The sequence below is a fragment of the Mytilus galloprovincialis genome, chromosome 7 (assembly GCF_965363235.1).
Source record: "Mytilus galloprovincialis chromosome 7, xbMytGall1.hap1.1, whole genome shotgun sequence".
NCBI classification, from domain to species: domain Eukaryota; kingdom Metazoa; phylum Mollusca; class Bivalvia; order Mytilida; family Mytilidae; genus Mytilus; species Mytilus galloprovincialis.
Genome location: NC_134844.1, coordinates 21130944 through 21359041, shown reverse-complemented (window position 1 = coordinate 21359041; position 228098 = coordinate 21130944). Strand labels below are relative to the sequence as shown.

The following is a 228098-nucleotide window of genomic DNA, read 5'->3' as shown; positions in this document are numbered from 1 at the left end:
CTATTGTCGTAAAGTTTTTTTTAAACCGACCATCAAAATCAATTTCTAGATGTGAGTAAAACAAAATTAAAACACAAAAATATCAGATCACAAAAATACTGAACTCCGATTAAAATTCAAAACGGAAAGCCTAATCAAATGGCACAATCAAATGATAAAACACATTAAACGAATTGACAACAAATGTTGTAAACCTGACTTGGTACATGCATTTTCAAATGTAGAAAATGGTGAATTGAACCTGGTTTTATAACGCTAAACTTGTACGACAGTCTCATCAAATTCCATTATATTAAGCGGATGCGTTAACAAAGTGTCAGAAATAGGGGAACAACAACAACACAAACCCCACCAAAAGCTAGGTTAGATTTAAATTGTATTTGTTGTATACTTTATCTCCAGTTGATTGGATAGATGCGTTCAACATAGTTTTTATATTAAATCAATCTCATAAGAATAAACAAACAAGTCGACAAGAAGAGGGACACAGCTGGTACCTACTGACATTCCGATTGTTTGTTGAAAAAAAAACTTCCTCCAGACGTAACAAGAATGTTGTCAATCATAAAATCAAGCAACTTGATAATGTCAGTTTCAGACATATTTTTGTTTGAATCAGAGTGATTTTTTTACAAAATAAGATATAAGACAAGACACTTGTATCTACGTTGGTCATTCTTTTTTTCATGAAACAAAGCAATACATAAAAGATAAAGCTGACTTCTTTGAAAATAATTGTCCTATCTGTACCTGTGGTTTGTTTTATGATAGTAAATAGTATATACAGTCGTTAATTAATTGAATGCAGTAAACAGGAAATTGTATGCCAAATATACCAAATGTATATATACAGTAGGCCAATGAAAACCAACATCCTGCCTTCAAGTACTTATATATTTTAACAGAAGCGGCATTCAAAGATAATGTTGGAAAGGACGTTTTCCTAATTCATTTAAAAAGATGAGGATTGTATTTTTGAAATTTATTTTTCTATTAGTAGTTTTTGAAATTCGGCAAGGTGAGTAATAGGATTGCATTATTGAAAAGAGGGTTCATGTTTTTGCGTTCAACTTTGCAGAGATTTTTTGCAAGATGAAATATTATAATTTCGCATTAAACCTTTCGTTATTTCAACACCTTCTTTTAGAATCCTAAAATTACTAAAACTTAAAATTATATGAAAGTTTAAACCATTGAAGACGTCAAAAAGTTATTTATGCCGAACAAAAACCAGGCGTACTTCAACGAAATTGTGTCAGAAAATGGTATAAAGGTGTTATACCACCAATCATACTACGTCACCTCCGGTTTATACGAAATAGGGTCAAAAACAATATTCATAATTATATTACATTTCATTGCAGTAAAAAAATTCTGAGTCATAAATATCTTGTTTTTTTTTTTTGTTTGGTGTTTCTCAACAAATTTGAAAAGACTTTCCTATGCTAGAAATCATTCTTTATTTTGCCTTTACTTTACCTTTGGATTCGAACGTCACTGATGAGTCTTTTGCAGACGAAATCTGCTTTTGGAGTGCAGAACGCTAATTTTTATATCTACGATTTATCAGCGTGTTGAAGGTTTTTTTTGCATTTTTATTAAAAAATTCATGAACACTATTGCACCAAAGAGAAACTTTATTTTGGAAATCGACTCACTTATGATTAATATTTCATATAACCTAAATCAAGTACGCGATAGGAAAACTTAAAATATATATAAAAAGTGCACTGGGGTATTTTTGAGTTCCAGGTAAAATCGTAAACAAACAATCAAATTCACATTATACTTGATTCTTGTGCAGTTAAATTGATACCGTTTATTGGTCCGATCATATCTCCGTAATAAACTCTGACCGAAGTTAACATCTACCGCACGATGTTCTAGTAATTATTTCATTGATCATTATTTTGCTGTAATGAATATTATATATTGTCTACTGGTATACATTTTACCAAAGAAAACAACTTACCCTATTCATCTGCCCTCTGAACCTCACTACAATTGATAATATAAATGGGTGAAATGTGAAGAAGACAATTACCCGACCAAGGAGCAGATAACAGCCGAAGGCCACCAATTGGTCTTCACATTGCGAGAGGTGCTTTGGTCTTAACAATTATATATGGTTGAACTATTGTTGAAATTGTAATACTTTCAAGATTGTTTTCGGAAATCAGCGTATATTGTTGAGATTCGTTTTAAATCGTACAGATGAAGGAAATAGCTGTTATCCAGAATATTTATTGATACTTTGATATACGTTTTCCCTTTTTTATTTACTGTGGGTGGTGTTGTGTACATTTTATGGGTTTATACATTGTATTAATTGTGTACTGTATTGTTTTATATAAAAATCTAAGACCCTTCAAACAAAGATGATTGACTTTTATTTAGACATTAGTTTAGATATGTACATAGATGGAAATAAATGTGACGGACTACTACAAAATGTAGTATGTAATCATAAACACGTAGTCCCGAAAATGACGGAACAATACAAAAATACTTCAGACAGATTCATTCAAAATGTATAAATCTGTTGTCACAAATGTGATAGTATTGAACTTTACATTTGACCCATTCTCTTTTATTAATATTCATATTTTGTTTCAGTTTTTGGTAAAAAATGTGCAAATATTAGAAAATCCAGCACATGGTCAAGTAAGACTGCGAGCAAGAGGAAAAGTTCAGATGCTATCGTAAATACAAGTTATTTGGAGCAAAAATTATCATCTGTTCAGGCGACAAATGTAGTCTTCCACCACCTATATGTAAACGTAAGTATGTCTTGCATATCCAAACATTCATAAAAAGAAGTAACAATAATTGTATCAATCTTTCATCATTTGGTAATTAGTTTCTCATTGGTTACCATTGTTTTATGGTTACTAGTCAAAAGTGCAAAATCTGAATTAACGGCAACTGTCAAAAGCGCTAAATTGATATTAACGGCAACTCTCGATTAACAATTTTGGTTATGTTGACTGAATTTGTACATCCGATTTCGCTGACAATTTAGCAGTTTACAGATTTTTCTTTCTATGCCCACTGTAGCATTTTGTTTTAATCGATCTAATTCGAATCGATCTAAATAAAAACATTAAAAAAAAACATTATCTCTAATCATAACGATCTCTATCGCTCTAATCTGAACCACTGCGTTCACACTACAATTAAATTAACCGTTAAACTGCAAACGGTGTGCATAAATAGATTTATGTGTTGGTACACTCATACACACACTTAAAAATAAATGGATGAAGTTATTGTTTCTCTTGAATCACATGTTCAAATTTAGATACTGATGTTGTTGTAGTTTTCATCAATTTTGATACAAAAAACTGTAGCAAGGAATTTACAACATATAGAAATGTTGCGGTTCCTAAAAAGAAAACAAAAACAAAAGAACATAAGAAAAGAAGGCGCACAAATTTATGGTACGGCGAAGACAACTTTTTTCCGTTTGCTCTTACTTGCATGAACACAAAGGTCTGTTTTTAAACAGAGACATATTGGTTGAACAGCAAACAATAAACCGACGACATCTACAAGGATGTATAGATTATTGGGTTATCTACACAATGATATCGTAAAATATAAGCTGCGAGCCACAATTTGAACTTTTTTTGGCGAATTACCTTACAAGCTTCACATTGTGTCAAGCGACTGATATTTTACGATATCTATAAGAAGAATATCCGAATATCTGTTTATCGTACAAAAATGTAACTTGTCCTTTTCCCCTCCGGAAGAGAGTTTTACGCTTGACGAAAGCAAGCTTGATAACGTCTCCTGTCATATTGTGACGTCGTGTCTGATCTCGTCACAAGGCTGTGATATGAAAACTACGGAGCGACTTAGCAGGGTGATATAGGCGTAGGGAAGGACGGTAAGTTATGTTATTACACTCGAATGTCCCTCTAGTATCTTTCGTCCCTCTTTTGTAGTTTTGTCGCTACACATGCGCATAAATTACTTTCAATTCAACCGTTCTAGTTTGAACAGATCTGTGCGTTTACATTTAAAGTAAGATCGGTTCATTTCAGATAGACAAACTAAATTACTAGTACCTCCTATTGTGTTGTAGTTTAGACAAGTTAAAGATCTATTCAACGCGTTCACATTAACCCTTAACCCCACAAAAAAAGAACCTATCTAGATTAAATCGATCTAAATGTCCTATTGTGAACATGGTTTATGATGATTCCAAAGAAAATAACCTTTGAAGAATAAAAATAAATTCCATTCAATACACTTTCCTTCATTAATAAAGATGGTTTTTCTCTATCAAGTTTACATGCAGTTCTAAAAATGCAAATTCTATCAATTTATTTATTAGTACAAAAAATTTAAATTAATGTTAACTGAAATGTGTGTGTACTAAAATTGAAATGGACATGGCGAATTTGTCAAAGAGACAACAACCCGACCAAAGAGCAGATAACATGCAGCCGAAGACCACCAATGGGTCTTCAACTCAGCGAGAAAATACAGCATCAGGATGTAGGCCTCAACCGGCCCCTAAATGAAAATATGCTCAGTTCTAGTTCAGTAAAAATGGACGTTATAATAAACAAGTATTCTTTCAGATATTTAACAGTACCAAGTGACTGTTATCCACACACTGTTCAGTTCATCATAATTAACACATATGGAGATATAAAATAATTTATGATATATCTTACATTAAAACTGTTTCGTGAAATTCTGTAAAAAAAGTTATGATTTCAAACTAAAACAATTTATTATAAAGACTACCCAACTTTGTGACAAATCCGACAAGTACACAATAAACACTTGCTTTGTCTTGAATTCCGCCATACGCAAGATAAAAAAGCCAAGCCTTAACAATAAATTGTTATATCCAAAACTCTGTGTAAATATAAATACAAAATTGAATGAAAAAAGAAAATCTGTTTTAATAAAAAAAAAAATCATCTATAAAATCAGGCAAAATATCATAAAAATTTACAAGTATAAATTAACACGAGAGAACTACTTAATATTTTCAGGGAAAAGTTGTGATGAAATTCAATCTACAGGAAATCTTACAGTCACTAAAGTTCAGGATGGTGCTGTATTAGAATTCAAATGTAATCCACCACTCAAATTAGCAGGCGAGAAATTGATCACATGCGATGGTAAAAATTGGAGTTCTCCAGTCCTATCATGTGAATATACGTATTTTTTTATGATCATCCTAATTTAAACTTTCCGTAAAATATATTCTTTCAAAATGAAAAGTTTTCTTAATTTCTACGGGTTAGTCTAATCGTTAGCGACAAAGCGTTGTTCATGTGACAAAACTTCCCTTTTTAAAATTACTAATGAAATAAAACAAAAATACTTAAAGGATATCGGTTGTATTACATCTTCCTACATCTTGACAGCAGGTATTCGGTATTCAGTTGTCAAATGCCTCCACCTTACAGCATGTGGTGACGGAGTCGTTATTGTTTGAGATTTCTTAATAAATAGACATAGAAAACTTCTATTTATTCTTTATAGAAAAACATATTCGAAAAATAAGCTCTACTGAGCTTTTTACTGAATATAAAAATGAAACAAAACAAATCAAAAAGACAAATAAAAAAAAAACGATTTCGAGTAGAATGATATTCAAATATAAAACTTAAGAAAGAAATGTTTGACAATAACAATATGTATCTCATGTTACAAGCGGTTCATGTTACAAGCGCCTCTCTGAACATTCGACAGCAGGTTGTCAGCTGTAAATATTAAAAAGTTTTCAATATGCACTTAAATACCGTTCATATAAAAAGAAACCTATTAGTTAAATGATAAATCAAGAAATCAATAAAAGAAAAAGAGCTGATATACTAAGGTTAAAGATTTGTTTGTATGACACATTAGGGGTAAAGCATTCCGATGTTATTTTTAAGATATCTTAAGTAATGTTTTGCTTTATTTTGTATGCAGATGTAGAACCAGAAAGTTATTGTGATGTTGAAGATGAAAATATTTGTGGCTGGCAACATGATAAACTAGCAAAGTTTGAATGGAAATGGAATTCTGGTATCACACCTACTAGACGCACAGGTCCGAAATATGACCATATCTTGGGTAAAGGTGGAAACGGTAGGAAAATTAACATAAACTTATGGGAGTTCCATTTTTTTGTCGGGAAAAACTCGAAAAAGAAACATAAACGTTTGAAAGGGGGGGGGGGGATATGTGTAACTAAAAAATGATTTTATAATTTAACAATGAGTCGATCTAATGTGTCAAAGAACTATTTCGTTATGCACTAGAAGTAATTTTAAGACAGAAAATATACATATTTCAAAATATAAAGTGATATATTATTTGAATTTATAATTGCTTCGTAAGACAGATACTAGTATGTGAATTGAATTTCTTGTTTTTGCAGGGCACTATATGTTTATGGAATCATCATCTCCTATAGAAAATAAACGACCAAGCGAGACTACTTTCTCCCGCTACAACAGGTGGTCTGTGTTTTGAGATATGATATCATATGTAGGGAGTAGTAGGATAACCGTAAGCATTGGTCAACAAACTATAATTACAATTTCATAAAGATTTGCGGTTTCACATTGAACAAGTCATAGCTTGTATAGCTTGTTATACATGTGTTTTATTGATACCACATGTTTTAGCTTTGTCGACCTTTTTCTCTTTGAATGTCCATGTTTTCACATTTGCCCACCCATAAGTCCAGATATTATTATATTGTTATCCAACATAAAAACCGAGAATAGAATCGAGGAATGTGTTGAAGAGAAAACAAACCGACGAAAGAGCAGAAAACAGCCCAAAAATATTTCGCTCTATTTTTTTATTCAAATTTATTAAAATATCAATTGAAATGCATATGATTTTAATTTTAAAACCTCTTGTTAGATCAATGTCATGAACATGTGTAATATTGTAAAAGAACAAAGACGGTTTTAACTGCATTTACATCTTAACATGCATATAGAGATTTTTCTGCATGATAAAATCAAAGACACTTTTCAGCGTTTTTGTGTTAAAGACTGTTATTTTTAGCTCTCTTAACCATTTGTTAACGGAAACCTACTATTTTTTCAAAATAATGTACAAAATCTGGAATACATTTTTAGAAAAAAAATAGAGTTTCTTTTTTATATTAGAACATGTATTTCAATAATATCATATATTTATAAAATACGCTTTTTTTAATTTGATGTTCAGTAGTTGTCGTTTGTTGATGTGGTCCATACGTGTTTCTCGTTTCTCGTTTTTTATATAGATTTGACCGTTGATTTTCGCGTTTGGATAGTTTGCCACATGTCATTTTTAGAGCCCTTTATAGCTTGCTGTTTGGTGTGAGCCAAGGATTCGTGTTGAAGACCGTACTTTGACCTATAATGGTTTACTTTTACAAATTGTGCCTTGGATGAGAGAGTTGACTTATTGGCATTTATACTACATTTAATACTATATGAAAAAAGAATTTTAGTGAAACAATTTATTTGTGCAAATGACCCAAGACCATCTGTGGTTTAGCATTGAAATTACCTTTCTCTCACAATGACATATGGAATAACTGATAATCACAAAAGAAAGCAAGACAATAATAGTTATTCATTTTCTAAACAGAAGTTGGAAGATTAAAAATATATATTAAAGAAATGGAACAATCGGATACGTTATCACAAAATGCAGAGTTCAACGTTTCTGAGACGAATGGATAAAAACACAATTTCCAGTTGGAGAACGGAAGACGGAATTTGGGGTAACTATGCATGTGATAGGCAACTTACTTTGAAATCATACGTTTCATTAAATGAGAATGTCTTGTTTTCCGCCTCAAAACAATGATACCTCTGCTGTACATGCATTACCGGTAGTGCTTATTCAAACTTACTCAAAATGTCACAATGTAAAATATGATACAGCAGGTAAATTCACGATTCTTGTCCATACAAGTGTTAGATTTAACGTGATCGAAAGTTCCCTGAAAATGATTTTACAGACCTCTTCAAAACGACACAGAGTATGTGGACATTAATTTTTAAATGGTACATTAAAGAATAATACATTTGTTATTAGTTATTCTTGTCTACCCGGCTCCATACCAGATCCGTTATTTTTCCTTATTCAAAATCAACACAACACAAAGATAAACATCTGTGTTACGCCCTCGTGGTATAAAATAGTTTCACAAATAACACTCAAACACCTCATCCACAAATCTTGAATTCTCCAAAATAAAAAAGAAAAATTTCCCTGTTGCTTGTTCTAGTGAAAGAAACGATTTTAACAAAAAAGTTTTATTGCATATTTCAATTTTATGAGACATTTGATTGCAATAAAGTTGAAATTGTTAAAATAAACGAAAAAAGTAAAACTACAGAAATTCAGAACTCTGAGGAAAACTCAAAACGGAAAGTCCCTAATTAAATGGCAAATTCAAATGATAAAACAAATCAAACGAAAGGAAAACAACTGTCATATTCCTAACTTGGTACAGTCATTTTCAAATGTAGAAAACGACAGAGTAGCCAATGTTTTGTCTTAGACATTGGTTTCTCATATACGTTTTTATGTAAGTACTTGACTTAAAAAATTTCTACATAATAGAGAAGATAAGGGTACAAGTTGACATTAGATAGTTGTGTTAAATTTGAAGTAGCTTCTGGTTAAATGTATCCCTCGATTCATTATTGTAAATTTTTCTAACCTTATCAAACAGTTCCCTAAACCCTATCAGGTGCATCCGAGTAAACAAACAATTCAGCAAAGAAATCGTTCGCATTGCACTTTGTTTTAATTTAACATTGTGTAAGTACCAAATGAGGTCGATGTAGACATAATTTATTACGTTCCTTTTGATATTTTAAGCCGGAAATGTCGAAAGCATCCTCTGAAATATTGTATTCCCCATATAGATTGTAAGGTTTCTTGAAAATCCTTTTCTTTCAAATCTTTAAAGATAAATGCATTTTCATTTTTTTTATTATCAGTTCATAGTTGAAGGAACGAAGTTAAAAAGCTTCTCGGGTGATATTGCTGTGGATGATCCTAAACTGTACAACTGTTCGGATTGTGAGTTTTACTATTAAAAATCTTTTTTTACAGTCGTTTCACAAAAAATGACAATTGTCTTTATTAGATGTCTTGTGAAACATTTTTGATACTAGTGGACCACTATTAACACCACTTTTCATTTTGTACAGTATCAAACGCACATGTAAAAATGTTCGTTTTTTTTTGTGTTTTTTTTTATCGAATTACGACAAATAAGTGCAGAGTTGTTATGATTTAACGAGTGACGTCTTCGCTTAATGAAATCATCGATTGTGTTTGATTTATTAAATATACCTTCTTTTTTACTTCTTACAACATCAAATTATGGCATTCATGTTAAGTTGAGTAGATATTTTTATCAATTAGAGGCTAGATTCATATGTTATTGGAATTGGTTTTCGTACTGATAAAATATCAAGTACATGAACATCACATATCCTAAAACATATATTTCTGTAGAAAACAAAACCTTAGTCAGCATCTTAGTGAAGGCTATTTTTGGTTAATGAGTTATTTATTTATCATCACATTTATCACATATTTGTTTGATTTATTAAAAAAATATAGGCTACTGTTTTTCTAGTTTCTAGGCAAAAGTTGTGTAAATAAGTGACTTCAGTATTTATTTGGATTTCCTGTGACATGTAACGCCCTTTTTGATTGAATGACGCCTCCTGATAATTCGTTGGACGACAGTCGGAGTCACTTGCAGCAACTTTTTGTTGTACAAAGTAAAATAACAAAAATACCGAACTCAAAACAGAAAGTTTCTAACGAAATGGCAAAATCAAAAGTTCAAACACATTAAACGATAACAAATGGTGACGTTTTGAAGATATTATGAAATTGAGAATGGAAATGTTTTATTGCGAATTATTTCGAGTATTACATTAAAATATGTATCACAATACCATTATATCATCTCAATAATTAGTGCTTGGGAAGCTTTAAATAACACATAAATTAACATGAATCTGGTCAAACGTAGGGTAAAATCCGATAGACACGAAGGGTTAGCAGTTCAGTTGCAACAGCCGTTTTGATCATCACTAGTTAAATTATGTTGATAAATCGCAGTCGAAAAAACTTTTTAAGTACAGAATTTCTTTACTTTAAACAAATCTTATTTGTAGATTATATGGACAGTTCTCTTTGTTATCTAGAAACAACTGCAATAGATACAAACAAGTCAGATTTACATACCACAACTTACCCTACAGGTCTTATTTATACTGGTCACTTTGTAAAAACGACTGAAAGTTTTACTTTAAAAAATACAATCATATATAGCATAAAAAATTACTTCCGGATAAAGGACATCACTAGTCTTTAAACATTTCTCCTTAGATGAATCGAGAAAGAAATAAGAAATTAGATTTTCAATTTTTATCAAGGAATGTTAACCTTAGATGAATTAGGCTATTATTTTAATTTTTCCTTTGGTCATATTGCTCCCAAAGTATTAAATTATACACACATAATTGAATTGTTTGGTGGTCTCAAACATTCATTTCACTGGGTTTTTTTCATTTTCTAGTGAAACTGCCCATTCAAACGTCAAATCTAAAAATTTCTATCGCTATAGTACTGTTATTCCTCAATTCTGCTAAATTCTTAAAAGACTCAAATTTCAAAATTATTTCTTTATACAAGTATCTTTTACTGCATAAGGATTTTTATTTCAATACAAAACGTAAACAACAAGATTTAAACAATTAAAAGAAAGGAGAATGGAAACAGGGAATGGGTCAAAGGAGCAACATCCCGACCAATGGGCACTAATCAGTCCATGACTACTAATGGGTCTACAACAGAGCGAGAAAATCGAACGCCGGATTACATTTTTATCATTTAACCGATGTCAAGACTCATAGGTTACAAAATAGAATTTAATAAATCTCATCGTCACCTCAGTTTCTTCTGGATTCTAAAGCAATGTTTAGAATCTATTTATTGATGCAAATTTGCCACCGATTCAATGAATTGAAATATTATTATTATAAACTATCAAAAGTTAATTTAATGTCTTATCGCATTTGCATTCTGATAGAACGTCATTATATGTAACACTACGACAGTACCAAAATAAAAATACACTATCAAACCGTACAAATAATCTACAGTAATGCATGAATCAATGTAAAAATTTTAAGTGACACAAACATTAACACGAACCTATTTTAAAGTGTTTAAAACCGGTGGACGGAAAGGGTAAACAGTTTGTTTCTCTACTAGTCGCATTCATCATTGTATTCATGACAAGTTAAATTTTGTTGATTTGTGGCATTCAGTTAAAATATGGAAATGTTTTAAAAGAGTCGCTTAAGCTATAATGAATATTTGTCTTTGTAGAAGAAAAAAGGGACGAAAGATACCAAAGGGACAGTCAAACTCATAAATCTAAAACAAACTGACAACACCATGGCTAAAAATGAAAAGGACAAACAAACAACAGCACACACGACACAACATAGAAAACTACAGAATAAACAACAAGAACCCCACCAAAAACTAGGGGTGATCTCAGTTGCTCCGGAAGGGTGAGCAGATCCTGCTCCACATGTTGCACCCGTCGTGTTGTTTATATGATAACAAATCAGGTAAATAGTCTAATTCGGTAGGTCCCATTCATGAAAGGGAAGGGGGTTGTAATTACGACGTTAGGAAAATATCCGATATCATTTGTGAAACGGTTATTCGATAACGGTCAGCCAACTCGTGATGGCGTCCGTACAATTTACGAAGGGATGATTTCAACTTCACTATTTGGAACTCTTGTTTTAATAGCTTCCATGTGAGCAGCAACCCTCTATCAAGAAAATCATGATAGGAAATGCAAGCACGGGAATATCGTATCAATTGGGAGATATATACCCCTTATGCAGGTGCTGCTGGAAGTATATGGACAGTACACGTGGTAATCAAGAAACAACTGCAATCAATACAACTAGCTGTCGTACAAACCCATATACAAACATGTGTATACATTTACCTAATTTAAATTAAATAAGTGACCTTAGCCCAGGGGTTCTAGTACAAGTTTTGAAGAAATATGTTTTTCTTAAATCAGGTTTTCTTTTATATTATTGTTAAGACCTTTTATATGAGGTTTATATCTTGCATGTTACATCTGCAAATGAAGTCCTTTGTCAGTAAGATAACTTTATATTTCAATTCATAATTGTCATAGAGGCCAAAATTGACAATATTCAAATTTAGTTGAATTCCGATATGGATTATATCGAAAATTTAAGAATTTATATTGTGCCAAATGTTGGTTACAAGTTGACAACCCAAGAGTAAATGTTCTATTTCTGGACCTTCCTTGCATAATATACACAAATTACAATTAAGACTAGAGCATTTGTCCCCAATGAATAATTCTGTATTGAAACCAACATAACCTAATGTTTTTGAAACGTTGGTAACACACAAGTTTTTTTTTCCATTTTTCCATAACTTTATTAAGAATACCTTCCCATTTCTTTCTGCTTTAAAATCTACATGCACAGTACCTTGATTTAAAATAGTATATATGTCCTTTGCGCACTTTTCGGACTTGAAAAAATATTAATATTAAAAGATATAAAAGCCTGGTTTTTTTTTCTCTTTTTCAGTGTTGATTCCAATGGCTTATGGCCACTTTTAAAGTGATAATATGAACCCTTAAAACTGTAGAAACATGGGTTTGAAATTATACATTATTTAAAAATTTTCTTATGATAATATATTTCCATGTTTTGTCTAACAGGTCATTTACAGTCATGATGTGCCTAATTTTTATAGTAAACACTGGCGTTAGCAATTTAAATATGTCCGTCATGCCATATACATGTCGAAATGACTTCCTCAAAACGAAATGGATGTTTCAGTTTAGACAAAATTTTCAAAGCATGAAAAACATCGTCCCCAAATTTGTTTTTAAAATTTTTAATAATTCCAAAATAACCAAACGGGATAAGTATCTGTTTTGACCATTTTTGTAATATTTTTTATCTATTTCTTGTATTCGAAATGGCATAATTTAGATTTAACATTCTATCTAAATCAACACAGAAAGTGATACTTAATAATTTAAAGCTACTGAAACCCCATTTCAGTCCCAACTTTTCACTAAGTCCTGACTCTGTGTTTTACTACCTATCCTTATAACTTTTATTTTGTCTAAATTGATTTTCAGTCTTGATATCTCCGCATAGAATTGTAATACACGGAGAAATGCATCAAATGAGGGAGGCGATCCATCTAGAATAAGTGATGTGTCGTCTACATATTGAGACAAGATACTATGCTCTGAATCATCTATCGTAATACCCTTTCTCTCATCACTATTTCTTAATTAAATGCCTAAAATTTCAGCACATAGCAAGAAAATGTAAGGAGACAAAGTATTCACCTGTCTACAGCCTCTCACCACACAGAAAAAGTCTGACAGACACCGTTCTGGTTGACAGTTGGTGCAATATCATTGAAAAGTTATAATATCCGGTTCATAATAGAATCTCCAAAATTAAAATACTTCAGTGTTTCAAAGAGATAGGCCCTTGCTATATAGACAAAGGCCTTCTCAAAATTAATGAGTAATAATATATCAGGGATATCATTTTCTTCTGTGAAGTGTAAAATTTCATATTAAGTTTACAGTTCTCCCCAATAAATCTACCCAGAATACAGCCTGTTTAATCAAATTGCCTCACTTAAGTAATGGGAAATAACTCTATCAAGAGTTAACTGAAAATTTAAATCATGTTGACATGTGTGTAAATCTTATAATGCTGATCCTTTTTTTCTTTTAAAGTTTATATTTACCTTTATTTCCTTTTAAAGTTTCTCTTTATCTATTATAGTTTTATTTTATAGAAAAAGATAAAAAAAAATCCATCAAATAAATTGAAAAAATAACATTAAAAGGGCAATAACTCCATTAACTCATCCAATGAAGATTTTGGCTAATATGGCTTACTTGTAGATCCACTCCTATAATCAGTTTGCTATTTAAATTTAATTAGGGATTTAATAAGTTTTAAGATAAGGCACAACTAAAAAAGTGAGAAAATCGTAATAAGAGGACAATCACTAGAAGTCGACTAACAATTTTGGACAAAATGTACTTATTTGTAGACCTTTTCTTGCTTATCATTATTGCTTTTACTCCTTCAAACAGCGGAATGCTACTGTTGCCTTTATTTGAAAATTTAATTCATCTTATAAATTTCATGATTCTGAGCAAACATGAATTTTCTTTTGGTTAAATACGTCGTTTAAGGACATGACTCCTATAAGTAATCGTCTGACAGCTTTAATGTAAACAGATATTCGGTCGATCTCAACGGTGGTCAAGATGATATACAAAATTTGTAGTTGATTCATATGTTCTATTTTCAGATATGTCGCAATTTTTTGTTGGCAGGCTGCATTCTACCATCTTTTTGTCACCCAATTGATGATTGTTGGCAAGTTTTGTTTAATTTAGGGAAGTTGTATCAGAGGAGACGATCTTGGTAAAAGTTAACGGAAAACAGATGGCAGACGGCACACGCCAAGTGACACTGGCCATTTGATTGAGATGAATTAAAGGGTTTTTAATACGAAACACGACCCTACTAAGTGACTATGACTATCAGAGCACACAGCCCAGGTTCACATAATGTATGATGTCGAATTCAGACCGCATGTTTTTCAAATAAATTTTATCAGAAACGCTTGAGGCAGAATGTTTTCGATTAATACTAGATCATTAACAACAATCTTGGCATGTAAGGAGACACACGTTTAGGCACAGCAGATACGTATTGTAATGAAAGAGAATACTTGTCTTCATTTTGCAGTAGTAATAAGCTTTTATTATTCAAAATGATAGCCTACGTCGCTGTGTTTACCATTATACATTTCGAGCAAGTAAGTTTAAGCTTTCGGTTCCCCTCTGTCCTAAACATTTCTTTTTATAAAGAGCATAAATTGCGCTAGTCATTATCATCAACACAATTACTATTCCTACTCCTATACCTATCATTGGTACTTTTTGAGTATGGGTATTTGAAAGAATTTGTAAACTGTTAAACCATATGCATGCTTATGTATATCTTGTACTGCTATTGCTATTACTATTAATCCTATATTAATAAAAATGTCATTACTATACTTAATCCATAGATTTCATAGTGTTAGTCCATAAAATACTTATTATGCTCAGTAATTGCACTTACTTGATTATTGTGAAACAAGATAAATATAGGATTTTACCTGTAAATTCATCAAGAAAAAAAATATAGAATAAAAGGAAAGAAAAACAATGTGCCAATTTTGAAGATGCAGGTGAGCGACATAGGCTTTTTAGAACCTCTAATGATACCATTTAATTAAAAACAGTTTGATAGTAAGAACGAGTAAGGCTTTTATTTTGACTCAAACTTTGAATCAGATTAAAACATATATATATAGGAAAAGACTTATGATATGATAAAATCTAAAATACATAGTGTTAAAAGGGCAACCGAAAATGAATCCTGTATATTTAAAAACTTCCTTGATTTGTTTGCCACTTCTGACATATACACTGTTTACCAAATGTAACAGAAAATATGAACAATTGAAGGAAACCACATCATATTAAACTCTAAAAAGAGGACCAAATAAAAAAATTTGTTGTTCATGCAGTTTTTACAGACATCGTAACAAGTATGACCCATTGACATATACATTTCTACATATTGATTTGTATTACCTCCGTAAAATAACATCTAAAGTTACTCGTACTTTCCTTGTCTTTGTATATATTAATTACCTGTGTCTGTCCCAAGTCAGGAGCCTATAATTCAGTGATATTCGTGATTTGCTATATATTATATTTGTTTTTCTTTTATTGTTTTGTGCATAAATCAGAACATAAGTTATCACGTTTGAATAATTTAACATTTGTCATTTTGATGCCTTGTATAGCTAACTATGTGGTATGCGTATTTCTCATTTTGTTGTCATTTGGTTTTTGGTATACATATAGATTATTAATTTTTATTAAACATAACTGAAATAATGTATGTGGCTTTCAGCGTATAAGCATGCATCTGAGTTTCATCACAGTTATTTGATCTCTTTAAAGAAAATTCAGTGGTGTCCTAAGAAATATTTCGGCCTCTACTTGTAAAATTTAAATGCATACACACAGCATGTTCTCAGAATAATGGGTACGTTAGGTGGGAAGATATTTATCTCTAAATCACTATGAATAATATATGGTACTGGATTAATTGTTAACTAAATCATCAATGTTAGGTTATTGCATATTATTTAGAGCTGTTTGTTTAAATAATGAAATGAAAAAAGGGGGATGGATATATTGATATTTGGCTTATATTTTCAACATATCTAACGAATGTGTAAGAAAAATTAGATTAAGGATACGAAGCATCCCTCTTATTTTTGCAGGTATTGTAGGAGTATTAAGGTATTCCGGTGTTTGTTTTTAAAGTACCTCCTTTTTTAAATATACACCACACAAACATTTATTTATGATAAAGAACCATTTATCCGGTAAACAGAATAATTACCATCGAGTTCATTTGTGTGATGACCGCTTTAAAGCGACTTTATGGGCGTGTTTTATATAATGTTACAGTGTAACAAACCTAATCAATCACACCCGTAAAAAGAACATTATCTCCCCTGAAAATGCCGAATAGTCCAGTCGATTTGTGCAGATTTTTGACAAAATTGCTAAGATTGTGGTAAAAGCATGAAATTTGGCATAGTAGTAGTATATGTCATAGACAACATTTTAAGCTATGGACCCAATCTGAAAATCGAAATTGGCGGAAGAGGCGGCCATTTTAAAATGGCGGCCGTTTGATCTCAATAGATTAAAAATAGAAAATCATGAAAATGATATTAGAGAAGATATTGACATGAAATCTGGTTGATAGAATAACAGTGCTGAATCCAATTGTCTTGAAGAACAAAAGTTTTGGAAATATTACCCATATTGAATGGCGGCCATCTTGAAAAATCTTCTTTTTTTTTAAGCCAAAATATGTAGTCATTATTCGATATAATAAAACAAATGCATTGTGGAAGATGTATACAAATGTATTTGTTTGAGCTATATAAAGAGGACAAAAAACTAGCCTATCCCCCTCCCCCGAGTTATTCTTCTGTTTTGTAGCAGGTATAAAAGCATTAAAACGCGGACACGAAGAGGATCATAACATGAACTATTACTCTGAAAGCAATATTCGTGCAACCGCTTGTTCAACATAGAATAACAGGAGAGTGTTATTTTATACGTAGAAATAAAGCCAGAAAATATGTGTATACTAGTACCTGTCGTTTGTAATAGTTGGCTGATTATTGGATAATTCGTTTTGTTGATATTGTTCATTTGAAACAGCTTTCAAAAACCTTGATTGCAGACATAATGAATTTTATATCATACAAGTACTGTTATAAGAACATCAACTGCTCAAATGTTCTCAATTGACGTTAACAATATCTAACAATAAATGAAATGTACATGTACATGTTTTGTCAAACCACACTCTGTTTATCATATTCTATCACATTGTTCTCCACATTAACATAGAGAAGTATAACTTTATACTGCCTATACACATTTGCAATTCCTTAGTAACCGTGTTCACTTTGACTGATAGGTTAAGCGCTTGCTGCAGGAAATTATTATATAGTCATATGGTATATTCATCACAATTGACAAGGACTGTCATCTGAGGACTTCATATATATTGATTGTTTGGTAGCCATCTTGAATGATGGCTATTTTGTTAACATGAATTTCCAATATATCATTATTCGCTAATCTTATTAATTACTTTTTTTTACTTGATTTATATTGGATATTCACAAAGAGGTCAGATAAGGCATGCACATGTTTACAAAATTAAGATATCAGTTTCAAAATTTCTGTTACTTACACGTTTGCCTTAGTAACTTTTTAAAACAGAAATTACGTATATATGATATAATTTTTGACCGAAAGTTATTTTTTTTGGGGAAAAGATCAAAATTGTAGATTTCGAAAACACTGGAACTAGATATAAGAAAAACATAACGGGCAATAAGACTGGAAGGAATGTGTGAAACGGCAAGAGAGGATATGTAAGGGTTTGCAATGCCAAGCAGATACAAACAGAACAGTCATAAACATTTGAGCTGGCAATCACTTTTTTGATGCAAGCATGCGAAGATGTTGGGTCTTGAATTGGTTTTCCTTTCGCTCAATTCGAAACAGTTGAATGAGGACTATGGAACTGCAGAAACCCTCCAGAACCACAAGGCAAAATGGCACAAACCATGTCAAACAAATTTTCAGACCTCAAAATATTTCATCAGCATAAGGGAAAACATACTTCTGATGTTGAAGATAAGTTGCCAATTGAAAGGAAACAAAAAGTAACCAGACACTGTAAAGTGGAACTGGATCAAAAATAACAATGACTGCAATGTATTTTTTTCTGTGGTGATGTATCTGAAGATCTCCATGATACATCGACATTTTCAAATCGACAAAAATAGGACATGACTGTGCACTTGTTCTACAAAACATATTCCCTTTGCCAAAATAAGAGCTAGAGATGTCAAATTACTAGTATCATGCTTGATGATTGATGAAACTTGACAACATAGCAAATAGGCAGAATAAAAGACACAGAAAGAAAGCCAGGAATCTTTTATCCTTGGAGTTGTGCTTTCCTAAATAATGTAATACATTGATGGCACACGGTCTGGAAGAAGTATTGTACCAATCTCCAAGCTTGCAGATCACGCTAAATTGTACAGTAAATGCCTGGAAGATCTTGAAGTTATCATGGAAGGAAGAACTGATACAACGCAGTTAGCAAAATTGGTATGTATCTGCTATAGGATATCTATAAGCATAAAAGCAAGATAAATTAGTGCTCTTGATTTTCAACAAATGTAATCGTGAAGCTCTGAAACAGAACTTATAGAAAAGGGGTAAAAATGAAGGCATCACCATAGCAATTGCAGGCAAAATCGATATGCTTGATAATAAGAATAACTTTACAGGGACACTCAATAACAGCTGTTGACACGAATCAGTTCAACAGACATAAGTTTTCTTAGTAAAAATGATACAGGATGGCCAAACATCAAGACACAATCCAGAAATATCGTTGAGTGGCAGACAAGACTTACCATTTCTCAGCTATAATAGTTCAATTGTGCAACTCGTCGATGAAAGGATACAACTGCAACTTATCAGTCCTCAGATAGAGAGTAAGATGTCTCAAAGATTGTGGAACTGATTCATTTGGAAAGCCTACATTGAATGTCCCTGTAAACCTTTTTATAGTAACAAGCTTATTTCTTCAAACTTTTCTAGTTACTTTAACTATGAAGAGGCCTTCATCATCACGACTAAAAGATATGCCCTGTTTTAAATTTCCCTAACATATCTATGGCAGCTTTTATTCAATTTTTCAGAAGTGTTGTGTTAATCATTCCTGTACAATTTACCAATATCATCAATTTCAAATATTAAAACAATATATGTTCCATAGTGTAAGCCGTCTATCAATTTGGCGAGCCTCATTCCATGGATAACAGATTCTTGAATTTTGTGTCTCAAATTCTGTCTAATTGCCCTGTCGTGCAGTTTTAACAAACATTTAGCATGACATCTGCTCCTGAAATATTAATCTACAGCACTGAGTCTTGCTAAAATAACAATGGTTAGTAGTTCAAGTGACAGTCACATACTCTATTGTCGATCATAATTGTCGAGGCTTCATGATGATAGTCAGATACCTCATCACAATGAAAGAAAAAAATCCTGCAATCATATTGTTCTTATTAATTCATCACAACCGTGGCTGGTTATCATTTTACTGTTATTTTCAATCCATGACTCATCTTAGACTTTCCTGACAAAATATATGTTGATCTTAAGATTTGCTTTGACAGGATAAGTACCTTTTGCCTTGTGATTCTCCCATTACATTGCCTTCATCAACTTGGAACAGTTGTATGCTTACAGAAAAGGACTGATTACCACCTCAAATGTCTATGTCTGCTCTTTTTGTATTTGATTGACATTGTGTCCTCTCTTGGCGTTACGGAATTCTTTCCAGTCTATTTATTATTTTTTCAGCTCCATTGACTTAATACCTACGTATTATTCCTTTTCAACATACAGTGGTCATAACTTATATTGTATGTACCCATTTTTGGTGGTAAAAAAGTAACTAAGCCCTACATGCTAAACTGCAATTAAAAGAATTTACGCATATTTTTCAAATACATTTATTAGTTAACATATGCATGCCTTATTTCAGCACTTGGTGAATATATCCAATATGGATAGCAACAGTCATATAAATAAATGATAAGAAAAACTAGTTGTAAATGCATAAAAAACTTAGTATTAATTCCAAAAACAATTTAGGATAGCAAATAATGATATATTTGAAATTTACGTTTCCAAAATGGCCACCATTCAAGATGGCCACATACTACTTCAATAGTCCCCAGTTGATATCCTTTGTCATAAGGTATACGAAAATTTATCAAAATTGGTAAAGTAATATATTTTTTATATTTTTTTTATATAATATTATATATATATATATATATTTTAATAATTTTAATTAATTTTTGGGACATGATTTCAAAATTGCCGCCCAGAGCCGCCATTTTGATTTTCTGAATTGGGTCCATAGCTATAAATGTTAGTTATGACCTCAACTAACACTCTGCTAAATTGTATGCTTTTACCACAATCTGAGCAATTGTTTCACAAATTACTGGACTATAAAAACAAGACATATAAAACTGCTACCTTTTTTGTCCAAAATCACATATTTATGAAAACACATTAGATAGATAGGGGATACTGTAGTTGTGTTCATGTAAATGCTGGCGATCATAGAAATCTAATCCAACTCTCTTTCAGAGAATTGATTTATATTTTTATAAGAAATTTAAAATGTGGATGTTGCACTCATTTTTTGACGAATTGAACATCTGGTGCAGTAACATTGTTACTGTTAATGTTATAACAATGTAATATTCTTCTAGATTTATATGTAACCATCTACTCAATCCTGATATAAAAAAAAATATTATTTATTATTGGGCAAATTTTTATTTAACCTTTTTCAGATAGTTCTGGTGCATAAGTGATATTTCAAAGTTAAATACTAGGTAAATCGTTTACAAAAATCTTAAATAGATTGGGACTGAAATGGTCTTCTTGTCGAACACCAATACTAAATAACGAGAAGAGGAATGTTTGCAAAGGAGACTTCTATCCACCAGTGACTAAAGAACGAACATGTTAACAACTTTATAGGGTCAATGTATGACCTTTAACATTGAGCAAAACTAATACCTTATAAAGCTATTGCCAACTGAATGCACCATAATGAGAACACGAGAAACAATTTAAACAAAAAAACAAACGTAGAGTTTTAAACTAAAAAATAATAAACGAGAAACAGCAACTAACGACATCCACTAAATTTTAGGTTCCTGCATTTAGACAGACATACTAGTGTGACAATGTTTAACATATTTGAGATATCTAGACCCTCTCCTACCATTCGAAGTGATACAGCAAACGAACAGAAAGCATAACCAATAGTATAACAAAGACTAATGCAAAAGACAAAAGATGTCAGTTTTAAAGATGTCAGATTTAGATATATTTGTTAATTTATTTGAACATTAAGTTGCATGTCTGACACTCCATATTAAACACTCGACTTGGATGCAATTGAATTGTTAATGAACGGAAAGTATGCAGGTTTATACATACGACAATTTATGATATATAAACTTTATTTCTAAAAGATTCATTCATTTTGAAAAAAAGATTATTATTAACTTTTTTTACTATTAAGCATGTTGTGGTGTTGAAAGAGGAAACTACTGCTTATAACGGATTGTATACAGATAGTATATACATGTATCATATAACCAATTAGTACTATAATTCAATATATACTAACATCCTGCCTTCAAGTACTTGTGACTTTTGACTGTGGCGGTTTAAAAGGACTTTTGTGGTCATTATTTGAATGGAAACTTCCAAATTTATTTAAGAATATGAGGAATATAGTTTTGCAATTTATGTTATCATTTTTAATGTTGGAAACTTTGCAAGGTAAGACATTCTGAGTGCATCTGTGTATAGACGGTAATCGTTTGGTATGCATGTATAATAAATAGATGTGATATGATTTTAATTGAGACAACTCATCACAAGAAACCAAATGACACAGAAATCAGCAACTATATGTCACCGTACGACCTTCAACAATGAGAACAGCTCATACCGTATTGTCAGCTATAAAAGGCCTGGAAATGTTAAATGTAACACAATTTAAACGAGAAAACTAACGGGATTAATGTACAAAATTGAACGAAAAACATATGCAAGACAGCAACAAACGACAACCACTAAATTAAAGGCTTCTGACATAGGACCGGCACATACATACATGATACATGCAGGATTCCAACCGTCTCCTAACCTAAGACAGTGTTGTAACAGTACTGATAAAGAACGAACTGTAAAAATCAGTTTAAAGATTTTTAACTCATCAGATGGATACAAATAGAAATATATCTAACAAAATACAGAGTGGACGTGGCCGGGTTCTTGTACATCCAAACAACAAATGATACTAAATACAGATTTGACAGTACTCGCAGCTACTGACAGCTAGGTCAAAGTAAAAAAACAACCATTAAAAAAATCTTTCATCTAAGACTAAATGTATTTGTTCTATGCTTTGCAAGAAAAATTATAAAAAAAGAGAGGTAAAGATCATATAAACTGACAATACCAAATGCTCAAAGCAAACCATCATTTTATATATAATATATATATATATATATATACAACTCGTCTAAACATCAACCCAACAATGTTAGATCTGTAAATTTGCTTTCGCATATTTTTGGTTCTTCCCTCGCCGGGATTCGAACCCATGCTACTGTGATATCGTGACACCAAATCGCCTGCACTGCAGCCGTCCCGCTAGACCACACGACCACCTGGGCTCTCAAAAAAAGAGCTTTCGGTGGGCATGTGTTACCTTTCCACGTCAGTTTTAATCTAGCGGCGTACTACAGTACATGATATATAAGGCATGAAGATGTTATTGTTACAGATCAGCTAAATTATCTAGAGTAAAGGATCCTACAAATTAATGTAAGATACAGTCACAGAAAATAATTATATTCATAAGTACGTCTACAGATCAGCTAAATTATCTAGAGTAAAGGATCCTACAAATTAATGTAACGTACTTATGTATATATATATATATATATATATATATATATATATATATATATATATATATATATATATATATATATATATATATAAATATTATATATATTTAAATATTATACCGGTTCAGAAGTCAATAGGTTCATATTTTCAGAGCTGAATTGTGATTAATATAAAAAAAAAAAGAAAAAAGAAGACATTATTTATTGTATATTTGGAATATTTGGAATATTTCATGTATTTAAAATTTCTAATCTAAATAAAATCATACGGTTCTAGTCGGAAGTTAGAAACGCCCATGAGATAATGTAATGGAAAACTATTGAGTTGAATAAAGTCATAAAAGTGTTCATTTAGTTTTTTAATAATTTATCATTTTTAAGAGTGTGCGCATGTATCACATACTACATATATTCCGTTTATAGTATTAAAAATATAGCTTTTGACGTTCATTGGCACTAAACCGGTACACATTTTTGTTTGGGGGCCAGCTGAAGCTAGACCACCGGGTGTGGGATTTTATCGCTGTATTGAAGAGCCATTGGTGAAATTTGGCTGTTATCTGCTCTTTGTTGGGTTGTTGTCTCTTTGATACATTCCCCATTTCCAATCTCAATTTTATTATAGGTATTTTTTCTGCATCAGCGGCGTCTACGTTTTTCGACGTTTACAAGACTTATATTCTGATGTGCACTTGTCTCTTTTAATATCCTGAATGCATTGTTACTGGTTGTGATGTAACATGAAAACTCCGGAAACGGAGAATAAGAGTATAGATATACTGATTATTAGTTGAGCCATACCGCACCTTTCTCCTCATACTTGACATTCTGATTCCATATGTACATGTATTATTATGTTAAAATGAAATTGCAATTAACTATATAAATGAATAATATATAAAAAAGAAGATGTGGTATGATTGCCAATGAGACAACTGTCCACAAGAGACCAAAATGACACAGACATTAACAACTATAGGTCACCGTACGGCCTTCAACAATGAGCAAAGCCAATACCGCATAGTCAGCTATAAAAGGCCCCGATATGACAATGTAAAACAATTCAAACGAGAAAACTAACGGCCTTATTTATATAAAAAGATGAACTAAAAACAAATATGTAACACATAAACAAACGACAACCACTGAATTACAGACTCCTGACTTGGGACAGACACATACATAAATAATGTGGCGGGGTTAAACATGTTAGCGGGATCCCAACCCTCCCCCTAATCTGGGACAGTGGTATAACAGTACAACATAAGAACGAACTATAAAAATATAAAAATAGAATATATAAATACACAATAACAACAACAAAAACAAACACAAAAGACTTCAAATGGACATCAATACATGCAAACAATAAGCAATAATCGGTCTATATGTACAGGATATTCCACTGTATTTCACTTGAAAACTTGACCTTTCACCCTAGTGCGTGATTAACAAAAGACATATTTAAACATGATCAGCTAATTACTATCAGTAACATATTTTATTGAAGTGAAGTCTTTACTTTTCTATGTTGTTTCTTGCGTACTATTATTGGTCTGTTTGTCTTTTTTTCATTTTTAGCCATGGCGTTGTCAGTTTATTTTTGGATTAATGAGTTTGACTGTTCCTCTGGTATATTTCGCCCCTCTTTTTTTGAAATATATCTGCCAAAGTTGTTATCTATCTGTTACAAAAAAAATCGAAATGTTCCCCCTGAATTTGTTTCTACCGGTGCTTTTTTTTATATAAAGTCTTCCAAACTTTGCACGAATTCACAGTATTACAGCACTTACATGTTTTTTGAGGTTCTAACAAAATTACAGCCAATTTGTAAAAAAACTATTTATCTATGAACGCCTAAAGATATATCATAACAGCAATTTGACAGATTTTGGCAACTCTTTAGTATTGATCCATGTCAATTTCGTCATATTTTTTTCTCTCTTTCAATTAAGTGAAGTGTCAAGGACAACTTTAAAATAAAATAGAATTTTATGCGACTGGAAAGAGATTTAGCTTCAAATGTAGCTATAAAACCAGGTTTAATTCACCATTTATTTTTTACATAAATGCCCATACCAGTTGTTAGTTTAAACATATGTATTCGTCATCATTACAAATATATCATCATACAAAATACGTATCAAGAATAGGATTCGGAAACAAGCTGACAGTTGTTATCCATTCGTTTGACGTGTTTGGGCTTTTTAGTGTGCCATTTGTTTAGGAACTTCGGTATTTTTGTTATTTTACTTATAACATAAATAGATATAAATATTTGTATGCTTACATAAGTCAAACAACCTATAAAGATATAAAGACAACACATTTAAGTTATTGCGAATTATATTATATATGTATTTTAAGCATGCGTCGGCGTGTTTGATGTCAGCACTTGAGTCACTTAAATTATCTCAAATGTTAACAAGTTAAAGAAGCTACATATTATATTACATTGTAAGCCTCTTAACTATGTATTATATTAGTGGTACTTAAAATGTACAATAATTTTACAAGAGTGTTTAAATTACTAGTTAAGAAATCTATTATTCCTAACATTAAGTATTTGTCTAGATTTATAGTGAGTGGATTCCTTTGCATCGTGAATTTCCTAGCATCGAGGTCTTATGTTTCGGCTATGCTGCGTTTTGCATATAACCTTTATTTGAAATCAATGAAATACATAGAGTTGCCGATACCTAATAATTTGATTTTTTGAACGCCTAATTCATTATTACGTGCCATTGGATACAAATAATAGTAAAAACGGTATTTTAAAGCAATAACTAGCAGTATGTAACTGGGTTGGGTTTTTTTGTTAGGGGTGTATAAATAACCTGCCACGTCCGGTCTGTGATATTGTGACTTTTTCTTTTGCTTTTTATCGATTTGATGAGATAAGCCTATTCAACAAGTTGTGCTCCTTAATCGTCAAGGACATGAAAATAGCCATATTAAGTATGATTTTGCAAAATGTGCAAAACATCTTTAAAGAATAATGAACGAAACAAAAAGGTCTTTCTGTCAAACCAAATACTGGGAATCTCGAATAAAAAAAAGTAGGGCCGTATTTGTGAAAGCTAGATATATATATATATACTCCTTCCGTAGTAGTATGAGTGACGTTTTGTGTTTTTAATTCATATATATATACGTTGATTCTTATGTAATTTATAGCTTATTTAAATGCGAATAAATTAAATAAGCTGGTATTTCATGTTTTTTCTTTGTCATTACTTATGACAGCATATTTGTCTTCTGGGCTATTTCAATGTTAGTTTGCTCTCACAAAATGTAACAGTATGTTTTTGTTTGTCCTATTGGATCGACAGTTTTTATATTTGACCAATCTCCGTTTACTGATACTCATATTTTTGTTTTAGTTTTTGGCCAAAAATGCACAACCTTAAAAAGTCCGGCACATGGTCGAGTAAGAATGCGAGCTAGAAACAGAATTGCAAAGTTCAGATGCTATCGTAAATACAAGTTATTTGGAGCAAAAATTATCATCTGTTCAAACGACAAGTGGAGTCTCCCACCACCTATATGTATACGTGAGTATGGTAGATATATGTTCCACACTTTCTAAGATCTTCCCGAACCTCCTTTGATAGACGTGAGATAGCAATGAAAGTCTGATGAATCTGCTTGTGCAGAATAAACTGTCTAACACCAGGTAGCTTCTTGTGCCGGTTACTATTAATAAGCATAGATGTTTGAATGACCAATATTCATCAACAAGGCAATCCAGACGAAATACAAAATAATTTGAAAACATCCTACAAAATTTGCGAACGTTATGTATTTCGAAAGGAAGATTCAAAATAGCAAGTTTTAAAAAACTTCTAATACTTGTGCAATGTAAAAATCATCAATAATTTCGTTGTGCAAGAGACGGAATTTACAGCATATCATATATTGATTTATGTGCATCAAGTAACTACAAACATGAACACAATACACTTTCCATCTTTAAAAAAAGGAAGGACTGATTTCAACTTCAATAATTGGAACTCTTGATTTAATAGAATCCTCGTGAGCTTACTTACATGTAGCTCCTGACTTACGGCAGACACATACATACATAATGTGGCAGGGTGAAACATGCTAGCGGGATCCCAACCCTGCCCTAACCCTGGAGTTGGTGTAATAGTACAACATGAGAACAAACTATACAAAAATCAGTTGAAAAAGGCTCAACTTATCAAATGGATACAAATAAAAATACACCTAACAAAAACACAGAGTGGACGTAGCCGGGTAAATTCGGATATTTAATTGTTCCAAGTGACCATAGCAAAAATATGGCGATGGAAAACAAGAGGCTCACGAGAGCCTGATATCGCTCACTTGCAGTTTCAGGCATTTAACGTATTTGTAAAGAAGACATTATTGTTTAATAAACTGAATGTGACTTATTTCCTTTGTAATACTGGTTATTTCAAGCATTCCTGTCAAGTTTTGTCATAATCAGTTCAATAGTTTGAGAAAAATCTAGTATAATGAAAGACGACATCTACAGCGATTCCAGCAAAATGTCTTCGACAAATCCAAACCAAGCCGCATCAAGATAGAATATAGTGATGACCAATAAATGATCAAATATTCAGATCACCTGCCTACAAACAGTTGAATACGTTGAGTCACAAGATGATTTTAGGAAGATAAATCCCACTAATAGACTTCTTTGTCTTCCTGATAAAGTCTCGTTATGTAAATATATACCTCTCATTTCCTAAAAATTTCAACTTTTCAGGCCAATAATTAAAAAAATGGGGTAACTTTCACTCATTTATCATAGAAATGTTATAAAAAAATTAGTAATTGAATTGAACGAATGTTATGTCAATCCATATAAAAGTTTACTGTCTCCAAGGAGGTTTCAATAAGTCCTTACGTAAAAATCAAATTTACGTAGCGTTCCAGCTGAGGCTTAATCTCTTTTAGTGAATAATTTGTTGTTACAGCATTAACTTTCATTTTTAAATTTCATTTACTTATCACTATTTTTTTATTTAATTATTTCTTAGGAAAATGTTCTATCAGAGCAGAATATAAGACATAAGGTAAAAAAGCTCCAAAAAACACTAAGTATGGCTTGTTCTCTCTTCTGTCAACTGAATATTCATGATAGAGCCCTATTTCAAAGACATTTTCTCATGTGTTTTGGAGACTCAATCCACTCAGAATATTTAAGTTTTTGTAATATTTCACTTAAATAGCAAGAAATGTTAACACATGAGAGTACTCACAAGGTCAAAGGTGCATGTACAGCTTCCCATATTAGGTGTAATACAATCATTGATTTCCCCCTATTAGTCTTTGTTAAACTTGCACTTTTCAAAAAATTGTGCAGAATTTATCTTTGTTTCAAATAAAGATATACTTGGCATGAGTGAAGTTTTATCCTGACCAGTACAATAGAAAAAATTACCTAATTACCTACAACTGTCAAATTCAAGGAAATAATTTTTCTCGACCTGTTTTCGTATACAGCCGGATGTGACGTACCATTATTTGGTGGTATTACACCTTGTAGATCTTACTTTGCTGAACGACTTTGTCATTTACACTTCTCTCTTTCTATAATAATATTAAAAGATAATCCGTGACCCAAAACCGTAAATTTTCCTGAAAATTAACTATTTCTGGACTGTTACCCAACAATAAATTGTCCTGTTTGTCTGCAGGTTACCTAGAAGGTAGGTCTAAACCTGTTTAAGACTTTCACATATGTTAGTTTTGCTCTTAATGCTTTGGTTTTTGAATTGAAGGCAAAAAACTTCATTTGATCCATAAATGTTCTTTTTTTTTTCAGAAACTGCCGCCATGTTTGTAAATGGATCAAATTCCCGAATACAATCTATAAACTAGATGCCCTAAGGAATATTCAATTAAAAGTTTAACGTATTTGGCCAAGTAGTTTCAGAGAAGAGGTTTATGAAAAAGTATATCGACTTTCAAAAAAATGTTAAAAAAAGGGGCAATAACACCAAGGGTTAAATTGACTATTTTGATCATATTGACCTAACTGTAGATCTTACTTAGCTGAACATTTCTGTTTCTATACTTTCTCTCTATCTACTAGTATTATAATAGTAATAAAACAAGTGACCAAAACAGTAAAATTAAAATAAAATATATACTATAAATTCCTACAGTAACCCAACAATTGTTTGTCGAACTTGTCTGAAAATTTCATAACATATATAAACATGACACATTTACCACTTTAACTTCTTTCCCATTTGCTCTAACTGTTGTAGTATTTGTGATATAGGCCAAAAACTGCCTTTGTCCCTTCTGTTCTATGTTTAGCCATGGCGGCCATGATGGTTGCTGGATCAAAAGTTCGGATGCAATTCAAAAAACTAAACAACCTTAGGAAGATTCAATTAAAGTTCAAAAGTATTTGGTCCTGTAGTTTCAGAGGAGAAGAACTTTGAAAATAAATAAAGACTTGCACGAAAAATTAAAAACAAATTAAACGTTTCAAGGGAAATAACTCTTTAAGGACTCATTTGTAGATCCAATTCAACACTCGTACTACTGTCACTTGTGTTCTAGGTGCTACAGTTTTTCTGTATTTCTGCATTTGATCCATATGTTTTATTTTTAGCCATAGTGGTCATGTTTTTTAATGAATCAAAACTTCAGATACAATTTATGAATTTACAGTTACTAGTACTGAAAGTTTAGTTTCAAAGGAGAAGAGTTAAAAATTTAACAAACATGATGAACATATTGTGTAAACTTTCTTGAAAGGGCAATAAGTCTTTTAAAAGTGGTCACTTGACAATTTTGGTCAATTTTACTATATTGTATTTCTTACTTTGCTGTTGACAGTTTAGCTTCATCTTCAATAGTATTCAAGATAATAACCAAAAAATGCTAAATTTCATTTAATCACCAATTTAGTGGCAGCAACCAAACAATGTTTTTTTTTTTACCTTGTCTGAAAATTTCAGGGGTGGTAGATCTTGACCTTTTGAACATTTGTATCCGTGTCAGATTTTCTCTAAATGCATTATTTTTGAGATATACATGTAAGGCAACAACTGCATTTGCAAAACACAAAACACAACATAGAAAACTAAAGAGTGAGCAACACAAACCACACCAAAACTAGAGGTAATCTAAGGTAATTCGGAAAGGTTAGCAGAATCAGCTCCACATGTGGCAACCGTAAGTACAAAACCGGTGGTAACTCTGATTTGGTACGTTACATTTGGAGAAGAGAGGACAGGATTGTATTAACGACAATAAGAACCTATCCTTTATCATCTGGGATCCATATGTTCCATAACTTCTATTAACTCTTGATTAAGTCTGTAAAAAGGAAGGGATAGTCTCAACTTCAATAATTGTAACTCTTGGTTTAGTAGAATCCTTTTGAGCAGCAAATTTTATCAAGAAAATCATGATAGGAAATACAAGCCCTGGAATAACGTTTCAACTTGGTGATATATACTTCGTATACAGGCATTGCTGGAATGTTGTTATAAAGAAATTGAAAATTCACACTAGATCAGCTGAACTCATCATTTTTGTGGTAAAGTTTTGTTTTCAATCGACCCTGACTGTCAATTTCTAGATGTAAATCAAGATATATTTTATATATTGTGTCATTTATCTGAAGTGCGATTGAATAGATGCGTTCAACATAGCTGAATTACATTTAACATAAGTAACTTGTATCCTGATATCTGAAATTATGTACAAAGTTGTGTTAACTTATTCTACTAAAACACCTTTATAAACAGATTCAACCAACTGTTTGACAAATTTGATTACTACAGATTATACGCCCTCAATATCCAGCCCAAACGAATTCCGTCATAGGCAAGACAAAAACCAATCAGACCTAGAAACAAACATGCAATACCGAAAACATTGTTTTAGAATAGACAAAGAACGTACTTTGTTTTAAGGAATATGATAATCTGTGAATTCAACCGAAATATCATCAATTTAACAAATATTACCCGAAAACTATTTTTTTCAGGAAAAGGTTGTGATGAAATTCCATCTTCAGGAAATCTTACAGTCACTAAAGATCAAGGTGGTGCTGTATTAGAATTCAAATGTGCTCCACCACTCAAATTAACAGGCGAGAAATTGATCACTTGTGATGGTACAACTTGGAGTGCTCCTGTCCCTTTATGTGAATGTAAGTATGTTTAGTGTAAATCATATTTCAATCTTTCCTGCAGAAGTGTTCATTCAAAACAAAACTAAGCTAAATCATGTTTTTCATCAAAAGGCGTTAAGTTTATCTTGGGACAGACAAAATGGAAGGTGTACTTGCATAAAAAAAAAACACAAACATACTGAACTCCGAGAAAATTTCAAAACGGAAAGTCCCTAATCAAATGGCAAAACATAAGCTCAAACACATTAAATCAATGGATAACAACTTTCATATTACTGACTTGGTACAGGCATTTTCTTATGTAGAAAATGGTGGATTAAACCTGGTTTTATAGCTAGCTAAATCTCTCACTCTCAATCAAAACTTTTCTTCACTTGCTATAGAAATAAACGATATAAAGGACATAGTTTTTATTGTTCTTCCTTTTCTTGAGAGTAGATGAAAAGACTGCAATGTCAGATGGATTTATTTTGTAGACGAAACGCGCGTCTGGCGTATATACAAAATTTAGTCCTGGTATCTATGATGAGTTTATTTTCATTGCCTTTACCCTAAACCAACCGTTCACTGAGACGTTACTTGTTTGGCATTGATCAACATACAAGCATAGACAACTGTATTCTTATTCGGCATAGTATAAAAATTATAAAATAAGTTGTGATAAGCTTTTATCCAAATAAAGAAATAAAAAAAAAACATATACAAAACAAATAAAACAAATAAAACAAGGGAATATGCACAAATACAATAAAACAAATTAATTGAGCCATGCAACAAAACAAATTTTAGATTTCAAGAAAGATTTAATAAGAATTTTAATTTTAAGTTTTACATAGAACTGTTTGACAATGATAATTAGCAGCTCGTTTAGCAAGCGCAACTCTGGGTCGCCCGAAATAATGTCAGTAGAGATTTGTTTTATAAAAGTTATCTATTAAAACATTTCAACCCGCTGCATTGGTTTGCACCTATCCTAAGTCAGGAACTTGATGTTCAGTAGTTTTCGTTTGTTGATGTGGTTCATAAGTGACTCGTTTTTTTTTATATAGATTAGACCGTTGGGTTTCCCGTTTGAATTGTTTTATACCAGTCATTTGGGGCCCTTTATAGCTTGTTGTTAGGTGTGAGCCAAGGCTCCGTGTTGAAGACCGTACTTTGATCTATAACGGTTTACTTTTACAACATGTGACTTAAATGGAGAGTTGTCTCATTGGAACTCATACCACATCTTCTTATATATTGAAAACAAAACTTTACGACAAACGAGATGATTTCAGCTTTCCCAACTGTGAACTTTCCATTTCTATGTAGCAACATTCCAGCAGCGCCTGCATACGGAGTTTTTATTTCCCAATCGATATGATATTTCCCGGGCTTGTATTTCCTATCGTGAGTTCCTTGATAGAGGGTTGCTGCTCACTAGGAAGCTATTAAACCAAGAGTTCCAAATGGTGAAGTTGAAATCATCCCTTCGTAAATTTTACGGAAGCCATCACGAGTTGGTTGACAGTTATGAAATATCCGTTTCACAGATGATATCGGATATGTTTCTTACGTCGTAACTACAATCCCCTTCCCTTTTCATGAATGTGACCTACCGAATTAAAATTTTTATCGGGTTTGTAATAACATGAGCAACATTACGGTATCCACATGTGGAGCAGGATCTGTTATATATTGTTTATATAGAAAATATTGTTTACTATGTTGAAACATTGTCTTCTATGCATATTTGATACATGTATGACGCAATTTTGTATCTTTCTTGATCTGCTTAGTTGTTATTCAAAAAGACATATGCTTTAACATTCTACACAATTGATATAAAGTTTCATATGTTATTGTTTTTTAAGTTAACTTATTAATACATAGTTTTATAACTAATTTTGTTTGCAGATGTAGAACCAGGAAATTATTGTGATTTTGAAGATGAAAATATATGTGGCTGGCAACATGATAAACTAGCAAACTTTGAATGGAAATGGAATTCTGGTACCACACCTACTCGACGCACAGGTCCGAAATATGACCATACCTTGGGTAAAGGTAGAAACGGTAGGAAAATAAACATACAATTATGGGAGTTCTTTTTTTACGGAAAAAAGTCGGAAAAAGAATAATAAACGTTTGAAGGGGGAAACATATGTGTAACTAAACAATGATTTTATAATTAAACAATGATTGGTTCTAATGTGTCAAAGAATTATTTCTTTGTGCACTAGTAGTAAACAGAAAATATACATATTATAAAATATAAAGTTATATGTTATTTGAGTTGATCATTGCCTTGTATGACAGACATGTGAATCGAATTTCTTGTTTATTACAGGGCATTATATGTTTATGGAATCATCATCTCCTATAAAAATAAACGACAAAGCCAGACTACTATCTCCGTACTTTCCCGCTACAACAGGCGGTCTGTGTTTTGAGATCTGGTATCATATGTGGGGAGTTGTAGGAAACAACCGTAAGCATTGGTCGACAAATTATAATTACCATTTAATTCCAATTGATCACAACTTTGTTGTACTTCATGGGTTTTATTGATACCACATGTTCTTATTGGTAGATATAGCTGTTTATGTACAGTAGTCACAGTTTATATACTTCATTATAAAACATTTGTGCCACTGATGAACACGTATATGTTCCAGTTGTCATAAACACAATCACATCCTCTTGTATTCGGTCACCGAATGTATACTGACATAACGAAAAAAGATAAAGACAAACAGACAAACAGACAAAAAGTACTCACAATACAACATAGAAAGACTAAGCAACACGAACTCCATCAAAAACGGGGGAGGGGGGAGGGGGGAGGGTGCTCAGGTGCTCAGGGTAGGCAGATCCTGTTCCACATTTGGCAATGTTTGTAGAAATTTTTTCATGGATTTATAAAAACTGTCCTTTTCTCATTGTGCTATTTCCAATCTTTAGCATGGAAAGGGTTTATATAATTTTTAATAAAGAAAAAAAAAGATTGCAGATTAAAATAAACTGAATTGTTTATGCATGTGTAGTCCACTCTGCGAGAAACAATATTCCTGGTACAACATTGAACTGGGCACTTAATTTATTTTATATCATATAAAAGTATGGACTTTATAAACATCTTGACACATTGTATATACAGCGTAGTCTGTTGTTAAACACCACATGATAATCTCTATTTAATGTTTCAGTCCTTTTGTGTTATTATACCCCCGCTTTAAAAAGGGGGGTATACTGTTTTACCTCTGTCTGTCCTTCCGTCAGTCCGTCAGTGCGTCAGTCCGTCCGTCCGTCCCATGAATATTTTTCGTCGCATTTTTCTCAGGAACTACAATACAAGGATTTCTGAAATTTGGTTTCAGGGTTTATCTAAGTCAGCTATACCGTGTGATGCGTTTTCAGATTGATCACTCGACAACTTCCTGTTTACCGAACACTTGTATGAGTTTACACATGATAGCCAAGTTGAAAATTTTCGTCACATTTTTCTCAGGAACTACAATACAAGGATTTCTGAAATTTGGTTTCAGGATTTATATAAGTCAGCTATACCGTGTGATGCGTTTTCAGATTCATCACTCGACAACTTCCTGTTTATCGAACACTTGCATATTTTTACACTATTAATATTATCCACTTGCGGCGGGGGTATCATCTGTGAGCAGTAGCTCGCAGTTTCACTTGTTAAACGTCTATTGTACATTTCATTGTTTTTTGGCACTTTTCCGGTATTAAATAAAAATTTAAAACAATCAACAATATGCACAATACATTATAAGAAAAACAATGATTATTATTAGTATTTTAATCACATTATGTAGATAAACATACTTTTATATGATATAAAATAAATTAAAAGTGAGGGAAATTTATTGATGCGAATGACCCAACAGACAACCTTCTGTGCAAAAGTTTGAAATATCAGGAAATTTCCTTTAATTTACATATGATATTACTGATATTCGTAAAAGAAAGCAAGAAAATCATATTTTTTCTAAACAGAAGTTGGAAGATTGAAAATATACATTGGAGAAATGGGACAAACGGATACGTTATCACAAAAAGCAAAGTTCGACGTTTCTGGGAATCAAGGTGACGAATGGATAAAAGCACAATTTCCAATCGGAGAACAAAAAAAGTCTTTCAGGGTAATTATGCTTGTGAAAATCAAAACAACGTAAGTCTTTCAGAGTCACGAAATTTACAATTTTATTTCAGAGGCAATATAAATTGAAAATAGACTTATCTTTTTATATTCCCTCATTACTTTTAGGTGATAAGGAGATTTCAACTGAAATAAAATTCTAAAGTTTTGCTATAAGAAGTATGGAATATCTAAATGTGTTCCTGAAGTTATTTTTAGAAATTTCTCCAGTGTATGTGCACATTGACTTTTGAACTATATGTTGAAATTAAGTACATTTTCTGATGCATAATTTTGTATAGAAGACTTCACATGTAGTCCACTGTTTCTTATTATTCAAGATTACAAAATAGATTTAAAAAAAGGGTGTTACGCCCCTCTTGATAAACAATTAGAGTTTTCTTTATTTTTACAACAGAGAAAACACCCATAGATCTCCATTTCTAGTTTATTTGACATTGAAGAAAATAAATCGTTTTCCTGGTACTCAAGATAGCGTTGTTATTTACAAAATTATGAGTCACAGAGCTTGCAGCATAATCCTTGGTTTCTTAAAAAAATTGTTCTATCTATTTTGCAAAACAACAAGAATAACAAAAATACAGAACTCGGAAAGTTCGCAATACTAATAGTTGAAACAAACTTTGTACACCATAGATAGCTCTCAATACATTTATTCACATGCTCGGCGGACCACATCATAAACTGTAGGTTGTGCTTTGATATATTGATACCGGGTTGGTACCAAGCTTCATGTTCCCATGGGCATCATACGCACAGAAAAAATTAAATGTTTTTCTTGATGAATCTTCATTTGAAACAACCAAAATCCAATATTTAAAAGGCGAACCGAACCAGTTGAAGAGCTACATCCGAAAAGGACTATTCATCTTCATCGTAAGTCAAATTTACAAAGATATAGTTAAGTAAGTACCTTTGACTAATTTGTAATTGCAATGGAATGGTCAGTTTGTTTTCAAGTTATGATTTTGATTGTTTCTATGATATCTTTAGACTCTCGGTTTTCAGTTTTTGCATATTTTAATTACTTTTCTGTTTCTTTAAAATTTATGTAAATGTATGTTTTATCAGAAACTACAGAATTTTTGTATTTTCTTTGTATTTTCAGTTTATAATAGAAGGTACGAAGTTGAAAAGTTACTTGAGTGATATTTCTGTAGATGATCCTAAACTGTACAACTGTTCGGACGGTAAGGATTTTTATTGCACGGATCGATCCTCCTACTTCCGATCATTGCACAAGAAATAACAATTTATTAGATATACTGACAATATATCAATTAATTAAAAACACAAAAATGTCAGCGTATATATGTTTTGTAAATCACTATTTCTACATAAGGAAATGTCTATATACAATGTCAGTAATATGACAGTTGTTTCCATTCGTTTGATGATTGAAGTTTTGATTTTGCCATTTGATAAGGGACTTTCTGATTTAAATTTTCCATGGAGTAAATTATTTTTTATTATTTTTACTTTTTCATGATGATGAAGCAAAACGATGAAATACGCTGAAAGGACGAAACATTTTACACAAAGTACACGCACAAATTGATTCGAGCATTCGTGTTCTTAGTACTTTAGCCAGGCTATGACGGGTATAATTATCAAACTTCTAAACTTGCCAAAAACAACAACCTATAAATACAATTCATTAAAACACATTATCTCTATTTTACGAAATTTTCCTATGATCTTACTGACGGATAATTTCCATTCGCAACGGATTCGAGTGATATGAAAAAGTATCACTAGAAAATAAGGGCACACGTGGCAGTTTTCAATGAAATTAACAACGTCGTCATAGGAAAAATAGCGATAAACAGATTATCATTGGTCATTTCAATTCGATTGCTTTTCTGACTTTCGCCGTACCGGCTCAAGTGAGAAAATATATCTCGTTGAGATGGCAAACGGTAATCTATTTATAACTATTTCTAACATATTTCACTTGAATCGCTCATCAATATAATAAACAAAAATTCAGGATTTAAGATTTATACTTCTAAGTGATTTTGCTTAGAGTACAGAAAATAATGACTAAATTTAAACAAAATTTACATTTTAATTACTTCAAACTAAGTGTGTGCCACAAATTAAGATAATTCCAAGATGGCTGCCACATACAGTTATGAAGTATCTTTCACTTTTCAACCTTTTTAATCATATGTATATCAATAAAATAATCTGAACTCACCTAATAATTTGTGATGTTTCCTTTTGCCCTTATCACTTGCTTCAAACAACCTGGAATCGAATCATAAAGTTTTCTTATGAATTCAAAGGGTTATATTTGTCCATATGTTCAAAATTATCTCCGTCGTAATTATGTTATGTGCCTGTTTTTGCAGTTCAAGTTTAATTTTACGCCACATACTCTCAAAAATATTAAGGTCTGAACTTTGTGCTGACCATTCCATACCATGAAGTTGATTTTGTTCAACGTGTTCACAACTTTTGCTCTTTGAATCGGGGCATTGTCATCTTGGTATATGCAATTGTCACCCCATAAATAGTTGGAAGTGGATGCCCTATTTGCCATTGCAATGTCAGGTCCTTTTATATCAGCGTTATACAAAGCAGGCGATTCTAGACTTCCGGTGACGTATTAGGTCAATGACCTACCTCATTACTTTCATTGTGTGCAAAAAAAGAGAGACAACTCCAACTTAATTACAAAGAAAACCCCTTTTGAAATTATCACTTCCAACCCGTAATTGTCATAACGATGTTAAATTGTTTTTTCTTTTGGCATGGTGTTGAAACATAAGATGGTTCCTTTCGCGTCTAAGTACTTACTGTAATACTTAGCATTGTACTGTTATGATTTTTTTATATATTTTTTAATTTTTACATTGATTCATATTAAACATGAGAAATCTTTTAAAAACCATTATCATATTTGTATATGCTTACTGTCAACAGTAAACAAATAAAATATATACGATACATAAATTAAAGGTCACGAACAACATCAAGAACAAATTGATTGCAGAGGCATCAGAAGGGACTATAATTTTTGTTTCACTAGTCGCATCATTCAAAAAAGTAAAATAACATAAATACAGAGCTACAAGAGAAATTCAAAACGGGAAGTCTCTTATCAAATGGCAAAATCAAAAGCTCAAACACATCTCACGAATGAATAAACAACTGCCATTATTGGATTTGGTACATCTATTTTTATGTAGAAAATGGCGGTTTAGGAATGGTCTCTTGTGTAAGAAATTACTTAAATGACATCACTAATGCATTTGAATTCTATCACAAATAAACATAATGTAATGTAAAAAATCTTGAGAATGGATATTTACTTTTACTTCTACTGTGAGAGGCAACACATACATGGACAACTGAAGAAAAAAAATCAACACAGAATACGAACATGAACCTATTCATAAAACACTAGAGGTGAACTCATGTGGACCAGGGGGCTTACAAAAAATTCCTGCTCCTTAAGGAATTTTGTTCGTGAGCCAGTCAATGTAATGTGTGCGGTAAGTCTAAAAAGCAAATTTAAAAAGATATTTTTATTGTAGATTATGAGGATACAACAATAAGTTATCAAGAAAGAACTGCAGCTGAGACCACAGAAGCCGTTCTACAAACCACAGCCCCGTTAATCAGAACGACACCACTTCAAGAAAGCATGACAACTCAACCAGTAACAACAACAGACGAATTTATAGATTTGTCTACAAATGTGTTTTCTAGTAGTTCCGTTGAACAGAATACCGAGAGCTCAACTGAACTCAAAACAAAAGCAATAAAAGTATCACCACTAACTACAACACCCATGCTACCAATTACTTCCACAGTAGCAGAAACAACGATCAAAAATCATATAACGACTTCACCAGTGAAACAATCAACAACTGGCATGACTTCTGAATCGATGACGTCAAAAGAAGTAATAACAAAGGCAATTACGACTATGAAGAAAACTACAATCAAGCAAACAATGCCAACCACAAGGGAAACTACTGTTTCTTCAACATCTGCCTCTACGACAAAAGAAACTACAACTACCATTACAACAAGTACGATAAGAAAAACAAAAATAACTTCGAAACCTACAACAGTGACTATTTCAACAACACGAAAACCGGAAACGTCTTTTGTTGTAACTACGATAAAACCTACAACAACTACAACGAAGGCATTACCAAAAACAACTAAAAGGACTAAACCAACAAATAAAAAGACTAAACAATCAACAGTAAAAACATCAACTGCAGCTGTTTTGTCAACTGCGACAGCGAAACAAACGACAAATGTTCCTGTTTTAAAAACGACGAAACATGTATATATACCATCAAAAAGTGTTTCAACTGTGTTAACTACACAAGAAGTGGTATCTTCTGACAGGAAATCAGATATTGATTCTAAAAATACTACAGCATCGTCAGTATCAAATTTGACTACAACACAAGGTTCTGTTGATATAGTTGAACCCGCTAAGAGGTCAGACAATACTCCTATAAAACCTCTTATGATAGGTATAGGAGTAGGTATAGCAATTGGATTAATAATAGTGATCGGTGTCATTTATACATATCTTAAAAAACGACGGAAAGACGATATTTTTGAAGATGAAATGGAACCTATTGCTAAAAATGCTGTATATGACTGAATCAAAATACAATTGTGGTGAAGCGATATTAAATTTTGTTTTGCAACATTGAACCGATGACAATAATCTTTTTTTTCTGCTGCATCAGAAACTGTGCCTCTTCCTATGCGAAACTGTTATCAATGAGTAGATTATATCCCCAAACTCATAGTCTTTAGTGTGCTTGACAAAATCAATACTAGTACTAGAAACACGAGTCGTGCGAACCTAAATCCATGCCGTAAATTTATCTATAGCCCCTGCCTATAATATTTACTTGGGCTAATAGTCTTCCAGTGTTATAATCACCTTATTCTGATTAATTAATTTTAATAAAATAGATGTTTGGAGGTTTGTGATACTATATGTTGTATATAAACTCTCCATGAATTGACCAACAATTGGATATGCAGATGTTTGACGCAAAACAGCGCAAATAAATATCGATAAAAATAAGCGTGTTGAAAGCAATACGTTATTACATCAAGTTTGTTTTTATATGTAAACGTCTCTATATCATTTTGGAGATTCGAAGTAATACGGAGTTTTTTATAGACTTATTTTGAAGAAGAAAAATATGCCAGTATAGCTTGTAGAGAAAACAAAGGAGGGGGCCTTTGGAAGAAAATTGATGCTAACAAAAGATGATAATTGCACATTACGGCCTCGGTTTATTCGGGTTGTTTTGCATGATTACTCCATGTTTAAATCAATCTGTCAGTTTGGTGGCCCTTTTTGGTGTCGGCTTTCGCCACAGGCACGTGTCTCTGAACACATTACCTGTTTGATATATTAAGTATATAGGTATAAAATATCAGAGACAGGTGCTTCTTAAACGTTATTTCCTACAAAATAACAAATTGTAAAACCGTATTTCCTACAAAATAACAAACTAGACATTGATTTTCCTTTTGAAATATCTTATTTTCCTGTGCATTAAAATTATGCAAACGTACTTTATAAATAACAAATGTGTTTGTTTGAAGAATAGTTCATTGATATAGATAGTAACATAGTCCTACAATGAATGTAAGCCCATTTCACGACGGAAAGAAATTGAATTAAAATTTCAGACAATGATAAGGAACGGTGATCTTGTCCTTGAAACTATATAGTCTCAACCGAAATGGATTGATCTCCATCCACTTGTGTTTTACTCAAGTTGCTACAATTCTGCACCTATTTCGTCTTTTTAAGACATGGAGGTATTCATCTCAGAATCATTTTAGAAAGGGAGTTACCATATTTGCAGTTTTAGTTACGCTTTGTATTTATAGAGGTAAGGAATTTATAAACCAGAAACTCCTTTCCTGTACTAACTCCCTTCATTTTTCTTTGTTTCTGGATTTTCCTCTATCACATATTCATGCCAGTTACTGTTTGATATTATGTATTTGATTTAGCCATCGCAAAAAGATTTCATTGTAAAAATGTGGTTATATTTATACCTTGCCTTTGTCATTTTAGATAGAGATCTAGGGATCAAGCATCCTTTAATTATGTTATACTATATATCTCAGTGACGCTCAACAACATTGATATTGGTACAACTATTTCTGATTAAAAAAATGGTATTTAATAAGTATATCACTTTTTTTTTATTCAAAACATGTTTGTAACATAGTTAAAATGTTGTTTGTGTTAAGAAATTTGCATACAATTATTTTGGTCATTCTCAATTGCTTAAAACTGAGAGTCCCCTATGATTTGTTTATATAGATAATAGTATGTTATTAGTCCTGCCTTTGTCCAAATTGATTGAATGTTTTAAATGAGTTCATAGAAGATGATATGAAAAAAATAACTTTAGCTAATGTAGTTTGCATTAGATATAAGACGACCAATAGTTAGCTTCACGATTAAAATTTATATTCTGGAAATGTGTTGTACTAAATTCTGTGAACTTACCAATACATATACCTACATACATGTGTGTTTGTTTGAATTACTATGCATACACATAAATGACATTTAAGCAACACAGGAATATCATATTCAACTTTCAGTTTTTTGTTGCACTTCAGTCTTCTATTGTGTAGTTGTTTTCCTCCTATAGTTGATGTGTTTCCCCTGATTTCAGTTTGTAACTCGGATTTGTTTTCTCTCAGTCGATTTATGACTTTTGAACAGCGTTATACTACTGTTGCCTTTAATTATTGACCATAGGCCAAAGTTACGCTTAAAATACGCTTTAAGAAAGTCTATTTTCAGTTATTTCATTATTTGTCCCGTATTTGAATGTCATATACACCTCTCTTATTAAACCACAGGAAGTCATATTTCATTGAAACATTATAACTTATCCAAACAGAAAGGCTTGTAGCAGGAGTCATTATAGGACTATTAGAAGACAGAAAATATCGAAGAAACAATCAAAAATAATAATCCAAAGAAAAACTGGCAGCACCATCGTTAAAAAGAAAAACGACATAAAGGCAAACATCACTCCACAAATCCCTTTACAAAGAACTAAACACTATTTATTAACTCCGTAAAAAAACTGGGGTGCTCTAGAAGAGGAAGCATATTCTATATAATTCAAACTGCTTGGTTTTACTGAATTTAAGAATTATCATCACTAGTTTTAAAATGGAATGTCTAGAGCCAAACCAGGACTTAACCTTTGTTGTTATTACAATGTCGTGATTCAATCAACTTGAAAGATAAGTTTTGAGTTTGTGTTGTCATATAAATAAAGGCAATAGTAGTATACCGCTGTTTTAAAGTCAGGAATCGATTGAGAAAAAACAAATCTGGGTTACAAACTAAAACCGAGGGAAACACATCAACTGTAAGAGGAAAACAACGGGCACAACAGAAACACTGAAGTGCAACAACAACAAAAAACACAATGCAACACACATAGATACGAACTTTAAGATAACAACTGCCCGTTTCCTGCTTTGGTACAGGACATTAAATGGTTTCAATCGAATTTGGTTTTTTTCTATTGTTTCTATCATATGTATATTTGGGAAAAACTGTTTTGGTCCATGACCATATGTATGGAATTGCACATGCAAATATTTTTCAAATGCTTTTCATGTGCCAGAGTTGTTACGAAGATCACTTTTGAATTGCCTGACTTCAGCAATTGAATTAATGGTCCCTATAGCTAAATCAAATTAAACAATAACATTTTAATTTTATTTTTCGTATGAACGACTGATAACAGGGGGAAAACATTGTGATACCTATATCATTCAAAGATTCTCATCGAAACACTGCAACGTAGTAACATGAGGTAATTTGTGAGATTGGGATAGAAGTAATTAGTATTATTAAAGGAAAACGATGTTTGAGCACAGAATAACAAAATACAATTTTGAGTACCCAAAATTGTTTAATCTTTAATAAGTTAATTTTACATACTGGAGAAGGTATAGCTGCATATAGGCGTGGGTCAACATCGAGAATACAACAACTCAATAACAAAAATAACCCAAAGTGTTTAACAAAATACCATTGATGAATTTCAACTGGTTGGGTTTAAGCGATCCTGATGAAGATACATCCAGAAAAGCGTTCAGATGTACATAATTTAAAAGAAAAACGTATTTTCCATTATGATAACCGGTACGTTATTATGTTATCCTCTAAGTCTTGAATAACTCATCATTAACCATCAATGATGCAAATTCTCATAATAACGAACACGATTTAGACATGAGATAATTACTGACGAGGTTAACAATATTTGACTGTTTTCTACACTAATACATATAGTTAATTAGGCCTAACAGATGTTGCTGTACTTCTCTTCATCCGGTTCATATAAACTTAAGATGAAATTGACATCTTCTCCTCAAAATTTTACATGATTCATACTGTTATTTGCTAGTAGTATGTTGCTTAAACAGTATTACTATTGACCTTGAAATAAAATAGAGGCCATCATATTTTATAATAGGATTGACAATCATACTTACTATTATGAGAACCGGGCATACATTTTAAACTAGATGACCCAATCCTGATTGTGTTTTTAATTGTTCTAGTAGTTTCAGAGGAGAAGATATTTTTTAAACTTTAACGGCGACAGATGACAATGTCAAGTGTTAAGGATAACTAACTTGACCCTTTGTGTCAGGATGGAGTCAATTAATATCGACGAGAAACGTGAAGAAGCAGCAAAAAGAAAAATTGCAGTCGAATAAATTAGCAAAATGAAGATTTTACAGTTTAGCTTAAAACAATCTAAATAAGATACAATATTGGTCTTTTTAGACTAATTTATGCTATGTGTTGTTGTTTACATAACATCACTAATAATTGTGACCACTATCTCATTATCAAATCCATATACCTGACATGTACATATTACTGACACATTGGTGGAGGCTATTCACATCTTTATTTATAAAGAACAGGAATCTAACTACTACTTAGGATATTATATATATTTGTCATATGAATAAAGGTAACAGCAGTATATCGCTCTACTGGTCGATTTCTGGTCACACGCAGAAATTCTTTCTCAAATATTGTTATAAGGGAACTGTGCTTGGAAATGTTCATTTAACATGTAAATAAACTCATCATAGATACATGTACCATGCAAGATTAAATTTTGTATTTATGCCAGACGTGTGTTTCGTCTACAAAAGACTTATCAGTGACGCTCGAATAAAAAAAAGTTAAAAAGGCTAAATAAAGTACGAATTTGAAGAGCATTGAGGACCAAAATTCCTAAAAATTTTGCCAAGTACAACTTAGGTAATATATTCCTGAGGTAGTTATCAAAGTTATCAAAAGTTACGTTTAGCACAATAAATAAAATTCATTATTAGCCATTTTATCAATACATTTATCCTTCCTGTATGTTACTTGAAATCAGTAGGTGTCACTGTATTGAAAAGGAGCTCAGCAGTTAGTTTTGTATAATCAAGAACGTCACAAAGCAATACAATGTCCAAGCTCAAATTACTTTCATCTACACTTTAAAACAAACCACAGAAATGTTGGTATTTAATTTATCTTTCTATCAAACAAAGTAAACGATTTAATTAAATTGTGTGAAGATGATAGCAGTATGTCGTATATATGCAACACTTTACTTATTGGATAAAATGTATGACAGGAACTAGTGAATAAAATCTGACCTCTTTTGATTTATTTCAGTTTTGTTTTTGTTATTTTTGGTGTTTTACCGCTGCTTTATAGGAACGCATTTAGGCGTTACCACTAGTTTTTGGTGGGGTTCGTGTTGCTTATTCTTTAGTTTTCTATGTTGTGTCAATTTATTTTTGATTTATGAGTTTGACTGTCCCTCTGGTACTTTTTGTCCCTCTTTTATTGGTGGAGGAAGCCAGAAAGACAGTGTCTGGAGAAAACCACAACCTTCGATAGGAAAACTGACAATCTTAGTCAATTAAGATTAGAGTCTTGTGCACGAGAGAGGTTCAAACTCACAACCTGAGTGTTGACTGGCGAGTGATTACAGTAGTAACTACTTAGACCACTCTGCCACCGAGGCCCCTGACTTATTTGCAATGTGTAACTACAATTAAAATAATGGATAGAAATGGATGTCATGAACACTGAATAATTTATTACTGAACTCATCAAAGAACAATACTCAACAAACTTTAAAAATAATACAAAACTAAATAATCATTAAACAATCTTGTTTGTATAAATATAGGTAACTTTTAACATCAAACAGAAACATGTATATGATAATAGTATTTGAAATTTTAAAAACTTTAACTTCAGAGTGAATGTATTGTTTCCTGGCAGAAAAACTAAGTCCACTTAAACATAAAATACAAAAAAAATGGTTTTTTTCTACAAAATTTACCTATGGATACTACCTTATCATCATAATCAGGCCAAGTTTGGTAGAAATCTAGGATAGTTTATAAAGAAAGTTATTAAAATTTCAAAAACTTTAACCAGAGAGTGAATATTTGTGGACGTAGTCGACGCTACTGATGACAACAATGCTGACGCTGAATATAGGATCGGTTTGTGTCGCTTTTACGACTAAAGTCGAAGCCTCAACAAAAAGAAAGTTTGTTTTATGATCTTTTATGTCATATTTTAATATCTGGAGAAATTGTAGACTGATGACCATTTTGACTTTGACAAAATGGAAAGACACATGTCTATTGTTTCATCCAAGATGTCTTTTTGTGGTGCTTTTGTGTATTTTTTGTTATTGCTCTACTATCTCAATTATTTATACTCCAAATCTCCTTGTAGTCATTATAAAATAAAATTTGTTCAAAAATATCCTCATAATATAGATGTTATTCTTCATGGTATAAACACTAAAAATTACAAAACTTTGATGAATCTACAAGATTGTTCATGGACAAGTTAATATAAATTCTTCGATCTTTAAATCAAAGCCATTTGTTTATGAGTTATGCTTAAAATCTGTAAAAATTAAAAGATTGCAAACTATGACACAATGCTTGGAATGACAAAGCATATAATAACATACAACCCACTAAATAACACAACCCTAACAGGCATTACATTAACATCAGACCTCATACATACATTCTACAACTCATGGACTTTCACCCTAACATGCCTTTGCAAATTTTCACTTAATACCTCTTCTATGGCAACTAAAACAGAATTTGTGGAATCAAATTGAAAATTTGTATATTGGTGCAACCAACACTGCTTCACTTGAAATTCAAACTTTCAAAATACATGAACTAGTGCAAGGGAAAAGTATTGTATTTTTACATTTTCTAAAATCAATTTATTATAATAATGTTGCTCATATTAAAAAAAAAAGAGAAAACAATGAAGTTATGTAGAACATATTTCAGTTATGTAGAACATAATTTTCTGTGGGTACCATTTTCCCATTTAAATGAATGGTCGGTGTTATAAGTAAGGAAACTGATTTTATGGTCTTTCATTTTTCTTTAATCACATTTTTCAATGGGCTAGTATTCTGCTAGGTAGTCAAGATTTAAAATATAATTGCATTGTATCTTATTGAGTTTCTGCATCAAATTTATATTGAGCGTAGCAAATTTAGTTTAGTTTCAATGCATTAAAACAAAATGGTGGTACCCCCTCATTATAATATATAGGGATCTCCATGGCCTGTTTAAGGATAGCGCCCGCCATTTCAAATATCTTGCGCCATTGTATTAGCAATTATAATCAAATTCATGTTATTGCATAACCCTAAGGCTTTTTTATGTTATAATCCAATACAGTTCTAACGCCTCAGGGATATCCGGATTAAGATCGCTAATCACTTGTACCTGAGCTTGTACAGGTAGATAAACAAACCAGACAGAATACTATCTGAAGATAGACAATTCCTTTATTGAATTATTCGACTAAGTTTCAGCAAATGCTTATGATAATTTAGATTAAATAAATAAATTAATAATCCAGTTACAAAGAAAACAGTTTAACAAGTCGAACATGTGCTTTTATTTTGACCTGAGATTTTGACTTACGCAATCTGCATCCCCCTTTTTTAAGAAGTACAAAATAAGACATAAAACATTAATATTATTTCATCGCAAATAACTCTAGTACTGTAATGATAACATAGAATTACTTTAAAAGTTAAAAACTTAAATATTTATTGTGAAGAAATATCTTATCGTTATTCCGTCCGAATTCATTTCGTAGTTTACAATCCAATTGATACATCCGGTTACAAACGGCAATTAATGAAAATATTATACTTCTACAATGAAAATTCAAAAAAATATAATTTAAATAAGCAATGAATTAGCATGTTCACCATTCCTTACATGGAGGGATGAAATACTTTTGATCACGCTACATTGTACAGCAAAGACAAAGTTGTGATGCTGAAAGTTCCTCCATCGTTCAATTTTCATCCATGGAGAGAACCCTGAATGTAGCAGTGAATATAATGGCAAAAACTTTTTATTTGTTATAATCAGAATATGTGTCAAGTGCATGGAGGAAATTCACATGAATATTTTCTTATATTTTATTAGAATGATTAATCAACGGTATTTCTTAAACCACAGATTTTCAATAAAAAAAAGTTTACAACATACTGAATTCAAAAATATCTTGCAACAATAAACAATATTTTAAATATACATACCAATATCTATATCCCAAATATATAAAAATACAACATTATGCATTATTTTCCATCTTAATGAATTCTTCTTAACACAGGCAGTGAAAACAAATTAAAAGTTTAAATATGCATTCTCTTTAATCTTTATATTATAGGCAGTGTATATCATGTATATCTATATGTTATCATAATAGGTTAAAAACATAAAAATCATATAAAAGGGGCAGAACATGAACCCTTTGAAGAGACATATTGTGCAATTTATAAGTTTTACTCTGTGCTTGTTTTCAAGATAAAACCCATTGAAAATTTGGCAGAAAATTAATCTCTCTAGATTTTTTATACTATTATCAATGGCCACTTTTTTGTTATAAAAGCTATGAAAAAATATCAAGGAAGGATCTATTAAGATTTTCTAATATGGCTTTTTAAACTATATGTAATAAAACTATGAAACACGAATTATGATTTAGCGGGCAATACATGGTTAAATCCAGAGGATTGAAAATCTGGCAAAAATTCAATCAAAGCCTTAAAGGCTGTAAAAGCAATTGCTGCCATGTTAATGTTTGGGGACTTTTATTTTTCATCCACATATATACAAGAATTAAACCTGACATGAGTGTTGTCTAGTTAAAAGTAAGAAGGTTTTAACTTTATATAAATAAAAGACTTTAGCAGAAAGTCATTTTTAATATGTTTTATATTTCACAAGGAGACAACACGTTTACCAGGCTAAAGTTGGGGTCAAATATACATGTGCTGAAACATATAACTCAAAAAGAAATCATCATGGATTATCCCCTGGTAGTGTTTGTAACTTCCTTGGAAATAATTTCCTTTATTGATTTAATTTTAACAATTTTCATTATTAATTTATATTTAACCATTAACACAAATGATTAAGTTAAAACATTTCAACTTTCCAGACGCAAATGTTAAAAAACGGGAAAGAAATAAAATATCTTACAAGACATAAACATGTAAAGAATAAATGTATATTTCAGCTTAATAAAAATATTTTCATAATGTTACTTTGTCATCATTTTTAAAACTAAGTTCCAAACATTATTGCTCAGTTGATATGTGTCCTTCTGATGCGGTACGAGCACAGGCACTTGTTTCTATCCATAGGAAGGTCGATTATCCATATAAATAGTTTTATATGGATAGTCGACCTTCCTATGGATAGAAACAAGTGCATGTGGGTACGAGATAACTACAATTCTCATGCAATCCCGAAAAGGGGGGTCATCACAGACAAACATGACATTAAATCGTTATCACAATCGTTATCACTGAACTAGTATATATATTGTATAGGGGCCAGCTGAAGGACGCCTCCGGGTGCGGGAATTTTTCGCTGCATTGAAGACCTGTTGGTGACCTTAATTCTGCTGTTGTATATTTTTCTATGGTCGGGTTGTTGTCTCTTTGACAAATTCCCCATTTCCATTCACAATTTTATTATACGAACAAGAACAAACAGCTCTAAGTTGCTTTGATATTTATCAATTTTCAGGAAACATTGCGAAAAAATGATCTTCAATATTTCGAAAACATGTGAAATAAAATTGCTAACACGGTGTACCGTCGAGTGTCAACAAACGTAGTAGACTTGTTCACTGAAAAGACGAGGAAGACGTCATCTGACAAAAACAAATGCAAACCCAGTTTTGATCATGATATTTAAAAAGACGTACTTTTTTTCAATCTATGTATTAATAAACTAGAAAATTCCAAATTGTAAATATCTCTTCATCTGGACCGACTTGGCATCTACTACGTTTGGACGGGTCCATTTCATTAGTAAGGTGATCGATAAATATTACGGAGTTTTGACAGAAAAGGAAAACGAACTTATTGTTATGTGTTTTCAACAAGGGTTTCGTTCCGCTAAATTATTTGCGCAAATAAAGTTTGTCTATTTTTAGATTACAGGTAATAATTTGACACTACGCATTAACCTGTGTAGTGATTTTGATTTTACGATAAATGTATGAATGAACGATAATTTTATGAATGAACAAGAGCACCTGACCTCTTAAAGAAACACAAATTAAACATAAAAAAACGTATTTATTAGGAGATAATTCAGTTAAATTTTCAATGTTAAATCAACAACTGAAATGAATCCATATTTTGTTGACACATCGTACGAACGGCGGAAAACGGAATCGCATTTATAAAAATGTACCTTTTTTCACTCGGACTTCTATGTTATTTGATAGTCAAACGGTTGACCCTTTAAATACAAAAATACATCTACATGAACATATTCTGAAACTTCTTAAATCCACTAACTTTTTTTTAAAGTTTCAAGCTATGTATTGCATTAGAAAACATACATAGGTGTTAAAGAATGACTGACCAGGAGCCTGTTTAACAAAATACTATGGCTTGATCTGGGCGGAGTCTCTGATCTGGGTCACAAAGATGGCCATACGCGACGACATAAAAGCAATTGCTTTAAAAACAAGGTCTAGAGAAGCAAACATCCTTATATAACTATTTTTGTATGAAAATATTTTTCAGAAAAATTTCTTATGAATCTTTGGGTCTTTCAAAAGTATTTTGATATTTTAACATTATATTTTTTTTTGCACTTTGTACACACAAAATAAGAAGACTTCAAATCACAAGAATTGTTTGGAAGCAGATTGGACTTTCAACATTTCAAATAATTGGATTAGCGGACATCCAATTTATAGTATTGATCTCTGTTCCCAGTACTTTGCTGCTAGGAGTTGTATACATATACTAGAGCACTAACTTTAAATTAATAAAATAATCAGGTTACATAATAAATAATATTGAGATTGCAAATGTTTAACAAGAGATTTTATTCTGTTTAGCTCCTGTCTATCATGTCTCATCTTTTTTTTCTTCCTGTAGTTTTGAAGCCCCTGTATCATTTTGATTATCTTCCATTATCATAGTTAACTGTTGTTTTGCTGTCTGTAAGAACACATCTAAACTGGACAACTGTCTGTGCCTCACAACCTTGTCCTTCTGTAATAGAGAAACAAAACAATACAGTGAATAGATTTCTTTATTTTCAGTTAATAACTTTTCCCTCGTCCCTGAATACTCCTGGGAATGGAAATTGGACTTATTTTTTTATTCTTTAACTTTTACTGCTAACAATTTCTGTTTACCTTAAGAACATCATTTGTCATACCGATAAGGACTCAAGTGATGTATTAAGTCTCTCTCATAATGCAGATTTACATTGCTGATCATTTTCGCTAATTAAAAGTACTATCGGTCTACTAAAAAGTCAAGACATAAGGCATAAATGCCGAATATTTGTATACAATTCGATGTTATGTACATTTGAATTCGATGCAGGTAATTTCGCTGTTAATAGTTTCTGTCTATCTATCATTTGTTTTCAATATAATAGCTAAAACTACATTATTTGAGGGAAAATGAAATTTTGGAAAAAATATCAAATTTCATAATGATATCATGAAATGAAAAGTAAAAAGTTAACTCTGTGATGTGTGTATACTTGAAAGAAAGGATTAAATGATTGGAGTTTGTTAAATGTACAGTGGCAAATATTTCATGCATAATCAGGACAAGAACAATTTAGAAATATCCCTTGATGGACTCCACAGCAGCCCTCACCTGTTTTTGCTGCTCATTATAACTTTGAAACTCTCCCTTGAATGTGTCTACAGCAGCCCTTACCTGTTTTTGCTGCTCAATATAACTTTGAAAGTCTCCCTTGACTGATTCCACAGCAGCCCTTACCTATTTTTGATGATCAATATAACTTTAAAACTCTCCCATGACGGACTCCACTGCAGCCCTTACCTGTTTTTGCTGATCAATATAACTTTGAAACTCTCCCTTGACCAACTCCACAGCAGCCCTCACCTATTTTTGCTGATCAATATAACTTTAAAACTCTCCCATGACGGACTCCACAGCAGCCCTTACCTGTTTTTGCTGATCAATATAACTTTGAAACTCTCCCTTGACCAACTCCACAGCAGCCTTCACCTGTTTTGACTGATCAATATAACTTTGAAACTCTCCCTTGACGGACTCCACAGCAGCCCTTACCTGTTTTTGCTGATCAATATAACTTTGAAACTCTCCCTTGACCGACTCCACAGCAGCCCTCACCTGTTTTTGCTGCTCAATATAACTTTGAAACCCTCCCTTGACCGACTCCACAGCAGCCCTCACCTGTTTTTGCTGCTCAATATAACTTTGAAACTATCCCTTGACCGACTCCACAGCAGCCCTCACCTGTTTTTGCTGATCATTATAACTTTGAAACTATCCCTTGACCGACTCCACAGCAGCCCTCACCTGTTTTTGCTGATCATTATAACTTTGAAAGTCTCCCTTGAATGTGTCTACAGCAGCCCTTACCTGTTTTTGCTGCTCAATATAACTTTGAAAGTCTCCCTTGACAGACTCCACAGCAGCCTTTACACATTCTCTACAATGGTTCTTCTCTTGGTCCAGTAACTCCCTTATTGATTCCTGTAAAATCATAATTGTTTTATTTACCATTAAAAATATTCCCCAACTAGTGCATAAACAAGAATGTGTCCAAAGTTCATGGAATGCCCCTCTCGCACAATCCCTTTCTATGTTCAGTGAACAGTGAAATTGGGTTCAAAACTCTAGTTTGGCATTAAAATTAGAAAGATCATATCATAAGGAACATGTGTACAAAGTATTAAGTTGATTGGACTTCCACCTTCATCATTCAATGTGCTTGTAAGCACTGAAGGGTAAAAATGGCTTTAATTTGTCAGTGGGGAGTAAAAATAAACATGGCATTGTAAAATCATTGGTTGTAGTTGATTCAACTACAATTGTATATAGACAAAGGAATATCACTAAAATTTTACAGATTACTTTAACAATGACACAATTTTTAGAACAGATATTAGATTACTGCACCTTGCACAAGTTATGCAATTTCTTTTAAACAAGTATAACATCATTTTTCAATTTGAATATCCAAGCATATATTTCATTGATATGTTTCTTAAAATGTTTATAGATACAAAAATGAGATAGGATGTTTATTATGTAATAATCATTGCACTATACTCTCAAAAGGAATGATAAACCTTGAAATATTTAAAATCAAGCCAATACCATAGGGTTTTGATTGCATTTCATGCAATTTTTACCCAAAAACTACCTTAACCAAAAACTTTAACCTGAAACAGGACAGATAGACAAACAGTTGGAAGGACTGACTAAGGGAGGGACGGAAGGAAGGACAAGATGCAATGACCAAAAAACATAATGTCTCTAGGTAGGGCATAATAAAACATGAGATTTAAATAAAAAACATATGTTTCCAATGACTTGTTACAATATGAATTCACAAATTTAAAAACTAATAATAATTGTTAACATTCTACAATAAAACCAGGTGCTCCGCAGGGCGCAGCTTTATACGACCGCAGAGGTCGAACCCTGAACAGTTGGGGCAAGTATGGACAAAACATTCAAGCATGATACAGCTCTGAATTTGGATTGTGATCAAATTTTTGACATTACATGGTTTTTTTTTACACAAAACAAATGCCAAGATTTTACAAATCAATTAAAGATTTCTTCTTCAAACTTTTTAAATCTAAAATTAAATAGTTGACACAGCATAGGTTTCTGACACAGAATGAATGTGGTCTAATGAACTTAAAAGGTTTGTTTTGCCTTTGAGCAAATCACTATGCTGTTGAATATTAATCCTCTCAAAAAAATGTTTGAAGAAATTTTCTTTTTATTTATGAAATCTGAAATGATTAAAATTTAACCCCCCCCCCCTTTTTTTTCACATCCCCGTTTCCCTTTTTCAAAACTGATATCAATTCAAATTTCTAATGGAGTTTGCAACAATAACTACTCATTTAAATACATCATAAAATATTAAGATGTAAAAAAACTGCTTGTTATCACTGAATGGTAAAGATTATTTAAATTTATCAGTTGGTAGTAAAAAGTGTATATACATTGTATATTGTATATAACAAAGATTTTAGTTGATTCTGGACAAAGAAAGATAACTCCAATTAAAAAAAATTCTTGCTATTGCACAAATAGGATATTTCTTGCTTACTATTCTGGACAAAGAAAGATAACTCTAATTAAAAAAAAATTTGCTATTTCACAATATTGTGCAATTAGATATTTCTTGCCATTGCACAATACTGTGCAATTGAAAAGACTTGCTATTGCACAATACTTAATATAATAATTTTAGATCCTGATTTGGACCAACTTGAAAACTGGGCCCATAATCAAAAATCTAAGTACATGTTTAGATTCAGCATATCAAAGAGGCCCAAGAATTCAATTTTTGTTAAAATCAAACTTAGTTTAATTTTGGACCCTTTGGACTTTAATGTAGAATTTGAAATTTGAAAACAGGACCAAAAATGAAGAATCTACATACACAGTTAGATTTGGGATATCAAAGAACCCCAAGGATTCAATTTTTGATGAAATCAAACAAAGTTTAATTTTGGACCCTTTGGACCTTAATGTAGACCAATTTGAAAACTGGACCAAAAAAACTTCAATAATCAAGAATCTAAGTACATTTTTAGATTCAACATATCAAAGAACCCAACCCATTCATTTTTTGTCAAAATCAAACGAAGTTTAATTTTGGACCCTTCGGACCTTAATGTAGACCAATTTGAAAACGGGACCAAAAGTTGAGAATCTACATATACAGTTAGATTCGGCATATCAAAGAACCCCAATTATTCAATTTTGATGAATTCAAACAAAGTTTAATTTTGGACCCTTTGGGCCCCTTTTTCCTAAACTGTTGGGACCAAAACTCCCAAAATCAATACCAACCTTCCTTTTATGGTCATAAGCCTTGTGTTTAAATTTCATAGATTTGTATTTACTTATACTAACATTATAGTGCGAAAACCAAGAAAAATGCTTATTTGGGTCCCTTTTTGGCCCCTAATTCCTAATCTGTTGGGTCCTAAACTCCCAAAATAAATACCAACCTTCCTTTTGTGGTCATAAACATTGTGTTTAAATTTCATAGATTTCCATTTACTTAACCTAAGGTTATTGTGCAAAAACCAAGAAAAATGCTTATTTGGGCCCTTTATTGGCCCCTTATTCCTAAACTATTGAAACCAAAACTCCCAAAATCAATCCCAATCTTTCTTTTGTGGTCATAAACCTTGTGTCAAAATTTCATAGATTTCTATTAACTTAAACTAAAGTTATGGTGCGAAAACCAAGAAAATGCTTATTTGGGCCCTTTTTGGCCCCTTATTCCTAAAATGTTGGGACCAAAACTCCCAAAATCAATACCAACCTTCCTTTTATGGTCATAAACCTTGTGTTAAAATTTCATAGATTTCTATTCACTTTTACTAAAGTTAGAGTGCGAAAACTAAAAGTATTCGGACGCCGGACGACGACGACGACGACGACGACGACGACGACGACGACGACGCAGACGCCAACGTGATAGCAATATACGACGAAAATTTTTTCAAAATTTGCGGTCGTATAAAAATTAGCATCTACAAGTATAGTTATGTAATTTCATAGTGACTTTTTGTAATAGAAACAAGATGCAAAATGTTTCACATGTTTACAAATAATCTTGTTATAAGACAGTGGTGACAAATTCCATGCTCAGTCACTACAATATCAAATTCAAAGAATCTTCAAACACAAATATAGAACATGACTGGTAAGTCGATCTGAGAATCATCTACACAGTACAAATCATCATAAGAAAGTTATAGATCAAATATCAAATCATTCCTTTACACAGAAGCTGAGAAAATGTGTAATGAAAATTCCATGCTCAGTAGGCATAACAAGAAACTAAAGATCAGAAAACTCATTGCAATGAATATCTGGATAAAATGTCAAATCATTTCTTAATATAGCATCTGAGAAATATGTAATGAAAAAATTTCACTTTTAGTAGGCATAATTAAACAAAACAGAATTTTACAAGTGTCAGCCTTGCAGATCTGAAAATTTCTCACTTGATACAACTCAATGGCAGAGTGATATAAAACATAAATACATAAACATGTCAAAAATACCCTGCATAGTTGATACATTAAAAATCAAAGTGTTGACAAACAACATGTGACTGCCTAGCAAGTCTGGAACATGCTTACACAGTATAACTTATCATTAAGTTCCAGACCAAAGATCAAAACATTTTCAAATAGAAAAAATGAAAAAACAAGTGCATTGTTAAAAGTAAATGATTAAGAATTTATTTCTTAATAATTGAGAATACATATATAGCATTTCTCATCTTAATTAAACCAAGACCTAAAATGTGTTAACAAGAGTGCACACGCTGAAATGTCTCGCCTTCTATACTAATCATTATTATTATGTTGATAGTCCTAAGTATAAAGCTTAGTTTTATTACAACTGTCTCATAAACTTAACATTAACCAAGATAACTTTACAAAGACCAATGAACCTTGAAAATGAGGTCAAGGTCAGATGAACCATGCCAGGCAGACATGTACAGCTAACAATGCTTCTATACAACATATATAGTTGACCCATTACTTATAATTTAAGAAAAATAGACCAAAACACAAAAACTTAACACTGTGAAATGAACCGTGAAAATGAGGTCACCGTCAAATAAAACATGCACAACTGACATAAAGATCATAAAATATTTCCATACAACAAATATAGTAGACCTATTGCATATAGTATGAGAAAAACAGACCAAAACACAATAAAAATTAAACTATAACCACTGAACCATGAAAATGAGGTCAAGGTCAGATGACACCTGCCAGTTGGACATGTACACCTTACAGTCTTTCCATACACAGAATATACTAGCCCTATTGCTTATAGTATCTGAGATATGGACTTGACCACCAAAACTTAACCTTGATCACTGATCCATGAAATGAGGTCGAGGTCAAGTGAAAACTGTCTGACAGACATGAGGACCTTGCAAGGTACGCACATACCAAATATAGTTATCCTATTACTTAAAATAAGAGAGAATTCAACATTACAAAAAATTTGAACTTTTTTTTCAAGTGGTCACTGAACCATGAAAATGAGGTCAAGGACATTGGACATGTGACTGACGGAAACTTCATAACATGAAGCATCTATATACAAAGTATGAAGTATCCAGGTCTTCCACCTTCTGAAATATAAAGCTTTTAAGAAGTGAGCTAACACCGCCGCCGTAGCCGTAGCCGCCGAAGCCACCGGATTACTATCCCTATGTCGAGCTTTCTGCAACAAAAGTTGCAGGCTCGACAAAAATCATTTAAAATGTTTAAAAAAAAACTTGGTTGAACATACATTCCTTGTGAAAAGAGAAGTAACTGCCATGTAAACTAATAGTAGTAGAGTGAAATTACAAGTATTTTGAAGAGTTCAATGTAAGGGGAAAACACAACATAGACAGTGAAAGACACAAACCTCTCAGATACCCCAACCCCATCCAAGTTAAGACTTCCATTATCTCTGAATTCTACAAACTTAATTAGAGACATGAAGTCTTACAATAAAGTACTCATGTCCTGTCTTTTCATTGCACATATACCGGTAATATCATACCTTATTTTTTTCTTTTTCGTCCAATAAAGCAGTTTTCATTTCTAGCAAGTATTTCTGTCTTTCCTCCTGCAAGTCCTCTTTTAATTTCTCCTGCAAAACAAGACAAAAGTGCACAATGATAAAAAAGAAACAAACAATTGACATTAAAATGAACACAATTCTATTAATCATTAGGAATAACTTGTCTTGTTTATTGCATGTTTTATATTTGCTCTGTGTTGTAAATGAGTGTGTTGGGAGCAAGACGTATAAGAGAGTGAATCATAACAAATCATAAATTCAATAAAATTTAAACCTGACATTTAACAGTGTTACATCAAGGATATACTGTGGATTCATTTAGTTTTATGGGTATCAATTTCATGGATAGAGGAAAACTTGCATTTTTGTGGATATTTGATTTTGTGCTTTTGCAAATCTCTAATTACAAAGCCTATAGAAATTTTGTAATTTGTGTAAAATTTAAATTTGTGGTTTACCTATGTCCTATAACCAGAAACTCCCAGAAAATTGGAATCCAACGATTTCTACTATACAAATTATTGATAACAATATAATTTTACTTGCATAGAAACAGCTGGCCTCAGAGGTCATCTTAAAATTATTTGTCTTCCAATGTACAAAATACATATGAGCATTTATATAAGACTAATTAATTGTAAAGTCAATTTGGCTTCTTCAAGTTCTATAAGCTCATTTTTCTCCTAAATTCAATTTTCTAGTAAAACAGTTACCTTTCCTTCTTCCAATTTCTTGTTCATTTGAGTTTTCTCATTTTCTAATGCTTCCTCTAATTCTTTTCTACATCTTTCTTTTTCTTCCTACAAAATATTTTATCTGATAAATAAGCACTTGTCTCTTATAGTTAAAAATGAGTTATCTGTCTTGGACTTGAGACGTACAAACTTATGTAATAAATTATTATCTGTCACATAGGTTTGTCTTGTCTATATGGACATTTGATAGTCCAATGCAAATGCTGTAACTTAAATATATATGGCAACACTTTAACCTGCATGTAAACTGGAAATAATTCAAAGTCCATGGACAATAAATGTAAGGGGTGCGGCCTATTAAACTCCATGGAAATCAGATGTTGTTGTTATACAAATGTCATTGACTAACAATATGTTGTTCCCTTGAACTAAACTTATAACACTTGTTGACTCCACCAACCATGGAAAAAGTAGGCCTAATTCCCTCCTCAAGGACTTCTTTGAGACAAAACAACTTTTTAACTTAAGACTGAAAACAAACATTTAGACGTCCAATTTTGACTTCTTCAATTAATTAATCACTTTTATGATAAATGCTAAGCTTACATCTGAAGATAAAATTAGCATGATTTTTTTCTGCATGCAAATTTAGGAGCTTATAAAAATTAGTCAACATCTTTATTTGGTAAATACTAGCTAAATAGCATATTTGATATCACTAGTTGAAATTTAATATATTTTCTTTGAAAGTTATGACAAATTTTTCTCAGACTTGTTAAGATTCAAGAATTTTTTTCTTCAAAAATGTAAAAATTTGATTGAAATCCCATAAAGTTAATCATGAAATTGAGTTGTGTAAAAATATCAGGAAACTAATTCACTTAATATTTTCTTTATTGTATAAAAGAAGTATCATTTCCTCATATTTAGCAGCAAATGTTCTTTGTAATTGTCTACAAAGATTTGTCAAAGGAAAAGACATGGTAAGGCCACTTTTTTGGCTCCATGATTTCAGATTGTTTAATGTAATAAATCTATTGAATAACATCCTTCAGCTGTTAACAAGACAGTTTGATGTACTTATGTATCAGAGTTTTGTCTTAAAAACTTACTTTTGGTCTTCCAGAATATTGGATTTAAGTGAAAAATGAAGAACATAGAATTTAAATAGAGAATCAATCTTCTGCAGGAAAACTGTCAGTGAAGATTGGAGTTGAACACACCATGTCAAGAGCCATGTTAAAACTATAAAACTCAGTGTTGACAGGCTAGTTACTCAGTGCTGATCAATTGTTTAGATCACTGAGGCCAAGATTTGAAACATTGACTAGACTGTAGATTTTATATACCTCTAAACCTTCTTGTAATCTCTTTTCATAATTTTCTTTTTCCTTTTCCATTTGGAAATAAAATTCTTTCTGAAATTAAAAAAATCTCTGTTTACATATTTTAGCAGACAATTCTTTCTTACGAAAGTTTCAAGATATGTATAGGGCAAATAATGTTTTATTATTTAAGTACCACTTGACCAAAAAATCATGTAAAATGTGAAGCATGCACATTTTTATATTTGATATTGGGTTTTAAATGCAAAATTATATCTTAACTACACATTCATTTTACTTTTATCCATGGCTATATGAAATTCAATAATATGTCTAAAAAGGGAAATACCATCCTCTTCAATCGGGACAGACAGACGGACAAACGGTACAACAGACGAACGGACGGACAACAGACCCACAGACCAAAAAACATAATGCCACTCTATTATTGTAGGTGGGGCATAAAAATCAGGCCAGACTGAGATCATTTATCATGGTATGAATGTTTCCTTATGAGTAGCAGACAAAGTGTTGTTACTTTGAAGCCAATTCATCATCCAAGATGGCTGCCAGAGAGGGACTTAAAAACCCCATCTCAAGTTCATAATATAAAATAACAAGATGTAATGCAGATTTGTTAAATGGCAAACCTTTTGTTCAGCCACCAGCTCTTGTATCATTTCTGATGATTCCTTCTTTAATCTTAATTTCTCTTCTTCCATGGCTTTTGAAAACTCTTCTTTCTGTAATATTTTTTTTAAAGTACAGTGGTTACTGCATGCTTTTCATGCAGGGATATATTCTTGCTTTTCTAATTCTTATAAGTGTCATGTTTGGCTAGTTGTTGACAGTATTAAATCTAACTTTTGTCTGTGAAATTATGACACTGTTGGAATTAAAATTACCATAGTTCTACCTCATACTGTCATATAATTTTTCATTTTTGTCCTTTCCAGCAAACTTCATGGCAATTATATTATATGATTTTCTAATATTGTGGTTGTGTTCATACAAAAGATGATCACAGTTGGATACATGACAAATCTTATTGACATTACTTTGCTTCTAAAGAATGTGACTTCCAACTCATTAGTGCTCATGAGACATAACTATATGGCTCAGAAAATGATAGAATTATTTCTGATATCAGTGTCAGTTGATTACTAAGATTATATATAGGATAAAATATTAAAACCTTTATTATTCAGACTCAAAGGTTCTAAATATATAAAAAAAGAAGATGTGGTATGATTGCCAATGAGACAACTATCCACAAAAGACCAAAATGACACAGACATTAACAACTATAGGTCACGGTACGGCCTTCAACAATGAGCAAAGCCCATACCGCATAGTCAGCTATAAACGGCCCCGATAAGACAATGTAAAACAATTCAAACGAGAAAACTAACGGACTTATTTATGTAAAAACAAAAAAAACAAAAAAAAAATTGAATGAAAAACAAATGTGTAACACATAAACATACGACAACCACTGAATTACAGGCTCCTGACTTGGGACAGGCTCATACACAAATAATGTGGCGGGGTTAAACATGTTAGCGGGATCCCAACCCTCCCCCTAACCTGAGACAGTGGTATAACAGTACAACATAAGAACGAACTATAAAAATCAGTTGAAAAAGGCTTAACTCATCAGATGGACAAAAATACAAGTGGACGTGGCCCGGTACTTATACATCCCGACACCAAAAGTCACAATGAACAGATCTGAGAGTACTCGCAGTTATCTGACAGCTAGTTCAAAGCCACTAACAACTAATAAAAAAATTCATGGAACTAAGACTAAACTAAATGTATATTTACATATCACAAAATATACTGTCTCAAAAGGATAAAATGTAAAATAATTTACAGTATAGTTTTTTCATTGAAAATATAATGACTTACTGAAGTTAGCTTATCTCATATACGACTCTTTTCAGATGGTGCTATTTAAAAAGTTTGCCCTACAATCCAAATTTTCCTTTCATAACATATAATCTAAATAGCATTTTTGAAAATCTTATAAAATCCTTGTTAATTTTTGAAAGAAAACAGGTTAAATGTATGAAAATTCTAGAAAATCTTTCCCAGTTCTAGAATGTCAATGGCTCATATCTCAAAAAGAACGTCTGGTCAGACCTTTTAGTTCAATAAATATGTATTGTCAATTTGTAACAATTTTTAAAAAATCTTGTTATTTTAAAACAGAAAAGCTAACATCCTTAATTACTAGATGTATTTCTGTATTGATATTTGAATGATTTTTATATTGAGTCTCTATTTATTTACACTGAACCAGGAACTACCCTGTACAGCAATAATGACTATATTTCTATGACATAAAATCAACTCTGTGTATTCTACTAAAATATTTAAATTAACAATTAAATTTTAATATTGACTTTAACATTAAAGTGAATCATATTTCAAAAATAAAAAAACTAAAAATCTTGTCTGCCCGATTTTTTTTCCCCATAGAATTTTATTAAATACGGTTACATGATAATAAAGTTACAAAATCAATTAGTTTTAAAAAAATTAATCAGCAATATCAATATCAATTTAAAGCTAATCTGATGAAATCTGATCAGAAATATCTACGATGTAAAGGAAATTAAATACATATCTTGTTGACATTACCAGTGCAGTGCATATATGACAAACATTAAATGTTTATTTTCCAACCGTAGAAAGATTTCTGTGTGTGATTTTCATCGGTTTAAAATAACAAAATGATAACATCAAAAAGCAAGTTTTCACATAGTAAATACAGTGAAATACATGTCAACACTAAATCTCCATAATTATCTTTGTAGTATTTGACGGATCATTTAATTCTTTTAATTATCAGCTGTAATTCCTGAGGTAAACTCCTATCATCCCTTATTGCTTCCTTTTCATTATGACAGTATAAGGCAATTCTTATACACTCTTGTGATTATTATTTCATTGAATTTTTTTCAGGGAGCAAAAAATAGTCACACAACCTGTTTGATCACCCCTTCTGGTTTTCAACTATCAGTTGCTGCTATATGCATGGGTCTGGACAATTTGGTCCCGTTTCTTCATTTAACCTGTTGTTCACTTACTTGTTGCTGCCATATGCATGCATCTGAACAATTTTGTCATGTTCCTTCATTAAACCTGTTGTTTATTTACCTGCTGCTGATGTAATGCCTGAGTTTGAACCTCCTGCTCCTGCTGAAGTATTTGTTTACATTCTCTTAGCACTTCCTCTTGTTGTGAAATACATTGCTTTGACAATTCCTGTAAAATTTTCAAATAATTTAGTTTGAGTTTTAATGATAATACAAATGTCAAATTCTTTCCCTATAATTTAAAACCAAAGTGCACATTCTGAAATGTCTTGTCTGATTTAACTATCATTTACTGTGCTAATCCAGTCACTTCAACTATCCCTATCATTTTCTATGTTCAGTGGACCGTGAAATTGAGATAAAAACACTTATTTGGCATTAAAATTAAAAAGATCATATCATAGGGAACATGTGTACTCAGTTTCTAGTTATTCAGACTTCAACTTCATCAAAAACTATCTTGACTATGAACTTTAACCTAAAGTTGGACAGACAGACGAAGAACAAACGGATGAACGAATGATTGGACGAACAAACGATTAGTGTAACCCGACAAAGTGACACTACGACTTTTGAATTGGTTATTTTTAGAAAGAAGATGTGGTCAAGTGGTCTAGTGGTCAAGTGGTCTAGTGGTCTAGTAGTCTAGAGTGCAAAACATTAGTTTGCAAGTCACTGGCAAACAGAATTTTACTATTATAAGTTGCAATTAACAATTTCACTACAATTGGGTGTGGCCTAATTAGTTTTGTAGTTGCAGCAATAATTTAAGCCAAGATAAACTTCTAAAGGCTGGGATATTGATTTAGAATCAACAAATCAATATTTCATTACTATATTTTCAATTTTTTCAGAACTCTTATCAAAAGTAAATCCTAATTTTTCCTTATGTGAAATAAGAGGTCCAAAAGCTTCAGTTTTTGTATAGCTGTTCACATTTTCATTGATGAAATCCATTTCTAATATCGTTCTATCAATGTACAATTTTTTCAGTCAATAATATTTATCAAGCACTTGTAATCTTGTTCTGGTATTTACTTTCTAAAAGTAAATCACTACTTTTGAAATGAAATCTGAGTCGAAATATCATTTAAAAGTTTTTCAAAGTAGTTTTTTACAATTAACACAAAACAGGCTGCCACAAGCAACAGTCAAATAGACAAGAAGATAAATATCTACCTCCCAAATGAGCCTAGCGTAGCACTCACTAAAAAGTAAAATCACAAAAATACTGAACTCTGAGAAAAATAAAATTCAAAATGAAAAGTCACTAATCAAATGGCAAAATCAAAAGCTTAAACACATCAAATGAATGGATAACACTTGTCATACTCATGACTTGATACAGGCATTTTCTCATGAAGAAAACGGTGATTGAACCTGTTAAACTCAAAGTTGTGAAACCATTATATTTCCTTAGAACTGACAGATTATTTAGCTATATCTTTAATTTCTGAACATGTTTTTGTTTTTCTTACTTTATACTGTTCCACAATGGTTGCTATGGCAGCCTGACTTTCAAGTCTGGCCTGACGGATTTCTTCACAAATAAGTGGATCCACCTGCACTTGTGTAGGTTTCGTCTTTGAGATGGTCCCATTTTCAGCCTGAAAATATACAGAAACATTATTTCACTAGTATAATTGTTTTAAAAAAACTTATTTTTAACTTTGTACATGGATATATTAGGATATCGTTACTATAATTGTAAAGAATATGACAGGATAAACATCAAAATAATAAAAATAATAAATAATTTTGAAATTAATATTTCATGAATTTCTGCTTGAACCTTTCCAATGAGGATTTTCTCAACAAATTTCATACTTATATAAAAAAGAGAATGTGTCAATGAATCTCCTGCTTACATACAATGCCAATCTTAATACTTCTTTTATCGCCAGGACATTAACTTGTTTTATTACCAGTACATTTACTTGTCTTATTACATGTACATTAACTTGTCTTTTCACATGTACATTTACTTGTCTTATTACATGTACATTTACTTGTCTCATTACCAGTCTATTTAAAAGTCTACACTGCCAGTCTAATTACTTGTTTTATCACCAGCCTATTTACTTGGTTTATTATCTGTACATTTACTTGTCTTATCACATGTACATTTACTTGTCTTATCACATGTACATTTTATTCGTTTTATTACCAGTACATTGACTTGTCTTATCACATGTACATTTTATTCGTTTTATTACCAGTACATTTACTTGTCTTATCACATGTACATTTTATTCGTTTTATTACCAGTACATTGACTTGTCTTATCACATGTACATTTTATTCGTTTTATTACCAGTACATTTACTTGTCTTATCACATGTACATTTTATTCGTTTTATTACCAGTACATTTACTTGTCTTATCACATATACATTTTATTCGTTTTATTACCAGTACATTTACTTGTCTTATCACATGTACATTTTATTCGTTTTATTACCAGTACATTTACTTGTCTTATCACATGTACATTTTATTCGTTTTATTACCAGTACATTGACTTGTCTTATCACATGTACATTTTATTCGTTTTATTACCAGTACATTTACTTGTCTTATCACATGTACATTTACTTGTCTTAATACCAGTACATTTACTTGTCTTATCACATGTACATTTTATTTGTTTTATTACCAGTACATTTACTTGTCTTATCACATGTACATTTACTTGTCTTAATACCAGTACATTTACTTGTCTTATTACCAGTACATTTACTTGTCTTATCACATGTACATTTACTTGTTTTATCACATGTACATTTTATTCGTTTTATTACCAGTACATTTACTTGTCTTATCACATGTACATTTTATTCGTTTTATTACCAGTAAATTGACTTGTCTTATCACATGTACATTTTATTCGTTTTATTACCAGTACATTTACTTGTCTTATCACATGTACATTTTATTTGTTTTATTACCAGTACATTTACTTGTCTTATCACATGTACATTTTACTTGTCTTATTACCAGTACATTTACTTGTCTTATTACCAGTACAGTTACTTGTCTTATTACCAGTACATTTACTTGTCTTATTACCAGTACAGTTACTTGTCTTATTACCAGTACATTTACTTGTCTTATTACCAGTACAGTTACTTGTCTTATTACCAGTACATTTACTTGTCTTTTTACCAGTACATTTACTTGTTTTATTACCAGTACATTTACTTGTTCAATTACCAGTACATTTACTTGTTTTATTACCAGTACATTTACTTGTTTTATTACCAGTACATTTACTTGTTCATTTACCAGTACATTTACTTGTCTTTTTACCAGTACATTTACTTGTTTTATTACCAGTACATTTTACTTGTCTTATTACCAGTACATTTACTTGTCTTATTACCAGTACAGTTACTTGTCTTATTACCAGTACATTTACTTGTCTTTTTACCAGTACATTTACTTGTTTTATTACCAGTACATTTACTTGTTCAATTACCAGAACATTTACTTGTCTTTTTACCAGTACATTTACTTGTTTTATTACCAGTACATTTTACTTGTCTTATTACCAGTACATTTACTTGTTCAATTACCAGTACATTTACTTGTTTTATTACCAGTACATTTACTTGTTTTATTACCAGTACATTTACTTGTTCAATTACCAGTACATTTACTTGTTTTATTATTTATTACCAGTACATTTACTTGTTTTATTACCAGTACATTTACTTGTTTTATTACCAGTACATTCACTTGCTTCATTACCAGTACATTAACTTGTTTATTACCAGTACATTAACTTGTTTTATTACCTGTACATTTACTTGTTTATTACCAGTACATTTACTTGTTTTATTACCAGTACATTTACTTGTCTTATAATGGTACATTTACTTGTTTATTACCAGTACATTTACTTGTTTATTACCAGTACATTTACTTGTTTATTACCAGTACATTTACTTGTCTTATAATGGTACATTTACTTGTTTATTACCAGTACATTTACTTGTTTATTACCAGTACATTTACTTGTTTTATTACCTGTACATTTACTTGTTTTATTACCTGTACATTTACTTGTTTTATTACCAGTACATTCACTTGCTTCATCACCAGTACATTTACTTGTTTATTACCAGTACATTAACTTGTTTTATTACCTGTACATTTACTTGTTTTATTACCAGTACATTTACTTGTTTTATTACCAGTACATTTACTTGTCTTATAATGGTACATTTACTTGTTTATTACCAGTACATTTACTTGTTTATTACCAGTACATTTACTTGTTTTATTACCAGTACATTCACTTGCTTCATCACCAGTACATTTACTTGTTTATTACCAGTACATTAACTTGTTTTATTACCTGTACATTTACTTGTTTTATTACCAGTACATTTACTTGTTTTATTACCAGGACATTTACTTGTCTTATAATGGTACATTTACTTGTTTATTACCAGTACATTTACTTGTTTTATTACCAGTACATTTACTTGTCTTATAATGGTACATTTACTTGTTTATTACCAGTACATTTACTTGTTTATTACCAGTACATTTACTTGTTTATTACCAGTACATTTACTTGTTTTATTACCAGTACATTTACTTGTCTTATAATGGTACATTTACTTGTCTTATAATGGTACATTTACTTGTTTATTACCAGTACATTTACTTGTTTTATTACCTGTACATTTACTTGTTTTATTACCAGTACATTTACTTGCTTCATTACCAGTACATTTACTCGTTTTATTACCAGTACATTTACTTGTTTATTACCAGTACATTTACTTGTTTTATTACCAGTACATTTACTTGTTTATTACCAGTACATTCACTTGCTTCATTACCAGTACATTTACTTGTTTTATTACCAGTACATAGTTTTATTACATGTTTATTAATGTCTCTTAATACCAGTAGATTTACTAGGCACAACTTGTTCCGACCCCTGCATGTCATATTTCATTTGCATTGATTTTTTTTCTTTAATACATTCTCTATGGTCATTGCATTTCAATAACACAGCTAGTATAAAAATAAGAAGATGTTGTATGATTGCCAATGAGACAACTCTCCACCAGAGACTAAATGACAGAGTTTAACAACTAACAATTTAGTCACTGTATAGCCTATCATGTAAATTGTTCCTGCCTTTGAACTTATAAGTGAAATGAAAGATGTCAAACTTATTGTCTGTAAATCAAATCAAGATCATTCCTTTCTTTGACAACCTTCAGGTTGTTAGTAGGCCTACAATAGGAATAATCATTAATCTATATTTTATGATCTTTCCACAAATTAGTCCACATGAATTTTTCATTCAAACAATGGCCACTTTCCAAGAAATATAAAGGACAATAATAAGTTTTAATCATAATAAAAAAACACGAGAAGATCCATAGTGGTTTCTTCCCAATGACATTTTTCTTGAAACAAACAGAGTTTTATCACATTCATAGATAAGTTGTACATCTTTTTAATATGGTCTGTCCTGTAGCCTGCTGAGGTTCTACAAACTATTAGTGTCACAAAGCAGTATTCGTACCTGATTTTAGATAAAATACTACTGATTGATAAACCTTAGTTAATTCTTAAAAATTTAAGAATCACCATTAGTAGAGTGGATTTTGACACTCCTTTAAATAGCTTCTGTGTAAAGAAGACTAAACAAATTGCCATAGGTAGACTTGACATAACCTTTAGCCTCAACGTTAGGTATATCAAAGGATTGCCATAAGTAGACTTAAATTGACAATCCATAGCCTCAATGTGGAGAAGACCAAAGAATTACCCTAATCATACTTTTACAATCCTTATTAATTAGCCTCAATATGAAAGAAAACCAAATAATTACCATAAGTAGACCTTGATAATCCTTAGCCTTAATGTTAAGAAGATCAAAGAATTTCCATAAGTAGACTTTGACAATCCAATTGCAGATCCAGAAATTTTAAAAAGTGGGGTCCACTGAATGCATAAGAGGGGGCTCGTTTTTGTCATGCTTCAGTGATTCCCTACATAACCAACCAAATTTCCCAGAAAAAAAATCCCCCTCTGCAATTCTTAGCCCCAATATGAAAGAAGACCAAAGAATTGCTATCTTTAAAGAAGACTTTGACAATCCTTATCATCAAAATGAATAAGAGTAAAGAGTAGAATTTGATAAACCTTAGCCTCAATGTTAAAAAGACCAAAGAATTGCCATAAGTAAACTGACAATCCTTAGCCTCAATATGAAAGAACACCAAATAATTTCCATAAGAAGACGTTGACAATCCTAAGCCTTCAATGCTTAGAAGACCAAAGAAAGTAGACTCATACAATCCTTAGTCTTAATGCCAAGAGTAAAAAGACCAAAGAATTTCCATAAGTAGACGTTGACAATCCTTAGAGCCTTCAATGCTGAGAAGACCAAAGAAAGTAGACTCATACAATCCTAGTCTCAATGCCAAGAGTAAGAAGACGAAAGAATTGCCATAAGTAGACCTTGACAATCCTTAGTCTAAAAAATAAGACCAATGAATTTCCATAAATAATGTCTAATAGCTAAGATCCCAGTTTATTAAATATTCTTTATATACCTGCATACAAAACAAATATTTCTGCTAAATCATAGCAACTTCTTTCAGGAATAATTGATTTTTAATATATGATAAAATGCAATAAGCACATGAATATTAATCTTAATAGCTAAGTGTTTACCAATATCTAATAATTTCATCAATGAGTTTTTTTATCAGATTTGTAAACATATGAAAGAACATCAATACTAATGATCTACCCAATAATGGCACAATTAGCTGATAATATATCCAGGAGTTCAGAAATACAGGTAAAGGTAGGTGGACTTTTATTTACATGTACTTTAATTACTTATTTGTGGGGTAACAAACATTCATATTAGCGCTAGACATATAATTTGCCACATGCACAAATGTTTTTGAAAACATTATGTGGCACTTTAAAATTTCCAGTTTCCTATAGTACCAATTACAAGAGGTACTAAATGCGAGTTCAAAAAATGGGCTTGGTCCCCTGCCATCCCTACCCCCTAAATCAGCCCATGAGTGTAATGTTGGCTTAAACAGTGAGAACATCAGTTAAATACAGATTTTTAAAATTCAAGCTTTTCTTTATGCTGTGTTCACAGGCTATTCAAATTCAATTCTCATTAACTAATTGGAATTAGTTTATTTTGCATCAAAAAACATCTGAACTGAAATTCTAATACAAGTTGCAATGCGCGTACTTCAAATTGGCTTTAGTGTCTGAACAATGTTAACTTTTAATACCCATTATTAATTAATTGATTATAATTTTATTCAAATTGCAATTTAGAAATTGTCCACACCACAGTTTAATTTAAATTAAATGATTTGTTTTAAAGAAAAAGGCATTTCTAATATGAATTGGATAATAAGAATAAACAATTAAAAAAGAAGACTGTGTGAACGAGATAAGTGAATTTGATTTGCATTTTATTTGAATTGAATTCAAATTAAATGCATTGTGAACACATCATTACATGCTATTTCTTTAATTGTCTTGAAAATTAGCTTCTGTCCTAGTTTCATATCAATCCATGAAAGTTTACTAATTTATCATGTCAAAAAATATAATCCCAGACTGTCTGTAAATATCTATAACCATGTGGCATATTAAATAGGTGTGAATTATCTGATTACCAAGTAAATCACAACATGTTCTAATGAGTCTAAATTTAACACAACAGGAGTCCAAAATCTTTGAAAACAATAAAATTACCAATGTGACATAAAATATAAATAACTCTTTAAATCTATTTGTAAACACAATAAGGTTTATTAAATGAAGCTTATAATTAGCATAGATTGTTTTAACAATTAATAATTTTCCATGCATTCCTATTTGTTTATTACACTTTTCCTTAACAGTTGTTAAATAATTTGTTGTTTTACATTTGTTCTTTAAGAATGTGTTATTACTATTTACCATCCAGAACATGTTTGTTTGCATTCTTTCATCACACTTTTCTCCTGTGCAACAGCTGAAGTTTTAACTAGAGATCTCGTACTAAAGGTCATTGCAAACAGGAATTAAAGAACCTTTGTGAGTGCGCTCATATTCCCCACGCCCCTACATTGTCACTGGACAAACAAACTGGCCAGAGGAATTGCATTGACAAACTGTTGCAAAAGTACATTTTGGCCAAAATTTTAAGTTCATAGGGGCATTTATACTCCTAGAAAAAAAATGTTCACATCTTAATATTCTGTCGATATACACATCTACACAGTATGTCCTTATTGTCTACAAAATTTCATGAAATTCTCTTGTGTGCACAATGGTTTAAGAGGAGTTGAAGGATGACAAACCGGTTTAGTAGTAATTATTTTGGCCAAAATTTTAAGTTCATATAGGGGCATTACTCCTAGAACAAAATTTCAATCCTAATTTTCTGTCGATATGCACATCTAAATAGTAATGCCCTTATTATCTACAAAGTTTCATAAATAATATAATAATAAATTGTGTGGTATAATAATTGGCAAATTAGTGTCTGGGAAGTCAATAATTCAATATGGTTACATTCATGAAGATTTTAATAATATACATTATTATAATGGTCAATGCTCTAAAGAACAGTAAATCAGGATACAGCCTAAACCATCATATCCTTATTAGTATCACTAATTAAGGCACTACGGTCACTAACTATATCGTAAATAGTTATAAATTACAGTTTTAAAGGGTGAATGATCAATTACCACAACAGAACTGAACTAAATAAAAGTCACCCCTTGCAAAGCATGATACAATTGCAGAATTAAAATCAAAGCACCAAAGGGTGCTATAGGCAGTTAATCAAAAACCCAAAGGCAAACTTGGCCAAGTTCAGATGAATAGTGTAAAGAATTAGTCAAAATATTTATCTCAGGCATTGTTCTCAGCTATTTCTAAAGTATCAAATAACATGAATAATGCTTGTACAGTAATGTTTATGTTATGCAATCCTACCACTTTCAAAAGTTATTTCCAATTTATATTTATAAAGATTCAATGTCTGAGATTATACACATACACTGTCCTAGGGGAGAGTTTTGTGCCACTTAAGATGTTTAAGTCGCCACATTCTGTATGCACCTGTCCATAGTGAGGACCCACTAATGTGGTGATTGTTGCTGTATATCATATTTATTTTTCATATTTGTTTTGTAAATTTTTTTTAATTTTAATTTCTTGTGTATACTTCTGATTTTAGTGTATGTCCAAGTTATTGTAAATGCTCTTTTGTTCCAACGTTGGAAAGTTCCGGGCGGAAAGAACTCACTAGCCGAAAAGTTCCAGAGGAACTTATTATTATGTGTTACTTTGTTCTTCCTCTGATTTAAAAGTTCCACCGAAACAAAGTGACTAGTTGAAATAGTCTACATTTTCGTTATTATGTAAAGGGGCCAGCAAAAGCAATCCTTTGGGTGTAGGAGTTTCTCCCTGCATTAAAGATCCATTGGTAACCTTCGACTGTTGTCTGCTCTTAGATCAGGTTATTGTCTATATGACACATTCCCCATTTTCATTCTCAATTTTATTAGACACTGGCTACGGTTACATGGAAATGTAACAACAATAAAAATATTATTGTACACTGGAGACTAATTGCTGGAATGCAAAGTTGGGCGAGGAACTGATTTATTATGAATGTAACAATAATAACTGAGGCTACGGTTACATTACGCTGAGATTAATGGTAATCTCAGCATTACGTTATTGTTACCGGGAGGGGGGGGGGGGAGGGGACATGAAAAACAGCAATGTACGCTAGATTTATTAAACTTAAATCTTCTATAGTTGTATTGCTTAATTCTTTCATACATTTTGTATATACAAAACAATACTTGTATAATACTCATTGGCGGATCCAGGGGGGGGGGGGGATTTGCCGATCAATGCATTTGAATGGGAGCATATAGTTGGATCCTCCCCTTTATCAAATGGCTGGATACACCCCTGATACTGATAAAAAATAAATATTATTATTCAACAAATGCTGCATAACTTGAATAGTTTTACGTATTAATGGTTTTGTGTTCCTAAAGATACTACTCAAGATTAGGAGTGCCAAAGGCGAAAAATATAGTTCAATGGTTTCACTTTTCTAAAGTATTAAACTGCACACCTTCTCTTATTACTGTCATTATACTTTGAACCAATTTGTTTAGATTGAGAAACGTTAAAACTTGGGATGCGTTTTAAAGGAAACTAAAACAATATCAAGACATAAATTTCATACAGCTATACAATTTGACGCAAATTGATACATCAAAAGCAAAGTTTGCTAACTGTCACTTAAATACTAAGAACTTCTGTATGTACATGTATCAGTGGAGGACTTTTTTTCGTTCCCATGTAACCGTAGCCAGTTCCATACACCTTATCGCTATTAGTCCGCCATTACTGAAAATCACACAGGTTCTCGTAAAATTTTGACGTCATTAAACAAAATATCTGACGCCACAATGGAAAAGTGATTGTTGTATGCGTCAAAAGTTCAAGCGATCGGGTCAGCCGGGATTAGTGATAAGGTGTATTTTATTAACGTCTCAAGTTATAACTGAATTAAAATATCTTGATTACGGTTTAACTGTCTTCCATTACTAATATCATAATAGAAAAAAAACATTTATTTAAACTTTAAATAACTGTAATAGTAGGAATTAAGAAAAACTTGTTTGTAACTTCAACTTGTTGAAAATGAACGTTTCTCGAGCCTCGTTAGTCGTTACCTTTTTATCGTATCATGCGATTTCTTTTCACATTTCTTTCATGGGAAAATCATTAACCAGCATAAAGTTGCTGAAGGAACCGCATAGAATTGATTCAAGAACACTTGTGTTTAAATGTGAAAAATTTTAAAAAGAAACATTATAACAAAAAAGTCGTATTTTTATTTTTTCTGTACCGGAAATCGAAAAGTCCTTGTAAATCAAAAACAATTACAGTGTAATACGCGTCACAGATTCGGACTTAATATTTTACAGAATATATGCGACTTTGGAAGTTGAATAATGCCGTCCTTTAGAAAACAGTTGTCAAAGTTTTAATCTCAATATTTATTAAAGCACATTGAGCTAAATCAAAGCATGTGTAGCATTATGTTACATTGTAACACCAAAGCGAAACAATCTTAAAATGACCTTGACATCGACCAATCAGAAAACTACAATAACAACAACTTTATTTGACAAGCATGAAGGAAGTCATTTGCCATTTGCGAGATAACGGAATAATATTAACAAGAATACAAATGAGCATACATTTAAGATTACTGAATTTAGATGATTTAAATAATCTCAATCATTTCAGACAAAAAAATATGCATCGATGACAAACAATATTCCTACGACTTTTGCCATTTGGGAAATGTAAACGACTCATCTTTATAGATTTTCGGCGATCAAATATTTCATACAATTGTTCTTTGACATCTTAACCAACAGCACAGGGAATAATTAACTATAGAAGGATTTCTATCGAGCACTACTTCCTATGTGCAACTTCAAAACTTTTGGGAAAATCGACGTCCATTTAACATTTTTATGGTAATATTTTTATATATTCCAGAATAAAAAGTATGAAAAAAGTGTCCAATTAGTTATAAATAACATGATAGCCAGCCAGATAATAAAAGTGGCACATATTTCAGTATTTATTGGGTTGAACATAAATCTAGGGTGCTCGCATAAAGCAGCCCAACTGCATAAAAAACAACAAAAAATCAAAGAGCTGAATAGCTCTGAGGGGAAAGACGGCCCTTGTTTCTATTTCATTTTTTTGGGGTGGGGGTTTGGGGGGGGGGGGGGTTATCTTTTGATAGTCTTCATATTAAGAATGAAAAAAAGAACAGCTAGAACATGTGGAAGGTTGACACTATTGGAATCAATTGTTGTTTAATGTAATTTAGTTTCTTTAGTTTAGGATTCAATTTAGACCAATGGAAGAGATCTGCATCTTCTAAATCTAAACATTCAATTAACGTTGATAGTTAATTATCTAAAATTCAACTAGTTGAATTCTGTCATTTAACAACAACTACAACTATTTTTTAAATCTTAATAGTGTACGACTGAACTGTAGGCTAGGGCCATTTTCCATTTTTTGTGACAGTACTCTTAAAATTTTTAATTTTTTTCTTAAGAAAGTTAGGACTGAAAAATCTATTCAGTTTTAAATTTCCATTGATAAAGTTCCCAGTTATATCGTCATCACAGGGATACAGGTACTAATAAAAATAACAATATGATTGATGTAAACTGTGTGAAGCTTGTTTCCAAATCCTACATTTTGAAATATTTGTAAAATTTCATGAATAAAAAGGTTTAAACTACAAAATGCAACATTTGTAATTTTTTTGTAACTATTACAATGATTATGTTGGTACACAAAATTTAGTTTTAATGAAAGAATTATCATATACTAAATGTCACATTTTAAGTGTTTATTTTAGTGGATAATTAGCTCATAAATTGAGGTGCTCCTGAATTGGAGGAAGATTCTCAAAACAGAGTTTACAGAAAAAAATGAAAAAGATCGTTTCTCTCCCCGATCTCATGTAGCCCCTTGGACTTCCTGTTTACTTTGAAAGTTGTTGACCTACAAATTAAAGTATTGCATGTTGAGGTTTAAATCATCTACAGCAAACATCATTATGTTTAAATTCAACAAATACTATTTTTTAATAAGTGCACAATCTTTGAGAATGATTTAAATAACCAGTGAAGGATATCCCTGCTTATGCGTAGTGTGGCATTCCAACAATGACGTCACTATAAAGTATAATGTAGGTTGGATATATTTAGAATATCTCGTCATACTGATTTTTCCGGATTGTAAAAGCAACGTAAATAGTGTAAAGGAGAGCTCGATATACGATAATTTCGAGAGAAACAGAAGGGAAATGTGTAAAAAAGTGTTTAAAGTCAATTTATTCATTTGTGTCTCCCCATCTCATCATTCTTAGTAAGATTTGTTGGGGGGTTTTCCACACTATAAAAACAAAATGAATGATGTGAGGTAATGTCACTCTGGTCAACCCCATTGGGGATTGACGGCTTGAAGCCGTCTTCCCCAAAAACCCATAGAAAACTGAAATGTCAGAGCAGAAACAAACAATTAATTTTGATAAAACATTTTAAGCAATACACTTTCAAAGTTAAAGAAGCATCAATTGTCATACAACTTAACATTTTAAAAAATCAGGATATGTTCTACATAAATAGTGTTAAGTTGAAATCTGAGTCTATAAATTTATAACAAGTCATATGATAGATATTTTTTTAACAGGGAAACAATTTTGAACAGGATACTATACCTATATGTCAATTTTCTTAAAGCTTTCAAGGTTAAAAAAGTATCAACTTATATAAAATTGATATCAGGAAAAATTCATGATATGTTCTATGTAAATATATAGCATTTCACTGAAAATTGAGCTCTATAATTTTTTAACAAGTCATCTGATCGTAATTTTTTTAACAGGGAAACATTTTTGAATAGCATACTAAACCTATATTTCAATTCTCATTGAATTCCAAGAATAAAAAGATGTTTCTCAAAATTTGGGATTTTTCTTATAAAAAAACTTACATTTATAAACATACATGTGTGTATTACAAATTTGATACATTTGTACTAGGAAAAGGTACAATCAAAGATCAATAAGATTATTCTCAAACTTTGCGATTGTTTTTAACAGAAACCAAGTTTTTTCCAAATATCAGTTTCAAAATTCAATTCCAAAAATATATCATCAATCAGTAAACATCTGCAAAATAATTTTTCAAAAAAAAAATTGGGGGGCCAAGCAAGCTCAAAATTTTATGCTTAGCTGATTGTTAATTTCATTAAAGCTTTTCAGAATTTTAAAGCTGTTTAAGTCATCATAACTCATTAACATTAATAGGATTACCTGTAATCAAAGCTGGAAACAGGGTACAAAACAATTAAGTGTGAAACAAGTCTCTTTTTGGGTTTGTTAAAAATATTAAACATTGTGTGAAGTTAACTGAATATTTCTGCTTCAAAATATAAAGCCTTGAAGTATGTTTGCATTGTTTGTAAAGTAGAATGAAAATAAATGTATGAAATTGTTTGGATTTTTTAAAGATTATCTTTGGTCATTTCAAAGAGATTGATTTTCTCACTTGACCCAGGATTGAAAGTGAGAAAAGCAATCGAGTTGAAATTATATCGCTATTTTACCTATGACGACATTGTACATTTCATTGACAACGGTACATGCGCCCTTAGTCTCTAGCGATAAGTTTTCATATCACCCTACTGTGCTGACAAAGGAAATTATCAGTCAGTAAGATCAAAGGAAAGTTTTGTAAAATAGTGATAAATATATATCTATTGTATCAGACATCACAAATTTTTTTGGTACACTTTTGAAAATTACAAAACTGTTTCCTTCTCGTTAGTATAATCTAAAAAAGACTAATTATTATCTTTCAAAATGGTGCAATAAACTGTGAAATGAAATCACTTCAATTTTCATCTTTCAAAATGGTGCAATAAAATGTGAAATGAAATGATTTCAATTTTCATCTTTCAAAATGGTGCAATAAACTGCGAAATGAAATGACTTCAATTTTCATCTTTCAAAATGGTGCAATAAACTGCGAAATGAAATGACTTCAATTTTCATCTTTCAAAATTGTGCAATAAACTGTGAAATGAAATGACTTCAATTTTCATCTTTCAAAATGGTGCAATAAACTGCAAAATGAAATGATTTCAATTTTCATCTTTCAAAATTGTGCAATAAACTGTGAAATGAAATAACTTCAATTTTCATCTTTCAAAATTGTGCAATAAACTGTGAAATGCAGTCTTCACGCTGAACTGCTAAATCTACAGGCCCGCAGCTCAATTTTTGAAATTTTTTAGTTAGATTCTGTTGGCCTGTAGGTCTGATTTTTACAGGCCCGAGAGCAATTTTACCAGCCTGGGCTGCCTGGGCTGCCACTCGTCGTGAAGACTGGAAATGACAAGTAATACAAGCAATTATGATTCCCATTCTATTACATACTCCATTTTTTACAGTTCAGCCCCTACATTAAAAAGCATACACATATGGGTTTTTTGTAGCTGTGTTACCGTCTTATTGATGCTAACACCTACTTTTATTCGTTAATGTTGAAATTATACGAACATGTTTACAAAAAAAGTATTGAATTTCATCTGAAAAAGTTTTTCACAAAAATTTGATCAATATTTTTTTCATTTGTTTTAATATCAATGTTATTTTTCTTGTGAGAGATATTTATTACTGATTTTTACAGCATCCACCAGATGACGTACTTATCACTATAAATCATGAAATAAAATTAATTAGTATTTGTAACAATTATTGCAATTATTGGAATTAAACAAAATAGATTCAGGTTTTATAACAGCTTCATGGTCATTGAAATTGACACATTGAAAAATAAAACAAAATGTGTGAAAAACCTTTCCAGTAATCCAAACATAAAACAGAGTGGTACAGTCAATTTCCTGTAAATTTATTCCACTAGTGCATATTCTGAAAGTCTTAACATTCTGACAAATCACAATAAGGATATTTTCATATATCACTATAAAATTTTTACCAATTTTGGGCTAACGATATCAGAAAATGACCGATTCATGCCTGGCGTGATAAGTTAATAATGTTCTAAAAACTAAAAAATAATTCTAAACATTTTCCTCTTTAAAAAAAATTTACCAATGCATGAACGAACTTGCTTTATGTGTGATAATAAAACTGAAACTGAGGAACATGTATTAAATGAATGTCTGCTTTATGACGATTTAAGGAACAAACTTTATGAATATATAAACAGTGTAGATGAAAACTTTAACATGTTTACGAACCGTGAGAAACTGCCTTTTGTGTTGGGATGCCAAAACGTTATTAATATTATAAATGTTATTTATAAATGTGCTAAAACCTGCAAATCAATTTTAGACAGAAGGAGACGTTTTTTATATCGATAATTTTTTGACTGTAAAGTTTTCGTAATTTGTTTTTGAAAGTTTAATAATTAATATAAGTACATGTAAAATTGAGAATGGAAATGGGGAATACATAGTTTTATAAAGTCCTTTAATTGTTTGATAAAATTTTACTTTTTGTCTCTTTTAATTCTTTTAAAAGTGGCATTAATATCTATTTATGTTTTTATGATAAATGAAAATATTGTATATTGTGTATATCAAAGGTGAGACGTTAATAAACTATCTATCTATCTATAAAAAAATCTGACAAAAGTATAATTAGTACCCATTTTCACATACATTGTAATTAGAAATGATTACCAGTTCTATTTTTAGAAGTTTTCCCTGAAAACTAATCATGTCATGTCATGTTTAATAAAACACTTTAATTAAATATTTACTATTTTTAGAATTTTTGATTTGGAAGGAACTTTTACAAAATGTTTGGTTTATCCCAGTTCATGTTTTGACACCTTGAGAAGAAATCAATAGATTAAAAAAATATTTCCTTATTTTATACAGGGGACATCTCCATTTAAGGTAAAACTTACTCTTTGTTTATAATAATATATCGTTTATTATTTCTCTACTATCTTTTTAAAACATTTAATACCACTTGCTGTAGAAAAAAGACAAGATTTTCACTACAATGAATAAATGTTTAACTCAATTGTGTCAGTGTCATAAACACTAAACCTTTACTTTGAATTTAAAGAATATAATTCTTCACCATCAATTTTATTTCATTCAACCCTTTTCCCTAAAATGTTCATGCATATTTCATGATGATAGTAAATCAACTAGAAATATTATGCATTAAAATAAAATAAAAAAAACAATTTATTTGAATTACTTTTAAACAGCTTCTTGTTCCAAATGAACAATTTCTGAGTATGTTGTAATTGAAAATAATTTCAGATATTTCCGTTAAAAACAAGGTCTTTCACAAAAAATCACCATATATTTCACAATAATCAATATCTATTATTTACAACTTGAGAGAATCTATTTGTTTCACAAGTCAACAGGACCTTTATTAGTAATGTAATATATCTATTTAGGAATTATCATAAACTATCAGTCCTCTATTGTGATTTGTCAATATAGATTCCCAACAAAACATCTACAAGACAAAAGGTGTGACGTACAATAACAGCAAATCGACAGATACAACACATCTTAATTCAGTCGACTAAAGCTCAGATCGGTTTATCAGAACTAATTGCATAAATTGATTTGGTAAAAAAGATTTATCTTAATCTGATTTACATTACTTGCATGAAGTTATTTATTACTTGGAATATTTCTAAGAAATACAAAACAATTTTTTTTATTTTTTTTTCCAGAAAAATTACAATTGGATTTTCTGATAACTTCTAAACAGATTTTATATGCCTAAATTCTATGTATTTGGATGACAAAATATAGAGAAAAACTTTTAAAAGGAAATCAGGATGATTTCAGTTATTATTAAAGTGCAATTTATAGATAATTTTTAATACAGAGACAGGAAGCGAGATATTAAAGTGAAACAGGAACTTTACTTTACACCTGAGTTATCTTAATGTATATCTAGGAGTGAAAAAATAATGTACACACATTTTTTTGTGAAAGTGAAATAAATTGGAAAAAATACTTATCTATTTCACTTAAAAAAAAATTGTGCAGGATGTCATGACAGATTATCCACAGCTGAGGAAACACGATAAATAAAATACCACAATATCCAGCTACACCAAAGACGATGGATTCTAATCAAAGCAAAAAACAAAATGGAATATTGTCACACAACGGAATCTGAATATTTCAATGTAAGACTTTGACGAAATGATTAACTGTACGTCGATAACAAACTGTGATACGGAAGAGGAATATAGACATCTTCCTACTATTATTTTCCTGGCTATTATTATGGTATTATTCATATTCTTTTCTGTTTTTGGTAATGTTCTGGTTGTTTTGGCAGTGATAAAAACACCATCTTTAAGAGAAGAAAAGTCAAACTATTTAGTGATCAATCTGGCAGTAACTGACATGTTAAATGGAGCCACCGTCATGCTGTCCACGTTTGTTGCTCTAACAACAGATACTCGTACTGTTCCTTATGGGTTATGTAATCTGATGTGTGCTGCTAACTATTGTTTTATCATTTCATCGATGATGACATTGTGTTTCATCAGTGTAGACCGATTATATGCTGTTGTTTTTCCATTAAAATATATAGATCTTATAACCAGCAAGACTTTAGCGATACTTATAGCCGAATCTTGGATACAAGGAATAATATTCTCAATGGTACCAATAATAGAAGATTGGATAGAGTATGACTACCATGAAATAACGTGTGCCATACAGTGGCACAAAAAGGGAGATGATGCAATTTATTACGTTGTCGTGGCATTCATTCTGTGTTTTTTAGGACCAGGTCTCGTACTTGGATTTAATTATATAAAAATATTAAGAGAAGCCAAAAAGAAAATGAAAATATGGGCCGTCACATTACAAACTTCAAAAAACAACTCCGTGAAGAAGAAAGTTAAGAAAGAAAGTGCTAGTGCTAAAACAGTAAGGAGTTTATTAATTGTTGTCTGTGCATATTTCATATGTATGACTCCATTCAGTGTTACAAAACTTATCAAAGTATCATCTACAAGAGATATTATATCAGGCACAGTTAATTCAACTGCTAGTTTGTTTGCCTTCGCTTCTAGTGTTGTAAATCCAATGATCTATGGGATATTTAGACGAGATTTCAGAAGAGCTTTCCAACTCATAATGCGCAAAAGACAGTCTGAAAATAGTGTTACAAGACCATGCAGGACATCATATGCAATAGATCAATCAACTACTACATGATAAATTATTTGTAATATGTACATGTATCTAGCATTCTGTGATTGTCAATATATTTTACCAGTAAAATGCAATTAAAAATCATTAAATTTATTGTGTTAATTAAAAAAAATTCATATGGTCATACACTCCAAAACTAAATTTAAAAATTGTTAAAAAAAAATGCTTAAGTTTCATTTTACATAGATGCAGAACTCAAATTTCCATGATTTTAATATTTGCCCTTTATTTTTTCAATTTTTATTGATGATACAAAGCACTGAAAATTAAGGAATTATTGTGTGCATTTATTATTGCTATTGTTGAAAAATGTTACCAGAAATTACAATAATCACCTAATCACATTACTTGCATTCACAAAAACCTTGCAATAATATCTGAATTTACAGTTAAGAATCTTCATTTTTATTGTGTCTTGATGAGATACAAATCACTTTCCCACATGAAACAATGGCATCTTATAACCAGATATCATGTTGACAATTCCTCCATGTATAACCCACAACCAAGTAAGCCCCCAAAAACAATAAAATTATTTTCTTAACTAATTTTTAAATGAAATAATTATGGTCATAAAAGAGATATCAGGTGTTCTGGAAGGGTAAGCAGATCTTGCTCCTCATGTGACACTTTTGATGAAGTAATATATTTACCCGTAGGTCAAATCAAATGCTTATGGGTAGAAAATGTATTAAGTTACACTGAAAATGTCTGATACCATAGTCAACAAGTTAAATCAAGGACATAACACAGGATAGGGTCTCTTTGCACTGTTCATAATCTTTGTTGTATGAAAGATACTGCGAAGTACTGAGTGTTAATATTAGAGTGAAGGAAGCAATGGTTCCTTTATCAGCAGGTACTTAGAGCTTGCTTTCAGCAATTGCAAGCATCTAGGATTTGATATTTATTATAAGTATTGTGTTATCGATTGAAGTGTCTTTTTCTTTACAGAATTTTTTAAGTTCTTCTTAAACATTTTGATATTCACTAATGAAGAATGAAAGAGTTAGGGTAACATGTGCTTAAAAAAACTAGTTTCACCCAAAATATTTAATATGACTGTCCAAGGTCATGAACTTTGTCAGAGATTGTTTTTAGATATATATAAATTTTTATTTTGTTTTTATGGTAATTTTGTGTTTGTAGCAGATATCTGATATACTGTTCAATCCATTCACAGTTTTAAAAGACTGAGGACAATTTCATGTCTGACATATAGTATAGACAATCGTCTATTGTTTAAGACCATAATGTTGAACTTCAGATGACTTGTTTTTTATGTAGTTCTGTTGTTATTTTATTGATGTAAACAATATCACGTTTCATTCACATCAAATACATTAATTTATAAATACTTTTAAAAACTTTAAATCAATACAAAATATATATTTAGTTTCATTAAATCACCTTTAAATCTTTTAAATGAAAAATAAACGAACAGCATTCTAATGTCCCCTACTGGTGCACATCTTTTACTTGTCTAAGAGCGATAACTGAAATTTATTCATTTATAAACTTTTTCATGAATTTCTTCCAAGGTCATACAATTTATATTACCATGGGGCAATAACTTCAAAGTACTTATTGCTGTGAAAAAAATGATTAACACTGATTTTCAATTTGGTACAAGACATTACTAACATAAATCTTTCCTTTAATCAAAAAGTTTTTAAAAAATCTAACAAAAAACGTAGTCATGAATATGTTTAAAATGTAATTTTCCTTATAATTCATATTTTCAAGGGACATAACTCCTTTTAAAGAAAATTGATTAGTGCTGAATTTCAAACTAGTCTAAGACATTGCTGTCATAAAATCCATTGATATATATCTCATGAAAAATTTGAAAAAATTGTGTGTGTGAGAGCGCTGACATTACGATACACATGGTATTTCTATTTCCACAAAAAAAGTTTTGCTGCTGGAGGACAATAAGTAGATGACAGCAATTGAAGCAAACACTTTTTAATTGTATTCCAGATATCTGAGTGCATTCTATACATGAAAACTATTGGCTATAAGTGCTGATCAAACAGCCACTTGTTCATGGGTGTGTAATAGGACATCTCATTACAAGTTGTCTATAATAGTTCAAAAATATAAATATACAAATAAGAAGATGTGGTATGATTGCCAATGAGATGACTATATACCATAAGACAACACAACAATAACAGAACACCATACATAACTTTCACAATAAGCCTAAGCAGATAGATATAAGAAGATGTGCTATGATTGCCAATGAGACAACTCTGCATCCAAGAACCCACTTAGTTAAGTAAGGTCTTTAATTACAAGTTTTTTTTAAATATATAAGAGAGCATGCAAACTTGATATATTTTAAATATATTCAGATGAAATTGCACATGCTCTAGATACACGCAAAATATATTTCCTATTAGTCCAAAAGATTAAATATTTATCACTAACATAACAAGGCTGACAATAGAGCATAACATTTTCATCTCTGTGATACATTGTAATAGTCATGATTATAGGTGATTAGAAGATGATATAAATCACATTCTGCTAATAATTCTTCCAATTCATTGTACATGTCTTCCAATATTCATGAGCCTTACATCAAAAACATCTATAATTTTGTATGACAATTTTAAAATTATGTTTGTAATTTTTTTTAAATATTGATCAATTAAACCTAAATTTACTTCAGATTTTACTTATTTAAGGAATTTAACCATCACCTTGGATATCTATGATTATAGGAGATCCTCAGATATATATGCTTGTTATATCAATGGCACACTTTAAAGTGACAAAGGAAGTGATACATATTTGGCTAGGAAATGCCTGTAATTATCATGATTATAGGATAAAAACATAAAGAGGAGATGAAATAATTTGCTTATTAGTTCATGTTGTGACAGAATATAAGTTCCCCAATAATATTTGTTCCAAAAAACTTTTAGGGCCTAAAATAAAATATTGTTTGTTTCCCCAATCCCGACCGACCCCACACAAATGGTGCTACTCATAAATTTTATTGTCAAAACCAAGTCAAGTATTATTTTATTCATCATGTTCATTTTGGAATTTCAGGATTGCCGGATCGTCCAATAATGTTCAAGCTTTTTGGAAAAATAAAATCATTTCCCTACCTACCTAGCCACACCTGGCTTGGCAGGGTCGGGATTGGGGAAACAAACAGTATATTAATTTAGGCCTAGCATATGACAAAAGTTCTATTGGGAACTTTCCTTATATAATATTTTATCCAATGCTATAAGAAAATTTCCTTCACAAAGGATAAAAAATGACATAAGGAAAGTTCTAAACTTCTGTTATCCAAAGTTTTGTTCCAGGGGGAACAAGTATTATGCGGAACAAATATATGTTCACAATGTAACTCTTGAAATTGAAAAACAAAGTTAAAAAGAGAAACCAATCCATTCATCTAATATTGTAAAGTAGACATACAATGTATACTTACGGAGGAACCAACCTCACCCTTAAAGTGAACCTTACCACTTGAGCATGAAATTGAGGTCAATACCTATATATATATATATGTCAGTTAAATTGAGAATGGAAATGGGGAATGTGTCAAAGAGACAACAACCCGACCATAGAAAAAACAACAGCAGAAGGTCACCAACAGGTCTTCAATGTAGCGAGAAATTCCCGCACCTGGAGGCGTCCCTCAGCTGGCCCCTAAACAAATATATACTGGTTCAGATGCACATTACTATTTATCTGCACATGCATTTCTCTTGCAAAATATTGTTGACCTGCTACTGTTACCAAGGAATAGACCATAATCTGAAAGCTTCATTATAATAATCTGACCACTGGAGCATGAAATTGAGTTCATGGTCATTTGTCATATGTCAGACCAACATTCATTTCTTGCAACCTATTCTCAAACAAAATATTATTGACCTATCAATATGAAAAGAAGGAGATGTGGTTTGATTGCCAATGATATAACTATCCAACAGATCTTAAGGGGGCTCGCGGGTCTAAATCAACTTTTTTTTCTAATATAGGATTTAGCTTTTTTTTTCTATGATTAAAATTTATCTTATACCTAATAGAAATATAAAATAAAAATATGGGGTCACCATTCATTTAAGATCACAATCTGCCTCCGAAAGAAGCATACATGTTTGTTAATGTCCTTTTTTTCTGTTGAACTAATAGGAGAAATATTGGTAATATCGAAATAAAAAAAAGAACTAAATTACAGAAATCGCTTAAATTTTACAATTATTTACTTTATGTACAGCTTGTTTGAAAACAATAATAATAAATATAGGTCACTGATGAGTTAAAAAAGATATTTCAATTTAAAGGTAAAAAAATGACATTTTTTCACCAAAGGAAGATAATTTGGAGCTTTTTCAATGATATAAACATTTTTAAAGTCATCTGTGGCCAAACCAAAGTGATTTGTCTGGGTGATTTTTGTACCATATTATAAAGTCATAACTAATAGTATAATAAATAAAATTTGTGATGAAAAAACAAATGTCTATTTTTTTGCTGATTTTTTTTATACCCGTGAGCCTCCTTAAGTTAAAATATCTTTCTTACAATTGTAGGTAAGGCAATATGGCAGACTCACATTTATACACACTATATGTACACTTTTTGCAATGCATCCACATATCAAATAACTTAACTTATTCAGTATAATTACTGAAGAACAGAGATAAGTCAGAAAATCACTCCAACCAACAGATCAACAAACACTGTCTATATCACTCTGTTCAGCTTTTAATAAAATAACATATCACGGCTTTGTGATGTCAAATACATTGACCCAGCTTAAATTACTTTGAATCGGACATATCAGCAATGTCATAATGATAGAACAGACTTGATAAGTTTGACTGCAACTTATTAAGTCATCTTCCGGTTGGTAAAACAAAGAAAACACTTCAAAAAGACACAAATGTGGCCTGATATATTGATTATCAGGTTATCTGCATATTGAGATTGTAAAATATTGTCGCCTATCATGTACAGCTACTGAGGACCAGATCTAAACATTTTATATGTTTGGCTTTCCAAGCTTTTGATGCAAACCCGATTAAAATAATAAAATAGACATGTGATAGTTGAAAGAGTAACCTAAATGTGACAGATTATAGTCTATATCAGCACAACTGATGCTAGGGAATTTAGGGTGTTTGAACAAACCCTGGCCCTTCAAAAAAAATCTAGTAAAGAATATACATTACCGGATTCCATTTAAAGATATAATTATCAGAGCAATGATTCCAATTACACCCCCACCCCCCCAATCCTGTTTTTATAAAAGACATATGGCTACAGGTATGATGACTCTACTCTCATAAAGATATAATCAGCTAATATAGGCACAAGTTTAAGAGGCTTGCTGGTTAAGTGGGTTAAACGATTTAACATTCTGAAGTATAGGTACAATTAGGGTCTAAGATTTCCACACATATTGATAGTTGTAAATGCTTTATGTTTTAGGGAAAATAGCTGAGGTTCAAATGTATGTTCTTTTGACAACCGAACTTTAAAGTCAATATTGTCTAGTAGTGCCCATCTTCTTTTCTTTCATTTTTGTGTTTTAATTATTATAAAATGGTAAATGATTATATTTCCTAAAGTACTTCAGTAAATAATATTACACTGATATGATTTTTTGATTTCAGACTCATGACCTCAGCTTGTCAAATGACTTTGAACATCTAGAGGGGTCAATATGGAGATAATGTATACTAAAGTTTGAGACGTTATAATTGTTAATGTCTTTTTCTTTTGTTAGTACATGTTTATCTGAAATGGATTCCACTGGTCCCCTATATTGGACCTAAGCTGCTTGTGTTTGGTTTAAAAATTTAAAGTTTAGAAACCACCTTTTTTAAATGTGTTCTTTCTGCTGATGGTGTTTTGTGCATTAAAGATTTGTGGACTTAATTACATGGTTGCAACATCTCTTAGGTGTTATCGTAAAAGTCAAATAATATAGCGGTAAACTGCATTGTAATTATTCTGCTTTTACATCTGTTTGTTTTATTGTTGCCAAAAAACAATGCACCTTTTACATTTAAAAAGATACAATGCTCCAAACTTTTGAACGCTTTTACGAATGTCTATGTTCATTCTTTACCAGAGATGAGTCCAAATGGATGTCTTCCAAGAACAATATATGTTTACCAAATCAAAACATGTATATAGATTAAAATAAACATATCTGAGGCAACAATTCAAAATAGCAATATTGCAATTAGATTGTACTAAATGTTAACCAATTAAATGTGAGATAATTGAAGCATTTCCTAGGTCTATTCATCACACAATCAGAATGTGTAACATGAAATATAATCAATTGTGTTAAAATAACAATATGGTTGACACTTGACTACTACTGATTGTACCAATTATCCTAATTAGACTAAAGTTTTTCACAGTTAGAACAAGCACCTGCTTGTAATTGTTAATAACTATAATAACTGATCCCACAGATAAAACACACCCTTTGTTCTATAATAAAACAGATCACTACTTTTTTATCATATATTATCAACCCACTTGCCATTTTATTTCCTATTCTTATGGTTACACAACAAAGATTATATGACTGGTGTCTACTGAAAGTATTTATGGACAGTTTTATGTAAAACGTCAGTCTATAACATCATTAGAGGAACTATACACAGTGGTGTTAACGACAGATTATGCAAATTAGGGCTATACATGTACCAGTACATAAGTACATGTAGACTAGTTGCACTAATTAGCCTGTGGGTCTCTTACCTTTTAACATAACGGTATGTGCCTTATGTCAGCATTGGAGATGCAGAAGACTACAATCTAATTTGCAACTTAAACATTTTTTTATTTTACTCGACTTTAAAAATATTTTTGCTGTGTACAATTTTTGTTTAATTATCTATAGTTCTTGTCAAAAATGGCAAAACATATTTTCAGGGACAATAGCACCTACAGAGAGTCAAAGGACAGTTTCAGATATTTTATCAAATGTTTGTATCTTAAGCTACTGCTTCTCTTTCCATTTTGGGAATCTCGTTATCTTATAAGGTTTACAAAATAATAAGCCAAAATGCAATAAAAGATAATAATCATTATTTATGGGCAATCATTCATTGAAGGAGTTGAGATACCTATTATAGTTTTCAATCTAACAGACTAAAATGGAAAAAAAAGTTGATAAGATTGTATTTAAAAATCGTCATTCAAGGGCGATAACTCCTTAAGGAGTCTCCAAAGGATTTCAAATATGATCTCTGATTAGTTTCTATTGATTACTTATTTTTTTCTAGATAATCAGTAAAATTGGTAATTGTGGCAATGCCGGTTTATTTATGTCTTGCTAATCATTTTTGCTATGTAAAATTTCTTTCTATATATATATCATATATTCAGAATATTCAGAAATAACAATTACATAAACAAAAATTGAAAAAAATATTTGTTAAAGGGCAATGATTCCAAAAAAAAAAGTCTACAGAAAATAGATCTAAGCATTTCAATAAGCACTGCCCCTGTCAGTTTTTTGCTATATATAGCGGTTTTCAAAGAATACAAAAATATGACAGTTAACTCCTTTCTTTGATTTTTAGCCATGTCAGCCAGGTTGGTTAATCAGCAGGATCATCATACATATTTTTAAACTAGATTGTGGCAATGTTTGATTAAATTTGACCCTTTAGTTTCAGAGCAGAAGATTTATGTAAATATTTACGGACAACACCAACAACACCAAGTGATGAGAAAAGCTCACTTTGCTCTTTTGGCCAGGTCAGCTAAAAAAGTGTAAATTTCACTTATCTACATCAAAATTTTAAAAAGTACTGGCAAACCTTTTAGCTGAATTCAATGCATTTTCTTGATTTATATTTTCCTTAACCAGGTACAGGCTGATTTATCATACATTGGTTTGCCCTTTTCAGATGTTTAATTGCTTTGTGAGAAAGAATTTTATTGCTTGATCAAATCTTGCATACAATTATATATATAAGACTATACTGTATACATAGAGTTAACCAAATTTCCAAACAAAATCTCAAACTATACAAACCTGTTTATGACTAAGCTTTGTCACATCAACAGTAGCTTTGGGATGTAAGGCCTTGCGTAGACTATCAATCAGAATAGGGCCACTCATGTGATGACTTTCAGAGGAGTGAGTGGATCCACTAGGGGATGCTGGTAATTGTGGAAGTGGATTGGTTCCATCAATAGTCTTACACTCTCCAGAACTCTCACTGACAGATATGTGGAGAGGAGTTAGTCTATCTGAAGAATTTCTATTCTGGACCAATGGACCATTAGATTCTCCTAGGTCTAGGTAATTATTTTCTAAATGTTCATCCTCAACCAGAACTATCCCTGGTGAAGCCCCTAATAAATCACCAACCAAATCGACCGTCTGACTGTCACTCCTTAATGTCTGAATCCTATTAGTTGTTTCTAAATTAACAGTCCTGATCAGGTCTGCAGATGTAGCGCCAGAACTTGAATGTTGGCTAGAAGTTGATTTAAAACTCCCATCTAAAATATCATTGGCTAGGATTGCATCTTCTAAGTTCTATAAAACAGAAGAAAATTGTATTATAAGTTTGTTTTAATCCATTCAACTCCCTACTCTATCATTCTCAATCAGGTTTCTTTTGTAGTTTGTAGACTTTTTACTATGAATTACATTTATGTAGTTAGAAAAAAAATGTACCTACGAAAATACATCCTCGGGATTTAGTTCAGTAAATAACTACATGCAAATTACCTATTTTGTTCTTAAAATCCACAAATTACTGATACATGTACTTTGAAACTTTATTCTAATTAATCCTAACAAACTGTGTATTCAGAAATTATTGTGAGTTTTATAAATGTAAATAATGAGATTGGGGGAGTATAACAATGATTATAACTCACATTCTGAATTTGATGCATATATGAATTTCTGTAGGTATATTTTCCAGAAATTGCAAAATAATAATTAATATTTTTGTCCATTCTCGAAAAGTCTTACTGTTATTTAAGAATGTTATGTTAGTGATTGAATTAAAGTAACTACACCTTATTTTTCGTCTGAATTTCTGGTATTCGTAATGTCATTTGATAAAGTCAAGCTGATTGTAAGGACTTAGGTGCAGACAGTTTTCTCTGCTTTTAAAATCTTTCTATTTGATCTTGTTGTGGTTCTCTTAATTACTACAAATGTACAACCAAAAACAACTTGTAGAAATATTTTTTTTGGTCAATGATTGAATTTAGTTATGTCAAACTCTGTATACTGATAAAGTTCAGGTGTGATTATGACTCATGTATTAATAGCAAAATTTTAATTTCCAATACACTGTTTGGTGGTGAACCTGATAGAGGCAGAATGTACAGAGTAGGTAACAGGTGTGCATAAGCAGTATAAGGACTGAGCATGATCGAAAGAGTATAAGATAACAGATTGACAACAGTCACAAATTTGGACATTTTCTAAAAAAAAATGGCATTTTCTGTAGAAAATAAAAAATTGTTTCAAAGACAAATTTAGGAAGTACAAAACACTACATTTATATGTCATATAACAAATACTTCAACAATGGAGTTGAAGCTCCTTTAGTAGTAAAGATGATAATTAGAACCACAAGATTGGTTTACTAAAATCTTTGTCTACTATTTCATTCACTGACCCCATTTTGGTCTCCAGATGTACCATCATAACGGTCTGTGTTTATTGAACTTCCTTCATTGGAATTATTAATATCATCATTCGGTATAATTTCTGCTGATGAGCTTGGTACAGAAGGGTCAAGAACGGGAGGAAATCTGTTCTGACCACATAAAAGATCTGGTTTCACATTACTACCAGGACTGCTTCCTACGAAAAAAAGAACAAATAATTTACTGATTTTATAATATAACATTATTCAATTAAATGTCATCATATAATAAATTGCAGAGTTATGTCCCTTTAATTATTGCTTTACTTGTGTTGCAACATAAAAGTTTTGTGTCCATCATTTCTATAACTTATAACAGTTTTTGGAAAAGTTAACATTGCTCGCCACTTTCAAAACAGGAAATTGTTGTGTCTGTGGATTACATATAAACCTTGGCACCTTTTGATTACAAACAATTTTAGTTCTTACATTGCTGTCAAGATTTTTTTAAAGCTGTAAGGTTAGAATAATGCACACAAAATTATTGTTTTTTGACAACTTCTCCAAATAATCTTTGATCAGTAGAATATAATGTACTTTTATGGAAAAATTTCCTCATTTGACCTCTGGAAATGTATTTTTTCGATACACTTTTTGTATCAAATGGCAGTATTTCTCTCTAATTTACCGTAACTGTTTACTTGTTCTATAGCTGAGAATAATATGTAGTATTATCAATGTGCAATATAACACACAATTAACGATAATGGTTGAAAAGCAATAATGAATTTGGGCCTTTAATAACCCTCTTGTTGCCAACCGTTTTTTAAGGTTGCATTTCATATGACAGAAAATATGACCTGCTGAGGTCTGTGACGTAACATGCCGAACGATGACGTCATTCAATATATGACGCTATGACATAATGACCCTTACATTTGGGACCCATTTGAGAAAAACATAACACTGTTAAATATTCTTTTAATTGAAAGAGATGCAGCAATGATGAGAAGCTTGCATAAATTTAACCATGGTCATATGTGTCCCTTTGGCACAGCCAGTGTGGACATATGTGTCCCTCCGGCAGGAAGAGGATTAATTAAGTTCTCAGTTTCTCCACTATTACATATAGTCATTGTCAATGAGTCATTGCTGTATGACAATCTTGTAACTATAACTCATTTGAACATTCTTAAAGAAATATATAATCCTTTTACATTTAAGACGTGCAGGTTCTCTTACATCATTTCATTTTGACATTCAGTGTTATGTACTCATCATCAACAATTTATTCCTACTGTGTATTCATTATTATTAGTTAGATACTAACTTTTGTGGATTTGGTGGGAACAGGTAAACTGTGAAATTAAGTGTTCAATCAATGACATAACTACACGGACTTCGACAAAACCAAAAATTTTCCTTAATTAATCCATGAAAAATTAGTACAAACAAAAAAATAAATGAATACATAGTATATATCATGATATATATATTTCTAAAGCATTGTTTCAGGTTTTGTTTTTACATTATTTTGTCTTCAGTTATTTCAATTTGATTTGAACTTTCATTGTCATTTTTTTACAATTTAATTTTGTTGACATATATAACAAATTTCAGGATAAAACAAGTTGCTTTCTTTAAAAAAAGAAAAGCAATACATGAACCCACAACTGCTGACTGCGGTCAACAACATTAGTTGATTTTATTTGCTTTTGATTTGAACAAATTTACTGTGAATGAGATATTGATCAATATTAATGAGTTTTGTTGTCACATCATTATTGAAAATATGTAATAGTGGGTAGATTATTGCACATGTGAATGAATTTACTTAATTTTTACTTTGTGTTTCATGTACAAATTGCTGATCTATTGCAATTCCCAATTTCTGCAAACTCTAAGTGACTAAGGGAAATTTTATTGACTCTGCAACATATGTCTAATCCTCAGGTTGCTTTTTTTGTGGTAATATATTTTGACTTTTAAAAATTGATATCGATTTAATTTATTTCCTGGAAGTTTTTAATTCTCCTGCATAATTATTTGAGGCTGTCTGTGACAATCATACACACTTTATTTGTAATGTAATCAATGAGGACATATAAGATAAATAAATGTTAAAGTTCTGGACCTCAGATTTGAATATGGTTTAGGTTATTTGTCAAAATACCTTGATATATGACTTATAATATCTACTATATAGGAATTATTCTGTGATATACCTTCAAGAAAAAAGTAAACCAAATAAATATAGAAAAGAAGTTTGGTGTGATTTTCGATGAGATTCTTTCACAAGAGACCTTATAACACAAATTAACAGCTATAAATTTTCAAACAGCCTTCATAAAAAAAAAAAACCATAGCCCCTACCACAGTCAGCTACAATAGGCCTTGAAATAAGAAATGTAAACAATACAAACGAAAAAAGGAACGACCTGATTAATGTACCCAAAAAGAAACGAAAAATCAATCATGCAACACAGCAACAACCATTGAATTACAGGCAGATACTTACTGAATGTGACAGGGATATGTTTGATAAATATTGGTAACTCTATACAATTTAAATACGTGGCCAATGAAACAACAACACCAGACGAAATGAATAACCACCTGCAAAAAATAGTGACCACTTTTCACAAATAAGGCCTATAATACTGTAAATTCAAAAATTATTGTGATGCTCTTATTATTGCAAGATGTAACAGGGTTATAATCACAATTATTTATAGCATTTTTAATTTTTGTATAAGAGTTAAACAGGATTTTTCATAATGTAGCAAAATAATATTGCATTTTATTCTAAAATGATAAAATCACATTAAATGCAGTCAATAATTTCTGAATTAACAGTATGTTGGGAATGAGTTGCCTATTCATCAAAAACCAAATGTATGTATGCTTGGGAAGAAGCAATAAAACATGTTCAAGATGAATTTGCTGCTTTGTATATAAACATATACAAATCATTGCTAAATCTACCTCTTATCAACTATTTTTGTAAAACTGGTGAAATTTGCATACTCAATAAAAATAAACTATAAATTTAATAAAAAGGAACATGATTTAGGACTACCAAAACTAATATATTTATTTATGATATAAATTTATGATGATGAATTAACACTTAACACTTTTAAAGAATACATCGATAAATATTTCCCTTTTGGAACCTTATTTCATGTTATAGAAGTGACCAAAGTATCTGGGATGTACACGTCTGTAATTATCCACTAATTTTATTTCAATACAATAAACAAAGGCGATGTCTTCAAAGGGTTATTTATTGATATACAATATTGACACATCTTGCTTTCATATTCACACTTGCACCCAAAAAAGACCGGTCGGCTCTCTACGATCTTTCTTTCAAGTAAATAAAGTTCGATTCCATATGGATTTTTACTTTACACTTAACGGTTTGTTATGAAGAAAAACAATGCAAACTATTCTCATAATTGCAACATATTTCAAAGATCAAATATTTGAAGATTAGACTTTAACTGTTATTTAAAAATAAAAATAAAAAATAATTGAAATTAAATAAAAATGAATTCATATTCAAAATTCTTTTTCGAACTTTATAATAACTACCATCAATAAACAAAAACAAAATTCAAGTGTAATAATTCCTCTATCATTTCATCTAAATTGTCTTCAAGTCTTTCTTTCTTTTTTATGGATATATTACATAACAATTACTTTTAAAACCTTACTAAAACTGTATGAATTAAATATAACATAGAAAAATAATTATTGTGGATCAACATTTTTTTAAGATGCAAGAATTTATAAGTCTTATAGGTATTAAATATTTATTTCAATTACAAATAAATATTGAAAATACTTTAAAATTCTTAAGAGTGTGGTAATTAAAGGGTTATTTACGCGTAACTTGTTTTGCCATTTTTATTTCACATGCAACCGTGAAAAAGGTCCATTATTCATCATTTTCGTGAAATCGAAAAAAAGATCAATTAATGTGCAAGACATTTTTATTTATTCGTTCATCGTGAATAACAATATTATTTAGCGTTCTTCCGTGCAGATACCCTCTTTACGCCCCTCTCATAATTGCAAATATTCTGACTTCAATTATTGTTAGTTTCTATAAAAACATAAATACAGTTTATAGTTTCTATATATTTCTTTAACAGCTTTGAAACTAACTTAATTTTTAAAATCATATTATCTTTCTGTTTTCCGATTTAAATATATAAATATTTAAACCAAAATGTTCTCTCCCAAGTCATTGATAAAATTATCAATACACTATATCACGTGGTTAAATCTTCACGCATGTTATCCTGCCACTGAACAATGCCGTGTTATAATTGACCTAGATACACACAGTATATTCAGAGGTCACTTCAAAACAAATATAATAGCGTTGTTGTTAAAATCATATTATCTTTCTGTTTTCCGATTTAAATAAATAAAAATATTTAAACCAAAATGTTACCTCCCAAGTCATTGATAAAATTATTAATACACTATATTACGTGGTTAATTCTTCACGCATGTTATCCTGCCACTGAACAATGCCGTGTTATAATTGACCTAGATACACACAGAATATTCAGAGATCGCTTCAAAACAAATATAATAGCGTTGTTTTATAGAAACTTTCACACCGCTTATTATCAAAACATATATGTTTTGTGAAAAGGCAAATAAGTTTATATATTCAAACTAAGTCAGATTAGCGTAGCCAGAGACATATAATATTATATGTCTCTGGCGTAGCCAAAGCATAGATTAATACCTGTATAAATAATCGACAACATTCGAGATGTTCTGAGAATTTTATTCCGACTTCCGGCCGAGAAATTCGAGTGGCCCATAGACACATCCAAAACTCACCAATATATAAGCATGCACCCCTCAGGGGGTTCATGCAAAAAAATTGTGCTTATATCACCAGATAATGAGAGTGTGCCCTGACAATAAAAATATGACCTAACAATAAAATACATTTCTAATTCTATTATGTTATAAATTGGTCCCACAAGAAATGACCTGGTAGTATTTTTTTGAAAAAACAGTATTATTTGAAATATATTGTGTAATTTGTAGATGACAAATAGTTCTTGCATTTAATGCTTTTCTGAACATGAGATATTTCATCAACCTATGCCAAATTAGGGCACATCAATATGTACTTTGTAAATAACTCTAAGCAAGTTTTAATGACATTGTAGATTCAGGAAATTAAGTTTTACAGAATTCCTGAATAGTAAATATTATAGGGATGATCAAAAAGATAGAAATCAATCAATAAAAAAAAATCTGTCATATTTATATAAACATTAGACTAAAATAAAAATTCTTGATATTTCGTGATGTTTTTTTTTATCAATTAGTTTTAAAGAATAGAGTATGGAAACTGAGGTATATTTTTCAATTAAATATCAATTCAAAATAACTTCCATCATTTGTTTTACAGTATTCTGTGACATTTACCACTCTTAAAATTTTACAGCTAACACTGCTTTACATCCTATCATTAATTACAACTTTGAAGAACAATTACACCTTTAGTTAATATTTACATTAATATTTTCTAAATAAAACAAATAATTATTTGATAGTCAGACAATTAATGTCCTGAAATAAGAAATGAGTGCATAAAAAAATAAATATAATATGCAATATCATGCAATGAATGATTCCTTATAGCATAAAAAAAATCATATAAAACATGAAACTCAACTTTTATATCTAGTTTCAGTCAGACAAAATGATTTTTACAGTCACTAAACAAGACAAAAAGTATCCAGTAGGTCTAAGTTAAACAGGCATGCTTGATGATTTCATTTAACTAGAGGCTCTAAAGAGCCTGTGTCGCTCACCTTGGTCTATGTGAATATTAAACAAAGGAAGCAGATGGATTCATGACAAAATTGTGTTTTGGTGATGGTGATGTGTTTGTACATCTTACTTTATTAAACAGTCTTGCTGCTTACAATTATCTCTATCTATAATGAACTTGGCCCAGTAGTTTCAGTGGAAAATGTTAATAAAAATTTACAAATTTTATGAAAATTGTTAAAAATTGACTATAAAGAACAATAACTCCTTAGGGGGTCAATTGACCATTTCGGTCATATTGACCTATTTGTGAATCTTACTTTGCTGAACATTATTGCTGTTTGCAGTTTATCTCTATCTATAATAATATTCAAGATAATAACCAAAAACAGCAAAATTTCCTTAAAATTACCGATTCAGGGGCAGAAACCCAACAACAGTTTGTCCGATTCATCTGAAAATTTCTGGGCAGATAGATCTTGACCTGATAAACAATTTTACCCCTGTCAGATTTGCTCTTAATGTTTTGGTTTTTGAGTTATAAGCCAAAAACTGCATTTTACCCCTATGTTCTATTTTTAGCCATGGCAGCCATCTTGATTTGATGGCCAGGTCATCAGACACATTTTTTAAACTAGATACCCCAATGATGATTGTGGCCAAGTTTGGATTAATTTGGCCCAGTAGTTCCAGAGGAGAAGATTTTTGTAAAAGATAACTAAGATTTACGAAAAATGGTTAAAAATTGACTATAAAGGGCAATTACTCCTAAAAGGGTCAACTGACCATTTTGGTCATGTTGCCTTATTTGTAAATCTTACTTTGCTGAACATTATTGCTGTTTACAGTTTATCTCTATCTATAATAATATTCAAGATAATAACCAAAAACAGCAAAATTTCCTTAAAATTACCGATTCAGGGGCAGAAACCCAACAACAATTTGTCCGATTCATCTGAAAATTTCTGGGCAGATAGATCTTGACCTGATAAACAATTTTACCCCTGTCAGATTTGCTCTTAATGTTTTGTTTTTTGAGTTATAAGCCAAAAACTGCATTTTACCCCTATGTTCTATTTTTAGCCATGGCGGCCATCTTGATTTGATGGCTGGGTCACCAGACACATTTTTTAAACTAAATACCCCAATGATGATTTTGGCTAAGTTTGGATTAATTTGGCCCAGTAGTTTCAGAGGAGAAGATTTTTGTAAATGATAAATAAGATTTACGAAAAATGGTTAAAAATTGACTATAAAGGGTAATAACTCCTAAAGGGGTCAACTGACCATTTCGGTCACGTTGACTTATTTGCAAATCTTACATTGCTGAACATTATTGCTGTTTACAGTTTATCTCTATCTATATTAATATTCAAGATAATAACCAAAAACAGCAAAATTTCCTTAAAATTACCAATTCAAGGGCAGCAACCCAACAACGGGTTGTCTGATTCATCTGAAAATTTGAGGGCAGATAGATGTTGACCTGATAAACAATTTTACCCCTGTCAGATTTGCTCTAAATGTTTTGGTTTTTGAGTTATAAGCCAAAAACTGCATTTTACCCCTATGTTCTATTTTTAGCTATGGTGGCCATCTTGGTTGGTTGGCCGGGTCACGGGACATATTTTTTAAACTAGATACCCCAATGATGATTGTGGCCAAGTTTGGTTTAATTTGGCCCAGTAGTTTCAGAGGAGAAGATTTTTGTAAAAGTTAACGACGACGGAGGATGGACGACAGACGACGGACGCAAAGTGATTGGAAAAGCTCACTTGGCCCTTTGGGCCAGGTGAGCTAAAAATGTTTTATAGCTGTAAACAGTTATTTGATCAATCCCTATTCCTTCTCCCTTCCATAGATCAGTAGGGAAAGGAGAAAATGTTTAAATGCTCAACTTTTTGAATTAAATTTCAGAATTTCTCCTCTTTTATAACATTGTTTTTTTGTAAACACTTAGATTCTTGAAAAACCAGTGTCTTATAAAAATAAAAAATGTGATATAATTGCCAAAGAGACAACTTTCAATACTATTTTAAAGATCAAAGGACAAAGCTATGAACAATCACTGGTCACTGTTGGCCTCCAACAGCAACGATTAAAACCAAAACCATTTAAAGTAAGCTATGTCTACATAATGTAGAGTATCCTTGATTTGTTAATGCCTTCTTCCTTTACAATGCTAGTAACTATCAAAAAGATCTTTTTATTTGATTAAATAATCAAAGCACTGCGAGCACTAGAAGATTTTTTTTGAAAACCAAGACAGTAAAAAGATGAAAACTGTAGAAGAGTTGGTATAATCATATATCACAGCTTGTTATATCTCAAGCATCAACATTTCATTAACTGTTCTGTCTTTCACTTAATAAAACTCTTTTATCAAACACTATACCATGTGTCTAAAGAAGTCTGTTACTATATTTTAAATCACTTAACCCGTCCTTTTTTAAAGACTCATAATCATAAAATTAACTGAAAAATGTAAATGATTCTATCTTTGGATATCATGCATACATCATTCAATAAGACAAAAATGATATTTTTTTGTTAATGTATTTACTATTGTTTCTTGGGTGTATAATCATGTAAAAAAAAAGACAACTTTTTTCTTATAAAAGTTTATACATTTGAGTTTTGATAGCTAAAATGGAAGAAAATTTGATATCCACCTAGATTTAAGAAAATTGGAATCAAGAAAAACATAGTTCATAATTTTTTTGGGTCCCTTTGTCCCATATTGGTTGATAATAACTTTCAAACACTCCTTTTGTATTCAAGAACTTTAAATTTGTTAAAAACAATCAAATAAACAAAGCTCATTCAATAACCTATAACAAGACAAGTTATTGTTCTGTTAGGCATTTTTATGTTTCATTTAGAGGAAATTGATTGTAGATTGTTGGTATTTAAACACCATTTTTGGGCTATTTTGTGGCAGTCAGTTGTTATTTGTGGAGGAAGCCACAGTTCCCTGAGAGATCCACCAGCCCTTGATAGGAAAACTGACAATCCTTGCCAATTAATATTGGAGTCAAGTGCACCTGCACGAGAGGAGTTAGAACTCACAACCTCTGTGTTGACTGGCTAGTAATTACAGTATGTAGAACTACTTAGACCACTTGGCCACCTTTTTAGGAGCAGAAATTTTATTTATTTATTTTATGTGTTTTAATGCCACCTTTAAGCACCGCTTTTATGCTATTTCATAGCGGCAAGTTTTTATTGGTGAAGGAAGCCAGAGTGCCTTCCATAGGAATTGAAGGAAGATGCAGCTTTACAAAAGTATAGATAGGAATTGTAGGAAGATGCAGCTTTACAAAAGTAATGAAAATAACTTTAAACAAATTCAAGAAATTTTGCTTGTTATGAAAAGTAAAAATGAGAAGAATTTTGTTCCCATGTATATCAATGAAAACTGGTATCCAATGAAAAATAATAAATCAACAGAAGACTATTCAAAATAAACATTCTTTTTGCATATCATCTTAAAAACTTTATTATAAAAATAGAATCAATCATGCTTTAATTCAAAAATTTTAATGGAAATGAATTATCCTCTTACTTTGCTACCATAAATAAGAGCAGAAAGATCAATTATGTTTCAAGAAAAACAGTTCTAATGTTTTGCAGTATGCATGTTTCACAGCACTTGACATTTCCAACATCCTGAGTTCGATAAACTGCATCCAGATAATTACCTAATGCAACCAAATTTCTGTAATCTATTGACAATTTTCACACGTGAAAATTATTCTTGAAACATCATCAAGTATTCTTCAAAGAAAATTAAAAGTCAAATGAAAAAAAAAAATACATTTCAGATAATAATTTCCATCTTCTATAGCCTTTTACTTATGTTTCAATGATTTGGATATATATTACCTGTTTTTCAATATGTCCTTAGATTTTTATTTCCATGTCTTTACCCAATGAATGTCATTCATATGTAAATTTGCCAATTACAGAAAAATTTCTAGGAATGATTTTTTTTTACAATTTACATTTTTGTCATTCAAATATGATATTTTCTTTGCATCAAAGAAAAAAAAATACATTTCTTTTGATTGCAAGGTTTCTTCATTCTCAAGTTGTTGTTTTTCTTATTCAAATAGTGTATTTTTTTCTCTTTCATTTTATAAGAATGATAAAATGACATGACTGATGTTTCAAGCTATGACAATTTCTCCAGCTCTAATGATTATGACTACCTGTAGTTCTTACACAATTATGCATCAATTTTATGTATTGATAGATCTGAAACCTTTTTATCTTTTAAAGTTCCATCGATACCTGACAATCATGACAATTAAGATCTCCAGATAATTTAAAATAAGTGACTTCCTTGAAACTACCAGGCGATCACAATAAAAAAGAATACATCAAGATCTGTTTTTCATTTTTTGAATATATTCTTTCTCCATTTCCATTTGTATATCTCTGTTACAACAGAACCTATCTTTCATGCTATTATTTTTTTTCTTAAATAATGCATGTAGGAGCATTTTCAAGTCAATTATTTTAACATGCAATGTATTAGGAATAAATAAGGTAGGGTGAATATGTTAATTCTGAAAACAATACTTTCATTTTTATAGCTGACTATACGGCATGGGTTTTTCTCATTTTATTAAGGCGTAACAGATGCCTACTATGGCTTACATTCACTTTATTTGAACTTCGAAAGTAGTTGTCTCATTGGCAATCATACCACTTCTCCATATCATTCATTATGTTTAGAAAAAAAAAATACCAATACTAACTTTTTTTTAAGAATTGAATGCTTCTTTTATAGTTTTATTAGGGTGTAAAAGCATTTGAAAGTAGCACATTTTTCATTTATTTAAAATGTGTGCATTGCTTTTACAACCTTAATTATTGTTTTAAAAGAAGCATTCATTCAATTGTTATAATTACATTTGTATGCAGTATTGCTTCAACCATGGAATAAAGAGGCATATCACTCAAGCTTTTCGTTTGTTAATCAATGCATTATTTTATCATTTTCATGGATAGCACATACAGTCATAGCTGTAATATGTTATACGGAAATAATTGTCTGCGGATTGGCTGACAGCTTTTTGTCTATCAGCTCATAGACACAATTTGGTCATGTGACTGTGACGTCATTACTGTTTTTTTCATGATTTACACAGGATTAAAATGGAATTTAGAATTAAATTATAAGGAATAATCTGTTAAATTTTTTCTGTCTATTTGAAAGAACATACAAAATTTGATACACACTTGAAAATAACCTGCTACAAGGATTATTTAGTATGCACCACATTTTTTATGTTATTTCTTCATAGACAGAAAAAATATTACAATCATTCATTAAATAAATATAGATTATACCACTGCATCGAGTGTAGTACAATATTTATCTACTCGAGACAGTTAAATTTTCAAATTTAAAACGCGAGGCTTGGCCGAGCGTTTTAAATATTTAAAATTTAACTGTTGAGAGTGGATAAATAACGTATTACACGAGATTTGGTGGTGGAATCTGTTTCTCTAATGATTTTCTAAGATTATGCAGGCAAACTTATTCCTTCTTTTCAAATGATCTGCAAAAAGATGTGTTCTTTCTATGTGACGTCATCAGGCATGGTCGCCTTTTTTCATGCCATCACAATAGGAAATTCAGAGGAAAGCAAGAAAATTCGACGTCATAATCGGATTTTAACCAATGAAGTACTGAGATCAAACGAACCACACGTTGATTAAATTTTTTTTTATACAATGGGTGTAGAAAGGGATAAATTGACAAAGAATTAGAGAAAATATGATATTGATATGCATCACAATTGTTGTCATTAAAATTACCAACTCTGATGAAACATACATGTAATGAAATTATTCATCGATAAATTTAGTAAACAACAACATTTTTAATAACACAGATATTAATTAAGAAATAAAAATATTTTACTGGGTACCATAATTAATTGTGGTTACAGTATAAATATTCCATTACTAAACACATTTTGTTGTTTGCTTAAGATGAAATTTACATACTTTAAGGTCCTGATACAACAAATGAAAATCAATATTAAGGATGACAAGTTGATTAAGACTTATGTGTTTCACAAGTTATATTATAGACAAACATGCAATCTTGCACTAGATATTCCAATGAGATAATCTTTGTTCAATTACATCGCATCAATAATGTATCATTAACTAATTACATTGAGGTTACAATTGACACAGAAAATCTATCATATCCTATTTATTGTATTTAAGAACATCTATAGTATAAAAATAAGATGTGGCATGAATGCTAATGAGATAATATATATCCACAGAGACCAACGGACAAGGATTTTAAGCATAGGTCAACAGATGGCCCTCAACTGTGAGCAAAACTCATCTCATAAAGTAAGCTATAAAAGGTCTGTGTATGACAAGATGTGAAACATTTCAAGAGAGAAAACAACAGCCTGATTTTAGCTAAAAACAATAATAGAGTCGCATTCCAATGTCTCCCACTGATAGATTTTTTAACTCCAAAACATTTTTTTTTTAAATGTAAAATGTAGACTATATTGAATGCAGAATTTACTTATCCAAAGGAAATACAAATAAATGATCAAAACTGATTTTGAAACTCAGCATAGATATTGGTGAAAAATTACATTACAATTCAACAAGAAATGTAGGCTTGAAAGCACTTAAATTGCAATTTTCCATAAAAATTATATTTCCAAGGGGCATAACTCCTGAAAACCAGATGCTCCGCAGGGCACAGCTTTGTACGACCGCAGAGGTTGAACTCTATACAGTTGGGGCACATATGGACACAACATATAAGCTTGATACAGCTCTGAATTTGGATTTTGATTAAATAGTTGACACAACAAAGGTTTCTGACACAGAATGAATGTGGTCTAAGAACTTAAACTTAAAACCTTAAAAATTTTAAATTGGACATTTACCTATTATGGTCCAATATCCAAAATCTAAATGCATGGTTAGATTCAGAATATCATAGAACCCTAAGAATTCAATTTTTGATGAAATCAAATAATATTCAATTTTAGACCCTTTAGACCTCAATGTGGACCAATTTGATAACCGGGCCCAAATATTAAAAATCTAAATACATGGTTAAATTCAGCATATTGAAAAACCCCATATATTCAGAGGCGGATTTAGGGGGAGGGGGGGGGCCCCCCTTTTTGGGAAAAAATTTGGATGCTTATATAGGGAATCACTGAAGCGTGACTGGAGCGGGCCCCCACTTATGAAAATTTCTGGATCCACCGCTGATATTCAATTTTTGTTGAAATCAAACAAAGTTTAATTTTGGACCCCGATTTGGACCAACTTGAAAACTGGGCCCATAATCAAAAATCTAAGTACATTTTTTAGATTCAGCTTATCGAAGAACCCAAAGAATTCATTTTTTGTTAAAATCAAACTAAGTTTAATTTTGGACCCTTTGGACCTTAATGTAGACCAATTTGAAAACAGGAACAAAAATTAAGCATCTAAATACACGGTTATATTTGGCATATCAAAGAACCCCAATAATTCATTTTTTGATGAAATCAAACAAAGTTTAATTTTGGACCTTTTGACCCCTAATTCCTTAACTGTTGGGATAAAAACTCCCAAAATCAATCCCAATCTTCCTTTTGTGGTCATAAACCTTGTGTTAAAATTTCATAGATTTCTATTTACTTATACTACAGTTATTGTGTACAAAAACCAAGAAAAATGCTCATTTGGGACCTTTTCTTGGCCCCTTATTCCTAAACTGTTGGGACCAAAACTCCTAAAATCAATCCCAACACTTTGGTATTGCTTCTTTAACATAATAAGATTGACAAGGGTAGTTACCCTGCATACACAAGTTTAAGATATCAACTATAGATTCCTTTGTATTGAAAATTCATGTGCTGTTTCACTTTAGCATTTTGTATTACATTTTGTAATACATATTTCATAATTTACTAAAATTCAAAATCAAAACGATTCTTTTTTGAGATAAGGAAAATTAAAACTACTGGTACTGCTAACATAAATAAAACTTAAAGACACAAAATTTTAAAATCATCAATTATTTCCTGTAAATGCCAAACCCCAATGTCTATGACACATGTATTTGTTGCAAACTTTTTAGAACAAGTGGTGGTTACACACATTTGACATGAAACATGCAGATATTCACAACATCTTATACCCCCTACAGCATGGTATCATGCAATAGTTGATCCTGTGAAGCCCAACTTCTTGAATGTATCATGATGTTACAAGTAGCAGGGAAAACAGTAAACAGACAGATATTTTTGTCATGGATTTCTCTAAAGCATTTGATAAAGTTTCACATTCTCATCTCATTACAAACTTCAACACTAAGGATAAATGGATACAAGGGGAATTAAATTTCTGGATATTATTTTTTTTAGCAATTGCAAGCAGACAGTAATTTTAAAGGGGGAAAATCTGAGTATTTAACAGTCAATTCCGGGGTTCCACTGGTCTTTCATCTACAGTGCATTTAGTTGCAGATGATGAAAAGGTTACACTACCTGAAAAAATGAATTAATTCCAAAAAATTCAAATTCAAATTCAAACAGCTTCCAAATTCATTCCTGCAAAACACAGCCAAGAAAAGAATTTTTTTTTCAGAAGATCATTGTTGAAGGGGTCATGATCTCAAAATCCTGGGCTTGAAAACATGAAATACTGAGGTCTCAAATTTAAAGAAATCTATTTCTGGACATCCTGAAATTCGAAAAAAGAATTCCTGGATCCTGAAAGGATCAATCCCGAAATCCTGAGTTTAAAAACACCTGATCCTGGAGTGATGATTAATGTCCTCCCCCCCTTGACTTAGATATACCCTGTTAAGACTTACCTGCAGCAAAAACTGCCCATGGGGATGGACTGGCCTCTAAACCCGATGCCTGTCCCTGTGTTACATTAGGAGGGACAGGCTCAGCTACCTAAATCAAAGAAAATTTCTTTAAAATACTTCTTCTGATTTATCTGTTTGATAATCTATCAATTAATTTTTCTTGACTTTATAATGTCTGATTATCAAAGCATTGTCAATCAAAATTTTACCTAATCAAATGATTTTTCTGTAGTTTGTTTGCAAATTGTATAAATTATATATAAAGGGAGATAAGGGGTCTCAGTGGGTGTGACCTCTAAATAGCTTATTTTGGTCTCTTGTGGAGAGCTATCTCATTGGCAATCACACCACATCTTCTTTTTTTCTATTTATCTACAGTATCACTAATATGATGTGAATTCAAACCCCACACATGGCATGTGCATTCCACTCAAATCATAATATACTAGTTTTCCTGCTGATAGTTGGTTGGTGGTGCTCCATTAGCACTGTGGCTTCCTCCACCAATAAACACTGGATGTCAAACAATTGTCATTTAACACCAACAATCACCAATGGATCAGTTAAGACAGAGATAAGAATTGCTTGCTAGAGTGGAACATTTAAATTGACAATTTGAAAGACTGTGCTGTTTGGATGTATATATTGGAGTGAATACCATTATCAAGCACTCCTAATAGCAATTGACCAGTAAATAGAGATCAGGTAAACCTTGTCTGACAGACATGTAGACCTAACAAGAAACACATATACCAAATATAGTAATAGTTATCATATTACTCATCAACATGACAAAATACCTTTATTTTGTTGCAAGTGAGTCACATATGAAAAACAACTTCAAAATTATTGATACTGATATTCTTCACCATCAGCATGATAAGGTTAACAGGTAAATGACATTGGTCTGAAAACCAATCAACTCTTGTTAATAACTGTTTTGATGACAGGGTGTTTATATGATATGATAAGAGCATGTGTTTACAGCAATTAACCATTAAAGGTTATATGGTACATTTATGAGGGGGGTAATAATGTGGTGGACATAAAAGGTAATTATCACAACGCCAAAACATGACTTATTAGGAAATGATGTATTTATAAACTAATATAATCATTAGCTTGTAAACAACATGAAGAATTTAAACTGTATTGTATGTCACTTTTATGATCTGAAAAGTGTGCCAGTGTAAGGGAAAACTGCCAAGCCTAAAAGATGGACAAAATCACATTTCTTTTTTTATATATTATATTAAATATTTTACCGTTATGTTTCAGTGTTTTTCTTAGTGGGCAAAAAGTGAAAGAAAAAAAAAAACAATCAGTTTCACAAAAATTAACATTTTAAGAAAACCTAGGCCTGGTACTGATAATGATTAAATTTCTATTGGCAAATCAACTAAATCTGGCTATATAAGTAACTGTGTGTGATTCTTTTGAATTTACAATAAAATGTGTCAAGAGAGATAACTCAAATTACTTCAAATCCACCAAAGTCTCCAAAATCATCTTCTTCTCCGCCAGGGTCCATTTATCTGTCTACTTAAACCTGAAAAACAAAACGATTTCTTATGTTTCATTATGGATAAGTCTACAATTCCTTTTCAATTTTTTTATCATCAATAAAGTTTCAACATACTATTAATTACACCTACATGTACACAAACGTGATTTTATGTGTAGATGATGGGGTTTTCCACACATTGATGTTGTAAAATATCAGCAACAAACCACAATGTACATCATGTACATGTAAACCTTCTTGACTTCACATTGTGTTAATCTGTTTATCAATCTTAAACTAGTTTGTTTTCCTCCTTTAGGAAAATTAACACTTGACAAGCTTGATAACTTCTCCTCACATACATGACATATTGTGACGTTGCTGATATCTTCTACTCAGAAATTATGGTGTCACTGATAAATAATGTCTCCTCTGATATGAGAATAAGGCAAATGTAGCGACTTAGCAGAGAGATAAAACGGATATGATAAATTATGTTAAATGTCTTTAATACAAGGTAAACCAACTAATTTTTGCAAGCAAATTATTTTTAAAGTATAGAAAAATAAGAAGAATATAAATCATTGCAGATATATCTTAAACTTTGATCTTCCTTATAATGAATACTTCTCAGTTTTTACATAAACCTGATGTGTTTCTTTGCATGTGCATGACATTCCATGTACTTACTATAGTAGTCCAAATTATGAAAAGCTGTTTTAATGTTGTGACACAGCAGAATATTAAAAAAGCCTTTCAAGACATTGTAATTATATTGACTTTTACTAGTAACAGTTCATGTAAAAATTAGAAGGATAATCCAATATGTTTTGACAGGATGTAATTTCAGTTTGAGTTGTTTCTCTAGGCCTCCATTTCCAATAGGTTTATCATGGTAATGGCTTTATTTCTTATTTGACCAAGCGAATTCAAACATGATGTACAATTAAGCTTAAGGATATTTACTAGATTGGAGTGATGAATCAACATGATCAACATGATTGAGCAAGACTGCAAGAAATTAAATTGTTTAGAAAACCTCTTTTTTTTCTAGTTTGAGGCCAGTAATTTACTAATCAACCATTGAATTTGCTTAATCTATGAAGAAATGTATGCTTGTAGACCTCTAACATTGGCGAAAAAAAGGAAGTACTTCCCCAAGGGTATCACCATCCCAGTAGTCAGAACTTCAGCGTTAGAAATTATAATATAGATATGATGATAATTATAATTTAACTGTTTCCAAACTTTACATTTTTTTTAAATACTAAGGATTTTCTACCACAGGGAAAGATACATTAAATTGTAACCTTAGCTGTATTCGGCTAAGAATGTGGAAAATAATTTGGGTCCTTTGTGCTCCTAAACTTTGTACTTTGTTTGGCCTGGGAACACTATGTATAACAGAAAATGAATCTTATAGGCTTTTCAGTATAAAATTGATAAATTTAAGAGACTTTGCAACGTTAATGAATTTTGTTAGTCTGACTGACTATAGGAATTGCTCAATATATTGACTGCTGCAAAATTTAAATCATCAAAACATTTTTAAAAACTTTAAAGTAGATATATATTGTCATATGAAATAAACAAAATAAATATGGTTTGTTTGATGTAAAGTGTGTTATAATGAATTATGGAATAAAATCGAAGCAATTTTTTATACTCCGGGATCGGGTGTTTTTAAGCTCAGGGTTTGGGATTGATCCTTTCGGGATCCAGGAATTCTTTTTTTTGAATTTCGGACCTCAGGATTTCATGTTTTTAAGTCCAGAATTTCGGGATTTCATGTTTTTAAGTCTGGAATTTCGGAATCAGGACCCCTCCTACCCCCCAATAATAGAGAGTAATTTTTTAACATGTCTGGTTCAGCATTATATTGTGTCTTTATTGACTATGAACCAATAATGAAATCTACAACAATAAGGAAGTGTCACAACTTGTCAATATATATGTTCCTGATTTGGCCCTTTTTACTTTTCTATTCATGCGTCAATGGCAAGGACTGGTGGTTCTTTTGAAGGAGACAAAAGTTTGGTAAATCATAATTTATTCAACATACGTATGATAATTTTGTTGCTTTGATTATGTCAATTGAAAACTGTATATGGCCATTATAGGTATAAAGTTCAAAGGTACAGAGGAAGAAATTAAATTATGGTACCAGTATGCAGGTGTGCTGTTTGTATTGTTTATTTCATTCATGTCACAAAACATGATTGACATAATTAATTTAAGGTGACATAGTCATAGATTTGGGGACTACTATAACATATAACAGTCCCAGTGTGAATATATGAAAAGTTGTAATTACGATTTGTATAAATATTTAGATGTTTTTATATATAGAACGTCATTCACTGGAAGCTGACATTTTGTTTTGCTTAACATCTAAGAAAACTCTAGAGAAGCCCGAATAAATGTGTGTCTCTGCATTTTTCATATAAATTACCGATAGAACGGAAATTACCGAAGTTTTACGGAAATCCATGCAGTGGTTTCATGAACATTAACCAATCAGAGTGGATCTAGCATTACAAACTTTCCTTTTGAACTCTGAACTCTGATGTTGGGGTATCCCTTCAGTAAACCATGCCAAAAAGCTTAAATTGAGAATGAAAATAAACAGACAGTAAGTATACAACAAGTTTAATGAATCAAGAAGGACTTGAGAAAGACAAATGTCGAGGGAGTTGGGTTTTAAATCATGTTGGGACGATAAAAAGCGTGTGTCTGGTAAGTGGGTTGGGTCATCGTCACCGGTTCATTTATTTTAATTTTCATTGTAACATTCAACGTCCGCAAACGATCATATTATTAAACTTTACCAGCCAAATACATAACTACAACGACTGACACTCATGACAAAACTGTTTCTTTGCTAAAAACATGCAAAAAATTCCTTGTATGTTTTGACTAGAGTTGTCTCCCTTGTCACAATGTTTTTCTTGTTGCTAGTGTTGCATCTGTGCAAGCTGATTATTAAATATTTTCTATTATGTTGCTTGTTGATAAATATTGTGAATAGAGTTTGCTCATCAACATTTCAGGGAATGTTGCCCACACTACTTTCAGATTGTAAAGAGCTCACGAGGGGTGGGGTGCCAACTGCTAGAAAAGGGGGGGGACATGAATTCCTTTAAAATTAAAAACTGAATTCCTGAAAAAAAAATAAACCAATCTTTCCTGGATCCCCAAAAAATTAGTTAAATATCCTGAGTCCTGGTAAGTGTAATTCCTGGAATCCCAGAAGAAAGGTCATTCCGCCCCTCTCTTAAACACAAGACTTGGCTAATGGTATTACCAAGGATTTGTATAGCATGTATTACTCAGTAATGTTGATTGAATGATTCATTATTAACTTGCTATAGAAAAAATGAAGCAGGGTCAGAAACCATTTCTCTAACATGTCATGTGAAGATATTTTTTAAATCATTTGCAGCACCATTATTTAGATGACATTGTACATATTTCTACAGTGATCTGGTATGTCTGGAGTACATTTTAAATGGGCCAGATTGATAAATCTGATCTGTAAGGGAAAGAAAACAATAATTATATTATTTTATTTATTTGAAAAGTAAAATGCAGGTATTATCTGCATAGTATAAAAAGTTCCCATTTATCATGTTTATAAATGTAAGATAAAATTTAAAATAATGGGATTAATTAAAAGGAATTTCCTTTTACAATGTACAGTTTGTTTAAGCCTGGTATTTATAAAATATATCATGTATATTGTTAAGTTACATGTATTTCAGTACCCATTCCAAGATTTGTGTTTAAAACTTACCAATATTAAAAAAAACTAATCTGGAAACCTCTCAAATATACATTTTGTACATTTTTTTTTTTAACTAGGAATTCCCTAATATTTTATTTTTGGTTTAATCTGGAAATATCTCTATAAATTTATTAATCAGTTTCCACACTAGGCATGAAAATATTCATGTTTTCATTATCATGATTATCAAACTATAATTAGCCTTAAAACAAACAATTTTACCATCAAACATGACCCCAAAAAAGGGGGTTTAAAAGGGCTAACATCAATAAATTATTCATATTAAGAGTCACTTCTGTTTCTATATGTGTCACTATTTAATGCCCTTTAGGCTTATTTGTTTATTGTAATATATTTGACCTTCAAATCAAATCTGACATTGTGTCATTAAAGTAGGTAAGAAACTGAACATATTGATAGTTTTATCAGAGAATTTTATCAGTAACAGTTGATATCATTTTTGCATGTTATCAAATTGACCAGAGATCATTGCACTTTTACAAAAGATCACAGGGACTACTGAAGCCAAGCCTTCATTGAGCATGTAGTATGTGTCATATATAAAATGCCCTTCATGAAAAAATTATTAAAGGTATTTAGCCTGATAAAAGCAAAAACTGAACTGTAACTATAGTAAGATAGATAGTACAAATTTGCAGAGTTACTTTGTACATGTATGTCTTATCAGTTGTGTTTCAAGTCAACACTACATTTTATCAACCATTGAACCAGTTTTATTTTTTTTACACATTTGTAACTGGGAACTTAATATAAAAAAGAAGATGTGGAATGATTGCTAATGAGACAACTGTCCACAAGAGACCAAAATGACACAGACATTAAGTCAATCTAATAGTACAGAACATTATGTTGCAACACATTCATGACATTGGAATGAAATTTACTGACACAACGTTCTTTGAGGTATGGTACCTCTGCAGTAGATTCAGTTTGTGAGATACCCAAAACAATTACCCATCATTAAATGCAGCCACAAACTGATTTGACAACCAACATGACTAACTTTCAATTTAAAAGAATATTTTTCTTAGACCACATGTTAACTTTTCTGTGATAAAATTCTTTACAAAGATTGGATTTAAATGTGTAGTATGTGTTTGCTACCAATCACTGTGGTTTTGGTCAATGTAGAATTCCTGCACTTTCCCATGTCACAATGCTTATGTTATGACATCACAGTAAGAAATGATTGTTAGTTGAAATTGTTTACGCCAAATGACGCTGGATCAAGACTCAACCATTGTAACTCATTCAAAAAGAACAACTCAAGATTGGTGTATTAAAATAGCAATACATAAACACCATTGTACACACATATTATTTTCAGCAGAAAGAGTGCACGTGAGTGCATGAAAAAAAAATCAAGATAAGATACAAGTTAAGGGAATTTTTATACGACCGCAAAATAAATTTTGTGTCGTATATTGTTGCTAAATGTATCATGTTATCGTCATCGTCCGAAGACGCATTTAGTTTCCAGACAATAACTTAAGTTTTAGTGAATGTATCTCTATAAATTTTTACCAGCAGGTTCAATACCACTAAAGGCAGATTGGGATTGATTTTGGAGGTTATGGTCCCAATAGTTTAGGAATCGGGGGCCAAAAAGGGGCCCAAAATAAGCATTTTTGTAGTTTTCAAACAATAATTTGTGTTTAAGAGTATGAATCTCTCTGAAATTGTACCACAAGTTTCCATACAATGAAGGGATGGTCAGTATTGACTTTGAGGGGTTATGGCTCAAAATGTTTTGAAATTAAGGGCAAAAAAAGGGGGAAGACCGAAATAGGTTTTTCTGGTCAATGGACAATTAAGACAATTTAAAAGCAGTGTAAGGGAGGTAATTCTGAAACGTTTAACATACATGTTAGGTATGTTTAAATTTACCTCTCATACACTTCTTGTAAATAATGTATAAAAAATGTCAGATTTTGGACTAATTGCTAAAAAAGGGGGGTAGTAGAAGTTTTCAAAAAAAAAATTCTCCAAATTTCACAAATTCCAAATTTTTGAAAAGTTTGAAGAAGAAATCTTTAATTGCACAATATTGGGCAATAGATTTGTAAGATCTTGACATTTGTTTTGTGTCAGAAACCCATATTATGTAAAAAATTTGAACCCTATTCAAATTCAGAGCTGTATCAATCTTGAATATTGTGTCCATAATTGCCCAAACTGTTCAGGGTTTGACTTTTGCGGTTGTATAAAGCTGTGCCCTGCGGAACACCTGGTTCAATTTGTTATACATGTTATAAGATTTCTTGGTGTAACCTTCTGAATTGAATATTAATGCAGTCAAAGTTTTGATTTTGGTTTTTACACTACAGTACATGTAGTGGAAGTTCCCAATATTATCAGTTACCAGAATATTCATAATGAAGAGGTTGATGTTATGTTTTGTCACTCATATTCAATATTATAGTTTTAACACTGAATTACATCTAAAATAGATGTATGTTTATGATTGTAGTGTGATCATGTTACTGTTCTACAACATATGCATTTTATTTTAAAACACCTTGTCACTAGAACATGTTGAACAGTGTTGTATACTGAAGTTTCAACAGATTTTACATAACACTGATTATAAACAGGGTCTACATGTATTACAATAATAAGTATAAAGTGCAGTTGTACATGTAAATTTTCATAAAAATTGCATGTACTTTTTTAATGAACTTCCTATATATTCTTCCGTACAGCGGAATAACAAGTAGGACTTCTTATTGAATTTCCTATTGTCATTTTCCTAGAAAGGAAACAACACATGTTAATTGTTTTTGATTATTTCATGGTGGGCTACCTAAGTCATTGTAAGTACATGTATGGTCAAGTTACATGTATTATGATAGAGACAGGCTCTGCCTGTTGTTTCTATGTACGTATTATGAAAAAGAAGATGTGGTATGATTGCCAATGAGACAACTCTTCACAAGAGACCAAATAAATGACACAGAAATTAACAAATATATGTCACTGTACGACCTTCAACAATGAGCAAAACTGTTACCGCATAGTCAGCTATAACAGGCCCTGAAATGACAAATGAAAAAAAAATTCAAACAAGAAAACTAACGGCCTTGTTTATGTCCAAAATATGAACCAAAATCAAATATGTAACACATCAACAAATGACAACCACTGAATTACAGGGCCTGACTTGGGACAGGCACATACATGTACATACAGAATGTGGCGGGGTTAAACATGTTAGCAGAATCCCAACCCTCCCTTTACCTGGTACAGTGGTGTAACAGTACAACAGAAGAACGAACTGTAAAAATAATCCTGGATATATTTCAGAAAGATCTGAAGAAATTCACATCATTGGTTTCTATTACAAACCCTAAGGTTAATTAGGAAACATGCTCCTATTTAATCTAGGTGGTCATCTAAACTTAATCTTTTTAAATTCAACTTAAACAAACTGAATATAAAGAAGTGTGGTGTTCTCAAACAGACAGCAACCCAATAACACAAAAATCTAAAAAGTCAAAGTCTTGAGCTGTAAAACAAATATGATGACAATTACTTTTTCTTTAAATATTACATACAGGTTTATCGTTCTTAGGGAATATGTACAGTAGATCTTTACAAACATTTTAATATTTTAGCATTGATTTTGATGACATACAAAATTTGATAATTTGAGGATATACATTGTACATGAACATGACAAAAGAACAATTTGATGAACTACTCTAGTCATGCTAGTTCAGACGTGGACTATTATCTCTTTTAATGCTTTGTAGTAAGTTGAATCATTTTCAGTGCTTACGTTTTGGGCATTCTCAAATGTAGATATTTCATAGTATTTTGATTTTTACAGGTTCTAACATTCTTGCAGATATAGATATAACTGGTTTACAAATAAAGATGGCATCACTTCACCCTACAGTATCAGAGTATTATACAGATAAAAATGTTTTCATAACAGGAGCAACAGGGTTTATTGGCAAAGTCCTGTTAGAAAAACTGTTAAGGAGTTGTCCTAATGTTGGAAATCTGTATTTATTAGTTCGACCTAAGAAATCTCAAGACTGTCATCAAAGGATCACAGAAATCTCACAGTCTCCAGTAAGTTTATATATGTTTATTAATGTAATACAAATCTTACATTTTGGGATAATTACAATTTACATATGTATGTATATATGTGTTCACCATGACAGAACAAATGCAGAAATCTTAGTCTCCAGTAAGTTTATATGTTTAACGTGACAGAAATCGTACAGTCTCCAGTAAGTGTGACAGAAATCTCACAGTCTCCAGTAAGTTTATATGTTTAACGTGACAGAAATCTCACAGTCTCCAGTAAGTTTATATGTTTAACGTGACAGAAATCTCACAGTCTCCAGTTAGTTTATATGTTTAACGTGACAGAAATCTCGCAGTCTCCAGTAAGTTTATATGTTTAACGTGACAGAAAACTCACAGTCTCCAGTAAGTTTATATGTTTAACGTGACAGAAATCTCACTGTCTCCAGTAAGTTTATATGTTTAACGTGACAGAAATCTCACAGTCATTAGTAAGTTTATATGTTTAACGTGACAGAAAACTCACAGTCTCCAGTAAGTTTATATGTTTAACGTGACAGAAATCTCACAGTCTCCAGTAAGTTTATATGTTTAACGTGACAGAAATCTCACAGTCATTAGTAAGTTTATATGTTTAACGTGACAGAAATCTCACATTTACAAATGTATTTATGTACATGTATATGTACATGTGTTCACTAAGATAGAAATCTCAGTCTCTGCTATGTCAATGGGTCTCCCATGCAGGAAACCTCTCAGTGTCCTGTAAGTAAACAAAAATTAATATGCATACATGTGGAGAGTGACAAAAATGTTTGAAACATCTGTAGACCTTACTGTCTTGTTATTATGAGTATTAGTAAAGAGGTTATTATGAGTATTAGTAAAGAGGTGTTGAATATACAACAAAGAGGCTTCCACCAAATAACACAAAAAGCCAAAACATCAAAGGGGTCAAGAAATGGTCTTATAAACAAATGTCCAACAAGCATGACAAAATGTCAAGGGATAAATTTCCCATGTTGTGAAAAATTTACTAAATTTAACAAAAAATGCCAAAGATCTTCCAGCAACACTCATACATGACTACATGAATCTTTTTTTTCAATTGATAAGACCCTTTAACATGTTTAAATGAACAAATTATTTTGTCTAACTCTTATTTCAAGATACTTGTCCAAGCAGTTGCATTGTTTTGAAAACAGAACTAAAATGAAAATGGGACCAGAGTTAGTTATCCCTGGATCACCTTAAATGTTTTATTTTATTGTCTTGTTGGGTACATACAAAAAATGTACATGTATGTGTTTTATTGATGTTTACCTACACATATCTTATTTTATTCATATTACAAAAATATTAATATTGTGTGTAATAATTTCATAACTTGTGAAATTGCCAAAAATATTTTGTCTTTTAAATTATTGATCTACTTACATTAACTTACATTTGTGTACATAAATGACTATATATATCTATGTACAACAATGTATGATATATATTTATCATGTTTATTGATCAGATTATAAAATTTAAAATCTTTTCAATTTGTTTAAGGATTAAATAAATATACACCATCATGATCAATTATGTATTATATTCAAGGTTAATGTTTGTACCTTTACATAATTAATGTATTTTAAATCTTTTACAATCAATATCAGCTGTCTGTCTTTTTGTATTTCAATAAAAGACAATTCAATTGCTTATTCGAAATAAAAATTGATGGTACTAGATTCTTTTACATACATGGTAGAACTATAGACAAAAGATTGACTGAATGTGTATTAGGTTGTTGTGCATGTACATGTACATTGTACATCATGTAAATATATCTTCGGTTAAATTTGAGGCATTTGAATAAAAGCATGCTGCATTTAACAATACGATTACAAGAAGACCTTTAAAAACTAAAACATAAATCCAAATAAGACACAAAATTAAGGCATATTTGTAATATAATGTATCTACCTTTACTGGAATTGAACACCATGTGTGTTTTTGTTCAATCTTAAGTTTGTTGTGCGTATTTTTACACAGTCCATCATACAACATCTCTTTAATTTAATATTAAGAAACATTATTTCACTTTTTCCAGGTATTTGACAAAGTCCGAGCTGAAAATCCAAACTTTGACAAAAAGCTGATTCCCATCCATGGTGATATAACACAGGAAGGTCTGGGTATCAGTGAAGAGAATGTGGAGTTATTGGAGAACCATGTCAACATTGTGTTCCATAGTGCTGCTACAATACGATTCGATGAACCTCTTAGGTATGTTATATACCATTAAGATTTAACATAATCTTTGAATACAGACCACCCAAGGTTATAGTAGACTATTTGGTTGTGATATAAAGGTAATAGATTTTAAATGAATGAGAACATGGTGAAAAGTGTTTCTATATAACACATGTACATGTCATGCATGTAGCTAGCTACAGGCCTTCCAGAATCATGAACCCAACTGGAAATAATAATTTCTTATAAGTTCTGCTGGTTTAGTGAAGTACATTAATTGCTATGAACTTCAACATGATATGTTTCTCAAAGGATATTTAATAGAATTTTAATGCAACTAAATATTTTATAAAGTAAAAATCTCTTATTCTGAATATCCAATTTTAATATTTCCCAAATCACATAGTTGAAACTTTAATTTGCTTCCAATACATTGGTAACTCAACTCAAACATTGTCAATTATAAAACAGAAAATGTTTGTGAATTTGTCTTGTTAAAAAATTATTTAATTTTTCTGATTAATTGTCATTGATTCCCTTAATTGATTGGAACCATTCAAACTTTCTTGAATGGGAAAAAACTTGGGGTTACATGTAAATTCATGGTTCTGGAAATTAGTTTTTGGAAAGGGATATGTATAAGTCTTAAGCCACTGTAGGCTATTTAGCTGTATACATTATTGTATGAATTTCTCCTCCATTTGTGTATGGCTTTCATGGTCTTGGCTTCATGTATGCCTTAAAAGCTATAACATGCACATTGTGACTCTTGATTATCACTCTGATTAACTAGTACACAGTATTGGGTATATATAAAAAAGAAGATGTGGTATGATCTTCAATGAGACAACTCTTCAAAAGAGACCTAATGACACAGAACTTTACAACTATAGGTCACCGTAAGGCCTTCAACAATGAGCAAAGCCCATACCACATAGTCAGGTATAAAAGGCCCCAAAAAGACAATGGAAAACAATTCAAACGAGAAAACTAACAACCATAATTATGTACAAAAAATCAATGAAAAACAAATATGTAACACATAAACAAACAACAACTACTTAATTACAGACTCCTGACTTGATATGAATGTTTGCACAAAAATAAAAGACATAACAAATACACAAATAAAATGATAAAATGGATATCATAGTCCAATATGTCATCAGTAGAACCAATTTACTGGACACTAGGGAACTGAGTAACAGATATTTGATATATGTAAACCAAATAAATAGACTAACTATATCAAAAAGAGAGCAACAACAAAAGTACATCTTGAAATGATATAAAGAAGTCCCTGTGTGTGGTCTTCAACAATTTACATGTATCAGACCAATGCATGTATATATGGAAACCATTATAAATTCCCCAAATTTTCTACAACTTATAAATGATTCAAACAAATTTGACTTCAAGTTGAGGATCTTATCACGATCAGTTGTGCTCAAAAGAATATGGGAAAAAGCACATAATACTTGTAATAAGAATCAATCTAGATAATAAATACACTTAAGGGCATACGATACAGTTTTGAACCTGTATTTACAAGTTGATGAAAATTTGCATATAGGCTATTTTTTACCTGATTAAATCAAATATGTCATAAAAAATATACCTTCATGTGCTACTTTTTGAGTAAAATGAGGTTGAAATTTTGTATATTTGCTCAAAATTCAGATTTATGTCCGTATTTTCTTTTTCGAAAGAACGACGTAACTTTTTTGCTTTAAAAGATAAACACAAATTGTTTTTTGTTAAATAATCGGTAATTTCTGTATTTTATAAGTATCATTGAAAATTATGTAATTTTTATTCCGAAATAACTCTATATTTATCAAATGTTCATGAATAGAGGAAAAAACGTCATTTTTTGCTGCATGTTTATCAAAATTAAAAAAATTGCGCTATTTACAGTTTTATAAAATTTTGGTCACATAATCTCCTTGCAAAATGAAACTAATTGCTGTTTAAAAAAATAGGGGTCCATGCACTCGTTTTCAAATTAAATCAGTTTGAATGATAAAAATCAGTCGAAAAATGCATCTTTTCCCGATATGTCATAGTTTGACGTCGCGAAAATAACATTTTACGTTAGCAACGTCATTACCTTCCCTGTAACTGTATCGTATGCCCTTAATACAGTATAACTAACCACACAAACATACCCATAGTCACATGAAACATTTCAATATGTATGAAACACCATATTGATAAATTCAAACATCCACAAAAATTAAGTACAAAATAGCTTTTAACGTTTTACTGATTGAACAGACATGTGATTCATCTGTGTACAGTATATGTTTGTTGTTTGTCTGTAAATGTTAATCTTCTTTAACCATTGTTGGTAAGCAGTGTCAACAGATATAGCTTAAGTCCTGCCAGAAGTCATGCAATGATACCTGTTATAAAAGTCAGCTTTTGTACATGTAGACGTTTGTGTGTTATGGCATTTGAACATGCTTTCATTCAATATATATATATTTAGTAGGTAGGTGTATATATATATGAATAGCATAAAGCTACATGTTATTGCTTGATATATTGTGTATTGTACCTGTGGTTAATGTCATATTCATTAGCACAATATACCTGTATTTTCAGTAACAGTGAGGAAATAGATTCAAGCAGTGCCAAATCAGGCTCTGCATTAAGGTAAAAGAAAAGCTGCACTTAAAATACAGGGATAAATTTCAACATTATTTGCCATGCTGCTGTAATATACCTTTATAAAACAAAATGCTTATAAAAATCAGAGATATATACAAGCCCAATAGTTCATTTGCCAATTCTGTATTTGACCCTGTAAATAAAAATCCATTTATCAGTTGTTTCCCTTTGAAGAGACATAAATTACATAAATTTCATTGAAAATAAGGATCTTGGAGAAGTAACAAAAATTAATCTATGCTTATTGTTTGTAAATTTCATATATATAATATTTTGTTAAGCTAAAACCTTCGAACATTGTCCGATATCAATAGTTATTTTTTATTTAAAATTTGTAAAAATGCTAATTTATTATGCTTTGTATCTAGGCAGCAGTGTAATTTGCCGGGTATACAACCAGACTACAAAACTTGAAAAGGGAATCAACTTGTTTGTAAAGTTTTTTACAACACTATCAAATAGTGAATTGGCAAATAGACTTCTGTAGATTTATTATTATTTGTGTGGGACCAATTCAATGCAATTTTCACGAATTTCATAGGTACAGGTTAAACATGTTAAACACGATTTTAAATGTTCAAGAAATTACAAGTGTTCTATAGGCATGTAATAATGTATGCAGACTTTGGCAAAACCATGAACTCAGTTATCCAAGAAAATGTTAGTTTTCCTCAATCCACAAAAATTGCAATTGGTACCCACGAAAAAAAATGAATCCACAAGATAAGGGCTTCTGCGCTCTTGTTAAATTTTATCCCTAATAAGTCAGTAAGCGACGTCATGTTCAATCAAAATTGATGTTAGGTCTATAGAAGGTTTGTCTAAAGACCTTAGGTCTATAGAAGGTTTGTCTAAAGACCTTAGGTCTATAGAAGGTTTGTCTAAAGACCTTTATTTAGTTCATGTTGATTGATGATTATTGATGTTTATTATTTAGTTATTATTAGATTGCAACATGTTTTAAATGCCTGCACGCAAATATTTCTGTCATTCATTATAATAATCATGTAACCTACATGTATGATTTATTGGAACATGTTAATTTGTTAATTGATGACATGATTTTTGTCAATGGGAAAATGTAAATAGAAAACAAATATTTAGATTTGACAAACATAATACTATGATGACGATCTGATAGATTGTATTTGCATATCTACTGATGTTAACATGGTTAAGAAACATTTTTTTTTTTATTGTAAAATTTTTTTTTAAATTTTGGGTGACAGATTTTTTTTTTTTGCTCTGCTTCATTTAACTAACATGTTAGAAAATAACACATTATTTTATTTAGATCATTTCTACTAATCATTGAATTATCTTGCAGAGTGATCTTGCTATTTGTGGATTTAGTCGCTCTTTTATAGATGTATATAGTAATCATAGATAGGATTCAGGATTTTTTCTTCCACTTTTATTCAATGACATTTATTTCTTTATTACTGTGATTTTCAAATGTAACAGAAGTTTTTGATATCTGTTGTCTTTAAAGTAGCTTGCTCTCTATTTGTTCATTTGAAAATATATATTGAGATATTAATTTTCATTGATCTAGATAAAAAACATTACATGAAAAATTCAGGAACTATAAAAATCAGATTACTGTTCTCAGTTACTACACATGACTTTTCTAAAGATGGAATTTCAATTAACCCATAACAGCTGTGTTCTTTGGAATCTACCACTTGTAAAAGTTGGTTCTATGAAAAAAAAGAATTTAACCCATTTGAATTGTCTTAATTACTTAAAAACATAACTTTAGGTTTTGCAATGACTGGGGTTTGTACTCTTTCCTTGAAGTAAATTATGTTTTAAAGAATTAACGTCTGTAGTTAAATTCATTGTTTTTACTTTTAAGACTTTTCTCATCACTTTTGCCGTCGTCGTTGTTTGGCGTCATCTGCTAATTTTTACAAAAATCTTCTCCTCTGAAACTACTGTTTCAAACTTAACCAAACTTGGCCACAATCTTTCATTAGGGTATGTAGTTTAAAAAATGTGTCCGGTAACACGGCAAAACAACCAAGGCTAAAAATACAACATAGGGGTAAAGTGTAGATTTTGGCTTATATCTCTGAAACCAAAACATTTAGAGCAAATCTGACATGGGTGTAATTGTTTATCAGCTGAAGATCTATCAGCCCTGAAATTTTCAGATGAATCGGACAACCCGTTGTTGGGTTGCTGCCCCTGAATTGGAAATTTTAAGGAATTTTGCTGTTTTTGGTTATTATCTTGAATATTATTATGGATAGAGATAAACTGTAAACAGCAATAATGTTCAGCAAAGTAAGATTTACAAATAAGTCAACATGACCGAAATGGTCATTTGACCCTTTAGGAGTTATTGCCCTTTATAGTCAATTTTTAACAATTTTTCGTAAATCTTAGTAATCTTTTACAAGATTCCTCTCCTCTGAAACTACTGGGCCAAATTAATCCAAACTTGGCCACAAACATCTTTGGGGTATCTAGTTTAAAAAATGTGTTCAGTGACCCGACCATCCAACCAAAATGGCCACCACCGCTAAAAATAGAACATAGGAGTAAAATGCAGTTTTTGGCTTATAACTCAAAAACCAAAGCATTTAGAGCAAATCTGACGGAGTTAATTTGTTTATCAGGTCAAGATCGGTCTGACCTGAAATTTTCAGATGGATAGGACAACCCGCTGTTAGGTTGCTGCCCCTGAATTGGTAATTTTAAGGAAATTTTGCTGTTTTTTGTTATTATCTTGAATATTATTATAGAAAGAGACAAACTGTAAACAGCAATAATGTACAGCAAAGTAAGACCTAAAAATAAGTCAACATGACCAAAATGGTCAATTGACCCACTAAGGAGTAATTGTCCTTTATAGTCAATTTTTAACAATTTTCATAAAATTTGTAAATTTTTACTAACATTTTCCACTGAAACTACTGGACGAAGCTCATTATAGATAGAGATATTTGTAAGCAGCAAGAATGTTCAGTAAAGTAAGATGTATAAACACATCACCATCACCAAAACACAATTTTGTCATGAATCCATCTGCGTCCTTTGTTTAATATTCACATAGACCAAGGTGAGCGACACAGGCTCTTTAGAGCCTCTTGTTACTTTTTGTTTCTGTTATCACTGATATTTTTGCAACAAGAATGTATCACGATTTTTTGATAATTATCATCTGGTTCATATAATTTAAAAGAAATTAAGAACATTTTATATTTTTACATGTTTATAAATGAAATAAGTGTAAATTAATAATTAAACACCTTCAAATATTTTTTCTATCAGTAATATTACATTTTTACTGGAGAATTTGTTCTAATTAACTTTTTTTGTCATTTATAAATGGTCAAATTTCTTAATCATGTCTTTAATGTCTTTACATTGTAATTTCATTCAAATCATTATTCATTTCTGTCTAGATTAAAATCATCCACACAATTGTATACTTCTAATAATAAATATTTATGTTCCTGTAATATTCAAGAGAATAGAGTGTTTATATATTCAGAAATTACTTACAATATGGTATAATTAATATAAATACATATGGATTTTGGAAAAGTTGTACAATGATTTAATTGAGAGACACAATGGATAAGGGGGCTTGAGGTATTTTTTTAACAGACTAACACTGATCCATTGTATCTCCAATACATATTCAATCATGAAATGTAGATTTTTTCAGTTTCTTTAAGCATTATTTACAACTGTTGCACCATTATGACCATAATACTTTATTTTTAAACAATGCTATCACTTTGCCATTACTTTTAACAAATTTTCTCAAAACTATAACATAAAAGAAAAGGAACATGAAATATGTTTGACAGTCTCTGATAAATTTGACCAATACAGGGCTTTTACTTTAGTGTTATTGTAAGTAGCAAGTATGAAATTTTTACCCAGGTTTCAAAGTGAGTCTGGTTTCCGTCTGTTTTGTTGATACTGATGATAATAGATTATATCCTGTTTCAGAGTTGCCATGGAAATGAATGTTTTAGGAGTAAGAAAAATGATTCAACTGTGTAATAACTTTAAGAAACTAGAAGTAAGTATTATTTCAAACCGTTACCTTAAAATGTTATTTTACAAGTCAAGGCTGTATGTTTAATAATTTATAAAATTAAGATTGGAAATGGGGAATGTGTCAAAGAGACAATAACTGGACCAAAGAGCAGAAAACAGTCAAAGGACACAAATGGATCTTCAACATAGTGAGAAAATCCAGCAACTGGAGGCGTGATTCAGCTGGCCCCTAAACAAAAATGTGTACTAGTTCAGTGATAATGGAAGTCATACTAAACTCTGAAATATATGAATGAACTAAAAATATAAACATTCAAGACTAACAAAGGCCAGATGCTCCTGACTTGAGACAAGTGTAAAAATACAGTGGAGTTAAACATGTTTTGTGAAATCTCAACCCTCTCTTACACCAATGTAGAAAAAACATACACACAACAATATGGAAAGTAAAACTCAATTTAAGTCTGAGTCCGATGTCAGAATAGGTAACAAAAGTAAATAAACAAAATGACAATGGTACATAAATTAACAAAATATTATCAACAAATACTGACATGCCAGCTTCAGACCTCAATTAAACTGATTAAAAAATTATGTCTGCCTCATATGAAAATCAAGTACAATCCCTCCCGTTAGAGGTTTAGTATCATACCATCATACAATATATGAAAAGAACATAACTTGTATCATGCCAACAACTGGTTTTAGAATAAATAGGTGTATTTCCAATGCAAAGATCCTATAAGCATGATAAGTGAATCAATATTAAAGCCAACATATGCCATCTTATGACCTGACAACAGTATAGGAAATATATCCCTTATTACTAAGTCTTTTTAAAGTTTTTTCTTAGCTTTTGAAATGAATGCCAACATTTTTGTGCTTTGTGAAGAATATTACCATAAAAGATTAGATTTGAAATACCCAAATGTAAAAGATGTCTGCATTGGACAATAATAGGGTCAATAACATTGTTTTTTATTACCATGATTGTTTATGTGGAATGGTTATAGTAAATCAAGCTTAAGTTCTTATGACTGTTTTGTACATCATTTTTGTGACTGTTACTTAAATTTATCAATTGTTTTTCAGGTGTTTGTTCATGTATCAACAGCATATGCTAATTGTGATCGACCATTCATAGAAGAAATGGTTTACCAACCTAGTGTTGAACCACAGAAACTCATAGATGCTTTAGAGTAAGTTTATTACACTCACACTTTTAACATTAATGCACAAGATGCACATTTCGACACTTAATGTCTCCAGTGATACTCAAGGTCAAATTTCATTGTGAATTTGTGAAATGTTCAAAATCTAATACAAATGTTGAAGTATAGCCAATTGAATTCAGGACAAGCAATCAGAGGTTAATTAGAAGTAAAATTTCTATAATTGATGCACAGGTGGTCTATTTGCAATAAACAATAATTATTAATTAAAAAAAAATCATATTTAAATATCTTTTTTTCTATTGATAGCTGGCTGGATGATGAGATGCTTGATCAAATTACTTCAAAATTGATTGGTGACAAACCCAATACATATACCTTCACAAAACAGCTTGCGGAACATTTGTTGATAAAGGAAGGGTCAAATCTACCTCTAGCAATCTTACGTCCTTCAATCGTTGGTGCTTCATGGAAGGAGCCATTTCCTGTAAGTAATTTGTCCAGTTCACAAAGCAGATGTATTTGAAATGTAGGGTCATATGTTAAGTTGGTTGTACTCAGCAAAAACTTGGCCAGTGAATAGTAGAATTATTTTTACACCTTCATCAATATTTGAATATTTTATGAAAAGAGTAGAGTGTAAAATTAAGACTCAAAAAACCATATTTGAAAATTCCTTAATCAGTATTTCCAAAATTAATGTAACTCTGTGAGATAATGTAATTTTTTGTAAATGATTTTATGAAAAATTGCCAGGAAAAGTTGAGAGGATAGTCTAAATGATCTCAGTGATAAATATGTCACGTTTTCTCATGGGTTTCAAAATAAACAGTAAACAATACAATATACAATATGCTTTATTTTAAAAACACTCCGTCACATTGACATGTGAAACAAGAGGTAAATTACATATACAATCACATACAATTAAAGAAAGAAATAAAACAACTTAGAAATGAAATATATAGAAAATTACTTTACTTTATATATTATATATATATTATAAACTATATTAACCATTTAACATTTTTTTTCCGAAACTAAAATCAAATGTAACAATATTTCATCTGATATTTTTTTTAAATATTCAAATAAGGTGTTGAATGCAATGCTGATTGTGTCATCTGTAACATAATATTGAAATTTTCAATGGTACTGTTACTTTCCTACTGGAAATTGGATTATTTAATTTAATGTTGTTTATATATTTTCAGGGTTGGATAGATAACTTTAACGGACCAAGTGGACTTTATGTGGCAGTAAGTTTATTATAAGCTTTGAAATAAAAAGATTTAAGAAAAACCAATGTTTAATAAAAAAGAACCAATTAATACCAATACAGTGTAACCTGTGTTTACCACACCCTGGGGGACCAGGAAAAAATGTCAGATTAAGCAGGATGTCCGAATACTCAGGGTTTTCAGCAAGGACAGGCATATAATGGGACCAGAAAAATGAAAAAAGCACAATGTAGGAATACTCAGGTGTCACTGTCATGACTTTAATGAAATTGATACCTTTGGTTTATTTATATCAGCAATTTCTTGTACAAGATAGAAAAAAGTGGTGATCAACTATTTTTCAGGAGTTATGTCCCCTGAAAATTAAAAACAATATGAAAAATTGCATTGTAATTAACATCTCATATACATTTCTAGTTTGATTTTTGGGGCAATGAATATTTACAGAGAAAAAAGACATTTGAACACTGTTTTTTTTTAAATTACAGAGCAACAAGTTTTAACTTTTTCCTACATTCCAAATAGTTATTATGAAAATATTTGTAAGTAATGTTATGATAGTGCAAGAAAGTTGTTTTCATAATATTTTTTTCAATTTTTAGTGTGCACAATATTTGAAGTTTATCTGCTTTTTTTTTAGGCTGGTAAAGGAATTTTAAGATACATGAATTGTGATGCTATGGGTGTAGCCGACATTATTCCAGTAGATATACCAGTCAACATGATGATCACTATGGCATGGTACACAGCAGTATACAAGCCAAGTACAGTACCAATATTCCACAGTACCTCAGGATCTGTAAATCCATTCACATGGGGAGAAATAGGTAGGTACCTAGTATTAAAATGATTTGGAAAAATTAATATTGACATTTGAACAACATGAATATAAGCTTCAAAAGCTGACCTTTACACTGTAAATTAATTTGAAAGATATCACACTTCTGGAGTTTTCCACACACTAAAAAAGAGACAAAATGCAGTATACAAAATGGATGCAAATACAAACTACAAAAAAATCACCACAAATGATAGCACTTAATTCATGTAAACAAAATTGATTTATTCTTTGCCTCCTGTGTCATTGTCTATGCATTTGTGCATCCAATTAAGAATAGCTAATAAGTAAATTTGTCCATGGACCTTGTTGTACAAGTTCATCTTAGAAAGTGTGATTATGTGTCATTAGATGGAATTAATAGTAATTCAGAATTCTGTGGTTTTGACTTTATTTTTAAAGTTAATTATACATTTTAAACTTATTTTTTTCTAGAGAATGTAGTTATGAATTTTTGGAAGAAAGTTCCATTAGATTCCTGTTTCAGAAGACCAAAGGCACCAATAGCTAAATCTGGGTATGTATTCCTATGTCAGGCAAAACATACAAAGTCTTATATTTAAGTGAGCAGAATACAAATTCTCTTTAGAAGTCACAATTCTTCAATATAAAGTTCTGTTAACAGATTTCTTTCATATTTTGATATTCCAAGTTAATGTAAAAGTTATTTAAGTGAAGTTGACGTATCTTTATGATAATTAAATTGTAAAATCAGTAGATTCCAGTTCATCTCTATCATATAAAACACCATTTATATCCTTTGTTAGTGGTTCTTTATTTTCTAGAAAATTTGTTTTTTATCAAATTGATTATGTTACTTTGGATACGAAAAGTTAAACCACCAAAATCAGTGAATATCAAAAATTCAAACATTAAAACTAATGCTTGACTTGTCAGTAATTGTTTGTTTTGTTATTTGTCTATATTAGAAAGATATCATTTGAATATTTATAGTGAAATGATGTTCCATATCAGTTTTATAGTAAAATTATTAACATTATTAAGGACAAGATTAGGATGAATGGATAAAATACATAATTTGATTGGTCCCATATCACAGGAAACAATAAAAAGTAATAACATTTTGCGTTTTAAAAGTACAATATCTTTAAATGATTTTGCTTGCTGGGCAGACTCACTGCTATATCAATAAATCAATATCTTTATTATATTTCAGGTTTCTACTAGATTATTATATATTTGTCAGTCATATGATCCCTGCTTACTTTGCTGATTTAGGTTACTGTATGCTTGGAAAACGACCAAGGTAAGATTAACTTGAGGTCACATGATTACAACAACTCTTCAAACTTAAAATTGTGTGAAAAAAAATTATTTGAAATTATTTGAAATTGCAAAAAACATATAGTTGTTTTCAGTTTACAAGCATTTGAATTTAGTCTTCCATCAAACAAACTGTAAATGATATGGGTCAGTAGTGATTCATTTCTAGAAGTTGGTAATCTAATATTTTCTTCAGTCCCTCTGTCCATATCAGATACTTCCACATGCATGATTGCTCATCTCAAATTATTATTTTATCAATTTGCAGTTTATTTGATATGTGCAATAGCCTTAATTCAAAAAGATAATTGAAGTACATCTTGTTTGGTAAGGCTTCCACTGTATTCCTGGTTGTTCATACATTCATTTTAAATGGAAGATCTGATGATTAGTTCATACAGTTTTTACATTTCAAAGCCTTAAACTAATATGCCAAGAAACTTGAAATGGTATTGATGATAGCTAACTGACAATTATACATTTATGAATGAATTAATTATACATACTGGTACCTTTGTAGAATGGTAAAGATCTACAATAAGTTACACAGAGCTATGGGAACACTAACATTCTTCACTACACACTCATGGGAATGGACGTACAACAACTTAGACATGTTAAAAAGTAAACTATCACCAGAGGATAGAAGGGTATGTATCAGACTAAGGTTTAAAAGGGATCATAAACATCATGACTTAAAAGGATGTATAAAGGCATATAAGGGAACATAAAAAAAAAATCAAATTTTTCATGAACCCAATTAATATTCCTCATGTCCCACAGAAGTCATAACTAGCAAGTTTATGCTTGAAAGAGGGGACTTTTTGGTGACCATGAGATGTTTCTTAAACCTGGAACTGGTCTGTTTTATACATAAATTTGGACAAATATTCTAAAATTTAATTTTTGATTTTGTTTCCAATTATTGATGAACCGTAACATGTTGTCATACCAAAATGACATTTTGGATGTTTAATCTGAAACAATATCATGCCTATAAGACCCTTTACAGGGGTGTGGAAATATTTGCTGTGGGCACTTGTCCCTGGGCAAGTACTACTGTAAATTTCACTTGTCCGGAAAAAAAGTTACTTGCCCCGATGGTTCCAATAAATATTGAAGTATTTCATTGTTAGCTAATACATAATTCTTAGCACTGTTTTGCATCACAAACAAATGAAATCCATGTGTTTAAATGTAAAAAAAAAATAGGAAAGTAGGTTAACGTCTATGGGACAGAAACCTTACAGCAAACCAACCAATAAAATAACATGTAAAGGTCATTTTTGCAGCAGTTTTTGAATAAAAATTGTAGCCAGTAGATACATATAATGATATACTAAGTAATTTAGAGGACAGTGAGTGAAGAAATGAAAATTAAATAATGGATTAACTATTGATTTTTTTGGTGTTTCTTTCAACTGACACACTTTGTTTTTTTTATATAATTGTCTTAATGGGCAATTAAAGCATCCCTTCTATTTACCACTCTGACAACAAATAATATTGACCTTTGATCTATAAATATAAAGACAAAAACATAATTTTGTTTTCCGAATTTCCATCCTAGATAGCCAGGTGAAATCTGATAGTCACGATGTCTGAAATTCTCGCTTCCGTATTTTTTTTAATACTCCTTATCCTTCATTTGTGTTTTTAAGTTTTTTTTTACTCGACTCATTACTCTTTTTGTCTTGCTTGTCCGATCTATATCCGGTATTATGTAATATTCATCGTCATGAACATTGAATTTTTTACTCGCTGACCATTGGTTTCTTTTACATAAATTAAACATCTTTACACATTTTAAATTTATTTTATATTTTTGTTGGCTTTGAACTTTGTCTCATAATTTTTTACTCGTCCACGGGCAACCCAGACAAAAATAAATACTTGTCCGGTTGTTCAAATGTACGAGTCGGGCGAGTCGGGCATAGCATTTCCACACCCCTGCTTTATACAGAATCATGCAGATCTCTCTTATCTAACATGTCTAATGAAAAGTGAATTTTTTCTCAGATGCAGTAAAAAGGTTCATTTTGAAATATCTTTTACCATTTCGGCCATAGAATAAACCAAGATTCAACAAAATATATGACTGAAAGAGTATTTTTATATGGAAATACATATGTAACACACAAACATTACATTTATTTTATTGTTGTATGTTTTAAAGTGCTTATTTTGTTCACATACCTATCTGAACAGAAAATGTGACATAATAAAATATACTATATATAATATAAATTGTGTTTTCAGTTATTTTATTTTGATCCACGAGGTCTACATTGGCCGACCTATTTAGAGGCTTATTGTTTAGGAGCAAAGAAATATTTATTGAACGAGGATCTGTCAGGATTACCAGCAGCTAAAGCTCATCTCAGAAAGTAAGTACATGTGCACTAAAGAAAAACAATGAAGATCATATAAAAATATAGTTCAGTCTAAAACAACAAATTGTAGAACTGTTAACCCTGTCTTTATAATTTAATGCTTAATACATTGTAATATGTCAGAATATACTGAAATATACATCAGAGGCCTTGGTGGCCAAGTGGTTTAAGTAGTTTCAACTACTGTATCACTAGCTTGTCAACACTGTTGTGAGTTTTTAATCATGCACATGACAGGTGCTTTCAAGTGCAATTTTAATTGTCAGTTTTCCTGCTGATGGTCATGGTTGTCTCCTGGCACGCTTGCATCTTTCACCAATTAATACTGACCACTAGGATATAGCCAATATTGCAGAGACTGGCTATAAACACCAATTAATACTGACCATCAGGATATATATAGCCAATAGTACAGAGACTGGCTATCAACACCAACCAATCAATACTGACCGTCAGGATATATATAGCCAATAGTACAGAGACTGGCTATAAACACCAATTAATACTGACGGTCAGGATATATATAGCCAATAGTACAGAGACTGGCTATAAACACCAATTAATACTGACCGTCAGGATATATATATAGTCAATAGTACAGAGACTGGCTATAAACACCAACCAATTAATACTGACCGTCAGGATATATATGTAGCCAATAGTACAGAGACTGGCTATAAACACCAACCAATTAATACTGACCGTCAGGATATATATATAGCCAATAGTACAGAGATTGGCTATAAACACCAATTAATACTGACCGTCAGGATATATAAAGCCAATAGTACAGAGACTGGCTATAATATCTATTAATGAAACAAAAAATCAGTAATTTGATATTCATATAACCATTTTAGTACTTGGTAATTCTTGAAGAATTGTCTCCCCCTGTGTGGTTCCGTAACAATGGGTTTCACTTTATTAATCTGAGCAGGAAGCAATTATGGTAGTAGTTTTGTTTGAGTCTCATCTGGGTCACAACAAAGACTTTAAAACTGATACCTGCTAGCTCTCTGTTAGGCTGTTGGCAATTAAAAGAGTAGTCAAAAGACTTGTTGACTCAGAGAGTGTTTTATTGGGTATGAACTATAGGTAAAGATTGTAGATGTACTTGATTTTCAAACATTGAATGATCAAAAAGGGACGGAAGATACCAACAGGACATTAAAGTATCTGGTTTCAGTGATATAACATGGATTTTGCAAGGAAATTTTGTTTTCTACATATTGTTATTTGTACACTTCTTTATTTAAGATTTCTCCATCTTTTTCATTCTTTAAGACTTTCAAATTTTGAGCTACATAAAGTATTAGTTGATAAAACTCATAAAAGATTAACTTGTTTGTTATCATAGTGATTTTCATACCTTACTTTTGGATATGGTTATTGCTCAGAGTAACCTATACTCAAATATTATCTCCCTTTGTTCGATAGACATCTTATTGGCAATCATACCACATTACCTTTAGAGCTGTGAAGAGACAAAATATTTTAAAAGTTACATGCAAAAAGTTGCAACAGTATTTTTAAATGGTTTTCAGAAAAGATGTATCTTATTATATTCATATAATAACAGCAATTCACTAGCTAAGCTTAACGATTGTGTTTTTCTTTTGTAGCTTGAGAAACCTAAGATATATTTTCAATACAGTAGTGATAGTGGCCTTGTGGAGGGTACTGGTAGCCCGAAGTGACATTGCTAGAAATCTGTGGGTGTTTATAATTGGACTTGTTACAAAATTTGTTAAATTCTTTCGATTAACGAGTGCTGTGCGACGGTAACACGATATTGAGATTATATAGCATGTATGATTATAGTGCTGAAATACAGATAACAGAAGTGCAGAAGTCCAGGAACAAATATTTGTAATAATTATTTATGTATTAGTCCAAATCCAGCTCCACTAGGGAATGACAATTGTGAGATATGGTTATTGTCAAGGCAACACTTTAATTAACTGTCTTTCTTTCTTACCAAACATTGATTTTTTATTATAAGGAAAGACCTATTTTTACATGTATGTCAGTTATTTATTTAAAAAGAAATTCCCCTCACCTACAATGACCTATAGCTTAAGATGTTGCTGCTTATTCCAAGGTCATAATATTCTTTAAAAAGTACCATTTACAGCTAATTGTTATTTAGGAATGATTGAAAAAAGTATGGAAGTTGATTATTTTAAAGATGAGCATGTTAAAGTCAATACAGCAATATGACATTTTAATTTGCTTTTGTGCTCCAAATAATTCTAGTCTTAACAAAATATTGTTTTGTCCTCAATGTGCTTGAATTATTTTTCACTAAATGTTACACAAGCGTCAATCAATCAAAATGGTGTTCAAGGGGCATAACTTTGTAAAAAAGGAAATCATGAATAATGGGAAAAGTCTTGAAATAAAGAGAATAAGTTGATACTTTGAGAATAGAAATATTTTCCTTTGGTTATTATCTGTATATCAATATACATTTGTCTTTCTAGTTACTTGTTACATATCTTCCTTTATTTTTTATATTTATATATCTACTCTCTAAAGGCTATTCCATTTAACAATAACCAAAACCTTGCCTTTTTAAAACATTTTATTATTACCATACATGGTAAACATGGTCTTTAATCTAATGTACCTTTGTGTTTTTAAGTATTTCAACTTTATTGTGTGAAAAATCCTTTTGTTAATCAATACAATCTAGAAGACACTGACACAACAAGAGACAGTTGACTTTTACCATACACCAGAAATTATGAAGCATATTTCTAAGAAGACAGGTTACATAGTATTATTGTTAAAACTGCATGGCACAGGTCATGAACAGAAATATATGTCAGTGATAAGTGTCATTAACCCCTTTTTTTCTAACTTTTGGATATATGTTATGTACAGTGGAATAGCCCACAGTTATTTATGTATAGTGGAATAGCCCACAGTTATTTATGTATAGTGGAATAGCCCACAGTTATTTATGTATAATGGAATAGCCCACAGTTATTTATGTATTCGTTTATATTGATCCTTAGCATTGTTTACTATGAAACTATTGTATTATAGTAATCATAGCTTTTTATTCACATATTGCCTCTTAAACATGATTATATTACATGTTTCTATTTTAAAACAACAAAACTCTTTTTAAATTATTTTTCAATGCAAACATAAATTGTATTGAAACTTTATTGCATGCTTACATGTACATGCATGGCAAATGGTAATTGTTCAGTTTATAAGATTGTGAGCCCATATCCTTTTGAAGAAAAATTGAGTTCGTATCCATTTCAGGAAATTATTTGTTCACATGAGATTGTTTTAAAAGAATAAACGAAAAATTTACACCACCATCTCATTATCAGCATTATAACAGAGTATTTGTATAATTGTCTTTATGAAGAGACCAATCAATTAATATGGGTTCAAATTCAAAAAGGTAAATTATTTATAACAATATTTTCCTACCAAGAAGAGTGAAATTAATATGCTATAAAAAAAGAAATCCTTTTATTTACAGTATTATCAATCTTATTGTATACATATACATATTATTGAATGAGTTGATTATTTAGTGGATCATGGATGTAGGAATTTTATAAATTGTCTTCTTTAATAAGATATTGCATTGTTGGCAATTTGTACTTTTTTCCTTTGAAATATATTAAGCCTATTATTTGTTAAGATTATGGACAGGACTTGATATCTAAGAATTCATTTTTCAAACCTGAACACAGATGTGAAATGTGATTAAATGCACGTTAAGGCGAAGTGTACGTAATTAAACTACACAATGGATTTTTTTAAAATTTTACATCTAGATTCTGCTTGTAAAAATAAATCGGAAAATAAAATAAAAAAAGGGGGTAACCGTTTTCGTTTTTGAGATACGAGCTGTTGAAGTTAACAGTATCATACACCAAAATTACAAAGGATATATAGGAAAAATCGTGAAATTCGGCAAGAATTGTTACATTTCCAAGATTTTCTATTATATTAGACAATCGATTTTTTTTTAAATTTATGAGACGATTCTAAAATGTCTGAGGAATCGATTGGTGCAAAGAAAGTCCTTAGCAACCGTGCTACTTTTCAAGCTATACACTGTTAAAGTTGAATCTTGAGTGTAAAAAAACAAAAAACAACGACAACGTTGTTGACGTCGCAGCAACAGTTACGACGCTTCATATAGTTCTATACTTGTATGAAATATATACCGTTTTGTTGGAGTTTGTGTTGCTCGGTCTTTAGTTCTTTATGTTACAATGTACGTTTTGTGTACAATTGTATTGTATTTGTCTATTATATTCGGGTGCGTGCGGAGATCGCCAAGCTAGAAAACGGTTGACATTTTCTTCATTATAAACTAGAACTATTTTCGACCTTGGTGCCTTATTTTTGGTAAAATCTAAACACTGCGACGTGTTTTCAAAATCTTTGTTCCCATAAAACTTCATTTCATCAAGGTCTCTTCTCAGAATATCAGCCATTTGTCTGGCACAGGATAACAAATCAATATTTAAGTAAATTTAAGTTGTGTGGTAATTCTTAGTACATTTGGGTAAATTAATCTTATCTTTGTGCCGCATAAGCATCTCTATAATTCAACACATCCTTGAGCCACGACATTATATATTTTATGCATTGCATGCGCTTCTCAGTTTTATCACAATCCAGACCGGCTAGTAACCGTTGTATAACTTTACACGTCTGAAGACGAGCATTTGAGTGAAACATCTTTGTATGATTTTTATTTCTGGAAATCAATCTAAAATATACGACAGTCCTTTTCCGAAAGTCGGGCTGGACCTTTACTTTTATGTGCAATCGGGATTTACGCAAATTTTAACCCGAATAATTCAGTCGTATTATTCAGCTGATGTACGAATGCTATATTTCTCGTGTGGGAGAAAATCGGACATGGAACGGGCTTGAATTATTCGAGTTACTCAAATTGAAACTCGGGAATATATTTCTAGCTGTTCGGAATTCGCGGAAACAAATGATTTTTTTTCGGCATTACGGTATTGAATCAATATGAGACAGGGGTGTAGCTAGGTATTCTGTCAACTATGTACACATGACATTCGATAATTAAAGAGTTTTGACAACTTCACCGGCTTTCATCTACAGATAACATCGTTTATTATTTTTTTTTAATAAAACAAAAAAAAATGTGAAAAAATTATGTGTAGGCACGTGCCTAAAGTGCCTAACGACAGCTACGCCCCTTTGAGATACCAATTATTTCTTTTAACAAATTCGAATACCAGTCAGTTTATAGGACTTCAGTTTGAAATAGGGGCGGCAATCCATTCATTTTATCCAATCAATTAGGGGAGGGGTCAACATTGATAGTCAAAAAGCCTTGAAATATTCGATAAAAAACGTTGAATATAAATTATATGAACTCCAAAGTCTCATATTATAAGACTAGTAAACCACAGGCTTCTCAATTCTTGTATGATCATGAACTAGGTGAAAACCTAGAGCTGACCGAGTGCGAGATCCTCATGGATAATCATCGAGGTCGTTAAACACCCCTTGCAGTAAACTTGGGTTAAATTTTTGAAAAATCGAAACACATTTCACCTCTCATTCCACTAAATATAATATCAAATTGCAGTTACAAGTTTCACAAAACTTCCCTGACCTCTTTTCTTTAACCATAATAGAGGGAGGAGGGAAGGAGGGATCCAGATCCCGAAATCCCTGGCTTAAAAACACGAAATCCCGAGGTCCTGAATTAAAAAAAAAAATTAAATCCCTACTACCCGAAATTCGGACATAGAATTCCCGGATCTCGAAAGGGTCAATCCCGAAATCCCGAGCTTAAAAAACACCAGATCCCGGAGTTCCGATAAAGGTCCTACCCCCCCCCCCCCCCTTCCCACTTCCCCCTGTAATTCTATATTCTATTCATTCATAATCTTGAATTGAGACTTGATACTTCAAAATTACATTCTCTAATTTTGAATGATGCACACAGGCACAATAGAAGAAAACAGATTTCGCTATATATCTCTTCGAAATTGGAATTTGTGAAAGAAGAAATGACATGTTATATTTTATCTTACATGTGTACTTTCAATTTCAATATGGTTCTAAATTTAGAATTAGTTTTCCCATAAATTGCGGACGGAATAGAAGACACCTGTTTATTTTCTGCACATGTAGAAAAAGTTGAAAACTGGGAGTTGAATTTCATAATTTTTACTTATTTTAAGATAAATGTTAGAGTGAGACAACTTTTAAGTTACTGAGTAATTTTAGGCCCTAATTCGTTTATTTTTTGTTTGTTTTCCGTCTTTGTATTTCCGACTGGTAAGTTTTGCACTAGTGGTCAAATTATTCTCTTGGTATAGTCTGATTTCTTATATTAGGAATATAAATCGTGTCCTTCAATTTTCAATTGCACAAAATACGAACATTTCAACGTCTTTTTAATTAAACAATTAAATTCACACGTCTTTCATTAATTATTTGTAACCTATTATAAAACTTTACGTTGAGTACTGTATTTTTCGTTCAAGACTACGGCTTTTTTAAAACGATATTGTTGGGTCAATTCAGGTTTCATTTTAATTAATTTGATATCAATAGAAGAAAAATTGTTACATGTTTATTTGTTTAAATTTTATTTGTTTATAATTTTGTTGTGAGGCGTTTTTTCTTTCGGTTGATATCATACACACGAAATGCCTTCTCCTACGCGTATAAAACAAACAAAAAAAAACCAGTGTTTTTAAGTCAGGCTGCACACAGAACAACGTACAGAATGCTGTGATTTCTATTTGAAGTTATTTAGATAATTTCTATGAGGTTTAAGACAGCACAGGCGTGCTTGTTGGATTCATTATAGACCGCAGAAAGTACTTTCTCTTTCGTGTGTCCTTTCTTGGAGTAAGGGAGATAACTTGCGTAACTAACGACGAACGTTTTTAATCCCGTATTCCGCTAGAGGCGTGCAATTACGTACACTTCGCCTTAATGAACATTTGGGCAGATAATAATTGAATCAACTGCATTCAAGTTCTTGAAAAAATGCCTTAAATTGCTTAACTGGTGTTGTTTCTACAAATGGCTTATTGTAGCAGTAAAGAAATAGATGTATAAGCATGACCCCAAAGTAGCTTGAAAATCATGTGACATTAAAGAAAACACCTATATTTACTTTTTGGTCAGGTGCAAGTGATGTAACATTATCTAGCCTATTTTTTATATGTTTCATGTATTTTAAGACCTTTTTAAGACAATTACAAAGTATTAATGTACACCATCCTTTGAAATTAAAACAGTTGATTTCATTTTCTTTATTGTTTGTTATTATTGTGTGTTAATGATGTTGCTTTGTGTAGAAAGTAAGATTTCCTATATCATTTATAGATAACTCGCCTTATTAAAAGAAATCCAAAATCTTCTGATTTAATATACAGTGTTGTCTGTTGGTTTTTGTTGACAGAAAAAAGATAGTTTTGAAAAAGCTTGTGATATAAGTGGAGAAAATATAGTTACTATTTTGAAGATAAGGTGTTCTTTATGAAATATCTTAGATGAAGATAAATTCTACAAGATGTATTTATAAATCTTTCAAAGAAATAGTTATAAGATTTAATTTTGGATAATTGTTTCCTCATTATCATCTACACCCTGTCATGAGATTTTTTAATGATTTATTTCTTCATAAATGTTTAATGTAGAAAAGTCATTCATCAATGAGAAAAAGAATAATTCTAATCTTGTTTCTTGGTTATTTACATGTTCATCAAAGTTTTCTTTATCACAGCATGCAAGCCAATATCTGTCTTTTTCTATGTCTTATAGGAATTTATTACTGCCATTGTTAATACCTTTGACTGTATTTAACAATACTCTGCAATTTTTCCAAAAATGTGTCAACTGAAAATAAAATTCTTTTAAAAATCTTTTCTGTATTCTGTTTATTAAAGCATTATTTTATGAGCATTTATCTGTCAACACTTTCCCTTATAAAGTTTGAATACAATATAAAAAAGAAGATGTGGTATGATTGCCAACGAAACAACTCTCCACAAGAGACCAAATGACACAGAAATTAACAACTATAGGAAATAAAGAAGTAAGAGCATTGACAAAAACTTTGAGTACAGATTATTGCCTTGTGAACTTGCATGTGAAAAACATCTCAGCCTTCTGGTCAGGTACAAAGGAACATTCATATTCATATACCACATTAATATGCTCTCAACTTGGGAGAACATGATTTATTAAAAATTGTTATTGGCTACAAACTAGCTATCAGCTCCTTTTGAGTGATCTGAGGTTGGTACTTTAAATTGTTGGCTGCTGTTAGTTGTTTTTTACCTGCATCATCAGACTGTTATTGGTTTATAGAAATGGGAATGGTATTAAATTCAGTCTGCTTCTTGATCATGTTGAGTTGTGGCATGTAAGCAATTTGTTTACTCTTCTGTGCAGCTACGTCCTGTTTGATAAAAAGTTAAAATCACAAAAATACTGAACTAGGATGAAAATTCAAAAAGGAAAGTCCCCAATCAAATGGCGAAATAAAAAATTCAAACACATCAAAAAAATGTATAACAACTGTTATATTACTGACTTGGTACAGGCATTTTCTTATGTAAAAAATAGTGAATTAATCCTGGTTTTATAGCTAGGTAAACCTCTCACTTGTATGACAGTTGCATAATTTTATAAACAACAATGTGTGAACAAAACAAACATAATATGAATAAATGTCAAAAATTTGGGTACAGCTGTCAACATTATGTTATTATATTTATCACACATACAAATATATAAACAAACAGTTACCATGGCATAATAACACAATAACAGGATGTACAGGTACAGAGCCATGTCATTAGTAATAAAGAAATACTAAAAGGCATATAGACAGAGCATATAGCATAAAGAAAAAAATGAAAGACAAGAATACAAAAATATCATAGAACAATAACACAATAATGGGATGTATAAGTGCACAGCCCTGTCAAATGGATACCACCAAAAAAAGACAAAACAGTAAAAGTAATATTTATAAAGACGCATAAAAGAAACTAACACGTGATTAGGATGATAAACAACACCTGTGCCAATACAAATTGATAATACTATGAAGCTTTACAACACTCGTTGTTCATTAAAAAAAAATCAAAGTTTAACTACGAATTATTAAGAGTTAATTACCAGTTCTTCCTCAGACTTATAATTTTATTCAATTGTTGTACCAGAGACATATAATACAATAATAATGGTTTAATTATTGAAAAAGGATGGAATCATATGTAGTGATAGTCCAGATATATTGTTCTGATCACCGGTCTGACTGGTCCTTTTCATTTCAGAATACTAGGATGTATGTCGTGTTTTTTTTACAAATGTTATTTGGTTGATTGGGAAAAAAATAACAAAAAAAAAACAAATACCCATTCAAATGCATTGGACGTCCAAGAAAAGGGGGGTTCCAACCCCTGGAACACCCCCCCCCCCCTTGGATCCGCCAATGGGAAGGTGTTTACAAAAGGTAAACGAACAGAAAGCCACAGGACATAAAGTCACAAATTTGGTAGGACAAAATGTCACAAATAATCTGTTGACAATTGTTTGTATATATAAGCATATGACAAGAGAAATATCTTTAAATATTTACTTTTTAATACATATATTCATATTAAAGTTTAAGAAATGTGTCATTATATTTGAAAAATGAAGATTTATTTAATTTTAATCATTCAAAAGAAAGATTTCTTGGCACCATGAAGCCATTTAAGTGCCAAACCAGTTTGACATTTTGTTTTTTTTAACAATTATTTGATCATCTTTGAAATGTTTTTGATAATTTTATTTGGACTAGGTTTTTTGGTATCAATATGAAAATATTAGTCACCTTTGCTGAAATTTTTAGAAACCACTATAGGATCGATCTATACGAAACTGGTCTTATTTTAACAAGATAACATTTGGAAGTAATAAAAGATTATTAAATTGCATATTAATTCGTTAAGTTTTATGAAAAAAATGGTAGTTCATAGCTGGATTTGGGTATCAATGCGAAAAAAAATCCCCTTTGATGGTATTTTATGAAAACACTATTTGACCAAACTATACGAAAATAGTCTCATTTTATCGGGATAACAATCGGGAGTAGAAAATCACTACAAAAATGTATATACATTTTTAAATTTCTACGTTTTACGAAAAAAAAAATGGTGGACCAGACCGGTTCTACAGCAATAAAGAGGGGAAGCTGAATGGACCGACTTTAAATTAGTCTGCATTTGATTATTATCATCATCTCAGCACATTATAGTATAAACAAATTGGTAGAATTAGTAAAATGTATCTTTTGAATATACTTACATGCTTTAGCTGTGAAAACAATGGACATAAACGATAAAAAAAATCTTTAAGCGTATCGTCTCGCTTTACAACAATGGCGGAATTTGCTCATCTTCGTCCCAGGTCACATCATCATCTCAAGCACTTCCGGTAGCCACGTGATTCATTGGCCGTTATATAGACTCTGCTAGAGTTGCCAATCTCTTGTATTATATGTCTCTGGTTGTACTAATATTTCTATAGACTAATTGTGCTATCGTCAATTAACTTGAATTGGTCGGCTACGTTTATTCTAATTGACGGTTCTGTTTTTTGGCTTCAATGAAGGAGAGTTCTACGATATACTACAGTATGTATGTTAGTTCAATCAGTTTTGATCCATGACCTAGTTCCGTTTTGGCTGTGTTTTCGCTTCGTGCATGCCTTATATGATAAGTCAAGCTATTTACCACTAAGGTGTTTATAAATTTGAATGTCCCACTGGTATCTTTCGAGCCTCCTGTAACCCCACCAGATTCTTTTCAAGGCCTGCCTCAACTTTCTCAACTTAAGTATGGAGCCTTTGTTACAGTGATTGTTCTTAGTTGTTGACTGTGACGTCATTGTTGTTCTTGTAAAGAATAAGTTCGGTGACAGATAGTTGTATACAATCATGTCAGTTGGATAGTTGTCTTATAAACAATCTTATAAAATCTAATTTGTTTATGTGATCTATGAATAAGGCAGTTGTTATCTAACAGTTCGTTCCTATATATGTTGCAATGTCGTTTGTTTTTGTTCCACTTCAGTGTTCTGTTGTTTCGTTGTTTTCCTCTTATTATAAATAATGTGTTTCCCTAGGTTTCAGTTTGTAACCCGGATTTGCTTTCTCTCAATCGATTTATGACCTTTGAACAGTGGTATACTACTGTTGCTTTTGTTTATACCACTTGACATTAAACACAAATTAAGTGTCTCCATCTTATTGGCCACACTGAGAACTGTATGGTACTGGTAAACCGAATACGAGATTCTTCATCCCGTACCCACTATTTCTAACAACAGCATAATAAAATTCAAACTGTTTTGATCTGTTTTATGATTTACCTCTAACACCACTGGGAGAGATTTGAATGCTAATAAAAAAAAGTTATCCCTACCACATGCCGTCTTAAGTCTAAAGCTTGTTATATGACTCGTATTTATTTCTAATTCGGTGATATTCTGACTTATCGCACCGCGGGTAAATTATCACGTGGTGACTCCCTATGAGATCGTAGGGGTTAGAAAATTTCATAGGGGGTTCATGACGCGTAAATGGTGACGTCATCTATTAATGTTGTGTTTCATTGTTTATTTTTCAACAAAACACAGCAGAAAGGTCTAGCATGCGATAAATTCGTTATACGGTTAACTACTGACCCCCTACAGCCTCACCCCCTATGGATTTTCTAACCCTCTATGGATCCGAAGGAGGTCAGTAGCAAACCATATAACTTATAATATCTTTTTTTTAATCTTGTGGATAGTTTCCAATTGCAATCATACCACATTGTATATGTGATATTTGTTTCTAGACATTACAAATCAAACAATCATCTTTGTCTTATTGGCTTCACTGAGATGATATGTTTGATCAGTTATTAAGAAGAGTTGTTGAAAAGGAGGATACTTAATGATAGATACCAAGGTCTAAAGTAATAGACAGTAATACCAATAGCAGCCATTAAACAGTACACAGAGCTCTTAAGAGCTTATATTTGTATTGTTATATGTAAATTGGATCAAAATAAAACTTTCGTATTCGTATTTGTATACACAGAACAAAGACAGAGCAACACTAACTTTATCAAGAACATATACAATATATGGATTTTTAAAAGATATTCCATATCCCAAGTTATGCCACCAAGTTTTGACAATACTGGTAAAGGTAAATTGAATCTGATATTTCCGTCAACCTTTTCATAGTAACAGCAAAGAAAAAGGATAATTGTTTAAGGAATAATCATTAAGACAAGTCTAATAATATGTATTCCTATATAAAAATAATAATCTAAGAATGATCTTTCAAGGGAGCCAAGGTCAAATAATCGAATGTACAATATTACACTTGTCATTTGATTACATAGCAATTGCATATCATCATCTCTACATAAACTGCTAGACGAATTAAAAATGTGTCAATGCTAATAACAATGACAGTTCACCTTTTATTGGGATGATCACTGTGGATGCAAGACATATATATATATATATATATATATATATATATATATATATATATATATATATATATATATATATATATATATATATATATATATATATATATATATATATATATATATATATATAAAAAAAACACCGAGCGTCACCTCAGCTCTCAACTGATATATATATATATATATATAACTGTCAATCTACTGTTATTGTAAGAGACACTTAAATCCCTAATTCTACTACAGGTGTGAAAAATTATATAAAGGGTTAAATGTTATATTGAGAGTATTTGAGTAATTATGATTATCTTTTTACTATTAATCAATGTAAATGCTGTCACTTATGACTAAAGGTTATATATTGTCATTTTAATTAGTGTATTGCTTCAAAGTTGTCATGTTAAAAAAAAACATGATTAAATATATAAATTGGTTGTAAACTTTGTGGTAATGAAACATACAGACAGTCGAAAAGATACAAAAGGATTCATGATATAAGTTTGACTTTGTTGATTGTCATTTTGGTCTTCAAGATAAAATATTTTTCTAATGATTTTACAAATACAATCAAAATCCTCGAACATTAAGTTGACACTCTAAGTAGGACCTCTGTGTTTACCGATATTACTATTCCAATAACACTCAAGAAAGAATAGTCTCTTCAATGTAAGAGTTATCTCCCCGAACACTTTTTTTTTGTGATCGCCTAATATTCGCAACCGTATAAGAAACCGACAAATTTATTTTACCAAATTGGTCGTTATATCCTTAGGATGATTTGATTTATTTTGACCGAAGCTATCCGGAGACTCCATATGAGAGTTATTTCCCCTTTTATATTTGATATAAGTGATATGCATGTTTAACTGGAAAACCATAAGTGTTAGAGGCCTAGGGTCTTTTGATTTGAGGTCCTTGGTCCAAAAAAATGAAAATGAGGTCAAGGTCAAAGGTCAAGGTCATGATTTTGGTTTGTTATCTCTTATTTTCAGAAATCTTATAAGATATCGACAAAATATTTTCACATAATTGTTAGTCGCGACATGTAGTTACACATAAATTTTAGTCGAAAGGGTATGTAAACATTTGCTGCGAGATTTTCCCCCTTTTATATCTAATATCAGTCTATATGGTAATATAACTCATTAACAATATAAACTAAAGACCTAGAATCTTTTGTCACCGGAAGTGACCTTTTGTAAACCGGAAGTAGCTAATTTTTGTAATAAATTATTGTAAAAGTATGTAAAACCATATATTTTTGGAATCAGCGTCAAGTTAACTATAAGACAGTACCGGAAGTAAAAAATGATCTCCTTTATTTATATCTTATTGTATAGAAACCTTATATTTTTGGAATCAGCGTACAATAAGTTGTCATTTGACGCTGAAATTGACATTTAAAACCAAATTTTAATATTTTCATATAAAAAAAATCATTACTGGTGGAAAGACCATCAATGGTTCTCTGAACAATTGGTTTTTAATTTGTTTTGATATCGTACAAAGTAAGATTATTTCATACATCGTCTCGCTTCAGATTCTATTATTTTTATATATCAAAGCTACAGATTGACTTTATAACACAAAAAAATAACAGTACTAAAAGATAAAATATATGAGTCAAGTGAAATACCTATCTAATGAGTCACAAAAACAGGGAAGGTGTGTTCGAATAGCTATTTTTTTATTGAAAGTACTTGACGACAGTCTTTCAAGTTGGATGATGAAAATGCATATCTTTGAAAAAATATATTTTTTTTGTGTGTGAAAACTAGGGTTTATAGTCTTTATACACTAAAAAAATCTAGTCTGCCCTTCAACGAAATTTTTAATTAGAATTTTTTTAAATGTTTATGAATTTTCGAAAATTCCAACCGATCAGACAATAGTTTTAAGTTGAATCAATGCAGAAAGAACATTAACTGATGCTCATTAGCTAGTTGATACATTTGTCTTTTAAAATACAACTGACATATAAGGATCGTAATGGTGCAATGTGGATAAATTTATCGATTTCCATGAGCAAAATTGGTAGCGCGTCATCCCTACAATGGCTTCCATTTCTACGATTGTGAAAATGAACTGGCGTAATGGGGAGATAATTCTGACGAAGTAGAATCCTGACTGTATTTACTTTAAGGTAGCACAATACAAAGATTTTTCATCCCTATCAGACATCTTTAAACTGATGTAATTCCACTCATCTTTCTTTAAATTTTATAAATAAGGTACTAACAGAAAGAAGAATGATTAATCTTTCAAATTGTGATGATTTCATTATGACATGATTATTACATAATTAACTGTTATGTAATTAGTTGCTATATTGTGATATCAATACTTGAATGAATTTAGCTTCTTTGTTATTCACAGCATCACAAAATCTTTTATAGATTCGTGCACAACACAGTTTGACCTCCGAAACCATGTCTCAGATTTTTCCTATTGTATTTCATTCTCTCATGAATCTTCAATGAACTTTGCAACATCAATTCATAAGAGATCACTAAATTCAATTGGGTATAGAATTTGTTCTATTGATGTTTTTGGAAATTTGAGACGGGTTTTGGAGGTCAAGCTGTGTTGTACAAGAATCTATAAAATATTTTGGGATGCTATGAAGAACAAAGACGCTAAATTCATCATAGTTCAAGTGTGGACACAATACCTCTATATATCACAATCATCATTCAATGGTAATACCTTCTATAAGATGTCGAATATATAGCCTTAGACCCTGTCCCAGGTCACTGCTTATCATAAGACAAACTGAAGAAAGAAGCCGGCAGTTAATTTAATGGAAAAGGAAACAATGTAGATCCTATCATTCTGAACATTTACTTCTTATCCAATTTTCGGTATATATAGTTTCAATTCTATGTTACCCTTTTTAAAGGATAATAGGACATTAATTTGCAATTTAGTACAAATATTTTGATATTTAGTTCAGTTTACGTTGGAAAACAATCCATTGGTTTTTGAGGAGTCGAATTTGGAAACAAGGGTCTAGCTGTCATTAAAAGCACGTGCCTACGCATTATTATTATTTTTTAATTATCAAAATTATAATTTGATGTCAACACAATTTACGTCACCACTGATAATTTTCTTCCTTTTCCGGAACTTTGATATTGATCACCTTATCTAAATATAAGATTTACAGCCCTCCCGAATTAGATGATGGATGATTTAATATTTTTTTCTCGGGACAGAATTTATTCATTGCTATTCAGTAACTGTTCAACCTATGCAAACATTATGAAATTTTTGACATATGTTGAATTTAATAAAGCAGATGAATTGTTGTTAAACAAAATAATATTAGGGGTCAACCAGTTTGAATTAAGCATTTAAGTGTAATCACAACTATACATTTAATATTGAAAATAAAAAAAAAATTTTTAACTGATTTTTTACCGTGCGTATTGCTATGCGTTTGTTTATTCAAATCCGTGGAAAATTCATAACGGAAAGTCCCTAATCAAATGGTTAGATCCAAAACTCGAACACATCAAGCGAATGTACAACAATTGACATATTCCTGACTTCTTATATAAAAAATGGCTCTAGGAAGAACATATTATCAAATCAATCCTATCCATGAAGAAGCTAATTTCAATTGAATGTGGAAATTTCTTGTTAAACTTTGTAGACACAGTTAATATTATAATTGATTACATAATTATGTATAGTATATATATAGTATAATACTAACATTCATTTTTGCATTAAAGAGTAATCTGTTAGATATCCATAAATACTACTTTTATAAATGTTCAAGCATTTTAAAACTAGGGAATTGGAGGTATAAAATCTTTGTATTGTGCTACCTTAAATAATAATCCTTGCTTATCTTATGTCTACTTTACTACCAATTTGTCGATGCCATAGCAAGTGCACTATTGGTCAATATTGCATGCTTCAAGTGCTATACGGCATAGCCTGGGTACATATCAAGGTAAAATCAAACACATGCTGCTTCTCTACTTGCCACACATCAATTAAGAGTATGAGCAAAATTGAGTTTCTCTGATTTCGAATAATGTGACTATGTATGGCTACATGTCTTCCTGCAGACGTGTACACTAGCACAGAAAACATGACACCTTGCATATTTACCCCAGTTTTTGGTGGGGTTCGTGTTGCTTAGTCTTTAGTTTTCTATGTTGTGTCCTGTGTATTATGATTTGTTTGTTTGTTTTATCTTTGGTAGCCAGAGAGTTGTCAGTTTATTTTCGATCTATGTGTCTGACTGTCCCTTTAGTATCTTTCGCCCATCCTTTAAATGCCTTTCTTGATACATGTGATACAGTGGTTGTCGTTGGTTGTTAAAACTGTCGTGTTATAGTGTGGTAACGTTCATATCTTTTGTACCCTAGTGGAAAGTCGTCTTGTTGGCAATTATAAAACATATGATTTATTTATGTAATAATTCCACTTGGCATTTAACACAGATTAATTATCCTCATCTTATTGGTAAGACGGACAAATGTGTGGTACTGATAATAAGAAACAAAACATCCCATTTTCAACAACACCAGATAAAAACAGTAACTGTAATATGAGTGACCTGTTGTGTATTTGTTGGTGATTTATTTAAATCCTTCATGATCATGATGTAGGATTTCTCTATTTCTCTATAGATAACCATGCCGTTATTCACGAATATGTCTGTTTTGCAGAATGTGAATTTGCATTGCTATACCACATGTCTCGGTATTTGTGCATCCATGTGTTTATTTTATGAAATCACTGTTGTGGTTTCGGTCAAAAATATATATATATATATGTGTGTTATGTAATATGTTTGTAGTTTGTATTCTGTATTTTCGGTACATTTCATTTATGTCTTTAATATTTGTCAGTATAATCGAGTTAGTTTCCATTTTTCATGGATAAAGTATTGTGTTAGTCGAAATAGTAAAGACGTGGTTACATCATTTATTCAAAATAGCCTTTCAATATTGTCATAATCATGTCACTTCTTTGGACCAGTATTGTAAAAAATTGTATGAATTTCAAGATTATATATTCGTTACACACTGTTTCCTGTGCTGTCGTCTTTGGAAGATGTTAGTTGTTATTCTGTGGTTTACTCTGTGTTGAGTGTGCTTGCATGTGTCTGTGCTGTACTTCTGTCACGTAGAGATGTCATTTTAGCAATAGTGTTTATTTCTGTCGGATAATAGCCTCCTTCAACAAACTGGATTCTGCTATATATGTTTCTGACGAGTTCCGTTTGCAGGAGAAGACATTCAAGTAAATTAATTGTTGAAGTAAAACCGTGGAACTAACTATATACAGTGAATTTTAATTAAACTTTAAAAACTGGCTAAAAACAGTAAGAGCATCCAAGGCTCTAGAGGTTTGATACTAGGGCCTTGAAGGCACCTAGTGTCTCTGCCTGTGGGATGTCTGGTGGTAAGGCGTTCTAGTCCCTTATAGTCTGTGGTAAGTATGATGTCTTGTGTGCATCAATACGTGAGTGCAGTACTTGGTATGCCTTAGGGTGTTTATTTCTCCCTTTTCTTGCTGGTGGTGTGAGTCGTCCTTCTTTCTCTATTGCTACCATATTATTCTCTATTCTATAGAACATCACTAGTCTGGTTTCCTTTCTTCGTTGTTGCGGTGGTTTTACTAGTTCAATATAAGCATGGCTCTTTACTGATGATGATATTCTGATGTTTTCCTCAAGAATCATTTAAATCTTCTTGCAGATCGTTGATGTAATATAGAAAGAGGCTTGGCCCAAGGACTGAGCCCTGTGGTACTCCTGAGTCAACAGGACTGATGTTGAATTGCATCCCTCTAGTACGACAGTATGTGTTCTTCCTCTCAGCCAGTTCTTTATCCACATATTTGTGTTGCCTTTTATTCCGTAAGTATGTAGTTTGTTTACTAGTAAGCTGTTTCACAGGACCTGCCTTTCCTGAAACCATGTTGTAATTAGTAAAGAATTTTGTTGTTTTCACCATGGGTCATAATTGATGATACAATTATATGTTCCATTACTTTACAGCAAATTGACGTCAGAGAGATTGGTCTGTAGTTTGAAGCAGTATACTTTTGGCCCTTCTTGTAGAACGGAGACACGTTAGCTGAACGCCAGTCATTTGGAACCACTCCAGTATCTAGAGATATTGAAAACAGTAACTGAGAGGTGCTGTCTCACTGTGTAGTTCTTTGAGGATTCTAGGTGATATTCCATCCGGACCTGGTGATTTGTTTGGGTCAGGCTTTTCAGTAGTTTGTCCATGCCCTCTGTTGTTATGGTTATGTTTTTCATAGTTGGTGACGTATTCTTAGTTTTCATTCACTTAGATGATGTAAATTTATCTTTTTTGAATGTGCTCTTTTCAGAGAATTCAGATTGAAATTGTGCATTAAGGATGTTTGCCTTATCCGCTGGTTCAGTGTACAGTTTTCCTTCTGTCATTGCCATATGAGCGGAAAGTGTTACCAGATAACACTAGATTCAACCCACAGATTTTTTTTCTTAAATTCCTTTACCGTGTCAGGAATATGGCAGTTGTTATCAAATAGTTCGTTACTATATATGTTGGCGTTTGTTTTGTTGCCTGTCAGTGTTTCTGATATTTCTTTTTTCTCATATAGTTGATGTGTTTCCCTCGGTTTTAGTTTTTAACCCGAATTAGTTTTCATTCAATCAATATTTGACTTTTGAACAGCGGTATACTACTGATGCCTGTATTCCCAATAAGTCAACAGTAGTATACCGCTGGTCGAAATTCATAAATCGACAGAAAATAAATCCGGGTTACAAACTAAAACAGAAGGAAACGCATTAAATATAAGAGAAGAACAACGGCAAAACAGAAACTTAACATTAAAATGTAACACACACAGAAACGAACTAAGCATTAGACAAAATCCAATGAGAACAACAAATATAACATCAAAACTAAATACATGAATTTGAAGAGGGATCATCGACAGAAGACAAGGTTGCTAAAAACTAAATTTTAAATAATCATAGAGGCTTCTTAGCTATTGAATTGCTCTACGGATAGAAAAATGCCATTTAGATACAAACAAATTCGGAATTTTTGTTTCATTTTCCAAATGCACAACTTTGTGAGTAAAATAAAATCAAACATGGTGGGTTTACTTTCGTTCAAGTGAGATAAGAAAATAAAATGTCACAAGGCTAATTGCGACTTTTAAAAAAGCCACTCAATACAGATTTTATGAGAGACGATACAAGCTACATAGAATAATAAGAAATATTTGCGATCGTAATAAAACTATATGTATATTTACAAAACGAAGTAAATGTCAAAACATTGATTCCAATCAAGCTCAGCAAACTTTTTCGTATTATCAAAATCGATTTGACAGTATCTCACAACTTCTTATCACTGAGTATGAAAAATAACTGCTCAACCTTTTCTCCCATTACCGCAGCATTATTTGCATATTTGCCAACTCATAGAAAACACTACATGTACGATGTTTAACAGAATTTATGCACACAAAGCTTTTTCATTCCTTTTATAGATGCCTCATATATACTAGTAAACAAAAGTAACGATTCACAAGTTTTAACTTATCACAAACTATAATAAACAGGAAAATTATAAAAGTATCCAAGGAAAAAAACAAATTAAAACTTTTAAGCATACGACGTTTCTGTTACAAGTTTTTAGTTATGCTATTGATTGTTTTATATCTTTGCGTGATAGTACTATTTTTCAAATAACAAAAAACGAAACTAACTTTACACATTTGCCTTAGATTAATAGTTTTGATAAAAAAAAATGATCACTCTGTAGATAACAGAACAATTCAGGCAATTTTTATCCATGGTTACAGTGTATCTCATTTCGTTATATATGGAAAGTACATTGCCTTGAATTTTTTTAATTTGTTGACTAATATATTTACTCAATTACCGGGACCTCGAATGCTTCTTACTTCGTGTGTGATTCCACCTATGAACATGGAGTTGCCCTTTTCACTTTCTTGGAAACGGCATTGGCTATCAAAACATTATCTAAAGTTTCTGTTTGTACCAGACCCAAAATGAATATATATATATAAATATATATGTATTAATTATGATCGCCACACTAATACACACACGACAAACATTCTAGTGAATGTGCTCAAAATGAACAACATTACTCTTGGTGCCATTAATGACCATAGTATTCAAGGTACAACAAGTGCATCTTATAATACTTTAAACTCCGATCCAGTTTCAGTCAACAATATAATATCGTCATCGTATTACAAAAGACAAATATGTTCTCCTTTAATACCAACAACAATATTAAAGCCATTTCAGATATAATGTTAATATATGATAGACTTTTATATTTAACCCATGCAAAGGTAGAAAAAAATATGTAAAGGTGAACATGTAATAATGAGATTATATGAGTAATTAATATCATTTTTTACATCATTTAAAGTGAATGCTGTCACTTATGACTAAAGGTTATATATTGTTATTTTAATTAGTGTATTGCTTCAAAGTTGTCATGTTAAAAAATAAACATGATTAAGTATAAATATTGGTTGTTAACTTTGTGTATATATAACATTCGGAAACACAAAGATAGTCGAGATAGAAACAGTAGGAGTCTTAGAATAAAACAATAAAACGTGAAATGGTGAATCTTTGTTAACTGCAACAACGAGATCCTGTTATTGATGTGCGACAGATAATGATGTTTATTCTAAAAAACACACAATTTAATAATTTAAAAATTTGCAATCAGTATTTACCACAAGGGTATATTGTTTTGTCACCGCATATTAGTTAAAAATGGCAATGAGTACCAATGAGACAAGTCTCCATCCAAGTCCAAAAACCCATTTCACAATCAAAATGATTTTACCCTTCCTCATGTTAGATTTTCCTATTATTTATTATAATTCAATGACAAATCAATCTGTGTCACCACTGAGAATTCTCTTCCATTTCATGAACTTGATATGCATGGCCTAATCTAGTTATTAGATTTACTGCCTCTCCTAAATTAGATGATCGATGATTATATTTATATCAAGACAGACTTTTTTATTTATATATACATGTATGTCATATTCGTATATTTTGAATAATATTTTTGTCGGTGCTTTATCCAATTTGATGAACAGCACTCGATCGACAGTATGATGGTTATATCATTCACAATTAGGGTGTAATCTTTTACATTTATAAATAATAAAATATAAAGGATAGAAAAAAAACATGGATTTGTAGTGCATGTACATCTTCTTCTTCATTTTATATTTATAGGTCTTTTTTTGTTTTAATTCATCAAAATCGTGTAACTTATTTTCCCGTTATCTTCTAAATTGTGATCCAACTTATGATACATGAAAAATTTAATTGCCACGATTTATTTCATATATGTCAATTTTAGTTAAATTTATAGAATATAATTATAAACATTTCTAGTAACTTCTAACTGTTTAAATTTATCAATACAGTAAAGGAACGTCTAAGAAAGTTGTGTTGGTGGACGATTAACCAATTACATCTTTCATTTATTTGTCACATTAGTCACGTATTAAGGGGAAAATGTATTTTAATCAATCATTAAAGCAAATTGAATTATTGTTATTTATTATGTACACTTTCGTGATTTTATCTGTCACAGGGCTAACGATTTTTGTAAATTTCATTTTTCTAGTTAAAGAAATTCCATGAACATGATTGATATTACACAGGAAATGTTCATAAAAACGTCAATGAAGAAAGATTTAATTTTCTCCGAAGATCTTCAACGAAAAAACATCGTTTAAAAAACTAGTTGAATAAATAACGAAGTTCGTTTGAACTATTGTATTGATAAAACACACGTATTTTTTCCTGGTCAACTGAATTAAAGCATTACATTTTTTTAATGTCCAAACTTTAAATTAAATCCAGTGTTTCAATTAAGATATTCAAACATCAGATACATTGCTGAAAAGATACTACTTGGGAAGTTTATCTCCGCTTTTCGTAGTTTTCGTAATGTCAAAACAAATAAATTAAATCTGAATATCCTCTCTTGTAACATCATCGTACACTGTACTTATAGTTTTCTGACAGTACTAAATAATGCAATTGTGAGGACAGCAATCTGTAAGTTGTACCTTAATTGTTTTTAAATAAACACTTTTTATCATGCTAAATCTAGTGTGATAACAATTTCTTTTTTGCCTATTATGTGTACTGTTTTTCTGTACCACGTGAGTCTATCTGGACTACTTAATGCTATTGTTTAGGGGCCGTCTGTAGTCCGCCTCCAGTTCAGAATTTTGCGCTGTGTTCAAGACAAATTGATTTTCTTGTTCTGTTTTCCTCTCTTTGGTCAGGTCGTTGTCTCTTTGACAAATACCTCATTTCCATTCTTAATTTTTATTTCAATAGTTTTGGGTTGTTTTTGTTTCTGTATCTATTCGCTTTGGTACTAACTTTTTACATATTACTTTTTCAGTTTATCAGATAAGAGTGTCCAAAACACTACGTTTTTACTTCAACAGATTGAAGGATATTTTGATGTTTTTAAGACTGAATAGGTATGTGTGACCGAAGACATTCATGGTGGACGGTATTTCATCGACATACGAAATAAGATGTAGTATCCTTTTCATATACGACTGCAAATTATTTTGTAGCTATGACATTGTTATGTTGTGTAAACGCTTTGATTTCCGTGTCATGACTATTTCTTTGATTTCTGTGTCCTGACGGTTTCCTTTTGTATCCGTGTCATTATGGTTTGCATTGATTTCCGTTTCCGTGTCATGACGGTTTTCTATGATTTTTGTGTCATTCTGATTTTCTTTTGCATTCGTGTGAGGTCAGTTTTCTTTGATTTACGGGTCATGCCTTTGGTTTGTGTTTATTTGCGTTTCATGAGGTTTCCTCTGATTTGCGTATCATGACTGTTTCATTTGATTTGTGTATTATGAGTGTTTCATTTGATTTGTGTATCATGACGGTTTCCTTTGATTTGCGAATCATGACTGTTTTCGTTGATTTCAGAGCAAAAATTGGTTTTATAACACATATTTATGACCATTCTGTTTTGTAGAAGGAACCAAAAGAGGGTAAAAACCTATTTGATTTATATACATTGTTGAAGAATTGTTTATTTTGGATTTGTTTTTAAATTCTGTGTCTGCCAGTTGGTTCAAGTTGGACATATACATTAATAGTTCATGATAATTCATTTGTAATGTGCATATAAATCTCAGCGAGAAATTTTATTTCTAAGTGCGTGTTTTTTTAAAATTTAAACCATTTTAGTTTTTATTGTTTCATCGTGTATTTGTTTTCTTTTTAATTACATTGTGTAATTTTTAATTCTCAGCATGTGTGTTATTTCTTTTTCTTATTATCAGTATGTCTTCTTGAAATTTTAGTGTTGTGCTTAGTCTTTTGTAGACGTTTCGCGCATTTATCGTACAAAGTTATGACTGGTATCTTTGAAGAGGTTTTTTTCGTTAATCTGTCGTCTCTTGCGTAGTATTTGATTCATATTTAGAAGCAGACATTTTTTTCCTATTTGTCATAGAATACTTGTATTTCTGTCAAATCAGTTCTTTGTTATTAGTGATCCCAATATTTGTTTTCGGCTTTCAAAACTTTTTACTTTTGTTCAAGGTAACATGATACAAAATGACATTATGCATTGAGTAACCGTTCATGATGTTATTGTTTATTGAGGTTGATTTATTGCATATTTTCTAAGACTATACACCGTTGGAATTGTTTTTCAAGATATTCTCGAACACTTTATATGAACATATTAAATTAGATTATACTTTCATTAAGTTATTCTTCAACGGTACATAAATGTAGATGCATCTAAAACCACGACCAAATTTTGGTGGGATTCTTGTTGCTCAGTTTTTAGTTTTCTATTTAGTGTTTTTCAATACTGTTTGTCTTTTGATCTTTCTTCTTTTTTTGCCATATCATGCCATTCTATTTTCGGCTTATGAGTTTTAAAAATTGCTCCGTTGGCATCGTTCGCCTCTCTTTTAAGCAAACATGTATACCGATAATTTCTTTTTAATTTGATTAATGTGATTGTTTAATAACAAAGTACTACAATAAATCATTTGCAATTTATCATTCAATAGTGAAGTTGTAATATTCTCTCAAACGTTTACGCGTCTGTCGTATTAAATTATAAACCTGGTACCTTTTGATAGCTATTATTCGTGTGTTTCTCTATCCTATATGTTCTCCCATTTATTTTTGTTGTAGTCCTGTCATGTAATGTTGTCATTTTAATGTTATATTTAACATCTGCCATAAAAGCGGAAGGTTTGGCTAGCCACATAACCATAAACATACCCCCACCCCATTTTTTCTTAAAATGTCCTGTACTAAGTCAGGAAAATGTCCATTGTTATTTCACAGTTCATTTCTGTGTGTGTTACATTTTAGTTGTGTTTATGTTGTGTTGTAGTTCTCCTCTCATATTTGGTGTGTTTCCCTCAGTTTTAGTTTGTAACCTGAATCTATTTTTTTTTTCTCAATCGATTTATGAATTTTGAACAGCGGTAAATTGCTGTTGTCTTTATTTAAATAGTTCAACCATGGAACAAGTTAGAATTTTAATAGCATATATATATGTTGGATTGTTTTATTCAATGTCAATATACAATAACGAGTAAACCTAAATGACAAAAACTGTCAAAAACTGACCGACAATCATCGACCCAATCGATGATTATATAGAAGTACATTAAATCATCCAAAGTTATACAAAAGTCAATCTGAGAAAATTTGAGAAACAAATGTAATCTGGTTTATTATTTTTTTTTTTGTGTATATAAAGGATAATTAGGTTCTATTTAATTTCGAAAAAATAGGGAATTATAATGTCATCTCGGTTTCTCCAACACCCGTTTAGATCACTAACATCATAAACAGTATACCATCTGACGAAGCATGCATTACTTCATAAGCAATCAACCCATCCTAACTAGGTTTTCCTATGTCTTGGCTGAGGTATTTTTTTTCACCCTGTATAATTTGTAACTTACTTTCGTTAAATTGAACTAATAATTTATTTCTAGAACCTGTTCTTAACTATTTATATGCATTATTTCGTTGATTTTTCAAAAGGTTGGATTTTCATTATTGATGTGAATTTATGTAGGTACAACAACATTTTATAACACAGTATATAAAGATATACAAAGTACTTTAAACAATTCAAATATATATATATATTGATAACTTATCAGTCATTTATAAACCAGTTTGCTCCTGGTCACTTACTAGTACAAAAGAAAACAATGTAACGTAACAAAAAGCAAATGAACATGAATAGTCTATTCTGATTGTTTATAATTGTCTTTAACATACTAGAATGTACAAGTGTGAGAAGCTTGAGAAAAAAATTAACGTATCAGGTCACGTGTATCTGAACATTAATCTTACATTTATGATGATAAACAGTTTATAAATATTTTTAAACTACTAATCCGATGACTGTTCCGTAGGTTTGGGCACTATTTCTATAACATATAGATTTTCATTTTGGCCGCCATTGGATGATTTAGATTCCGACACGAAATAACCTTCTGAACCCGACACTTGAGGGACTGCTTCTGCTTTTGGGGCTGCTGGAGCTGCAGGTGCTGTAGGTGCTGCCGGTGCTGCTTCCGCTACTGGTCCGGCTGCTACCATAGGAGACACTTCATGTTTCCTTGATGACTTAGATTTTCTGTTACTGTTTCTATTAGAACTTTTTTTACTGCCACTGTTCTTTGTGCCATCGCTACCATCACTTCCGTTACTGCCATCACTATCGTCGTCGCCATTACTATCGCTATTACCATTGCTATCACCATTACCATTGCTGCTATCACTACCGTTATTGTCGTCACTTCCGTTACTGTCGTGACTTCCGTTACTGTCGTCACTACCGTTGCTGTCATCACTACTATCTCTGTTATCGCTATCACTACTATCGCTGTCACTACTATCCCTGTCATCACTGCTATTATTGTCGTTGCCACCATTACTGCTGCTGCCACTACGAGTACTTTTGCTGCCACTCTTACTATTACAACCAGATTTTCCATGTCCTCCACATGAACTAGGTCCGGCCTCAGGAGATGTTACGGAAGATGATCCAGGTTCACTTGATGAGCTACCATTTCCGTTATCATCACTGCTGTCATCATCATTACTACTGTTGGAAGAGTCGTCACTACTATTGCTGTCGTCGCTACCACTGCTAGAGCTGCTTCCATTACTGCTATCACTACTATCGCTGTCATCACTGCTACTGCTGTCACTGCTATCGCTGTCGTCTCTACTACTGCTAGAGCTGCTTCCATTACTGCTATCACTGCTATCGCTATTGTCACTACTATTGCTGTCGTCGCTACCACTGCTAGAGCTGCTTCCATTACTGCTATCACTGCTATCGCTTTTGTCACTGCTATTACTGTCGTCACTACCATTACTGTCGCCGCTACCATTACTGTCGCCGCTATCATTACTGTTGCCGCTAGTAGGACCACTGCTTTCCTTACCATTACAATTGCCTTTGGCTTTTGCACATGGGGTTGATTCGGCCCAAGGTGATGCAAATGAAGTTGATCCAGAGTTACTTGCTGAGTTGCCACTTCCTTTATCATCGCTGCTGTCGTCGTCACCACTGCTGTTGGAAGAGTCGTCACTACTATTGCTGTCGTCACTACCACTGCTAGAGCTGCTTCCACTACTACCAGCACTACTATCGCTGTTGTCACTGCTATCGCTGTCGTCGCTACCACTGCTAGAGCTGCTTCCATTACTGCTATCGCTGTCGTCACTGCTACTGTTGTCACTGCTACTGCTGTCACTGCTACTGTTGTCACTGCTATCGCTGTCATCACTGCTATTGTCGTCACTGCTATTGCTATATTCACTGCTGGAGCTGCTGTCACTACTGCTATCACTACTATCGCTGTTATCACTGTTACTACTGCCACTATCGCTGTCGTCGCTGCTACTATCACTGTTGCTGTTTCCTTGAGTTCCTGATGATGTTGCCACAACAACAGATGATTCTGGCGATGCTTCAATTACAGGTGACATTTCAGGTGATACTTCAACTACAGATGACAGTTCAGGTGATGATTCAACAACAGGTGACATTTCAGGTGATGCTTCTACTACATGTAATGATTCAGGTGCTGATTCAAACCCAACTAAAATTTCATGTGTTACTTCAGCTACAGGTGATGATTTAACAACAGGAGATGCCACATCAACATGTACCACTTCTGATGTTACAACGTTCACAGGAGATGATTCAGGATTACTTGATGATTTTCCGTTATCATCACTGTTGTCGGAAGAATCGTCATCACTGCTATCGCTGTCGTCACTACTATTGCTTGAGTTACTATCGCTACTATCGCTACTGTCACTGTTACTGCTGTCACTACTATCGCTGTCGTCGCTACTACTGCTAGAGCTGCTTTCACTGCTGTTATCACTGCTATCACTGTCATCGCTACCATCGCTATCGCTGCTACTACCACCACTCTTCTGGCTTTGTTTACTCTTGGTATGACAGTTGCCCTTTCCCTGACATGAGCTTGGTTCGACTGCAGATGATGCAACAGAAGATGACCCAGAGTTACTTGCTGTATTTCCCTGATCATCACTGCTGTCATCGCCATCACTGCTATTGGAAGAGTCGTCACTACTATTGCTGTCGTCGCTACTGTCGCTGTCGTCGCTACCACTGCTAGAGCTGCTTCCACTGCTGCTATCATTACTATCGCTACCATCACTGTTACTGCTATCACTGCTGTCACTATTACTGTCATCGCTACCATTACTATCGCTGCTACTACCATCTCTCTTGTTGCTTTGACTGCCCTTGCTATGACAATTGCCTTTTCCTTGACATACGCTTGTTTCAGATCCAGGTGATGCTGCGGAAGATGATCCAGAGTTACTTGATGAGCTTCCATTTCCGTTATCATCACTGCTGTCTTCGGAAGAGTTGCTACTACTGCTACTGTCACTGCTATTGCTGTCACTACTACTGCTGTCACTACCATCGCTGTCGTCGCTACTATTACTACTGTCACTGCTATTACTTTCAGAGCTACTGCTGTCACTTCTATCGCTATCGTCGCTACTATTGCTGTCATCACTGCTATTACTGTCGTCGCTATCATTGCTAGAACTGCTTCCATTACTTTTGTCACTGTCGTCACTACTATCGCTATCATCCCCACCATTGCTAGAATCCTCACTGCTATTACTATCATCTCTACCGTCACTGCCGCTGTCACTACTGTCACTGTTGCTTGAAATCACCGCTACCGTTTGAAACGATCCAGCATTAGTTGATTGTGGAGCTACGTCAACTACTGTTTGGATTCCAGTTGATACTGCGTTACCACCAGAACATTGGTTTGAGGAACATCCAGATGCACTAGATGCCACAGATGATTGAGAAGCGGCTGATGATGTAGCTCCAGTCAAAATAACAGCTTCTGGTACTGTCTGAGCTCCAACAGCTGCAGCAACTGATGAGGCACCCGAGTTGCTTGAACCTGAACTTGCAGAATTGGATGAAGCACCAGAATTGCTTGAACCTGAACTTCCAGAATTCGATGAATCATCTGAGGAGGTTGAACCTGAACTTGAACTTCCCACAGCAGAGGACTCACTTGCTGCAGCATTTGATGACCTTGATCCTGAGCTACCAGCAGCAGAAGACACAGCAGCTGCGGAACCACTCGATGACCTTGATCCTGAGATACCAGCAGCAGAAGACCCAGCAGCTGCGGAACCACTTGATGACCTTGAGCTACCAGCAGATGAACCTGTTCTACCAGCAGCAGAAGACCCAGCAGCTGCTGAACCACTTGATGACCTTGAGCCTGAGCTACCAGCAGCAGAAGACCCAGCAGCTGCGGAACCACTTGATGACTTTGATCCTGAGCTACCAGCAGCAGCAGCTGCGGAACCACTTGATGACCTTGACCCTGAGCTACCAGCAGCAGAAGACCCAGCAGCTGCGGAACCACTTGATGACCTTGATCCTGAGCTACCAGCAGCAGAAGACCCAGCAGCAGAAGACGCAGCAGCTGCTGGACCACTTGATGAACTTGACCATGTGTTACCCGAAGCAGAAGATGCAGCAACTGCCGCAGCACTTGCAGAACTTCCACGTGATCCACCAGTGGCTGATAATGAATTAGCGACTGCTGTAGAATCTGCGACTGCGGAGCCACAATTAACTGTACATCCTGTACCGGAACCGCCTTCTGATTTGTCGTCTACTCCTGATATAACTCCGTAACTAGCCACTGATGATCCTTTATTACCATATTTCTGAACTAGAGAGCCCTTTTGTTGAACTGTATCTACTGGTGCTGCAAAGAGAAATGATCATTAGTAAGCAAGATTACTTTTAAACAATAATGACACTGTAATCAAATTTAGTGTAAAATATGTTTAAAGTAGTGCATTTAAGATTATCTACTGATATTGATATAATATTTGTAGGTGTGTGTTTGGTTATACAGATGGCCAATTAGAGGACGGTTTATCAAATTCAAATTGAAGGAGATCAAACAATAGTTCAATACTAAAATGAGATTGATGATAAAGTGCTCTGTATTTTCAATTGTGTCATTACTGTAAGTTATTTCTAAGTGTATGATTTACATTTGTTTCTTTATTCGATTATTTATTTTTACGAACCCTGAAGGTTAAATAAATATTTAGCAATTTATTAGTTACATTAAACTGTGGGACACTTCTGACGAAAAAGTTTGATTGTTTGATTGATTGGTCCTTGTGTTTGATACCACTCTTATATTTCGTGACTTCCAGTGTCATTGTTAGTGTTGACAGGTTAGTAATACAGTAGATGGGCTACTTAGACATTCGGCCACGGATATCGTCGCTGAAAAAGTGACGACTCAGTTATAAGGATGGGTAAAAAATAAATCGATTGATCTATGAAGAAACCCACAGAAATCATGTCATATTTTTGTAATAATAATTGTTAAGACAATTCCGTAAAGCATGCATGAAAAGAATTATGTGTTTGTGAAAATAAGGATTTGTGGTACAATTGGCGAAGTCAATACCCAAAACCGTTAAATAGCTGACCGTTACATAATCGTCTAAAGTGGAAAATACAATATCAACAAAGGGGATGACTTGAGTCGATAAGCAATATAGAGTTGTTGTCTCATTCGTCAGAATCGTTAATGTTTTCATGTTTATTCAGTGAACGAGAAACAAAGAAGGTTGTCGTACTATCTTTTTCAATTTATTTGTTATTTTATAAAAAGATGGAGTTTTTCTATTAACTTCATGTGTATTGGTTAAACAAGGAGAACGTTCGGTGCGTATTGACAATCCTTCAAATCTTGTTTAAAATCCTATTAAATAATTACTACTTCCAGTAAAACATGAGGAGTAAATATTACCAGTAAACATTGTGATAAAAAAAACACGAACGTAGAAGAGCCTCGGAATAATAGACTTGAGGATGGCACGTGTATTAATTTCATAATAACATTATGACGGAATTATTCAGTCGAAATGTAGCATCAGGAAGGATTTAATAATGTATACAAGGGTGGATTATTCTTGATAGAAACCAGAAACAATTCATAAATGTTATGCAGTGAATTATTTTGGGGGTTTAAATTTGACAAAACTACTATTTAATTTTGAGGAGGACCGCAGTGATATTGAAACCGGTAGATATATTAAAATTGACATAGTACATAGATTTATTAACATGTTTGATATAAACACCTTATTTGTGATGAATATAATTTTGTTGAGAATATGATACATACTATAATATCAGAAAGAATTGTATACATTACTTTGTTTTAAATATAAAATTATCGTCTAACCTTACAATTATTATAAATTAAGTAAACTTATTGTTTTTCTTACAAATTAAGAGCTTCACAACCCTGGTAAACAAAGATGATTCGTTATTCTTAATTTTATTAACATATCTTTTTTTATTTACATCCTTCTATGCTATTTAAACTCTATTTGTTTTTTAATAACATTTGTTGTTTGATATAAACATACAAATGCTCTTAATCACAGCTGGTATTGTAAATACGATTTTGTGATGAAAGTTATATATTCTGAATTGCTTTTGAATACATAGCTATCATTGTTATTAAAACAAGGTTGTTTTGAAAAATGAGTTATTAAATTTATAATATTGAACAGCTGACTGGAGAATGTTTAATTTAATGTAAGGCATATAAATCAATGTTGGAGTTTATTACCTAGAATATTAACCCTTTTTTTTGAACATTTTTTACATTTTTGGAATTGACTATTTAAGCATTCCTAAAATATTCCTACTTTTATCCACTTGAAGCATCATTCAAGTCAGCTAAGTGGTATCTTTGAAAATTTAATTCTCTGTTGCGATTATGTTTGTGTATGTGTTGCTTTGTTTAAATGTACCTTGTTTTGTAGAAAGGTTTTATATAGGCTATTCATGCTGCTTAATCTAATTATTAGAATTATGACAAACAATCCAAAACTAAGGATGAATATATCAAACGTCTTTTGTGGATAGTTGTCTCATTAGCAATCATACCACATCTTCTTTTTTATACTACTTAATAACAAGTGTAGAAAAACACTTAGATTAATATCATCTTTTATTAATCAATCATTTGAATTAAGGAAAAATGTCCTTATAAATGAGTAACATGAACAATTTGAAGCTATAACATACAATATACTTATGTCAGTAGTTTATTCTTACAAATTAACCTATATATATTGTTATTTATAATTGCACCTTTCATTGTTCAAAATGTGCCCAATGATATGCTATGTAGTATTGTTTAATCGCTGCATCATTACTATTTGTATACTAGTTGTATGGGTCGTTGGCAATTATTGTAATTGCGTTTGTGCCAATAAAATATTTGTATTTGTATTTAAAATTTGCTGACAATTTGCATATATGCTATTTTGTGCCTGATTAAATCAAATATGAAATATGTAATAAAAAAAATATATACCTTCTAATTCAATTTATTTGAATAAAATACTGTTTAAACTATCATTGGTTTTTATTAGCTGTGAAATTACTTTATTTTTTTAACAAAAAAAAGACAACATTTATTGGCAAATGTTTTATATCCGATTTAGTCAGTATTCTGACCTCTAGTTACACTTTGGATGCAAACAAACTTTAGCTTGTGAACGTGAGAAACATTGATGGATGTTCAAAACTATTTTTTGGAACTGAACGACAAACTTATAAATAGAAAGATCATGATTGCGCCAATGAAGTTAACGTAGTTTGTTAATATTTTCAATTATATTTGATTTGGAATGATAAAAGACAACACGTAAATATTGAAGAAGTTTGAATTTAGATATTTATTTTATTCATCGAAATATGAAAAGAATTCAGCAACACCACATCCTATATAAGCTCTCTACATATTTCATGTATAAAAAATAAATCAAATATGTACAATTATATTTAAAATATTTATATTTCATAACTATAGTGGGAAATGAATGTTTATATATGTAAGAAGTTTTGACACAATCTTTTTTTTTTTTGTATATTTTACAGATAATTTTTCATAATGGCAGAAAGTTAATCCACACGTACGACAATGACCGTTTTAAACATATATCGTCTGAACTTATATCAGAGGAAAGTTCATGAAATCGTCATACAAGCAATGTTTACATACTCGTCTATAATGTAGCATATTAATCTATTGTAATAGAAATTCATAATATCTAATAAAACTTGTAGATTTAACAAAGTCCTTATATTTGTATAAAGTAACATTCGTTTATAGTAGATAATTGTTTTAATGTTAAATAAGCTACAATTAATAATTGCTTGCTAGTCTCTCTCTGTGATTAATATTAGATAACTCTGGTTAATTTTCTAATCAATCTATCATGAAGGGGAGATAAATAATTCGACTTTTATTTATAGTCTTTTTCAAAAATGATAAACGGTTCTTTATATTGGTATGTGACCATTCTAAACGTTTCAAATTTATGAAATTATATTCGTACATCAATGTGTTTGATACACCAATAACAAAAATGAAATATATTGAATTTATACATTTTGTAATTATTCAAAATTATATCAGAAACCTATACTTAATTATAAAATAATGAACCTGTTAAAGGGAGACAATACTCGCATAACTTTTTTTGGAATCGGCACATAATACAAAGGAATGTCACTCTTGCATACAAATGACACATCAATATAATTAATTAAATGTACATTCGTGCTCCATCTTCAATGAAGATTCTAAATTATAAATATAACCAAAAGTTGTTAATCTATAGGATAGTGAACACTAATGAAAGCTAACCCACTGTAAAAAAATATTACTTTGATTTTTTTTAAACTTCCTCAGAAAAATGATCCAGCACATGACTTTCATAGCTCATAATTAACGTTTTTACACACAATATTTAAATAAAGTAGTTAAAGATTGTTTGCTTCTCAAAGTGTAAGACGCAATAAAAATCGTATGCTTGCATCATCTTACCCAAATACAGATTTAATTAAGTTCTGAACATTTCGACATTTGTTTGTTTATGTTTATCAATACCGGTTTATAAACATATCACAAGTACATGTTAAGATCCGACTAAATACCTATATCCCGATATCGCTATAATAAGGAAATGGGTGGTGTATTATAACATGTTTAACTAACAACAATATAGTATGTGCTACATCAAATTTGAAGCGAAGTAGAAGAGACTTGGTATATATGATTTGCTAAACGAAAATTTAATCGAATGCCAGGATTAGTTAAAATGTTAAATATCTGATTTTAATGGCCTGTGAATATAAGTTTCAGGAATATTTATAAAAAAAACATTGATTGTAATAATGGTGCCAGTCTTCAAACATCATGAACCTAGTGACAAAAATGACTTCCATGGTATAAAACAATGAAAATAAGAAGAATATAAGCTTTATTTATGTGCGCATGTGTAAAACAGATTTTGTGCTATGTAAAACTCGGCTTTGTTTACATGCGTAATAAGGATGTCGTATTTGAATAAACAACTGTAGTTTACTGTTTTTCAAATTTCAAAGATAGGCAACAGAAATTTGCCTATTTTCAAATTCACAGGAAAACAAGAGTAATTTCCGATATTCAAATTTAATAGATAGGCAACTGTGGTTAACCAATGTTCATTTATGGGCAAAAGTAGTTAAATGCAATATAGATTTAATTTATCCCCCCTAAACAATAGAAATTTAATGTAAATATTGCATAAATCTAAATTGTAATTTATGGATAAAACGGTGGGTATGTAAAGATAGGAAAAAAAATATTATTCTGTACCAGTAAATATTGTTGACAGATCGTGGTCATTTACTTATTTATGTGTTGTTTTTAAGTATAATATATTGAGTTATCATTGATATGTTCATTATTATAAATTAACTGTTAACAAAACTTTGAATTTTTTAAAAACTAAGGCTTTTCTACCTCCAGAATAGATTACCTTAGCTGTATTTGGCAAAACTTTTAGCTAGCAACTGTTGGTCCTCAATGCTCTTCAACTTCATACTCAATTAGGCTTTTTTTTTAAATTAGATTCGAGCGACACTGGTGAGTCTTTTGTAGACGAAATGCGCGTCTGACGTTAATCCAAAATTTTAATCTTGGTATCTATGATGAGTTTATTGGCAATTTTAATTTATCACAAAAAGTTGCTGGAAATGGTAAAAAAAAAAGACACAGGATTTCTTTATTTAGAAATATAAGGCTCATTTAATGATAACACTTTATTGTCAGTATTTTTTATACATAGATTGGTACTTTATCTGTTATGGGTTAAGCATATGAGACTACAAAAGAGCTACTGATGTTGAAAATAATGATAAAAAAATGAATATCAAATATAATAAATTTTGATATCTTTCCCTGTATAAAAGTCATGTGAGGTAATCTTACTTTAAATACCGCCTTTATGTCTATAATTTTCTTTCTTTTTTTTTTGCATTTAAATTAAAGACCCACGACATCCTGTTAACATAAAATAAAAGGAACATAAAACATATTTAAACTAATTAGTAAGGTCATTAGGTCGTTACTAATTTAATAGGGTTACTTGTTTTAACGCTAGGAATGTATAGGTTTCATAAGTTAATTAATTCCGATGATTAATTACATTCCTTCACAAAACGTCATTAAAGTCGATTAATGTCACAATTGATATGACCTTTATGGAATATTTAGAAATTTGTGTAAATTTACTAATTACGTGTGATCAAAAACATGTTGATACCTTTGGACTGAATAAAGCAATATAGTTTTAGATGCTTTCACGGTATATACTGTATTGTTCAGACCTCTGAACTATATTGTTAAATAAATTAAATGAATAAACAGCTATCGAAACATTTGCGTTATAAAACTATAGATATTTAAAGTATTTTTCTAATGAAAATATATAAAAAAAAAACGTTTTTGGAAACAGTTTATAAGTTGATGTTGTTTTTAACCAATCTTATTTATTCATAATAATTTTGTACTTTTTTGGCTTAGAATTTGTATTTATTTCAACAATTAGCGTACCTTTTGTTTAAGACATTTATATATTGTTTTACATCATTGTTTGTTAATTATTCGTTTTATTTTATTCTCTTTTTTAAATTGTGTTTATGTCATTACTAGGGAAAAAGTAGTAATGGCTTTCATGTCATATTATTTTCCCAAATGACCCGGAAAAACCTCTATAAAACTATGGTAATATTGCTTATGTTGAAATAATGGTCAACAACATGTTTATCAGGAAATAACAATATATTGTAACGCGTGCTTTTTGTATAGTTTTCGTAGTATGCTAATATATAATGTGTTATCGACGTCATTTGTTTAGTGGTAAATGGCTGTAAGGAAAACATTCATTCAAGAAACATGTTAATAACACAGATATGTTGTTCGCAAGCTTACATGCATGTGTAATTTTTAATGTAAAACACTTGTAACTGATTTACCGGTAATCGACAAAGAAAATACCACAGTAAAAAATGAAACAGAAATCAAACTACATGTAAAACATTATACTGGAATTTTAATTACACATATTTGTCTTTGTATATTTGTTTGTTTTAATTCCAAAATAATTTACTGCATTTTATATAATTTTCAATTACAGATCCCGCTGCAACAAAGCTGTCCAATTTATCGCATGTTATAGACGCTTATTACACTAGCCTAGATCAGTTACAATTATATACTGATCGATATCATATTTAAAAGTAAACTATGCTGTCAATAATATCGAAGTAAATCAGTATGAATATATGAAATATTAGGGTCTACAATCTGATCCTATTTTAATTGAAATTGTGACGATTTTTTTTAAACATCTAACTATTTTGGGATATAAAAAATAATTGAATATAATTCACCTTAACTATATCTTATTGAATCAGTGTTATTACTTACATTCGTATAAGCATTTATGTGTATGTCACTTTTCTTGGAATTTTGGGTCCTCAATGCTCTTCAACTTTGTACTTGTTTGACTTTATAAATATTTTGATATTAGCGTCAATGATGAGCCTTATGTAGACGAAACGCGCGTCTGGCGTAATAAATTATAATCCTGGTACCTTCTGATAACTATATATTTGATATGAATAAATAAACTCATCATAGATACTAGGATTGAAATTTTGTATTTGCGCTACACACGCGTTTTGTCTTTAAAGGATTCATCTGTGACGCTCAAATAAAAAAGAAATAAAAGGTCAAAAGTACGAAGTGAAAGGACCAAAAATTCTGATGGTTGTTTTTATTTTCAATTCTTTTTTTTTTTTTTGGTTTTTATATCTTTGTCAGTTTTCTTTGGTAATCTGTTTGACGAAGCAAATAGACTCGTCATAGCTACCATGATCTTAATTTTGTACGACAGACGTGCGTTTTGTCTCAAAAGACATCCGAATCAAAACACTTACAAAGGCCAAATAAGGTATGAAATTGAAGAGCATAAAGGACTCAAAATGAGTACTCAAACTATAAAACAAAAGAACGGTCCAACAAAGACAAAAATATGAAATATTGATTCCGTTTATTAAAAACAGCATGACTTTTGATTAACTGCACGATTAATGCAAATATAGAAAACCACTACTGCCTATGCCATATAAGCGAGAGGCGAAATATACCAAAAGGAACATTATTTGAAAATAAACTTATAACGCAGTTAAAAAAAATAAAACTAGTTATGTTTAAAATAATGTCATGGAGGAGTAATCAGCCATTATCTTATTCTTTGTCTTTGAGAGATAACAAAACAATACCGAAACCATATTTTTGTACTACTAGCTTATATGGTTTGAAAATAGGAACAAATGTAATCGTTTCACTAACAAGCCCACCTCACTATGATATTAAGTAATCTAGACCATTGAAATAATAAATAATAATGAAAAAAATGTTTGCCGATGATTCTTTTTCATTTTTTGTATGTGTATCATTTGTTTGCGTCGTTATCAAATTCCAACATCTCATGGAACACGGCAAACAATAGACTTGACTTCAAGATAGTTTAATTCATTTTTATCACAAATAAAATAAAAATAGGATGACATTGCTGTGGTGGAAATCAACTGTTTTAAAATTTCCAGGAAAACATGTAGAAAGTAAACCCGCTGTTTTTTTTTCTATTTATTTGGCCCTTGGACTGTTATTTTTTCTAAAATGTTGTTCAATACGTTATAGTTATGCAAAGTCCAGAACCCTTTAGAAATTTATGTTATATTTGTAATTGACGTTTATTCATTTTTCTGTTGTAGTATTCATACTTGGATACACCTTATTCATTTCATAATATTTGAATGGGCTATAAAATCCTTAAAATTTTATGAAAATCTGATTATCAGTTCAAAATGCTTTGATTATAATTGTATCACGCAATGTTGACCTTAAATATAAAAAGAGCATTACATAAATTAGATGCCTCAGATAGTTTTCTGGACAAATCAATTCATCTTTTTTGTGAAGAAAAAAACGTTTAGATTAATGGTAATTTTTACAAAAATTATTTTAAGAGATACTGACTACACTGAAAAACTATTTACAACATATTATGTGAATCTTAATTTTCGAATATGTATTTAGGTGTTAACAGATACTTACCACTTATCGAAAATTGCACTAAAGAAAGTATAAAGCATATATTGGCTAGTCCCGACATGTTGATAGCATTGATAGGGAGCAACTCCAACACAGAAAAAGTAAAATATAATTGTAAACTCCTACAATCTTACTTTTTAATTTTATATACGCGCATATTAATTAAGTGAAAGTCGATTATGCTAATTATCCAAGCATATTGAATCATGCGGTAAAGACACATTTGCATATGTTTTACAGCTTTAATAATTATAAATTCACATGATCGACAGTTGTCGTGCCTTGTAGAATTACAAAACCCCATTAATGTAACTATAATTTATTTGCCCAATTTATTTGTCCTATATACAACAGAAACGCTAGTAACTAACGTTAGAAATAGATCAGAATTATTTTTTACTCGTAAATCTCATTTCAAATAACGTATTGTCAATATAAATCTTCGGTTAATTTTCCTTAAAAAATATTCCTGTAAGACTTTGACACCTGTCTATTTTTAATACTGTATTTTGCCCTATAAATGTCTTGAATTAGGTCATTTTTGTCTTTGATATGATGAAATAACAAGAATGGCAGCACCAATGTTACTGTATCTAATGCACATATCAACAATCAATGAATATTCAATGATGATCGAGACCAAATAAAGTTCAAAACTAAACAAAAAGGTTTAAGAGATGATATAACTAAAGAAGATCTAAGTGAAGCCAAATCCGAACAATGTATCAGATATGTGTATACGGGAGGGTTATTACTTATTTATCATGATTTTTAAATGCTCTAACAGTAAATTTGAGTAAAAAATATCCGTATCCGTAGTGTAATGCCTTTAGAAAGTATATTGTCTAATTTGCTGGTGATAATCTCTTTGATTAACAGACAACCAGCAAATATATATAGTGGTCATTATCGCATTGACTACACCAACTTTACTGTAACGTGGACCTACAACTTATATGTTATTAAATTGAGGTATAGATACTTTTCTAAATAATTCTAGTGACTCATAATCGATTGTTTAGTTATATGCATTTTCGATTGCGTAAATTGCTGGCTTCATCAAAAGCAATTGTTCTATTAAAGAGTTACAAAAAGAGAAAAATTACAAAAGAGAAACAATTATGTTTGGTTTTTGTGAATACTACCTTTTGGATAAAAATAAAGGTTTAGTGTAAACAGACTTTGAAGAACAATTGAAATAATTACAATAAAATTTAACTATTCGAATTATGACGGAAATTTCTTACAGATGTACAATTTTCTTTAGTATTCATAGAAAATTATGGTCGATATCGTCATATTGGAACATCGATCGTAGACGCTTGCTGTTATCAATCAGTTTGGTACAATTCAGCTTATTCATTCACAGGACGTTTGTCCCAGTTTATATAAATCAAAGAGTAATGGCATGAAGTATTTCATGCTTTAAGTTACTAACATTTTTAAAACAAATATATATATTTCAATCACAATAGGGAACTAAGTTTAAAAAAAAAGAAAATATAAACGGTAGATTTAAAATCCAAAAAGCTAAGAGAGACCCACAATGGCAAGAAACAACAAATGGACTAACAACCGTCTATATATAAACCCATCATAGATACCAGGAAAAAAAATAATATTTACGCCACACGAGCGTTTCATAAAAATTGTTTTTAAGCCTGAGCAACAAAAACACCACCAACATTTGGAGTTGATATCTGATGCTCTGCAAGGGTGAGAAAATCTTAATAATCGTCTTCTTCCTCATGGTTAACACATAATTATGTAGTTAAGTCTCATTAAAGGATATGCATATTATTTATGAAGGTGAAAATGTTAAGCCATTGATCAACTTGATTTTTTTAGCATACAATTACACAATGTATGGGAAATTTGTGCACTGTAGGTGTTCATTTTTATGCTAAGATTTCAAAATATCATACTGTTTGAGAATATGTGGTCCCATAGACTACACGCAATTATATAAGATCAATTTCCAATAACTTTGTCAGTAAGGTAAGAAAACGTGCGGTTCCGTCTACTCAAGACTCATCATTGGAGGTGAACTCAGTACAGTTGGAAACCCAAATCTATAACGAAGTTGTACATCATAGGGAATTAAAATTCCAATGTGTTTCAGATTATTGTGTTATATTAACACATAATTCAATAATAGCTCACGCGTTACCGATATTTGGAGCGTTTCTATCATCTAATGTTCTCATTGTCGCGAAAAATGCTCGGTCAACAAATATGTTCGGAATATTTATGTTGTATATAAGCTATTTCAACTGTGGTATGAGATACGGAAGCTTCATCACGAAAAGACCATTAACTATTCTGAAATTTAGAATTTTAATTAGTTTTAATGAATATGAAGAGTTTAAATTACGGGGATAACGTTTATAAAGAATATATACATTGTTTTTAAAAATAATATATTGATGTTCTAACCATGATTGCAGTTAACAGTATGAATTAATGTCAAACTATTTATCAAACTGTTCATAATATACATAATTTATTTACATAGAATTTATTTTTTTAACCTTTTGGTTTCACAGTGTGCGGTTGCTGTTTATATAGATAACTACAGAAAAAATTCAATAATAAGTTATGTATGCATTCATAATCAGTTTGGTAAACACTATATACGTCATTTGTTTTTTTTAATTATTAAACGTGACATTCTGCAAGGTTGTCCATTAAACTGCGTATTATCTATGTAATTTTCCATTGCTGAATATTGTATCCAATAAAGTTTCAGCACTAAATTAGCTAATTTTAAATAAACACAGCTGGTAACTAAAAAATAGTGGATTTTTTTTTTTAAACAATATAATTTAAACGAATCAATTCGAAATCTCTATGATTGCAAGAATTCAAAAGTTTCACTTTGATTACTTAAAAAAAAACAATAAATAATGATAGTGATATGGTTAGTATTATATAATGATCAGAATGAATTGGTGTTTCAAGAGACAAATTGTAGGGAAAAATGAATTTACAGAGATGACGGATCAATCATTCATCGTGACGCAACATCACAAAATATTATTCAAAAGACATGTATTGGTCATCATAATATTTTCAACAACATGCAATGTCAATATAATATATAATTCAAAATCGTTCAGTAAAATACACTTGGATTTCTATATTTAAATACTTTGGAAAGGTAAATACTTCAAAAAAGCATAGGATTAAATTAATTGATTGTTGTCCAGTGACTTTTGATACGTCAATATTCAAAATATCATATTCTTTTTTTATTTTACAGAGCTAAACAGCCACGATTAGTCGTTACAGTAAAATGTATTTGCTATACCAAAACATTGTTTTGAATCTGAGAGATACTAGTGTGAAATATATTGTTTGAACAGCAAAACAAGTTATTTGGAGGTTATTAGTGGTCATTAACTGGAAAATTCAACTATTGGATTGTAGAAGTGGGTTCATGTGCTTCCGTTATTCAAAAACACACGGGAAATCACAAAAGTTAATACTTTGCTCTTTTCTTCCAGAATATTTCTCCAATTTGTAATACGTCATTGTGGTTTTGTGATACATGTTTTCTTCTTTATATTAAATATATGATAATGGCGTGTAATGATGAAAATTAATGTAAAGGTGATACTATCAAATAATTGATTTATTTGTTATTTTTTTTTTAAATATATGATTTATGTATTGATATTATATAAATGTCAAAGAAGAGAAATATACGTTGTTTCTACTGTCAGTGCTTAAACCTTTACTGATTACGAGAATTACGAGAATTTTCTATTAATTGAACGTAAAAAATGTTATATAATACATTAAAATCATAACTGGCACGTATTGCAAAATATTTGACAGTGCAAAATACATCACTTATAACTTACATAAATAGAAATACCACACAAAACTAAACAACATCAAACCACACATACTAAGAAAGCTCTTTTTAATGTTCAGGGACAAAATGTTATGAGGTTAAAACATCCTTACATATGCACATCGATGTTGCAACTGTAAAACATGCAAATATAAAACATACAAATGTAAAACATGCAAATGTGGTTGCAAAATGGTCCAATCTTCAGTTATGCAAGCATTTTAGGTTTGAGTTGCAAACCCATGTTTATCCAAATGAAGAGGTTTTTTAAAATTTATCTATGTGAATTCATAAACAAACAATTCAGCTTACTCGGCAGTGTTGCATCATTAAGTTTGTTCATTTAACAACTCTTATGGTTTGTTAGAATAAAAGAGGGGCGAAAGATATCAGAGGGACATTCTAACTCATAGATAAAGAATAAACTGATAACGCCATGGTTTAAAAGGAAAAACACAAACAGACAAATAAGATTACACAAGACACAACATAAAAGACTTAGCAACACGAACCCCACAAAAAAACTTGGGTGATCTCGGGTGCTCTGGGATTGTATGCAGATTCTGCTCTACATGTTGCACCCGTCGTGTTGTTCATGTTATTACAAACCCGGTAAATGGTCTTATAATGGAGGTCACATTCGTGAATAGGGAAAGCGGTTCTAGTAACGACATATTCATATCTGATATCATTTGTGAAACAGATATTCCGTAACGATTAACCAACTCCTAATGGCGTCCGTAAAATTTTCAAAGTGATGATTTCAACTTCATAATTTGAAACTTTTAGTTTAATAGCTTCCTTGTGAGCTGCAGTTCTCTATCAAGAAAATTATGATAGGAAAAAACAAGCCCGGGAATATCGTATCAATTGGGAGGTATGTAAGTAGGATCCCCCCATAAGACAAGGTTTTTGTATCTACGTTGGCTTTTCTTTTTTTAATAAAAACAAACAATACTTTTAATTTGTCTTTTAGTTTGGAATGGGAAGTACTTGTGTACATTGTGGAAAAGTCAAATGTTATATTCTCTTATTTATATGTATTGTAGTCCTGTAATATTATGTTGTCATTTCAATGTTATATTTAACATTGCCATTAAAGTGCGAGGTTTGGCATGCCACAAAACCAGGTTCAACCCACCATTTTTTCCTTTAAAAATGTCCTGTACCAAGTCAGGAATATGGCCATTGTTATATTATTGTTCGTTTCTGTGTGTGTTACATTTTAACATTGCGTCGTTTGTTTTCTCTTATTTTTGAGTGTAATTTCACATTGCGATAAGACGTGTCACGGTACTTGTCTATCCCAAATTCATGTATTTGGTTTTGATGTTATATTTGTTATTCTCGTGGGATTTTGTCTGATGCTTGGTCCGTTTCTGTGTGTGTTACATTTTAGTGTTGTGTCGTTGTTCTCCTCTTATATTTAATGCGTTTCCCTCGGTTTTAGTTTGTTACCCCGATTTTGTTTTTTGTCCATGGATTTATGAGTTTTGAACAGCGGTATACTACTGTTGCCTTTATTTAATTATACTGCAAGATGAAAGAGATTGTTTGTACTCTAAAATATCTTTGGATTTTTTTAGTATTCACGCCACCTCTAGAATAGGCAGTTTCGCAGTTAATTTGAAGCCCGGCTTTGATTGTTGATAAAATTGATGTTAATGATTTAGAAAAGGTTACGTGGAGCACTAGCAAGACCAAGCAATATACCGTTGTTAGTAAGGACTCTTATGTAGTTTTGGTATATAATACAGTGATGGAAGATCCAGTTCTTCATCTTTGGTTGAAATTCCAAAGAAATAAACTTATGAAACTAATTGAAATGGACATAACTTTGTAATAACAATTTTTTTTCTGTCGAATTCAAATGAAAACCGTAATCGTTTACCGTGCTAATGTTTGTAATGACATTAAAGATTTCGATAATTCAAAGCAAATTGTATTAAGATAAATGTAGGTGAAAATTATTAAATGTGGCTTTGTTAATTACAGTTATGATTCATTTTGTGAAGGAATTGAAATTAGTACAGCCTTTAATACTATTCCGTTATCAAATTTCAGGGTATGAAGTGATTGGACGTTGTTTACTTATAGAGATGCACACCTAACCTATACATTCCTTCTGTTTAAATGGCGTTCATGGCTAAGTTTATCAAATTAAATAAAATTGAGAATGGAAATGTATCGAACAAGTAAATAAAGATATGTCAAGTCATAAAGAATTTGAATTTTATTTTCATAGACATTACGCTATTTTCATAATTTTCGAAAAACATGTATAAATAACAGTACTATGGCGAACATTCAAACACGATGTACTGGTCTACATGAAAAAAAAATTAAAAAACTCCTATTAATCTAAATAATCTTCCGCAATATTTTTCCAGTTTCCTTGTCGTTTATTTAATTTTAAGTGGTTTACAATTTGTTTACTGTTATAACAATTTTGTTTTATGGTGAAACAGTTATATATATTTTATAATATTTAATAAAAATGCTAAACGTCCATTAAAAATTAATATCGTGTGTAACGTTACAGCATAAGCATATGTTACGTTTTGTGAATGTAACCTCCCAGATTTCATGATTTCAGGTCTTTAAGTGATCATGATGAAAGTATTTTTAACTGTCGTGATGTGTGTTACCGTACATTGACACTTAAGTATTGAAATGGCTTTAGGACCTATAGATTCAATTTTTATCAACATGTTTATTTTCCTGTTTGTCTTGTCTCAATCACTGAACGTGTTTTAAAGTGTCGCCGTCAATTAGCAACCTGTTGATATTATTGTGACATATGTCAAGCACAATTTCCGTCTAGATTAGGCTTGAAGAATTTTGGGAGACTTCTGGTTTTTTTTCTACTTCTGCATAACTACCAATAATATTTTATTCTGAATGTTGACATTGTATATATAATCATTTACCAAAAACTTATTGAGGTGAAAATGATCAAACGTTTGAAGGCGATAGTAGAATACATTATAAAATCTACTAATATTATAGTAATATATTTTATTTAAATAAGGTGACCCAATTAGTTGTCGTTACCTTTAATTAAGACCCTCATAATGTACATATACAATATGATATACTTCATACAACTAAACAATAAAACAAACAAGCAGTATATGTTCATAAGGTTAATATCATGCATAATGTTCATGTTGATTAACAATTTAATCATAAATGGTTTGACGTACAAAATTAAAACATTTAGGTTTGAACAAATATAAAGATGTAAATTTGTTTTCATGTTTGTTAGTATATATTTTCCAATTGCAGCACTGAAAGCAACACATTTTTCATCAACTCACCATTAACGCACAGAGTTACTGAATCTTTACAAACATATATATTGTAAACCAACTAATTTTCGAGAACGATTTATTTTCGCGGCTTCTGCGAGTGGACAAAATAACGACAATATAAATACTAATCCAGGACAGCAGATTTCAATTTTCCTGACATAAACTGGGAAACATGGTCTGTAAAAAGATAATATTAGTACTAACTTTTTAGAATGTATACGTGTCTGTTATAATCAATAGATAGTAAACCAACACAATACCGTATTAACCAAGAACCATCATTACTTGATCTTGTTTTAGTTAATGATAAGAAAGTGATATTGTATCAAATCATAACTCGTACTCCATCACAAGAATATACATCGTGTCCTATTAGTATTATAATTGGTATGAATGTCAATATCACCTCTATCAACTAATAATTACGAGAAAAACCACAGAATACTGTCTTCACTTATGAGCAAAATGAATATAGTTTAATAAGCTTTAAAAGATCCCGGAAATTACACGGTATAACAATGAGTACATAAAATTAAATAAAAGACAATAATGAAAGATAAATAATTAAGACAACCATTGGATTACAGGCTACTGACATGGAAAATATTGCAGGGTAACACATGTTAATCGACTTTCATCTTAATCCCTAACCTGAGATATAACTAGTTTAAAACCGCATACGTACGTTTTTGTTTTTACTTTGAAATTTAAATAATGCTGAAAAAATAATTAAAATATATTTCTGATCAATCAATTATGTTGGTATAGTAAAAAAAGTGAGTTACATGACATTTATCTATATGTAACTCATTTGACCTAATTAGGTTTTTAATCATTACTTTGACGTTCATATGAACGCAAATAATGTTTCGAAATGAAGTTGACTTTTATTGTTAATTCTTGCATATCGATTTCACATTACTTTCACAAATATGAAATAAATTTGTCAAACTAAAAGTATTGCGTAAGGAAGTCTTTTATATAATGAATTATATACATTTGATGTATCGACTTTTTCAGTTATCAAAAAATAATTTTATATATATAAACGAATTTTATGAATTAATCTTTTATGATGAAGCATTGATTTGTTTGGCTTTATAAATATGTTTATATGAGCGTCACTGGTGAGTCTTATGCAGACGAAACGCGCGTCTGGCGTACTAAATTATAATCATGGTACCTTTGATAACTATTCTCTCCAAGTTTTTGCAGGCAATCGAAAGTATACTTGTTAACTGTGTCAAATTATATAACTATGACCCGAAAATTCCTTCAACCTTTTGCACTTGAAATTCAACTTCGGGTTGTTTCAAAAGATTGAGTTCATGCTTTGCGGTCATAAAACTTTTAAACAAGTTATGGTACACTTGGAACTTTACCAATCAAGATACTGAATTTAGTGTTTTGAGCAACAATTTTGTATTCTGATTACTGGGTAAAGTTTTATGAAGAAAACTTATCATAACATTCAGGCTCTAAGCTGTACGATGATGCCGATCATACTTGAACACTTTGATTTTGATTGGTACAAGAAGAAGAGCAAAGATTTGAAATGTGGCATACAAATGTGCAGAACGTGGAATACTTAACAAACTGACGAAGATTCTTCAAAAATAAAATTAATTGGACTTCAGTACCTTTTATTTTAATGCCTGATCACACTAGTATTTAGACTAAATAGCAGGCATATGTTTTCAATATGTTGTAAAGATGAAACATATCTAATTCGCAATTCTGTCTTCTTAAACGCTCAAGATAGTTTAAGCTGCACATGATATTCTGATAGAAAAGAGTTGTGTGTCTCATGTTCTTAATAAGAAATCATTTTGCGTTTAATTTTTTCAACAAAAACGTAGATTCTACATTTTTTGTAGAAATGAGGTTTGCACCAACAATTCCCATAAATAGTGTCGGCGGTTGGGTACCGGTGTTCAAATCTCGTCAATCTAAATATTGAATGATTTACGAGACCAATAAAAGGTCGCGTAATTTTCATAAACCAGGAATTGGATTTTGGGGAATTTAATAAAATCTTCAGTATATTGTACACACATGTACGTCTATTTTGTTTTTCATCAGAAGGATTCTTGTCTATTCATAAGCAGAACATGATTTCACAATGAATATGACAGATGAACATTAAAGGTTAATTATCAAGTTAAATAAGAAAGGAACACATGTTGTCAAAAAACTCTATAATGTTATTGATACTGATCTTGTTATTTGTAATTTAAAGGGGAAGGTTTACTCAGTACTTTGATCTACTGTTGATACATTAAAGAGTATACGATTGATTCAAGTAGTATTGGTCCGTTGATCTAAATGCATACTAGAATCATCGCAAGCAGTTGCAATAGTAATGTCTTTTCTAATTTCATTAATCAAAATACATATCGCAAAACGAACAATTGCTCATGCATGTCACTCGCTCTAAGGTATTAACGCAGGCATGTGACTCAAATTTGCATAAAATTTATATCATGCATAATATTTTTGTTTATTAACACACTATCTCTACGTGACTTCACGGAAATATTTGAAATATTTAGATCTGAATAAACATATTATAAGTATGTAGATGTTTTATGTTTGTTGGTATACTTTTTCCATAGAACTGTATGGGGAAGATTTTTTCACAACTCACGATATACGGAAATATTTGAAATATTTAGATCTGAATAAACATATTATAAGTATGTAGATGTTTTATGTTTGTTGGTATACTTTTTCCATAGAACTGTATGGGTAAGATTTTTTCACAACTCACGATACCAGTAGGGAAAAGAACAGCTGCAAATTCTATGTAATATTTTTCAGGAAAACTTAAACACACTTATTAACCGTACCATTCGTGTTATCATAACTCAAATTGTCTTCAACCTTTCAGATTCGTAACAGAATGATTCGCATGATTTTTCAAATCTTTGGTTCGTTACAATTCCTTATAAAACATGCATTCGCAAAATGAACAACGCTCATGCATGTCACTTGCACTAAAAAGGACATCTAGTCAAATATATATCTCCTTTTCAACCAAAGGTGTACAGGTGCCAGACGAGTTTTTTTTTAATGTATGCATGCACTGAATACACTAATGTGCATTCAGAATTTACATATATTAAGAGAAATGTCGTCTGTGTTATCAATTTATACATATATGAAAGGAAGTCTCGTCTGGCACCTGTGTTAAAACGGAAGTAGTTACAGAATGTGCATATCATTGAACCGTTTGTTGCAGTTCCTCTAGCTAGAAAATTGACAAGGGCTTGAGATGCACGAAATTGATAAATGTTTCTTTTTCTTTCATTAACTTTACGACAAAGAGATGATTTTAGCTTAAGTTTTTAATTGGCCTTTCTAAGCAGCATCTTTTCCAGCTACGCCAGCATAAGGATTGATATGATACGTATCGTATTTATCCTTATGCTGACGTAGCTGGAAAAGATGTTGCTTAGAATAGCCAACAAATTTGTTGACCTGTATGGAATATCTGTTCCAGTTGTAGGTGAGGTTCATGGGGTTCGTGTTTTTCAATCTCTAGTTTTCCATACTGTAATGTAGACTGTCGTTTGACTTTTGGTCGTTTTCGACTTTTGCAATGGCAATTTTAGTTCTTTTTTTTTAATCATGAGTTTGGATATCGCTTTTATATCTTTTGCCTCTATTAATAATGTTGATACCAGTTATTGAACCATGTGTTATTATTGGTTAAATTTAAGTCGTCTTTTCGAAAATTTTATACACAACAATTTGTTTTGCTTGATTTTTATGGTATCTGTTTCGCAGATGACGACGAATTTGTTCCAATTATCGTAACCACAATTATGTCCTCTTTTCCTCGATTGTGACCTACCGAATTAAACTAATCACCGAGTTCGTACCTCAACAAAATTTACGGTTGTCTCATGTGAGATCACTAAAAGTTGTTGGTTGGGTTTGTGTTGTTCAGTATTTAGTTTTATGTGCTGTGTGTTTTAGACTATTGTTTGTCTTTTGGTCGTTTTCGACTTTTGTCAGGGTAATGTCAATTCTTTTTTCCATTTATGAGTCTTAGTATTCTTTTGGTAACTTTTGTCTCTAGTTTACTGATTACAAGGCAGCTAACGAACCATTAGTTCTTATTAATAAAAATGGGGTCATCTATTCGAAAGTTTTACGCACACCATCCTGATTTAGTTGACCGTAATGGAATATCTGTGTCACAAATGATCACATATATGTTCCATTCTCGTAGTCGCAATTACATTGTCCCCTTTTCCTCGATAAACAATTCACCGAATACGAATTGCCATTTTCGATGAGCAAAACAACTAGTTACATTTATAGTTGAGCAAGATTTGCTTATCCTTTAATCTGATTCGATATTTAATGTGCTTCCTTTTGCTAGTGATTCCTTTTCCTATGTAGACGTTTGTTTATATTTGTGTCGTTTTGTTTATTATATTGCATGATCTTTTTTGCTCGACTTTATTCTTTATATTTTCACTATGATATCACCCGTCTCAACAACGACTTTATTCATTATATTTTCACTATGATATCACCCGTCTCAACAATAATAAGTAACACGTCGTGTATTTGGAAAGCATCCCATTGATCTGAAAAATATAGGATACAACAGTTGAACGCATCGAAGTTTGTAAAGTAAATAACATTGTTGTCTCTAGCTAAAGATACATACTTTCAGTAGTTGATGTCTTCAGAGGTCTTTATAGATGTTCCTGCAGGTATCATGACACAGTTTAGAATGCATAAAACTGACCCAACAAATAAACGTCTCCGAATGAAAAGCATTTCTTCTTCAACTAGGTGCACTTTTCATGATATTCATTAGAAGTCAAAATTTAATTTCCAAGCGCTGTAGAAACTTTTCTACACAGAAATAAAAAGTTCATAAGGGGGAAATTTTAATCGTCTCTACAATGGAAAGTGTTGTTCTCAATTTACCTGCAATATCAGTTTCTATGTTCATTTCAACATATGAAGCAGATTAAACACTGTTTGTGGTATCTTTTATTTCAAGTTTATGAGACAAATAAAACTAACTTATTCACCAACTTTTAATTATTCAGTGAGGGGACATCATCTATACAGTGGAATGTGGAATAAAAGGATATCATTAGATCTTTTCGTTATCTTAAAAATTCCTAGATTATCAATCTCCTGCAAACGAAAAGAGGTACAAGCCTGCAAGAAGGGGGCTAATTTGAATCAAATGGAAATATCGACTCGAGTTTTAAGCATATGCAAAAGTTTCTTGAAATAAATGAGATAAAAAGAAACCGTGGAAGGAGAGTGTTGTTCAAACGAAAGAGTAAAGCACACAACATTCCTACAATTTGGAGACCATGCTCTCGTTAATTGAATATATAAGCAAACGCAGCGTAAACAAAATGTTACAAGCTAAATCCAATGTTTATGATTTTATTAATACGTCTTATATATATTTTCATTGAAACATGTATGTCTTAACGAATTTTAAAAAAATATATATATTCAAAGTAGTGAACAGACAGGAGTTCACTTATAACTATTTATTACTTATTATGTATACATACACTATTAAAAATTCAAAGAAGGGTGACTGCCTTCACTGAGTCACTGCAATAATGACTGATTTATGAAATGTCATAAATATATTGAATAATGTCAGATTAGTCAATCCATCTTGTATGTGAGAAGATTTATATAAGTTTTACTGTTGTTCAATCTCTTTGTTTAAATGTAGTTTGATGCTTTTGAATACTTTGAATTAGATAGGAATTAGTTTATAAACATTTTAAGAAGAATGAAAGATGATATCAAATTACAATCATTCGAGTAATATTTTTATTATTTTAAAGTAGGTTTGGAAATTTAATCAGGTATCCAGAATACTCCACAGCAAAAATGCTCCATGGGAGAATAATCCTACTAACATCAGTGGCGTTGAGGATTAAAGATTAAAGAGCTTATAGAAAACAAACAAATTCAATACTCACTTTAATCTTCACACCATCACTAGAAACGTGAATAGCACCCACATATTGGAAACATAAAAATGTTGCAACTACATCCACATCATCACCAAACACATTATGAACATCCTCAAAAGAACATTAGACTACTAACTCTCCAGCATGGCATTCGTCAGTAAAGATCAGGAACAACCCAGCTTATTTCATTCATACAGATATTATCATCAATTAACAATAGTAATATACAAACAGACTTTATCATAATTGACTTTGCAAAAGCCTTTGCAAAAGTCATTAAACAAATTTCATATCTACGATGTGCAAAGCAAACCACTGAAATGGGTCTCAAACTTCCTTACCACACAGTTGTTATGTGTGCATAGTAGAGAGTAATCTGGTAAGGTCCCAATCACTTCAGATGTAACCCCAAGGTATAGTGTCGGTTTCAATCTTATTTATAGTTAATTTATCAATGGTTTACATGAATAACATCTAGTTATAAATACAGACTGTTTACTGCTCATAGTATGACAAACATTACCCGGACTCCCTGTAGTCTGATTAAGATGTTACAGACAAGTGCATAGGATAGTTACTGGTTGATGGCTTCCCATCCAGGAATGTTGAGTTTTTTCTTTTCTTTTCTTTGTGAAAATAAATAGAAACCATACAAACAAGACTACGATGATTTTCCATAACCAAAAACTTAAACCGTTTTCTTAGGCTGAATTTTGGCATAACACTACAATCAAACATAAAACTGTCAAACATATAACGAATATTATAGCTAATTCCTTAAAAAATAACTTCTAAAACATCAAACCAAAACGGCCAAGTTGCATTTGTTCAACCAAAACTGGAGAATGTATGCTAAGTTTGGAAACCTCAAAGCAGAATTCAAAAATTGAAATTATCAAAAGAAGAACTATCATGCAGACGGGTCTGCAATTGATACCACAACAACGGCAACGTGTTGGTCTACACTTTCCACAAGTATTCCACATTCCAAACTAAAAGACAAATTAAAAGAGTTCGTATTGCTTTGTTTGATAAAAAAAAGAATGGCTAACGTAGATAAAATTCAGAATGGAAATGGGGAATGTGCCAAAGAGACAACAACCCGACCATTGAAAAAACAACAGCAGAAGGTCACCAACAGGTCGTCAATGTAGCGAGAAATTCCCGCACCCGGAGGCGTCCTTCAGCTGGCCCCTAAACAAATATATACTAGTTCAGTGATAATGAACGCCATACTAATTTCCAAATTGTACACAAGAAACTAAAATTAAAATAATACAAGACTAACAAAGGCCAGAGGCTCCTGACTTGGGACAGGCGCAAAAATGCAGCGGGGTTAAACATGTTTGTGAGATCTCAACCCTCCCCCTATACCTCTAGCTAATGTAGAAAAGTAAACGCATAACAATACGCACATTAAAATTCAGTCCAAGAGAAGTCCGAGTCTGATGTCAGAAGATGTAACCAAAGAAAATAAACAAAATGACAATAATACATAAATAACAACAGACTACTAGCAGTTAACTGACATGCCAGCTCCAGACTTCAATTAAACTGACTGAAAGATTATGAATTCATCATATGAACATCAGGCACAATCCTTCCCGTTAGGGGTTTAGTATCATACCATCATAACATATATGAGAAGAACATAACCCGTGTCATGCCAACAACTGGTTTTTGAATAAATGTGTTTAGTTCCGATGCAAAGACCCTATAAGTGAATCAATATTAACGCCAAAATATGCAATCTTTAATGACCTGACAACAGTATCGTAACTATATCCCTTCTTAATAAGTCTATTCAAAGGTTTTGTTAGTTTTTGAGGTGAATACTGACACCTTTGTGCTTTATAAAGAATATTTCCATAAAAAATTGGATGTGAAATACCTGAACGTATAAGAAGTCTGCATGTTGAGCTATATTTACGAATGATGTCCTTATACCGATGATAAAATTTAGTAAATGTTTTAACTAGTTTGTGATATCGAAAACCCTGGTGTAATAATTTTTCAGTAATACATAAATTTCTCTCGTTAAAATCTAAAACATTGTTACGTACACGAGCGAATCGTACAAGTTGAGATATATAAACACCGTAAGATGGTGAAAATGGATAATTAACGATAGGAAATGAAAAATCACCTCTCTTGTCTTAGGGAGGGAAAAATACTACTTTGTACAGGATCACTCTGATTCAACAAAAATTCTTTGAATCTGACATTATCAAGATGTTTGATTTCTTGTTTGACGACATCTTTGTTACGTTCGAATGACGTGTTTTTCAACAGACTGTCGGCATTCCCATGGGAACCAATTGTGCCTCTCTTCTTGTTGACTTGTTTCTTTATTATTATGAGGCTGACTTCATACAGGAACTTCTTAGCAAGAAAGATAAGAAGTTAGCAATATCCTTTAACTTTACTTTCCACTATATAGACGATGTTCTCTCACTAAATAATTCAAAATTTGGTGACTATGTTGAACGCATCTATCCTATCGAAATAGAGATAAAGGATACAACAGATACAGTTAAGTCGGGCTCATATCTTGACTTACATCTAGAAATTGACAATGAGGGTCGGTTGAAAACAAAACATTACGACAAAAGAGATGATTTCAGCTTTCCAATTGTGAACTTTCCTTTTCTAAGTAGCAACATTCCAGCAGCACCTACATACGGGGTATATATCTCCCAATTGATACGATATTTCCGTGCTGGTATTCCCTGTCATGATTTTCTTGATAGAGGGTTGCTGCTCACATGGAAACTATTAAACCAAGAGTTCCAAATGGTGAAGTTGAAATCATCCCTTAGTAAATTTTACGGACGCCGTCACTAGTTGGTTGATCGTTATGGAATAACCGTTTTACAGATGATATCGGATATGTTCCTTACGTCGTATCTACAATCCCCTTACCTTTCATGAATGTGACCCACCAAATAAGACTATTTACCGGATTTGTTATGACATAAGCAACACACGACGGGTGCCACATGTGGAGCAGAATATGTTTACCCTTCCGAAGCACCTGAGATCATCCCCAGTTTTTGGTGGGGTTCGTGTTGCTTATTCTTTAGTTTTAAATGTTGTATCATGTGTACTATTGTTTGTGTTTGTCTTTTTTCATTTTTAGCCATTGCGTTGTCAGTTTATTTTCGATTTATGAGGTTTGACTGTCCCTCTGGTATCTTTCGTCTCTCTTTTTCAACTGCACGGCTTTTACGTGATATGGGAAAACGTCAAAACTATATGTTCTACAAGATGGTCACACTGTTAATATATTGTAGAAATATCATGTGCTAATAAAAGAGGGGCGAAAGATACCAGAGTACAAATAGTACTATAAACAAATAAGTCTTTATGCTAATTCACAGAAAACTGAATAAATTCCTTCAAAGGAGTAGGTTAACTCCTTCAGGTCGGCCTAAATTAACACCCATCATAATAACTGACAGTAAAGGGTTTAATTTACAGTCTCAAGCCTTCACATCAGCTGAAAAAGGTCTAACCTGGTATTGTATGAGAGGAGCTAGAATTAAAAACTGTAGAGAGTGGATTCGAGAGTCTATTGACGCGACTATAGAAGAAGAAGAAGGCAATATATGGGTGTACATATTGGCAGGAACTTGTGATTTTACTGCAAAAAACGGGAAATATATATCCCTGCGTAAGCACGACACTGAATCAATTATTGAGGACTTTATTTTAGAAGCTAACCTCATCATCCAATGTGTCAACGCCCATCCCGGATGTAAAGTAACTATATTAGAAGTACCACTATACAGCATTGTAAGTTGGAATTGGGCCGCTGGTATAGGTAGGGACGATAGAGAAAGGTTTCATGACCAAGAAAAACGACTGGAAGAACAAATAATTGCTGTCAATCGAAAAATTAGAGAACTTAACGAAGCAAGCGAAAGTTACTCTCCAAAATTTAGCTCAGACCTTCTTACACTCATCCAATAAATATAGAAAAGGTAGTAACCATCAAGTAGCTAGAAGGGTCCAACACAGATTTGAATTATACTTTGACGGGATACACCCTAGGCAATTACTCTCTAAAGTCTGGCTGAGAAAAATAGAGCAGCAAACAATAAAAGACTGCTTGGAAAATATAAATTACTAGTATTTTATGCTTTAAAAGAAAACATCTTATCTCTAAATTGTAAGCGTGGGTTTCTCCACACTAAACTGTAATAAATTCGAAACCCTTTACTATTAAAGCTACAATTTTTTTTTTATACATCAATAGAAAAAGAAAAACAGCATATGTTCTCTCCTAGACAGTAACTAAGCGTGGGTTACTCCACACTAAACTGACATTTCATGTTTATTGAAAGTGAACGAAGGACCAACGTTATTTTAGATTTTAACAAACACAAGGTTGCATTCTTCTAGACAGTAAGCGTGGATTCCACCACACTAAACTGCCATCTTATAAAGTCTGGCTGCATTTTCTAGAACAAGTAAGCGTGGATTTCTCCACACTAAACTAACATTGTGTTTCTAGTGATAAACAACCAAAGGACAGAGGTCATTTTAGATTTTAAATACTAATCATACAAGGTTTTAGTAACATTATCCTGAACAGTAAGCGTGAATTACACCACACTATACTGACATCCTATAGAGTTCGACTGCATACTTCTAAATAAGTAAGCGTGGGTTTCCCCACACTATACTGACATTTTACAGAAATTTATAATCGAGCCTACAATCCAAAAAACTTTTAGCTTTTAACAGTGTTCAACCAAAAGCCTATATCCAAATTTGTAACCACATCTTACCAGCATTTTATTAAACTGCTTTTATCATTTTAAAGACCTGATCAAAAATTTTAATCACATTTTATCTTTAAGAGATACAAATGATGTATAAAATTGTAAATATTATACCTGCAGAGCTTTTGGACAACCAAATGTATTCACAAAAGTCTGACATATCAAACTACTGTAAAAATAATTATATTTCCGGAAAGACGGAGTCGTTTCCGAAATTGTTTATCTTTTACATTTCAAGATGGCGCACCCCACAACGTCAAGAAAAATGACTCGAAAAATCGAATAATACTTCCAGTGCTAATTGCATAAATCTTCGATGTATAAATACACACACCACATAAAGTAATTACACATATCTAATGCGTTAATGTCAGATGAAAAACTTGACTCTTAATTGAGAAATTTTAAATGATTTAAGTTGTTTCTTGTCGGCTAAATTAATAATTATTCAAAACAAATTATAAAAATTTGCGATTGAGACTGAGAGGTCTTTTCATAAAAGTCATTAGATATTCCTTGTCATAATAGACTGATTAATAGGAATATATTCAAGCATGCCATGCCAAAGGTTCACCACGATACCACATTATATATGCATACATCATGTATATATGATACAGTAACTTCATCTTGAGAAATGATATTACTACTGGGCTGTAGCTCTATGATTAGTAGGTTACTCATCAAGTGAGAGATGGGACAATTAATGAATTCAATATGATCTCATTCTGTTAGGTTGTAGACTGGCCCCATTGTTAGAGCTCGTCCCATGGCCCGAGCTTGTCTGGCAAAACAGCCGTTGGACGTCAGAGTAATCTCTGACTAATTTCGGAGTAGTTCTTCTGACATATCTAGATGGTCTATCTGATGACCTAAAATTAACCCTAAGAATACCACTGTCATGAATGTCACTAAGTTTTCCCAGAACCTACAGGCAAAAATTATAAACTTCACTTTTCTTCATCATGTTCATTTAGAAAAAAGATGAAATATTGTCAGCCATCAAATTATTTCCACTTAACATTTTTCCTCATTGAATTGTGTCCAGGGACATGATGTTATTATGAAATATTGTCCGAACAATACTATCCTATGAAGAAAATATCATATGAACAATATTCACCTATGAAATTGTGGCCTTAGACATGACAGATGTGAAAAAATGTCCTTTAAATTAAAGAATGGAAAATATTTTATATGAATAAGTGTTTTTCATAGACAGGACAATATTTCACTGCAAAGCCAATATTGCATAGCCAGCTTTAAAATGACAATGTAAAACAATTTAAACAGAAAAAATAACAGCCTATATATATAGCTAGTTTATGTACAAAAATGAAAGAAAAACAAATACATAAACAAATGACAACCACTAATTACAGGCTCCTGACTTGGGACAAGCACATACAAATGATACATAAGTCTTTATCTAAATAAAAGTTTAAAATTAACATGCAGGGCTCACGCAACCAGGCGACTTGGGTGAAGAAGTTGCTTTCCTGACTGTCACTTTGCTTTCCCCGACCCCTAAAAGCGAAAACAAATAGCCCTGTTGTTTACGATACTCGCTTTCAGTCGCTTACATCATCAGACATTTTTTAATTTTTAGCAAGTTTAGAAAACATCAATTTTTTATTGATAATTAAAGAAAATCAGACGAAAGGAATCATTTTCTTAAGAAAAGGAGGTTGAAGCATTGTCTTTAAAGTGTGTAGCAGGTTATTTAATAAAAGACAACTTTTTATCACTTCCGGCATGTCCGGTGCTTGTTATTCGAAAACGTATATCAACCTAACTTTTGGCAGCAAAATAAGTTTGCTAATTCATTCAAACGTGATAAAAGTTGCCTCCAGTCAATGTTTAATCCATTTACACAAATGTAATGCATTAAAAACGTAAATTTTCCTGCATTCGTCTGCCATGGACCGTTTCTAACTACGGATCGGAACCGGACCAGCTATGACCGATATCCGTATTTTTACAATAATAACTTCGGACGCATGGATGGAACAGCTGACAGAAGAATATTCGCCCTAAAGGAAAAATTACGCATTCCATACCCATTAACATACTTTTGGTTACATCTAATTGATTGATGTATATAATTCATATGATTTATATGGATTGTTTTTTTTAAATATTGATTAAAGTTAACTCTGACACTATTGTACTAACATCAATATATTATGGCCCAGCTTAAATTTGTATATCTTTTGATGAGAGACACTGAATTTCATACACATGTACAAGATAGATTTTATTCAAATTGTAATTGATGTATTATAATTTCTTAACCTTTTTGAGATAAAAAAAAAATCTTTTAGTGCTAGGGCATATTTAGTTGGTAGTTTCTCACAAGAACCTTAACTTAAACAACTTTGAATTTGTACTGTTACTTTAATTGTACACTCAGATATGAATTGAACAATATAAAACAAACATTATTTACATATAATCCTTTATACTATAGTAAAATGCAAACATTGTAGCGCAGTGCACGAAAGAGCACTTCTTTTTCAAATCTCACCACTTCTCCCTATCAGTTTTAAAAAGAGAAGTCACTTCTCCCTATGATTCTGAAGTAGTGTGAGCCTTGGCATCAGATTTTTTCCCCTATTAACTGATTAAAATATGGCATGTAAACCCAAGTATTGAATTCATACAAAATGTGATCATCACCATGTGTAAACATAAATTATCAATATATCATGAAATTATACACATGAAACAGTAATGCATAAAATCTAATAGAACTAAATATGAACTATGTGAATAATATATGTCATTCAATTCAATTTACAAAATCATGTAATACTCAACTGTTCAAGAATAGTACTCACAAATACTGTTCTTTCTACATCTATATATTATAGGTAAGATAATTGAAAATGCTTTGGAGTTCATTTCCCTTTCCCTTTGGTTTAAGACTAAAAACAATGAACATTTTACATTTATCTCACCAACCCTTCTTTTTAAGATAGCAATCTTCATGATCTTGCCATATTTTATAAACATGTAGTTTTTCTGATAATATAAAAATTAGAAGATGTTGTGCGAGATGTGGACAACATAAAAAAAGAAGTGGTATGATTGCCAACGAGACAACTCTTCACAAGAGACCAAAATGACACAGGAATTATCAACTATAGGTCACCGTACGGCCTTCAACAATCATGACAATGAGTTAAGCCTATACCGCAAAGTCAGTTATAAAAGACCCTGAAAGGACATTGTAAAACAATTCAAACGAGAAAACTAATGGCCTTATTTATCATGTTTATGTACAAAAAAAAAAATTAAAAAAAAAAAATGTAACACATAAACAAACGACTACCACTGAATTACAGACTTCTGACTTGGGACAGGCACATACATACATAATTTGGCTGGGTTAAAGATGTAAAGTTTTTTACACAGATATCAGCTATGGCTTATCAGTTAATGGGAAAGATTTCTACACTAATAATTATTCTGGTGTTAGTAGAAGCAGGTTTCAAAGTACCTGCGAGTCCAGATGAGTTGGCTTTAAAGTTCTGGTTTAACAAAGACCAGGCTATTATTTCAACTTGGAATTATTTTTGATTACGGAATTTGCATAATTTCTGGTCTTCTGTATCATAATGTTTTGTGCGTGGCACAACACAGCTTTCTAGTACAAAAAAGATAGCATATTTTCAATAGTATGAACTTTGTCGCACACAACACTATACAAAATACATTGTATCAAAAGTGTTATGAACTGCTCAAAACAATATAAATCAGAATAACCATAGGATTTATTAAAAATTGCAAGCACAAGAAATTATACAAATCCAATCATTAAAAATAATTCCAAGTTGAAACAAAAGCCTGTTGAATGAATAACATATTGTTTCTTGCTAATAGTAAGTCAAAATAAAAACTTTTGATGGTCAAAGTAGGGTACATTTAAAAGTATAATTCACTGAAAAATGTATATTTGATATAATTAAAAAAAATGTCTTTTAGAAGAAACAAGAAAGATTTAAAATGCCTTCACACATTTACAATTACATGTATAACAATGGTATTTAGATTTTTAAAAAATGCTTATCGACAACTTTGACATGTACATATGTACATTGTAAATTGATGAATATTTTTGTTTAAATACATTTATATATATGTCATGTATGTGTATAATTTTATTTTTAGGACTAAGTGAAGTACCTGTATAAGATCCTGATTTCAACATACAAAAGAAATTAACAATGGATATGTTTAATAAACTAAGGAGTGCTGTGACCAGTGCTTTACCAGGAAACCCCTTGTCTAAAGATTTTGATGTGTTAAATCATATAGCTAGTGGAGGTCCTGGTCTTGTCTGGAAAATTTATAATGCTATCAAGAAAACTACCAAACAGGTGAGAAAACGTGCAATACAAGACTGGAAGTTAATTTGTGATGTACTTCTTACAAAAATTCCAATACAAAAAAAAAATAATTTTAAATCCCAAACAATTAAACTGTAATTTGAGGATGTGAAATAGTTTCATCTTAACATATTTTTGTATTAAGCATATGAATATATTCTTCATAAATATTAAATTTAATTTAACACTGATCAAGTTAGTTGTTATGAAAAAAGTGTTTCTTTCAAATGTTCTCATGATCTGCCTTCAGCTACATCATCTATGAACAAGACAGCTGCACTGTACTATTTATGAAAAAATTGGGAAAAATTCAAATACACACTCTATTGATTACTTATCAAATATTAAAAAAAAATGATAACTATTTGACAAAGAACTACAAAGCTTGTAATGCCTTTTTTCAAATTTATAATTTAACCACAAAATTCATGTATGTATGATGCCTCTGCCTTGAAAATGATAGCGATGCCTGCACATTCAAACTTAGTGTGTATCATTTTTACATACCCGGTAAGTTCAGTCACAACTTTAGAGTACAAGAAACAAGACCATTCATCATCATCATCATCATTATAAATATTTTTCAGGCTTTTTATTGCTTGTTGGTTATAAATACACGAAGTAAGACCTATTACAGATGTAAATGAATAGGGAGTTAGAAGGAACTTTTCATATCATTCTGCCATGCATAAAACTTAACTTGGTTAATATTTTCTATGATTGTACCGGTAAATGCTATCTTTGTCAAATAATCTTCCCCTCCCCTTCTTCTCAATATAATAAATGCTGGAATAGCCCTCGGATCCTATCAGTAAACAAAATACATGTATGTGCTTGAAAATCATGAGAATCTCAAGCATAAAAAATCATGCATAACTAAAAGAACATGACACAAGATACTTTTTAAATTGGGAGTTATTGATATATCTTCAGCAAAAGGGAAACTTGTTTCAGAGACAAGCAAATCAATGGCAACTCTTACAAAATAAGACCAAAAATGGTACTTATATGACCTTAAGTTTTCCTGGTACTTTTTAACTCTTTTTGTTAACAGGAGGCTGCTGTTTTTGTTTTTGAAAAGAAATTGCTAGAGAAATATTCTCGAAGAGACAAAGAACTGATTGTTGAGACACTTAAAAAAGGCATATCACAACTAACAAGATTGAGACATCCTAAAATATTGTCAGTTTTACATCCATTAGAAGAATCAAGGTAAAATGGCTTTCTCCATAGACTTGTATTTAGTTAGATTTATTTTACAAACAATGTACTGTGACATTTTGTTTCTGTTAACCAATATATTCTAATTTATACTGTTTGCTACAAACTAACAAAGTCCTTAACCTTATTTGAATGTATCTTCATAGATGAAATCCTTGTATTCATGTTAATGTATAATTCTAAAAATGCAAATCTATGTAGTTTGTTTGGTCAAATTTATATGGTCTAAACAAACTTTCCCATCTATTATTTAAACTCCTGCTTTATCCTTTCAGGGAAACTTTAGCCTTTGCTACGGAACCAGTGTTCTCCTGTTTAGCCAATGTTTTGAATAAGCATGATAACATGCCAACTCCATTACCTGCAGACTTCAAAGACTATAAATTGTATGAAGTGGAGATCAAACATGGATTACTTCAGGTGAGCTAATTTTTCCTTGAAAGGAGGTTAAAATGATTTGGATTTGTTTTATACAGATTTTGGTTTTAAGAATGTACTTAAGTGAAATTAAAAAAAAAATAATTAAAAATTGTATGATGATTTATATTTTTATACGACCGTAAAAATTGAAAATTTTTTGGTCGTATATTGGTATGACATTGTCGTCGTCGTCGTCCGAAGACATTTGGTTTTCGCGCTATATGCGTTGAAATTTCAACACAAGGTTTGTGACCATAAAAGGAAGGTTTGGATTGATTTTGGGAGTTTTGGTCCCAACAGTTTAGGAATTAGGGGCCAAAAAAGGTCCCAAATAAGCATTTTTCTTGGTTTTTGCACAATAACTTTAGTACATGTATAAGTAAATAGAAATCTATGAAATTTTAACACAAGATTTATGACCACAAAAGGAAGGTTGGGATTGATTTTGGGAGTTTTGGTCCCTACAGTTAAGGAATGAGGGGCCAAAAGGGTCCAAAATTAAATTTTGTTTGATTTCATCAAAAAATTAATTATTGGGGTGACATGCCAAATCTAACTGTGTATTTACATTCTTAATTTTTGGTCCTGTTTTTTCAAATTGGTCTACATTATTTTTCACCGGTCACTCGTTTCTTATGACTTTAATATTTGGGCCCGGTTATCAAATTGGTCCACATTGAGGTCTAAAGGGTCTAAAATTGAACATTATTTGATTTCATCAAAAATTGAATTCTTAGGGTTCTATGATATGCTGAATCTAAACATGTATTTAGATTTTGGATTTTGGACCATTATAGGTAAATGTCCAATTTAAAATTTTAAAGTTTTTTAGTTTAATTTCTTAGACCACATTCATTCGGTGTCAGAAACCTGTGTTATGTCAACTATTTAATCACAATCCAAATTCAGAGCTATATCAAGCTTAAATGTTGTGTCCATACTTGCCCCAACTGTTCAGGGTTCGACCTCTGCGGTCGTATAAAGCTGCACCCTGTGGAGCATCTGGTTATTATCTTGAAAATATATTGCACTCTATGACAGATGGTTCTTTGTAGAATTTAAATCTGTGACTTTTATATTCTGTTAGAAACAGTCTTTTTATCTGTTTCAAATAATTATCGCTATGTACTTTCTTACTCAACCTGTTTATAAGTTAGCAATTAAAACATACTAGACTTTCAAGTCATTGGTGAAAAAAGACAAAGAAATAAATTTCTTTCGAGAAGTTGATATTTTTGCATTGAGTATCCAACATTTATCTCTATGAAAAATACTTATCATTCTCATAAAAAAAAGGTTTTATTTATAAAAAAAGTGGAAGGATAACTGTCTATTACCTTTTTAGCCAAAGGGCCAAGTGAGCTTTTCTCATCACTTTGCGTCCGGCGTCGGCGTCCGGCGTTAACTTTTACAAAAATCTTCTCCTCTGAAACTACTGGGCCAAATTAATCCAAACTTGGCCACAATCATCTTTGGGGTATCTAGTTTAAAAAATGTGTCCAGTGACCCGGCCAACCAACCAAGATGGCCGCCATGGCTAAAAATAGAACATAGGGGTAAAATGCAGTTTTAGGCTTATAACTCAAAAACCAAAGCATTTAGAGCAAATCTGACATGGGGTAAAATTGTTTATCAGGTCAAGATCTATATGCCCTGAAATTTTCAGATGAATCGGACAACCCGTTGTTGGGTTGCTGTCCCTGAATTGGTAATTTTAAGGAAATTTTGCTGTTTTTGGTTATTATCTTGAATATTATGATAGATACAGATAAACTGTTAACAGCAATAATTATGTTCAGCAAAGTAAGATTTACAAATAAGTCAACATGACCGAAATGGTCAGTTGACCCCTTTAGGAGTTATTGCCCTTTATAGTCAATTTTTAACCATTTTTCGTAAATCTTGGTTATCTTTTACAAAAATCTTCTCCTCTGAAACTACTGGGCCAAATTAATCCAAACTTGGCCACAATCATCTTTGGGGTATATAGTTTAAAAAAGTGTCCGGTGATCAGGCCAACCAACCAAGATGGCCGCCATGGCTAAAAATAGAACATAGGGGTAAAATGCAGTTTTTGGCTTATAACTCAAAAACCAAAGCATTTAGAGCAAATCTGACAGAGTTAAATTGTTTATCAGGTGAAGATCTATCTGCCCTGAAATTGTCAGATGAATCGGACAACCCGTTGTTGGGTTGCTGCCTCTGAATTGGTAATGTTAAGGAAATTTTGCTGTTTTTGGTTATTATCTTGAATATTATTATAGATAGAGTTAAACTGTAAGCAGCAATAATGTTCAGAAAAGTAAGATTTACAAATAAGTCAACATGACCGAAATGGTCAGTTGACCCCTTTAGGAGTTATTGCCCTTTATAGTCAATTTTTAACCATTTTTCGTAAATCTTGGTTATCTTTTACAAAAATCTTCTCCTCTGAAACTACTGGGCCAAATTAATCCAAACTTGGCCACAATCATCTTTGGGGTATATAGTTTAAAAAAGTGTCCGGTGATCAGGCCAACCAACCAAGATGGCCGCCATGGCTAAAAATAGAACATAGGGGTAAAATGCAGTTTTTGGCTTATAACTCAAAAACCAAAGCATTTAGAGCAAATCTGACAGAGTTAAATTGTTTATCAGGTGAAGATCTATCTGCCCTGAAATTGTCAGATGAATCGGACAACCCGTTGTTGGGTTGCTGCCTCTGAATTGGTAATGTTAAGGAAATTTTGCTGTTTTTGGTTATTATCTTGAATATTATTATAGATAGAGTTAAACTGTAAACAGCAATAATGTTCAGAAAAGTAAGATTTACAAATAAGTCAACATGACCGAAATGGTCAATTGACCCCCTAAGGAGTTATTGTCCTTTATAGTCACTTTTTAACCATTTTCATAAAATTTGTAAATTTTTATCAACATTTTCCACTGAAACTACTGGGCCAAGTTCATTATAGATAGAGATAATTGTAAGCAGCAAGACTGTTTATTAAAGTAAGATGTACAAACACATCACCATCACCAAAACACAATTTTGTCATGAATCCATCTGCTTCCTTTGTTTACTATTCACATAAACCAAGGTGAGCGACACAGGCTCTTTAGAGCCTCTAGTTTTATGCCCCTGCCATAACAGAGGGCCATTATAAGTTTTATCCTTGTTTTTTTAAGTGTAAAAAGAACCAAACTAAAAGACTTTTATAATTTATTGCCTTTCTTATTTTACAGCTTGCAGAAGGACTGGCTTTTTTACATAATGATGTGAAGATGGTTCATTGTAATATATGTCCAGAATCTATCATTATAAACAAGAATGGTTCCTGGAAGATAGCAGGATTTGATTGCTGTATTCCCAATAGTAATCAACAATCTGATCCCTCTGTAAGTAGCTATATAAAGCTACATGAAGTTATAGATTATCATTCTTTTTTTTTTTCTTGTTTGGACTGGAATGATCTGATTGAAATATTAAAGGCAATTTTATGATAATAAAAAAAACAATAACAGGTGCTTGTTATCATTGTTCGTTCTTTTCCATTATTTAAGCTTGTAACATTGAATTTTTATATTTCTTAACAAATCTTTTCCAATTTAGAAATTAACATGGAAATAGATAGGATTAAATTTTTAAAACCTGCATAATTTCCATGCTGACATGTCTGTACACAAGCCCAAAAAATGTTTTGCATTCTCCAACTTTAGTTTGCCTCAACTAAATGTTATGAAACTCATACACAATGCATATTACCACCAAATACAAAAGTTCTTATTTCGTTGCTGTTGCTTACAAAGTTATTGAGTCATGTACACTCACTGTACCTTAATAAATGGAAATATTGCCAAATTAACCTTTTTGCACTCAAAGCCTCTGTGTCCCAAGGACACCTTATACATGTATGTATTTATTAATAGTGATTCCCTAATTGATTTTTATTATACGACCGCAAAAATTTTAATTTTTTGGTCGTATATTGCTATCACGTTGGCGTCGTCGTCCTGCGTCGTCGTCGTCGTCGTCCGAATACTTTTAGTTTTCGCACTCTAACTTTAGTAAAAGTGAATAGAAATCAATGAAATTTTAACACAAGGTTTATGACCACAAAAGGAAGGTTGGGATTGATTTTGGGAGTTTTGGTCCCAACATTTTAGGAATTAGGGGCCAAAAAGGGCCCAAATAAGCATTTTCTTGGTTTTCGCACTATAACTTTAGTTTAAGTAATAGAAATCTATGAAATTTTGACACAAGGTTTATGACCACAAAAGGAAGGTTGGGTTTGATTTTGGGAGTTGAGGTCACAACAGTTTATGAATTAGGAGCCAAAAAGGGGCCCAAATAAGCATTATTTTTGGTTTTTGCACCATAACTTTAGTATAAGTAAATAGAAATCTATGAAATTTAAACACAAGGTTTATGACCATAAAAGGAAGGTTGGGTTTGATTTTGGGAGTTTTGGTCCTAACAGTTTAGGAATAAGGGGCCCAAAGGGTCCAAAATTGAACTTTGTGTGATTTCATCAAAAATTGAATAATTGGGGTTCTTTGATATGCCGAATCTAACTATGTATGTAGATTCTTAATTTTTGGTCCCGTTTTCAAATTGGTCTACATTAAGGTCCAAAGGGTCCAAAATTAAACTTAGTTTGATTTTAACAAAAATTGAATCCTTGGGGTTCTTTGACATGCTGAATTTAAAAATGTACTTAGATTTTTAATTATTGGCCCAGTTTTCAAGTTGGTCCAAATGGGGGTCCAAAATTAAACTTTGTTTGATTTCATCAAAAATTGAATAAATGGGTTCTTTGATATGCCAAATCTAACTGTGTATGTAGATTCTTAATTTTTGGTCCAGTTTTCAAATTGGTCTACATTAAGGTCCAAAGGGTCCAAAATTAAACTAAGTTTGATTTTAACAAAATTAAATTCTTGGGCTTATTTGATATGCTTTATCTAAATATGTACTTTGATTTTTGATTATGGGCCCAGTTTTTAAGTTGGTCCAAATCAGGATTCCATATCAAGTATTGTGCAATAGCAAGAAATTTTCAATTGCACAGTATTGCACAATAGCAAGAAATATCTAATTGCACAATATTGTGCAATAGCAATTAATTTTCAATTGGAGTTATCTTTCTTTGTATAGAATAGTAGTTGATAATATATGTTGGAAATTTGCCAGACATGACTATGTTGTCATTTTCTATTTTTATTTGCCAATAACTTTATGTAAATAACTTCATTGGAAATTTGCCAATATAAAATGTTGCTGATGAAGTTTTTTTTATTGTTTTATACAATAAACAATGTATATTCACTTTTACTACCAACCAATCTTTACCATTCAGTGATAACAAGCACTTTATTTTACATTTTAATATTTTATGATGTATTTAAAAGAGTAGTTATTGTTGCATAATCCATTAGAAATTTGAATTGATATCAGTTTTGGAAAAAGGGAAACGGGGATGTGAAAAAAAAGGGGGGGGGGGGTTTAAATTTTTCTCATTTCAGATTTCATAAATAAAAAGAAAATTTCTTCAAACATTTTTTTGAGAGGATTAATATTCAACAGCATAGTGAATTGCTCAAAGGCAAAAAAAAACTTTTAAGTTCATTAGACCACATTCATTCTGTGTCAGAAATTTATGCTGTGTCAACTATTTAATTTTAGATTTAAAAAGTTTGAAGAAGAAATCTTTAATTGATTTGTAAAATCTTGATATTTGTTTTGTGTAAAAAAAAACCATGTAATGTCAAAAATTTGATCACAATCCAAATTCAGAGCTGTATCACGCTTGAATGTTTTGTCCATACTTGCCCCAACTGTTCAGGGTTCGACCTCTGCGGTCGTATAAAGCTGCGCCCTGCGGAGCACCTGGTTACACATATACGAAAAATGTCAGAAAGTATTTTTAGCTCAACTGGCCCGAAGGGCCAAGTGAGCTTTTCCCATCACTTTGCGTCCGGCGTCGTCCGGCGTCGTTAACTTTTACAAAAATCTTCTCCTCTGAAACTACTGGGCCAAATTTAATCAAACTTGGTCACAATCATCATTGGGGTATCTAGTTTAAAAAATGTGTTTGGTGACCCGGCCATCCAACCAAGATGGCCGCCATGGCTAAAAATAGAACATAGGGGTAAAATGCAGTTTTTGGCTTATAACTCAAAAACCAAAGCATTTAGAGCAAATCTGACTGGGTAAAATTGTTAATCAGGTGAAGATCTATCTGCCCTGAAATTTTCAGATGAATTGGACATCCCGTTGTTGGGTTGCTGCTCCTGAATTGGTAATTTTATGGAAAGTTTGCTGTTTTTGGTTATTATCTTGAATATTATTATAGATAGAGATAAACTGTAAACAGCAATAATTATGTTCAGCAAAGTAAGATTTACAAATAAGTCAACATGACCGAAATGGTCAGTTGACCCCTTAAGGAGTTATTGCCCTTTATAGTCAATTTTGAACCATTTTCATAAAATTTGTAAATTTTTACTAGCATTTTCCACTGAAACTACTGGGCCAAGATCATTATAGATAGAGATAATTGTAAGCAGCAAGAATGTTCAGTAAAGTAAGAGATACAAACACATCACCATCACCAAAACACAATTTTGTCATGAATCCATCTGCTTCCTTTGTTTAATATTCACATATACCAAGGTGAGCGACACAGGCTCTTTAGAGCCTCTAGTTAAAGAGTCACATAACTGCATAATAATATCACATGTAAGAAAATAAGGAGATGTGGTAGGGTTGTCAATGAGAAAATAAGGAGATGTGGTAGGGTTGTCAAGGAGAAAATAAGGAGATGTGGTAGGGTTGCCAAGGAGACTACTATACACCAGAGACCAAATACAACAGATATAAGCAATTGAAGGCATTCATGACATTTGACCATTTAGATGCGAGCAACAAATATAACGTTCTGTATGATATTTATGTTATATTTTTCAGGGAATTTAGATATTGCAGTTTCATGTATGACCATTATTATACATACATGTAGTTGTGAATTGGAATAAGAAAGACTTTCACAAAAGGTTCTGTTCAGTCTTTACCATTGCATCATCACTTGAAAGAAAGGGGAATATACCGTTAAATAGTAACCAGGGAATTGAAAATTATGTACAATATTTGTTTTAAATAGATGCAGATTTTGATGTTAACTGAACATGGATCATGTGCTCGTAACACTTATTTCGTTTAATATAAAAAAAAAAAAAAGAAATAGATGGTCATGATTGTAGTAATCTTCAAATTTAAAAAATATTTCTAATAATTATTTGTTTGTCTTTGCAGTTTGCCAATGCTGAGCCAACCTTCCCCTACAGAGAATGGGATCCAGATTTACCCTCAATAATCCAGCCCTGTCTAGATTACCTTGCCCCAGAGTTTGCCCTAACTATGACCTGTTGTAGAGGATCAGATATGTTTTCTATAGGAGTACTAATCCATGCTATCTTTAACTATGGGAAACCTCTGTATGAATGTAACAATCAGCTCTCCATGTTCAAGAAATATTCTGAAGAGGTGTGTTATCTGTCATACTTAATTAGGAATAGACATACCATACCATACATTGCAGTTGGACTAACAAATAAACAATGGAACATCACAACTTTGTTTCGCATTCCAAATTAAAAGATTTCACTTATTAATATCACTATGAATAATATAATAAATATAAGAAGATGTGGTATGAGTGCCAATTAGACAACTCTTCATCCAAGTCACAATTTATAAAAGTAAACGATTATAGATCAAAGTATGGTCTTCAGCTCGGAGCTTTGGCTCACACCAAACAGCAAGCTATAAAGGGCCCAAAAAATTACTAGTGTAAAACCCTTCAAACAGGAAAACCAACGGTCCAATCTTTACAAAAACTGAGAAATGAGAAACACTTATAAACCACATCAACAAACGACAACTAAATATGTTTAAAATTATGATTGACTAAAGGTAACCTGAAAGCAATTATTAATCAAATTGGCCTAAGATGAGTGAAATAAATGTGCAAAAACTTTGATGATATTAATTGCGAAGCTTTGAGACAATTTTTTCCTTAGACAAAAGATTTGAAAATATAATATGTTCGTTTTTATTTAGCTAAGAAAATTTAGGTCATCATTGCTGGGTAATGTACCTGTAGAGTTACATGAGTATGTTAAATTATTACTGAATACAGAGCCATCTGTCAGGCCAGATTCTGACCAACTGACCAAGGTAATGAACTATTGCATATAGATAGCACAATTGCATAAATATATATACAAAATAGTTTTGTGAATGGAAATGGAAGGTATGTCAAAGAGACAACAACCTGACCAAAGAGTAAAAAATCAAGCAGCTGAAGGCCACCAATGAGTCATCAACACACAGAGAAAATCCCTCGCTGGGAGGTGGACCTTAGCTGGCCCCTTAACAAAAATGTGTACCAGTTCAGTGAAAACTTATGTTATGCTAAACTCCAAAGCATATAAATGAACTAAGATTTAAAATGATACAAGACTGAAAAATGCCAAAGGCTCCAGACTTGAGACAGGGGTAAGAATATGGTAGGGTTATAAATGTTTTGTGAGATCTCAACCCTCCCTCTATACCTCTAGTCAATGTAGATTAAACAAATACACAACTACATGTATACACAAAGTAAAAAGTAAAATCAAAAAAATACTGAACTCAGAGGAAAATCAATTCGGAAAGCCTATAATCACATGGCAAAATCAAATAACAAAACGCATCAAAAAGGAATGGACAAGAACTGTCATATTCCTGACTTGGTACAGGCATTTTCAAATGTAGAAAATAGTGGATTGAACCTGGTTTTATAGCTAGCTAAACCTCTCACTTGTATGACAGTCGCATCAAATTCCATTATATTGTCACCAATGCGTGAACAAAATAAACAGACACAATAGGTAGAAAGGTCAAAAAATAGGGGTACAGCAGTCAACATTGTGTTATCATCTAAATCAATATAAATCACTATATCTAAATCTCAGTTTGAAAGCAGTCTGTATGTTTTAAGAACTACACGTTGATATTGTCATCATATTCACCTAGAGCTGCACTTACTTTAACAGCTCTAATCATTAGTCTATGTGCACTGTATAAGGAAATGTTAAAACTGTAAAATTTTGGATGAAAAAAATCATATTCTGTAAATCAATATTAAAATAAATAATGATTGGAAAAAAAACTTGATTTCTGTAGGGAAAATTTCACCTAAACCCTGAACTCACACATTTATATTACATATACTATTTATCACTTATTATTTATGCCTCTAAAGAATTCTGTATTTCATTTAATTGATTTATATAAGTTTTATGCTATAAATGACATTACATGGATGATTTGCTAGAGAGTGAAAATTTATTGTAGTAGTATAACTTTAAATCATTTTCATGATAATTAGTTGCATATATTGGATTACTTTCAGATTCCATATTTTGAGGATGTCGGTTCTATGACATTACAGTTTATGGATACTTTGTTCCAAAGAGACAACCTGCAGAAATCACACTTCTTCAAGGGATTACCTAAAATTATAGAAAAACTGCCAAAGGTATAACTAAGAATTCAAAATGGTATTGTGATTTCTTTTTTAATGCAAAAAATTATAAGTTTCAGGTTACTTTATTTAAAACATTTCATAAACTTAAACCAGAAAAGTGACATTAGTTTACTTATAAAGTACATGTAGTCTTGTCTGTCATTTGTGTAATGCTTTTGTTATTATTTTGTTTAACATTGTACTTATTATTAGTTGAGATTTTTGTTGTAAATGGGTACAAAATCAAATGTGAAACTTGTCCTTTGCCCAATACAAGTGCATTATGGGTCTTTCTGATACTTAGGTTAATTTTATACTGCAGCATATTGTCTTTTTAAACCAAATAAAGTAGCAAAGCAATATTGTTTTCAATGTCTAGGACAGGGTTCTCGTTAAGACGCGTATACGCGTCCTGGACACATGGAAATCGAGCTGAACGCGTCATTTTTTAAACCTGTGAGTCCATGGGACGCATCCTGATTGTATCCCCCAAGTCCCAGAAACATCCTTTTGCCTATATTTTATGATATAACATTGTTTTGAGCCGTTGTTTGACAAGAAACTAAACCGGAAGTCGATGTCAAATCATCGATGTGATGTGTAGATCAATATTTTTGACAGCTGATAGATTTATAATTCACATAATTTACATTATCTGCATGGTTGAACAAGCCAATGAATGATCATGAGACATTTGTCAAATTAAAAAGTAAAAATTGTTTGCAAACTATTTTTTAAATACAAATGCTTGACTGTACCTTAAATGGAATGAATATAAATCCAAACTAAATTTAAAAAAAAACAGAATAATCCAGAAATTAAATGAATTCCTTGACCAAATGTTTTCTTTTGTTGACAAACATGTCACATGATCATTTTAGGCGGGAAAAATACTTGGGGAAACACCTAAATAACAGACAACCTGTCTGGATATTTATAGACATTTAAAATAAACAGCTGATATGTCAGTGCCATGAAAATAGTTAAAACTTGGTGTATATAATTCAATCTTCACTAATCTAATTGGGAAAAGGGTGTAGAGGGGAAGGGATTAATTTGTAAACTTTAAGTTATTTTTTTTTGTAATTTAAATTTTGGTAACTAAAGATCACAAGACAAATTCTTTAACTGAGTTCATTATCATAATAGTCCATTCATATTAAAAAAAAATAATAATAAAACCCTACCTATCGCCTCAATCTTTTTTATGGAACTTTGACTTTGGCAAACCAACATTTTTTTTCAATGTGGCCCCACATCAAGAATATGACAGACCCAGAAAGAAGTTTCATGTATATATTTTGAGCAATAACTATTAAACATTGTTAAGAGATTGATATAATAAAAACTACCAACCCAACACATATCGTTTAAGTTGTAATTCGTCATATTTCATTATATTATGAGTCTACACAAAAAATTACATGCATCCTGGACTCATTAAAATCTTTTGGGACTCACCATTTTTAAAAGTGATGAGTCCCAGGACTCACCATGAAAAATTCCTAGTGAGAACCCTAGTCTAGGATTAATATTTAATTAGCAGAGGTACGTTCTAAATAAAAACCAATTTCATTTAAAGTGCACAAAAACATGATAAGGAAGAAACAGATTCAAGTAACTTTTTTGTATTCAAGACTTTCAAGACTTAATTCTACCAAGCAATACTCAAGTCCTTATTAACATCCCTACTTTAAGAATATAGTGCACATTTAATTTTGGGAATAACTCTTTTAAAAGCACTAATAAACTAAAAGTAAATTAGAAATGACAGTGTAGGTTCAAAGACATGATTGAAAAGGAAATTTAGGTAGAAAAAGCCAGTATAGTAGTTTTCCTTACTACATGTATCATTGACCTCTAATACATTATGTAATCAAAGTTACACATTGTGGTTTACCATATTTGTAAGCAAATAACATGATTTCTTTTTTTTTAAATAATTCAAAACCACATGTAATTAAAAGAATGTCACGTTTCTTAAGTTAAATGTAAAAATTTCATTTTATCTTGCTTTTTATGTCATTGAAACTTACACTTCATATTAATACATCTCAAATTGATAGAAATGTTAGGACAGCACAGGTGAACTGTCTTAATACCAGGATAGACTTTCTCACGACATGAACTCACAATTATCCCCTTCGTGTATCAACTTACATTTTTTTCGGCGATTTTAATAAATTGTTATAAGTTTTTTATGTATGAAAATAGTACTTTCTTGAATCTAGTGATGGGGTATTATTTTCATGTAGAATTCATATGGCTAAATGTCATAAAAAACATCTAAATTTTTTACAAGGCAAAAACAATTTCTAATGTTAACAGGAGGACAGGGGTACTTGTTAACTGATAGAAATCAGTCACCAACTATTTTTTTATAAGAATTTCAAAATTAAACAAACTAACCAGACTTATCTTGTTATTTTCTTTAGAGAGTAAATTTACAGCGAATATTACCAGCTTTAACCAAAGAATGTGTGAATGCAGATATGATTCCTTTTGTTTTACCCAGCATATTACTAATGGCAGAACAAGTGACAGAAAAAGAATACATGATGTTTATCTTTCCAGAACTTAAACCTATGTTTAAAATCAAGGAACCAATACAGGTTTGTTTATATTAAAATTACCCTGCCACTGATTTGCATTTTTATGGCCCCGCAACAAAGTTGTCGGTGCCATATAGTTTAACCCTTGTCAGAAATTCTGAAATTCTGACATTTCGTCTTTCCGAAATTCTGTCATTCCAAAATTCTGTCATTCCGCAACAAACCATTATACAGAGTTTTTTTCTAAACGCCTTCAGATATTGGGCTGATTTTTGGTTTGTGAGTTACAGATCAAGTTTAAGTTTCTTTCCGCTCCGATAATTTTTGCTGAAATTACGGGCTTTGGACTTTGATCAATTGTTGAAAATCACAGTTATACAGAGTTTTTTTTTCTAAACGCCTTCAGATATTGGGCTGATTTTTGGTTTGTGAAATAACCATGATGAGGTACAGATCAAGTTTAAGTTTTGTTCCTCTCCATTAATTTTTACCAAAATTAAGGGTTTACAACTTTGAAAATTGTTGAAAATCACAGTTATACAGACTTTTTTTCTATAGGCCTCTACATTTTGAGCTGAGTTTTGTTAACAGTTAATTTATAATTATGAACATATCTATGTGAGACTACCATCATGTTTGTATCCACATGTGTTATTGAAATTGAAGATTTTTCAACTTTTTGGGACGGGGCCATTCGTGTCGCTTTGACACATCTAGTTACTATTAACAAGACACCTTTGTGGGTGGATAAAAGTTTAAGGACATTGTTTGACATACTCAAGTATTGTTTCCTGAATATTGTTTTCCCTAATATCAAAAATCTGGTACTTCTCAAAAAAGACTTTCCATTCTCAATTTTATTTGATTCATTTACAGGTTTATTTATATATACATCCCTTAGTTACTTTTGTATCTTATTTGGGATGTACAAAGTTCAAGGTCATTGTTGACAACTACAAAGTTGTGACATCTTTCTGATTTTTTTTTCCATTGATCAAATATCCTCTACTTCTCAAAAAAGACATTGATCCATTTACCAAATAAACCATATCACAAAAAGATAAAAAAAGAAACTGTCCCAAACTTAATCCCATGTTATCTAATCCTTATAACTTTTACAGTAGCACTGATCTTCAGTCAATAGTTCTTGTCATTTTAAGAAGTAATGGTAAACTTTTAAACATTTTGAAAAGAAACTAAATGCAACTTTTTTAAATTTGAAACTTAAGAACAGTTAAATGAGAGATGGAAAAAGCAAGTGATAAGTATTAATCCTTTCAAGACAGAAGTGATTGTCACTGCACCATCAAGATTCAAAAGCTTTTTAATAACAATAATAGAACATTGGTTTTGTTCTTACATGAAAGAACTTGAAAGTAACATATCTGGGACTGCAAAACAAATGTTTCAAATTTGTATAATTATTTTACTAGAAGTTTCATTATTTTATAAATATATTTTTTTAATAAAGCATATTTGTATTTAATTCATAATTGAACTCTATTTTGCAGATATTACTCCTGTTTATGCAAAATATGAATCTATTATTAAAGAAAACTCCTCAATCAGAGATTAGAAATCATGTTCTACCAATGATATATCAGGCATTAGATCAGAATAGTCCGCAGTTGCAGGTAATTAGCACGTACACAAATTTGATAACCTGAGTTTTACAAAATTTTGCAAAGATTTGCAATCATTTAATGTACTTTTTGGCAATGTTTTAGTATCTTTTTTTCGTTCTATATGTGTTATGTAATAGGATTTTATCTTTCTTAGAAATCAAGTTTTTTTTTTTATTGAGAAATTATATCAGAAAATTATTACTCAAGAGAGATATAACAGTTGTTTCTCTTTGAAGACTGTTAGAAATGAATATGAATAAGAAGATGTGGTATGAGTGCCAATGAGACACATCTCTATCCAATTTACAATGTATAAAAAGTGAACAATAAGATAGTGCCTTCAACTGGGAGCCTTGGATCATACCAAATACCAAGTATAAAGTGCCTCAAAATGAGTACTGTTAGAGCAAACTAGAAAACCAATGGTCTAATCTATATGAAAAAAAACAAGAAACACTTAGGAACCACACCAACAAACGACCACCACTTAACAACAGGCTCCTGACAAACGATAGATACACACAAATGCATTGAGTTTAAATATTAACAGGTGTCGACCTTCAACATAACCTGATACAGTAGTGTAACAATAAAAAACAAAAAGACACACAAATTCTTTTTCAAAATTGGCACTGACATTGTAATATATAAAAGAGCTTTGAAAAGCTTACAATTTAAGATTGGAACAAAAGAATAATCCATAATTTACAAGAAATATTTGTTCACTAAACATCCAATCAGCAATATTGAAATTATAAACTAATAGTGATAAATTTTCAAGGCTTTTGACAACTTGTTGAAAAAAAATGTTTTCAAATAAGCCAGAGTTATATTCTTTTAACAAAGAACAAGCATGACAACACTTATAGTTTATCCTTAGGTAATATGACTATATCCAGTCTTATGCTCTTATGTGTGTTTATGCTTTGATTTATAAAGATGTTGTCTGAGGTATGGAGAAATATTCTACATCACCATTATTTTACAGGAAATTTGTTTAAACATCATTCCAACATTTGCTGAGTTAATAGACTTCTCTTCACTAAAGTCACACATATTACCAAGGATTAAAAAGATTTGTTTAGGAACATCTACACTCAAGGTAAATTATAATGATATCAATACATATAAGTTTGACTCAATATATACAAAAAGATTTATTTTTAACATTTGCATTTTGGCCATTTTATTACAGTAAACAAATTATATGATAACTTTGATAAAACCATTGTGAATTCAGTTCAAATTTTATGAAGAGCTATCTAAATTAAAAAGTTATGATTTATATTCCTTCTGTGGAAAACTGCTTGATTCCAGATTTAAGAATATTGGTAAAACATAAATAACAGATATTAGAATAAGAAGATCTGGAATGATTGGCAATGAGACAAGTCTCCATAAGAAACAAATGACATAGAAATTAACTAACTTGTTTTAAAATCATTTGAAAAGAATAGTTGCAAACTTGTGTCTGTGTTGTAAATTTTTGGTGAAAAGTCTTATATTGTTGCATATAAAAGATGACCAATCATTATTTAGCTACTGTATCATGGACAAATTCTTCATCTCTTAAAAAGTGTGGCCGAATTTTTTTTTCTATTTTCTACAAATGAATAGAATTTTTCTATATACTTTGTTACTTTGTTCAGCATTTATCACACAATGTTATCTGTTATATGGTATGATATATGAATGCATATTCAGATGGCAATCCTTTTCATTACAGATTAGAGTTCATTGTCTATTATGTGTAGGTAAACTGTTAGAATACATGGATAAATGGACTGTGTTAGACGATATACTACCATTCCTCCCTCAAGTACCTTCCAAAGAACCAGCTGTTTTAATGAGTATATTAGGTAAACTTTTTATTCTAAATTGTAAGTTATCTCCCTTTGACATTATTTAGATAGTGAAAAATGTAGAAATATGTGATGAACTAGTTTTACTTGAAGATAATTAACAAAAACATACAAAAAAAATATTTATTTGAATTATGATTTATCTCCTTGACACCATGTAGATAAACAAATATTGTAGCAGACATATATGATAAACCAGTTTTACTTGGGGATTATTGAAAAAAAACATACAAATTTATTTATTTTCTTAAACATTTGTTACTTTATTTGCATAAATACTGCTTGAAACTGACAACATCTGAAATAAACTTTGCATATACAGTAAATATAAATCATTATGAAATTAAGATAAAATGATTAAGAGAAATTTTCAAAACATGAATTTAATGCATAAAATGTTGTCATGTATTGATGGTGGGCACATGTGTCAAAATAGTAACTGGTATTCATAAAATATTAAAGTTTGAACAAAACCATGTGGACTTTGAATTAACCAACAGAAAAGACACACGTTTTCCACCACATAAATATCAGCTATAATTATTAAGAAAGGATATTTTACACTGTTAAGAAGTTTATTAACCATATTAAATTCTGATTTCAGGTATTTATCAGGTGACCATGACTCATGCTAAGTTGGGGATAACAAAAGACATAATGGCTTCTAAAGTCTTACCGTTCCTGATACCACTTAGTATAGATAATAATATAAATCTGTCGCAGGTATGTATATCATTAATTAATTAAAATAGTGAGAGAAAAAAAAATGCATTTTGTGACAGTTAATGGTCTGCAAATAGTAAAAAAATATCGTAAGAAACCTAAGAGGTACAGTTCTGCAGCTTTTAAAAGGTAAGGGTTATATTGAATTGGTATAAAGCTTCATAAACATTGAAAGTTAAAAATATCTGTCTGTACTGTCCAATATTCTGTTAATTATTCTGTTCCTTGATACCATAAAACATGTTTTTCTGTGTCCCTTCTGTGATTTTGGATGGGATTGAATTAATCTGTTCATATAAAACATAAAGTAGCAACAGGGTAACAGCATTACCATAAGCTGCCACATTCAAAGAAAATTCAAACATGTTACTATTGTGTCATTGGCACCAATACTTTGATCTGACATTATACAGTTGTACTCTGATGACCCTCCACCGGAGGAAGACCCTCCACTGGACGTCAAACAACCAACAATCAATCAATCTGATGACCCTTTTTTAGATATAGTCTATAAAACCATATATAGTTGTTGTCATAGAAAAACTGTATAATAAAAACTTTACATGTATGTTTTGCAGTTTAATGCATTTTTTGGTGTAATTAAAGAAATGATGACAAAAGTTGAACAAGAACATAGAAGTAAACTTGAACAGTTGGACCAAATGAAAAAAGAACATAGGTATTCACTATACTTCATATTATTACAAATATTTATCATATTGAAAATTGCCTAATGGGCTCTCTAATGTTTACAATTATTTCCATATTTTATGTGAGCCTATGACATTTGTCGCAGATAGCTCAACATAGGGATAGTGATATTTAGGACTATCAACCAAAAAAATCAATGATTAGTAAAGAAGGTGACATTTCAGTAAGTGCACACTTGTTTATATCATCAATGATTTTAACAAGTTCAAAAATCAGTGTCCATCTATTATTTTTAAAAGAGTTATGCCCCTAGGAAATATTTTATTGTATGGAAAATTTCATTGTGTACATTTCTGGTCAGAATTTTATGAAATTAATATTGAAGGTTTATATCATCAATGTTCCTGACAAACTTGAAGTTTATGCTGAACAATTATTTTTAAAAGAGTTATGTCCCTTGGATAAATTGATCATATGGAAAATTGTGTTATTAGTGCACATGTGTACAATTCTTGCCAGAATTTTATGAAAACTATATCATAGTTTTATTTAAAAAATATAATTAACACTTTGAAAATTGGTGCTGATCTAATATTTTTAACTAGTTATGCCACTTGGTAAATTTAATTATAACAAAAATTGCATTGCATTTGCTTTTGAGCCTTCATTTCTCTGATATACTTTAAAATTTAAAAAAAACAAAAAAAACATAAAAAGTGTTTTATTTTGTAATAACCATTGTAGCTTGGATAAACCAAATGTGTACAAACTGGGGGACATTGAAACTCTGTTCTTTTATTGAGGTTCTGAAATATTTCAGGAGTCCTTCATGATTTATGGATATCCTAATAACAAATTATGGATTTCCTGAAATATTTACACAAAAATCAATTAACAGAAGCTTTTCAAATAGTCCAAATTGTGCACTACTTTCACTAACTTTCACTCCATAAACTGTCTGTGTTACTTATATCTTGTTTAGTGAAAATGAAGAACAAATACTACAGAGTATGAAAAGGTAATCCGTTAGTGGGTAGATAGTCCTATCTGTAAATGCTTTGTGTTTATAGCTCACTTTTGGTGCATACCACAGGTACTTGTGGACAGGATACCCTTTTGGGTGCCCCTGAGTGGGTGTACCCTAAATTACTGATAAACAGTATTTGACATTTTTTATGGTTGACTTATATGTATCTACAAGTACCTGTGGTTTATACAACTTTTTTCTTCACGCCTAACTATAATATATATTTATTAATAACCAGAATTGTACATTGACTTCTTATGGTGACTTGAGAAACACCAGTATCACTCAGATTACAATTCTACCTTGACAGGAAAGTTTGTATTTAGCCTATCAAATACTTATTTAGCCTTGAGAATTGAAAGGTCAGTTTATCCCATTCATACAATAGAAGTTTACCTATAAGGGTCAGAATGGGGTTAACAGAATAGAGAACACATGTAATAACAACAAAAAATAGAGAAATAAGGAATAGAAAATAGTTTAATGCGGTGCAAAAGTATAAAGAATAAGTGTGCAAAATAAAAAGGTAACTTAGGTAACTGTAATGCAATACTGATAAAATAATGATCAATGTACAGAATTGATAAATAATCTTGTAACAGAAAGACTAAATAGTAAAATCATTTTCATGAGAATTTTACAGAATGAGAGTTATTTTTAAGGGTATTAAAAGAAAAATGCCCTAAAAATTTAAAGAATACAGATATTAAAAAAACCCATGCAGGTCCTCATGTCATTTACATTGTCAAAATATAGGACACATCTAGTCAAACTGGTTTTAAACTAGACATCTAGTTAAACTGGTTTGGTATTTATAACTGACTGTTTCTTGCCCTAGATGTCTATTTCACAGTGACCTTATGTGTGTGTGCTAAGAGTACATTGTACTGTCATATTTATTGATTTTCTGTTGGGACATGACCTACATTGTTAACATGCAAAACAGTGGCTTGAGATTTCAACTGATATTAGTATAATAAATTAATATTTGGAATGTTATATCCTGGTTGATGATGTTTTTTAGGGACCAAGATGTTTTCTTCCTTCTTGTTTACATTATGATTATTTTAACCTTCAATGCACATTTAAAGATAGAAAAAATTTCAGCTCTCATTTAAAATATTTTGCAACTAAATAATAATCTGTCAGATTTGGTGTAAACAAAAAACAAGACAATGTAATAGATAACCTGCAAGCATAGTCTATTTCTATAAAGTCAAGCAGATAGTTTTTTTATACGACCGCAAAAATTTAAATTTTTTGGTCGTATATTGCTATCACGTTGGCGTCGTCGTCTGCGTCGTCGTCGTCGTCGTCGTCATCGTCGTCCGAATACTTTTAGTTTTCGCACTCTAACTTTAGTAAAAGTGAATAGAAATCAATGAAATTTTAACACAAGGTTTATGACCACAAAAGGAAGGTTGGGATTGATTTCGGGAGTTTTGGTCCCAGCATTTTAGGAATTAGGGGCCAAAAAGGGCCCAAATAAGCATTTTCTTGGTTTTCGCACTACAACTTTAGTTTAAGTGAATAGAAATCTATGAAATTTTGACACAAGGTTTATGACCACAAAAGGAAGGTTGGGATTGATTTTTGGAGTTGAGGTCACAACAGTTTATGAATTAGGGGCCAAAAAGGGGCCCAAATAAGCATTATTTTTTGGTTTTTGCACCATAACTTTAGTATAAGTAAATAGAAATCTATGAAATTTAAACACAAGGTTTATGACCATAAAAGGAAGGTTGGGTTTGATTTTGGGAGTTTTGGTCCCAACAGTTTAGGAATTAGGGGCCCAAAGGGTCTAAAATTGAACTTTGTGTGATTTCATCAAAAATTGAATAATTGGGGTTCTTTGATATGCCGAATCTTACTATTTATGTAGATTCTTAATTTTTGGTTCATGTTTCAAATTGGTCTACATTAAGGTCCAAAGGGTCCAAAATTAAACTTAGTTTGATTTTAACAAAAATTGAATCCTTGGGGTTCTTTTATATGCTGAATTTAAAAATGTACTTAGATTTTTAATTATTGGCCTAGTTTTCAAGTTGGTCCAAATGGGGGTCCAAAATTAAACTTTGTTTGATTTCATCAAAAATTGAATAAATGGGTTCTTTGATATGCCAAATCTAACTGTGTATGTAGATTCTTAATTTTTGGTCCAGTTTTCAAATTGGTCTACATTAAGGTCCAAAGGGTCCAAAATTAAACTAAGTTTGATTTTAACAAAAATTAAATTCTTGGGCTTATTTGATATGCTTTATCTAAACATGTACTTTGATTTTTGATTATGGGCCCAGTTTTCAAGTTGGTCCAAATCAGGATTTCATATCAAGTATTGTGCAATAGCAAGAAATTTTCAATTGCACATTATTGCACAATAGCAAGAAATATCTAATTGCACAATATTGTGCAATAGCAATTAATTTTCAATTGGAGTTATCTTTCTTTGTATATAATAGTAGTTGATAATATATGTTGGAAATTTGCCAGACATGATTATGATATCATTTTCTATTTTTATTTGCCAATAACTTTATGTAAATAACTTCATTGGAAATTTGCCAATATAAAATGTTGCTGATGAAGCTTTTTTTCCTTATCTTATCTAAAATGTTTTTAGATACTGTATGTTGGACATTTGCCAGACATGACTGTGATGTCATTTTCTATTTTTATTTGCCAATAACTTTATGTAAATAACTTCATTGGAAATTTGCCAATATAAAATGTTGCTGATGAATTTTTTTTTATTGTTTTATACAATAAACAATGTATATTCACTTTTACTACCAACCAATCTTTACCATTCAGTGATAACAAGCACTTTATTTTACATTTTAACATTTTATGATGTATTTAAAAGAGTTGTTATTGTTGCAAACTCCATTAGAAATTTGAATTGATATCAGTTTTGGAAAAAGGGAAAGGGGGATGTGAAAAAAATGGGGGGGGGGGGTTAAATTTTTCTCATTTCAGATTTCATAAATAAAAAGAAAATTTCTTCAAACATTTTTTTGAGAGGATTAATATTCAACAGCATAGTGAATTGCTCAAAGGCAAACAAATTTTTTTAAGTTCATTAGACCACATTCATTCTGTGTCAGAAACCTATGCTGTGTCAACTATTTAATTTTAGATTTAAATAAGTTTGAAGAAGAAATTTTTAATTGATTTGTAAAATCTTGACATTTGTTTTGTGTAAAAAAAACCATGTAATGTCAAAAATTTGATCACAATCCAAATTCAGAGCTGTATCACACTTGAATGTTTTGTCCATACTTGCCCCAACTGTTCAGGGTTCGACCTCTGCGGTCGTATAAAGCTGCGCCCTGCGGAGCACCTGGTTTATATCTGAAAAAAAAACTACCATGTAAAGAAATATGCAATTAAAAGGTCGAAATAACCCCAAAAATTCAACATTAACAGATTTTTAACAATTAAATCAAGATGCACAAAGTTTTAAGTATTGGTCAGAATATAGGGTTCTTTTGTACTTTACAATATCACAGTAACAATAAAGTGACCTTTATTTTGGACAAGGTAAATGGCATGAAGCCAAATTTATCAACTTCTATTGTATGAATGGGATAAACTGACCTTTCAATTCTCAAGGCTAAATAAGTATTTTATAGGCTAAATACAAACTTACCTGTCAAGGTAGAATTGTAATCTGAGTGATACCGGAGTTACTCAAGTCACCATAATTTTATTGGCAAGTACATGTAAGAGTGAATGCAACTATCCAGTTCCATCCATATTACAGTTTTTGTAAGCCAGGCAGTAAAATGGAAAAAAAATATAGGAAATTGAACCCTTTATGTATTAAAATAGAATGGAAAGTTCTAGTTTCTGAGGTACATGTAAGAAACATTACAAGGTCCAAAACATGTTTAAAGAAATAACTTACAAAGCTGATTAAATTCTTGCTGACAAATCTTAACTGGAATTGTGAGGTCCACCAATTATTTGGTCAAAAGACTACTGTATTATATGTATTACATTTTATTTATTAAAACATTCACTCTTACCTACACTAACAACTTTTTTATGCTCTGTCACAAGCTAATATATTTTAAATACAATGTAGTTTAAAAGTTGTGAAGTGAAGAATAAGTCTTGTATTTTAGATCTATTGTTTTAGAGCCAAATATTTTCTAATGTGCAATATGACAGGGTATATGGTTCTGTCATAAAATTATTAGTATTATAACCATGTTGCAATAAATATTTTGGGAAATTCATTTCATTTTACACTGTGGTTTTTTTTTTTTTTTTGGTGGGTATCAATTTTTGTGGATTACTGGAAATTTGCATAATCATGGCAATTTGATTTCATGGTTTTGCCAATCTATACAAAGCCTTTTGAAAATATGTTATTCGTTGAATATTTGAATTCTTGGTTCACATGTGTGTGTGCCTCTACTGGTGGACTGTTAGTCCCCGAAGGTATCACCAGCCCAGTAGCCAGTACTTCGGTACTGGCATAAAAATACAGATTTTTTGTGTTATTAAAATTTGCTGATACAAAATGTAGAAATTATTATAAATAAAGGAATGTATCTCCCTCATGCATAGCTCTGATTCCTTCACGGATTTGGCTATACTTTTTGGAACTTTTGGATTATAGCTCTTCATCTTTTATTTTAGCTTTGGATTTCAAATATTTTGGCCACAAGCATCACTGAAGGGACATATTTTGTCGAAATGCGCATCTGGTGCAGGAAAATTGGTACCGTTAATGTTACTGTACCAACGAATAATAATGAATCCACTGTATCATGATTTAGGATATCACAATATTATATTTATGAATTCGTTGGCATCACTTTGTCATTTGTTGGTTGCAAATAGAGTTTTCTTGCAATGTGTTTGTAGAGACAGTAAATGGATATTTGAGAGAGTCAAATAAAAAATACAACAGTAATAAACCATTGCTAAGTCATACATTTAAAAATCAGTGGAGGCAGTAAATGGATATTTGCAACTGTTAAACTATATATGCATCAATCACATAATGTATGGGCTTGCACAATCATTATTCCCATAGAGATACATATGTGGTTAATACATACAGTTATAACAAGTCCCACTCTTAATGTTTTCTTGACAGGCCCCTGTTTGTTTCAAAATCCTCGATCTGCATCTAAGAACCTAAATTGATGGAGTGAAAATTTGTGACATTATGCAATCAATGTTACAAACCATGTTGCATTAAAAAGAATATAATAAGATTGCTCTTATGGTAATCCATCTTAAATAAGCTGGGATGTAAAATACTTATTAGACAATTAAGCTTGTTTTTGGTGTCTCAGTGTAAGATGGCACCTTCATTCTATAGCCATGCATTAGTGGGTAAAATATAAGACATAAATGAAGTTCATGTTTCTCTCCATTGACAAACTTGTTAAATTATAGGCATGGAAATAAAAACTGTGTTCATATTTGGTTGTTAACCAATATGTTGAAAAGGGTTAAAAAGTGAAGTATATTAATCAATTGCTTTCACCAACATATACTGATCCATGCATATAGTCCAATAAAAAATTATCCAAATAACAGAAGCTAAGATGTAAATAATCATTACTATTATTGTTTCAGTACTGTAGAAATCACACAGCTAACTGGTAAAGAACAACAACAACTGGTTGGTAATGTAGGACAAGGACCTCAATCTATGGTAACTATAATGTTTGTTCTTTCCATGGACTACTTACCAGTTTCTTAAAAGTAGTAAAACCCTTTATATATATTGTCTCATGAAATGTGCAATGTTTTGTGATAATATCCTGCAAAATTTGTCTCACTTGAAAAAAAGGAAGTGAAAGATGCATTCACACTCATTAGTCAAAAGATAGAGTTAACAATGATGTCTAAAAAAACTAAAAAGACCACCAGACAAATAATAGTACACAAAATACAACAGAGAAAACTAAAGACTCAGCAACATGAACTCCTTCAAAATTTGTAATGAAATTATATAAGAGGTTTTACAAATGTTAACTGAAGAAATTTCATACAAAATATTATTTGACAATAATACAATCTGTTATATTTCTCCAATTCACATTTGTTTTGTGGTATTTAACACCATCTTTTATATGTTTTTCATGTCATTGACTTTTACTGCCAGAAGAAGGATAAATGCAAGGCTTACGGTAGTATATAACATACTTAATGGGTCCTCCCACTGTCTATATCACTTTACTCAGCTATTAATAAACTTGCATATCACTGCTTTGTGACGTCAAATATGTTGACCCGGCCTTTATTACCAGACATATCAGCAACGTCAAAATGTTTGAACCCAAACTTATCAAGCCATCTTCCTGTTTGCTATCAAAACAAAGAAAACACTTTCAAAAGACACAAATACAGTCAGATAAATTGATTATCAGGTTATCTGCATATTGATATTTCAAAATATCAGCTGCTCAACACAATATGGAGGCTTTTTGATCTCGTTCGCTGGGCTCACTCAACGAAAATCTGCATATATATTGTGACTTGCAGCTGATATTTTACAATATCAATACACAGACAACCTGATAAACAGTATGTATTGTACACACATAGTTGCAATTTCTGGTTGCCAGTTTTTCCTTTGACTTCAGCCAATCACTAAGTAGATAACGAATGTTTTAAATGAGTTACTGGTAACTCTGAAGTTGTTGGATTTACTCTGACATGAAATGTTTACTTTTCAGATGGATAAATTCCTGAGTGGATTTGGTATGAGTGGATTAATGAACGCCAAAGCTGGAGGAGGCGGAGACAACTCTTCTACAGCCTCACCGGTGGATAGTAGATCTAACTCACCAAAACCACCATCTTCATCATCACCACAGTCAGCTAAGGTTTGGAATTTTAAAAATAGTAGAAAATGTTTTCAGCATTCACTCTTTAGATATAATCTGTAGAGCTCCACTTTTAAAACTTGCATAGATTAATTTATTTATTGCTGTTGACTAAATGCCCAGTAGCATATATTTCATGTGTATCCAGAATAAGGCGTGCATAAGGTGTATTCATTCTTACCAAGTTAAAAATTATGTATCTTTATTAGTTGAGGAAGTAATATAGAAACAATAAATAATGGGAAAAGAAAGACTTTGACACCTTGACTATTTTTAATTTCCCCTCTATTGTTTTATCATAGGATCAGAACCGAGTTATTAGGAGCAGGGTGAGATAGTTCTTGTTCTAAAAGTTTGATGAAATGTTATTGTTTTGTTTTTCAGTATTCATTTATGCTGCTTTCTTGTTACATTTTATTTACTGTTTTAATTCTGTGTTACTTTCCACAAGACTAAGTAACAAAGATCTTAAAATACCTGCTTCAAATTCATATTCTGATGACCCCATGTCATGACTTTTGTCAACAAATCATTAGATCTAGAAAAATGGAAGACTACTTTGGGGATGGCAATAACTATATGCATTTTAGTTTATTTTGAAGTGCTTGAATTTTATTTTTAATTTATGAATGATCAATGTTGTTACATATGACCCCAGCATGTGAATATCCCAGGGAAAAAAGAGATTTAAAAAGGCCCAGTCATATCAAGGCACACTTTTTTAAAATTCATTTATGTTTTTTAACTTCTAAGAATAAGTGAGTTCTACTGGTGAAATGGTTGAAAAGAAATACCTGAATAAGAAGTTGAAGGGAACCTTGAAGAAAACTAATGCCTTTATAAAGCTCTATCTGATAGGATAAAATATTTATTATGAATAATCATAACACAGGGTCATCAGAATATTATACTAATGTGCAAGATCTTAATTTATGCAAGTAACAAAGTGATTCATGATTGAATCTTCATTGAAATGTATTTCATATAAATCTTCTTTTTTTCTCAACTATGATATTTACACTGGTATTTGGCATACTGAATTATACACAGTTCACCCTTATCTGTTCAACCAAGCTTTGTGTATATGGGTTCTAAGGCAAACCTCATCTTGATGTGTCTTACAAGGTTATTTGTAAAGATTGGTACCAAATATCTATATATACTAATGTTATGCTTAGACATGAATATTTTCTGCATATAAAATTTTATTCTATAATATAGCAATACACAGTTGGATGCTGTATGCTGATTTAAGTAACTGAATGTTAATTTTGTAAACAGCACATATTGCATGAAGAACAAAGTTGTTCCCTTTGTTTCAAAATATTAAACGTCTTTTGCTATCTATTTATCATTAAAAAGTCAAGAAATATAAAACTGGTTCAAACTCAGCTTTTAAAAAATATAAAATGATTTTACTATATACATGTATTCATATATTCACATGTTTCATCAAAATAGTAGTGTTCTTTACAAGATCAAAGTTTGTAACAAATGGTTTATTTTAAAGGAAACAACAGAAAAATATATAAAAAAAAGTCCTACATGTGTTGTAATTGTGAACTGAAGTTGTAGTAAACAATATATGCACATATGATAAAGATTTACTAAAATATGTGAAGAAAAAAAGAGAAATAACATATTAAGAAAACAATTAGCAAAAGGTAAAACTACCTAGATAAATAAACCAGCTAAGATTGAACTTTTAACAATAAACTTTGTTTATATGCTTCAATAAATCCTGGATTTTTTTCATTATTTATCTATTCACTCATGTACCCAATGGTGTATTTTCATTTTTAGCTCACCTGGCCGAAAGGCCAAGTGAGCTTTTCTCATCACTTGCCGTCCGGCGTACGTCATCGTCCGTCGTCGTCGTCCGTCGTCGTCCTGCGTTAACTTTTACAAAAATCTTCTCCTCTGAAACTATTGAGCCAAATTTAACCAAACTTGGCTACAATCATCATTGGGGTATCTAGTTTAAAAAATGTGTCCGGTGACCCGGTCAACCAACCAAGATGGCCGCCATGGCTAAAAATAGAACAAGGGGGTAAAATGCAGTTTTTGGCTTATAACTCAAAAACCAAAGCATTTAGAGCAAATCTGACATTGGGTAAAATTGTTCATCAGGTCAAAATCTATCTGCCCTAAATTTTCAGATGAATCGGACAACCTGTTGTTGGGTTGCTGCCCCTGAATTGGTAATTTTAAGAACATTTTACTGTTTTTGGTTATTATCTTGAATATTATTATAGATAGAGATAAACTGTAAACAGCAATAATGTTCAGCAAAGTAAGATTTACAAATAAGTCAAATGACCGAAATGGTCAGTTGACCCCTTTAGGAGTTATTGCCCTTTATAGTCAATTTTTAACCATTTTTCGTAAATCTTAGTAATCTTTTACAAAAATCTTCTCCTCTGAAACTACTGGGTCAAATTAATCAAGACTTGACCACAATCATCATTGGGGTATCTAGTTTAAAAAATGTGTCCGGTGACCCGCCCAATTAACCAAGATGGCCGCCACGCCTAAAAATAGAACATGGGGGTAAAATGCAGTTTTTGGCTTATAACTTAAAAACCAAAGCCTTTAGAGCAAATCTGACATTGGGTAAAATTGTTCATCAGGTCAAAATCTATCTGCCCTAAATTTTCAGATGAATCGGACAACCTGTTGTTGGGTTGCTGCCCCTGAATTGGTAATTTTAAGGAAATTTTACTGTTTTTGGTTATTATCTTGAATATTATTATAGATAGAGATAAACTGTAAACAGCAATAATGTTCAGCAAAGTAAGATTTACAAATAAGTCAACATGACCGAAATGGTCAGTTGACCCCTTTAGGAGTTATTGCCCTTTATAGTCAATTTTTAACCATTTTTCGTAAATTTTTAGTAATCTTTTACAAAAATCTTCTCCTCTGAAACCACTGGGCCAAATTAATCCACACTTGGCCAAAATCATCATTGGGGTATCTAGTTTAAAAAATGTGTCCGGTGACCCGGCCAACTAACCAAGATGGCCGCCACGCCTAAAAATAGAACATAGGGGTAAAACGCAGTTTTTGGCTTATAACTCAAAAACCAAAGCACAATGAAGCATTTAGAGCAAATCTGACATGGGTAAAAAAATTTATCTGTTCAAGATCTATCTGCCCTGAAATTTTCAAATGAATCAGACAACCTGTTGTTGGGTTGCTGCCCCTGAATTGGTAATTTTAAGGAAATTTTGCTGTTTTTGGTTATTATCTTGAATATTATTTTCGTCGTATATTGCTATCACGTTGGCGTCGTCGTCTGCGTCGTCGTCATCGTCGTCGTCGTCCGAATACTTTTAGTTTTCGCACTCTAACTTTAGTAAAAGTGAATAGAAATCTATGAAATTTTAACATAAGGTTTATGACCACAAAAGCAAGGTTGGGATTGATTTTGGGAGTTTTGGTCCCAACAGTTTAGGAATAAGGGGCCAAAAAGGGCCCAAATAAGCATTTTCTTGGTTTTCGCACTATAACTTTAGTTTAAGTAAATAGAAATCTATGAAATTTTGACACAAGGTTTATGACCACAAAAGAAAGGTTGGGATTGATTTTGGGAGTTTTGGTTCCAACAGTTTAAGAATTAGGGGCCAAAAAAGGGCCAAAATAAGCATTATTCTTGGTTTTCGCACAATAACTTTAGTATAAGTAAATAGAAATCAATGAAATTTAAACACAAGGTCTATGACCACAAAAGGAAGATTGGGATTGATTTTGGGAGTTGAGGTCCAAACAGTTTAGGAATAAGGGGCCAAAAAGGGGCCCAAATAAGCATTTTTCTTGGTTTTCGCACCATAACTTTAGTATAAGTAAATAGAAATCTATGAAATTTAAACACAAGGTTTATAACCATAAAAGGAAGGTTGGGATTGATTTTGGGAGTTTTGGTCCCAACAGTTTAGGAATAAGGGGCCCAAAGGGTTCAACATTAAACTTTGTTTGATTTAATCAAAAATTGAATAATTGGGGTTCTTTGATATGCTGAATCTAACTGTGTATGTAGATTCTTAATTTTTGGTCCCGTTTTCAAAGTGGTCTACATTAAGGTCCAAAGGGTCCAAAATGAAACTTAGTTTGATTTTAACAAAAATTGAATCCTTGGGATTCTTTGATATGCTGAATCTAAAAATGTACTTAGATTTTTAATTATTGGCCCAGTTTTCAAGTTGGTCCAAATCGGGGTCCAGAATTTAACTTTGTTTGATTTCATCAAAAATTGAATAATTGGGGTTCTTTGACATGCCAAATCTAACTGTGTATGTAGATTCTTAATTTTTGGTCCCGTTTTCAAATTGGTCTACATTAAAGTCCAAAGGGTCCAAAATTAAACTAAGTTTGATTTTAACAAAAATTTAATTCTTGGGCTTCTTTGATATGCTGAATCTAAACATGTACTTTGATTTTTTATTATGGGCCCAGTTTTCAAGTTGGTCCAAATCAGGATCCAAAATTATTATATTAAGTATTGTGCAATAGCAAGAAATTTTCAATTGCACAGTATTCAGCAATAGCAAGAAATCTTCAATTGCACAGTATTGTGCAATAGCAAGAAATTTTCCATTGCACAGTATTGCGCAATAGCAAGAAATCTTCAATTGCACAGTATTGTGCAATAGCAAGTATTTTCAATTGCACAGTATTGCGCAATAGCAAGAAATATCTAATTGCACAATATTGTGCAATAGCAAGAAATTTTTTAATTGGAGTTATCTTTCTTTGTCCAGAATAGTAGTTGAATCAACTTAAATCATTGTTTTATACAATGCACAATGTATATTCACTTTTACTACCAACTGATAAATTAAAACACTCTTTACCATTCAGTGATAACAAGCACTTTTTGTTACATTTTAATATTTTATGATGTTTTTAAATGAGTAGTTATTGTTGCAAACTCCATTAGAAATTTGAATTGAGATCAGTTTTGAAAAAAGGGAAAGGGGGATGGGAAAAAAAATGGTGGTGGGAGGGGTTTTATTTTTCTCATTTCAGATTTCATAAATAAAAAGAAAATTTCTTCAATTAGACCACATTCATTCTGTGTCCAAAACCTATGCTGTGTCAACTATTAAATCACAATCCAAATTTAGAGCTGAATCCAGCTTGAATGTTGTGTCCATACTTGCCCCAACTGTTCAGGGTTCAACCTATGCGGTCGTATAAAGCTGCGCCCTGCGGAGCATCTGGTTTAGTTTGAGGTGTTTTATCTTCTTTTCTTGTTATACCTCAAGGTGCTTCAACATTGCTCCTTATTTCATAAAGTTTGTGAAGTCGTTTAAGCAAGACCAAGGCTTTCTGTGTTTTATCTCTGCTTTGGCAGCAGATTTTTTTTTTTTTAATTGATTAGGTTACTTAAAGGTATTCACTTAAGGCCAGTAAATAATTTTGGTAGGTGCTTGTATTTCAATTGGTATTTCTCATTTCCATGCCAATAGTAAGGCTCTGCCTAGGCCTCCTTATTCCATTTAAATTGGAACCTTTTCATACTCTACATTTTACACAGATGAGACAAACTTTGTTTCAACAGTTTATTTGTACAACTTGCGCCGAACATTTATTGACAAATACCATTTGTAATTGAACGCAAATATAATTTACAGGTACTTACAATGGAAGAAAAGCAAAGATTAGCCAAAGAACAAGAACAACAAAGAAACTTTAAGGCACAAACACCACTTACCATGACAACAGATAAACCTGCCCAAAGTAAACAGCAGACGACTAAACCGACCAATCAAGTTAAAGATCTAACATCATCATTAATGAATGCTAACTTAAGGGGAATGCAAACATCTCCTAAACCTGTTTCAAATTATCAACAAATGGGTCAAAGTCCATCTAATTATAATGCAACTGGTTTAGTGACTTCAAATTATAGTGTAGCCGGACAAAGTGGTCATAGGCCAAATTATACAGGTGGTGGAATGATGGGTAATATGGCTCCTTCAGGAGGGCAAGGTCGTGGAAGTGGTGTACAGTTTGGAGGACAAGGTCAACAGACAACACAAAAAATGGATCTTTCAGCGTTTGACAGTTTACTGCCAACATCAGGACAACCAAAACCTGCAATTAACCAAATGTCATCACCTGCCAGACAAATCAATGCAAACAATATGAATTATAATCCTCAGAATTCAATGATGGGTGGAAATTTAAATGCATATGGTGGTAATTTTAATACTAGTTCAAATACTTACGGGCAGTTTCAATCTCCTGGAATGCCAAACATGCAAACAGGAACTATGGGGTATAGTGGACAAAATATGGGAGGAGGTGCAATGTTTAATAATCAACCAATCAATTCAATGAATGGTCAAAATTCATTTGGTTTACAGCCAATGGGATCACAGCAATTTACACAAACACAACCTACTAAAAAATTTGGTCAAAGTGACCTTGATGATCTGCTAGGTTAAATATTGTGCTATTATTTGTTAAGTTTTATTTATTCTTATGTATGCTTGTTTTAATATCATATTATGTTTTGTGATTGACTGAACAGTATCTGTGATTGAGAGATTATTATTAAATATCAAGACTGCAAGGCGGTTTACTTTAATGAACTGTTTGTTTTTTCAACAAAGTTTCAAGTGATATTTGTAGGCACCAACCATTTATCTTTATTGGATAGGGGTATGGTTGTTTTATTTTTAAATAATTCATTGTTTTTTTTATTTATTGAATAACAAAATAACATTAATTTGTTTCAGTAGGGAAGTGAAAAGAAAAAAAGTTAACATAGAGTTTCCAAAAAAAATATCACTGTTCTTCTATGGTATTAAAAAAATGTTTCTTTTCTATCAATGTAGAAAAAAAATCTTGAGAAAAAAAACCACGCCCTGTCATAAAGATGACGGGTTAAAGACTTTTGCAATCAGTTTATCTGTTGTATGTTGATACTTTCACTGTTACAGTTTCAATGTTGTTAAATGCTTTACAAAATCATTCTGACAGTAAATTCTTGATTTGTAGCCTTACATTAAAATAAGGGGATGTGGTATGAATTCCAATAAGACAACGATCCACCAATGTTCACTGCTTTCTTGTAGCTATGTAATAGCAAATATATCATGTTGATTCAGAACTACAACTAGTTATAAAATACTAATTTATAGGATTTGAGAAGGGTCAAAGAATTCTGATTGTCACAAGGAAAAGAAGGACTTTTATGATATGAATACAATGTTTGCCATGGCATAGGTAATGTGTAAAGTTTTGGCAAGGGCAAGACCAAAAATTCTGATGACCAAACAAAGCAAAATAACAGTAAAGTTTTATTAACATTTAATTTCAATTCTTGCAATCACAATTGTGTATTAATCAATGAGGTTTACTAGATTATCAGAAGTCACAGACTTGTGAATTCATCAGAGATAGAACCCTGTGATAGACAAAACTTCTTCAAATATGATTAATTTTCTGCTAAAACAGGATAAAATTCTTTAAAAAAATCAATACAAAATAGCTTACAGTAGATATTATTTTCAAGAACAAAATTTCACATAAATGATACAGATGTTGCTGTGTATTTTGTGCTTATTCTTAGCCCTAAAAATGGCAAAAAGCTTAGGACTCCTATCCCCTTTCAATATTTTCTACTTGAAATAAGCTGCAAAATATGTTTTAATTCTACTTTGCATTTTTTATATCAATCACACACAACTTGACTGATTTTACATAAGTTTTTCATATAAATTCTTTCTGTAAATAGATCTATTGTCTATTTTCCATCTAATATATAAAGCATTATTTTCTTTGTTATATTTTAATTCAATATATTTATTTCATTGTTATTATATAATATTGCATTAAAATTATCCTGACCTTTCATTTCTTTTTTTCATGTTTTAAAAGTTAATATTCTTTTACTGCTTTTTGGGAATATGACATATCTCCACTCAAAGCAGTTCAGTTTGAAGGCTCATTAATTTTGTTTTCCTCCATTAAAGAAGTATATACCTGGCTTTCCAGTTCAGAACTGTACATTATTTTCAAACATGTGGTATGTAAGTTGTTCTTCAGTGTTTTTATTCCACTGGCATAAGTTTTACCATTGTGGGTCTGTATGTCAGTCCATCTGTACTTCCTAAAATTGGAGTTATTTTCCTTTGTCCATAATTGTAGTTGAATCTACTACAACCAATGATTCATACAATGCAATGTTTATTTTTTGTTGAGCCTGCGACTTCAGTTGAAGAAATAGGGATAGTGATCCAATGTCAGCATCATCATTAATTAATTTCTTATAAGCTTAATATTTCAGACGGTAGAAGACCTGGATCCTTCATACTTTGTATATATATATATATATATATATGCCTTATGTTATGAAGTTTCCATCTGTCATATGTCCATAGTCCTTGATCTCATTTTCATGGTACAGTGACTACTTGGAAAAAAAAGTTAAAATTTTTAGTTATCTTGATTTCTCTTTCACTTTGAGTAATAGGATAACTATATTTATTATATCCTTGTTTTAAAAAAAGTGGGGGTAAATTATTTTACCACTATCTGTCCATCCATCTGTCCCACCAACATTTTTGTTGCATCTTTCTCAAGAACTACATTATAAGAATTTCTGAAATTTGAATACAAGGTTTATATAAATCACTTATATGCTATGATGTGTTTTCAGATTCATTTAACAAGTTCCTGTTTATCCAACACTTGCATCAGTTTACACATGATAGCCAAGTTGAAAATATTTCTCACATTTTTCTCAGGAACAACAATACAGGGATTTCTGAAATTTGGTTTCAGGGTTTATTCAGCTATATTGTGTGTTGTGTTTTCAGAATCATCACTAAACAGCTTCCTGTTTACCAAAATATTTGGGTGGGGTATCACTGAGCAGTAGCTCAGTTTTTTCACTTGTTGGTATGTGTGTACATTGCAAGGTCCTCTGGCCTTTCAAACAGTTTTCACCTGACCTGGGCCTCATTTCATGGATCAGTGAACAAGGTTACTTGCATGTTTTATTTGACTCTGACCTCATTTTTTACGGTTAATTGCTAAATGTTAAGTTGAGGTTATTTCTTGGTCCGTTTTTCTAATACTATAGGCAATAGGTGAAATAAATTTGATGTATGGAATGATTGTAAGGTATATATGTCTGTCTGACAATTATCATCT

The 228098-nt window shown here is 31.4% G+C and overlaps 6 protein-coding genes across 11 annotated transcripts; 4 read left to right on the top strand and 2 right to left on the bottom strand.

Annotated features, from left to right (window-relative positions):
- Positions 1–22037: 22037 nt before the first annotated feature.
- LOC143082528 (uncharacterized) lies at positions 22038–42168 on the top strand. Its single transcript, XM_076258243.1, has 8 exons — positions 22038–22174; positions 26697–26867; positions 31319–31483; positions 33362–33520; positions 33795–33935; positions 35465–35610; positions 36736–36817; positions 39170–42168. The coding sequence occupies exons 1-8, from the start codon at positions 22117–22119 to the stop codon at positions 40261–40263; spliced, it is 2016 nt and encodes a 671-aa protein (XP_076114358.1). The 5' UTR covers positions 22038–22116; the 3' UTR covers positions 40264–42168.
- Positions 42169–50760: 8592 nt separating this feature from the next.
- Positions 50761–110130, bottom strand: LOC143082524 (uncharacterized). Of its 2 annotated transcripts, none has more exons than XM_076258237.1 (13): positions 110029–110130; positions 107691–107759; positions 106211–106298; positions 91558–91745; positions 89946–90455; positions 64501–64629; positions 63084–63191; positions 60569–60661; positions 59943–60011; positions 58612–58698; positions 57878–57967; positions 52676–52789; positions 50761–51298 (listed from the first exon to the last, which is right to left on the bottom strand). In XM_076258237.1, exons 2-13 carry the CDS (start codon positions 107739–107741, stop codon positions 51152–51154), a joined length of 1674 nt encoding a protein of 557 aa, XP_076114352.1. In that variant the 5' UTR covers positions 107742–107759; positions 110029–110130; the 3' UTR covers positions 50761–51151. The 2 variants fall into 2 exon arrangements, with proteins under 2 accessions (XP_076114352.1, XP_076114353.1); XM_076258238.1 differs by lacking the exon at positions 110029–110130 and adding an exon at positions 109879–110012.
- LOC143082527 (octopamine receptor beta-2R-like) lies at positions 79493–81992 on the top strand. The gene is made up of 2 exons (XM_076258242.1): positions 79493–79588; positions 80395–81992. The coding sequence occupies exon 2, from the start codon at positions 80876–80878 to the stop codon at positions 81902–81904; it is 1029 nt and encodes a 342-aa protein (XP_076114357.1). The 5' UTR covers positions 79493–79588; positions 80395–80875; the 3' UTR covers positions 81905–81992.
- Positions 110131–110250: 120 nt separating the features above from the next.
- On the top strand, positions 110251–133755 carry LOC143082525 (fatty acyl-CoA reductase 1-like). 3 transcript variants are annotated; one of them, XM_076258239.1, is made up of 14 exons: positions 110251–110346; positions 115349–115596; positions 117656–117831; positions 120406–120456; positions 124441–124513; positions 125584–125690; positions 125973–126150; positions 126878–126922; positions 127545–127731; positions 128178–128259; positions 128920–129009; positions 129547–129676; positions 131286–131413; positions 133042–133755. In XM_076258239.1, exons 2-14 carry the CDS (start codon positions 115396–115398, stop codon positions 133202–133204), a joined length of 1611 nt encoding a protein of 536 aa, XP_076114354.1. In that variant the 5' UTR covers positions 110251–110346; positions 115349–115395; the 3' UTR covers positions 133205–133755. The 3 variants fall into 3 exon arrangements, with proteins under 3 accessions (XP_076114354.1, XP_076114355.1, XP_076114356.1); XM_076258240.1 differs by lacking the exon at positions 120406–120456; XM_076258241.1 differs by lacking the exons at positions 110251–110346; positions 115349–115596 and adding an exon at positions 116087–116134.
- A 22796-nt stretch (positions 133756–156551) lies between these two features.
- On the bottom strand, positions 156552–170292 carry LOC143082523 (uncharacterized). The gene is made up of 2 exons (XM_076258236.1): positions 170119–170292; positions 156552–161325 (listed from the first exon to the last, which is right to left on the bottom strand). The coding sequence occupies exons 1-2, from the start codon at positions 170174–170176 to the stop codon at positions 157412–157414; spliced, it is 3972 nt and encodes a 1323-aa protein (XP_076114351.1). The 5' UTR covers positions 170177–170292; the 3' UTR covers positions 156552–157411.
- A 17992-nt stretch (positions 170293–188284) lies between these two features.
- On the top strand, positions 188285–226796 carry LOC143082521 (SCY1-like protein 2). 3 transcript variants are annotated; one of them, XM_076258231.1, is made up of 19 exons: positions 188285–188395; positions 192227–192435; positions 193499–193656; positions 193941–194085; positions 197311–197463; positions 201380–201610; positions 202187–202303; positions 203523–203648; positions 206072–206248; positions 207700–207822; positions 208802–208915; positions 209540–209672; positions 210280–210398; positions 210977–211077; positions 212032–212067; positions 217675–217753; positions 218781–218930; positions 219233–219259; positions 224567–226796. In XM_076258231.1, exons 2-19 carry the CDS (start codon positions 192283–192285, stop codon positions 225380–225382), a joined length of 2958 nt encoding a protein of 985 aa, XP_076114346.1. In that variant the 5' UTR covers positions 188285–188395; positions 192227–192282; the 3' UTR covers positions 225383–226796. The 3 variants fall into 3 exon arrangements, with proteins under 3 accessions (XP_076114346.1, XP_076114348.1, XP_076114347.1); XM_076258233.1 differs by lacking the exon at positions 212032–212067; XM_076258232.1 differs by lacking the exon at positions 219233–219259.
- The last annotated feature ends 1302 nt before the right edge of the window (positions 226797–228098 follow it).

Excerpts from the sequence above, each read along its gene's own strand:
- LOC143082528 (XM_076258243.1), top strand. The coding sequence starts at position 22,117 with ATGAGGAATATAGTTTTGCAATTTATGTTATCATTTTTAATGTTGGAA. Across the intron at positions 33,936-35,464 it reads GGGAGTTGTAGGAAACAACC|AAGTTGGAAGATTGAAAATA; the intron begins GTAAGCATTGGT and ends TTTTCTAAACAG. Across the intron at positions 35,611-36,735 it reads AACAAAAAAAGTCTTTCAGG|TTTATAATAGAAGGTACGAA; the intron begins GTAATTATGCTT and ends TTGTATTTTCAG.
- LOC143082527 (XM_076258242.1), top strand. The coding sequence starts at position 80,876 with ATGATTAACTGTACGTCGATAACAAACTGTGATACGGAAGAGGAATAT.
- LOC143082524 (XM_076258237.1), bottom strand. The coding sequence starts at position 107,741 with ATGGACCCTGGCGGAGAAGAAGATGATTTTGGAGACTTTGGTGGATTT. Across the intron at positions 60,662-63,083 it reads AGGCATTACATCAGCAGCAG|AAAGAAGAGTTTTCAAAAGC; the intron begins GTAAATAAACAA and ends AAAATATTACAG. Across the intron at positions 58,699-59,942 it reads GATTACAAGAAGGTTTAGAG|GAAGAAAAAGAAAGATGTAG; the intron begins GTATATAAAATC and ends AATATTTTGTAG.
- LOC143082525 (XM_076258239.1), top strand. The coding sequence starts at position 115,396 with ATGGCATCACTTCACCCTACAGTATCAGAGTATTATACAGATAAAAAT. Across the intron at positions 126,151-126,877 it reads CATGGAAGGAGCCATTTCCT|GGTTGGATAGATAACTTTAA; the intron begins GTAAGTAATTTG and ends ATATATTTTCAG. Across the intron at positions 127,732-128,177 it reads ATTCACATGGGGAGAAATAG|AGAATGTAGTTATGAATTTT; the intron begins GTAGGTACCTAG and ends ATTTTTTTCTAG.
- LOC143082523 (XM_076258236.1), bottom strand. The coding sequence starts at position 170,176 with ATGTCGGGACTAGCCAATATATGCTTTATACTTTCTTTAGTGCAATTT. Across the intron at positions 161,326-170,118 it reads AGTGCAATTTTCGATAAGTG|CACCAGTAGATACAGTTCAA; the intron begins GTAAGTATCTGT and ends TTCTCTTTGCAG.
- LOC143082521 (XM_076258231.1), top strand. The coding sequence starts at position 192,283 with ATGGATATGTTTAATAAACTAAGGAGTGCTGTGACCAGTGCTTTACCA. Across the intron at positions 208,916-209,539 it reads TAGGAACATCTACACTCAAG|ATTAGAGTTCATTGTCTATT; the intron begins GTAAATTATAAT and ends TTTTCATTACAG. Across the intron at positions 211,078-212,031 it reads CAAATGAAAAAAGAACATAG|TGAAAATGAAGAACAAATAC; the intron begins GTATTCACTATA and ends TATCTTGTTTAG.